The sequence below is a fragment of the Myxocyprinus asiaticus genome, chromosome 45 (assembly GCF_019703515.2).
Source record: "Myxocyprinus asiaticus isolate MX2 ecotype Aquarium Trade chromosome 45, UBuf_Myxa_2, whole genome shotgun sequence".
In the NCBI taxonomy this organism is placed as follows: domain Eukaryota; kingdom Metazoa; phylum Chordata; class Actinopteri; order Cypriniformes; family Catostomidae; genus Myxocyprinus; species Myxocyprinus asiaticus.
The window spans coordinates 26,042,782-26,307,617 of NC_059388.1; the positions used below are offsets into that span (position 1 = coordinate 26,042,782).

At 38.4% G+C, this 264,836-nt stretch overlaps 4 protein-coding genes and 1 long non-coding RNA gene across 5 annotated transcripts; 4 read left to right on the top strand and 1 right to left on the bottom strand.

The window, feature by feature from the left end:
* Positions 1-1,071: 1,071 nt before the first annotated feature.
* Positions 1,072-129,325, bottom strand: LOC127435063 (forkhead box protein P2-like). Its single transcript, XM_051688213.1, has 17 exons — positions 129,301-129,325; positions 81,851-82,028; positions 54,345-54,434; positions 42,882-43,019; positions 39,778-39,867; positions 36,307-36,481; positions 34,724-34,937; positions 32,975-33,079; positions 26,062-26,149; positions 19,939-20,022; positions 15,287-15,497; positions 14,626-14,702; positions 14,396-14,497; positions 11,178-11,299; positions 11,016-11,085; positions 9,413-9,627; positions 1,072-4,557 (listed from the first exon to the last, which is right to left on the bottom strand). The coding sequence occupies exons 2-17, from the start codon at positions 82,016-82,018 to the stop codon at positions 4,413-4,415; spliced, it is 2,094 nt and encodes a 697-aa protein (XP_051544173.1). The 5' UTR covers positions 82,019-82,028; positions 129,301-129,325; the 3' UTR covers positions 1,072-4,412.
* On the top strand, positions 90,681-93,909 carry LOC127435087 (uncharacterized). Its single transcript, XR_007896126.1, has 3 exons — positions 90,681-90,956; positions 92,257-92,438; positions 93,223-93,909. It is a non-coding gene; the product is annotated as an uncharacterized LOC127435087 (long non-coding RNA).
* A 13,943-nt stretch (positions 129,326-143,268) lies between the features above and the next one.
* On the top strand, positions 143,269-149,717 carry LOC127435059 (uncharacterized). The gene is made up of 4 exons (XM_051688206.1): positions 143,269-144,121; positions 144,845-144,897; positions 144,979-145,079; positions 145,895-149,717. The coding sequence occupies exons 1-4, from the start codon at positions 143,337-143,339 to the stop codon at positions 147,686-147,688; spliced, it is 2,733 nt and encodes a 910-aa protein (XP_051544166.1). The 5' UTR covers positions 143,269-143,336; the 3' UTR covers positions 147,689-149,717.
* A 35,134-nt stretch (positions 149,718-184,851) lies between these two features.
* LOC127435086 (small integral membrane protein 30-like) lies at positions 184,852-185,639 on the top strand. Its single transcript, XM_051688257.1, has one exon. The coding sequence runs from the start codon at positions 184,931-184,933 to the stop codon at positions 185,111-185,113; it is 183 nt and encodes a 60-aa protein (XP_051544217.1). The 5' UTR covers positions 184,852-184,930; the 3' UTR covers positions 185,114-185,639.
* Positions 185,640-187,156: 1,517 nt separating this feature from the next.
* On the top strand, positions 187,157-190,312 carry LOC127435076 (probable G protein-coupled receptor 85). Its single transcript, XM_051688238.1, has 2 exons — positions 187,157-187,291; positions 188,568-190,312. Exon 2 carries the CDS (start codon positions 188,736-188,738, stop codon positions 189,870-189,872), a length of 1,137 nt encoding a protein of 378 aa, XP_051544198.1. The 5' UTR covers positions 187,157-187,291; positions 188,568-188,735; the 3' UTR covers positions 189,873-190,312.
* Positions 190,313-264,836: the final 74,524 nt, after the last annotated feature.

The following is a 264,836-nucleotide window of genomic DNA, read 5'->3' on the forward strand; positions in this document are numbered from 1 at the left end:
GTGGATTTAACAGAGGCAAATACCATAAATTAACAACCTCGCAGCTCACGGAAAGTCTGTCTTTAAAGGTTTATAAGTTACTGTTAAACATCTATTCGTCTATGGAAAAATGAATGGGATTTTTACTTCTGCAACCCAACTGTTGTGCTCTATTATGATTTGCTACTTTCTAGTCAGTGGCAGGTGTTATTAGGGGCAGGACATTTTCACTCTGGAGAGCATCTGATTGGACAAAATTCTTTGTAGTGCAAGATGAGTCATCAATATTTTTGGTCAATTTTCCTGGCATAGAAAGTCTGTTTTTAAATGTAAATATATGCTTAAAGTCAGCGGTTAGAAGTACACAAGCATATACATGACATCAGAGGTGATAACCATTGACTTAAAGCCACAAAACTCAAATTGCTATCTCAAGGGGTTTTTAAACATAAAAGAAGCCGATAACAAAGGACCTCAATGTTGTTGCAGCATGGCTACATGCTAGCTACGAAGTGCTAACGCCCAGTACTATGCATTATTTCTAGCGAATAAACTCCACAGGTCCCTTACGCCAAGTTTCATACGCACTAGTAAACACATAACACACTGCAATTCGACTGGGGGCGGAAGACCAAAAACAACAACAAAAGAAAACAAAACAGCAAAAATGCATGGAAGATGTGGTATTTCCTGCAGAGGCTAGCTGCATCCCAAATTATCTTTTCAAGGAAGTTGTGCTGGGCCATGCTCTCCTCAGATCAAAGGCACGGATGGAGAGCACAGACCGTGTCCATAACACACACCTCTCTGCCTGCACGGGCTGCGCCTTTCTCCCTTAATCTAAACAACACTCGAGGTGCCAGGAGCTGGAACAAAGGCTTGTAACTTAGCCATTAAAGTTTTATTGTTTTTTCCCACGTTTCTTTGTCGAGCTGTTTTGAGTTTCTGCAACGAATTCCTCCAAGTTGCATAAATGCATAATGCAGCCCCATTTCCACGCGTTGCGTCTTTGTAGAATAAAAGATATATGTGTACAAAAAAGTGAGAACTCCCTGATGTTGGAGGTAGACAGTTGCTTTTCAAATCCTAGTTTTGGTCCTTTATTTTATTCAGCAGTGAAAAGCCATGAATACAGAAAATAATAACGTCCGTTACAGTTCTTCAATCGCGACCTCTACTCGCGCAGAAATCGCTAACATATGGACACAGTACACGGTAATGAAAAGTATCAAAAATGTGTCTCGATTCGAAGAAACGAAACCAAATTAAAAAAGCAAAAACAACTTAAAGGTATCCACCAATTACATAAACATGTTTTTGCTACAGTCCCAATTTACTGTATATATAGGGGATTCATATTCCCGGAGAATGATAGTATTAGAAAGGATACATGACTCAACTGGCCAGACGTAATGCGTCAGAACGTATGCACAGAGGTACAAGCAATAAATACACACATTAGGAAAAGCCTTACAGCGATGCAACGCAGATGCAGGAAAAGCAGGTTTGCTATTCTTAGCAAGCAATGAGAGAACAGTAAAAAGTCATGAAATTCAGAAAAGAAACACTAATCTTTTTTAGCTTAAAAAAAATGTCTGGTAAATTCATGGGTCCACCAACATTTTTTTTTTTTTTTTTTTTTTTTGCATCTTTTTACATAATATGCACAATTATCAAAATACAGACAAAATCATCCCAGAAAAAAAAAAAAATCCAGACAATCCTAAAATCTATTGTAGGAGATTGCCCATCTGGAGGTTTTTTTTTCTTCTGGTGTTATGTGCAAGCAACTATTTGACATTTGTTTAAAATGTTTTTACAAAACCCATGCAAACTCTACAGGTAATATGCATTCTGTGGCTGAGAGTTTCTTTTGTTGACCCCCCAAAGAAAAAAAAAACGAAAAAAAAACAAAAAAACAGTATAGCTGAGGTATGCACACTTTATGCACTGTATACTTAGTCCATCATCCTGACTTTTATTATATGCGTTTATTAATTCTTATTTCCAGTCCACCAAATTAATTTAGACATGCATTTTTTAATAACACAATATCCTCTTACAGGTATTTTTTTTACATATTCATTCTACAAATGTTTGAAGACAAACTATTTCAATGCAAACCTTCATTATCTGCCTTTGGGAATGTAAACTGGCTGTTGGCAATGTCCTAGATGAATCAAGCGGAAAATGTCAGTGTTTGTGGTATTCTAACGACTCGTGCAATCTGCCATTTTTTTGTTCAAAAAGTGTTGTGAAGAGGTAGAAAGCCTTTTTGGATAAGTGGGAGAACCCTTTTTTGTATCTTCTTTTTCAAAGATGCTGCGTCCTTGTATTTGGTGTGATAAAATTATTATGAATGTCATCTTCAAGTCAATTTGCTGACTCCAGCAAATGATAAGGGATAAGCTTTGTTCCTGGACCCAGCTGGTATCTTACTCGTGTGTGTGAGTGTGTGTAAGTGTGTGTTTGTGTGCTTAACTAGCAGCCAACCCCTCGGTTTGGCACAAAACTGGAACAACTGCACAGTATGTTTCCATACACATAAGAAGACAAACTTGACATTATCAGTTACAATACAAAGCAGTTATCTGTTTCGGATAGGTTGGTATTTAAACAGTAAAAAGAGAGAGAGAGAAAAAAAAAGGTTTTGCGTTATTTTCATCTCCATCTGATACATAAGAAGAGGCAGAAATCTGTGTAACTTTGGTTTGACTGAAATCAGAAACGAATATTAAAGCAACAACCGCTTTTCTCGATGACATCAGCAATGTTCAAATAAAAGCAACTGATCTCTTCCTGTTTTTCCTAAGTTAATCTCAAATAACTGGTTGCTACTTATACACCATACATGGTTTAAACCACAAACCTTCCCATGATCCAACACTAGCTGTGTCTATATAGCCATGAATTTTACAATGAGTCTGAATCAATGGAGCAAAGCAAACATCAGCTAGAAATGGATTTCTCCCTTTCCGTAATGGCTATGTTATTTGCTTTTACAATATAACCAAGCCACATCATTTCATATCGACTTGAAATTATGACTTTTTTGGCTTTACTAGATATCTTAAAGTTTGGTTACGATATTTTCGGTTTCGGCTCTGAAGAAAGTACGGTTATAAGACATGACACATCGGACAGCCACAATGAACAGTACATTACACTAGTAAAAAAGAATGATGAGATGGGTCACGCAAATAATAATTAAAATTGAACGCAATACAAAAACTATTTCTGCACTTCCACTGATACACAAATGGTTATTTTGGTCATGATCCATTTATAGCTGCTCTCTTGCTCTACCCGAACCACATGACGGAAGCTGAATCAGGGTTGACCGACATCACTAGGTTAGAGTGAGCTCTTCATCTGTCAATCAAATTACATCAAAATCCTTTTAATCTTTGTACAGGGCTAAAGGAGACAATCCCAGAGGTTATTTGAAGGTAGTTATTGGAAACAAAGCTTCTCTTTGTACTCGTTAAAGTCACAGAAAGCTAACCAAAGAGTCTGGCGTGCTTCTGACTAAGCTATTGGCCGTTGATAGTGTTGGCTTTGGTTTCTAGCTGTCGCCTGTGACTCTTTGCAGGTAGACAAAGCTTTAGAACAAGGAGGTAAAGAGACTAGAAGAATATGCAGAAACGCATCTTTTTTTTTGTCTCTGCACGGTGCTCGCACAAACAGTTTTAAGTTGCAACTTAGAATCACATACTTTTCAGCAGAAATAGAGCTAGTGCGACTGGATTTCTATTTTTTTTTTTTTATGTATTTGGATGGCTATAACAGTTGTGATACCACGGTTGTGTTAATGACGTGACTTTAGAAATGCCATTTACAGTTGGTGGTGCTGCAAACAAGACTTAAAAGAACATAAGCTACGTTGCAGGAGGACAAAAACAAGAATGAAAAAAGAAAACGACCAAAAACAATACTCCTTTTTTCTTTTTCAAATTTCGTCATACAGGCAGTGACACTAATTTTTGATACTACTCATGTGCAAAAAATAACAGAGCAACAACTTTAATTGAACCAGCAATTGCATCTAACATTGACGACTACTGTGGCATGGATATTCACAAACTTAAAACTTCTTTTTTGGCAGTATATGTGGCCATTAGCTTTCTACAGAACAGACTCCTTCCCGTTTTAGTCTTTAGTTGGTCCATGAGTCTTGTGTTTGTTGTGTGGCCAAGCAGTTTAAAATGAAATCATGTCCATTTTTTTGTTTTTAAAAAGCAGACGTCTCGTGTCTGTCCATCTGTGGTCCCTAAAGATCTGTTGTATAGATTTTCTTTGGGCCAGTCTCCAGATGCATGCTAAATAAATATTCCCCCCTGCTTCCAGTCTTTTACATTTCTGTGGTTGTGGATTATTTGAGAGGGTGGGCCCTGAAAGGGGCAGGGCCCCAGTGGAGGGGTGGGGCAAAATAGTCACTCCAGGTCCTCCGATAGGTTGCCCTCCTCAAGCTCTCGGTCGTCATCCAGCTCAGGACTGTGATTGGCTGTAGTCACCAATGACACTGGACAGTCGTCGTCATCCATATTTAGTGGTTCCTCTTTGACGTGAATTGGAGGACTGTAACAAAGCAACAAATCATAAGAATTTAGAGGAAGTCCTGGTTAAAATAACACAAAATAAACTTTGAAAGGGGGTTATTTTGCAGTAATGCCTGGCTAACTGTACATTATTTGAGTTTCAATTATTTTATTATTATGCGAGAAGAGGCGAGAAACAACTTGCACAGCTATGTAGAAAATCAGTTGCCTGCGAAAACGGTTAATTATATAGTTCAGTATTCATCATGCAAAAGTATTTAAAGGAATATTCTGTGTTCGAATTGTTCAGTCAAAATAAGTACTTAGAAGCAATATAGTCTATAGAAAAGTAAATCTTAAAATTAAAAAAATTACAAATTGAATTAGGCACATGTTGAAAAACATTAACAGCAATTAAACTCCAATTAATGAAGTGCATGCAGAAATTCGAAACTGCTGACAATAAAATATGCTCGCTGTTGAGAGCATTACTGATGGCACCTGCTATTTAAAAAGGTGAAAAAAAGGAGACGCTGCAGTCCCACTATAAATAATGGAGAATTTCTCATCCTTTCGCCCCTAGAGCAAAGGGGGTTGTTGGGTTGGTGGATGGATAGTGGAGCTTTTTTCTATCTTGTTAATAGAAAGTGCAGGCCTTCGTTAATATGCAGGGGCCGTGGTGGCACTTCTCAAGTGGGGAGACATCCTGCAGCTAGACTCCACCATTAATCAACTTCAGCTTGCAAGTTCTCTCGGACACCATGATCCATGTTTTTTTTAACTCTAAATGCATGAATATCTTTGCCGACTGTCAATAAATGAAGGAAGGAGGGTAAAAAAAAATCGGGAAAAAACACAAAGCTGTTTGGCGAGGAGCGTTTCTTGGCACCGAAATGCAGACGAGAGGGCGGAAGTGAGGTTACTAACAAGAATAATAACTCTGTCATACACAAACAAGGCTTTAACATGATCTCTGGCCCTTGGCAGGGAGACAGGTTTGTGCTACCATAATAAATCTGACAAAACCTAATTATTTCTGACACGTCGGATGCATCAGGAAATCCCGCTAGACTGAAGAGAGAGAGAGAGAGATAGAAACCTTATCAACTAGTCTCTGTATTAGGCCATGTCTGGCTGCTCTCTCCTGGGCCGCACTCATCAATGGCAGAGGAAACTTTAAATTTGAAAAGAATTTTAAAAGGTACAGATTACTTTAATATTTATAGCAAAATAGATTATTATTCAGATGTGGAAGCGGAGGGATGTTTCTGTCTCCTGTACTAAGTTATGTGCAGTGGAGAAAGAGTAGGGTTTGGCCCCTAAACTACACTGGACCACCACAATGATGTTTTGCACACCCTCAAGAAATACCTACATACACGATTAAAAGTTCTCCCTTTCTTATTAAAGCAATTAATTCAAGTGCAATGGTGTCTGGTTGTTAGACAGTGTAATCTTGTTTAAAGATATCCTATCATTCCCTGCTCTTGTTGGCATGTCCATTTGCGATTTCAAAAGTACATTTTTTTAGTACTTGTAATTAAAAAGTTTAATTTTTGACATGTTACTAATTTTACAGAATTTAAAAAACTCTATTTTGTTGACATAACATTTGATTATCAAAGTATTTTTAGCATTTTTACTTAACTGTATGTAGTTTACATATTTAATTTTTTTTTAATGTTACTAATTTTATAGAATTTTCGTAACTTAATTTTTATTTACATTCATTTAGTTGATTTTTGCCATTTTAGTCCCGTCATAGGCATAACAACAATACTATAATGTTACTAAAAATCCATTTGGTTGATATCACGTTTGATTTTAACAGTTTATTTGTTTTGTAATTTTATGTAATTGCCTTTTTCGGAATGTTACTAATTTGACTAATTTTATATTTATAAATATACATATATATATATATATATATAAAAATAAAAAAACTACTTTTTTATTTACATAACTCATTTTCATAATTTTACTGCCATCATAGGCATAACAACAATACATATATTGTTAGCAAAAATCTATTTTGTCTACATCTTTTATTTAAAAGTTATTTTTCAGTAATTTTCTGTAATTTTTAATTTTCGTAATGTTACTAATTTTACAGGATTTTTCATCATTTTACTGCTGTCAAAGGTATAAAAACACTTAGTAAAAATCTATTTTGTCAACAACATTTTATTTTAAAAGTATTTTCTTTAGCAATTTACATTTTTCATTTTTGTGATGTTAATTTTCGTAACTTTACTTACATAATTTAAATTTTTTGTCTTTAAACATAACTTTAACTTTTACTGCCGTCATAGGCCTTAACAAAAATTCTTGTTAGTACAAATGAATTGACACCATAATGTTTGATTTCTAAACTTTTTTTTTATTTTTCATTTTTGTAATGTTACTAACTGTACAAAATTTCTGGAACTTTTTTCATTTACATAACTGAAGTTGATTTTTGGCATTTTACTCCCTTCATAAGCAATACTATAATGTTAATAAAAATCTAATTTGTCGACATCATGTTTAATTTAAAAATACATTTTTTGCAATTTTATGTCATTTTTTAAGTAATGTTACTAATTTTACAGAATTTATAAAAAAAACCTTTTTTATTTACATAACTCATTTTCATAGTTGTACTGCCATCATAGGCATAACAACGATACTATACTGTTAATAAAAATCTATTGTGTCGATATAATGTAATTTTATTTAATTGTATTGTTTCATTTTCGTAATATTACAAATTTAAACTTCATTGGCAATGGAACATGTTGTTGACCGTCACTGCTTACTCTTTACTTAATGGAATTTTGGGTAATGATATCCCATCACGCTTTGCTCTCACAGTTATGAAAATTCAACTATTTACGCATATAAATAATATGTAATTTTTGTATTTATTTTGTAATATTCAAATATTTACGCATATAAATAATATGTAATTTTTGTATTTATTTTGTAATTCGTTCATTTACATAATCTGACTGCCATCACAGGTATAAAAACGGTTCTATAATATTAATAAACATCTATTTTGTCATCATAACATTTAATTAGGCTATAAAAGATGCTGTTCTGTCTGCTGTATTTATTGTACAATAACAAACAGTTACACATTTAAGGATATTACACCAAGACAAATGATCCCGGTCAATCCGCCGTTCCACTGGCCATTAAGCTTGACACAGGCCTTTACTCCTAATATGAAGAAGCATGGCTTACAGCTTTCATTTGCATTAATTATAAATCAGCGGCATGCTTGTGCGGTCAGAGAAGGAAGACAGTGGCAGACAGTGAGAGAGAGAGCGAGAGAGAGAGGAAGAGAGTAATGATTAGTCCTTGCTGTCCCTTCTTCACTGTATTAAGATGTCAGGATGACTCATTTAGTGTTTAATGAGAGGCTGGCATTGGAAAAACTGGAGCCTGATTCTGTGCCACTCTGTGTGTGTGTGTGTGTGTGTGTGTGTGGACACTGGCAGAGCGCTTGGCCAAATTGATAAGCAACAATCACAATGATGCCACAACTGTTTTCAGGTGTGTCCCGTGAATATGGGTGTCCCCAAGTTATCTGTAGCATTTGACTGATAGCATTAACCTTAACATGTTCAGAGAAAGGCAAGTCTAATTGTTCCATTCACCAGGTTGTGCATTCTCTCAGGAGACCTAATGTGAATGTGTTGTTATCTTTAGACTCTTCATTATTAAATGCAGCCCAGAAAAGCCATTCACAAAACATATTTCTTACATTTTGGGCATGTAGAGGCCATGTAAGAGAGATTCCGCCTCTATTGAGTATTTATGTCTTAACGCTTCGAGAGAAAACGAGAAAAAATGACAGATGGAGAGGAACGGAGGGTCTAAAAAAACTGTCCATCATTAAAAGTTAAATAACCAGAGGGAGTGAATACACAGGGATTCTGTCTGAATCTCTGGTTTGGCCAAATTCACACTACTGCCCCACTTCTGGCTTAAACACATACTCCGATTAACACACATTTCTGGAACTCCCTTAGAATGTACAGTGTGTTTAGCAAATGGCTCTTTGGGTTAGTACAAGCAATGCTGTGCCATCTAGAACATTTGACATCTACACATTTGGTTTTACTTTTCTGCGATAAACAATTTTAGTACTATTTAGGGTCGCTGCTTGATGCCCAATGTAAAATCTGGGACCAAAAGCAAAACCAGTTAGAACCACTGATCTAGAATACGTGATATGCAACAAAGTTTATGTGTGTTTTTGAGTGTGTATGGGTCTGAAGGCGAGCGACACACTTCCTGCTGCCCTCAACGCTCACGGTACTATCTTTGGCTTGGTAAACACAGCCAATCCAACATGAGTGACATCACCGATAAGGGCAAGCACATGCTCTATATTAACGCTCGTCCGACCAGCACCGCATTAATCTTTAATCAGACTGTACTCTCTCTCTCTCTCTCTCTCTCTCTCTCTGTCTCCTTCTTTCTCTCTGTGAGCCATTAAAAAGATGGAAAGGCAAATATTTTAAAGTAATTAATGATATAGTTAGCTGCTAAATATTAATAGGAACAGTCTTGCATAAAATATAACATATAAACCTCTGCGATGTGGATGGTGGTGTAATTACAAGGGAATCTATAATTATGGCAGCCTTTCAGTTTTTACCTATTTATAGGTATGAGCTATAATCTAAGAACCGAATATACACTTAACCTCAGGGCTAGATGATTTTGGCTTTCTTTTGGAGCCCATTTGGTGTTAGCATATGTATTTTAGATGTACTGTAAATAGCATTTTAGCAATGTTGCGAATATTCAAACCACTGTCAGATTCATTGCTAATAATCCTGATCTGAAAGACCACCAAATCAGCCCCAGTCAAGTGTCTATGTGCATGTGTGTGAACTCACAGTTGGGTATGTGGGGAGTAACCGGGGCTGCTGTGTCCGTTGGTGTCCAGGTGATCTAGCGAGCCGTTAAGATCTTCGTGAGTGGTACCCTGTAATAGGCCGGTTGGGCTTCCACACATAATTCCTGGAGGGCTCGCCCCCATTAAACCTGACGCACTACTGTTCATCAAGCCCGGATTACCCAGCAACGGCAAAGAGGTCTCTGCCAACGCAGCCTAAAGAGAGAACATGAGAGAGACGGTGTGGGAATACTTACATTCAAACATCGTCAACCTTTTACAGCAGGCGACATGTCATTATGTATAGTTTCCAGGTATTTCAAGATTGATTTTTTTCTTTTTTTATTGAGTTACTTCCAAATTATTTCATGCCACATTTCATAGAAATAAAACCACATTGTTACAAACAATGGGAAAGTTGCACAAACAACAACTTTTTTTTTCCCAACAATGATGTCACCAAAGCAGAGTGGGCGAGGAAGTTTATATTAGCCAATAATATCATTGCCCACTTTTCACAAACTAATCAAATTCTGGTTGATAAAATCAAGTCCCGTCCTACATTATTTACAGTCGATTATTCTGTTTCGCTCAGAAATAGGTCACATTATGCAAGTAAGAAATGTACAGATTTCAGGCTTTTTTTCGTACAAAGTTTCGAGTTCAAATTGGTTTCCTTTTTACTTCCAAATAATTCCTAAAGAATCAATGTTTTTTCCACATCTCTCCATATGCCACAGGGAGCTTAAAACAGACAAGAATTGTCACACAGTGGCAGGAAAAATAAAGTTGCAAAAATAACAACTTTTCATTTATGATAATGTCACCAAGTTCTAGTGGGCACAGATAATTTATATTAACCAACAATAACACAGCCCATATATTACGATTCCAATTAAATCCGGATGGATAAAATCAAGTCCTTCCCTGAATTTTTTGTTCTTTCTGCTGAATACGTCACATTATGGAAGTTAAATGCATTGCATTGTCAACCCTTTTTAGCAGAAGCAATGTCATCATGGGGTGTTTCCACCTTGTTCAAAACTGAGTTACTTCCAAATTATTCCTGAAGAATCAGTGATTTCCACATCTCACCATATGCCACAAGGAGAAGAAAATGGTCAAGAATACTCATAACTTGACAGAAAAAAAAAAAAAAAAAAAAAAAATGGAAATGTTTAGAAGTTGCAAAAACAATCTCTTCACATTCCAAGACAGGCCTTAAATTAACAGTGAACAAGAAACCCAGATCATCCACATGATAATGAAACCATCCAAAACTTTACCTCAAAACAGTCTAAGAAAAAAAAAAAAAAGAAGACCCCTGGCATTTCGCCTACTGCATATTAAAGTTATATACAGTAATTAAATGTTAAAGTTTCCGACACGAGCACCTCGCTGGCCGACACTGCGAAGCCAAATCATTTATGACAGTTTGGATAAATATTAATGATTATGCCCTTGCATTTGCACAGGCTGCTATCAATCTGAGACTGGGCTGGCAGAGAAGGTACCTGCCTCTACCACACGGTGTCCTACTAGACTCTCACTACCGGTGCCAACCTGCCTCGTACACACACACAGACTCAGAGCTGGGAGTTTACCTGTAAGCTTGCGTTGAGAGCCGCCCCATAACCCAGACTAGACGGCAAGTTCTTCACCAGCGTCGGGCTCCTGAAAAGAACAGTTCAGCTAATGAAGTACATTACCATCAATCCAGTTTAAACAGTGTCTGAAAGACATTTATATTGTGTGTTTGTAAGTACCCTGTTATCTTCTGAGATCTGCGTTTCTGATATTCCATTTCATCCACAGTCCACACGGCGCCTTTCACATTCTCTACTCGGACGAAACACTTGTGCAGGCTTAGGTTGTGTCGCACGGCGTTCTGTTAAACACACACATACATGCAATTAAAATGACCCCGTTTACTTTCTTAAAGGAACGTTCAAAACAGATTAAGCTCAATTAACAGAATTTGTGGCATAATGCTGATTTCCACAAAAAACTATTCTGACTTGTCCGTTCTTTATTTTATAAAAAAGGCAAAATTGTGGTTACATAAAGGCACTTACAATGGAAGTGATGGGTTCCAGTCCAGACACATTGTTTTAAAAGTATAGCCACAAGATGTAAACAATATAAATGTTAACATGATTGTAGTGTGATAAAAATCGCTTACTAACATTATCTGTGTAAAGTTATAGCGTTTATGGACTAGCCCTATTCACTCCCATTGTAAGTGTCTTACTGTAGTAAGTCGAAATAATGTTTTGTAGTAATCAACATTATGTCACAAATGTTGTTGATTGATCTTAACTTGTATTGAACCCGGAACATTCCTTTAAAAAATATTGCTAGTCTTACTGTGCACGATTCATGAGTGCACATTATTTAAAAGTTTTTTTTTTTTGTTTTTTTTTACATTTATCAAAATGTAATAACTTTCTCACCCTCTAAAACGACTCGTTTTTTTTTTGATAACGTAATCAAGGCAGTGTGGGTGGGGAAAAATAACAAACACCAATTATATCATAGCTTCCTTTTCATGATCCAATCAAATCTTGATGGAAAAAATATGTTACGTCCAACTAAATACTACATTTTAACAAACAATTTAATGAACATATATCTCAGAGGAATACTGAATTACATATAAAAAAATATAAAAACAATGTAAGCTGTGTTTAGAGATTTAAGTGTAACATATATTTTAATAAAGGCTCCACTTCATGTATGATAACTGTGCCTTATAATAATTAAGACCACAAAAATATATATGCTACCTAAAAATGTATGAAAATGACCCATAAGCGCATAAACATTTCTAATCAAGAAGCATGCATTATAAATAAAGAAATAACAAAATACGACAATTCTTTCACATCGCCATAAAATAATCTAATTAAAACATGTAGCAAAGAAGCCAAACAATAACCTTTGCTCATATTAAATTTTTTTCATGTTTTATTTGAGGGGCGGTTGTGTTTTGCTGTAAGAAACGGAGGGAGAGAGGAATATATAAAAATATTAAAAAAAACCCTCATAAGCACATCTCGCATCTGACCTGAAAATCCCAGGATTTGATTGATCTTAATGCCCATGGCTCTGAATATGATAATTTTAATATTAATGAGCAAATGAGCAGTTTTATTATGCATGCTATATAGTTATAACTAATAAGCTGGCGGGGCTGAGAACTCGATCCCCAAGCTGAGCTGATGAGACCAAGCATAGATATTAAATCACCTTTCATTCCTTTTTAAAAATTCTCTCTGTTAATCAAATGGCAAGCCCATCACCAGCCGGCCCCTGCCCAGGCCCTCACAAAAGAGCAGGGAGGCTCCGAATGGAAATTCCTGCTCTGCTATTGTAAAAGGAGGGATCCAAATATTCAGAAAGCCCCTGTACTGGCTTCTTTGTTCCACTAAGGACCAGATTAAAATATAAAAAAAACGAATGTATATATGTATACGTGGCCATAAAAATGCTTATAAACGCTAATCTGAGTGACTCCAAACAGGGACACTGGCAGTAAATGATTCATGGCCCATCATGCATCCGTACAAGGTGCTATTGCACACCCTTGTGGATCTGTAATCATACACTGGCATCATTAGCAAGCCAAATTCAAATTAATTCACTTTGCTAAATCTAGTGCTGGGAAATGATTCGCATGCTGATGAGAGTCAGAAAAACCTTGCTGCCTGAGAGCGGACCTGTTTGCATCAAAATACATTTGACAAAGAACAGAATCGACTCAGAATCGAATACTGCTATGTTGCTTGGACCTGCACCCAAGACTTTCACCCACTGTTGCACTTATGTATATGGTTGAGTATATGGTAAATGGATTTGATTTGATTGACTAGTAGAATAGAATAGTCACCATTCACTTTCATAGCATCTTTTTTCCATACAAAGAAGTGAATGGTGAATATTCTATTCTAACATTGTGCCTCATATCTCCTTTTGTGTTCAAGAACAACACGAGGGTGAATAACTGATGACAGAAATTAATTTTTTAGGTGAACTATCTCTTTAAGCGGAAATACCTCATTGAACTTTTTGAAAAAATATAGTGCATCTCCATATCCCTTATCGACAAGCAACATTCTCGTGTCTAAAAATAGGCGAGGGTTTTTATTGTACCCTCCTTTTCTTTTTCTCCCCATCTGACAATGTATTTGTTGGGACAGAGATACAAATGAGGCCTTTTGTCCTGGGAAATAAAGTCTGTTTCCTGGATGACAGGGGCATTAGCGCTCTATGGGTCTTAACCTCCCTCCATTTGATATACAGTTTTTATCTTAGCACATGATCTACGGTGTGTACGAAGACTTGCCCACCACCATCAACAACAACAACAAGGAAGGCTGTAGTGTGCGTCTACAAGGCAAACAGCCATCTTTCAAACTAATTAACCAATAATATGCATGGTTGGGGGAGAAAAGAGGTAGAGAGACCGAGAAAGCAGTAATATGCCGCATCTAACAAAAGGTGCTGATGATTGAGTGGCTGGTTAGTAATTAGCGCGTCAGAATGCACACCTCCCTGTCAAGACTTGGCTATTAATTGCACCAAATTAGAAAACGATATCAGAGGCTGAATTATTCTTTCACTTGTCAAAGGGAGAGGGAGCAAGAGCAGGAAAAGGTAAAAAGAACATTTGCCCTTTCAGGAGGCAGGTTAAAAAGAAGGGAGCGTGATGCTAATCGGCCCACGTCAAGCAAATAAATGTCCTTCCAAGGCCACTGTAACTCTACGGCCAGTGGAAGCTAGTCTTGCGTAGGCACCCCCTTCGTCTACGACAAAAGGTCTGGGCCATATCGCAACTTAAACTGGCCTGACTGATATGCAAGGGGCTTGTCAGACCAAAAGCTTGACGCTGCACAAGGAACTGAACAGAATTAAGGCGTTTTAAAAGTTTAAGTTTTTTTTTACATGCTGTTCAGGCTGAGATTAGGAGGAAGCAGTTCTTTACCTTCCAGGTGGCGGCGTTGCGTCTGAAGTAGGCGAAGGTGCGCATGAACCAGCTGTAGATTTCGTTGAGCGTTAGCTGCATGTCACCTGACTCCAAGATGGCCTGCGATGAGATGCCATTAAATGGCGCATTAGAGACTGGAGTGTGTTTAAGGCACCCTCACCCAGACTTAATTCAAGCAGCAATTAATTAGAATCTAATCAGGCTAAAGCTAATTTATTTCCACTCACCTGCCTGATGAGGGTTGCATAAGTAAACGGCGGCCTGACGTCTGCGTTCTTGTAAAACTCGTAGTTTGGGGCTATCTCTGTGAAAAATAAATAAAGAAATAATGTGAAGCAGATAAATAAATAAATAAACCACAGTGTCGCCACCTGGGATAATTGCTAAATACGTCTCCGCGAGGAATTCGCTCAGGATTTTATCAAATTAAAACGAGTGAAAGGGGGGAGGACACCTCAAATCAGCATTTTACATGTCCAACTAAATACATTTTTAATTAATCTCTCTCTGGAGAAATCTTAAACATTAACATGCGTGTGAAATTAGAGCCTCTGTCGATGTTTTGTATGTGTTTGAATAATTCATGCCCTCCCCCCACTTCCAACAGTTGCGGAAGACTAGTAAATATAAACATCAAACAGAAAATATTTTACATGCACAGCTTAAAATGTAAAATGTGATAAATATTGTATCATTTTCTATTTGACTGTAATTAAAATTCATGGAATATTGATGTACTACACAGTGTGATTTTTGTCCATTTTGCATAAAGAGAAAAAACTAAACAAAACAGTTTCGTTTGCATGTCGTTTCTCACTGGAACAAACAGAAAAAGGTTGAAATATAAATTTAAAATACAAGCATGCAGCTGTTTGTTTGTGTTTGTACCTGAAGATAAGGGCATGGAGTATTTGTCGGTGTGACGTCTGCGCATAGCACCCATGCTGGGTACATTGGCGGGACTGAGAACGGAGGGCACCTGGGGCATTTGGGAAAGAGGCGTGACTGGGGCTGTGGGCGTGGTGGGCGTCTGAGGTAAGTTGGGGGGCGAGACAGATGGGAGGTTTTTAGACATGGTGACACTGGAGACGAGATTCAACTGTAGAGAGAAAGAGAGACAGACGACAGTTTTAAAAGACTGAGAACGAGTGCTGGCTCAATTCTACAGCTGTGTTTCCCCTAACAAGCAAAGGAGGAAGCAGCCAATCTACACTAATTACAGAATGAAATTGTATCATAAGAATTCCAATTAGAGCACGCTGTTAAAGATTATCTAATGATCAGCCCGTGAGTTATCCCAGCCCATCTCTATCCCATATGAGCTCCCTGGGTGCAAGTGTGTGTGTGTGTACAAAACACACACACACACACACACACACACACACACACACACACACAGAAAAAGAGACATGCAACCTGGCTTTCTGCCATAACCTGGTGCCTATCTAGTTATCGGTCTCTCTCGCTTCTTGTTGTATCACCCAAACACACAGTGTCAGGTTTATATCAATACACATCTAAGATTAAGGATAGGTCACGATGGTTGATTAGTGAGGTCTACTAGTTTATCTAGATTTTTCTTCTTTTTTTTTTTTTTAGTTTAGATATTTTTAGTGACAGTGCTGTGCTTTAGCTGTTAGCCTGCGCAGTAAAAACTTCTCCGAAAAATTACGTCTTTACGTCATTCAGACAATCGGATCGTGCCGTTGAGTTTTAAAAAGATCCCTACATTCTGTTGCGCTCCGTCTAGCTGTTTTTAAAAAGTGGGAATGGACGACCACTTATTTTCTTTTCGATCCGATACCAAGTACTAACAAATCCAATATCGCAGATTTCGATACAATACTAATAGGTCTATAAATGCATTTATTTATTTATTTTGCGATTTCTCAGGATAAAAATGGGTCATTTTAGCCATTTAACATTATATTTAAAAGCCATCATTTATATTTTTAATTTACAGGCCTAAATTGCAAATCAAATTAAACATCTATTTTTGTTAGGGTTAGGTTAGGGTTGATTAGTTAGGGTTTTAATAAATTTATAACAAATGACTACTTGTCTGTGATTACTTTGGTCTATAAGCATTTTTGTGCATTAAGATGAGTGGAAGGAGAAATGGATCCAATCATATGCAACTATGTGTGTATTATTCGTCGCTTTGAATCTTATGAAATAAACAAAAATGACAAGAATTCAAACACCCCTTAAGAAATGTGTCAGATCGGGGTCAGGAGAACCCAAAAATGACCGTAAATACACAGGGCTTTCTTAAGATTAATTGGTTGGACTATCCGTTCAGGCAACCCACCAACTAGTTGAATTTGAAGATATAAAGTTTTGCACATTCCTACATGAGATGTACCACTTATCTTCCATTCCTCCAAATTTTTGTGTCCCATCCCAAATCTTTTGTGAGCAGACTTCACTCGACTGGAAAATTCCATACTGACCTTAAGTCTCGCTAATTCCCGTGAATAGTAATGACATCATTACATATTCAAACCAAATTGAAATCCAGAGCTGTCGGAATTGAAAATGACCGGCCGGTTGGGCATCAACAATCGTTTGTGGCACATGTTGTTAATACAATGAAATGTCAAGTTGACTATTCTCTGGCGACTGCGTGATACTCTATAGACAATTACAGCTCCACTTAATGATAATGAGATAATGCCAACACAGAAAGTGGCACGCGCTATAACACTCAACGGCTTCAGAGGAAATCAATGACTCCTCTAGGGGAATGTTCTTTCCCAGCTAAACGACTAGAACTAAGACCTTGGAAGGAAATTAATGACAAATATGCATTCTCTATCAGGGGTAGTCTAAGAAATAGGGTAAATAGAAGGTTTTTTTTTCATCCCAACATTGCATTGGTACACATTGCTGGTCTTTTTTTGCAGTTTTACACAACCTTTTTGGCTTATGCCACCAAGCCCTCTTATTTTTAAACCCCTCCCCTCCAGCCACCTGTAATAAAGACAATATTCTGGATCCCACCAATTCCCAATGGATAAAAACAACCCCCCCCCCCCAATCATTTCTTTTTTCTTGTTGAATATCCTGTTTCACTCAAAAAAAAAAAAAAAAAACGAGTTAAATGGGAGTAAAATGGGTAGAAAACGACATTTCATGAAACCAGTCATTAAAAAAATAAAATAAATACGATTGCAAGCATTTTCCTAACAAATGTAGCACAAATAATGCTGCTGTGCTGAATTTATTGGCATTGTATTTCTATCTTTCTCCCAGCTTGCAAAAACGCACTGTTTGGTGTGTATGTGTATAATGCATCTCCGTATAATTCATTCAGAGTCGGGTCACGGCACCAGATTTGAAGAGTCTCCTTTATAATGTCTTTCTCATTGCGGCCAAACGACCACATCAACTAGTAATTATGCACTACTCGCTCTACACCGAGAGCAACAAAAGCTTTAGATACACTGTCAAACACTGCAAAAAGGCACTCCATAATAAATCCTATCAAGTGAGAGAGCATGTATATTTAAAACGTTAAGACAAGGTTTTCCTTTCCTCTCCTCACCTGGTTACGGCAACAAGCGTAACATGTTTGCAGGCATGCAATCCAGTGTTTGCAAAATGGAATTTATTAGCTTAACGGTGCAGGAGTGAATGAGACACAGGGATCAGCCTTTTACTACAGCTGCTCATCTGAATATACTATATTCAAGGTTGGCTGAGAGGAAGAGAAGGAGTTGAAAAAAAGAGCCCCTCATTATTCAGGACAAGCAGTCTTGGTAACTTTGATTTTCAGCCATCCATGGCATTGCCAAAAGGTAACATTTAATGAAGTGCCATTCAGAGTTTAAATAGGGTCGTATAACAGTGTACAGGCACCTTGTGTTGGGCTACTGATAGCTGTTGAGGGTTTGGCAGTACTCATTTTGCCGTGCTAATAAATTTGCACTATAAATATTAATCAAATGTGCGGGACGGTTCTCCCTCGGTCCTTTGCATTTGAGGGCGTAAAAGTACCGCCATATTATCTATTACCTCGCTTCTTTTATGTAATGCATTTGTGAGGGATATATGTTCTCTTTTGTACCTGCTAAAACCGATAACGTTAAAGCACTTACAAATGCACGCATATGAGCCAGACATTTGCGGCGAGACAAAAAGGAACCCCCCAAAAAAATACAAATTGGAGACCCTCGCTGATCATTTAAGAACTCATCATTAATTGCTCATCATCAAATGCAATTAGCAGTCCTTTCATGTGCAGTTTATGTAATGTAATACTTCATTAATATTATTCATTCATATGGATCATGGATTCACAGTTACAGGCTGAACGTTCTGAGTCGATTTCATCGAGCTGCTGGAGTTCTGAAGATGAAAACAGAAAAAAGAAATCTGAATAATAAATCGACAGAGGTGAGCAGTCGATTCCTGATGGATTTACAGGATAATTATTCTGTCTTGTGATTATCTGGTTTATACGGTGGGAGGTGATGAGGAAAATTATGCCACTGAAATTAGCTACTTGCTAAGCAGTGGCAACACTCTAACAATGTTTTCCCTCGCAAAATATTGAATCCCTAATAAATCATTCTGATAAATAAGATTAATTGCAGCCTACTCGCTTTTGTAGATAGTTTCATTTCCAAAACAATCCTAGGTGTCTTCATTTACTCACCCTCGTGTCATTCCAAACCTATGATTTTCTTCCGTGAAATGCAAAAGTTGATTAAGCAGAATGTCCAAGATGCTTTTTGGTGTACTATGAAAGTGATTTTTGTGAATAACAACATACATTTCAGTCTGTTCCTAACACAAAGCTATTATATCTTCAGAACACATAAGATGCATAAGATGTATAGACAATTTCTTATGATGCATTTATACAGCCCATTGTCCCCATCCACTTTAACTGTATGGAAGAGAACAGCTCGGACATTGCGCTAAATATCTATTTGTGTTTCACTGAAGAAAGAAAGTCATATAGGTTAGGAACAACATAAGGGTGAGTAAATGATGAACAAAGTTTCATTTTTGGGTGAACCATCTCTTTAAGAATGGCGTCAACAGACAATTCGCTATTTGTTTTCTACAGTGAACTTGACAGATGGGCCCTTTTCAAATATTGCTCCATTTTTTTTGCTATATCTCAGATTGTTTACAGATTATGGGTTATTTCTTTACAGATCATCATCTCACAAATTCCTCAAAATCATTTCAAACTGTTTGTTTTCTGAATGAAAAATCTTTTCCCTACTTTAAGTGCGCCTCTGGTCACGGTGCTAAACAGCTTTTACCGGCTAACAGGTTGTTTGTAGTGCTAAAGCCATCAGAGAATAATGGCTCTGTGTTTTTGGCTCAGATCGGGCGCTATGATTTAATACACTCACTGCCGTAATAGAGTCCAATGAAACCAGGCATTACAAATCCCATTCTCCTCTCATCCTCGATATCTCTTTCTTCCTTTCTCTCTCTCTCTTTCTCTGCTGTTAACAGCAGCATTTAGAGAGCTCATTTACCAAGACCTGTTTACTGTACCCATAGCAATATGCACTCACCGGTTTTGGTGATGGTTTTGGCTCTGAGGGTCTCATGTGCAAGTGTGCCATCATCGCCTGAAGACGCTCACGTTCTTTAGAAAGCTGTTAACGGAAAGAGAGAGGGGAGAGAAAAGAGAAAACAGACCAGTTTTAGAAATGAGTGATTTCCCCAGACTACCACAGTAATACATCTTGTTATCGAGCTTGTCTGCTTGTAATAAATCCTGCATATGGCCTGGACTGGCTTTCTTAAGCCTGCCTCAAAGAAAGAGACTCAAAGAGGAAAGTTAACCCAGAAATGCTCTTTTCTATAAAATGAAAGTGAATGGTGACCCTGGTTCCCATCAACTTTTATTGCAGAGAAAAAGAGCTGTTTGAATATTCTGCTTAAAATTTGTATATATATATATATATATATATATATATATATATATATATATATATATATATATATATATATATACACACACAGTTGTGCTCAAAAGTTTGCATACCCTTGGAGAATTGGTAATATATGTACCATTTTTAAAGAAAACATGAGTGAGCAGGTAAAACACATTTCTTTTATTTCTTACGGGATTCATATTCAACTGTAGGTTATAACAGAATGGCACAATCATAAAACAAAACATGGCAACAAAGAAAAAAATGAAATGATCCCTGTTCAAAAGTCTTCATACCCTTATTTCTTAATACTGTGTGTTGCCCCCTTTAGCATCAATGACAGCATGCAGTCTTTTGTAATAGTTGTCAATGAGGCCCCAAATTCTTGCAGGTGGTATAGCTGCCCATTCGTCTTGACAAAATGCCTCCAGGTCATGCAAAGTCTTTGGTCGTCTTGCATGAACCGCACATTTGAGATCTCCCCAGAGTGGCTCGATGATATTAAGGTCAGGAGACTGTGATGGCCACTCCAGAACCTTCACCTTTTTCTGCTGTAACCACTGGAGGGTCAACTTGGCCTTGTGCTTAGGGTCATTGTCATGCTGGAAAGTCCAAGAGCGTCCCATGCGCAGCTTTCGTGCAGAAGGATGCAAACTGTCTGCCAGTATTTTCTGATAACATGCTGCATTCATCTTGCCATCAATTTTCACAAGATTCCCCGTGCCTTGAGAGCTCACACAACCCCAAAACATCAGTGAGCCACCACCATGCTTCACAGTGGGGATGGTATTCTTTTCACTATAGGCCTTGTTAACCCCTCTCCAAACATAGCACTTATGGTTGTGACCATAAAGCTCTATTTTGGTCTCATCACTCCAAATTACAGTGTGCCAGAAGCTGAGAGGTGTGTCAAGGTGTTGTCGGGCATATTGTAACAGGGCTTTTTTGTGGCATTGGTGCAGTAAAGGCTTCTTTCTGGCAACTCGACCATGCAGCTCATTTTTGTTCAAGTATCGTCGTATTGTGCTCCTTGAAACAACCACACCGTCTTTTTCCAGAGCAGCCTGTATTTCTCCTGAGGTTACTTGTGGGTTTTTCTTTGTATCCCGAACAATTCTTCTGGCAGTTGTGGCTGAAATCTTTCTTGGTCTACCTGACCTTGGCTTGGTATCAAGAGATCCCCGAATTTTCCACTTCTTAATAGGTGATTGAACAGTACTGACTGGTATTTTCAAGGCTTTTGATATCTTTTTATATCCTTTTCCATCTTTATAAAGCTCCATTACCCTGTTACACAGGTCTTTTGACAGTTCTTTTCTGCTCCCCATAGCTCAGTATCTAGTCTGCTCAGTGCATCCACGTGAGAGCTAACAAACTCACTGACTATTTATACACAAACACTAATTGCAATTTTTAAAGCCACAGGTGTGGGAAATTAACCTTTAATTGCCATTTAAACCTGTGTGTGTCACCTTGTGTGTCTGTAACAAGGCCAAACATTCAAGGGTATGTAAACTTTTGATCAGGGACATTTGGTTGATTTCCATTATCATTATGATTTAAAAAGGAGCCAAACAACTATGTGATAATAAATGGCTTCCTATGATCACTATCCTTAAATAAAAGAATGTTTTTACATGATCAGTCACATTTTCAAAATCATTGCCAAAATTTCACAATTTCTGCCAGGGTATGCAAACTTTTGAGCACAACTGTATATATATATATATATATATATATATATATATATATATATATACATATATATATACACACACACACACACACACACACACACACACACACACACACACACACACACACTACCGTTCAAAAGGTTGGGATCACTTGACTGAAATGTTTCTCATGGTCTTAAATGTTGAAATTAGTTTTGTAGACAAAAATATAATTGTGCCAACATATTACTATATTTAATTACAAATCTAAAATTTTATATATATATAAAAAAGGACAGAATAATTAAGAAAAGCAGCCAAAAAGTGCCCAGCATATAGATGGGAACTCCTTCAATACAGTTTAAAAAGCATCCCAGGGTGATACCTCAAGAAGTTGGTTGAGAAAATGCCAAGAGTACATGTCTGCAAAATCTAGGCAAAGGGTGACTACTTTGAAGATGCTAAAATATAAAATAGTTTTGATTTATTTTTGCTTTTTTTAGTCACAACATAATTCCTATAGTTCCATTTATGTTATTCCATAGTTGTGATGACTTTACAATTATTCTAAAATGTAAAAAAAAATAAAAAAAATAATAAAGAATGATTAAGTGACCCTAAACTTTTGAACAGTAGTGTGTATATATATATATATATATATATATATATATATATATATATATATATATATATAAACATGAATGTTACTACATTTTGTCAGATATCCCTGAAAACAAGACAAAATATCTTATGTCCTTTTGCTTCTCAAGTAAATTTTATCTTGATTTAAGAATGTTAAGATATTTGTAATAGTTGTGCATATTGTAATGCCTTTACAGTTCTTGGTATTATAATATTGATAGCTTTCATGTTTGATTTAAAAAAAAATCATTTTTGAGACTTTTGTGCGATGAACAATTTTGATACTGTGGGTTGTCAGTTGAAGTCCAATGTGAAATCTGGGTCTTAAAGCAAAACCAGTTGAGAACCACTGACTTGAGCAGAATAGAGGAAAAGAGAAAGAGAAAGAAAGAGGCAGATTAAACCCGAGATAAGAGAACCATTCCTCGTGGTGTGGTGATGGAGAGCTGAAGGTGGTGGAGGTCATAGAAAACAAATAGCACTTCATCTTTTTGTCAATAGCAAAATTTAGGTCAGCAAAGCTTTGACAGTAACAAGGTACTCAGGCCATAAATTAGAGGGTCTTGGTCGTCAACTCAAAGTCCTGTGGACACTGTTAGGGCTAGACTGAATCCAGCAGTTGCCGAGAGGTGAAGGGGTCCCGCAAACAGAGTGCCAGCCGGTCCCGCCTCCCTGCCTCCTCGCGGGTCCTCCGAGGTCCAGTTAGTGCCCCGGCGATCCTCTATCATCAATCTAACTCAGGGAGAGTGACAGCGACCAGCTCGCGCGGTGCACTGCCTTGAACTCCGCCAGCGAGCCGGCATGCAAGCCCTGAACTGGGCCTCATTACCACTGACGGAACATGGAAGAGGGAAAAAAAGCGCGAAAAAACCCCCAAAAGGACAGAAAACAGCAGCAATGCTGTAATTGGTCACAGTATAAGCACTGAGTTCAAGGCTTTGAGGTATCAACGAACAAGAGAACAAGTCAAGGGAGAAATAGTGATGTCCATTTGTTATTTTACATATAAACAAGAATTATTCATTCGTTCTTTCAAGAGCCCAACAAATAAATAGGGAGGGTTTCGCCAAGCGTAAAAACCTTTAAAGGTTGCAAGAAACGCTTGGCTTACATTCAGATGGGCATCACGGGGGCTTAGGGGCCACAGTCAGAAAGCAATCCACACTACAAGGGCAGGATGGCTCTTTTGAGTGTGCAAAAAACAGGGAATGTTTTCAAACTGTGTAATCTACATAAAAAACTAATGCAGTGAAAAGCTGAAGTGTGTACATTTTTCACCACTAGCATCACCAAACTGAATTTCAAAGTTTTCCTGAACACTCCCCCTTTGTTCCACTGGTCGGCCAAACAGATAGCCCCACCCTAAATTTACGCCATTATTTGAGACAATGTGGCTGGGATGCTCAAACAAACAGAGCAATGTATTGATAGCACCATAGCACCCAAGTGTTTAAAATGTAACCTACAAATGGATCACTTACAGTTGTCTTTGCACATGGAGTGGATAGTTCACGTATTGATTTTACTTTGTTTACACCTCACATCCACATTAGAACGCCATTTTAAACTACTTACTTTGGAAAATTATGATATTAGGAAACTGAAAATGAAAGTTTTTAAACTTAAACAGATTAGTGTGGATGTGGCCATAGGTGAAATATCCCTTTAAGCTGGAACAGTAGAAAATATTTAACATAGAACAAATTACACACTTCAGCTTTAAAGCATGGGCACAATAAAACGGCAACCAAAATGGGTTATTTATTTGAAAAAGGTGGTTTTTAACCCCATGTACCCCGTGAAGCTGACCCGTGCGTCAGGTGTGAAGGAGAGGACCGAGCGATAACTGGTGGGAGAGATGACCACAGCGCTGCATAATAGCATCCCTCAATCACTGCTCTCATTATCTTGCCAGCGTGACACCTTAATAAGGTCATGCTCCAGCTCCTGAAAATAGTGGCCCTCTTTAGAGCTTCCTTCAGGTGCAAAGTGTATTTAATTAACAAGAACCAGCCCAGATGCGCGCATATTAATTGGATGGCATAGAAAATAAGCACAAACCATGATTCAATTATAAAGGCCTGTGATGGTTTTCACCTTTGTTGGGACGGATTTGTGAAAGGTGTCCCTTGTGTATTTTCACACTTTATGTGCTGTGAATTTTTGATGGCAATAAGCTAATTAATGAAATGCAACAGAAGTATGTTATGTTGCAAGAAAGCAGTAAAAAAATTAGCAAACTGGGACAAATTGTGAATTGTGAGTGTGTGTTTATTTTCTTACTTAACCTAATATGTATGAATAAAAGCCCACTTTTCAAAATCCAATCAAATACTGATGAATAAAAATAAGTCCCACACTACATTATTTCCTGCTGAATATTGTTTTTAATTTGTCACATTATGAATAGATGCCACATTATGGAATGTAAATGCGAGTTGTGTAATTTATGCACCACTAACTTCACCGAATGGAACTGCAAAAATAGTGACTGTTTTCAAACAGGTTTTCCCAACACAACCTCCAGCTGCCATTGGTTGAGGAAACAGATAGCCCTGCCCCCAAACTCACACCATAGGTTGAGCCAGCATTGTGTGTTGTACTGGTCGGGTTACTCAAACAAACAGAGCAATGTTTTGAATGTGCCACAGAGATAAAATGTTTACATTTTTTTCAGAGAAATAACCTATAAATGGCCTATCTATAGTTAAAGAGGAAGTATTTTAACACCAAAAAAATTACACCACCTTTAAATGGGTTGCGAATGCCATTTCATGTTGTCTTAAAATGCAAGTCAGTGTATGTAAATGTATATACAGTACTGTGCAAAAGTTGTAGGCACTTGTGAAAAACTTTCAAAGTGAGGATTTCTTAAAAAAATAATGCCATAAATAGTTTTCATTAATCAGTTAACATCATACAAAGTCCAGTAAACAGAAAAAGAGCTAAATCAATATTTGGTGTGAACACTTTTGCCTTCAAAACAGCACCAATTCTCCTAATTACACCTGGACACAGTTTTTCTTGGTAGTTGGCAGATAGGATGTTCCAAGCTTCTTGGAGAATTCGCCACAGTTCTTTTATTTATTTAGGCTGTCTCAATTACTTCTGTCTCTTCATGTAATCCCAGACTGACTCAATGTTCAGTGGGGGGCTCTGTGAGGGCCATGCCATCTGTTGCAGGGCTCCCTGTTCTTCTATTCTATTTGCAAAATGAATGTTTGGGAGTATAAAATGTATATTTCCTATTGACACACTAACAGATAGCAGATATAAATAACCATCTTAAGACAAATGTTTTTGTGAAACATCTTATGTCCCTAAGACTTTTGCACAGTACTGTATATATATATATATATATATATATATATATATATATATATATATATATATATATTGTGTGTGTGTGTGTGTGTGTGTGTGTGTGTGTCCACTGTACCTGAATCTCTAGTTGTTGTACCACCTGCATCTGTACACGACACTGAGCGGTACTCCTGTCGTCCAAAGCATGTTCATTATTAAGGTGCCTGTACGCAAACAGAAGAAACACATCAGCCAATAAAACAAACCTTTATAATAAAGATTCCAGCATTGATATCACACACACACACATACACACACACACACACTGAAATAATAATAAAGGGTGTAACTGAAATTACTGTTGATCAGCTACAAAAGATGATTATGATGAATACTGTATGATTTTTGGATTACAGGACGTCCAGCCCATTAGCTTTTAAGAAACGACAGTATGCCTAACAAGCGTGTTCTCCGCTCACTGAAAGCTGGCGTTTAACATCACAATAGCGAGACTGTCATCTCGTACGAGGCAGCATTCAGAGCAGAACGGCTTTTGAGAGATGTTGGCGTACAAAGGCCTAGCGCAGAGGTTTTGTCTTCTACATTTATCAAGCAATAAATACAATAAATGCAATTTAACTCGAGTAACGTTTAAAAAGCACCTCCTACGAAGAGTGCATTATTCCCCCGACATATTAAACGTATCTACTCATCCTTTCATTAGAATATATATATATAAAAAAAAATCACTTCAGACTGCTGGAGCAGTCAATGGCGGATTTCCTTGATTGGATTTTGTCTGGAGGACACAAAAGAAGCCCACCATTAAAATAGACCTTTATTCCCGGTGAACGCATGGAGGCGAAAAGGTTTTTAAAAGTGTTGTGATGTTCGGTAATGAGCCTCTATCTAAATTATCACTGGTGACAAACCCACAAAGCGCTCTTTGAGGAGACATACTTGTGAAATGCCAAAGCTGCCACTCTCTTTCCTGTAATTATAGGTTAGCTTGCAGACCCTTCAATGATCATTTACAGTAAAACCTCTGATGCATTAGTGTGAGCTTAAAATGCACACACACACACACACACACACACACACACACACACACACACACGCATGTAAAAACACACCCACAGAGAGATACAGTTTTAACACTACTAAGCATTTTCTCTACTCATTTTCATAGCCCAAGCTATTGTTTATGTGCAATATGCAAAATAAAGTATTCATAATCCTCCTCAAACACGGCAATCAAAGCAGAGGACATTTGCGAACACAATAGCCCGTGCCTACCTTTCAATTACGCCTGTGCCCATTTAAAATTATTTCATTCCATCACGCCGTTTCTGCTATTGTAAACGTTTCAGGTCTAATGCTCAGATATTCTCCATTATAAATCAAGAGTGAGATAGCATTGAAAAAAAGCCAGCGAGGATGACTTGAGCTGGTGCCTTGCTTCGGCCCCGTGCCTAATTGCTGTTTCAGAATGCGCATGCAAAGGGGCATTTCATTAATCATGTAATCAGGTCTCTCGAAGGGAACTAATGCTGCAAATACCCTTTTCATTTCAATGCTCATAATGCTATCTTACGTGCTTGATGTATGGTGGATGTCATAAATTACAGCTGCTTCAAAAGCGCCGACTGCCTAGTTCCACCATCCCGACAGGTAGCTTGCTAAATAACACATCTTATCTCATGCACACCCATTCTCATTAGCAACCATCTAGATTTTAATCTTATTTCCTTGTTTCACAGCAAAGAGAGTACAATGGAATCAGGGACCAAACTTAACATGCTACACCTGCCAATGGTAGGTGAAATAAGAACATTTGCCAGCCCTGAAACAATAGCCCTTGAAATTATAAAGCTGTTTTTTTTTTTCGTGCATATTTGCGTCAAAAAGTGCAAATATGCAGCATTTGCATCATTATGTTCAAGATGAGTCATTCTTTGGTGGAACTGTCACAAAAGCCTCATATAGTGATACTGTTTCTCATATTTCAATTTTGGTAGCTTAATGTGAGGAATATTCCACATATGTGTTAAGTATTGAACAATAAATCTTTAGCCATCCTAGATAAACATGTGATAACATTTCTACTGTATTTCTAAGTAAAGTTGTCGCGAGTCTGTCGAGTCACGACAGATGTTGTCTTTGATTTGAATCACGTACGTTACTTTTATCGGCACAATCAGTTTGTTGTTATTAAAATTCCATTTAAACCATGTATTACAGTATGTTCCAATTATATTAAAATGTTTACATTTTTTTTTTCATTTTTACATAATAAAGTTATTGGCTAACTAGTCAGTACTGTACTGTATTTACAACTAACCAAATCTATTTTTTAAATTGCATTGTGTGTTTTACGAGTGTTAATTTTGGAACCTGAATGAAATCTTTTGCAAATGCTAACATAGGCTAGTTAGCTAGATATTACATGCAAATTACCGCGCTGCTATGAAATATTCAGGCAGTAGGTGTTTGACTATGCACTGATAAAAGCAGGGGGTTAGATGCAGTCACCAATATCTCTTAATGAGTTGGTGGTGGTGGGTATAGTTCAAACAGAGAGGTGAGAGGAGAAGGCGCCACCCGCTCGCGCTTAGCTCTGAGCAAACATCTCTGGAGCTGCCTGTAATTTATGGGTCACTTTATAGGCATATTGATTTTAGTTTTGAAATGGGGAATAAGGGCTCTGATGGAACAGAGGTCTAAGAAACAGAAGGACAGGTACGTACCAGGCTGACAGGGGCTGAGACTCGCGGGTGCTAAAATGTGTTAAAAAGTCACACAACTGGTGAAGCTGCTGCTCAAATGAAATCAGTTTAGTTAAAGCTAGCTCCATTCTAGTTTAAAGTTTTAGGCCTATGTAGTTATGGGTTTAACTGCTTTACAGCCATCTAGTGACTTGTAGCCATATGAGCTGTATTCGCTATCTGAGGCAGGTGTTGTTGAATGCTTAGATATGAAGCGGTTAATTTATAAATGAAAGAAATGTTCCGGACTCAATACATGTTAAACTCTATAATAGACAGCATTTGTGGCCACAAAAAATTGATCACCACAAAAAATAATTGTGGTGATCACAATTTATATATATATAAAAAGTAAAAACGCAGTTACATTAAGGCACTTGCAATGGAAGTGAAAGGGGCCAGTCCATAAACTATAAAATGCACAGTGTTTCAAAAGTATAGCCACAAGACATGAACATTATATATGTTAACATGATTTTAGTGTGATATAATCCCTTTCTAACCTTATCTGTGTAAAGTTATATCCAATATTACAACTCTGTTGCCATGACGACGAAACTTCATAAACCCTGTAATCCCTGTAAGTGATTTTATCGCAACAAAATTATGTTTACACATTTAATGTTTACATCTTGTGGCTATACTTCGAAACGGTGTGCATTTTAATGTTTACAGACTGCCCTATTCACTTCCATTGTAAGTGCCATACTGTAACTGCAATTTTTGCTTCTCTATTTTTAATTTTTTTAATAAACGAGGGACAAGTTGAAATTATTTTTTATGGTAATCAACATTATGCCACAAATGCTGTTGATTGATCTTAAAATAAACCTGGAACATTTCTTTTATTGACTGAATCTAAGTAATCAACATAAACGGAGCAACATGTGTGTTTTATCTTGTTATAAAAAATATGTCCTTATTAAAAGGTTAAAAAAAATTGCCAGAGGGCAAATATTGCACCTTAATAGAAATAACTTTTAATTTCTGACACTGGTCCTCACATTTAGCTAATTCTCAAATAACTAAACCACTTCTCACAGTTTCAAAAGGACCCATCACCTTCAACTGGACATGTGCTTAATCAATTAAGATCTAACCTGGGACTTTCTGCTGGCTTTAATTAACTTCCAATTTAAGACAATTCCGGTTAGTGGTGAAAGCTTGGCAGGTTGTTTCTAAGACCTAATTAAAATAAGGACAACACCAGTGATGCTAAATGTTAAATAGGTGGAAGACAGGAGAGTTATTTCCTGGCAAAAGCCCCATTAGGTCTGGAAAGAGTTTGTTTACTGAAATACATAAGCCCATATTGAGTCCTTATGGGAATGAAGCTACTGTAAATGGCAAGTCTGCAATGACAGCATGTCAATCTTTGTTACAGGGCAGTGGGTATACCTCTATTTTACTCTCTTCATTCCTCCTGTCTCTTTTCAAACATGTGAGAGGAAATCAATATGAGAACTAGGGCAGCAATCTGTAGCTTAAACAATAACAAAAATCGCCTGCATGGCAGAACAACGCTAGAGTGCTATGAATGCATTTGCCCGATGTTTTATTTACACATAACCCCCAAATAAGTTGCCCTAAATCAAACCCACAAGATAAGCTCGGAACAATGCACGCTTTGTTGCATAAACCTGATTGCATGCACACATTCGAACACGTACGTGCACAGCAGGGTAATATTCTATTTGAACATCAGAGCTAATAAAACGCGCTAGGCACCTCTTGGCTACACTCTCCAGGTGAGATCCGCATGAAAGAGCATGGAGCTGTGCTTAAATGCTGATCTTGACAACTTTCTCAGCAACTCAACAAAGATTACAAAATTGAGCCTGGTTTCTTCTCCGCCAGCTACAAGCGTTGTGCAAGCTGGGTGAATCCCTCCGCCCCTCTTCTGCTTCCCCATCAAAGGTGCCATTTGAATCTGACACCTATTTTATGTAAACCATTTTAAGCGTGTGTACCTGGATGATACACAGCAGTGACTGGCATCTCCAGAAGACATTAAAAGCATCTTCTTGACACGACAATCGCTCCTCCAAGGCACGCCGCCACCCGCCATCTCACTACCTCAGATCACGCTGTCTTTTGTCGTAGTGTTTTCATGTACAGGTTACAGTACTGGAGTCTCTGACTCAAGAGAGAAACGAGGGTGTCTCGCCCCCATTTTAGCGGCTGGCAACGGAGAAACACTTTGTAGGATGACTGTTTTAAAAATGTCCTATCACACAGACTGTCAGATGCAGAGCGATTCATTTTGTTCTCTTAAACCACTGATTCACACATCATAACTTAATAGCGAGTTTGGTGGGAAAATCATCATATGATCTCTGATGCATGGTGTGACACCATGAAGCTAAAAAATGACGCACAATGAGCGTCGATTGCATGGAAGAGACAATTACTTTAACTCTGTACTCTGCCTGAGGCAAACAATAACGCTGGGAATCATAAGGAATGTAACAATTGTGGTTCCAATTCTGATTCCACCTAACTTTATGTTAACGATTCTTTTAATATTTTTAAGACTTTAAGGCCACATCCACATTAATATGTTTTTAGCTGTAAAAGCATTGATATCTCTACGTTTACACCCCTCATCCACATTGTTATGGCATTTTCCTCCACCAAAATGGAGTGTTTCGAAAAAGCATACTTTGATGACGGTAGTAAAATGAAAATGGATTAGTGTGGATGGGCCTAATACTTTGAGCTGCTGAATAGCAATGTAGGAAGTGTTGTCGGAGAATTTCAGTACGGTGTTCCATTCGCATTGGATGGAACTGAACATCATGAAAACCATTCAGTTCCGTTTCATTTATTTTTAAAAATGGAAACGACAACCTGTTCTCGGTTCCCAACCCTAGTTAACTTGGTAGTTCTCGTTTTCATCTTTTTTGGTCGACAGTCATAACTAGGGCTGTGTCGATACAATCAAATATCAATATATCACAATACTTTAATGATATTGTATTTAGATCCATGTATCAATATTTATATTCAACTATTTGTGTATTCATGTATACACACAACAAAGCTGGCACACTGTTACTTCCAAATCAATTTAATGAGCTCACCAAGAGATAAAAACGTGTTCTGCTGTACATTCTTGACTTGTTTGAGGTGGACTCTCTAGATTATGTCTGAAGCTTTTGTGATGTTTGCCACCCCACCCCCACACCACACAATGTCTCCACTCTCAAATTGCCATTTATATGAACTGACGTGGACATTTACAGCCACCTAACGCGCGTCAGATTATTATTTCACAGTTAATTACAGATCTAATTAGAATATTCAAATGAACTGTTTCTCCATTCTTTGGCAGCGTGGCTCTTTCCTCGGAGTGGCAACGTGATAACCTGCTATCTCCGAGACTGCAAACACCTTCTTCCTTTGATGTCCCCCCACTCGCATCCTGGCAACAAAGCTGGCCAATTACAAATGAGCTAATTAACTAAATTGTTGATGGAGCATGAAGAGTTCATTTCACTCCGTTAGCCACGCCATGACAACACTGAATATGTGCCAATGTGAGGGGGCGCGCGTGGTTACGCAGGTTGCCATTAGCTTTTGCCGCTCATCGCCAACCCATCATCCATTCACGTAGCCGTGGAGATGCATGCTCAATCTGTGGTCATTTCTGAGCGCTGCCTCTGACAGGCTGACAGACACTTTGGGAAAATCTGTCTGTAGTTTCACAGTTTGTGATTTTAAGGCATTCACAGCTAAGTGTGAGAGCTGAAAGCTTTAAGAATACAAAGTCAGAATCTTTTTTTTTTTTTTTTTTTTGATTTGACAAGTTTTTTTTGATAGAGGGAAAAGAACACATAGAATTAAACTTCTCATTTTAAACTTCAAAATGTTTCTATATAGAGAAACAAAGGCCTGGGACACTGATGAAGTGTGCAAATACTTTAAAATCTTTCAGAAAACACAATTAATCTAATTCATAAAATACAAGCACAACGAATTGTTCGTAAAAATCCAGGGCCGTAACAACAATTGACATTGATATATTCATATAATATTGATATATATCAATATACAGACTAGTGGTCAATCTAAATGGGTTCTTAATGGCAGATTCCCCAAATTTTATATTTGGTCCTGTCCCAATCGTAAACCTTATATTACATCCTTGCATAAAACCATTCTTCCGTAAACTGCAGCATTAAATTTTAATGATTTACAACCAAATTTATTCTGGTCGGGTCTGCATATTTCATGAATGAGACCCAATTAATGTACATACACTCTATCATACTAGTCACTTACTTTAAAAACTGCCCAAAGTCTTCACAAACACTTTCACATCCTGGCCACTTGCATACTCCATGACCATAGAGGGAGTGTGATGCTCCGGTCTCTTCATGCAGTGAACTGAAAAAGAAATAGAAAGACAAAAAAACTTGGTGTCAGTTCATTTGAGGTTGGCGACCACAAGCACCTGCCAGGTCAATATCAACTACAGTCAGGTTAAAATAGGTCAATTTAGTGCAGATCTCTGGAATGGTTCAACTTCCAAGGCTAGTTTGGGGGATGGGCGGCCAATTAAAGTAATGAAAGTAGATCTAAAGCTCTAAAAAGCTGGAAAAACATACACAATAACTCAACATCTGGCCACCGTGTGATTATTGATCCAGAGTTTTTCTGAGGAAACACGAGTGTGTTAAAACAGACACGCGGCCAAGAAAAATTGCTGTCTAAATTTGGTCAGCAGACTTTTACCTTGTAAAGCCATTATGGACAGTTTGTGTAAACAGTGCAAAAAATGGCCCCTGTGTGTTAATTTTCATCAGGAGATTCATTTGCAGTGGAACTGACATTTTTAAGGGCACAACTTGTTGAGAAAAGACATCAAGGTAAGATACGACCGCAGCTAGAACAGCAGGTTCTAATGGTGCTGAGGAGCTAACGTGCTAAAGTGAGGCTAAGCAGACACACACAAACCTCACTGGCTGTTTTACCTTGCCTGTACTGATCCAGCACATCTTAGTAAGTCACCAGTTCTGACAACACAACACACTTCATGATTATGAAATACCCAAGAGACTACAGAAACACATGAAAAAAAGAGAGTAACCTATTTCTTAAATTATTTCCCTCTGTCTTTTTTCTTTATCTTCTTTGCTGTTCTCTCCCTCTAAAGATATCTCTCTCACGAAAGGGTTTTCAGTGAAGACACAATGTACTTGAAACCAATTACACAACACATCCACGTCCAGTGTAGTCAATGACTGTTGCTACGTACTAACATATGGGCGCTACAGACTGAATAATAGATGCCAAAGACTGGAGAACTATGTGAATATATGTTTTACAGGAACAGCGCAGTGTATAAATGCTTGGTAATTGCCACACTGGCATTTTGTATTCTATTTACATGACAAGCAGTGACGGCAAAGCAGTTTCAAAAGAAAAGCGAGGTATTAAATTCTTAATGTACAATGAGGTGAGCTGCGTGTTCCTGCCACTGTAAGTTGCATCTCCATGTGTTTGATATAACGGAAGACACAGCGTTCAATAGCGTAAGGTCTCTAGGGACGTTTCACTTATTTAGACTGATATCCAGAGATTAATAAACTATTGATGAGCAAACAAACAAAACCACACAGCTTTCCCTCCAGGAATGTGCATATCTTGTTTCTGGTTTTGCAAATGGGGACAAACACATCAATTGTTTAATTTTTAACATGTATAACTGGAGTCTTACATGAAATTCAGAGTTTAAACGGCTGTGTGTTTTATGTTTGTAAATGCGTCTTTGCTTGAATGTGTTTGTGTAACCCTTTAACGTGAGTTTGTGATCATGAAAGTCCGACAAATGGGAATTGGAGTCTTAGTGTTAAGTACAAAGCAACTTTTCAGACCTTTATTACATAGACATTACCATTGGAGAAATCGGAGGTTTTGCTCTAAAGCAGAATGGTTGTCATTAAATTTGGGACATGAACCAACAACCTTCCAAGTACAAGCCCCAATCTTTAGCTACTACACTGCATGTGTATGTGTACATGACAGTACCTCTCTCTTCGGTTGTTGAGGGCTGGGGACTGGCCGTTGGATATACTGTGATGGGTGATGGGCGGAGAAGCTTTGGAGTTGTTGGTGGAGGCAGTGGAGGAGGAGTTGGTGGTGCTCAAGTCCAGGCCACTGTGTTTTAGTCCATTGTCTTCCATGGTGTGGCTGGCGGTGACATCTTTCCAGATTTGCTGGAGTTCGGCAGGGCTTAGACCAGCTGGAACACACAAACACAGAGTAACAAATGCATTAAGGAACAAAATCATCCAAAAAGCATCCCATTTTGAGGTCATTTCCACTCTTTCTGAAGTGCTGCCCTATTACAAGTGGCCCATATCATGATTAAAGTGGATAAACCTGTGCAACTCTGTTGTGTTCTCACACAATCCAAAACTTGAATGTCACACTTAAGCATCTGGAGGTAAACTGGTGCGAGATTGACTTGGATGCTCATCCCTCGCCTTGTTTCCACAGGATCCAGAAGTGCAAACCAACCAGACTTCACCAGGAGGGCATAAACTCATCCGTGCACGATAATGCATTCATAAATGAGCCTCTGTCTGCAGAATCAAATCACTGAGTAATCCCTTCGATGATAAAATGACTATTCTGCCCCATGTCGCCACAGTGATACTCCAATTAAGAGCCATTTTCAAACTATTGTTATCCGGTGCCATTTCGATAAACACGGTAGCACCAGGTGTTTGTTCCAGGAAAAGCAAATGGCAACAGCTCGTCTTCATCTGAGCCCTGAGCTTGCACTGCGAGTCAGTAAACAACAACAACAGGCAAGGAGGGGAGGAGGAAGATAGAGATAGAGAGAGAGAGCAACAACAACAGGCAAGGAGGGGAGGAGGGAGATAGATAGAGAGAGAGAGAGAGAGAGAGAGAAAGACAGAGACAGAGAGGAAAACAACAGCCTCAAAGACATAGGCACATGAGAGAGAGAAAGAGAACTAAAAAAACAAACAGAAAAGAAATACAGCAGGAAAAGATAGGGAAGGTTAAATAAATGAGCCACACAGTGAGTTTTCACACATGATTTGACTGTTTGGTCTAAATCAGAGTTCTTTTCCACCCCTCACCCCCTGCAAGTCTATTTTCAAATTTTATTATTTGCGTCCAAACCGCTGTATGTTTGCGTTATCAGTGTAACTACCACCATGATTACTAGCGGCAACTTATAAAACTGAAAATAAATAACCACTCAGGACTGTTTATATAAAACCACTTTTCACTGTTTTTATCTTGTTTACTTGTTTCAAGCGAATCAATTTATTTGGAGACTAGCATCTATTTCTGCACATTATACGCCATCAATAGTGATTCACTTCCGCGAGTAAGGACAGATTGCTGTAAAAACCAACTGCGAACCGTTCTGTCCTTTTTCAAACAGACTCGGATGTGGTTAGTTGGTGAGCATTTAAGTTCGGAAAACCACTTTCAAACTAACCAACCGAACCAAACTCTGATGCCAAATGGATTCGGGCTCTAGTGTAAAAGCACCATAAAAGAGGACACGTTCTCTGTCTAACACACACACAAATATACTCAGATGGTTGATGTGGGTCACATGAGGACGTTACCTGGTGGTAGAGTCTGTCCAGGGAGGGTGGGCTGTCCTGGGCCGGGCGGCAGAGTGAGGAGGCCCTGCCTCTGCATGTTGAGCAGGTGCTGTTGCTGCTGCAGTTGCTGCATTTGCAAGAGCTGTTGCTGAAAGACCAACTGCTGTGCTGCCAACTGCTGCTGCTGCTGCTGTTGCTATAGTGAGAAAGAGAGACAGAGAGAGAGCGAGTGAGCGCATACACACAAACACTAATCACACACATGGGCGAGAAAGTGTGCGCTCTGCGTACATGTGGCCCAAATGCTGCCCACCCTCCCTAACCTTCCTTTCTTCTGTCTCCGTCTCCCCGGCACACGTCTTGGGTGGGTGTGTAGGGGGAGATGGGTGCCCCCTCCTTCCACCATTGATAGTTAATTGTCTTGCATTTCTAATGGCCATTAAAGCTTATGGAGCCAAAGGGAGGGAAGGAAACAGAGAGAGATAGAGAATTACAGCAACAACCCCCCTCTCCTCTGAGCCCTGTTTACCGCCAGTCGAGTCTGCCTCTTGCATAAACTGGCGAAGACAACAATAACAACAACAACAAAAGCAACAACAGCAGTAGTGGCGGCAGACCAGAGAAAAACAATGCAGTGCTTCAGTGATCAAGGCACAGCAGCTGCGCTTGAAATCGTTCCATGGATGAAAAATAAACTCATATATCAGATGTATGATATTAAAACATTAAAACACTTAGCAAAGCATTTGACAGAGCAAAATTATATACCTCAATCCCATCGTTACCAAACAAGGAACATTTTCATGCAATTGGGCCTCATTCTTGAAACACCAGCAGAACGAATTTCTTTACAAATCATTCAGAAAGTCATTCTTATATGGATTGTAGTACTGAACTGAATTGTCACAATGAATTGAAAAATAATGCAGCACAACAGTGATCAAAGCATAGCAACAGCACTTGAACTTGGTCCATGGAAAGAATAATAAACTAAAACTGTACCAACTAATATCATAAATCAGTTAAATGAAAATGTTACATAATAAAACACAAAGCACTTTAGTGATCAAAGCATAGCAACAGCACTTGAAACAGTTCCAAGGATGAAAAGTGCATGTGATTCATATATACAATAACTTTACAAACTTAACATTTAACAAAGTGAAATTTAATCGCAAATTACCAAAATTACAAACAGCTAACACTGGGCTCATTCTTGAAACATTACATAAAAGTTTACATACACCTTTGTTTTATGAACGGTTTACACAGGAATTTGCTCTGCTCGTGTTTCATGAATGAGGCTCAATGTTCGTACAACTTTGTACGTGTCGGAAATATGAGACATCATTCTGTTTTAGAAATAAAACACAATGCAAAGCGTTTCACGTTATAATTAAATCGCTAAATCCCACTGTTAACATCGAGGAACTTTGTACAATTCGGCCTCATTCACGAAACACAAGCAGAACAGATTTCTGTGCAAACCATTCGCCATGTCATTCTTGCGTAAATTGTTGCACTACACTGAATTGTCGCAATTAATTGAAAACAATGCAGTGCTTCAGTTATCAAAGTGAAATCGGTCCATGAACGAAAAATACTTGTAAATCAGATAAATGATAATGTTAAAAAATAAAACACAAAACAATAGCATTTAACAGTGGAATTCAATCACAAAATATAACCTGCAACAGAACATTTTCATATCGGCTATATTCATGAAACATAAGCAGAGCAAAATCGTGTAAATTATTCGTAAAATCATTCTTGCGTAAATTGTCGCATTAAACAGAAAAACAATGTGCCACTTTGAAACAGTGTTTGAAATGGTTTTAGGGACGAAAAATACTGAAATGGCTTCAGGGATATGTGTAAATCATATAAATGATAACGTTACAAAATTAAACGCAATACAAAAAAGCATTAGTTCCAATCCCAAAGCATTAAAGCAAAATCCCATAGTTAACCACAGACAGAGAATTTTCGCACAATATGCGCTTTGTGAAACATGAGCGTAACAAATTTCTGCCCAATTCGTACGTAAAATGATGTTGGATGCAAAAAATCGTGAGCAGAACGAATTTCTGCCTGAATAGTTCGTAAAACATTTCTCATGTATAATGCTTCATTAATTCAATGGGACAAATTACGTTAGAATGGATTTATAAATGATTTACACAGAAATTCATTCTGATCATGTTTCATGAATGAAGCTCAATGTTCGAACAACTTTGTACGTGTCGGAAATATATAACATTACTCTGTAATCTTGGATCTAGGGATACAGTATGTACAGTGGTGTAGTAGTTGCATTTCCATGTCGTACAGTCTTCATTTATTAGCTGTTTTTAGGAAGTCTGGCTAAAAATGACTGAAGTTTGCTTCTGTTGACAAAGTCTCCAGAGGTCCATTAGCGAACTGAGAGTTGGTTTCTGCTGAGACCCTGTTAGCTTCAACCCTCTTTTCCCCTCTCCTCTTCTCCTGTCAGAATACATTACAACCTACTCAGTGACAAGAAAGCAAAGACCCCCATTACAGGAGAAAAGTTAAAGTTCCAGTTTTTACTCTGAATTATGCTAGCAGTATGAGCGGAACTGAGCAGACTCCAGAGGAAGACCTTGAGTCAAGATGGTGAGGAAGACCTCACTCTCTTAATTTAGGGATAAGAGAGAGAGAAAAAGAGAGGCAAACTTGTGATGCGCTCACTGGAAAACAGACTGCATAATCGAGTGAGCTGCGCGGATTGGCCCCATCGTCTCATGAGAAATAAGGGAGCAATTTCTATTCCATATTTGATGGCACGAGCCTGAAAAAAATCTATTCGCAAATCCAAACAGAAACAAAGCCTTCGGGAGGTCAGTCTCTGTGTTGCAGGCCCTGCATAATGGCTTGCCTGAAGAGAGACAATGGTGGAAGGTAGTAGATGAAGAGACGTTGGGGAAGGGGGGGGGGATCTGTGATTCCTAGCTGATCAATTTAACTGCTTCCACACGTTTTGTTTGGATTGCCGCCCCCTCTCTACAGCGCTTTGCTTTTTTAATGCTTGCTCCTCCGTGTCAGCAACTCTCTCACTCGTCTCTTTCTGTCTGTCTGTCAGACGGATCCGCGGTCTGACTGTCAGTTTGATTTATGAGCTCGCTGTGGTCAAACTTTTCAGCTTGTTGGCCCAAACCCACCGCAGCGGTTCATTAATGAACAGACACTGTGCGATACGCTAAAGCGTGCCTTTTAGCATCAACCCAACTCTGCATCGCCTCTAAGGACGGAGATGAGACACCTGACAGCATTGTCTTTTTTTCCATGGCTGCCTAATTTTAGCACTTTGCTTTGTTCTGTAACCGGCCGCAAACAGACCAAGTTTTCTCAGTGATAAAAGAGCGCTCCCTTGTGCAATGACAGCAGAGACTGATTTACAAGCAGCTAGTTGTGGCAAATACAGAGGAAATCATAAATTTGCATCATGCATGTGTATTGGTGTGTGTATCATACCTCTTTTGCCTGTTTGCCTGGGTGTTGTTGCTGCAAAAGCTGTAGATGAAGTTGTTCTTGTTGTTTCTTATAGAATTCCTGCAGGTGTTGCTGTGGATACAAAGACATGGACATACATTATTACAACTAAACCTGTGAAGAAACATCAACTGTACAAGAATCCTGCTGACAAGTAGGGCTGTTCACCTAGGATGCATTCTTGCAGTTTATGTGTGTTATTTTTCAATTGTTGGTATAGGTACACATGCGCAAGATGAATGTATTTGCCCGTTGCATCGCTTCAAACTGTTTTTCAGCATATTACGCCATGAGCACCACATTTAAGATGCCGTAAAGTAAAAAATTGTTCAGCATTTGAGACACCACTGCAAATCAATGCCAGATTTTAAAAACAGAGCAACCAGAAGAATTTGGAATAGGCACCTCAAATGTACAGAGTTTGTACGTTAGCAACAATGTTTTAGAGTTATTTAGTCTATAAATAGACCTTTTGTTCAATTCTGTTTAGCATCCTGTGTAAACACCCCAAAACACGAAGTTACAATATCAAAACTGGTAATCTGTTAAACAAAGCAGCTGTTTTTTTTTTCCTGCCATTTAACTACTTTTTAATAGAGTATTTTATAGGACATTCAAAACAAGGCCTAAAACAATGGGGAGAAGATGGGGAAATTGGTTTGGAAATGAAGCAAGCAAGACTCGCACCTGCATTGCCCCCATTAGCACCAATACTCCATTTTTTGGACCAGTTTTCTATAAAACAAAACAGCCATTTTTTTTTTTTTGCTTTTTGCTTTTTTGCCTATTTTTATCACAATATTTTATAGTACAGTTGAAACAAGACATGAAACAATAGGGAGAAGATAGTGACATGAGATTCGGAAATGACTCGAACCTGCATTGCCCCCATGAGCACCAAAGCTTAACATTTTGGAACTTCAATCTATAAACAAAGCAGCAGGGGGTTTTTTTCTGCCTTTTTGCCACTTTTTATTAGGATATTTTTATAGAACAGACGAAACAAGTCATACGACAATGGGCAGAAAATTGGGAAATGGGAATGGAAAATTATGCCACTGGGACTCAAAACTGCGTTGCCCCAATGAGAACCAAGGCTCAATGTTTTGGAGCACATGCCATTAGGTCACAGCTCCAACAAAATAGTTGTATATTACTTTAAAATACTTTAATACTAGCACAACCACCGCTTCATTAATAGAACATCTCCCATGAAGTTCGGCATAAATACGTCTGTATCTCAGAGTTGAACTACAATTGAACAAACAGAATTGCTGCCAGTTGTGGGCTCCTGAGGCTGCACGTTATGCCTGGATGTGCTTCTGCATGTCACATCATAAATAACGTCTCTCTCCGGTCGAGACAAAGAGACCAGCACTTCCCCTCATCATGCATCTCCATATGGACTTTTATGCGGCTGCACATTACCACTGGAGGAACAATTAATCTTATTGCCTATATATTTTTCGCTCTCTGATGCCTTGACAGGCAGTGAAATTCTGAAATGAATGCAAAGCACTCAAAGGAGAGAATTCATCATTGTGAATTAATGCATTTAGCACACTTCTCTGCTCTTTCGCAGAGTGCTGTCCTCGGAAGCTCATCGTCAGAGTACAGGAGCGCAGCTCTCCAATCTTGATCAGTGTGAGACGTCTTCAGTACATGACGCTCATCACCGTTAATACAGACCTAATTATAATCAAGGCTAACCAAGTAAAACTGTCAAATGGAGATGTTTTTAATGAAGAGATCACTCTGAGAGCTTTTAAAATTACTTTCAAAGATAAAAAACTACTCTTGTTGGAGCCATGGTCTGCTGTTTTGACACGTTATGCCTTGGTGCTCATGCAGGCAACACAATTCGAGTCTGGTTTATGTTTTTTCCCTAATTTCCTCCTCTTCTCTCCAATATCCAATCTTTACTGTACTAAATTAATTATCTACTTAGTGTTTACTGCATGGACGATTTAGTTGGGAAGCAAACTCTTCAGTTGTATTTGCTTATCTCTGTGCAGTATTTGTCCCCAAAACATGTCCCAGCTGAGATAAGCTAATTACGTGCCTGTCCATATTTGTTTCCCTTCATCCAACTATGTCAAGGACGGATTAAGAGCAAGAAAGAAACTGTATTATGGCGTTATATACAAAAAAACATGAGAAAATGTTAAAACATAAACATAAAAAGCATTGCATGTTTAGAGTAAATAAGTTATTTACTTTATTTATTAAGCATTTTTACCTTTGATGATGTCCCGAACATCCCCAAAGGAAGGATTTGTGCATGTAGATTTTTGTAGGACTCTGTCTGTATGTGCTCTTACTTTGATATACTTTGGGGACAAAATTGTCCCTAAAAAAAGTAATCTGACAAATTTCAGATTTCTTCGGTGATGTTTGGGATATCATCAATAGATTTTATTCTAAAAATGCAAAAAATCTTTTAAGGTGTATTGTTAGGTTGAGGGACTTTTCACACCGTATGCGTAACGCATCCATCTGTGCTGTTTTGTAAACATGAACTAAACGGATATTTTTGGCAGATGCGGTCTTGCACAGGAGATCCATGTTTTTTTAGACGCCATCTGTGCTGTTTCTATACGTAAACATGCACTAGATGGACGTCTTTGACCATTGCGCTGCATCTTTCTGCGCTGTGTTTCAATAGTTTTTATTGTAAACATGCGCTAGGTGGACGTCTTTGATCGTTGCGTCCATCTGCCCTGCACATTCTGTTTTGCTCTTTGCAATGTGTCTAGTTTTCTTTTGTGCAAGAACACATTTGGCTTAAATGGCCTCTAAGTCTGCACTAATTATACTTGCCTTTACATAAAAACATTAAAAGTCCATGGTACAGTCTGAGCCATAGCCTAGCGGGCTGCGCTCATGACATATAATGCTGATGCATCATGGGTGACCTGAGTACGAGTCCCGGCTCATGAGGTCCTTTCCCAATTCCATTCCCACTCTTCTCCCCTATCATTTCCTGTCACTTCTCCACTGTCCTCTCGCTAATAAAGCCAGAAAAGGCAAAAAAAAACAAACAAAAAAAAAACGACTGTAGGTACTGTAAATAGGTATGTGTGTACCTGCTGAAGCATGACTGCTTGCTGTTGTTGTAGGAGTGCTTGGAGCTGCTGGGGGGACAAAACCTGCTGTTGAAGGATTTGCTGCATCTGTTGGGGGGTGATCACCTGTGGACTCATCATCGCCACAGATACTGGCACCTGAGAGAGAGACAAAGAGAATGAGAAAATATTTGCCATGTCTTTCTATGAACTGATGTGATCATACAGAACAGAAAGCATCTCTTCACACCACTTTTTACACTCTGTGAAACCAAAACTGTGTGAGTGCAGTATATCTAATCATGTACGTATGTGCCGTTGAAGTCAGAAGTTTACATACACCTTAGCCAAATACATTTAAACTCAGTTTTTCACAATTCCTGACATTAAATTTGTAGAAAAAAAATCCCTGTCTTAGGTCAGTTAGGATCACTACTTTATTTTAAGAATGTGAAATATCAGAATAATAGTAGAGATAATTATTTATTTAAGATTTTATTTCTTTCATCACATTCCCAGTGGGTCAGAAGTTTACATACACTTTGTTAGTATTTGGTAGCATTGCCTTTAAATTGTTTAACTTCAAACTTTTTGGATAGCTCTACAAGCTTCTCACAATTAGTTGCTGGAATTTTGGCCCATTCCTCCAGACAGAACTGGTGTAACTGAATCAGGTTTGTAGGCCTCCTTGCTCGCACACACTTTTTCAATTCTGCCCACAAATTTTCTATCGGACTGAGGTCAGGGCTTTGTGATGGCCACTGCAATACCTTGACTTTGTTATCCTTAAGACATTTTGCCACAACTTTGGAAGTATGCTTGGAGTCATTGTCCATTTGGAAGACCCATTTGCGACCAAGCTTTAACTTCATGGCTGATGTCTTGAGATGTTGCTTCAATATATCCACATAATTTTCCTTCCTCATGATGCCATCTATTTTGTGAAGTGCACCAGTCCCTCCTGCAGCAAAGCACCCCCACAACATGCTTCACGGTTGGGATGGTGTTCTTTGTCTTGCAAGCTTCACCCTTTTTCCTCCAAACATAGCAATGGACATTATGGTCAAAAAGTTCATTTTGGCCAAAAGTTTTGTTTCATCAGACCAGCGGAAATTTCTACAAAAAGTAAGATCTTTGTCCCCATGTGCACTTGCAAACTGTAGTCTGGCTTTTTAATGGTGGTTTTGCAGCATTGGCTTCTTCCTTGCTGAGCAGCCTTTCAGGTTATGTCGAAATAGGACTTGTTTTACTGTGGATATAGATACTTGTCTACTTGTTTCCTCTAGCACCTTCACAAGGTTCTTTGCTGTTGTTCTTGGATTGATTTGCACTTTTTGCACCAAACTACGTTCATCTCTAGGAGACAGAATGCGTCTCCTTCCTGAGCGGTATGATGGCTGCATGGTCCCATGGTATTTATACTTGCATACTATTATTTATACAGATGAACATGGTACCTTCAGGCGTTTGGAAATTACTCCCAAGGATGAACCAGACTTGTGGAGGTCTACAATTTTTTTCTGAGGTCTTAGCTGATTTCTTTTTATTTTCCCATGATGTCAAGCAAAGAGGCACCGAGTTTGTAGGTAGGCCTTAAAATACATCGACAGGTACACCTCCAATTCAGTACACCTACTATCAGAAGCTAATTGGCTAATTGCCTAAAGGCTTGACATCATTTTCTGGAATTTTCCAAGCTGCTTAAAGGCACAGTTAACTTAGTGTATATAAACTTCTTACCCATTGGAATTGTGATAGTCAATTAAAGTGAAACAATCTGTCTGTAAACAATTGTTGGAAAAATTACTCATGTCATGCACAAAGTAGATGTCCTAAACGACTTGCCAAAACTATAGTTTGCTAATATTAAATCTGTGGAGTGGTTAAAAAATTAGTTTTAATGACTTTAGCCTAAGTTTATGTAAACTTCTGAATTCAACTGTATAAACTGTATATATATATGCCAGTGCATGTGTACTTTCTAACTCTATACTATATTTTTTGTCAGGTACACCCAATGGGAAGAGCACTGCGCTTTAAATAGAGTAGGACCTTAATTAGATGAACCCCTGAACTCCCATAGGCATTTTAAGTGCTACAAGACATTAGAAGACAGCAGAAAGATGCACATATCTCCAGAGCGGACAGGGACAGTGGGTTGGAAGCAGACACAGGGTCTATTGAGGAGCAGTTAAGCTATGTTACATGGATTCAGGCAGCTGAGGGTTTGAAAACTCGTCTAGAAACTCCTGATTGAAGCTGAGCTTGTGTGAAGTATTGTTTTACAGAGGTGAGGCGAATTACCAGTTGCCTCTCGCTGTGCATAGAAGTTTCCAAGTTACACGCTTGGAAGAAAGCAGCCAGATGCGCAAGCCTTCTATGAGATGTCGTTCAAAAATGTATGTCATTTTTTAAATGATAGGGATCATTAAAATAGCAGCTGTCAAACTGTGCGAGAGAACTTCTTCTGCAGAAAAGCAAAACAAATAAAATATTTTCGCAGCCCACTTTTTATAAAACGGCATTGAAACGCATAGCTCAATAAAGTATACAACTTTTTTCTGAGCATCACTTGCTTGCTTGACAGCACACATATTAACAGGGGAATGTGCGACATTTACTTTCATTTGCCTCGATTCTTCAAGACTGAAAAATGAAAAGTCTCGCAGACAACCTAGACGAAGAGACAAACATTTTTTTCCCTCCATTTCTCTGGACACTTCACCTGGATTCTTTGTACTTGATGATATGTGTTGCAAGATGTACCGTCCAACTGTACATCTGTCTGTCATAAAGACGGCTTCAGTTTCATGACAGGTAAACATCTCTATTGTTGTGTTTTTAAGGTTACAAAAGATATGGCGAGATGGACTCGGGATCCATTAGAATGTTGCGAGGGGTGCAAGCGTCATGTCAGGAGCCCGGCGTGATGCGTGGGGCTCCTCGTGGCAGCTAATCAAGACCGCTTGATTGCTTTCCGTACGTCTGAGCTCTCAGGGCCTTGACACGTCCTTGTTTTAGTCTCCTGGCTCGGCCCAGCTCAGGTTCCCTTCTTTGATTAGCCGAGACATTTGCATGGTCACTACACATTTTTCATTTTAGAAGTCATTATGCATTAGCGCTCCTGAGCGCCAAGCTTGACTAATCCTGATGAACTGGAGCTGAAGGTCACACTACATCCCCACTCATATTCATATTCAAACAAATCCAAGAACCATTCTCCATTAGACTGGCCCCAAGACCCAACGAGCACTACTATGGAGGAAAACGCACACAAATACACTTTCTTTCTCTCTTTCTATCTTTGGGGAGGAAATGTGTGAAGAGGGAGAAAAAAAGACAAAAGAACAAAAGCAACAAAGTCACAAATTAAACAGCTGCATGTAATTATGCAAATGTATGCTTACACCTTCAATGTTGTTAAACCTTAAGACACATTTGTGATGTGTAATTACCCCCAGGTTCAGCCAGGGTTTTGCGCCGGCCTAAATGACAATATAAAGACCAAAGCATGAAAATACAAGTGGAGATGTTCTCATTACGCCCATTATTTGTATATTTAAATGAGCTCTTGGCTGAAAAACAAACAGTCACCTCTCTTGCTCCACAGCACACTGAATACAATAAATGTGTAAATTTCAGAAAAATTCACTAAGTTTATTTATCGACCATAGCTGATTATCTGTACTCCAAAGGCATGGAGGACAGAACTAGGGAGTATTTTCACCTAGATTTACAGATAAAAAGCAAAAAAGAGGCTCAAAATGACAACGGCGAATTTGGGAGACGCCCCTCAGTCTCTCATTAGCTTTTTCACCGTGCAACAGATGATAAGCATCTTCATTTCATGTTCGTCCAAACAAAAAGATGAGAAAAGAGTCGCTCTTCCTAGTCACACACAATGCTAATTCCAGCATTTAATGACAGCGTTTTCTGCATGATATATCAGAGCTTGAAAGATGAAAGCAGATAAGTAATTGCTCTCCTGGTTCTTATTCTTCACTGACAACCCATAAATTTAATTTTACACACACGTTCATTTACATTTTCGAGTATATGACATGATAATTGGCGGAATATAACACCTCCATTCCGTGGGATACTGCGGGGGGCGATGATTGACAAGCCGGGTGAATTGAAAGGAACAGAGGTTGAATTGCTTCTCCCCAAAATGATTTTGCCAAGAAGGAGGATAATTAATGAGCATTTTATGAAGGGTCGAGCCGTAAACATTAGCAGACAATGGAGCCTTCTCTTTACAGGATGCTAGACGAAGAATATGACTGCGAGAGCCGATGCAACTCAATGTGTGCTCTCAGATAATGGGATTCTTCAAGAATCAAAAAATCATCTTCAAGCATCTGCACACGAAAATAGTCCTAGAAGCATTTGTTTCTGAGAAAATCATTAATATCTGAGCACATATTTACAGATCAACATCTAACATCTATGTTCTTTAAGCAACAAGTATGTCCACAAATGGCAATCGAAAAAACGAGGTTGCTTTGATTTCTATTGGAAAACCGATAAAATTGCAAGCTGACCAGCTGATCTCCATTGACCTGCTCTTGCTCTGAACAAATAGCTTTAAATTGGCCAGTGATGAGAAAACATCAATGGCCCTCCTGAAGAACAAGTAGACTATTATGAGCCTCTCACTATGCTCAAGTCTGAAATGAGTCAACGTGAGAAAGGTCAACTCCAAACCAGCCACTGGTTGGCCTGACTGGATGCCCGCTGCATAATACGGGCTCCCATTCACATAAAACTGAACCGCACATTCATGGGTGGAGCTTATTTTACAGAAGCACAACTGGTAGAACAGTCAGAGCATAATGATGTTCAGTAGGAAGTTATAGACGTACAGCCTCAATCACCATTCACTTTCATTGTGTGGAAATAAAGTTGCAAAGTGAATGGTGACCACCATTCTGAACAAATCTCCTTTTGTGTTCCATGGAAGAAAGATGTCATTTGGGTTTGGAACAACATGAGGGTGATTAAATGATCACAGAATTTAAATTTTTGGGTTGCTATACCTTTAGGTTTCTTTGGATAAAAGCATCTATCAAATGCATAAATGTAATTTACATATTTCTTCAATTACTGGCAATTAAATGTCACAGGGTTTGATTTTTATCAATTGATTTCCACTTTTTTATTTTTGCTAAAAAAACAAAAACAATAAGAAACAACTGATTCAATTCTCTACTTCCGCATTATTCATTGCCTTGATGAAGAAAGTTTCCGGATCAGATGTGTGGTGGAGCAGTCTGGCTTCTGAGTGCAGTGAATAATGTGGCCACTTCAGAGTAGCTCTGGTGGTGCCACATACCAAAGATACTATTCAGATAAACAAAATGATATATGCAGGGGCATGTGACGGTAATTACTTTAGCAGCTTGCCAGAAAAGGACAGTGTGTTAATTAAGGTGTTAAGCCTGTTTTACTTGGGGAATGTAAAAGTTACAGAGAAAGAAACAATGATTCTGCTACTCACAGTCTCACTAATTCATCTCAATCCAACTCTCTCCTTGGGAAAGTGGGACCCAAAGCTGACCCTTCCATTTCAGTAAAGCTAGTGTTGCTAAATCAGTCTATAATTAATGGCTCTGCAGTCAAGGGGGTTATTGATGGAGTTACTTTAGTTGCAAGACCACCAATACACACACTTATGGATTCAACAGCCATTGACAACACAAACAAACACACATTTGCACTAATTTAAACCTGAAACACATTCTCCCTTCTAATACACAAACATATACTAGCAATGATCGTTTGGATTATAGGATCAATGCGAACACTCCTCGGGATCGGAGCTAAGTAAATTACAGGACCGTTTTCCCAAATCAATTTATTTTACAGATTAGCAAAACAGTATAGGAAGTGTAATGCACTTCAAATGATGATAGAGTGGAGTGGAGTCTCCATTAGGGAAGCTGGAAAGCCCTTCTGCAAAGATTTATCACTATGTAGATAACCACACGTTCATTTCCGTCAATATAAGGAAATATCAAACATGTACTACAGGAAGAGACTGGACTGAAGCTAAGCCTTAGTGTGCATTCCAAGAAACTATGAGAGGGTCTTGAGGGCTTTTTTTGTGCACTTAAAATTCTGTCATCGTTTACTCACCCTCATGTCATTCCAAATTCAAATGACTTACATAGAAAGTCATATGAGTTTAGAACAATACAAGGGTGAGTAATGTGACAGAATTTTCATTAATGGGTGAAATATCCCTTTTAATAGTTGAGTTTTGTTGTTTTCCCTGAATTGGTTTCCTGCTACAATATCTGCAAGAGTACATTATTTGGCATTTACATGGAAATCTGTCTCTCTCGTTCACTCCACATCAGCCCCCCCCCCCCTTTTCTATCTCTTGCCACTGAAAGCTTTGTGATGTTGCAGGTAATAGGGACTTGGTTGGATCGCTCTCCTCGTCAAGTGACACGCAGTAAATTACACAAGCTTCAAGCAGCTCGGTGAATTATAGTTCATCACTTGGAAAGACTTCCCACCACCGGGCTACACGTATCAGATCTGCCAGTTAGGATCCAATTAACACCCTGGCCAGAGTAATCAGACTGCATGCGTAAGGGCCACTGGAGCTGGTTTATTACTCCAATGCATCTTCTGTCAGAAGGTACATTTGTTGCTTCTACATCAAAGCGGTGCCATGGCACATTTTTTTCCTCCACTCCCTCTATTCCAACTCAGTACTTGCCTTAGGGTTAGGCTTAAACTTCTTTTGCATCACAATGCAAGCCCCCACAAACCGAGTCCCATGCAGTTTACTTATGCTGTCCTGTAGCTCTGGGTACCAGGGTAAAGTAGGTTGTTTACCTGGGTTACCAAAGCAAGAAAGGGAAAGTGTCACTTAAATAGCCCAATTTCCACCCTAATTTGCTTGCAATGTCCGCAACTTTTTCATTTCTTTGTCTCTTTTCACTATCCTGCAAGGACAAACCATGTTAAAGGGCTATAATTTGCTCACCCTCATGTTGTTCAAAACCTATATGACTTACAGTATTGTGCAAAAGTCTTAGGCACATAAATTGTTTTACAAAAACATTTGTCTTCAGATGGTTATTTATATCTTCAGCTTTAGTGTGTCAATAGGAAATATAAATGTTAGACTCCAAAAGATTCAATTTGCAAATAGAATAGAAGAACATGGAGCACTGCAATTGATGGAATGGCCCCCACAGAGCCCCCTACTGAACACTGAGTCAGTCTGGGATTACATGAAGAGACAGAAGCAATTGAGACAGCCTAAATAGGTAGAAGAACTGTGGAAAAATTCTCCAAGAAGCTTGGAACATCATATCTGCCAACAACCAAGAAAAACTGTGTCCAGGTGTAAGTAGGAGAATTGGGGCTGTTTTAAAGGCAAAGGTGGTCACACCAAATATTGATTTCATTTTTTTATGTAACTGGACTTTGCATGATGTTAGTTGAATCATGAAAACTATTTATGGCATTATTTTTGAAGACATCCTTACTATGCAACATATTTCAGAAGTGCCTAAAACATTTGCACAGTACTGTATATTCAAATGCAGAACACAAAAGGAGATGTTAGGCAGAATGTTAAAACCTGGTCTCAAAGAATCAAGAATCAAAATGATTTTTACATGGCTCAGAACTTTTTAGTGAAATGAAGACTAGTGGCATTACAACAACGACTTTCATTCCCTTTCACACAAATCACAAGTAAAAGGGAAAATTATCAGTTCATAAACACTTAATTTTCACCCTGTAACTCACACGATACTATCTTAATACATCAAAACACTTTTACTTTGTGCATACCTTGAAGGTGATACATTTTAATGTTTGCATAACATAACCAACTACATGTAATACATAATGTAGTGTGTGTAGAAGCACCTCAAAATTATGTGGCTGCTTTAGCAATTGTGTTTTTAATCTCACATTTACTTTTTATGGCACTATCGGCTAGGTTTAGTTTAAGGTTTAGGGAGGTTTTGTTTATTTGAAACTTGATAAAGCAGTAACCTTAAAAACCTCATCTGCTTGGAAGAAAATGTAACTCCCTTTTAGCGCCACACAGTGGATGTCACCTCGTAACTGCTGTGATATGTGTGTAATGAACCCATTTTCCCAAAAGTCGTCACAGTCACATAATTTTCATGAGATCAGGCTGAGAATGTCTGAAAATATGTTGTCAAAGTGAGACTAACATCTTATTTTGTGTTCTAGGGAACAAAGATAGTCATAAGGGTTTGGAACAACATGACGGTGAGTAAATAAAGACAGAGTTTTCAGTTTTGGGTGAACTATCCCTTTAATAATGAATGCTAATATGAGGCCATAAGTCTCCATAAATTGCACTGGCTTTGTGCACGGTTCCAGTTGATGGCCTGAGTAGATGAATTTTAAGGAACATGGCGCAGCAGTCTGATGCTCAGATGAGCTGTGCGTCGCTGACCTTTAAATCGCCGGCACTCAAAGGATGGCTCACTGCTCAGGAAGTGATTGGTTTGAGCTATCTCGTACTTCCCTCATCTAGGATTGCTTGCATGCAACGAGCCGCTCAGCCGAATGCGGGGGGGGGGGGGCGTTTGTTGGGGAGTGGAGGTTAGGAAAACGGTGAGGTGCCACTTCAAATGTTCCAAAAAAGTTCCACTGGCTTAGTTGTGTTTAGAGCGAACAAAAAGGTCAATGGCCGTCTGTTTCTGTTGCAAATGGAAATCCAGTTCAAAGCGAGTGTTTGTGCTGTACTAGTCACATGTGTCTGAGCACAGAAGATGAAATTGCTTTTGTTCACTCTCCCATTGTAAGGTTTCACCTTGTTAATGCTGGGATATCAGTCTCCCCGAGTGCACACTGCCAACAGGTCAAAGGTCAACTATCCCTCTCTAAACATCACTCTGACTCCCAGGCAGCTGTATTATATCACAATAACAGCCTGTTGTTACATACTCACACACTTCAGCATGGCAAGAGATGCCTCTGTTGTTTTCAGCATCCCCCACCGCCGTTCCATTGGTATTCAGTGTTGCAAACATGTGTAAGCATGACACTTACTATTTTCACTTTGTTAGATGCCCATTCTGCCATCAGGACGAGACACACAGAGCACGCCTATGCCAAACAAACAAACTGGCATGCAGCTTATAGTTGAAGAATGGCAGCTGGGTTGATTCGGAGGGCGGTGAAACAATTGTGAGTCGCACAAGCTCTCTGTAATCCTCTTTCCCTTTCGTCTAGCCGCTTTTTATTTGTGTTTTAAATGTCAGTGTATAAAATGTGGAGGAGATATTGCCACTCAGAGGGAAATGCGGCGCAACGCAAGAGGACTGTTGTGTGCCTTGGGAAATCCTTGTAAGCAGCATGGAGAAGGCGTGAGGATTTATGGGGAAGAAATAGGTGTTTATTGACTTCTCCTCTGGGCTTAGGGGGTAATAATAGACCTGTCACATTACGCAAATATCGAAAAGCAGCTTGTGAGCGCATCAAAAGCGTGAGATGAGACAGTAGATAGAATTAGTCAGCTGATAGGGTTTAGACACTAATACAAGTAATTAAAACTGTAAGCTCCAACACTTTGATGCTTGCGTGGTTAATAATTTATACAGCATGATCTATGGATTGCTTTCCCTGCCTTTCCTGGACAAGAAAAGAAGCGGATTTATCAGTGTCGGTATGTTTACGTATTTATGTAAATAAGTCATTTTTCAAACTCCTTGTTGCTTGGCATGTCTAAGTACACACAACACGATTCGAAATGACTATATTAGAGTTACTGTGAATAAGTGTTTGAGCTGCTGAAGAATTCATTGGCTTATTTCAAAAAGTTTTACTAGAATTACTAGAAATTTAGGCTATTAAAACAGCACTGAAAAAGTTAAAAGAAAAAAGAACAACACTGATTAACTACAGCAGAAAGACAGCTCCCAACAAGCCATGATTCATATTGATTCATATGGATAACATGAGGCAAGGATGGCATAAGCAAATGTAAATATTCAATATTTACAATCCTCTGGTGTTATTAGAGTCAGGGGCTCGGTCATGGGCCACCAGTTATCACAGACCTTCCTCATCCACTATCACTTTGCTTCACCAAAGTGTCGCACGGCAATTTGCAGTCACACAGTGTGCCCAGAATCCATTCTTCTTAGTATACAGATGGCTGTGAAACTACAATAGATACACAAAACTGCATCCAACAACCAGACTTTGCAATATATTTGCACAGAGGGGAAAAACAATAAAAACAAAATCTTTGCGTAACATAGGTTGTGACTTTTTTTATTTTGATACAAAAATCATATTTGAGTTTCTTCAACTTCTTTAACTTGACTTTTATTAAAACATATTTCAACGTCTTTCTTTTTGTCTCAATAAAACTGAACTGGAAACTTTTTACCAGGCCTTCATCATTTATTTTTGGTACTTTCTTAAATACCTTTTATGTATGAATTTTATTGTTTTAGCACTGTCCCAAACCCAGAAAATCCATTCTAAAACATACAAATTATACATGTTTAATTGTTGATGTGCATGCCCGTGTGCGTGACTCTTGGTAAAGGTGTCGCCATTGTTATACTCTGTGAAAATATTAACGATGAGGGTTAGCACCAATTTTGCCTTTCTTTAATTAAATGCACAGTGTACTAATGAGGGAAACCACTGCTAGCACTTATTAGCAGGGAGGAGGGCGCACTCTCGCTCGCACTTAATTTAAACCTAAAAATACGGAGCCAGGCAGATGTCAAACGCTTACATAATTTGAGTGCGTTTGTATTGCAGAGATGTAAGAGAAAAAACACATGGGCAGTCAGCGGATAGGTAAACAGGTCTGGTAATAGGGAATGCGGCGTGTGCAATGCCACTGTGACCTTTACCAAATCACTGACAATAGTGATGCAGCGCAGCTGGAATCAATAATAACAAATTATCCTGGAGAAGTACAAATGGTGGCTAGTTAAGATATGCAGTGCTACAGAGGCACCTTGAGGAAGCTATTTTTCAGAGAGCTGTTGATCTGTACAGGTTAGTTATGTCTATTTTTTTCAGAATCTGTTTAATTACTGGTTTATTACATTGTAATTACAAATTAATAAATGAGTAATTTACAATCCATTGTAGGCTATTTCTGAAGGTTTCCAAAAGCAACAGCTGGCCTATTATTCTTCGCTAAGCATGAAATTATTTATTGTCAGTCTAATATGTTATTATCTTTTCACGGTACAGAAGGTTTTGAGGTCATACAGCCATGTCAGACAGAGATGGTGAGGTAATGTAGTTGTTGAAAACAGAAAAGGTTTCAGGTATGAGGTATTTTGTTTTGTTTCTTTAGGAGAAGGGCAGGCCTGACAGGTTGAGAATTTTACTGACAGCTCCTGAATTACATTGCCAAATCAAACAGAGTTGCTGGAACAGAGGAAATATTTTCCTGAGCGCCATGTATTATGGATGGACTTAAGAGATTAGCGAGGAACTGCTCACCTGCAACGGACGCTGTTTGTCGTTGTTCTTTGGAGACTTCAGGCCACTGCCTGGTTGCTGTAAGAGTAATTGTCTTGCTGCTTGTAGGGCCTGTGAAGAGCAGAGAAAGAGAGACACGATATTAGTTTTTTTTTTCATCCTTTTCCAACTATCAAACACTGTGAAAGGTGACATCAACCCTGCACATTTCAACCACTACACCATTCATTGTTGTTGATGAGCCATGAAGCATCTCTTAGATATACATTTTCATGATAATCCACGATGCCGTGATGAAAGATAAATACAGTTTGTCTAGCACCTCTGAAGAGCAGAAGGGGGGCGGGGGGGGGGGGTGAAAACAAAGCGAGTGTCTGTGGTATTGACCTGTCTAGTGTGTGCTCAGCTGAAATACCCACTTCTCTGCAAATTACCGGCTCATTTGCATATTCATAATATCAATTTGAAGTAGAGACAGAGGATGTGAAGTGTTCCTAGAAGCTGTTATTAAAGTTGACCAAATCAACATCAGATTACCACGGGAGTGAATTAACAAGGAGCCGAGCATTAGCCGTGCCCTGAGTACAGGGGTGATGGTGGCCCTTCTCTGCCAAATCACTCCAAATGCCTACTTCTCCAATGTAACATAACAAATTTGTGTTAAGAATATATGTTTGGGGGGGGGGTAGCTCAGTGAGTATTGATGCTGACTACCACCCCTGGAGTCATGAGTTCAAATCCAGGGTGTGCTGAGTGACTCCAGCCAGGTCTCCTAAGCAACCAAATTGGCCCAGTTGCTAGGGAGGGTAGAGTCACATGGGGTAACCTCCTTGTGGTCACGATTAGGGGTTTTTGCTCTCAATGGGGTGCGTGGTAAGTTGTGCGTGGATTGTGGAGAGTAGCATGAGCCTCCACATGCTGTGAGTCTCTGCGGTGTCATGCACAATGAGCCACATGATAAGATGCGTGGATTGACTGTCTCAGAGGCGGAAGCATTGGAGACTTGTCCTCCGCCACCCGGATTGAGGTGAGTAACCGCGCCACCACAAGGACCCACTAAGTAGTGGGAATTGGCCATTCCAAATTGGGAGAATAGGGGATAAAAAATAAAAATAATAAAAAAAGAATTTATGTTTGGGATGGGATTTTTTTTTTTTTTGGTGGTGCTGGTCAGTACTAATTGTTAAAAGTACTATTGCTTATACAACAACCTGGTCTCATAGAATCAAGCTAATATACCTACATACCTGTATGCTGTACATATCAGAGCAGTTTCCTGGTCAAAATAACACTAGATACACTACAACAACGACTTTTATTCCCCATAACACAAATCACAAGCCAAATGGCAGATTATTAAAAAATAAATATACATTTTTCACCTCGTCACTCACACAATGCTATCTTATGAAATCAAAACACTTTTACTTTGCACATGACTTACATTTTAACGTCTGCATTACATAATCAACCAAATTTACAAGCTTGCTTGAGTGCGATTCACTGCAATTCAAGCTCAACTCGAGTCCTGAAGAGTTGAGTCGAGAAGTAAGCCAAAAGTCTCATAGAAGCACCAAAAATGACGTGGTTTCTTCAGCAATTTTCATCTCACATTTGCTTTTATGACACTACCGGTAAGAAGGTTGGTTTTGAATTAAAACTCGATAGAGCATTAACCCTAGAAACCTCATCTGCTTTTTATCTCACATGTGCTTTTTTGGTTAGGTTTAGGTTCAAAACGCGATAGAGCATTAACATTAAAAACCTAATTTGTTTGGAAAAATATTTTACACATTTTTAGTGCCACACAGAGGACATTTCAGCTGTGAACGACCAAATTTTTGCACAAAAAAAGAATACAAAAAAATAAACAATTGTCGGCACAGCCATGTAATTTTTATGATATCAGGCTGAATAAAAAAGGCAAGAAAATCCCACAGACTGACACTGAAGAGAGATCTAAGCCATATCTAGGGACCCGAATGTCAGAGATTCAAGGTGGAGTTGACTTGATTTAGACAAGTAACCAAAACACACTAGCATCATGGTGGCAACTTTTGCATAGGCAAGCACCACTCAAGATTTCTTCAGAAAATGTAAAAATGTAGGTTTATTTTCCATATGTGTAAGACTAGCATGATTCCAGGTAGTTTCTAAAGTGATTTGCTTTCTTAGTGTTGCCCATGTATCTATAGGAATACTGATACAAGCGTTCAAAGGAAAGCAACTTTTTTCTCGACTTCCTGGAGTTTTATGTTGACCAGAGACAGAAGTGAACAATGGTTCTCTGAACACAGCTGCACATGGCCCCGGTGCCCCGACACAAGGCAAAAGCAACAAAATAAATAAAGCAATATAAACAACACAATAACTTCACAGGTGTTTCATCTGTTGAGGAGAGGAGTGTGAAGGTCGAAGGGAGGAGAAGAAAAAAAACTCCTTCAGATAAAGAGTGACACTTCTTGCAGCCAAATCAAGGACTTGTTTTATTTCCTGGAGCTTGCCAGTATCCATGACAACAGCTGCCTTGACAGGATGTGCATATGGCACTGCTCTGCCAGCTGGTGCAAATCATGTTTGAACTAGTACATTGAGATGCTGAGCAAACAGGGAGAGAGAACTAGAGAGAGAGGGAGAAAGAGAGAGATAGGGGAAAAGTTGCCACGTCTTAACCCTCTGGGAAGGCAGCCATCCCCCTTATCAATTATGAAGAGACAGGGCAAAGAGCTGCCACTGTCTGTCTGGCTGTGCAGTGGAGGAGCCAGGCTCTCTGAGCTCCTGGTAAACAAACACAACACAGTGGCGCTGGGTCTTAACAGCATCGATCTGTCTCCTCTTGATGCACACATGCGTGCGCACACACACACACACACCTCAGTCTTGGCCTTACACTTCAGGGGACACCAAAATGTACAAGAATGAAGGTCTACTTCAAATCAGTTCCCCGGCCCTGTCTTTGAATTTTCTGTACAATCCAACAACAACAAATTCAAAGATGGCGATCAGGGTCCCGTTCTTTTGACTTGGCATACTTGAAAGTTGGACTAACTTGGACTAGGAAACCTAGGATTTTTCGTTCTTCGAAAAGAGCTTAAAGTCAACATAAAATCTAAATTCACCTTATTTACGGTCTTAAAACACGTTATGAATGGGATTTTTACTTCCAGAAACCGACTGCTGTGCTATATTGGTCTTATTGTGAACAATTCATCTGTGCATGCTATTCGAAAGAATACAAATAAATATAGTAACTTGCTTCTCTGTTCCAACTTTCTGTTTTGGCTGATGTCAACAAGCCCTCTTATATTTCAGCCCCTCCCCTCCAACAACCTGTCATATAGAGACCACTTTTCACTTTGAAACAGGTGACATTAAGGAAGTAAAATGGTTTGCCAATGCTATTTCATATTGACATTTAAGTTTATTCAGCCATGTAGATTCCAGGTTTGTGTCATCTAAAAATGTACACGGCTGCATTCAAAGCTGTTCAAGAACTGCAAGCCCAAGACAGAAGTTTCAGACTATACAACAGGCTTTAGCAAAATAACTTTCCGTGGTTCATTGTGCCTTATTTTTCAGTTCTTAATTATATATTTATTGATTTGCTATGGAGTGTGCAGTACTTTTGGATGCATGAGTGAGTTATAAGCAGCCCTGCCATGCTCTGGATTTCAAGTCATTATCTGTGAGACCGTGTGGATGAGATTGTAAATTGCAGGAGATTTCACGCCCATCCAAGCGGCGATTGTGTGGCTTTAGTGGTCGGCTAATGGCTTTAGCACAACAATTAGCAGAAGGAAATGTTTATCCGCACCCCAATCAATAGAGACTCACTGTCCTCTGATGAATAAAGGACAAAGTCAAAGAAGCCATTCAATACATGGTAGAGGTCAGGAGAGTGGCGCTTCCGATGGCACATGAACACAGATGTTTAATGGCTTTTCCAATACAAACCCTGAAAACTGCGAGGATAGAGGAATGTAATCAATGCTATTTTGCTTATTAGAGAGACACTTGTTTAGAACTATGAGCTTTTCCTTCAACACTTCAAAGAATATTTCGCCCATCTACACATCACCACCCGTTTCTTTTTGGAATTTATGTATTTTGGTTAATTTGATTATGATTTCAGCTAACAATTTTTGTAATCTGAGCTTTAACACATTTAACCACGTCTAAATCTATTCTGCAGAATTCCTCAGTTTTCCCCCCAAAAACATTGCAGAAACTTTGGGAGAAGTCTTCAAATTCTGTCTGGGCCTGCTTATTAGTTATTCCTGATATTCAGCCTTGTGCAACTCCCCCTAGAATCTAACACAAAGGAATATGAGGTGCTTTCCACACTCACCAAAGGCAAAGCAACCAATGAAGTTTTGCTGGACAGCTGGGAGCAGCCAGAACCCTCCTGTTCTGCTTGCTTTGCTTTGCTTTTCTTCGTCCTATAAGTTTTGTTGCTGTGCAGAAGAAATGCGAGCTCCCATCCATTAACGCACACATTGTAAAAACAGCACAATGCATCACATTCCATAGAGCTAGGAGCTCGACAAGAACCCAGGCTGTAGCGTAAATAACAAGGCACTCAGGAACATATTTGATGTTGATATCTATCTCTAAGGACTGGGGAGAAAAAAATAAACAAACTTGCACATTCTGTTAAATGATGTGCACTCCAAAGTGCACATGCATACACATTATTGTGAGGGCTTCAGAATCCTTATGAAAATATGATTCAACCCAAATGGATCAGCCATAACTGTTTTCAGATAGCTGGGTCGGGGTAAAGGCAATACTAGTCACTACTGTGCGAAACAGAGGGAGGAACATGAATGTTTACACAGGCGTTCCTCGGCTACGTTAATAGCCGGACAGAGATCACCGGAGTGAGGGAGAGAGAAAGAGACAGACGAAAGAAACATATGTCAACTCTCCCACCCCTTCACCAAGTCTGTGTTTAGACTTAATACCGGGGTAATGAGGAATACATCACAATGCACCTTTGTATGACCATTCCCAATGCTAAAATAAGCATGAAATACATTAGCAGCCAGCCACAGCTCAGCGTATCATTACAAAAGTGTCTTCGTTCCCCTGGATCACCACTTGAACTGCGCTTTTAGAGGCGATATGGCCTTGTGCAACCATGACCAAACGTATTCTAAGAAAATGTAAACATTACAAAGATAGCTTGAAAGAAAAACTACTTTCTGGGGTCTAAATGAAGCGAATCTGTTTGAGAAAGAAACATGGTGGAATTATATAGATCACTGGGAATGTTGAGCCTAAAAAGGAATCACAATTTATTTATTGGGAGGCATGAGGTCAACAAATTTTATCGATAGATGCTATTTTGTGATGTTAAAAAAATCTGAGAAGGTACCAGATATAGAAATATATTAGAAAGCAATATGTGTATTAAAGAATCACAACTGCATAGGAAGTTTTGTGTGGCGCATGGTTCTGCCAGCCGGGCCTGCAGACACGGAGGGCACGTCAACCGTCAGTTTATGGAAAACAACCACACGCAAACACATGGAAACAAGACAGAGATAGAAAGGGAGCACAACCCTTATCAAGCCGACAGGAGTCGGCTGCCACAGAAAACAAAAGGACAAACAGTTTAAGCTGAACAAACAAACAGAGCTGATTGGCTGGTGGCCTGCAAGGCCTGTGCAAAGATAGGGACCCCACTCTTGATGACAAAATATTGACACCATATCTGTTATGTAAGTGTGTTTTGGATACAAAGGTCTGATGAGAGGCCAGGCCACTCATGAATAGAAAGCGGTGCTCCAGGCACAGATTTCATAAACAAGACGTGCGCTGCGGACATAACAGCCCCACAGATTTGCCGCGACACACACCACACAGACATCAGTATGAATGACAGCTGAGCACGTTAAAGGTTCGTTTGAACACACAACGGTAGTAGGTCACTCTGTGGAAAGTGTCCTAACCTCTGTTGTGAGAAAGTTGACTGACACAAGAGCAGAACAGCCCACCTTTTATCAAAGCTAATTCAGAGCTGTGATACGTGATAGCTCACCAGTCGTCAGCGAGCCTCAAACTGAAGCAGCTTCTACCTCAATGAACTCTATGGAGGCAAACGAAAACATCAGAATTTAAATTTGCTTTATGGAAGGGTTAAGTATACCATTGTTTTCACACTTAGCTTGTTTCAAGGATCTTCAAGGACCGGTGCTCAAGAATTTTGGCTTATATGTGAATGCTCCAAATGAACTCAGACCTCTCTAAAGTGAATCGAACTGAAAACATTTCGGGATGTGGTTCAAGTACAGTCTGTTTATAACAATGTGAAAGCAAATCGCTCAAGGTTCACTTTACTTGCACATTTATGTAATTAAAAATACTTTTGTCAGTTACAAAACTATTGCCAACTACACAGAATCTCTAAAAAAGTTTTCTTGTAAAGGAATGAAAATCCTGTCATTATTTACCCAATCTCATGTTGTTCCAAACCCATGACTTTCTTCTTCAGCAGAACACAAAAGATGTTAGGCAGAATGTTAGCCTCAATCACCATTCACTATATATATATATATATATATATATATATATATATATATATATATATATATATATAATAAAAATAAAATAAAAAATAAAAAAGTCACATAAGGCTTTTGGTTTAAACCAGATCACATTAAAATTTGAAGTGAAGAAATTACAAAAAAAATAAATAACTATTATAATTTAATTTAATTAGTGATATTTTAATATGTTAATATATATTTTTGCTACCATTAACATTAATTAAAATTTAAAAATAATAATAGTAATGACAAATGTATAATATACAGTAAATAATATAATATAATATAATATAATGCTTATATCCAGAACATCACAGCACAATACAAAATACAGCACTGGAGTTATATTTTGTCAAATAAAGTGCTGCATAACAGAGCATCGCAGACGTGAGATATTGCTTAAATTTAATACAATTACTATTGAGTTATTATTATTATTATTTTTATTATTATTAGTAGTAGTAGTAGTAGCAGATACAGTGAATATTACATAATGATGTATTTCTGTCATACTTCTTTCATTTAAATTAAGCTTTTATTTTTAAGTGTTTCTGTGTTATAAAGGTAGCTTTTCAGTCAGGAAAAGACGGCCGCTACATGACTCAAAGTGATAACACTATGTAACACAATTTTTGTTCCTGGGTAGTAAGTGTTATTTCCCTATTGCTTATGCCTCAAAAGTATAGAAAATGTCTATTATTCCCCACAGACTTTGCTTTTGTGACCATATTTTGAAATGTACCTATTTCCAATGAGAAAATGGGTGAATTTGTGTCTTTTCATTCACATAAAGTCAGAAAAAAACAACATATGAATCCAAATTAACATAACATAAAGTAATACAAAAATGACTACAAACAATTTAGAAGTGAGTAGTTTTTCGAGATTTACGATTATACTGTAAATCACTTTCATGAATCAGCCCCCAAATGTAGTCTCCCATCATGTTCTCATTATACTGTCCTTGGTAGCGGCGTTCGAAGTCTAGTATATCCTGGTGGAAGCACTCGCCTTGCTCCTCCGAGTAAGCTCCCATGTTCTCCTTGAATTTATCAAGATGAGCATCAAGGATATGGACTTTGAGGGACATCCTACAGCCCATTGTGCACCAGAGTCTCAACCAGCTCTGCATAGTTTTCGGCCTTGTGATTGCCCAGGAATTCCTGAACCACTGCGTCAAAACTGTTCTAAGCCGCTTTCTCCTTACTACTGAGCTTCTTGGGGAATTCATTGCACTCCAGGATCTTCTTTATCTGTGGTCCGACGAAGACACCGGCTTTGACCTTTGCCTCAGACAGCTGAGGGAAGAAGTCTTGAAGGTACCTGAAGGCTGCCGACTCCTTATCTAGAGCTCTGACAAATTGTTTCATAAGGCCCAATTTGATGTGCAGTGGTGGCATCAGTACCTTCCGGGGGTCCAACTGTGGTTCCCACTTGACGTTGTTCCTCCCCACAAAGAACTCAGTCCGCTGAGGCCAGTCCCGCCTGTGGTAGTGCGGCTTGGTGTCTCTGCTGTCCCTAAGGCAAATATAGCAGGGAAACTTGGTAAAACCGCCTTGGTGACCCATCAGGAATGCCACCATTTTGAAGTCTCCTATGACCTCCCAGCCGTACTCATCATACTTCAAGGCATCCAACAAGGTCTTGATATGTATCCACTTAGGCAGCTGGAATTAAACTTAACTGGTAGGCTTAAGGCCCCTGTATTTATACTACTATTTATATAACTGGAAAGTTCTAGAAAGTTCTAGAAGTTACTCCAAGTTTACTCCGCACTGAATCTATCTGGAATGTTCTGGAAAATAGGTAATTTCAAAATATCACTATCCTGGTCACAAAAGCTAATTTTGTGGGGAATAATAGCAATTTTCGATACTTTTGAGGCATAAGCAATTAGGAAATAACACTTACTACCCAGGAACCAAAAAAAAAAAAAAATAAATAAATAAATAAATAATTGTTACACGGTGTTATTAAACTGCAAAAGACTGCTATTTAATTAAATACGTTTGTACTCTGTAAGTGCCTCGTGCTACTAAGTGAATTTGCGCTCTGTTCGCTGTCATCTGCTAGAGAGCGCTCGATGCTCATGATGGTGTTTTCCGTGTACGAGCCAAGTAGGAGCTTTAAAAAGGTACGTGAAGCCAGCGTCGGCACAACAATGTCTCCGGCACAACACTGTCTCCACACATTTACAAGTGCTCACATCTGAAGCATGCCACACATGCAAACTATATATTTATCTCATTAAATCGCAGCATTTGTGGTTAAATAATCTCAATAGGACATAATGTGATTTTAATTTGTATGCTGAATGTTAATGTAATGAAATTCAAATGTCAGACGATATCACTAATATGAGCGCAGATTCCGATACAATTATCGGTACATCCCTAAATATAATCTAATTTTAAATGAGAACTGGGTTCTTTTTCACTAGGTTCACTTTAAGTCACTTTTTAGTCACTTTAAAGCTGGAGTATGCAATTTCTGCGACACTAGCGACACCGAATGGAATTGCAAAAATAAACGTTGTTTTTAAAACAGCTTTCTGAATACGCCCCTGGCCTGCAGTTGTTCAAAGAATCAGATAGTCCCGCCCCAACTCACGCCATTGAGTGCACGGGCAGAGTGCGCGGAGGTAGGCAGGTACGTAGTTAGACAGGCAGAATGAAATGATTGGACGGGCCTTTTACAGGCCTGTGACTGCCACAGATAATGGATATATATATATATATATATATATATATATATATATATATATATATATATATATATATTTTTTTTTGTATCAGAGCACCTGATTTATTGATTGCTGTCAGGATGCAAAGAGACATTCAACCAGTAATAACAAAAAAATGCTTCTGGTATAAACTGCATACTCTAGCTTTAAGTCTAGGTTCACCAGCTTGTGAAGACACAACATATCCAGTAAGGATGGGCCATGTACACACAGTATCCATTTCAGCAGCAGACACAAATAAAAAAATGAGGAGGGGAGAAAGAGCGAAAGAGGCAGAGAAAGAGAGAGATCTCAGTTATTGTGGAGTCAGACACCGAGTGTTTTTCCTCAGCCAAACGCCATAGTTTTCAAACAAGAGAAAAGGATGTGGGAATAATGAGTGTTTTTATGTATGACTCAATAAATCAGCGATGTGTGCAGCTCGCGGGTCGGTCCGTGGAGACACTTCTCAGCTGCAGGGCCAAGCGAGAGCTAACCAGCAGAACAATGGGCTTCTGTGAGCTACACTAACTCTCTCTCTCTTTCATTCTTTTTCCACCTTTTTCCTCTCAATCTCGTACATGTTCATGTTTTCTTCGTACCGTTCCTCACATATCTCTCTCTCACTCACTCGTTTCTTGTTTATTGATTTTCTAGATTAAGGATCCCATGGAGAGAGATTGTAACACACAACCATAAAATTATTTTGGGGTGTGCTTATTTGCCTTTCCCTTGCATCTATTTGGCCTGTGTCTGTAGACAATTATGCTTCCCCAGCCCAGTCTCAGGTGCTAATAATGAAGGACAAATAGAATCATATGTGTAAACTTCCCCTTCTGATGAAAATTTATATTAACTTTCTGCCACTGTAAACACAGAGGCATAGCTCAGCCCTCCCTTGTTAATTCGAGATGAATTCAGTCATTTCGAACCCAGGAAGCTGGCTATTTATGGGCGGGAGAGAGAGAAAAAGAGAACTCCATTGTGTAACCTCACACTTGTTTTTTCAAGTGCAAGGAGACAAAACACAAGTCTGTCCAGCCCATCAGGGTGTGTGTGTGTATGTGCAGACAACAGCGAAGTGTGCCAACAATAACAGGCCAAACAGAGTCCGCTTCCATCATTCACTGCAACCACAAACATTCATACACTTCCCTGCCTCCTGCAGACACCGTTATGGATAGTTTTTGCAAATCCGCACTGCAGTTTTGCACTGGAGCATGTATAATAGTTTACAGTATTGCCAGCAACCTGTGGAGGGAATTAGACTGTAGGGGTCGCATACTGAAAACAACATCTGTATCCCATAGAAATGCAGAAACAAATACTGAGAAGAGAAAGTGAGAGAGACCCCGTCCGAAAAATCGTGACTACTGCTCCTAATTAGAGGTGTTTTCTAAAGCATTACTATTGCTCATACTTATGATAAGGGATTTGAACAAACCCCAAACCCTAAGAATTAAACTCGGGACCAAAGATAAATGATACCTCAAATTGTGGATTGATGAGGAGAGTCGTGCTATTACTTTTCTTAGAGGGTTTCAACACCTTTTGACTGATGGATTTCCATGAATTTACCAGTCGTTTGTGGTTACTCGATAAGTATTTTTACAAAATATTAATTAGGGATAGGAATTAGGGAATATTCCAGTTCCTCTTAACAATTCCGGTACTTTAACAATTCCTTTCATGACTCTTTAGTACTTAGAAAGAAATATTTGGAAATATACTTTTTACTGTTTTAGGGCTTACTGCCCTCAGCAGCCTTTTGCCAAATGATGATCAGTTCATATTTTAATAGAACTGACACTTGTAGAAGGTGTGTTTAAACAGACTTTTTAAAATTAAGATATTTTATTCAATAATTAATTTTTAGTAAAATATCAATAATTACAACAATATTCATAAAGTATTAACTAAACAATTTCATTTCAACAACCATCCAGTTATTAATCTTACGATTTTAGTCTTACGAATTGGACATGGTGAAATGAATGTCTTGCGGTTCAGCAAGTTTGATTCACTAAATTGAACAGACTCATAAGAGTCATTAGTTAAGGAGGTAGCGTTATATGTTTTGCAGTGTAGATTCAAAAGATCTGCCTAATATGAATAATTCGCTCAGAAATCGGGCTACACTGGTCGCACTGTAGAAGTCGTTGTGGCACGCAAAGGTGGAAAAATGATAGTTTGAGAATTGTTAAAGAAATTGAAAGTCATAAAAATTACTCGGTTCTGGTATTTTTTAAAAACTGGAACCTCAGTTTCCAACCATTTTGTATTTTAATTAAAGTACTAAACAGCTATACTTACTAGTGTAAATATGTTTCCAATAACATAAAAAAAAAAAAAAAAAAAAAAAAACGTTCTGAGATTTGAATTTTCACTCCCAAAAGGAGCAATTACTAGTTGTTGACATTTTAAAGCAGAGCAAAACTAGAAAAAACTATATTAACTATAAAAATTCCCATGACTTAAAGGGATAGTTCACCCAAAAATGAATCATTTGTCATTATTTACTCACCCTCATGTTGTTCCAAACCCATATGACTTTCTTTCTTCCTTGGAACACAAAAGGAGATGTTAGGCAGAATGTTAGCCTCAGTCACCATTTACTTTCTTTGCTTTTTAATTTTTTTTGGTCAAACAATGAAAGTGAATGTTTTTTTTGTGGGTGATCTATTCCTTTCAAAAGTTTTTTCAAAAGTTCCTTTCCTCTGACTGTAGCAACCACATAGCAATGCCCAGGCAACCACCCATTGGTAAAAAACCTAGTACACAATCTAGTGTTATCTAATCACATTCATTTTAAAGATTTTAAACGTCATGAATACGTATTGCAGATCAGTTTAAAACCAAGAGCCTCTCATCGTCTATCTCTGCCATTCCATCTTTCTCTGGGAGCTTTGGCATTGTTTCCACACATCTCTCTACTGCTTGTACACTTATGAAATTCGATGCATCCCTGCTTCTCAACAACTGGCTTTGGTAAAGCCCTCGCTTTCAACTGCTGTATATCATCTGGGTTTAGATAAGGTGACTCTACGGGCCTTTTATCTGCTTTCTCTCAGAGTTCCTTACAGAGCCATGACCGAGAGCCGAAGGAAAAGAAAGAAAGAGACTGGATTTCACTTACACCATCAACATGTGTGAGCACATGCAGGTCAACGAATGAAACAAGGAAGAGAGAACTGCTAAAAAAAAAAAAAAAAAAAAAAAAAAAAGAAAGAGGCAGTGAAAGAGTGCCCACTTCCTAGCGTGTGTTTGATGCACTTGGCTTCTTTTTCGAGTGATTATGATCCATCTCTTTTTCACAGTTCCAGGCCACTGATCGCCATACGGTTGGAGGAATAACTCTTTATAAATGTTGCATTGAGGGGCGAGAGAAAGCGCTCCACACTTCTCTTAGAGTGAGGCCATTGGAAAAAGCGAGGAATAGAGTAGCACCGGAGTGTTTGTCAGCCCGTGCGAATGAACTTGTTCTCTTTCAGGTTCCGATTGGAGCATATTGTTTGTTGACAAGTGGGTTCAATGTACTCCCAAACAGATGAGGTTAAGGTTAATGCTTTATCAAGTTTTATATCAACAAATCCAACCTTCCTACCCTAAACCTAACCAAGTGTATAAAAAGCCAATGTGACATAAATACGCAAGTTCTGAAGCATAAACGTAATTTTATGGTGCTTCGACTTATGTGTCGACTCGCGTGCTCTTCACAATGCATACCACGTCATTTGTGTGTGTGTGTACCCCAGACACACTTCTGGCGTATGTATACCTTAGAAACACTCCTGGCAGCACTCTAAAGTCAATAGAATATGCCTGAGTGTCCGTGTGTGGTCCACACTTAGCTCTTACACTGTTTTCCGTAAGCCGACTGGCCCCTCTGTGACCCTCGAAGTTAAGAGCATACCCCTGATTACTGTTCTATTAACCTCAGACGGCATGTTGTGGTACAATGTGGTTTCTGCCCAGATTCTTTCTCCGGTGGAATATGTGCTGTGCTCTACGAGGGGTAGAAGCCCAAAAGGGTGCTCAAACTTATCGTTTTTCAATAGCGCAGAAAAAATGACCGCCGCAAAGAGCCAGTGCCACACCAGGTGAAGACAACCCATTGTTTTCAGACCATTTACCTGAAAGCTCAAGTGTCATTAGTTTGCGGTGGGCTTCTAGTACATTCATCCTGCGTGATGGATCTTCCCGGGCCATCTCAATGAGCACTGGGCTCCTCGCAGATCACCGGAGTTAATAGCGTTACATCGAGCTGGTGGAGTGCCAATGCATCTCCGTCAATCCTGCCTGCTGATGGAGCGCTGGGGCCCAGGGCCCTCCTGGCTATGTGTGCCAGCAATCAGCAGCATTTGTCTTGTGAATATTCCAATTATAGTGCGTGCCTGACCTTTTGAGTGAGCCGAGCTGGGGTAAAGTTATCTTCACTCCTGACACACAGCGGCTATCAGTCAAGGTTTTAGTGAGAGAGAAAGAAACAGAGAGAAAGAGAGACAGATATGCTCTAGAAGGGTTTCAGTCTGATTACAAACGACTATGGATTGTTATACATACCCTAAGACATGCAATGATTAAGATGCATTCAACGCTGTGCCCATACGCAAATAATCGTGGAGATAAACATATGTGTTCAGTCAAACATGTCCATGTGTGTATTCATTTCCCATGTATCACTGCTATAATCAGCTGGCGAACTGCCTGACTGCACTCACAGCTGTAAACAAACCCTGTGCTTGGCCTATTCGCCTTTACGAGGTTTATTCCGCAAACCTAGCGTGAACAAAGTTCTTTTGTAGTTCCATTCCACACCACCACCCCCCAACAGCTAATCTACATCTTTCATTGAATCAAGAATGGAAATTCCAGAGAAATGCTTCTTTTTCAATTTCATGCTGAGGTAGTTCAACTTAGCGGATATAATTTCTCCTAACAAGAAAATTCATCACAATGTAGTTCACTTAGTCCGACCATGAGACAACCACCACCTTCTCTTTCTCTTTACCATGCTTTGATGAACCCCTTAAGCGCCATCATTCTCTCTATAACACTTCTGACCATAACCACACGATAACTTTGGTTATTAAAAGGACTACTACCGACATCAAAAAGAAACAACACCTAATTAATTTCACTCCACGTTGTTTATTGTGATTATTATCCATCCTGATCTAATGAGACTTGTGTGACTGTGGTGACATATTTGAAAAATTATAATACACAGTTCCTTATACTGTATGTAATGCGGCATTAAGTGGTGCTATTGTGAGTTAAATGTTCTCCCAAACAGATGAGGTTTTAAGATGATTTTTTCCCCCTGAGTTTTAAATCAACAAAACCGACCTCTCTACCCTGAACCATAAACCTAAACCTAACTGATAGTGTCATAAAAAGCAAAAGTGAGATAAAAACACAATTGCTGAAGAAACCATGTTATTTTGTGGTGCTTCTATGACACTTTCTGCTCACGTGTCGACTTGCTCTTCAGGACACGTACCCCTATCCTTTGCATTGTAAGTGCAACACTATCAGTTGAGCTACTGTGCAATTTAATCGTACTCGAACAAGCTTCTAAATGTAGTTGGTAATTCCAACGTTCAAATTTATCGCCTTATATGTCATGCACAATAGTAAAAGTCTTCAGATTTAAGAAGATAGCATTGTGCAAGGAAGAGAGCGAAAGGTAAGTGTAACAAATTTATAATCTGCCGTTTTACTCGTGATCAATGTTGGGGGTAATGCGATAAAAGTAACGCACGTTACGTAATCAGATTACTTTAAGTAACGAGTAATGCAATATTTTTAATTTTAGGCCATAATATCAAAAAGTAACTCGTTGCTTTTGTACACTGTCCCTGTATTGCAAGAAATCAGTAGTAAAAGTGTGCAAACTTTGGGGAGGAGATGTAGTGCATGATTGGCATTGTAGTTCTAGAGAGTGTGAGGCCAGAGACTATTTAGCAGAGATGAGTCACTTCTATTTAAATGAATGGGAGAAACTGGAACGCCCAACCAAGAAGCTCTAGCACCCAAAAGTCAATGAACGTAGAAAGAAAGTCCTGCCTTGAAGGTAAAAGAGCTAATCACCTTTTAGATACAGACATCGCCTATCAATCAACTCGCTAACGCACATGCGCATTTCGTGTTTTAGAATAATATGACGTCAACATTCGGTTGAGGGAAACACGGTTGATTTATGTGTACACTGCATTAAAAAAAAAAAATCCATAAATGCGTTTAGGCAGAGGGATTATAAGACTAGTCTTCCACTGGACACAATATGATACACAGGGTGAAATACTCGCTCAATTCACTAACTTATGCAGCTGAACTCCGAATGGGATGAGACAAGCTGACTCTGGATCTGTGGCTCCAAGCAACATTCTACATCGATTGCGTATGCAGAGAAAATGTCTTAGTTTCTAAAAATATTCCAAATTTTTTTTTAATAATAAACAAGTAGTTTGATTCATGAAACAAACCGTTTTTATGACATTTCCGTAGGATTAAAAACGATTACATTCAAGTTGTATCAAAATGCACCTTTGAAGTTGTGGCGTCTGTACGCACCGTGGATCAACACACAAAAAAGCTTGCACTGAGATAACTTAAGTGAAAAATATTTATTCATTCATCAGACTTATTCCTTGAACATGTTAGGCTGGCATTCCCCACTGAATTTTATCCTGACTTTTGAAAAACATCTTAAGTTGCATATAACAGTGATTATTCGTCATTATTAACATTGGCTGCCATGTTGATGGAAAAACAAATCACGCATATTCATGTTATTAATTATTTATTATAAATATGACGTGAAGACATACAGTGGTGTGAAAAAGTGTTTGCCCCCTTCCTGATTTCTTATTTTTTTGCATGTTTGTCACACTTAAATGTTTCAGATCATCAAACAAGTATAAATATTAGTCAAAGGTAACACAAGTAAACACAAAATGCAGTTTTTAAATGAAGGTTGTTATTATTAAGGGAAAACAAAATCCAAACCTACATGGCCCTGTGTGAAAAAGTGATTTCCCCCTAAACCTAATAACTGGTTGGGCCACCCTTAGCAGCAACAACTGCAATCAAGTGTTTGCGATAACTTGCAGTGAGTTTTTTACAGCGCTGTGGAGGAATTTTGGCCCACTCATCTTTGCAGAATTGTTGTAATTCAGCCACATTGGAGGGTTTGAGCATGAACTGCCTTTTTAAGGTCATGCCACAGCATCTCGATAGGATTCAGGTCAGGACTTTGACTAGGCCACTCCAGTCTTAATTTTGTTTTTCTTCAGCCATTCAGAGGTGGACTTGCTGGTGTGTTTTGGATCATTGTCCAGCTGCAGAACCCAAGTTCGCTTCAGCTTGAGGTCACGAACAGGTGGCCGGACATTCTCCTTCAGGATTTTTTGGTAGACAGCAGAATTCATGGTTCCATTTATCACAGCAAGTCTTCCAGGTCCTGAAGCAGCAAAACAGCCCCAGACATCACACTACCACCACCATATTTTACTGTTGGTATGATGTTCTTTTTCTGAAATGCGGTGTTACTTTTATGCTAGATGTAATGGGACACACACCTTCCAAAAAGTTCAACTTTTGTCTCGTCAGTCCACAGAGTATTTTCCCAAAAGTCTTGGGGATCATCAAAATGTTTTCTGGCAAAAATGAGACGACCCTTAATGTTCTTTTTGCTCAGCAGTGGTTTTCGTCTTGGAACTCGGCCATGCAGGTCATTTTTGCCCAGTCTCTTTCTTATGGTGGAGTCATGAACACTGACCTTAACTGAGGCAAGTGAGGCCTGCAGTTCTTTGGATGTTGTTGTGGGGTCTTTTGTAACCTCTTGGATGAGTTATCGCTGCGCTCTTGGGGTAATTTTGGTCGGCCGGCCACTCCTGGGAAGGTTCACCACTGTTCCATGTTTTCGCCATTTGTGGATAATGGCTCTCACTGTGGTTCTCTGGAGTCCCAAAGCTTTAGAAATGGCTTTATAACCTTTTCCAGACTGATAGATCTCAATTACTTTCTTTCTCATTTGTTCCTGAATTTCTTTGGATCTCGGCATGATGTCTAGCTTTTGAAGATCTTTTGGTCTACTTCACTTTGTCAGGCAGGTCCTATTTAAGTGATTTCTTGATTGAGAACAGGTGTGGCAGTAATCAGGCCTGGGTGTGGCTAGAGAAATTGAACTCAGGTGTGATAAACCACAGTTAAGTTATGTTTTAACAGGTGGGGCAAACACTTTTTCACACAGGGCCATGTAGGTTTGGATTTTGTTTTCCCTTAATAATAACAACCTTCATTTAAAAACTGCATTTTGTGTTTACTTGTGTTATCTTTGACTAATATTTAAACTTGTTTGATGATCTGAAACATTTAAGTGTGACAAACATGCAAAAAAATAAGAAATCAGGAAGGGGGCAAACACTTTTTCACACCACTGTACTTTCTAAATATCTGTTGGTTTACTATGTTGTTTTGACATGAGTGTTTTACAGTAGCTAGCATGACCTGTAATGTCTCTTGTATGCAATGCATGGCTTATTTGTACGGAATGCATAGCATAGCAGAAGAGAAAGTGGCTGTGAGAAAAAACTAATGCAAAAGTAAAGCTTTACTTTCCATAAAATAACCTTTTAATTAAATGACTTTTTTAAGGAGTAATGCAATACTCTAACAAGTTACTTTTAAAAGTAACGTTACCCAACACTGATTTGTGTGAAAGTGAATAAAAATGATTGTTGCTGTAGCACCTCTAGTGTTCATTTTACCAGGAAACTGCTGAGATATGTACAACGAGCCATGTAAAAATAATTTAGCAAAAATTTAATTATAGTAGCGTGATTCTATTAATCCAGGTTGTTATGATCATAAAAATTATTTGTTATTCCCACCAAAAAAACAAACAAACTCTAAAGCCCTTCTTTGTGTCCTTAAATGTGGTAAAATCACTTAAAAAAACAGCCTCTTGTGTCTGATAGCTTTAACAGTGTCTTTTTAAACTACAATCTTCTGTTTAATATATTTAGCTAAAACAACCACAGCCCAACTGAGGCAAATATCCAACATTGGCACACAACTGAAGAAATACCTCGCGGGCAAATTCATGCATCAAATAACTTCTGGTAAATACCTCTAGCAATAACAATCACATTTCAATTGAAATGGAATAGCAATGAAAGATTTGAGCGTGAAAGCAATATCAGCTTAGCGTCAAATCAAGCATGAAGCCTCACACACAACATTAATTCATGTTTTGCATACGGTGACAGCTTTGCCTTATCGCTGTGTGTTCACTTGCTCCCTTACACACACAAATACACACACAATATGGTGTGCTAAGAGAGTGGTTGCTAACTCTGTGCTTGCTAACACTCTCGGCTGTTCTCTGGCTTCTGATGAAGATGTTCTGGCCAAAATGACAGCAACAGGAAGAGGGAAATAACATCTATCCTATACTTTAAAAAAAACCCGGACGAGCCCCCAAAAATAACACCTACAAAGAAAGAAAGACTGGAAGCCCTGGCTAAATGACACATGCGTGCGTTTGAAAAGCCTCTTGTGTGTTTGCGAGCTGAGGCTGGGCTTATTTACAGCATTTGTTGAAAAGCCCTGAAGAGCCGCAAGCTAAGAAGGTCTCTTACATATGTATTCAGTGTCTGGGGCCAGCGAGCCATGAGCCAGGCCAGACACCACTCTTATGATCTCTCCCTGTCTCTCTCTCTCTCTTCCAGCATTATGGAATTCAAATATTCAAGTGGAAGAGTGGCAACACCTGACTACATTGTGCATAGTAAACAGAGAAAAAGAGGGAAAGAGAGAAACAGCTCTGGCAATCGCAGCCCTCAACCCCTTTTACCAGATTTACATCATTTTAATATTTGCTCTAGAAAACCTTCACATACAAACATCCCAAGGCAGGCATTTCACAGGCTGATTTGTTACTATTCATGGATAAACCAGAGAGAAACTGTAATACTAGACATGCTTGTTAAATTCACAAGGCTCCAAAGCTGCCTTCTAAAAAATCTTGCCTGTTGGTTGTCAGCTTAAGATGCCGGGCATCTGCATATATGAGCTTTTTAAGCTCTGTTAAATGGTTTGTGGTGTCATAGGCTGTCAGAGGCACTGGGTGTACGAGGTTCAGAATGCTCTAGGTTCATACAAACAGAAACTGACTGTTTTTACTGCATTTAAGGTCAACGCTGCTCTAATAGACGCTTTACTCTAAGGGACCTTTCTCAGAATCACCTGCTTTAAGAATATTTTTTAATTCACTGTCCTGTTCACCACTCAGGTTTTTGGCAATGGAGTACACCACCCATTCCTACCTGCTGCAGAGTCTTAAAACAGCAGTTTGATAGCATAATCCAGAGTTAAAGTACTTGACTTTTAGCACCAGCAAAAGCGTCTGGCTTGAGGGTTGTTACAGATTTCAGTGCCATTAATTTCCTCAGGCAGGGCAGTTAGGAAAAATCAAAACAGCAGGAAATGAGATGTGAAGTGGTCATTGATTTTGACCGGCCAGATCACTGGAGTTTTATTTACACACAGAGGTTAAATGTAATTGCCAAACACAAGCGGCTGGTCAGAATCATGGCCTAACGGTTAGTCTACATGCTCCAACAGATTAAGCCATGGTGCTCATTACCACTACTGTATAAATACAACCCCGCTGAAGAGACCAGCTAAACCAGCATGCAATTCCCATGCTGGTCTAGGCTGGTTTATGCTGAATTGGTGCTGGTCTAGCTGATTAAGCTGCTCGACCAGTATGGTTTTTGTTGTTGCTGGTTAACCAAAGAAGATTTGCTGGTTAAACCAGTCAAAAAGCCTTACTGGAACACCACCACAATAGCATCCAATGAACCAGCATTCAAAAAACAACATATGCTGGTGACCAAAACAAAAAAACAAAACAAAATGAAAAAAACACATAAGCACCTGTAAGGTGGAGAAGCACCATGATTATCACAAATATATCAACATTTTGATACCTAAAAGCATGTCAGTAAAGAGACGTGCCTTTTTACATTGCTTAAACGTGAAAACAGCTCACTGTACATGCAACTCCAAGGCTTAGGGTGTGTAGGTGTGTTTTTCACCTGTGTACATCTTTGACCTGTGTTTCCCCCAAGACGCTATTCGAGCCGCCCAAGCATGAGCAACAGTCATGAGTGTTTGTTTCCAGAAGATTTCACTCTGATTCTTTCTCTCTCTAGCCCACCCCCCACTATCCCCCATCCCTGTCCTCGCTCGATATCTGTTTCAAAGCTGCGGCTTGACATTTTGCCCGGTCTCTGGAGAGGCTGATGGGAAATGGAGTTACTACTGCAGCCACACTGTAAATTTCATGCAGCCACATGTTATGTGGCCTAAACACAAATGACCACTCCAGGATCTAAGCTCTGTGTGTGCGCATGTGGCGATAACAGAATAATGCCCACTGTTGTTTGGGGAGGCAAGGAAGCTCTCACTGTGAGCCCTATATCTTGCAGTGTCATCGCAAAAAGCAGCAAGCCTCTATATGTCAAAGCTCACCATATGATGTTGTACGACGTCTACTGGTCGTGAAATGTTAACCGTAAAAAATATAAAGAATAAAACAAACATGTAAGAGGGCGGGGCCATGAGACTGCATGCATGCAAAATGCCAAGTCATCAAGAACACTTAAAATACAAATTGGCTATTTTGTTTCCTGCAGAACTATTATGGTAAAAGCCAGTTAATACAGTTATTGTTACAATAATATTGTTTCTACTTCAAACAGTTACTTCAAACACTAATATGTTTTAGTTTGAAAATGCTTAATTTAGCTATGTTAAAGCCTCTCATCAACACTAGAACAACGTTAACCTCCAACTAGTGTTGTCAAAAGTACCGGTACTTCGGTCCCAAGTCGGTACTAAAATAAAAAAGATGTAACAAAACCAGTGTTTCTGCGGTACCGGTAGTACCGAGCACAGACTTAATCAATCCCAGCATGCTGTCTGACTGACACACGACAGCTTCCAGATGCTCACACTTTTATTTGAGCGAGTGCTCTGTTACTCCTTTTACACTGAAATGCACAATTAATCCAACTGAAATCGTGATATGTCCTAGTGTGATTATTAAACCGCGAAAGGCTGCAATCTTAGTCTGCATTCGAGCTGCGTGATTTAAATGTGTGAAGAAGACTGTTCGTACACTGGAAACTCCACAGACATTGAGAATCATTTGTGCTGTATGAGATGACAAAGCAGAGCACTAATCCACTGTGAACCATGCAGCACATGTAAATTATATATTTATATAAATCACAGCATTTGTGCTTTAACGATCTCACTGGGCCATGTAGAGAACTGTTTATCCGGAGGAGTTAAACTTCCGTCTAAAACACACGTCATAGTAAAAGCATGATTCATAACAAAAGCTAGATGCCTTAAATTGAAGAAATTGCAACAGAAATATATTACAACTGTGTGGTAAAATGTAATCCTCACTGTAGTAATATTATTATTATTAATAAATACTGATGAATGAATAATGATAGTAATAATAATAAAAATTAAGCTATACATCACAAGCAAGAGTGCTGTTGAACTGAATAAAAGTTTGTTTAAATCTGCAATGGTATGTTAAAAAGTAATTATCTTTACTTGTTAAAGGTTTTAAAAAGTTTTAAGAATTAATTTGATTAGACTAAATTAAACTGTAAAACATGGAATTCTAGAAAAATAATTTAAAAAAGGAAAAAAGGATGAGGAAAAAATAAAACAGATTTCAGTAGGGCCCTGCTTAAAAACAAACAAGTGTTAGAAACGCTTGAAGGAAACATGCATATTAATTGATTATTTACATTGAAATTTAACTTTAAATAGGCTAAAGGAGTGTGTTCAATAGCACATTATCATATTAGCAATTTTTTTTCTGTGGTATCGAAATTGGTATTGAGAACCGTGAAATTTCACTGGTATCGGTACCGACTACTGAAATTTTGGTACCGTGACAAAACTACCTCCAACAAACGTGGAGTGTTTTAAAATGCTCTCTATTACCGCATACTTTGGAAAACAATGATTTTAGGAAACTGAAAGTTTTCAAATGAAAATGGATTAGTGGATGTGGCTGTTACCCCAGTTTTACTGTAGTTGCAATAACTACGATATATTGGGCAAAAACTTTGTTTATCTGTGGTAATATTTTGTAAGGGTAATACTTTTCAGAGTTCCCACACCTACTGACCAATGAATTTCATGATTACTAAATAAAACAAAATTTAAAATAATTTTATAGAGATTGCACTCACAAAGAACAATTTCAAGCCAATGAAATATTTCAGAACTAGAAAAATAATATTAACAATAGAAATTTCTATTAATTCTCCATGACTTTTGAAGACTTTAGTAGTAATTTCCATGACTTTCCTGGAAATGGAAATCACAATTAAAAAATTCCCAGATATTTCCAGATTTTCCATGAGTGTGGGAACCTTACTTAACATGTGTTTTTTTTTTTTTTAGTGTAGGGCTATTTCATAGAGCTTTATGAAATGTGGCTCTAGTGTAACTGTGTGTGTGTGTGTGTGTTATTTACACTGTAATGTAGTGGAGCACTTACTGTAGTGGAGGAGTCTCAGGCCGGTGTGATAAAGCTAATGAGCTTCTTTGTGCTGGAGTGTAAATGAGACAGTCACCTCAGCTTTTGCTATCTGCACACTAGCGACACCAGGGGTGATTACTGCTTTAAATTATGCTCAAGGGCAAACCGCTATTTGCATCGGAGGGGCTTTTATTTGCCTGATGAGGGGCGAAAGCCGTCATCATCCTGCCTGAAGATGTTGCACTCGCAGCTCCCGGTGGACAGTGGGGGAGATGGAAGCAAGCCTTGCTGTTTGTGTGGCGTCTCGGCATTACTTTGTTACTTTCCTTCCTGAATGACAGTCAATGGACCCCTTGAGACCCCCACCCTCCTCTGAATGCACACGAGTGTGTGTGTGTGTGTTAATGTGTTTGTGGGGTGATGATGTGTGTGTGTGTTAATGTGTTTGTGGGGTGATGATAGAGTCAGCCTCATTGAATATCAATTAACATGGTAGTTTTTGTTCTGTTATGCTCATGTTTATGGTATGTTTTTTGGATATTTGCCAATTTTCTGGTTGGAAATGTGTTATGAATATGAAGTAAAAAGGGTAAAAAGATTTAAATAAGTGTGTTAAACACACATATCACTAGTCATATTTTGATCATTTGTTTTCTCCAGACACCCCAACCCCTACCCAAGTGGCCTCCTTAACCATGATACTCCCTCCAATTTCATTTTCTCTTACACCCGAAGAAGGGGGCGGGGGTGGGGGGGGGGGGGATATGTCTGACATTGGCTGTCAGGCTTCTCATCTTAAATTCTCCTCAAGCTAAAATGTTGGGTTAATTGCTGTCATTTTTACACTGGGCCATGACTTAGACAGTTTCCAGTCTCGCTGTGAGTGGGGACAAAAAAAAATGTACAATGTCCTTTGCATCTGGACACATTGTTTGAAAATTCATATGCATGTTTCACAAATAAGCAAAGTGGAGCACAGAACTATATAGAAAGATTATAGTGTGTAAAACCATGAAAAAGAAATTATAGAGAGTTCCTGCAAATCAACTGGTAGAACATGCGCCAAGGTCATAGGTTCAGTTGCCAGGGAAAATATATGCTGATAAAACATACACCTTAAATGCACTTTAAGTTGTTTTGGATAAAAGTGCATGCCAAATGCATAAATGAAAATTTATTCCAAGAGCCATTCGAAATATAGATGCTGTGACACTCCGCAATGGTGTACATATTTAGTAAAGAAGAAAGGATTTTAAATTCAGTTCTTATGAATGAAGGTGAAATGAATTGTGCATGGATTTTAGACGTCCCTTCTTGACATCATAAACAAGAGCTGAAGAAAGCTCTAAATGTGATGTTCCCCAAAACAGAGAACTTCCTCTTTAGAACTTGAGTTTAACTAAAATTTACTACAACTCCATAAAACACACCACAGATTAATAAACCATAGCAATCATCTACAGGCCTCACTATATCACATCACATTATCTACAGATCAGTGCAAACCTTGTGGGATACACACACTATTATAAATATAACAACATTAAAAGCTCTTTTAACAACAGCCTACAATCAATGAAGTTCATGTCCTTAGCACCTTTTTTTGTTCTTGTCATAAACATCAAGATCTTAGAGCTTCTATAGCTAAAACATTCTTATAGTATCTAAAAAAAAAAAAATCTGTCTCTTAAAACTACTTGCAGAAAAACAAACTAAAATTTTGTGCTCAAATATAGAAGACCTGGATTTAATGCCCTAACAAATTAAGCAATTATTATAAGTCAGTTAAGAGTCAAAATCAAAAGGCATTGTGGTTCTTTTCCACTAGTAAAACATTTTTGGTAATGCACATTTATGTCCAAAGTCTGGATGCCAAATGGTGCAAACCTATATTTTAGTAGTAATTAAATTTCTTTTATTGAACTCTTTAATTTCTTACACAGACACATGCACAGTCAAAATATAAAGAGATCTGTGTAGTTATTAGACGGATATGTCGGAATTCTCTGACTGTGGTGTTTGAGAGAGAATTGTGCAGGAAGTGTGTGAAGTTAACAGCACCTGGCCTCTCTTTAAAAAGCCTCTCGAGGCCTGTTAGCTGGCCTACTCATTTCAATGTGTCTGTCTGCGCTCTCGCTCTCTCTCTGTAAGAGAAAAACTGTCACTCTCTACTCAGTCTCTATGGCACTTATCTCTCCTCTCTTCACTCATTCTGCTTACACTGCCTTTTTCTTTTACTGTTAGTGCAGACTATCTACAGACAGATACCACAAAACGCTATTATGCAGCCATAAGGAAATAATATGAATTAATAATAAACATGAAAATGTAGTAATAATAATAATACATATTAAAAAATATTACAAATTGTTAATACACAATAACAATTGTGTATATATATATATATATATATATATATATATATATATATATATATATATATATATATATATATATATAAATATAGCATAATAATAATATTATTATTGTTATTGTTATATTATTATTTTGTGATTATATTAATAATAATAATAATAAGTAATAAAAACAATTATAATTTAATTATTAAATATTAATTTAATAATTAAGTTTAATACAATTAAATCTGTATTAAATACAAATTATATATTAATAATAATACTTAAGTTAAACATAAAATGCATTATTAAACTTACAAATATAAAAAAATATTACAAATGGTTAAACTATGCAATAAAAACTTATATATATATATATATATATATATAACGGTACTATTTATAATATACAGTAATAATATTATTAAAGTTATTGCAAAATTATTATTGTTATTACTATTATTAATAATAAATACAAATTATAATGAAAATTTAAAATAGTAATAATAATACTTAAATTAAACAGATTACATTAATAAACATACAAATAAAAGACATTATTAAATAAATATATTGGAGATTTTAATGTAAACAGTATTAATAAAAATATTAAAATATATTAACATTTAGAAAATTTACAAATATTGTTACTATTACTACAAATATAAAAAGCATAAATATAAAAATATAAACACATTTTTTACAAAAATGGCTCTGAAACAAACAAATATATATATAAAAAAAAATTATCTCGTTAAGCACACAAAAAAACATTCATCTCTCTCTCACACACCGTGTGTAGCATGGAGGTTAAAACACAAGTCAGTAATGAGAAAGTGGGGGGGTTGACCCCAATCAGACACGTGTGTGAGACAGAGAGAGAAAGAGACGGGCAGTGTGATGATGAATGGGGGGAGAGGCCGTGAGATGAGGGGTGCTGTTGTAATCACCAGCTGGAGAGGGTGGCTGAAGGGGAGGGGTGTATGAAGGGGCCCACAAAGAGCCACGGGACACACTTCACTCTGTTACACTGATTCTGTCTAACCCACACGCCTACGGACTGCTTTCAGCTGCATTCACCAGGACTCGGGCACTCACACACATGCACAAATACACACAAACACACGTGTGTGTGTATATATATAATTAAAAGAGCTAATATGTAACAGCTGTAAACTTCCAGAACAAAACAAAAAACAACACAAAAAAAAACCCTAAACATTAAAATACGTTTTAACTATGTGCTCTTGCTGTATGCAATCAGCTTTCATGTTAATAACAAACACTAATTAAAAACAATCAATATAGAATTTTGTATTAAATACTTATTGTTTTAACATGAAACTGACAAACTACAGCACAACAAAACAGATAAAATATTCCATTATTTTCAGTAACAATACAGGTAGTAATTTGAGCATTTTGGGGAGTATTTTGAGTATTTAAAGCATTAAAAACAGGAGTTAGATACTTAAAAAAGTGTTAAAACTGATGTTTAAAGAACTGAAAATGCAAATAATATCTAAGGAACCACAAATTCTGTTTCTACATGCAATGACACACTCATGAGTGAATAAGCGAATATACACTCCACATTGCCTGTAGACTGTCCCTGAGCTCTGCCTGACCTCTGATGCTGCTCTTTAGGCGAGCTGTCAAAGCAATCATTCACTGGACTGAGATACACACATACACACATATATCATTTAAAAAGTTCTACTAAAACCAAACTATCAACCAAGAGTCTTCCATCTGATATACCAGCACTTATACACTGAAATCAGCACAAATAAGCTGGCAGAAAGGTTTTTGGAGTAAAATAGATTGCCTGGGAGCCCACACAGTGAAGGCAAGTGAGAAGGCCCTCTAGTGGCTACCAAAGGAACCAGCTTCACGGTCAACACACACGCTCCGTACTTCACACACCTCGAAAACACACACACGCGGCCTCAGCAAGCATGTTTCTCGAACAGAAACCCCAACGCTTCTCCAAAACATGACAAACACACCAAAAACATAGGCTATGTCTACACAAAAGCATCCCTGCAAACAACACACAGGTCCTCCCAAAACAGCCAAAACTTAACCTTAAAAAGACATCACTACTAAAATAAGCACCAAAACACACATTAAAATGATAAAGAAAATAGTCCCGTTTCTGTCTAAATGTACACAACTGAAGAGTGTCAGTCAAATACCTACGTGAATCTGAGCCCTGCGAGAAAGCCAGAGACAGAGAGGGAGGGAGGGGGGAGGGAGAGACAGAGAGCGCAGATGACAACGGACGGGGGGAGAGAGACGCAACTTACCTGCTGTTGTTGAAGATGCAGTAGCTCTACTGCGCTTACTTCATTGCTCGTCTCCCCACTTGATCTTCCATCTCTACTGCCAGCATCTAATTGGCTGCTTAGGCTGCTCATTCCATTTTGACTCATTGAACTGTTGCTTATTGTCTCATTGGCCGACTCCTGCATCATGACTTAATACCTAGAAGTGATTAAGAGGCACCGGTTAAGGTTCTTGTGAAAATCCCCTTTATTTGCCTCCTAAAAAAAAATAGGAGGGGGGGGGGGGGGGTAAAAGAAAAAGGAAAAACTGGAGAAAAAAAAAAAAGAGCTTTCCATTATCAAGCCCTGCTCCCTTTGCAAATTTAAGCATTTAACGGAGGGAGGGGGGTGGAATTATGCATTCACTGTGTAAATGAAGCAATACAAAGAGATGCACGTTTTACTTAGCGCTTTATTTTTCTTTCTGAATTTTCTAAATTTGCTTGATACATTTTCTGTTTTTTTTATTTTTTTTTGTATTGTTTTGCATATCAAACATCACACAGATAAATATATCACACTGTTTTAAAAAAACAATTTTTTGAGAAGAGTGACTTTAATACTGTGTGAATAACTGAAATGGGCTATAACATATATAAAGAGATTTGTGTGAGACCTTTCCAGCTTTTTTGTTTTGTTTTTTGTGCTAACTCCTGTTCATCTTCAAACGCCTTAAAATAATCGCCGTCTTTAGTGTGTCTGAGCTCCGTGCTGCGTCTTGACTGAATTGAGTTGCTTAATGACGCACAGCTAATCATGCAAAATTAAAATTTGGTACAGGAGGTGTGTGGGGGAGGGGGGGGGGATTACAAATCACATGGGTCCGTTTTGTGATGAACTATATAATGGTCTTTCCTTTTTAACATAGCTAAATAAAATTTGCCTGCTAGCTGAGGGGGGAAAAAAAAGCTCGTCACATATAGGCTGGTTCTCTTTCTCCTTTCCATTATTTTAATCATATTTCAAATATTCTTTATATTCGTACATTAGTGCGTCCACCGAGCACAATTAAAACCCAAATTTAAACAGATCAAAAATTGTACGTCAATTTTTACTCTTGCAAATAAATGAAAGATATTAAATTAATTTCCCTTGCATCTATTAGATATGAAAACAGCAGTGGCTGCACAAAAATCTTACATGAATATCTCTAAAGATAGTGCTAAATTACAGCCTAAATTATGCATATTACCTCTTCTATGGAAATACATGTTTTATCATTTTCCCTGCATAAATGCTCAGTACATTCACAGGAGCCATAAGAATGCAATAAATAAAAGAATCGGACCCACCAAATGCAATTCAAAGTGTGTTCTGCATAGCTAATATACACACAAGACCTCTTAATACACACACTCCTCATCTCTTCTCTGTCATTCACATATTCATCGAAACACCCCTCCTGTTACTCTCAGAAAATTACGACTGACTGTCTCATATTTCAGCGCATTAAATATAAACAATATTAATTACATTAATGGTGACTGCGCCCCATATAATATCCCTAATCTCTGGTAATGTTTAGAGGCGATTCATTTTCGAGCAACACTTTCATTTATTTCTGTGACAGCTCTGTCATCCTTCTTTCCACAGATTAAACCCATCAATTTTGTCACCTGCTACGCAAGGACAATTAGCAGCGATCTTTGAATGAGAGTGTACAGTAACTCGACAGCCGAGCCATGAAAAGGAACGGCACTAATCAAACGCGCGACACAACAAAGAAGTAGTCTTCTAATCCGTGCCTGCTTTTCAGATCAGCAAATGACATTTTACTGGCTCGGCTCATGTCTCGTGAAAAACAGAGGACGCAAATAGAGTAATTTTTTTTAAGGCTGTCCAAAAATGCAAAATGAACACCTAACCAGCTCTCAGCTTAGTCAACAAGCAACTTAGAAACAAACAAACTCGGCCACGAAAGTGCACAGAAGGGAGAAAGAGAGAGAGAGAGAGAGAAAGACTTGCACAGTGTGAGGGAAGACGAATCTCTCCTGAAGAAACACAAAGCTGCCACAGAGATTTGGCGACTAATAAGTATTCAAATTAGGCATACATTTTACATGCCCTATGTTTAAAATATTCAGAGAAGGGCCGCTTGATCGCATTTACCCGAATTTTATAAACAACATAATGGAGTGTTTTTTTAATGCCAATGAAAGAGTATAAAACTCAAAAAAAAGTTTAAAACAGTGTTTCTTTCTCCAAAATCTACTCCAAACTGGAAACCACTAATTAAAATTACATTTAGGATCATTCAAACCACAATTTGTGCGTTGGAAATTCAAATATGATTGCTGTTCAGAATTAAACATCAACTCTAATACGTATGTTTTATGTTAAGGAATACCCCACATTTTTTAACAATACAAAAAAAACAAAAAAAAAAAAAACAGGATTTGTTTTTCTTCCCGAATTTGAATTTAGTTTTGGGTTTAATGGCGCGGAATACTGATGCAGTCATTATGGAAACACACATTATTAACACTGCTTCCCCTAAATCCACATGATCCACAACTGCCGTGTAGGTGTCTAACTGAATGTAATACTCATGCAGATGTATGCAAAATATATTCAGGGAGATCAGGTGGTGCTTTAACCTTAATGACAGCGGTGAGATAAATTAATTAGCCATCTGAAGGCAGCATCCAAATCTGCCAATTACAATGTCAATTAGAAACACATCCTTGGTTTGCGATCGTTTCCACGCGATGGAGTGGACAGGGAGGGGGGTGTATGAGGCTGAATGACACTGAGTGAAGGAGAGAGAGTAGTACGTTACAGTACTGGCTAAGAGAGAGAGAGAGAGAGAGAGAGAGAGAGAGAGAGAGAGAAAGCAAGCCAGCACCCAAAGTCTGTCATTGTTCGTCTCTATTGTAGGACCCTCTTTTCTTTTTCAGCAGATATGTTGACCCCTGGGGCCACCTGCCTGTCAACGTATCAGACTGTCCTTTCCTAAAAACCCACGGGGTTGAGGGTCAGCTACACTAGAACAATATTTACAGACCCTGCTAGTCCCCTAGCTAGTGTGTGAACACACTTCTCTGGCCCATTTGACTCCAGCAAAATTGGAAGAGTCCTAAAACATCCCTCCCTTGTGTCTCCACATCCATTTCAGAGCTTGTGGGCCGTTATTACCCATACCGTCTCAATAACTGTCATCGACATAATAGTGTGGGTACGGTGTGATTTTACGGGTATTATCTAAAGGAAAAATCACAGCAGTGTTCACTGGTAAAGCTGTCAGATTTTTATTTAATAATATCTGTACTTGCAGCTCCAAAAAACAACCAAATCACTCTGTCTGGAATAAAGATGCAGTATTTGGTGAGCTTAAAAGCATTTTACTCTTTTCTGGTTGTGTATATGTGTGTATGTGTTTTTTTTTTTTTTACTTTAAACGCTTTAACAATAGCACACGATTTTTCTCTATCTGTGTAAATGTTTGCTCTCGAATCGTGGCTGTGCAAATCTGTACTTTGCATCAGGTGAAAAATCCCATTCAGGATCCTGAAAGTATTCAGGACTACGCTTGTGATTTTGGGTGGGTGGGTTGGCAAATAAAGGTGTGGGGTGGGGTGGGAGGGCGAGCCACTTATAGCCCATATGTTTCTCATATACACACGCACACTTCTCATCATGGAGGAATAAAGTTACTCAAGCTTGTTTGCAGTCCCGATCAGATTTTACAACCCAAAATTTTGCCTCATTATCAAATGTGGCACCCTCCTTATCAGCAAAAGAGCTTGGATCTTCCATTTCTTGAAAGTCCTTCAAAGTCCTTCAAAGAGGAAAACAACTAATTTTGCACAGAAATGGTGGGATATGTTTTATACAAGTCGCTGAAAAGGGGCACTGGAGGCTGCCACTATGACATTACCACATTCTTACACAAAATCTCAGAGATGCACTTTATATTTTCTCTCCCGAAGAAACCAGCAGTCCTTTCCCCTGATGGGACGTGAAAACAGCCCTGGAAAAAGAGCTTGATGATTATTTCAGTGAGGCATCAGAGAGAGAGAGAGACTCTGTGATCCAAGAAGACTAGTCATTATCAGTGCATTGCTCAGGTGCCAGGGATCCTAACATTGCAAGGAAGAGTGAAAAAAAGACAGGGGAAAAAATGCTAAAAAAATTACATTTCACAGTCTGCTAGCTTCACCCCGCTCTGATTCAGTTCAGATACGTATACCATTTAAAATAATCACAAACTCTGTGCTCCACTGAAATTAATTCATCATTGCCATAAGTTACAATGCATACAAAATAAAGCAGTGCAGCACCATTCAAATATAAACAATCAGGAATACTTAATAAATCAAAATGCCAGATTCTAACACTTTCAAAAATGGAAGCAAGGGCACAAAATGATGATGCAAAGTTCTATTTAGGTTTAATTTCATTATGTGCATCTTTATAACACATGTGCACTGTATAAATAGCAATATATGCAAATAGGATCATTAAAAATGCACACACACACACACACAAACACGCACGCACGCACACACGCGTTGGTGTGCCTAACCTTACGAGGACTCTCCATAGACATAATGATTTTTATACTGTACGAACTAGAGATTCTATCCCCTAACCCTAACCTTACCCATAAACCTAACCTTCACAAAAAACTTTCTGCATTTTTTCATTTTCCAAAAAAACAAATAAGTGTTTTATAAGTGATTTGAATTACGGGGACACTAGAAATGTCCTCATAAACCACATTTATAGCATAATACCCTTGTAACTACCAGTTTGTAACCTAAAAAAAAAAAAAAAAGTCCTCGTAAACCACCCAAACCCGCCCACACACACACTTAAAGTTACACAACACACACCACAAGTCTTTTTAGGCTCCTAAGGGCCACTATACAGACAGCTAATGACTCCTCTAAACCTGAATGTAATATTACAGGACCCTCTTTCAGATAGAGGGATTTCAAAGTGATTCACAATGGAAGAGATTACAGAGAAAAAGAGTGAGCGAAATCATATTTATACCGCGAGTTCGAAAATGAAAAGTGAGGATGAATACATTGCTTTTCAGGATTAATAGTATGCAAAGTAACTGAATCAAGTGTTGTTATCTGTGGTTAAAATGAGAACACATTCAAGAAAAACCAGCCACCACATTTCAATTCATCGCTTCCGCTGACGATAAATAGACCATCTGCAATTCGATTCATTCAGCAAAGAATGTTCAGAACTTAATTCCGCACTATTTACATAAAAAGAAGGAGAAAAGGAGAGGCAGATAAAAGCAAGAATAGACAGACAGAAAAAGCTGAAAGAATAAAAGTACATTTTATTCAAATCTGAATCTAAAGGGGGAAAGAAAAATGCATTAAGTCTTTGAGATGCTATGAAGCACAATTCATTACTGTTAAACAACACTGCAACCTGTAAAGGTGGATGTAGTTGATTTCAGTTCATTTTCAAGCAGACGTGCAGCACTTCAAGTATGCATATTGCAGTATATAAGAATGCAGAGAGTAAGGGAACGTTTCAGGCTCTCTCTCTCTCTCTTGAGAACTTTCCATTTAATTCAAATTTTGCCCAGGAAGCACCTCCCTCTCGGACGAAAGAGCCTCCAAAAGTGGGTTACATGCAGACAGAAGTGCTATCTCATCAAGCAGTCCTCCTATTTGCATTTTGGCTAATTTCTTTAATTAACTCAGCCCACCTAATCACCATTAATTTACCTTTAAAAGTAGGAGGCCCCACTGTCTGCTCCAATCATCTTTGGCAAGAGGCAAGGTCTCTCTCTCTCTCGGTCTCATTCTCACTCTTAAACCTCTATTTATCTATCTTCTTAGACTATTTACCTGATTCAGACGCATATTTCATTTCAGCTCTGCATTGTTCCATCGCAATTATCCTTTGTGACACCGGCTGCTTTTTGCACTGGGAGGGAGGCAGTTGCATAGCTGCGTGGGGCAAGATTAAAAGCCAGGGGGTGGTGGGAGCAAGCATACTTGTCCCTGCCCGGTGCAAAGAAGTGCTTATGAGTTCTATCGCGGTGACCGGAGGGAGACGGCCCAGGTTGCCCGCCACACAGACGCAATGCCGCGGAGACATAGCTCATTGTGACGTTTCCACTTATTTGGGGCTGATTAGGGTCATTATGTGCCCCGATCTGATTTATGTTGTCATTCTTTCGGGCCAGTCCTGCATCGATAGATCTTAATGAATTGGTAAATAAGGGTGAAGATTACACTTGACAACACCCCAACATTTCTCATTCATACCAGACAAGATTTATGTAACCAATTAGGGCGGTAACAGGCGAGATTGGTGGGGAGAAAAATATTTCCAGGGGAAAATTACCCACGTCTAAAACCCAGACAAAATAGATAATGGGCAGTTTTTAAGAGAGACTTAGTCACAGAGCATTTGGGATGAAGGGTTCTCACAAGTGCATTTAAAGAAGGAAACTGCTCTTGTAGGACTTTCAAACAGACTTTTTCTTAAATTTCAACCACACTTCTGCACAACTCAAGCACACACACTAACTAATCAGCCATCATCTACATGTCCAAACCAGAGGCCATGAAATCAATAGATAAAAAATTGACCTCTCGCAAAAAATGGAGTGCTTTGATGTGCAAATGCGAAGTCGAGAAGGTAGATTTGCAAACTAGTACAATGCACTTGAAAAAAAGAGCAATAAAAAAAAAAAAAATGCAAATCAATCGTTTCTCTACATCCCTGTGTGATGCCTTGACTGAAGAAATCAATTTGCATTTTTTAATAGTCTGGTATTTCAATTATTTAATTTTCATCTGTGCACTGCAAGTAACCAGTCGACTTATTTTGCATTAAAATATCAGATAAAAAGGTTGATCATCAATAAGTGGAGAGAGGCTAGGAAGACCCGAAGGGACGAGGAGAACAGAGGGAGAGGAAAATGAGAAGAGAAAGAGAGAGAGTGATGCTGGCGTTGTCTCAACCAGAATCCCCCTTCAAGCACATGCAAATAAGGCTGTGATGCTTAACTGCATCATTTATGGGGATAATAGCGGCATCATCATTACGGGACTCAAATTAAATTACATCACAATTAGCATAACAAAGTGATTGGTTAAACTTTCAAAACAAATACCCGCGTCGGCTAATGAGCGGTGTTAATTGGCACAGGCACATTCTAAATAAAACATGTACGTAAACATGTGCTTTAGTTAAATACTTGTGAATTTTTTTTTTTTTTTAAAGGGTGTGAAAAAATTTGTCAAAAAACAACAACAACAACAACAACAACAATAAACTGTAGACATCATATTGCCAAGGGGATTTGTAGAATGAAACAAAATATGTAGCATTTAATTTTATTGCACTAAATAAGCTATTATACACAGACTCTGGAGAACAATGTAAATTATCCAAATCGTCCAATTCACCATATGCACTAATCATGCACCTCATTATCCACGTTGGCTTTAAATTATAAAGACCACGTCCACATTCCAGCACAAAGCCATAAAAAGTTAATAATATGCTCACGATAGCCCAATAGCAAGTCTTGCTCAGCCTTATAAATATTTAAGTAAACAAATTATCTGCCCGCCTTTGATAGGGGTAATTAGCACTTGAGGACTAATCGTTTTATTGACCCCACCTCCAAAATGGGACAGGCTCTGTAAAGTTTTAGATGACTATGAAAATCTTAGCATCTTTGTCAAATAAAAAGAAAAAGAAAAAATACATATGTACATCCAATTACTGTTTTACAATTGTTAGCTCATTAAATATGAAAATAGCTGCTTGATATTTTTTTATTAAATTGACAAGGAAAAAGTTTCAGCCTCCTGATTTTAATGATTTAATTTCCCATTAGTACTTTGTAAACTCCACAACACAAAAATCCTAAACGCAGAAGACACTTCAAATAAAACCATCTACTACGCAGTCAAACCACACTGTTCTCAGCACAAGAACACACACACTCGCACACTTAACGACGTGCACACACACACACCCGCACCAAACCACATTCATTATCGTCATTGCCATTATCACCAGCAATTAACCCACAGATGAAAGCAGCCCACAAACCAAACTGGGGCACGCCGCAAGCCTTGAGCAATGACAGCCAAAATGAAAGAACCAGAGATACATAGGGATGAATGGAGAGATGGAAAGAGGGATGGATGGATGGCCGAAGAGGTGCCTTTATTACCTGTAGGTGAACAGCGTGGGACAGCTGGCTGGAGAGGGTGTTTCGCAGAGAGTTGGCGGCAGAGGCAGGCGTCACGGAAAAGAGCGTGCGTTTATCAGTGTCATCACTCCAACTGTGTTTATACAGACTCGCATCATAAACAAGCGCCTCTTTGGCCCCGTCCCTCACGCGTCGCTCATGCATACTTAAATCAGCAGTGCACCCATTAAAAAAAACGACCCCTATCTCCTCACAATAATTCCTTCTTCTCTACTTGTCACCGAGCAATTACGACAGCGTGCAGACAGGGCCCAATAGGAGCTTTGGGAAGCTGAGCGACCAGCCGAGGAATAAGGGAGGTGAAAAAAGTGCAAAAATGGAAATTTATCGTCCTGACCTGGAGTCTATCCTGTCTTTCGTGATGCACTGGAAATCTTTACAGCCTTCTCTAATTAAAACATTAGCATTTCTTTAAAATACAGACAATCATTTTACATTTCCAGCTATTATTACTTCTCATTGTTTCTAGGCTTTCTGCTCAGCAAATGGTCTTCAAAAATTGTGTCCCTCTCCCTTGTCCTTTTAGGTTTTTTTTTTTTTTTTTTTTTTTTTTTTAAAGAAGTCTTTCGTCTTTGGTGAGTGAGCTGGTGAAAGAAGTGAGAGTGTGTGTGTATGTGTGTGTGACTGCGTGCTCTGTGTGCCAGCGTCTGAGCTCTCTCCTCACAGCCTGCATGCGGAGCCGCGGCTCGGATTGCGCTCTGCCAGGCGCCTCTCGCAGCTCTCATTTGAGCGAGCAGCTGCGACACGCACACACACTTTCTCTCTCCCATTCTCCTTTCTCTTGCACGCTCCTGCGGACTCTCGTGGAGGGAGATTTAATGCACATGCAACTAGCGCGAAGGACGTCCTGACTTCCTAAAACTCTCCAGGAGAAAGGTACGTGTGCATGCTTTTTTATTCTCACATTGTATGCGTGTTTGAATGAGATTAACCAGGGACGGCTCGTTAGCATGCAACCACCTCTAAGACATGCTCAAGGATACATGTCTCCAAACAACAATTAGTGAGTGTCTAAAATGCAGAAAATAGCTTTTTTTTCCTTTTTTTTTTTAAAACACATCAACAACACTCAAACGTTTTATACACATCAACTTATGTACACATCAACAAACCTACAATGCATGTAATGCAAAACCAAGAGAGAAAGTAACCTACCTTTTAAAGAATGACTGACAATCCTACTCCCTGAAGGTAGAGTCATTTGAAGATATTCTTAGAAGCCTTGAAGCATTAACTTGCATCAAAAATGAGGAATAAGGTGCCACTGGTAGGCAACAGCATCAGAGCATGAAAAAAAATAGAAGGTGGGGGGAGGTGGGGGGTTAGAAGGGGAAAAAAAACTAGCTGACGTTCACTGTCAAAGCCATCATCAAAGAACTATTTACAGCAGTATTTACACGAACAACACAGAATGCCTGTGCCCGATCACGTCCGAGGCTCGTGGCATTTTACGGCTGTAATTAAAACAAATCAACCAGACCTCTGATTGTTTTGGCACCCAGGACTAATTGTACACAAAAATCAGTGGTTTGATTGTCAGGGTTGGGAGGGGGGTGGTTGCGCTGGTGGTTTAGGGGTTGGCGGTTGGTGGTGTGTGTGTGTGTGTGTGGGGGGGGGGGGGGGGGGGGGTTGTCACATATTTTTTTCCTCTGTTTTCTTTTATTTATTTATTCCGAGAGGTGGATTGAGTGGTAGTTTAGTGACTTGGGTGACAGTGTGGTAGCAAATCATGCCAAAAACGTAATGAATAAATAAGTCTCCTGATTCCTTATTTGGGCAAGTTTGTTACACTGTGCAGTACGACTGGTGAAACTCAAAAAAGTCCTTACGAAGGAAGTATTTGAGTTGTAGAACAGGGAAGGGGGCGAGAAAAAAAAAAACAAAAGCAAATCAGAAAAGCTTTTCACAGCTTTTCCCGCATCTGATAAAACTTGGAAACCACTCCACATTTGCAAATTTGTCTTTACAGATGTTAATCAACGTTGAATGAATGGCATACTCTTCCATTTACTAAACATAATTAAACCCACAGAGCACAGTTCTGCTCGCAATCTCTCGAAATGATGCTGACATATCTGTCGTACTGTAAACAGTTCACAAGGCATACAATGTGGAACATTTTCAACTAATGGTGTTTGTCAATCTTTTTTTTTCTATTTTTTCTTTTCCCTTTTAGCCTTCTCTTGCCCTGCGTGCCACAGATGTTTTTCTAAGTTGCTCCCGCAGACAGGAATCTACTCGCAAGACGAAAGCCACGCTCTCCCCCAGGAGAGGAGTACAAAGGCCAGTCTGCACGTGGCAGATGCAAAATCAAGTCCATCTGCTACGGGCTTCCCTTCACCACATGGAGATTGAAAAGTGAGGCTCATTTGGTTGTGTTTGCGTAGACGGCGCAGGAACATGAGCAAGGAACCAGCTGTTGGTAAACGGGGAGAATGAGAGCGTGTTTGACTGAGCACAAGAAACGAATATCAAATAGATGAATGAATTCACGAAGACTGACGTGAAAGCTTTCTGCTCAAGATTTATTCAAAATTACAACTAGACAATGCTGTATCAACACTCTTATAAAATCAATTACCCTACTTACAACTGTGGAAGCTCAAATTATGCACACACAACAAATACACATCCTGGTTAGCAAGAACTTTCATGCTGTGCACGATCCACCCAAGGCAGACATGACAGACTTATTTAGTTAAAGATCTAGCCTCCAACGCATAGTAAGACCACTTGAACTCCCGCTCAGAGCGCTATGCTGGCATGATACAACAGGCTACGAATAGCACATTATCTTCCAGCTCTACTGGAACACATTTCAACTGTATGATATCATTAGAAACTGCTGATCTCAAGCCAAGAACTGTAACACGCTGCTGTTGGCCTCCACCCCTCTAGACTGGGGCAAATGCTCAGCAAGGAAGTGTAAAAGGTTGTGAAAAGGCCTCCAGGTCTCAGTATTACTGCAGGAATTGCGACTAATGCATCATATTTACATTTCGACCAAAATGCTACAGGCTACATCGCGTCTTAACCTTCACTTCACAAGACAAACACGGCGCTTGTTAGTCACACTAAGTCATGCCTCATTTTTTGTTTTTTTATTTGTCTCTCTCTCTCTCTCTTTTTCCTCATTTTACAGGACTTTGGACACCCAAGGTAAATGAGGACAAAAAAATTCCTGCAGCGGCTCTTAAACGTGTACAGAGGAAAGTGTTGGGCTGCGGGAGGGGGGATGGGGACTTGTGCGGTGGCAACACTGGTGTAGCAATCTCTCTCCAAGCGATGGCATCATTTCCAAGGCAACCCCTCTAACTATTAATTTTCAATGAAAGCAGACACAGAATGCCCTACCCTGAGCCTACATAAGGTGTCAAGAGCCTGTCTACGAACTCTACACTCTTTTGCAGGGGGGAACCGAGCCTTAAAGGAACCATGTTGACACTGGGCTGGTTCAAAGTAACACAATCACAACACTGAATACACCAACTAAGTCCTGCTTTCTACAAATGCACCATTCATTCCCAGTCGAAAAACATGCGGATTAATCTAAACGCATGCCGATTAATCGATCAATCGATCAATCAATCTACTATTAGTGTTATTAATTGTTAAAGAAAATAAAATTACAAAAATTGAGAATTTTGAGTCAATATTGTGAAAAATTTATATAAAATAATCTTTTTCATTTTTACTTTTTTCCAAGAGACGGATATGAAACATTTCTTTATAAGATGGATATGAATCATTTCTTTATAAGGGCAAACATATTACAACTGTGTAAAAGCAGTATAAAATAACTCATTTGCTGTCATTAAATATGTATATATCTGCATTGTATCGGCTACTCTTCTCTCTGGTTACTGGTATCAGCCAGTGAAAAACCCATATTGGTCCCATATACAGCTTAAGCGAGCTAGTGTGCACTCAGTGAGTGTCTGATGTGTGTTTCAGGACATACAGAAATGCCGCCAGCATTAAAGCTGTTCTCTGGCTGGAGAGTTATCCAATCAAATTCATTTCCGCCTCTCCATTCTCCTGGTGATTAAGCCTTTGAAATCTACTCCACACTAGTAAACAGCCCTAATAAACTCTCAGGTGTGGATCCGGCTACATGTACACTTATTTGCAAATGTATGGATTTCCAACAACTGTTTTGTCGACCAATGGCAGACAAGGGGAGTTTTTGGAAAACCTCTGTCATTATTTTTGCATTTCCATTTGATGAAGCCAGTGGCACAGAATTTACACACTTCTCCTTTAATTTTCACTTTTTTGTGAATGTCTCATTAGCTATGACTAAAGGAATAGTTCACCCAGAAATGAAAATATTATCATTTACTCACTCTCAGGCCAACCAAGATGTATATGACCTTCTTTCTTCGAAAGTATACCACGTTTTTAGCTTCATCCAATGCATATTTAGGCAGCATCAAAGTAATCCACATGACTCCAGTCGATTAAGTAATGTCTTCTGAAGTTAATCGATACATTTGTGTGAGAAACAAATCACCATTTAAAACATTTTTCACTTTAAATCGGCGCTTCCGCCAACTCTCTGTAGATGTTTGAATTGACCTAACACTTGCGTGAAGTACGTTCCTCTGTGGTAAACAGAATGGAACTTCTGCATTCTTGCGTGAACGTGACAGTGACGTGAAGCATTGAGTGTTTACAGGAAGCGATTTTTTAACGTTAATAAAGTGTTAATTAGTGATTCGTTTTTCACACAAACGTATCGATTCACTTCAGAAGACATAACTTGATCGGCGGGAGTTGTGTGGATTACTTTGATGGTGACTAAGTGTGCTTTTTGGACTGTCAAAAATGGATGTCCATTCACTTGCATTGGATGATGCTAAAAACCTGGGATACTTTCCTAAAAATCTTTAATCCTGTTCTGATGAAGAAAGGTCATGTACATCTTGGATGGCCTGAGGGTGAGTAAATTATCAGCAAATTTTCATTTTACTCACCCTCATGTTGTTTCAAACCCATTTGACTTTCTTCTGTGGAACACAAAAGGTTATGTTATGCAAAATGTTAGGGACTGAAAGCCTCAGTCACCGTTCACTTTCTTTGTATGTAAAAAATATGTAGTGAAAGTTAATGGTGACTGAGTCTGTCAGCCCCTAATATTCTGCCTAACGTCTTATTTTCCACAGAAGAAAGTAAGTTATATGGGTTTGAGAATTTTCATGCTTGGGTGAACTATCCCTTTAAGCATCTTATTTTTTCCTACAAATTATAGTAAAAACACAGCTTTGTTTAGTTTTAAGCTCAGGGATGCAACAGATCTGTGATCCAATGGTGATCAGAGCGTTCTTAACTTTTCAAAAGGTGAGAACATCTTAGTCCAATTATAGTACATGGCTTGATCTATCCATAAAAGTTCCTTGCACCTGAGCATACACCCATTCTCTTTTTAAGTAAAAGAAATAAATAAAAAAATAAGAAAAAAGAAAGATTAATGGCAAACTCATAAGACCAGCCTCTCTTCATCTTAATGATGTTCTTCATCGCAGATCGATATGACCTGAAATGGACCATTAGAGCACAATGATTATATAACAGGCAGCTAAACATTATAATATACTGTACTTAAGCACCAAGGTATCCATGGCAACCTCCCTTTGCCTTGCATGGCAGAACCTTAATGAAGTCCTATTAAGCAGCCTGTAATGATAGTGTCCACATGTATTTGCATATATACTTCAGTAGACAAGGGTAGAGAGGGGGGAGGTGGGGGGTGCAGAGTAAAGCTCAACAATCACAACAGCGCAAGATAAGATGCATGTTTAATCCATTACTCTGAAAATAACAAACCCCGAGCCTCAAAGAACTCGGGGACGTAAAGCACATAAAAAAAGACACTATCTGCGCTGGTAAATTAGCTACGTTCATTGGCACCTCCATTAAAAGCGAATTAAGCTCGGGGGCCGGGAATGAGATGAGGCCCCCCAGTGGGGCCTGGGCCGAGAATCCCCTTGCATGTGACTTCCATTTGGAACTCTGGCCGGATGCCCAACAGGACATCCCAGAGAGTGTGTTTGCTCAACTCAATATCAATAGGCGCAGCAAGTGGCCATAGGAAAGGGCCCGGCCTCCAGTTCCTATTGAAAATAAACCAGCGCACACTCACATAAGGGCTGAAACATCAACACATGCCACCGGGAGCCACATATATAACAATCTGCAGTGTTTTCTCGCTCTCTCTTTCTCATTTTCTCTCTGTTTAATGACACCTGCTCCACTCTAGCATCTGTAGGGAGGACTGAAGTATACATTTCAGTGGAGAAATAAAAGAGATTGAAATGACAGAAGTCAGATGGTTCAAGCTGACCGGCCACTTCAAACAAAGAGCCCCGCAGTACGAGACAGACACTCCAGGTTAAATTGGCTCTTCTGTGTCTACCCTTAAAATGTGGGCTCCTTCAAAAGCACATTTGAATTAGATGAGTTGATGAAATCAAAGACTTGACTGTGTGGGTAAATTTATACAAGCAAGTGCAGCTCAGAGCAGTTTACCTGTTATGCGGCAGATTGGCGGCAGATGAAAGCAAACAGAATGGCAGCCGACTTCCTTTCTCACTCAAGAGATATTTTCATACTGTAAAGGCTGCAATTTGTATTATAGTCACATTGTTCGGGAAATTCAGGTAATGGGTATTTGATGCATTCCGAGCTGCCAAACTTGGAATAAGATGAAAGGCAATGTGACAAAACTCCGCAATGACCACTCAACATAATTGTCAACATGACAAAAACAAAAAAATCCTCCAAAAACAGTGATACGATTTTTTTTAGACTCTTAAATGAATAAAAGATAAAAGATGGGAAAAACATTGCTTACAACAATGACAATAAAGAATACTAGATCTTAACATTTTCTGTTTGCCTGTAAAAAAGTTGCTATGTTGTTGCTAAGATGTTTTGAGTGGGGTTTTTTTTGTGCATTTTAGTGGTCCGCTGGTTTATTTTTTTACCAGGCAAAAATCGTAACTATGATCGCTTAGAAAAATAATAACACACCTCTCCTCAATAAGCAGCACAAATTAAGGTATCATTCGTGTCTGTACTAGTTACACATAAGCAATACCAATAGTGATGCGTGCCTTAGCAAGCAGTACTAATAAGAAATCTTGGCTATGTTTTTTTTTTTCAGTGATGAAGCGCAGAGGGAAAGTTGGACATATCTAAGCTACTCTCACATTACAGTGAAAAACAGACGTTCCATGAGCTACATCCATTCAGCAGTGTGATTCTATTCAATCAGACACCAATTACTCAAAAAAGAGAAAATTAATTCAACAAAATGGCATCCCACCAAAGAATAATAAACTCTTTGTAAGGATATTTCAAACTTAACCATTCTCCATGCCGCAGCTAATTTAAACCTAATTTTTACTAGCTACTAATTCAGTGGGGGCGGGGATAGGAATTACATCTGGAGGTAATTCCCTACCTGGAGGCTTGCCAAATAAAAAAATAAAGACAGAGGGGCGGGGCTGGTTGGGGGGTTACTAGTGTCTCAAAATTACTGAATGTTTTTATAGGGCTGTCATCAGACATGACTCAGGTGTTGTGTGCAGGGAGAATCGGACAAAAGGGACACTGAAGTTCCAAGGCGATAAAGGGACCCGGTCCCAGATGTTCAGACAGCCTTGAAAGAGGCTGTAGTCCTATTTGGTCTAGACTGTATTATCCCAGCACTTATATTTAAAACATCTCAAGTTGGATCACACATCTGAACATCTGTGTCAACACATAACTTCAGACAGCTTGAAGATGCCAGAACATGTGAAGAACAACAATTCCCAACCCCAGTCAAGACCTGTATATTAAAGAAATAAGCCACAAGAGGCCATCCATTAAGAGGATTTCACCACAAGTAACTAATGTTCTTAGGCAAGGCGCAAAGCGAAACCCTCCTACCATGCTAAAATCACTGTAATGCACAGACTGGACTGGAGTGGCTTATTGATTTATAAAATTAATTATTATTATAGCTGTCAAAGTCAATGCGTTAACGCATGCGATTAATACAAAAATGTAAAGCACTAAATTTTCTTAAATCGCGATTAACGCATTTACCGTTAATAAAGCATAAACTAGGGGAACCTTTTTAATGGGATAGGGAAAGTAGAGAGGTGACAGGAAATGAGAGAGAAAAGAGTGGGAATGGGATCGGGAATGGACCTCACGACCTCAACTCATCAGCACCACGTCATGAGCGTAGCCCGCTAGTCTAAGGCTCTGACGGGAAAGGACCTGTTAACGCTATTTGTTGTACAAGCCCAGATGGGACTTGTAACAGAAATCAAGTACTTTGCACAATTTAATTACCACAGAAGCATGTCAAGTCTTAACTATCATGAAAATGCAGAACAAGACGTTGTTTGCAAGTGCTTTTCATCTGGAGTTTAAAAAGGCACTTGATGCTGGCATTGATGCCCAGATAATGAATGAATAATGAATGCTGCTTCACGATTGCTGTAGCAAAGCAGATAGCCATAGTTTGCCAGATGATTAAGATTGTGGAGGATGACAGTTTAAGAAATTGAATGCACATTGCAATGAATGTGCAATCTATGGGGGAACTAGTTCTTTCAATTAGTCAACCTCCCATATAGACTCTGCGAAAAGTTTAATGTTACTTCAACTGGTGCTATTTTAGTGCATTTCTATCTTTATACTGTGAAGGAAATTGTGCATTTAAAAGAACTATATATAGTATACATAGAGTATATATAGAGTCAAAGTTCAGCAATTACAAAATCTGCGATTCATCGCGATTAACTATGAAAAATTATGGGATTAAAAACTGTAATCGATTGACAGGACTTATTATTAATAATTATTGTAACAAAAAAAATCTTCTGTAAAGTAACCAGACGGATTTCACTATGATTTCAGCGACAGTTCGTCGAAAGTTCTGCTGCTGAAATCGGTCCGTTTCCTGAAATTTGAACCACTTAGTTGGAAGTGTTGTTGAGTGTATGGTCACGTGTTAGCTCCAGTTTCCTAGTGAAATGTCCATAGAGTAGTGCAAAAGGCATTGTTTTTAGTTGTAAATTATATAATACAGTCAACAGAAATGCATATTTTATTAACCATATGCCCTAACCCAAACCACAACCCCAAACCTATCCATTAGTGGAGTAAAAATGTAGTCGTTGAGGGCAAATGCAACCTCCAAACCATGCTCATCATTGATTACGTGAACTCAACGTCGCCATAGAACCAGAACCCATGTTTCCGAGGCAGTAGTGCCACAGGAAAAGCTAAATACAATTTAATCGATGTAAAAATGTCTGATGGGAGATGGGAGATTGTCTGTAATTTGGCAAAATAGAGCCGATTTCATGGTACTGGAACATTCAGTAGCGACATGTTAATTTCCCATGTAATCAGTAGTTCAATAGCTGTTTGTGTAACATTGCAACTTACAACTACATTACAATAAAATGTGTGGTTACAGGTGTGCCTTTATGGTCATTTTACAATGGCTTTGAAACTGTCTCATCCAATCAGAATTTAGACTTGGGACTACATGTTTAATAATGAATGTTAAAAGACCTGTGAACAAGCAAAAAGGTTCCTTGAATAGTCCAAAACTTATAAAGACAGGAAGTGAAAGACTTAAGACTTGGTGGTCTCAATTGTCGGTTTTCGCACACACTCAAGGTGAGAGAAAATGAAAAGTTTGGACTCCAATAATCTATTTTGAAAAGTGACTAAAAGAAGACATTTACATTCGATACAGACCATGACAGCCCCCACCTCAATCCCGCCTTCCCCATGTCCTCTTGAATAGAAAATGTGTTTTCCAAATGAAAATAAACTGAGGCCAGCCAGTTTGAGGCAGTTAAACTCGGGAATATGAGATCAAATAAAGACTCCTGTGGCGGTTGAAAGGAGAAATGAAATCGCTTCTGAGAAGAGATGTACCGGGTAATAAAATCACTCCTTTATATCTTCCTAAATGGCACATGTTCCCGTGGAGTGGTTAAGCTTTGGCGCAGTCGGTCAAAGACAGTATGCAAGTGGCAATTTTAACTTCCTGAAGATCTCCCTACCGATATCCTTCTTAAGTCTTGTGCTCTGAAATTTGGCGGAATTGGCAAACTCTTTTACCGTCAAGTTTGAGAAAAACTTTTGCCTGCAATTGGTTTAGCAACATTCGGGGGTCGACGGGGAGTGAGAACTTCATATTCCATTAGGTGAATCTAACTGTAGGTCGTAATAGGGTCCCTCCATGATCGTTTCTATTCTGACTGAATATGTGCACTTGATTGGACACCGTCAATAGTACGGAACACAAACAAAAACATCTTGCTGGGCTACAACGGAACAACCTCTTCCTCTGAATCACTTCAATTCATCCCTCATCCATAAAAGGCATTGACAGCGGAATTACAGTGCATTACCAAAAACATGTAATTGATTTGCCTTTGAAAAGGTAGCCACAATAACTTTTCAGACCGTGTTTTAGGCGCATCAGACAGCTATATTGAAGGGCATTAGCAAACGGTGGAATACATTATAATTTATAATACAGTGGTTATTAAAGTCCCAATAAAAAGGGTTTAGAGTGAAATGATTCACTTATCAGTGTGCTTGTGTGGTACTTAAATGCAGCCCTCTTTTGCTATTTTAACGACAAAAAAGTAGCCTGTGATGACATTGAAAACAGCACTGGATGTACAAATTTTCCCCGATGCAAATGGTTTCCATTAATTCCTGGAATGGCATAAAAATGTAATTGTTTATGCAAAAGAAAAAAATGTTATACAAAATAAGAGTTTAAAATGGACGCATTTGCTATGAAAAACGTACCAATTCCATTTCAAATGCAGGCCAATCAAAAATAGTGTAATAAACATATTAAACTGCAGCTTCTATTCAAAGTGCAAATTGCTCTGTACCGTAAAAAGCATAGACAATTTGCACCAAAAGCCAAAGCACAGGAATCAGAGCTGAAGTGGTTTCAAATAAACTAAGTATGTCAAATAAAATTAAGTCAAGAATTAAAGCATCACATTCACAGAGATGGAATGTGATGTGTAGGTTTCTAAACATGACAAAAAATATAAAGCACAGAAATAAATGTATGCGCATGTATTTTTTTTTAATCGCACATATTACTTAAAGTCTCCTGATAAGTTTTGCTAAAGGCATTTTTCAATTTAATCATTGACAAATTAACTTTCTGTACAGACCTGCGTTTTTGCGTTCACATGCAATTAAAATGTTTATACATGTTGATACTGTTCTGCTTCGGTTAAATTCATTTTTCTGCAGATAATGTCATCATAGTGAGCATTAATTGTTGATTTTATTGATTAATTGGTGCATTAATCTTAATGGAAGATGTTACAACCACTGCCTATTTTAATTTACACATCCGAACCATCATGGCACTGCTGACTTGTACAACTTCTATATGCGTGGAACTTTTTACTTCATTACAATTGCACTCAAGAGTCTGACAAGTCTCTCCGCCATGTACACAGATGGAAAACAGAAGGAAAAAAATGGAAGGATGTTCTGACAGTTTAAAAGTGCCTAACAGCTGCTGCAGTCAGATCATCTAAACGCACACCCACCTCCCCAAACAAACAGAAGAGTCAACTTCAAATGCATAGTTGGACTGTTAGGTAATCCTTCCATTGTTCAGGCTCACTGAATTTCGATGGACTGCCCCCATCTTCCCTAATACTAAAACAACAACCCTAGACTAATAACAGATCCCTCAATTCCAGCATGCCAACAGCAGAACAATAAATATCAAAAATTACCAGAGAAATATGCATGTTATCAATACTGCAATGACAGGCATTTTTTTTTACTTGCATTCAGTTATCATGAAAGAAAGCCAGAGGAAGGCTCGAGCAGCAGGAGATGGACACTAAACAGGGGTCTTTTGTTTGGCTAGGACAAAACTGGGCTTCCCCTCAGGACATTTAATACTCTGCAGAAGTAGCAAACCATCGGCTACAGTAGTCTAGTGTGCACACATACAGGAAAAGGTGTAGCCTATATTATGGAGTCCAGTCTATTGAATGCTGCACAGTCAATTAAGACCGATTTAAAAGGATTTCCTCCTTCAAAACCCTTACAAATAAAAGCATCAAGGGTGGATGGCTGCCACCAATATCACTGCCAAACTATCATAGTTACAATTCAAACAAGAGAACTTGCTCTGAGAAGAAGCTTAGGTCCAAATTATCTCCAATGTCCTTTAGGTTTATTTGAATTTTAAGGTGTAGAATCACATCCTGTTGATGTATTACGCTGGCACACAGGAAAGGTCCAACTTCCAAATTCGCTTGACAACTTGCCACGAGAATGAAAGACAAATGTTTAATTAGCAGGTAACTGTTTTTTTTACAAGTCTTCGGCAGTTCCGATTTAACACATACACACACACATGCTTCCATGCACGAAGAGAACTTTACACACACAAATTATAAATGCAAGGCTCTTGCAATGGAGAGTTGAACTTTTCACACCTTTCAAAGCCACAGAATTGGCTGCTTTCGGGCTCTCTACAGCTGCTGCGCTGTACTAATGCAAGGCGGTGTCATATGAAAACTATTCCTCTACCCAAACCACAGGGCTGGTCATAAATGAAACGCAGGCTGCTCAGTGAGGTCATGAAGAGTCTAATTTTCAGCAGCCGCGTATACAAGAAAAAAATATTTCCAAAGAATAGAGCAACATGAAAAAAATACAGATTCTAGTCCCAAGGACAGGGAAAAATAAATAAATGGCAGGGAATGGTGGCCTCTCACATTTTCCCCCCATGCTTTGCAAACAACCGTCAACTGCTACTCAGAAACAGCGTTGCTTCACAATGAGAGAAGTCTAAACAATCTGATCCCAGCCAAGGCAAATGCTTTGCAACTCTGCACACAGTCACATTTCAGGATGTCTCGGCTTAATTGCCAACTATCGAATCTCACAATGGAATCTGTCCATTTGGCAGAGGTCCTGCCAGTGGACCAGATAAAATGTTGTTTTAAAAAGTGTCAGCTTCGCCGTGCAATGAGAAGAAAATCTCTTTGATTTAATATGGGTTTTTGGTTGGCTCTTTTTCATTTGTTGCTCAATTTTATTCCAAGAAGGGGGACTAACTCAGCATAGTTATGTTAGCAAAACCATTATGAAGAGAGTAAAAAAGGGAATGAGCGACCTAATGTACTTTCCCCCTCTGCTCAAAACACAGAGGGGGATATTCACTTAGAATAAATTTAGCTTGTTTTGTTTGTTAAAAGCTTACTTTAGTAGTGCGTGCTCTCTGAGCTGGTTTAGTGCCCAATTCACTAAAGGAACTATGCAGATCAGGCAATGGCACAAACACAACCACACAACCTATTAGGTTTAGGCTAACCCAACTTGTTTCTGACCATATTTGCACCCTTGGCAAGATCGTGATTGTTGGATGGGGGTACGGGGTGGGGGGAAGGGTTAGGAGAGTTTAGGGGCATCTTCCAATGCCCCCCCCAGCTGGTCGAGCCCTAGGCAACTGCGTAGAAACAGCCCTGCCTGTACGCAATTTGCATGCAGCAATTCCGACCCTGCAGGGCAGTTCTGAACGCTAAACAGTGGAAGATGCAGTATACCATGAGATCTTAAGCATCTCTTTAAAAAAAAAAAATAAAAAAAAAAACGCAGTTTACTGCCTGCTTTCCTTGGCTGGTAATAGTGCAAACATAATTCGCCAGGCAAATAGAGTTTTGTGGATTAAGCAAAATTTATACTGAGCCTAAATTAGATAGAAAGAAGGCGGGTTTAAGCTAAAAAGAATGATAATGACTTAAATACTCAAACGTAAAGCTGAATTATGTAACTTTTTCTGTTAATATACTTTCTCTTTGTTTGACCAACAGCAGAGGAAATGCAGGATTCAGAGAGCTGTTTTAAACACAAAGTTTATTTTTGAAATTCTGTTCGGTTGTGCTAGTAGAACAGAAATTACATACTTCAGTTTTAAACTAGATTGCGAGTGGTTAGTAAAGACGACGCATGTGGTATTTCAGCGCAAAAAACCTACACAAGTGGTGCAACTGTTTAGTGAATTTGGCCCGGAGTTTGCACAAAGATGAAAAACTCAAATGAAACTGACCACTAGGGGCACCTACATACTAGACACTGTCGATTTCAATGGGCATGGCATGTTGCAATGACATAGAGGATATTCTGTGTCTCACTGTAATGTTCTGTGTGCACTTGTTTCTCCAATCACCAAAAAAAAAAAAAAAAAAAAAAAAAACAATTCTTGTGTACGTGAGCACACTTGGCAATAAAGCTCATTCTGATTCTGTTAATCGCAAAGGATTTGTGAAAACGTTCCACAATTTTTGCTGCATCGCACTCTGACGTAGGCATCAATGGATCAATGAGAATTTTCATTGTGCTCTCGGAAATACAATTCACCATATTCCAGCATGATTTCAAAGTGACCCCCCCTCTTTCCATACCTCAAAACGGATCTTACACATTTCTGTCCATCAAACGCTCTGCGTCCATGTGGTGCATGTGAATATAAATATAAAATACCAAACTGAGGCAGGTAAGTGACAATTTGAGAACAGAGTGAGCTACTGGTAGAGGTGCATGGACAGGAAGTGACTGGAATACTGGGATATCAAGGGCACACATGCTTACTGGAGCAGGTGAGTCTTAATGGTTTGAACACGCAGAAGGGACTTGCGCTATCAGGACTTCGAGGGCAGGATAATGGGTTTGTCACTCCGAGCATCTTGTGGCATTCTGTTTTTCTAAGTCTGACTTTCAAACTCCCAGATCCAAAAACTTCAAACAACCAAAATACCAGCACATTCATAAAACAGAACAGAACCGCTGGGAATTTAAGATGGAGAGACCGCGCACACACATACACACTCAAGCGCGCACACTCTCACACACAAAGGTAGCAGGCCTCAACAGCAGATGGTAAAATTAACATTTCAACAGTTCTCTTCTTTCATGTAGGTCTCGGCAGAACCGCCTTTTTTCTGGAAAAATTTTAAAGGCTAGGGTTTGGAAAGATGCAAGGCTTGAGAAAGCATCTGGAAAAAGGGAAGGAGAATATTGGCTTATTGCTCCTGATGGTCTTTCTCTATGAAAAATTAAATAGGTCTGTTTTGCAGGTTTGGCTCTCTGTAGTGCCCTGTTATGGAAACATCATCTCAGTAATTTATATGAGCTTGAACACCTGGTAATGAAACAAATTGGGATTCTTTAAATCTAGTCTGTTGACTTTTTGCGCCCGCTTGTAATCTCATCCATTTTTGTTAACATTTTCCAAACACTGACAAATGCATTCAGGAAAATAACCTGTAAATAAGGCTGTATTCCGTAAATTAACACTATCTCTAAACAGAAATGCACAACATTACGGATATATATTCAGAAACTGCCTAATGCATTTTAAATAAATACAAAAAAGTGGGTGGAAAAAATAAAGATCAAAATACCAAAGTGACAGACTTGTTTGAGTCCACTGAATGGAACGCCTGAGTAGAGGCCATTAATTTGGACACAGTTATGGCTAAATTACATGTGTTTCACCTCTGTGACATTTTAAATGCAATTAAAAGCTGGTTATGAAAGAGTGCGGACTTCCTTGTGATGAGGAAAATCGCTGCGGTGATTAACATGCAAACGAGTTCATGCTGGTGTGGTAGATTGAGCTTTGAAAGCCCCATTTACTTTGGTGTGATTATCTATTTACCAGTACACAGCCTTCAATCTCACACCGTTCCCCTGGCGCATATCACTCAATTACACTCCCACCTTTATTTATGAAGGTGCCACTGTAATGCATGCTAGAAACGTCTATTCTTTCGCTCACCGTGCTTTTGTCTCAGAATCTCTAAAAGCCGAGCTAGATCTCTCCTCAGAGGGAAAAAACAGCTGTAGCATGTCAAATATCAGCCCTACCATTTGGCTATGACAATTTTGTAAACGGTTCATTAACAAAACGTCTCCGACCGCAGTTTTACAAGTTGGCCCCTGATAAATTTTTTGTTGGAGGAGATGTTCCAGATGAAGATGAGGGGGTCTTGTCTCTGATGGTCTCGCCAGAGGAGCTGGAGATTTAGACTGAAATGAAGTGCACTGGAAACACTCAGAGTGCTATTATGTTTCGGCGTGTTGATGCAATTATCATCTGAACGCCTGGCAGCATCAGAGGAATCTAATTTAATTAATTTGAATGGATGAGTAACCACAAAATTCCTGTTGTAAAAATGTGTGTAGAGATGAATGCTAGAAATCATAAAGTGGAGGACTAAAGTAAAATCATGATTTAAAAAACGAACCCATTTTTTTTTTTTTTTTATGAAAAGCAACATGATTAACATGTTAAAATCATACCAAATAAGAGTAGTTGATGCATAGTGTGTCCAATGGCCATTTTGTTTTTAAATCAACATCTAAATAATTGCAAAAATGTATTTGAATGTAAAATAAAATCTTAGGTCCTGTTGTGTTACAAATGAATTTAAATGCACAAATATGCCAAATAATCTCTCAATTATGATGAAGTTATAAAAGCTGCATGCATATTGATTTGAAATGAAAACAATTCATGTCAGTTACTCAAAATGTTGAAGATTAAATAAACTGACAGAAACTTATCACTGCATCTCTTTAACTTGCTAGTTATTACATATCATAATCCTGGTAACATTTGAATAGTCTCTCATGTACTTACTGCAAAAACAAAAAACAAACAACAACAACACGCATTGTTGGACAAATGCCCAACTTGCTCTGGATTCTTTAAGGAAAATAACACACTACAATTTCCTATTTCTCACTTTAGGCCTTAGGTTTCACCACTCACTCCAGTGGACTGGTCTGTATGATCTTCTTCCCCAGGATTTATGCTTCCTGCACTGGGACATGGTTTTTGAGAAGCCCTTGGCTCTCTTAAATCTCCTGCCTTTTCAAGTGCTCTCAGCCTTCATAAAACAAACCCTGTTGATCTAGCCAAAGGGGTTCAAGAGAGCAAAAAATGGAAACAGTGCCATCCAGTGATGTTTCTGGGCATTCCTCAAGTGCATTACTCTGACCAAAGTCCTGATCTCCAGGAAGCCCAAGCAGAAACTGATATTTTCTCGTGAGTTGTTTTGGCAAAAGCCTGTAAGCTGTCACGTGTTCTTTGTGCTGACTAAAGACAGAGATCTGTCTCGGTGAAGCGGTGGGCAAAATACATCAGAATGAATAATGGTAAGGCCCTGCATGCATGTTTGTGTTGAGTGTACAAGTGGTGATTTTGAGTAGCTGGTGAGTTACACCAGGAAAACCAGAGCTAAACTTATTCATCATAATCTAATTTGTGGCTTTGTGGAGGAAAATAAGCAGATGGCTTCAGTCTTGTACATTTTGACAAAAAGCATCTGCAGGTAAAACGTTCAATTGTGATGAAAATGTTTGGTGTTAACTATGTACTGTAACTATGATTGGCCTACTTCTAACTGGTTAACAGTGGTGGAAAGAATACTGATTTTTTTTTTTTTTTTTTTTTACTTAAGTACTGCTACTGAAAAATAATTCACTTGAGTACAAGTAGAAGTACTGAGAAATATTATGACTCAAGTAAATAAGAAGTTTGCCGAAAAATTAAAAGTAATTATGTTACAAGTTACTTTATGAAAATTATATTATATATAGTTGTGGCAGGGCGGAGGGCGGGGCGTGATTCTACACACCCGGCCCCTATTCAGGCTGATTAGCCTGAGAGGGATAAAGGCCAACTGGAGACGGCAGTGCTACAGAGAGAGTGAGTTATGGACAGCTGTCCGACACCTGTGTGTGTTTGTGCTTTTGTTAATCATTAAATATTATTTATATTGTTAAGCCGGTTCTCACTTCCTCCTTTCCATTGATGTGTTACACTGGTGCCGAAACCCGGGAAGGAGGAGGGATGCGCTGTAGTAGAGTCCTCGCCACTACCATCCACCCCAACAGAGCAGCCGCGGCCATCCGCTGGGGGACGGAGGAGCCCAGCCACCTGAAAGCGGAGGAACGGCTGCCGACCGTGAGGGGAGGAGGGGCTCCTCACCGACCACCTGTAGCGGTCAGGGCCGCTGCCAGGGGCGGAGGAGACCCCTACCAGCCGCTGAAACGCGGCGGGGTCTGAGACCGCTGACCGCGAGTGGGGAGGGGCTCCTGGCCGACCACCTGGAGTGGTAGAACTGCTGCCAGGGGCGGGGGAGATCCCTTCTGTCCACCGAAAACGTGGCGGGGCGGTGAGTATTTTGGCTATTAAGTTAACATACTGTACAAAACTAATATAATGCAATATCATAGAGAAAATGTATCCTCCAGATATGGAATGAGATTATTAAGCAAACTGTTATCAACTCCTACATGCCAACTGAATAAAATAAGGCAACAATAAAAATGTTACACAGTGTTTAGTGAGAGATATGATTGATTCAAACATTAAAAGTTGTTGTTCTCTATATGTATTACTGTATTACAGTTGTAATAATAAAGTCTTAATTAACATTATGGTTATTTCATATACTGAGATATTATTATCAAGTAAATTGTAGCATTTGGTTACATTATGTTTTGTGATTTCTCATACCTTCTTTATATAACATCCACACCATGCACACTTTTGGCCTCTAGCTGGTGAGGCTTTTCAGACAGATAAACAGCAGCACAGGGCAGGGAAGTACAGTACAGCACCGTGAGTGAGAGTGTAAGGGCAGTTTATTTTGAACAAGAGGGGCGAACGGTTAAGTAATTTAACGCAGTAGTAAAATACCGAACTGATGCGGATTGATAGAAGCAGAGAGTCTGTCTGTGCGCGCGATGGTGTGAGGAACCAGATGGCAGGAAAAAAAAAGATGTTCAGTGAAAAGTCAAAAGAAGATCACAATGTATGTAATTGTAACTATATCAGATATTATTAATAAAATATGGGAACCCATTGCATGGGCATTTTTTACCTCCTTATTTTGAATTTTGGTGGGATTTTTGCCCTGAGTCCCCGTTAATTTCTGACACTATTGGCATTGTATCTTTCTAAGGTATTTAAAAGTTTAAGACATATAGTAGCAAGTAAACAAGATATCCCCACAGATAACGTATGTCAAACTACATTGTGTTAATGTTTGACAAAGTTAAAACATTGCCTACCTTAAAAACAAGTGAAGTTTGATCAGTGATTAAATGTGTTCAGACGGTTCCCTCGTACCTGAATGAACGGCTCCTTTCCAGAATAAAATTAAATATGCAGAAAATCACAGTATTACAGTTCTTGTATAGTGACAGGGCAGAAAGTCTTAGAGAAGCTAAAGAAGAGAGGACACCGGTGGCAGTTTATGCAAGCTGCTGTGCTTATGATGCTGTGCCCTGCGGGCTTCCGTCGTGCCACGCACAGTGCGTTTTAGTTTATAAACAGATTTAGCGCTTATGACTTTCTTCCTCACAAAAATTCAGAAATATGATGTATTTTTTTGTACTTTGTAATTGTGGTGAAATATAACTGTAGCGAAGTTGAATACTTCATTTTTAATCAACTCAAGTACTATTATTTATTTATACTTAAAGTAGAAAAATTTACTCAAGTACTGTAACAAGAGTAACTGTATTTCATTACCTCTGCTGGTTAACTTCTACTGGCCACAATGTAATGCAACTTCTAAGCTTATATGCCACATATGATAAAAGTTATTCAGAAGCATGTGGGTGGAAAAAGTTTTGCATCCAAGCGATTTCGTCAGACAGCAGGGTTTCCCCATTATTTAAACCTTGTTATATCATGGAGTTGTTTCCTCTATGTGAACTAAAAAAAATTGAAGTTAAAGACCTGATTTACTTTGTGAATACACATTTCTGGTCTTACTGTGCGCAATATATCTGAGGATGTCATTTCAAAATAATCTTTCATCAAAATGTAATCATTTGCTCCGGCTCTGAAACGACTTTCTTTTTCCGGTTGATGTCACCTATTTCTCTTATTTTTCAACATTACGTGGCTTCATTATGGTATGTAATGCCCACTTTTCACAATCCAATCAATTCTCAAAGGATAAAATCATCAAAAAAGTCCCACTTTACATTGTTTCAATCAGAAATACACCAGATTTCATGTTGACTTTACAATATTAGAACAGCATTTAGTTACTGTTAGGTTTGCTCAAGAAAATGTGCATTTAATTGATTTTTGGTTCTTTGTACTACACACTATATTCAAAATAGCATGCAGTATAAAACGTACACTGTGTAGTTGCCAGTAAGCAGTGCGATCAAATTTGCATTTAATTAAACATATATGAAAGCTAATTATATAAATAAACGAGAGATTGGTCTGCTAAAGAAACATCAGAGGGACATTTTGTCCAATCCTCCACCCCCATTCCCATTTTAAATCTATTGATCTGTGAAACGCAGGACTCCAGGGAGGAGATTCACTTAATATTATACAACTTATAATGAGATGAATAATGATTATACCATTTGGTAATTAAACGTCTTACAAACCATTTAACTCACTGTACGTCAAAAAGGGCCACCAGAGGTCGAAGCGATTGTTTTTCCTTTTCAGTTGCCGTGTGAATCAAGGGAGAAAATGGGAGGGGGGGGGAAACATGCTATGTGACACAACGGTGAAAACACATTGATGGTCGTGAGCAGCTATGCTGCTAATCCTCTCTGCTGTCAAGGCAATGAAAGGAAACAATTTGAGGAGGGAAAAAAGCTAGACAAACACCTCTTAAATTATATATTTAGAAAGCTCATTAGTTGGCATATGCATAGTTTTATAAGAGAGAGAAAAAGTTGTGTCGCTAACTCTGAGAAAAAGCATGTGTGTTTAGTGGGATAGGCAAATTAAGGTTCAGTCATAATTTACTCACCCTCATGTTGTTCTAAACTGTTATGACTTTCTTTTCTCTGTGCAACACAAAAGGAGATGTTATACAGAATGTTAGCCTCAGTCACCATTCACTTTTATTGCATTGTGGTGAGCAGGGCGGAGACGAGCGGCATCTGGGCAGAGCGAGGGGAGGCGGAAGTATTTAAGGAGAAGAGACAGCGGCAGACGGGAGAGAGATGTACGAAGCTTGTCTGCGTGTCTCAGTGCTTTTATGATTTGACGCAGCTGGCTGAAAAGCAGTGCGTGTTTTTGTTTCTTTATACACTGAAAAGTGTTGTTAAATGTCTATGTGTTTGTCAAGCCGGTCCCAGCTTCCTCCTTCCCAGGCTTCGGCGCCAGTGTAACAATTAAAGATGGAAAAGGAGGAAGCTGGGACCGGCTTGACAAACACATAGACATTTCATAACACTTCGCCCTGCTAACAACATGCATCTTTTTGCGATACAAAAGAAGTGAACCTCTGCGTTCCGCAGAAGAAACAAAAAGTAAAATGTGTTGGAACAACAAGACGGTGACTAAATTATGACAATTTTTTGTTTTGAGTGAACTGTACCTTTAAGTGTGTAGACTACATGTTGAAAGCTGAAGGGTGTGTGTATGTGTGTTTGTGAGAGTTCTTAGCGTAAATATCATGCCTCTGTGTATTAGGTATTGGTCACAGATCAACACACAGGAGCACAAGATACATGCTAAAAGTCAATTTGTGTCAGCAATTCCATCATTATGCCTACTTAAAGGTAATAATTACGTTGGTGCCGTCAGTTTGTTGTTGTAGCAGGAAAGGCAATTCTGTTAACATACAGTGTGTGTGTGTGTGCGTGTGTGTGTGTGTGCGCGCGCATGCAGGGTCCAAAACTAACACTTGCCAAGCACCAAATACACGCAAAATTGGCACTGGCAAGTAAACTAAATGGAGTTACTCATCAGTTGGAATGAAACTATTTTAAGAAATGCAGCACTGAATGACTAGATTGTACAAAAAAATTGTCTAGGTCATGGTCAGAAATTAAGGGGGGCTTCAGAGCAAAAATGCCCCCGTAATTCAAAATGTGGGGTCAAAAAAATACCCTCGTTATGAATTGTTCTGTATTCTTTTTCTTTTTTCTTTTTAATATCTTATTTTGTTCTTACTATTCTATTATAGTCCTAGGTATACATATTATGGCATAAAATATGAATTGATGTTGATTTAATTTCTAGGGTAAGAGGTAATAATTTCTCAGATTGACAAAACATTTTTTATTGTCCCTTAATGTAAAAGTTAAAGCAATATTCCGGTATCAATACAAGTTAAGCTCAATCGTCAGCATTTGTGGCATAATGTGGGCCAATTTTTGGAGGGTTTAAAGGCAAAACATTTGAAGCTTATGATTTTACAAATCAATTCTTCTATCAAAACTCATGTATTGTTTGAGCTGTAAAGTTGTTTAAGCCATAAATTTAGTCATTTTAGGGTTTGTTGACATTACATCGTCATGGCAACGAAGTTGTAAAGTTGACTAGACAGAAAAGGTTAGCAAGCGATTTTTGTGGCTATACTTTTGAAATAGTATTTTAACGTTTACGAATTGGCCCCATTCACTTCCATTGTAAGTGCCTCACTGTAACTTAGAGTTTAGCTTTTTTAAAGAAAAGGAGGGGTAAGTCAATATATTTTTGAGGTATTCAATATTATGCCACAAATGATTTCAACTGAGCTTAACCTGTTTTGAACCCGGAATATTCCTCAAATTTTTCAGACATTGGTCCGAGTGATGCGAGCGCTTAAAATCAAAGACATACAAGTCATCAACATAAAAAAAAAATCATCAGTGACTATCACGACTTATTTCTTCTTTTACCTCAGTGAAATGTGTATCAATGTAAAATGGACAGTTTCCACTCTAAATTCTAATTGGATGAGCAAATTTGGTGTCTTTTATTATAGTGCTGTTGCTACTATTTAAAATAAAAACAATATGCCACTTGAGGGCATGACTTATAGTGATTTTACCATGATTTTTACAGTTATGGAATTTTAGGTGCTCCATTGTGCCCAAGAACACCTCATAACCATGTTAAAACCACTGTAACGCACAGCCTCTCATAGTTTATTTTTTTTATTTTAGATCCTGTGTGCATGTGTGAGTGCATTAGTGCAATGAATACCAAGAACACACACATACACACTCAAAACCACCATTATGTTCTTTGGTCGCAGACAAAGCATGAAGTATTATGAGAGATACATTGAGGTACTTGAGATTTTACTGAACGGCCACTTGTAAACATTGTTGTGAGGAAAGCTGTGCGTATTTAAATCCTCAAAATACTTTGAGCTGGCCAGGAAAGAGGCTGAAAATCCCAACAATGGCTTCCAGGAGGGCAGTACCATCATCAAATCCGAAAGTCTGCAAGGATGAGCATGTGGGAGATTACAGAACTCCCCCTCCTCCATTTACATTATGTAAAAACTCTTTCTTTCTTCCATTCTTTCATTCTCTCTTCCTTTCTTCCCCTCCAACTATTCACTAAATAAATGAGGAAACTATCAAAGCGCCTGGATGTTTGATAAAAGAGTGAATTCAGAAGGACTACTGCACGGAGTGGCAGCATTCAGAGGCAGCCGACTGAGGAAGGGCTGGCAGAATATTTATAACGGAGGACAATGCTAATGTATTAGGGCGACACCTATACCTCCTTTAAGCCAAAGGGAATCACATTCTAACGTTTCTTTATCATCCAGAAGAGAATGCTGGGCTGGGAGGTGGTTGTATAGAAATTTGGACGAATGTAATTGTATAGAGAACGTGGATGATTTTTCACAAGGTTGAATGGGTACAAGGAGCTTATTGAATGTGACCTGTTTTGTTCGTTTTCAGTGTTTAAACCTGCTACTGTTCTTTCAGATGAAGATTGTTCAATGGTGTCAGCGTCACAGACAAGACCAAGAACAAATATTCCTGTGGTGTCTGCTAATAGTTTACTGCAATCCATCAAGTCTGTCAATACGTTTACATGCACTTTGAAAGTTCGATTTCAGTTGGACTAAAAAAATAATTCATCTTTTTAAAATGTTATGTAAATGCTTTAGTCCGATTGAAGTCTAAAGCATGTAAATTAAGGTTTTTGCAAAGTCAGATTAAAAGACTCACTGTAAATAATGTGCAGGGTTTGGAAGGTTACTTTTAAAATGTAATCTGTTACAAATACGGATTACTTCGTAAAAATGCAATCACTTGATCCAATTACCACCAGTTTTTAGTCATAGTTTTAGTCTTTTGACGAAAATGTCCTTTAAAATTAGTCAATATTTCGTCATCTCATATTCATTAGTTTTTGTCAGTTTTAGTCTGACGAAAATGACATATTTTAGTCAACGAAATAAAATCTTTTAGTTGACGACGATGTGCAAAATGGACAAAAAAGTGTCAAACTGTAACAGACCGAACTTTAATCAAATATTCAAACATTTAGGGAAACAATTTATAAATATTTTCTCATTTAAAAATGTATCAAACATATAACTGTACATAGCCTACTGTCCTTGTTGTGAAAAAAAAACAGAGCTCCTGAAATAATAATGAATAGACTGACATTTGAGTTACTTTTGAGAAGTTAGCCTACTGTACTCTGAAGTCTTCATGCTTTAGAGATGCATTAATTTTCCGTGAACGGATATTACATTGCGTGTAGCATTTTTTTTGTGTGTGTGTGTTTTTGGATTTTCTCCCCTTTTCTCCCCAATTTGGAATGCCCAATTCCCAATGCGCTCTAGGTCCTCGTGGTGGCGTAGTGACTCGCCTCAATCCGGGTGGCGGAGGACGAATCTCAGTTGCCTCTGCGTTTGAGATCGTCAATCCGTGCATCTTATCACGTGGCTTGTTGAACGTGTTACCGCGGAGACCTAGTGCGTGAAGGCTCACGCTATTCTCCACGGCATCCCCGCACCCCACCGAGAGCGAGAACCTTATTATAGCGACTACGAGGAGGATAACCCAATGTGACTCTACCCACCCTAGCAACCATGCCAATTGGTTTCTTAGGAAGCCTGACTGGTGTCACTCAGCACACCCTGGTCTTACCTTCAAATTTCACCAAATTATACACTATATTGCCAAAAGTATTCGCTCACCTGCCTTTAGACGCATATGAACTTAAGTGACATCCCATTCTTAATCCATAGGGTTTAATATGATGTCGGCCCACCCTTTGCAGCTATAACAGATTCAACTATTATGGGAAGGCTTTCCACAAGGTTTAGGAGTGTGTTTATGGGAATTTTTGACCATTCTTCCAGAAGCGCATTTGTGAGGTCAGACACTGATGTTGGACGAGAAGGCCTGGCTCACAGTCTTCGCTCAAATTTATCCCAAAGGTGCTCTATCGGGTTGAGGTCAGGACTCTGTGCAGGCCAGTCAAGTTCTTCCACACCAAACTCACTCATCCATGTCTTTATGGACCTTGCTTTGTGCACTGGTGCGCAGTCATGTTGGAACAGGAAGGGGCCATCCCCAAACTGTTCCCACAAAGTTGGGAGCATGGAATTGTCCAAAATCTCTTGGTATGCTGAAGCATTCAGAGTTCCTTTCACTGGAACTAAGAGGCCAAGCCCAGCTCCTGAAAAACAACCCCACACCATAATCCCTCCTCCACCAAACTTCACAGTTGGCACAATGCAGTCAGACAAGTACCGTTCTCCTGGCAACCACCAAACCCAGACTCGTCCATCAGATTGCCAGATGGAGAAGCGTGATTCGTCACTCCAGAGAACGCGTCTCCACTGCTCTAGAGTCCAGTGGCGGCATGCTTTACACCACTGCATCCGACGCTTTGCATTGCACTTGGTGATGTATGGCTTGGATGCAGCTGCTCGGCCATGGAAACCTATTCCATGAAGCTCTCTACGCACTGTTCTTGAGCTAATCTGAAGGCCACATGAATTTTGGAGGTCTGTAGCGATTGACTCTGCAGAAAGTTGGCGACCTCTGCGCACTATGCGCCTCAGCATCCGCTGACCCCGCTCTGTCATTTTACGTGGCCTACCACTTCGTGGCTGAGTGGCTGTCATTCCCAATTGCTTCCACTTTGTTATAATACCACTGACAGTTGACTGTGGAATATTTAGTAGCGAGGAAATTTCACGACTGGACTTGTTGCACAGGTGGCATCCTATCACAGTACCACGCTGGAATTCACTGAGCTCCTGAGAGCGGCCCATTCTTTCACAAATGTTTGTAGAAGCAGTCTGCATGCCTAGGTGCTTCATTTTATACACCTGTGGCCATGGAAGTGATTGGAACACCTGAATTGAAGTATTTGGATGGGTGAGCGAATACTTTTGGCAATATAGTGTATGTAGTGTCCTTGGAAAATGACATCATCTTCACAGCTGGAAAGCATAAATTGCACTGAACTTTAATGTTGTTTACCTTTCTCCTTTGAAGAGACAAGAATGTCAATATTTCCTCGAAAATAGTACACTTTTGCGATTAATAAATCACGATGAAACAGCCCTTTTAACGGTTTGACCTCGTTTACATCGATAGCACATTGTTGATGCGAGACTATTTGCGTATGTGACAGTGAGTGGCGCCAGATTCATGTGAGTCACGAGAGAAAACCAGAAGAAAGTTCAAGCATGCATCGGATCATACTTATTCCACTCTAAAGCAAGCAGCGGTCTATATAATTTTATGTCAGTAGGATATTTTGCTTTTGATATACACCCAACGGCCACTTTATTAGGTACACCTGTACATCTACATATTCATGCACTTATCTAATCAGCCAATCATGTGGCAGCAGTGTAATGTATAAAATTATGCAGATACGGGTCAGGAGCTTCAGTTAATGTTCATATCAACCATCAGAATGGGGAAAATATTTATCTCAGTGATTTAGACTTTGGCATGATTGCTGGTGCCAGTTTGGTTTGAGTATTTCTGTAACTGCTGATCTCCTGGGATTTACACACACAAAAGTCTCTAGAGTTTACTCAGAATGGTGCAAAAAACATCCAGTGAGCATCAGTTCTGTGGACAGAAACGCCTTGTTGATGAGAGAGGTCAATGGAGAATGGCCAGGCTGCAAAAGCATCTCAGAATGCACAACATGTCGAACCTTGAGGCAGATGGGCTACAACAGCAGAAGACCATGTCGGGTTCCACTTCTATCAGCCAAGAACAGAAAACTGAGGCTTCAGTGGGCCTACCATTTGTGTACCTCAGCAGAAATCCAGATTTGTCAGACCAGGTGATGTTTTTCCAATCATCTACTGTCCAGTTTTGGTGAGCCTGTGCCCACTGCAGCCTCAATTTCCTGTTCTAAGCTGACAGCAGTGGTACCCGGAAGGGTCTTCTGCTGCTGTAGCCCATCCGCCTCAATGTTCGATGTGTTGTACGTTTAGAAATGCTTTTCTACACAGCACTGTTGTAACGTGTTTATTTGGGTTACTGTTACCTTCCTGTCAGCTTGGACCAGTCTGGCCATTCTCCTCTGACCTCTGTCATTAACAAGCCGTTTTCACCCACAGAACTGCTGCTCACTGGATGTTTTTTTGTTTTTTGCACCATTCTCTTTACACTCTAGGGACTGTTGTGCGTGAAAATCCCAGGAGATCAGCAGATACAGAAATACTCAAACCAGCCTGTCTGGCACCAACAATCATGCCACGGTCTAAATCACTGAGATCACATTTTTCCCCATTCTGATGGTTGATGTGAACATAAACTGAATCTCCTGATCAATATTTGCATGATTTTATACACTACACTGCTGCCACACGATTGGCTGATTGGATAATCACATGAATAAACAGGTGTACAGGTGTATCTAATAAAGTGGATGAGTGTAAATTAAAAATTGTAATCCTGCTAGTAATCTCATTTTTTACAAAATGTAACTGTAATCTGATTACGTTGGGTTTTTATGTAACTGTAATGGATAATAGTTACACATTCTTTGTATCCTGATTATTTAATGCCGTTACAAGTATTCAAGTATTTAACTTCCATAATGTCACATATTTACAGCTGAAACTAAATATTTCAATTATTTCAGGAAATAATTAGGCGGGACTTGATTATATCCAGTAAGATTTGATTGGATCATGAAAATTAAGCAATGAACATATACATAAATACAGTTTCAGAGGTGAAATTACTACTTTTTGAGGAAAGATTATGAATCATGGCATGTATTAGGGACATTTATTAAGAAAGTAAATAGGATTTTGATTTCATGTTGTCTTGACAAAAGTATAGTATGGTGTAAAGTCTTCTGTGGAGAGCTGAACAATGTCAAAAACATCTTCCTGCCTTTCACGATAGAACTTGTTCAGTACCATCAATCTGTGAGGTCACTCAAAAAAACTTGAGTAAACAGAACAGTTGGGTTATATAACAAAGTAAACAAAGTAAACAGAAAAGTTGGGTTATATCACCTGACAGGAACGACTGGGCTTTGTGGTATACCTCAAGTATATTTATAAAAGTCATTCCTTAGAAATTGATTAAAATTGAGCCGTTTGCTTTCTCTCAGGCCTCTCAAAAAACATTGGACTTGTGAAATTCCTAGGCCATAAAAACAGCCGTCTGTCTCTCATACTTCTAGAAAACACCTCATCGCAGTCACTCGCCTGGAATACATGAACCAATCAGAGCTACGTCTCTTCAGAGTGTATATGTGTGAGCGCGAGTGTGTTTTCTGGATCATTCTAGTCTATTTCAGTGAATTCTCATAAGGCCACCTATTTTATTTACTTTATCTTCAATAAAATGCTTCAGTGAGCATTAGCAACTTTGAGACACGAGTTTCAATCAGTCCCGTGCAGCACTGTCAGTCTGCATCAAGCGCTGGTATGTGTGTGTGTATGTGTGTGGTGCAACAGAATTCAACAGACAGGCAAGGGAGAGCGAAAGTCGTCTAATAACAGCGAGAGTGAAGACTCTTTCTGAATAAAGCTATGAATGAGAGAAAGAGAGAATTAAGCAATGAAAATAGGTTTGGAGAAAGGCTGATAGGAAGATTTAGAGCAAGGAGGAGAAAACAACTGGAAAAGCAGCAGAATTTGAGAACATAGAAGTAATATCAGTAGTCTGAACAAGTTTATTTAAAAACAAATTTTGGTTACAGTGAGGCACTTACAATGGAAGTGAATGGAGCATTCCATCAACATTCAAATACACAAGAGTATTGCCACATGACATCAAAATGATATGTTTTAACATGATTTTAGTGTCACAAAATAATGCTAGTAAACCCTGTAATCTGATAAACACTGTAACGACAGTAAATTCCTGATTTTCACACTAAAATCATGTTAAAATTAAGGCTGTCGATTTATCGTGTTAATTCAGTGTGATTAATTATATAAAAGATAACGTGTTAAAACAATTAACACAATTAATAATGTCCCCGGACCCTAATTAGGAGTATTTCTTCCATCTGACCAATTCAAGCTTGGAGTACCATCTGTTTTCTCCAGGGGGCAGTATACGAAACTCCAGCTGTATAGGCAACGCACAGCTTATAGAGAGAACAAACCACACTCACAGACAGCACACAAAACAACGGCTGTCTCTCGTTTCGAAGGCCGCGTGCTAGGTAGGACAAACGGAAACGGAACGTAACATGGTTGCTATGACAGCACAGCACTCTTTAACAAGCACGAGTGCTTTGAGTGAGAAGGGAACAAAGTCCCTTTAGAAGGGAATGTACGAGGTAAATTTTAGGAGTGTTATAATGATGTAAAGAGAAAAGAAAATAGATTTTACAGGTGTAGTTTTAGTCTAATACTTTATTTTAATTATATATGAATATAATTTATACATATTATATACTCTGCACCCATCTACTGAGGTACTTCAACTTGGGATTTAACATTCCTTGCATTTGAACATCGTATTTACGGGCAAATTGGCGTCAATTTTTTAGACATTTCCGTTGAAGCAAAGAATTGTGGGTTGTGAGTGCCCACGAAGGATACACCTCATGCATCCTCCGAATTCCCGTGAAAGAAGGTCGCATTCGAAGGCTGCATTCGAAGTGTCCTACTCGCTTTCTGAAACGAGACAACCTCGATCACGTATGTGGCCGACAAATGCGACCTCCGGAGGACGCAGCCTTCCAAACGAGACACGGCCAATATGAGGACGCAAACTGAATGTTTATTACGAGACTCAACCGAGACCCTCCAAAAGCATCCGTCTGACACAGGTGTACATTGATGTGTCCTTAAACAAGCCCTTATAATAAATCTTGGATTGATTGATGAATTCAATTGCGAAATATAGATTGCCGTGAACTGTAGGACAATGACTGGCTTATGTTCATGAATATGGAAAAAAACAACAATATATTGCATTCTAGAGCCACTTTTTGTATTGTCTTTTTGGTAACACTTTGCAATAAGGTTCCATTTGTTAACATTAGTTAATGCATTAGGTATCATGATCAATTAACAATATATTGTTTACAGCATTATTAATCTTTGTCTCATGTTAGTTCATAGTGTAGACTAATGTTAACAAACAACTATTTTAAACGATTACAAAAATGTATTAGTATAATGTTTAAATTAAAATGCTGTAAAAGTATTGTTCTTGTAAACTAATGTTGACAAATGGAACCTTATAAGTGTTAAGTGTTACCGTCTTTTTTAATGCTTTACTCGTGTGCCACAATAATGTAATACATTTTAATTATCTGTATTTTTATTTTTTATAATATATATATTATTTATAATTATTTAAATACACCTATTTATAATGACATAATCATTACATATTGAATTGTTATACTGTTATTTGAGGGGCTTTCTTAGCAGATATTTATATATGCGATTAACTGTGATTAATTCGATTAATTAATTAATCACACCATGTCATTAGTTCGATTAAAAATTTTCATTGCTTGACAGCCCCAGTTTAAATGTACAATGTTTACATTGTTTACTTTAAGTTCTACTGACAGCATCTGTGGCATAATTACCCAAGAGATTTATTTCAACTTCTCTTTTTTTTTTATTAAAAAAGCAAATATCCTGTGTTCACTAACACACTTTCAAAGAAAGTAAATGGAGTCGTGCATTTCAAGTGTTTTAAAGCAGAAATGTGAAGCTTGTATTTTTGTTAAAGTACTTTATTGAATTCTTTCTTAAAAAAAAAAAAAAAAAAAAAACTGTTGCATCTAAATTGGCATTTTTAAAGTGGGACTACTCTTCTAGGAAGACAAACAGGAGTTATTTGTCACTGATGTATTTCCTGCATTTTAATTGCTCTGTATTTAAAAAGTCAGTCTCTTATTCTTGCACATATAATGTGAAACTGTACTGGTTTTTCTTCCATATTTATTTTAATTGTCAGTGTCTAACTGTAACCATGATTTTACTTTTTTTTTATTTTCTACACTAAGGGACGAGTTGAAACTATTTTCTGTGGTAAATCAACATTATGCTGCTGATAGAGCTTAACTTATATTAAACCTGGAACATTTATTTAAAGACGTCCAACCTGTGAACATCTGATGTCCAAACTTTTTATCTAACAGGATTTGAAGACTGCAGCTAGAGACATAAAAGAGAAAATCTAAGAAAAGAGAGAAGGAGACAGACAGGAAATGAAAATGAAAGCGAGAGATTGTTAAAAGTCTTCACAGGTGAGGCGGGCTGAGGGACACCCTGTCTGTTTGGTCTCTGAGAGAAGAATGGCATGTTTATGCAGACGAAATATCTCTCACATGACTCCCTCTGGCTTCCGCAGTCAACATCAGTCTACAAGCCTCAGAATCAGGTAGTGTGACCACAGAATTGGCTCAGAGGCACGACTTTCATGAGGGGTGTTACAAAAGTGAATCATATACTATGCAGAGAAATCAGAGACCCCTTTCCAAACACTCCGACAAACAGACACCAGCCTATGTGCAAATCTTTACTACAAGAACACAAGTGACAACATTCCAGGCTTAGATGGGCATGTGACCCAAAACGGAGTAGCTTTCGTCCCAACAACGAACAGTTTCACATCTATCAAACCAGGTAACCGTAACATAGTTTGATTGTACAGGCTTGCGGTTTATGGCGGGGAAGCCAAATTCAAGTACCTCTCTTTCCGCAAGATCATTTTTCAAGCCACTATCAAATTATTGTGAGGAACAAAGTGGTTGGCTTGTATCTTTTGTAGTAAAGCTTTTTCTGTGAATAAGGCTTGACAAAGCGTTCAAATGGATAAAGTATTTCAAAACAGCACTATCAAAGGATCGCGGGAGAGATTTCTGTTAACATATAACATTTCTTTATTCCAAAAAACTAAAAAAAAAAAAAAACAACAACAAAAAAACCCATAATATTAGTTGTTTATATAAAATATCAAACACTTCAATTTAAGAAATGCATTGAAATCTTGGAATTCTTGAGAGAAGAATCACGTCATAAAACACAAAAAATAAGAGACTAAGCTAATTTAATCTAATTTACATTTAAATGAATCCTTTTTGTGGCCAATTATTCACATAATCTAGGAGTCTTACAACTCCACAGGAGGCCAAAATCCTTCAGACTCAACTTGGTTCAAAGCCTCTAAATAAATTGGTTCCAAGAAACCAATGGCAGCTAATAGCACATTTCATGCTTAGTAATCCAAGTTCAGTCTGTTGGCATTTGAAACTCAATTGGAGTTGATTTGACAATTGTCCGAACATAAGTTTCTAATCTGACTCTGATTGTTTAATACACACTCTTAACTTCAAAATTGGCAAAAATTGGCAAGTGCAGTTATGCAGTGTTGTTTCTCACATATTCAATCTGCGCCCATTCACTCCTAATTCACCCGTGTCTATTCTAGACCGCGATCCATTTCATGACCTCAAGGTTCCCCGCAGGTTCAGCTCATTGGAAAAATACACTCCAGGCGACACGTAGGGGACAAGACGTGTGAGACCAATGCATTGGACATGATTACCTGCAAGCAAAGCGTCTACCTAATTCCCTCCACCTGGAACGACAGGGTAAAACCTGTGTCAGGCCACTCTGATGTCATGCCTGAAAAAGTGTCTCGTTTCACAATCATTCCACTTGGAAAAATTCCAACACTCGGGATTCTGTGCACAAGGCCTCTCCACAGGAACCCATGTTAGAACCCACACCACAAATGTGATAACATCTGACACACACAAAAAAAAAGGAGTATACTACAAACTAGAAATCGTCTGACATTTTGTTTGTTTGTTTTTTGTTTGAGTGATCAATACCAATACAGATTATTTTAATATTTAAGTGACTAATCACAGAAAATTACTGTTTTATTTCTGCTTTTTGGCAGCTATAAATGAAAAATCATTGGACTACAAAAATAAAAACATGCATGAGTGTATTATGTATTATTTTATTATTTATTATTACTATTTATTTAATTTTTTACTTATTTTACTATATTTTCTCATTTATTTTATATTTTATAAAAATATATTTTAAATGTATTATGAATTTATGCAGACTTTTGCCATCTAAAATATCGCAAATGTATTTTGGTATTTTGTTTATAATAAGTTTTATTATATTTTATCATTTTGTTTTATTATTGTATTTATTATTATTATCATCATCATTTATTTTATTTTATTATATTTTATTTTTGTGTTTATTATTATTTCTTTTTTATTTATAATTATTTTATTTTTATTCTATTTTATTTTATATTTTACAAACAATTATTTTATTATCATTATTTTATTATTAATTTATGCAAACTCCTATAGTGATCTAAATGGTCACAAATATATTTCCATCTTTGTTTTATCATGTTTCTCTGGCTATAACATAAAGTTGAGTAATATATGCAATCAATACATTAAATAAGCAAGTTACTTTACCTGTGAACACTGTTGTTTTCTGTTGATTGCACAGTGGCGTAATGGGCTTTTTGGGTGCTATTCTTTAGAATAACTGACAACCAAGTAGGAAAGCGTTAATATTGGCAAAAAAATATTGGTCAAATCAATTATCAGTCTATCTATCCTACATACTCTGAGCTTTGCAACTCAAACTTACATGCAATGGGCTGGTTTGGAGGATAATGCTGGGTAGGTATTAAAAGAATATAGACAAGTGAGCTGGGTAGAAGTCGCAGTGAAGGACAATGTCTCTCGGCCAATTCAGACTACTGATTAGCATAGCACTCCTACTGGATCAATAACCTCATTGACTCGGTCTGTCTCTTCTATCAGGAATGATGGCAGCACACAGCAGTCTCTCCTTTGTAACTCTATTCTTACGACAACTGCCCATTCTCCACAAACTCTCGCTCTATTTTTCATGCCAGCCTCTATTTGTTTCCTTCTGTCTCTCGGTCTTTGATGGTGTGAGTAAATAAAGCTGTCTGAAGTTATCTGAACGCTACTGAGAAAAATTAGGGTGTATCTTTTTGTTTTATCTGGTTCTAAATGCTGCTAAATCACTGACCAGAAAGCCAACTAGAAGAGACTGAGTAAATAAAGCTGTCAGTTAGTTATCTGTTAGTTATCTAGATGTTACCGAGAAGAATTAGCAAGTTTTATCTGGCCTGAAAGCCAAAGTAAAAGGCTTGGAAGTAATTGAGGGAACGTGCCACCAATGCTGCCAACTTGATTTCCAGAATTTACTTTACAAACCTCTTATTATCACATTTAAAGAAAGATGTCTGAGAGAAGGAGCCACTCAAGTACCAATTTGCACACAGCACAGCCTTTATGAGCCCTTTCCCAAACCTAGCTTAACAGGAATATGGAAACTTGGTCAGAAGCCCCCCAAAAATATCATCCTTCTTTCTAAAATGGAGACAAAACAATGAACCGAAGAGTGAGAGAAACACCAGAAACATGAAGTGAACCTTTGATGGCCTTCATTTTTTTCCTTATAAAAAGTCTTAAGTTTAAAATATTCAATGTGGCTGAGAAATGGCAGGATTGACCAGTGACCTGATCCCAGGAGCTGCTCTGGTTCTGGGGTTAATGGGGGATAAAGATTAGGAGGAATCGGGCTTTGCTTCATCTCTGTCCCCAACCACCTTCCTTTTCCAATCCCAAATCAGCAACACAATGAGAACTGCCAATGAAGATGAACCCCGGTTCCTTTGATATCCTTCCATCCTCTCCGCTCCGAGTGTCCAGAGCATAGCTCCACGGAGGTTAGTCTCCACTCCGGGGAGTGGAAGAGCTCTCTCTGAGCCATTTTAGATGGAAATGACAGCCACTAGAACAAGAAATACATTTCCAAAGCGAAGGCCGTCCATCCGAAGAGTGAGCAATGCCATCCCTCGTCTTTAAACTCGGTTGAGATATGCTTAATTGCTGTAGATTTTGCATTGGCAGTGTAAAGTTGTGGGGCAATTATACATTTTTTACGCTCTGATCAGAGGACTTCTGTTCCAGAACAGATATGCTTTAAGAGTTAATCTTTGAAGATTTAAGTGGATATTCGTCAAATTAAAAACTAATATTCAAATCTCTTTAAGGTGGGGAGAGAGGAGCTGGGTTTTTGCTTAGTCTTGTGAGGCAGCGACTTCTGGGGATTTCAGCCCCTGCTTGAAGCCAAGCCACCCAACCTCTGTGCAAATGCAAACTTTAATCAGCCTTCAACCTCAAAGGCAAAGTAATGGGCTGGAATACCCCCTCAGATGGATGCTTCTCAACAGAGTTGAGCGCAAGCATTTGCTGGACTCTGCTCGGTTTTATCAGTCCCACAGCAAAATGTGGGCTGTTATTGCTTGCACTATGAGAAACTCATATGAAAAAAAATTTAAGCAAGAGCTTGGACTGAAATTGAAGCCAATTTTAAAAGCTATGCTTTGTCTCCCTACACCTTTTGACCAATGAATTTCCATACTATTTCCAGTTGATTACTGGATAAGGACTTCTAAAAATCTTTTTATAAAGACTGCACTGACAAAGAGCAATTTCTAGCTGAAATATTTTAGAATGGAGCATTACTTAAAAAATACTGACTATAGAAATTTCTATGACTTTTTAAAATTTCAATAATTTAAAATTCACTGATATTTCCAGGTTTCTATAACTATAGAACTGGCAACACAGTGAGACTGGTTTCTCCCAAGGTTATTTTTCTCCATTAACCAAAATCTTATGGAGTTTTGTGTTCCTTGCCACAGTCGCATTCGGCTTGTTCACTGGGTTTCTAAATACAATTATTATTTAATTACTTATTTATAAACACAATTCACAACCGTATTTTATCAAACTACACAATGATGACTCTAAGACATTAAGATATTACAGACTCGTTTTCTGTAATGCATGATTTTCTGTAAAGCTGCTTTGAAACGATGGGTGTTGTGAAAGGTGCTAAACAAATAAAAATGACTTGACTGTTCCCAATAAGTCTACTCAATAAATAACATACTGTACATCCTGAAACAAGAAATATTTTTCAATTATGATTTAAAGCTAACGATTAAAGGGATAGCTCACCAAAAATGTAAATTCTGTCATCATTTGTGCACCTTCCCGTTCAAAAAATATATATGTAAACAACTTAACTATGGAGGCTGCAGCAATTTTTGGTCCATAGCACCTGTGGCATCATATTGATAACTACAAAAGTTAATTTTGACTTGCCCCTACCTTTTCTTAAAAAAAATAAATAAATAAATAAAAAAGAGCAAAAATCTGCTTTACAGTGAGGCACTTACAATGGAAGTGAATGGGGCCAATCCGTAAACGTTAAAATACTCATTGTTTCAAAAGTATAGTCACGACACATGCATGTTAACATGATTTTAGTGTGATAAAATCACTTTCAAACCTTTTCAGTGTAAAGTTATAGCCAATATTACAACTTCATTGCTATAACGATGTAATGTCAAGAAACCCTAAATCCCTAAAATGACTGTATAAATTACAATTTAAACAAATTTACGGCTCAAATAATACATACGTTTTAACCAGGGTTGCTGCAGAGTTTTTAAAATCAAATTTAAGAAATTTTAAGACCTTTTTCAAGACCTGAACAAATAAAATTAATACTGTATCTCCATCCCAAAACAAACCCACACAAATCTCAAAATAAATCATGTACAGTATTGGTCAACAATATTAGCACCCTTGGTAAATATGAGCAAAGAAGGCTGTGAAAAATATGTCTTTGAATGATCAAAAGGATAAACAACATTCAAAATATTCACAAAACTACAACCTTTAATTGAAGTAAAGTAATTGAAAGTTGGGAAAAGTCTCATAAGTAAATAACTATTTTTTCCCCAAAACACGTTTGCCACAATTATTGGCACCCCTAGAAATTCCTATGAGTAAAATATATCCCCATTCATATTTTAAATGTTTTAGTACACCTGGGCGACAAGGAACATGAAATTGTTCAGCCATGACTTCCTGTTTCACAGGGGTATATATATGAGGTAACGCACAGGCCAAATTCTCTTAGTCATCCATCACAATGGGTAAGGCCAAAGAATAATGTTATGATGAGAAGGTTGTTGAGCTTCAGAAAATGTGAGGTGGCTATAAGACAATAGCTAAAGCATTGAAAATACCCATTCCACCATCATGGCAATTATTAAGAAGTGCCAATCAACTGGAGATGTTACGAATTGGCCTGAAATAGGACGTGTGTCTATATTGTCTCCACATATGGTGAGGAGGATGGTTCGAGTGGCCAAAAATTCTCCAAGGATCACAGCTGGAGACTTACAGGAATTAGTTTGGTCTTGGGGTCAGAAAGTCTCTAAAACTACAATCAGACATCACCTACATCACAACAAGCTGTTTGGGAAGGTTTCAAGAAAAAAAGCCTCTGCCCTCATCCAACAACAAACTCAAGCATCTTCAGTTTGCCAGACACTACTGGAACTTCAAATGGGACTGGGTTCTATGGTCAGATAAAACAAAAGCAGAGCTTTTTGGCAGTAAACACCAGAGATGAGTTAGGTGCACACAGAGAGGTAGCCATATGGAAAAGTACCTCATGCCCACGGTTAAATATGGTGGTGGATCTTATATGTTGTGGGGCTGTTTTTATGCCAGAGGTCCTGGCCATCTTATTCAGTTACATGGCATCATGGACTCTATCAAATACCAACTGATAAAAAAAATCAAAACCTGACTGCCTCTCCCAGAAAGCTTAAAATGGGCTGTGGTTGGATCTTCCAGCAGGACAATGATCCAAAACAAACATCAACACAAAAAAATCAACACAACAAAATGGTTCACTGACCACAAAATCAAGGTTCTGCCATGGCCATCCCAGTCCCCTGGCCTGAACCCCATAGAAAACCTGTGGGGTGAACTGAAGCGGAGAGACCGCCAGCGTGGACCCTCGGAATTTGAAGGATCTGGAGAGATTCTGTATGGAGGAATGGTCTCAGAACACTTGCCATGTGTTCTCCAACCTCATTAGGCATTATAGGAGAAGATTCTGCTATCTTGGCAATGGGAGGTTGTACAAAGTATTGAATACAAGGGTGCCAATAATTGTCACACATATACTTGACAAAAATATATATATATTTTTTGTTGATAAAACTTGTGTTGTGTTTGGAATTGTTTGATATCTATTAGAGGATAGATTTTTGTGAATATTTTGAATGAAAGACCAAAAGTATAAACAATAAGGATATATTTTTCACAGCCTTCTTTTCTCATATTTACCAAGGGTGCCAATATTTTTGGCCACAACTGTATCACAGACTCTTTTTTTAAACAGGCAGGGGCACACATTCAACATGGCCTTAACATTTCTTATCAGTAAAACAGGGTAGGATATATGCAAGTTTAAAATACTCAAGACATATTTTCCAAATATACATCACATTAAAATATACCACTCATTTACCCTTCGAGACTGTAGACCCCCGTCTGGCAATGCCTATATCACTAATGACAGTGTCCACAACCTCCATCACATAATCAGTAGTCACATTCTCACAGACCGTCAGATTCCTTATGCACATTTTGCACTTACTTGGTGACAAACCATCAAGAAGGCTTTAATGAAGGGCCAGAGGGTGCACAGTGTCATACAACACGCTCTAAACATTTGCTTGCTGCATTTTATACCACCATACATTTCTTTAGAGTTAAACAGCATTTAATGTAAAACCCCATAACCACTCTTACTCTTATTCAGAGACTTCAAGAATAGAAGTAGACCCTTGCCTATCATGATCCATCAAGAATTAAAGAAGTCCCCGGACCTGTCGTTATTAACGCTCCTCTCAGGATGTGGTTGATGGAATATATAATGAAAGTGATTTCTGAGAGGACATTATGGTCGAGACAGACAGACCAAACATGCAAATTAGCACTTTAAAGATTGCTTTTACTCACCGTTTTCGCCTTGGTTTTCAGAGTACTCTATGAACAATGGCCATACCAGGTCTCATTCTGCCCAACACACAAGACAGAATGGGAAAGCAATGTAAAAATTTTTAGATGTGTCCTCGAGACTTGCAATTGTTTGCATATTACCAATTTGAATGCTACCTTTTTACTTGCTGGTAACAAGAAAGCAAAAAATGGCAGTGTAAGAGAGTTTCTACAATATTGGTGTCATGTGAAGAGCTTTTCTCCCAGCTAAAATAATTACGACAAAGTCTGTCACACATCATCAGTAGAACAGGTCAATCAAATAACTGGATGTGGGCTCGTTTTACGTCAACATGTCTTAGTGTGTGCGTCTGTGGCAAACGCACCATCATTCCCTCTCGTTTTTTTCTCTTTTTCAAAGACTGCACTGCCAAAAAGATGAAAGTGTTGACAGAAGTACAAGAGAAGCTGTGTTTTCCGATCTTACCCTGAGGGGAATCTTTCAGTTGATGTCCGTGTTTGTTTGGGATTGCGAGTCCGGGAGAATCTGTGGGTGAAAAAAAAAAAAAAAAATGCCATATTTAAAAAAGTCATTTTCAAAAAAGGTTTTCATTAGCTTTACCGATTTCTATTGTTAATTCTTCAAGAATGTGAATTCGAAGTAATTAACTTTTTAGTTCCACTATGTGTACCTTGATCTGGGTTTCAGACTGACATACATCACATTATGAATAATAATGCGTGTCAAAAATGAGGGAAAAATGTTTTGCCCTCGAAACAGCTTGCCATGCCTGCCAGGTTAAAACTAACCGAGCATAAATCAAACTTTCTGTCTAGGCTTCTGCCATTTTTTTTTGCTGACACTCACAGATGTGTTAGACTAAATGAGTGTGTGCTGTGAAGTTCACCTCATTTCTAAAAAACTGCAAGTTGTAACATATTTCTTCTTTTTTTAAGAGTACAGTTCACTTGTGAAGCTACAGTATGGCAGAGAAGGAAAGAACGAACACACACACACACACACACACACACAAACCAAGTGGCTTTGGATTCTCTCTCGCTGATTTCCAAAGACCCCTGTAGGCAACTAACATCTTCTGAATCCTGAGGAATGCGCTCCCTGAACTGTATGGAAAAAAGTGTGTGTGTGTGTGTGTGTGTGTGTGTGCTGGGTGTGGGTGCTTGTGATAGGTTTTCTGCAAACAAAACCTGCCAAAGTTGTTTTACGAACTTCTGCTTAGATGGAGGATTTGATGAAAATAGCACGAACTGTCTATTAGCACAAGTATTAAGATACACATCTTCCCAGATCAATTACATGTGCTTTTTACACAAACGTATACAGTTCTCATAATTCTGAAAGTACATTCGGTTTAGAAGCACAAACAGTGTGTTAGTTGCGGTATATTTAAGCTTACGTGCTCAGTCAACATTTGAATGAGAGATTATCAAAATTAGATTTAAAAGTGTTCCTGTGTGTGCCTTTTTGTGTACACACAAACTTTGAAAATGAAATGCAATATTACAAGCTCCCACTATATAATCATTCTGGAAAGACGTTATTTTACGTTAATGTTCCGTTCATTTTGAACTGCCTCTGAGTTTATTTTAATACCGCAATAGCTTTGAACTGTGAAAACTCACAAATTCATTCAACTCGCCAATGTTATTAGTCTGCGTAACCTCACTATGGAGAGTTTACACAATACCAGGCCCATTTCAATTCGCTATACAAAGAGATCTCTAAATACTATCAAATTATATATACACACTGCATTACCTATTCACAGGTTCTTCTAATGCCACTGTCTGATATTTACATGAAGCCCTGTGTTAAGTCGAGATAAACTATTTCAAATCAAGGGCACGAATACCTCCTCAGCTCCTTGGCTGAGTATGCGGATGAAAGAAGACATTATGCTAACAAGTCAGATTACAGTACACAATAATTTTTTACCTTTTCAAGTAAATACCATTCCCGTGTTACGAGGCGTTAGGAGGTGGAAGCCACCGCAATATTTTTGACTGAGGCCAAATGGCCCTTATCTGTGTTAGTCAAGCAATTCAGGCCCCCCGAACAAAGATGAGTCTTCAAATTCGGACCCATTCATCAGCGGACGTGTAATTACCCCCGGTTCACAGTCTAGACGTTACCACTTTCAGGGTATTTAAGATCCCCTTTGCAACATGCATGCCGCTTTCGCCGGGCCCAATGTTAAATCTGCAGCAGATAAATTAGCAAAGAATGCAATAAAAAAAAAAAAAAGAGGAGCCACAATGAAAAGAACTTTATCCTCCCTGCTGCTAAATGAGATTTCTTTGAAATGCAGATCAGTGGCGCTAGATTAGTGAATTTTAGCTGCTGTCAACATCATAACAAAATACAAATGTGATTGTTCGTCTGAGCCTTATCTCCTTGCTTCCATCTGCTTCGTCGGTATTTACTCGGCTTGATTTACTATGCAGATCTAAATAAGACGCGCTCGCAGCACAATGGCTTTTTAAGCTTCGACATCAAGGTATTTGAGAGTGCCGTCACATCTGCCCCATCAAAGGCATGTCCCTAATGAACTTCCCAATCAGAGAAGGCTGGTGTGCTGCTTCGGAGAGAATAGCAGAGAAAGAGAGAGAGAGGAGGAGGAAAAAAGGTAGGAAGGATACCTCTACGGCCCAGGGAGATTATCACTCGACGGGAACCCCACAGTAAAGCCGCCGAAGGGGGGCGTTCTGAGCCCAGCTTGGGTTCATTGCAGTTTAACTGCAGATTAATGACCAAATTAAAAGACTCAGGTAGGAGAGTGACAGTGTGTTTTGGAGGGGGCTTTAAGGTAAGATGGATGCATGTAACTAATAAAACATGGGCTGCCGTGGTAACAGACAAGTACATGTTGACACATCTTGGACGGCGACAACGACATGAGCACGCATACAAAGCCCCGTTCCAGCAGAGGTGCCATCACGATGACGGTAATCTTCAAAGCCAAGCCGTTATATTTGGGGAATAACCTCTAATTTCACGCCATATTTGTTGCATCCTGAGTACACAGACGGGATTACAAGCCAAATCCCACAATTTACTCGGTCGGGAGAGGGAGAGAGGGAAAAATAAACCTGGTTTCATAGAATCACGTTACTAAACCTACATTTTTGCAAAATGATTTTGACGTGGCTCGTTGTACATATCACAGCAGTTTAACGGTGATATGAAAACTAGGGCCGCTGGAACAATGACTTTTATTCCCTTTCACACAAATCACGAGTAAAATGGCAGATTATCAGTTCACTAACAATTACTTTCACTCTGTTCCTCACACAATGCTATCTTATGTCATCTAAACAATTTTAACATTTGCATTACATAACCAACAACATTTACAAGCTTGTTCTGGTGCAATCAAATTGCACGGCAGCTCAACTTCTAGAACACTGCACTTGTGACGCAAAGGACTGGGGTACGAGTCCTGAAGCGCTCGCAAGTCGATAAGTGAGCCAAGAAGTGTCATAGAAAAATTATAAAATGACATGGTTGCTTCAGAAATTGCATTTTTTACATTTCACATTTGCTTTTATGACACTAATGGTTAAGTTTAGGTTTAAGTTGTCTGGGTAGGGAGGAAGGTTTTGTTGATTTAAAACTCGATACAGCATGAACAATAAAAACGTAATCTGTTTGGGAGACATTTTAACTCACTTTTTGCACCACACAGTGGACATTTCACCTCTTGCCATGATACGTGTAAGAAACCATGCATATATTTTCTCAAAAATGTCACCACATATTTTTCATAAGATCAGCTTGGGAAAAATTCAAGTGTATGAAGAAAGCGCTGATGCTACTGGGCTCTGGCTAGGGTTTAAATCGACATGCACCAGCAGTTTACGGCTTGAGGCGGACTGTGGCGAGGATGGAACGGGGAGGGGGGCAATTCACCCCAGAGGCAGTGCACACACAGGACCAACACATGTGGCTTGGAGCAGAACTGTGATATCACGGCAGATGATGGGAGGGCATTGGGAATACAGTTGGGAGGGCTCGAGTAGGACGAAATGCATGCAACGAGAGCGTGTGGCAGCCACGCGTGTGCCAGCCGCTCACTCCTGGGCATTGCCTGTTCCTACTTCCTTTTCACACAGAGGCAAGAAAGTAAAAAAAAAGCACGAGGGGATTGTGTTCTCAGTGCACCTCCCCTTTAAAGTGATAGTTCACCCAAAAAAGAAAATGTGGTCATTTACTCACCCTCATGTTGTTTCAAACCTAACTTGCCTCAGTCACCATTCACTTTTTATTGTATGGAGAACATGCTTTGAAAGACATGAGAGTGAGTAAACCTAAAAAATAAAATAAAAAAAACACTTTTTGATTCCAAAGTGGAGGAAGCCTTTTAGAAAAAATCCTCAAACAGCGGCAGCATCCAATGGCCCTGTGGTTGTGTGACACAAACGCCAGTTGTCTTTTCCACATCTTCCCCCTCTTCCTCCCCTCCTTTTCTCTCACTGTCTTCACCCTGCCAAGTGGGCTAGATGCCAGTCGCATTTGCAACCACAAGGGACGGTTGCCTTTTTTTTCTTGTTTAATGAAATGACAAAACAACAGATTTACATATGCAGAAACAGGTGTTGAAACAGGTTTGACTCCTCTTGACCTAAAACGTGTTGCGTGGGGGAAAATGGGAAAAAACATGGGGGGAAAAAGTTTATTAGCAACAGCTGCCTGGAGGGTGTTTTAGGCTCTGATGGGCATTCAAATCTGCACCATCTGCCTTGCTGGTTGCCAGAAGTGACAATCTAAATTAAAAACCACTCATCAAATATCATAAAAATAAACTATTGTATTGCTGCGGCCATATGCTGTAAGTGGCCCTATCAAAGACAAAAGCCTGTGATCCAGAGAGAGACTGAGTGAGTATAATTAACCCTCCGCAGTGCCTGCAACACAGGCCATCTAAAGACATCCCTGAGCACCAAACAAAACAATGGCTTCTGTGCTAAACACACATTCCTGCAGGCTGCTGAATGCATACTCTGACTTTACGAAGAGGCGATGTAGATTTGTAACTACTTTTCTGAAAGGATGATTGGGTGGCAGTTGTTTTAATATTTAAAATAAGAGCAGTCTTAATGAATGATGTTCATTAATTATATACAGTATTAAATAGTGTTGTGGCATAATCATTTTTTTTTTTTTTTTATAAAAAAAAAAAAAAAAAGAGTTGTTGAGATAAATGTATTAATATAAAAATATTAATAGCAAAAATAAAATCTGAATTTTCAAAAAAAGAATGCACTGTGGTGATATTATGGTATGGTAATTGTATCAGATGACAATACCATAGTACTATGATATGTACTGTGGTACTCATGATATTTGCATGGTATTCAAGGTACTTTCAAGAATATCATGGTACTATTACATGTAAAAAAAAATAATAATAATAATAAAAAAAACAACAACATAGTATTACTGTGGTAGGTACAGTGATGGTATTAGACAGAAATACCATATTTACTATGATACCATGGTACAGACTGATTATTAAACACATATACCATGATATTAAATGGTAATCTAAAGTACTTCAAAGAATACCATGATATTACCATAGTAAATGACAAAAAAGCATGGTATTACCATGGTACAGTGACAGTATTAGACAGCAATACCATGTTTACTATGATACCATAGTACTGTCTGATTCTCATACGCATATGCCATAGCATTTAATTTGTAATTGAAAGGATTCCAGATTATTACTGTAGTACATTTCAAGAAACATGGAACTATAACAGTACGTTAAAAAAAAAACAAAAGAAAAACATAGTATTACTGCTGTTTAGTGACTTAATACCATATAGTACTATGATATGCTGTTTACCATTGCATTGACTGATTATTATATGCATATATCATCATATTTACATGGTACTTCAAGGTACTTCAAAAGAATGCCACAGTATTACCATAGTACCATGTCAGAAAATGCCACCCAAAAATCATGGTAACATCATGGTACTTTTTTGTAAATATAGATATGAAAATGAATGATAACATTAAACAATACACAAACATGAAGGTCAAACACATTAACATCAAGAAGAGAACACTAGCAAACAATTCGGGCCAAAAAGTCAAACTAAAAATATTTGCTCCGCCCTTGTCAAAGACAAAGGGGGCATTAATTTGCCTGTTTTTTTCGCCCTGTTATTATTTAGAGCAGGGCAGGAGGAACAAACCTGAGCCCGTCGTGACCCTGTCACAGTATTGCAACTTGTTCTAAAGCGATGCCAGCAGAAGGCAGCACCATATGCCCGCTGCCTTAGGCCCGATGCTCTTTCTGCAGCCTAATTCACCTGTCAAGAGACGTTACCGTCACAAATCCTGTTTTTTACAATGTTTCAAATAAACACATTTTTTCCCTTGCAAACAGAATTGTCCTCAGAGATTCCAGTTAGAAGAAGGTCAGTGTTTGTGGATTATACTGTACAGACAGCATCACTGTTTTACTCCCTTCCTGATATGAAATGTAAAGAATATTTGAATGGTTTCTTAGTTTTTTTCAATCATGACAATCTTAAAGGGACAGTTCATCCAAAAATTAAAATCCGTCCATTTTTCAGTGGAGCACAAAAGATGATGTTAGGCAGAATGACACCATTCACTTCCATTGTTTGAAAAAAAAAAAAAAAAAAAAAGAGTGAAAGTAAATGGTGATGGAGACTGACATATTTCCTAACATCTCCTTTTGTGTTCCACAGAAGAAAGAAAGTCATTCAGCTTTTGGAACATCATGAGAGGAAGTAAATGATGAAAGAATTTTCATTTTTCAGTTAACTATCCCTTTCAATAACATTCTCAGTTGAAAGATTATTATTTAATTGGCCAAATCATTTAATAAACAGAGCTCTGAGAAATACTGCAAAAGCAACCCTTTAATTAGAGCATAACTAAACCAATCAGCACCACACAGACAACGAGTCCACCTCTCTACTTCCTCTCGTACTGTGGCTCATTGCTTATGGTTCAGACGGGCTGCGGGCAAGTTTGGTCTGAGCGGTGTTGACCTTGCCGTTTACTAAAAATGACACCTCTCCACGCCCCCAGTGACTATAGGGTTCGAGCTGGACCAGCGGCCGAAAATCTCCCTTTAAACAGCGCTACAGTGTTGAGAATCTGTGCCTTTACCCAACTAGACATAAAGTCATACATTCATATTACAGTACAGAATAAAAAAAAAAAACACAAAACTGACAAAACACAACAGAAATTATGTGAGCCATACGTTCAAAAAATGTATACAAAATTCAAGGCCATTCATATATATATATATATATTTATATATATATTCATACACTCACTGAAAACTTTATTATGAACACCTGTACACCCACTTATTCATGCTATTATCTAATTAGCCAATCGTGTGGCAGCAGTGCAGGGCATCATGCATTTGCTGGTCAGGAGCTGCAGTTAATGTTCACATCAACCATCAGAATGGGGAAAAAATGTGATCTCAGTGATTTGGACCATGGCATTATTGTTGGTGCCAGATGGGCTGGTTTGAGTATTTCTGTAGCTGCTGATCTCCTGGGACTTTCATGCACAACAGTCTCTAGAGTTTACTCAGAATTGTGCAAAAAACATAAAGCATCCAGTGAGCTGCAGTTCAGCAGACGGAAATGCCTTGTCTATGGTATCTCAGATAACCACTCTGTACAATTGTAGTGAGCAGAATAGCATCTCATAATGCACAACATGTTGAACCATGGGGCGAATGGGCCAAAACAGCAGAACACCACGTTAGGCACTTTATTAGGACCATAGTGTTCCTAATAAAGTGCTCAGTTAGTGTGTGTGTGTGTGTGTGTGTGTGTGTGTGTGTGTGTGTGTATATATATATATATATATATATATATATATATATATATATATATATTAGGGCTGTGAATCAATTACATTTTTTTAAATCTAATTAATAGCAGAAATAATTATGTTTTCTGTGATTAATCGAGATTAAGTGTGGTACATGGTACATTAAAACAAACATAAAAATATAACAATAAATATATTTACATTATGCTTTGTTTCAAAGAACTTGCAAGAGATTGGTTAGTAATAATTTATTATAATTATTTAAATATGTACATGATAAAATGCTCTTCTTTTTTTTTTTTTTTTTTTGCAGATAGAGTTAATTAGACACGTTTTTACAGGTATAAAATCTTTGATACAAGTATATGTCCACGTCATAAATTCAGTGGACATGCTGTAATAAAACGTTTTCCAGTTTACTTTTTTAATAATAGGATCAAATGGGCAGATTCAATTTATATTAAGCTTTATTAGCAAGATAAAAATAAGTGTACAATGCAAATGGATTTTAAGACACTATTCATACAGATATAAAACAAACTGAATGCTGAAGTTTCATTTGCTGAAGTTTAAAATCTCAAAACTATTATTTTCTCAGGCTGCCATTCAGTCTCTATCGCGCATGCACTGGTTCTTCTTTCACACAGTTTTGTTTTTGACACTGGTTCAGATGACAGTGAGAGAGTGTTTTCGTGCGATGCGAAGAGATACGGCCACTTGCGGGTAAGGTCTCCATTTTCGCACAGTAAATCCGCTCCCGTGTTTATTATGCCTGGGACATGCGTCGTGCATAACAAGCGTGCACTGCTCCACACAATCAGTTTCTGTGCTAGGATGTGCAGTCGAGTCGAGCGTGTACCTCCTGGAAATGTCTATTTTAGCCACAGGAAGTGGGGAGAACATTAGTGAAGTTTCAGAAAGTAAAAAAAAAAAAAAAAAAAAAACGGATACTGCATTAATTGCTTTATTTAAACAGTCTACTATTAATTGCAAAAATTAATGCGTTAAATTTCCCAGCCCTAATATATAGAATATTTATAAAATCAGCAGCCAGAGTCAGGCCAAAAGGTGACCTAGAGCGCAACGCTCAAAAAGCCTCTGCACTCAGCTTCTTAGTTACTAAAGCACACCAAACGTCATTAGGATGATGTGGATAATTACAGTGCATAAGAACCTCTTAAGCATGTAATACAGCCTTTTATCTGAAGAAGTCAAGCTGACAGTTAGCAGCATATGATCCCAGTAAACAAATACTTTCACTCGGCACCAAAGTGGCATTAAAGGCCAAAACTGTCAACACAAATTCCACTCTTGCGAGAGGAGGGGAAAGGGGGCTTGATCACCTCTGGTTGCCTTAACATGCATGGAGGTTGTCATGGAAACATTTCTGTGAAGTTAACATGGATACAAACAGAAGGCTTTTTCCAGCTTAATTACAATTAAGAGTTTTATGACCCTTTTTAGAAGTGTACATATTAAAACATACACAGGGTAAGCGTACTAATGTGAACGAGCACCAACCTTTGTTTTTCTGGGCTTTTGTTTCCATCCCAAAAACTGTACGACAAAAGAGAGCAGTTCATCTGAAAAACATTGGTGCCGCCATGGTTGGCACACAAAGAATTTTATTTGGGTGCAGAGAGTGGGGCATTTTCTTTCAACTGTGACTGGCAGATGCCATATGAAGTATATGAAATATAAACATCTGATTTCAAACACATGAAACCAAAAAGACTGCAACTTATCCTTAAAAACAAAATTGATATAGACAAAAGCATAACTTATAACTAGTCAACTCACCATGGCAGCTTAACTTAGACAAATAATTTTTATTTTACTCAGTGCAAACACATTAATCCTGAAACGACGTTTTTTTTTTTTTCCTCTATTAAACGCAAAGCAGTGCATGCACACTCACACACGCCAGCCAATAATGAATGCAGTAATCAGGCAGTGCCTGCAAAAACACTGGGTTAATTCAAGTTTGGGCCCCCCTTTTCCCGTCACAGGTCAACTGTCATTTGAACGTTGTACGTGAAACATCACACTCCAAAATCTGCTCACTGAAACAGTGCTAATTAAAATCACCTGGGAAGACCTGCGTGGGGCTAACAAAGGGCTGGGCTTGACATTATGGAGTACGTCTGGAGCTCTGGAGGTGTATGTGTGTACGGCAAAATTTTACTACTGCTGTTACGGTCTCTGAAGTGACAGAGCATCGAGTGACGCACACCTGTACTTCACCTGCACAGATGCCAGAGTGAAAACTCAAGCTCTTCTGCAACCCACACAAGAAAGTGAAAACTCTAGACATAATCAGAGCAACGGCTGGAGTTGTAATAGTATACTACTGTACACCTTGTTTAAAAAAAAAAATCACCTACCCTATTGATTTAGTCCCAGATCCCGATAACCCACTGAGACAGCACTGGCATTATTAAATAAGCCTTTGTCTAAGAGGAGTTCTGTCCATTAACACTGTAATACATCAGTCTTAGTATGACTTACCCAGAGTCTAAGAGCCCTGACACACACTGCTCTCATATGATCAGAACTAAAGCAATGAAGAATTCACACTGGATTATGGAAATGGAGCAAGCAACCACGGTAAGATTAATGTTAAACTTAATAATAATGATCATGATAATAATTATATATATATATATATATATATATATATATATATATATATATATATATATGCATATATTTAATTTATTATTGTTTTACACTTTTCGTTGATCACAATATGACATATTACTGCATTTTATTCAAACTCACACAGCTTAAAAAAATAAATAAATAATAAAAAAAAAACATACCAGCAGACAATCTAAGCTGTAAATTAAACCAAATAAATTATTTGCTAAAGAAAAAAAAAAATGATAGAAGTCCTTTATAGACTTTTAATGACATTTTGACCAGTTCATTTGCAAAGAGTTTAACAGGCAACACTAAAAAAATGTTCGTTTTTATGAAGTAACAATTATTTTGTTTGTAAAAGCACATTTCAAAGCACTTTTTACACACTCAGAGGATTTCTGCAGATTTACTACAAATTATCACTTTATCAATCAACTAAATTAATAATTTTTTGCATGGAAACTGTACTGTTTTTTATTTAAACATTTGTATAATTAGTGTAACAGAGGCTAGTAGAACAAATGCATGTTTATATTTCGAAGAGATTAAGTAACTTTAAAAAAAAAAAAGAGTAATAATAATAAACGAACAAAACAGGGTAAATACGCGTCTAAAGACTTGAAATGCAATAATACACTCAGTGTCACTGACTTTTTATTGACTATAAATATGTAACTCACTAAATAATTTCTGACACACATAAACTCTCAACAACACAAATACTGTCAAAACAAAACACAGACCCACCAAACTATCACAAAAACATCCTAACAATAACTCGAAGGTAAAGTGAAACTCAAAGGCTGTGTGTATTAAAGACATAAACATGTGGAAAACTCACCAAAACACGTGATTTTATCTCCTTCGCGAGGGACGCGCGCGCACGTGTTTGCGTGTTTACGAGTCAATCGTAAAAAAAAAAACCCGCTTTAAAAACAGAACAACAAGTCTTACAGTAAATAAACTCTGTTGATATTCCTCCGCTCGGAGATGCAAAACGCGTTTGTCTGCCCGCTGCTGTCTTCAAGTCAGTGTGGTGCTGTTATTACCGATGCAACAGTAAAAAAAAACACACGCGAGAGTAACACAGACTCCTGTTTGAACGCGCGTGCATGACGCGCAATGCGAAGCGGCGGCTTGTTTATTGCGTTACGATTCAATACACCGCCATGTATCGGCCCGAGTTTTTTGGGGGGACTAGCTTATTAGAATACGGGGAGGCACTTGAGCGGAGGTGGATGTTATTATTTTTTGGCGTACTGCGACCCCACGTGACGTCATGTCCACCTGCTAGGTAAACAATAAAGTCATTAGAAGTTTTGTGTATTGTTCAAATCTGGTTATTTTACCTGCAAGGCTTTCGTGGAGGATAAACCATTAAAAAATGTGGAGCTGAGCAATGTGGAAGAATGCTCCCACAAAAGAGAATTATTATCATTATTATTATTATTATTATTATTATTATTATTATTATTATTTTAATTATTTTATTTTTAATTTTGACTGTTTTAAAATAAACTGAAACTCAACCAAACTCAACATTTACTCAACAAAATACTTATTTCATTAGATAGGTGAAATTCACACCTGGCCAACCCCAAAACATCCAGGCAAACAATTGTAGTTGCAATCAAAAAGTATTTAAAAATCTCTGCCAAAAGGAATTTGATTGTATTTTTGTTATTTGAGTGATCATCCTTTGCTGCATTTGGCATATGTGTTTAAATTAAAAACTTTTTTAGAAAATGATAGTACATAATAGGCTACATAATTATGTGATATCATGTGTACTGTACTGTAACTGTTTGCCGCTGCCATGAATAAAATGAGAAGGAACATACATTTATGTTGCGCTCATACATTTTGTTGGCATGTTTTTCTTTATGGAAATACAGCCTATGAATTTTCAGATCAAAGACTGATCATATCAGAAGACTCCCTTTGTGAATGAATTGCCTCTTTTGTTTATGTGTATGTGTGTGTGTGTGTGTGTGTGTGTAACAATTTGCATATTCTATGTTTTGGCTGCAAACATGATTTAAAATGATATGGGGTTTATACATCAGATGAATAGTGGTTAAAAGAGTGTTGCTTATTCGCATAATAAAGAAAAATTATATTCAAATGGATATTTAAATAAGAGCGATGTGGCAGATTTCGTCTTGGTTTTGTGAAAACATTTTAACACTTCCAAAATCTGATAATAAATATCTGTCAGATATCTTGAGAGGTGTTTTTATTTATTTATTTATTTTTATTGAAAAATAATATTTTACGTCTCATTCTTTAGCAAAAACCTGCATGGCATTTAAAGTACCAGTTTAACCAATAAATGAAAAGCAAAAATTCGAATACTTGATCGATTTTCATTGCTTTTATCACAAGGGAAAAAACAAATTTAGAACATTTAAAATGTGAATCGTAGGGGTTTGCTGTCACCTACTGGAATGTTTTGGAACCCACACTTGATTTTCAATTCAACAGCTGGAATGCGCAAAACTGTGATCAAACAGTGGCGCCTAGCGGTGAATTGAGATGCATGAAAACACCAAATACAGAAAAAACAAAAAGTGTTTTGTTTTGCTTTGTTTTGTTTTGTTTTGTTTTGTTTTGCTTTGTTTTGTTTTGCTTTGCTTTGCTTTGCTTTGCTTTGTTTTGTTTTGTTTTGTTTTGTTTTGCTTTGTTTTGTTATTTCTTCAGCAAACAATTAGGATTTTTTACAATTTCATGAGAATATGGGATGTATGGGATAAGTAAGACAGTGGGAACCTACTATTTATGCTAACACACACAATTCACGAAACAGCAAAAATGGAAAAAAGTGGAACATACAAAAATATGAAACCATTGTTTTTTTTGTTTTTTAATTATATACAATTACAACATACAATCGTATCAGACAACTTGCTCCAGACTGACATTTATATAAAGTACAAAGTCCAACCTTTCGGTTAAAATCTAACTTGATTAGATAGCTGATCCTTTTCTTAATATTATCATAGTGTTTGTTTGTTTGTTTGTTTTTTGTTTGTTTTGTTTTTTTTGTGTTAACCCATAACCCATTAGCCATAACAAAAATATGATATTACACACAAATTAAAATCCTAATATAAGGCCGTTTTAAAATAGGTGTTAAAAACCAAATAGATAACCACATTGGATTTTGATTCAAAACCTTAAATTTACTGAGATATAGCAATTGTGAAAACTTCCCTATGTGACAACTAGCCCCGATCTCCCCTTCATGGACAGTATTGTTTTGGTACATATGTTCATATACTCATTTCACCAGTGTTTCTTCAAGCAAGCTTTAAGTTCAAGAGAGGTAACAGATGACATGGACACATTTAAGTACCTCATGTCTATCAGGCCCTAGTTACCAAGGTACTCAAGCATAGTATGGGAGTGCTTGCCGCTATTTTTAATCTTGGCAACCTTTCAAGGCTCAGCTCCAACCCTACGGTGTGTGTCTAGTCACGTTACATGTGAGTTTTTAGGGGAGCTTGAGTTGTTCTGCCTGACACTATCCATCCAGCATTACCCAGGGATGTCTGCAGAAAAACGTGCACCTTCCGTGGTCTCTTGCAACCTGGAGTCTTCCATCTGCAGAGACTGGGTAAGGCATGGCCAGACATGCGAAGGAAGTTCTACTGATGAATCCGAGGAGTTGGAACCTGAGCCTCCGCCGGCAGCTGTGCGGAGAAAGGTCTCTTTTGCAGATGCTTTCGGCTTGGACCTGGTTTCGGTAAAGGAGTATGATCGACAAGATTCAAAAGGGCAAGTTTTGTTGGGGTCAGTAGGGACAGAGAGCAGACAGGGTGAGGAATATTATATATCCTGCCTTTTCACTGTCCCAGCTTCGGACCAGGAGCTGGAGATGAGACTTCAGCAGCAGAAGCTTGAGTTAGACAGCATTGAGCTGCTCCCTGGATCCACAATCCTCCGAGGCATCATCCGTGTTCTCAACCTTTGCTTTCACAAGGCTGTCTACGTCCGTACAACACTGGATGGTTGGCAGAGCTACTTTGACCTGCAGGCAGAGTACATGCCTGGCTCCAGTGATGGTGAGACTGACCACTTCACCTTTCAGCTCATGTTGATGCCTCCGTTCCAGGCCAAAGGGATGCGGGTGGAGTTTTGTCTGCGGTATGAGAGTGCCGTTGGGACCTTTTGGGCCAACAATGGAAATACAAACTACATTGTTTTCTGCCACCAAAGACGAAGGGGTGATCTGAAAGAAAAAGAGAAAGAGAGAGAAAGAGAGAGAGAAAAGGAGAAGGTTGTAGAGGAGAGTAACTGCAAAGGTATCAGGAGCTGCCTGAAAACAATCAGGTGGGGGAAAATCCATCCATCCATCCTTCCATCTATCTCATCCATCTGCCTGTCTGTCTGTTTGTCTGTCTATCTGTCTGTCTGTCAATCTTTAAGGCAAGCATAACTATTATAATTTATTGCTCATACCTTTTCTAAACCCTTTCATAAAGTAAGTAATTAAACTTTGGCACACAACTCATCCCCCGGCATTTCTGCTATGTACAATAAAAATACCTCAAATTGTGTCTTTCTAAGCAATCAGACTTACGATTTTCACTGGGCGGTTGCTATTACTGATGAAAAAGTGCCAGAGACCTACATTGATGGAAGCTATATATAGGGACCAGAATATCATAGAGACTTTGAGGTGGGCTATTTTTGACATTGGCCAGAAAGTAAACACCTCGCAATGCCCTAGCAACCATCCAGAAAAGCCGGGCAACCATCTGGCAATGCCCTAGCAGTTCGCTGAAAACCACTCAGAACACTACATAGCCATTCCCTGGATTTTGCATTAAATTGCTGATTCTTACTGCATAAAATACTCTCAAATCAGTCTAGTCTGGGTAAGACACAAGCATAACAAACCTTTAAGTTTTAAGGTAAAAAGTAAACTGTCGTGTTCAATAAAACCATACATGCTGCTACTTCTCCAATCAAGCACTCTTTGTTTTGACTGCAGATTATATGTTTGGACATATGGCTTGTGAGTGTGATTGATATTCTGTTGTATATTTACAGTAAAAAGATCTGCACCGAGGCGACGCACGTAGAGGCGAGTGGGCAGATCACAGGTGGGATTCTGCTGTGGAGGTCTGGGAATAGGGTGTTTTCATTCAGAGGAGAGACTGAGTATAAGTTTGTTTTTTTTCCAGAGCAAGTCACACCCAGGGCTGGGTGTAGAAGGGCGAGCACAACAAAGGAAGAGACAGGAATTACTTACCCCAAATCCCTAAAGAATTGCTGCAAAACTCTGGTATGGTCAATGCTCTAAGTCAAGGCTAAATAGAGACACAACTTACATTCTGACACACAACAGACAGACATTTAAAGGAATAGTTCACCCAAAAATGAAACTTCTGTCACCATATTCTCACCCTTATATCGCTCAAAACTATGTTTTTCTATCGTGGAACACAAAAGGAGAAATATGAAGAATGTTCAAGCTGATCTTTTTTTTTATATAATGAAAACATACAGTTACCAGGGGCTTTAAAGCTCCAAAAGTACAAAAAAGTGCCATTATAAAATTGTTCCATATGACCAATATGACCAAGTCTTTTGATGCCAAATTTTGGTCTGTCCCTCACACAAAACTATGTGAGGCTTAGAATATAGTGCACAAGGGCTACTGTTGTTGTACTTCTATAGTATACTACTGTATAATATCAGATATTTGTAACTATTTTGTTATTTTAATATTTGTTTAATGTTTTTTTTTTTTTTTTTTTTTTGCATATTATTTTTGGAGCTTGACAGTAAAAATCACTGTCAAAAGTTTGGCTGTGGTTAATACAGCTGCTAATGTCACAAGCAGTACAATATCTGTCACATGTGATACTATTGACATGGAAGGACTTGCTGGTCAATGAACAGATAGATAGACAGACAGACAGACAGATGGTAACCCTACAAAAAGATTGTAATTGTTTACATTTTTACACTAAAAGTTATATAAAAGCATATGTTAACATTAATGAATGCGTCAGACAGATGGATGGACGGACAGATGGATATATATGTTGCACCTGGTTAGGACACGGTGTAAGATGCCTTTGTCTCTATCTTTAGGACTACTTCTCTCAGAAAGAGATAGAAACCATCTACCAACCATCAACCTTGTCCATCCCAAGACTGAATATACCAAGAGGAAGAGACTTGTCGATACTCCAAACACTACAAGGACACAGTATGGACACACCGCCAATACTAATGTACCACCAGATCCCTTTTCTTTCTCTGAACTGGGGTAGTAACACAACAACACCCGCCGAAGCAAACTCTTCTTATGTTTGCAATGGTACAAGCCCAGAAAATCATCCAGTTGACAATAAGTTAGCCAATTCGGCTTGTGATGCCTGGGAAGCATTTCTCAGTGGCTCTGACACAACACCCAAACACATTGAGGCACAGGACCAACACTGTATTTCTAATGAGTCTGTTTGCTCTCACTTTGGCACATCACAATCAGTCTCAAACATGAATGAAGGGGCTGGGAAATATACATCTCTATCTGTGACCACTAGTAAGCAAGAATCTGTTTACTGGAGAGCAGAGGAAATTCTAGAATCTGTTCCCACTGAGCAATTAAATGACTTGAGCACCGGTCCTTTTAGAGAGCTGGTTCTGGGTTACCAACATGTGGAAGAGCCAAGAGTCCCTCCTGTGACATTTTCTGCTCAGGGATCAGAAACAAAGAGGATGGCGAGAGAGTTAGAGCGGTCTGGTGACCACCAAACCCCACATCACGAGCACACAAGCGGACCTTTGAGCCAAGAACTGAGCCCAGGGGAGGCAGTACCAAGCACATTTGACACCGAGACTTCAAATTCCAAAGCCAGTGATGGAATCTCGCCTGAAGAATTCACTGGCCATTTTGACAACTCAAACACTGAAGAAAAGGTTAAAGAAAACACACATAGAGCCATGAACGATGCCCTGACATTTACTGGGATCATAGATGTTCCGTTTGCAGATAGACACATAGTTGGATCTTCGAAAAAGAAAGAAAGAAATAAAGAGAGAAGGCTAGATATGGTTACTAACAACGTGGGTGAGGAAAAAGACACTAAAGAGCAGGTGGAAACATGGGTGTTTTATACAGAGCTATGTGAAGAGGAAGTGGAAAGCACCAGAAAAGGACAAGATGACAAATCTGTAGATGAGCGCACAGAAATAAAAAGGATTTCATTTTGCAATGAGAACGAATTATGCACGTTGAACAAGAATCATAAAGAAAATTCAGAGCTAAAGAAAGATGACAAGAGGCAATTGGAAGCTGCAAATAAAGGACTTTACCAATTGGAGGAGACAATGAGCGATAAAGAGGACGAAATTTATTCAGAAACCAAACAAAAGCATGTAAAGGAGTCCAAAGTGTTAGGTGAGAATCAAACAGATGGAGAAGGGGGTGATGATGATGATTTCAAGACAAGTCATCAGCCTCATGATACCAAAAACAGGCATAATAAAACACCCAACCAAACAGTTGGCATTGACCAATCTGAGCACCTCAATTGGACCACATCTGTAAAGGAGAAAGAGGCAAGCCCTCTTAAAGATGTATTTGAATTTGGAAGTACTCTCAGAAACAGGGTGGCTCAAGAACCCTTGGACGAAGAAGATGAACCTCTCATTACGTTGCCCAGAGTTCATCTGTCCTGGGTGGGTAGCACAGACAATATGGGAGGCAACAGCAGGCTACTGCCATGGTGGCAAGAGTTCTGCTCTCTTGGTCATGTGACCAGGGCTCTTGTGTACGTCATTCTGTTTGTGATCTTTGTAACTGCTTATCTGTATGGCCTACAAACCTGCTTGGCCCTCTATCTGTTTCCTCTGTGCTGGTGGAGTGGCAAAGGCATTTAACAGCGTCTGGACGGGGCTGTTGGTGTGAAATTAGATTAGACATAAACTTCTCATCAAATTATGTCAAATGAAGTGATTTTTAGGGCCCATCATCAGTTGGAAAAATATAAAATAGGCGTTTTTGTGTTTGTACTTGTCATTTGTGTTCACACTTAAAATAAACTCAAGTTCAGTCAGCGTTAATAAATAGCCCCATGAATGAAGACCCATTTGAAGCAAATCTTTCAAAATTGCTTTTAGATTACTTTCAATTTGACAGACGCTTTCTCCTAAAATCTTTTTAGGAAGACATGCAAAAAAATGCAGCAATGACCAGTTTAATACATGTACAAACAAGCTATATGAAAAGACAACATGTTGTATATGTGCAATTCCCCGCTCTAAAATCCAGCTTAAGCTGGTAGCTGTGTTTTGGAACATGGTAGCTGGTTTCTAGCTGGTCCATACTGGTCATGAGCTGGTCCAAGCTGGTCTTTATCTAGTCGAAGCTGGTCAAAACAAGTCATGAGCTGATCCAAGCTGGTCTTTAGCTGGTCCAAACTGGTTATAAGGTGGTCCAAGCTGGTCCAAACTGGTCATGAGCTGGTTCCAGCTGGTCCAAGCTGGTCCAAGCTGGTCCAAACTGGGAGGCCATCTCAGACTGGCTACCAGCTGGTCATACCAACTTAAGGTGGTCAAGTTGGTTTTTGCAGCATTGTAGCTGGTTGACCAATTAAAGACCAGTTTGGACCAGCTGAAGACTAGCTCATGACCAGCTAGAAACCAGCTACCTTTTTCCAAAACACAGTTACCAGCTTAAATTGGATTTTTCTGCAGAGATTTCAAAATTTTAGCGAACAAAAGTGTAACTATCTCACATCACTAGTAACATGAATATGTCCATAGAGGTCAGTGAACACATGGCCGTAGAGCCCTATTGAAGCCATTTTAATGAGAGTCTATGACAGAAAGCTGTAAAATTAGATTTCAGGGGAGTAATGGTCCATTCAAGTCCTCCTGGGAAGTTCGTAATTACGAGGTCGGATATCGTTAATACGATGTGATCTAGTTCAAGTGTTATGGTTGGAAGGAATCGACCGTTTTGCAGTTTCTTTCTCTCTTTTTTACTTACTAGCGAAGGCAGGAAGCTTTTATAGCACCAGTGCAAAATGAAGAGCAAAGCCACACATTAGGTGTGTAATTAATGCTTTATCTACATATCTATTTTATCATTCTTGTGCGGCCACATACAATGATGGGAAATCTAGTTTTATTGCAAACACTTGTCGCTGCATTAACCAGCTTAAACAAGTCTTATTTTCTGGCAAATTGTATCGTTATTCTTCATTAACAGTACAAAAAATGCATTCAAACTAAACTGCAGACAGTCAAAATCCTAAAGTAAAACTGATTTATCACCAATAACGATTTGCTTCCGCAATGATTCTTAAATTGTCATGCTCACAACTCGTAAAGTCAGGGCTAACTTTCATAATTGGATATTTTGCCTATTTTGTTGGAAAGACAGTTTCAAGCTAAGTCATTTATTTTCTTTAAGAAATGTCATTTTTTGAGCAGTTTGTGAGAGCAACCAAAAAAACCTTAGTATTGTAGATAAACTGAATTCTGATTTTGTCAAAACAAAAATACAAAAAAGAAAACACTCTGGCCTAGGTAGCTACACATAAACAATGTGTTAAATGTACAACAGAAAATGTACGTGGCGTATTTGTGCCAAGGTATGCTGAATGTGCTCACATTGGCAGTGAGGACACGGAGAGAATCATGTGTCTCATTGGGGACGTGTGTGATGGACGTGACATTTCCTGTCAATCCTACTATGTGCATGGCACTGAAGAGAGAGAGAGAGAGAGAGAGAGAGAGAGAGAGAGAGAGAGAGAGATAGACAGAGAGAGAGAGAGAGAGAGAGAGAGAGAGAGATAGAGAGAGAGAGAGAGAGAGAGAGAAAGAGTGGAGATAGGACAGGGCTTCTGTGACCATAATTCATACCTGAAACCTTACACTGATTTACTTAAAAAACAAAACAGAATAGGACACAACATACAGAAATGTGAAATATGGCCATATATGGACTGTATGGATATATATATATATATATATATATATATATATATATATATATATATATATATATATATATATATATATACAGTTGTGCTCAAAAACACATTTCTTTTATTTCTTATTGGATTCATATTCAACTGTGGGTTATAACAGAATGGCACAATCATAAAACAAAACATGGCAACAATGAAAAAAATGAAATGACCCCTGTTCAAAAGTCTGCATACCCTTAGTTCTTAATACTGTGTATTGCCCCCTTTAGCATCAATGACAGCATGCAGTCTTTTGTAATAGTTGTCTATGAGGCCCCAAATTCTTGCAGGTGATATAGCTGCCCATTCATCTTGGCAAAATGCCTCCAGGTCATGCAAAAGTCTTTGGTTTTCTTGTATGAACCGCACATTTGAGATCTCCCCAGAGTGGCTCGATGATATTAAGGTCAGGAGACTGTGATGGCCACTCCAGAACTTTCACCTTTTTCTGCTGTAACCACTGGATGGTCAACTTGGCCTTGTGCTTAGGGTCATTGTCATGCTGGAAAGTCCAAGAGTGTAGCTTTCATGCAGAAGAATGCAAATTGTCTGCCAGTATTTTCTGATAACATGCTGCATTCATCTTGCCATCAATTTTCACAAGATTCCCCGTGCCTTTAGAGCTCACCCCCCCACCAAAACATCAGTGAGCCAGCACCATGCTTCACAGTGGGGATGGTATTCTTTTCACTATAGGCCTTGTTGACCCCTCTCCAAACATAGCGCTTATGGTTGTGACTATAAAGTTCTATTTTGGTCTAGTCACTCCAAATTACAGTGTGCCAGAAGCTGAGAGGTGTGTCAAGGTGTTGTCAGGCATATTGTAACTGGGCTTTTTTGTGGCATTGGCGCAGTAAAGGCTTCTTTCTGGCAGCTCGACCATGCAGCTCATTCTTGTTCAAGTATCGTCATATTGTGTTCCTTGAAACAACCACACCGTCTTTTTCCAGAGCAGCCTGTATTTCTCCTGAGGTTACCTTCTTCTGGCAGTTGTGGCTGAAATCTTTCTTGGTCTACCTGACCTTGGCTTGGTATCAAGAGATCCCCGAATTTTCCACTTTTTAATAAGTGATTGAACAGTACTGACTGGCATTTTCAAGGTTTTGGATATCTTTTTAGATCCTTTTCCATCTTTATAAAGTTCCATTACCTTGTTACACAGGTCTTTTTATCCTTTAATTGCCATTTAAACCTGTGTGTGTCACCTTGTGTGTCTGTAACAAGGCCAAACATTCAGGGGTATGTAAACTTTTGATCATTTTGATCATTATGATTTAAAAAGGAGCCAAACAACTATGTGATGATAAATGGCTTCATATGATCACTATCCTTAAATAAAAGACAGTTTTTGTTTTGCATGATCAGTCATATTTTCAAAATCAGTGCCAAAATTTCACAATTTCTGCCAGGGTATGCAAACTTTTGAGCACAACTATATATATATATATATATATATAGTATATGTAATATATACTATATATATATATATATAGTATACAGTATATGATTATAATATACTCGGGCATATGTATATATTTTATATATAATTATATATGTTTCATATGTATACTATTATTTGGGAAAATATATGTAACATATATGAAAACGGCCATTTTTGTAGTACTTATGTTGCATATAATGTATGTGACCATTTTATATCAGTGAAAACAAACCATACATGAACATACATTTTATATATGTGCTTTACATATATTGCAATATCATATTTCTATATGACCAGAAACAATAGAAATTGTGTACTTGTGTGCATATGTTTTCTTCATGTTTTGTATGCTTCTTTCTTTCTTTTTATTTTGGACAAATACTGTCCAAAATCATCTGATTTTTGTGTGTTTGTTTGTGTGTGTGTAACCTGTGGACAACCTCAGGTGTGTGTTTGTAACTACTTTGGGGGCAAACTTGTAAAAAACAAAAGTCCCTAGAAGTTAACTAATTCTGACAAAACTTCATTTTGGGGAGGTTCTAGGTGCATAAATAAACTAAATAATGTTGTTTTTATTTGAGTGTGTAACTGAGCTGTTCTGTGTGTGTCACTGCAGTCATATGATCCAGTCTGCTTTGCCTCTGACCTTTTCAGTGTATGGCTGCTCACCTCACTTTCAGCTGGAGTCGTTTATCACTCAGAGACTGCACTGACCACTGCAAAACACGTTTATACTTTCATCTTTTCTTAAAATAATTGCAACTTTCTATTCAAGCATTCACAGCAACATTTACTCGACGAAACACTTCTTAAAGTTGTACTCAGTAATTTTTTGAAGTATGTCGAAGTGGTTTACATTGTCATACACTGACACCTAGTGGCCTGGATGAGCCTTACATTTTTCACAAAACTTGTTTGTAGCTGATTATGCACTAAAAGGCTCTTAGAATTAACATTTACATAAATGTATGAAAGTAGCCTGTGTTCAAGGCCGCCAATAAGGGGGGGCAACTGTACTTTTTGTCTCAGGCATGGACTTAAGGGTGGCCCGCACAGAGGGGGGTCCACAGAAAGGCTATTCTATATTGTAGAATGCATCTAAACGTGTTCAGCGGGAGACGAGGATATAAACACGGAAAGAGCAAAAATCCGTCTAGGTAGCTCACGTTCATGGGATAACTGCCCGAACTCCCCGTCCGCCCACTGAAAACATTTTGTACAGGGCCCAAGAAATCCGAACTGCAGCCCTTATAGTCTACTGAAGTTTATGTAGATGATAAATTTTTTTATGGTTTGCAGAGGAAAAACTGAACTGAAAAGTAAAGCAAATTAAAAATGTTGCGGTCTAACATGCAAACAGACAAATAAAAGAATATTGATCACCAAGAGCGGGAAAGAAATTACAGTCATCCAGACCAAATAATCTAAAACCCATACACATATTCATTTTATATTAAAACCAAGAAACATATAGCACAATCAGACATCTGAATAGGTTTTTATATATGATTGTAATGATGCAAAAACATTCAGTGTTAACCAGTGCTTATCCATCTATCCATCCATCTTCTAAATCAGCTTGTCCAGTACAGGGTTGCAGGTAGTGCTGGAGCCTATCCCAGCTGTCTCAGGCCAAAGGCATGTAAAACCCAATGGACAGGTGGCCAGTCCATCACAGAGCAAACACGCACATTCACACTCTCACTTGCGGGCAATTTAACGTTTCCAGTTCACTTAACCTGCATATTCTTTGTCTATGGGGGAAACCGGAGCACCCGGAGGAAACCCACGCAAACACAGGGAGGGCATTCAAACTCCAGACAGAAAGGCCCTGGGTGAGCCGGGACTCAAACCAGGGACCTTCTTGCTGTGAGGCAAAAGTACTACCCACTGAGCCACCATGCAAATGAGCCACCATCCTACCCAACCACTGCTAATGTCTTTGCTTATGTCAATGTTTGCTTTTATGACATTAGAGAAACAAGTTCATTGGGAATACTGCATATGTCTTTCCTGTGTTTCCATTGTACTCAGCATGGTTTGTTATTAAAATGACTCAAGGGAAATATGATCTTCCCAAATCCGCTCATAGATGAAAGACAAATGAGCCTCTAGATAAAATATCACTACCATCATGTGAGGATAATTTTTGAGGTGAGAATACTTCACATGATTAAGACATGCCTTTGGTATCCAGTTTTACATTTAATTATGTGTTGCCTGTTGGCACACGTTCGGTTTTCTTTCTTTTCTTTTCTTTTCTTTTCTTTTCTTTTCTAATTTATTTGTTTCTTTTCTCCCAAAAAGTACAGGCATCTTAATACTCACAAAGCTTAGTCTTAGACTTCCCCATTATTCACTTTCATTGTATCTTTTTTCCCATACAATTACTACATGGTGTCTGAGACTGTCTTTCTCTCATTCTTCAAAATAATTATTTTTGGGTGATTTATTGCTTTAAATTCTATTGAACCAAAAACATTTCTTTAAAAACTGAATTGAAGATTGTTGCTGCCACTAGATAGAGCCATAACAGCATTTTTATTCCTGGTGGTTCAAACTAGAATGAGGCAGTCTGGAGGAGCATACTGTGACATATTTTGCTGGGTCAAATACTCACTGTTTACAAGCCAGGCAGCAATGAAAGCCAATGAAATGTTGAGCTATCATGTAGAAAATTGTACTATACACAAATAATGATTGAATATGTTTGTTTTGGGGACTGAAGCAAAAAAGAAGGCTAGTGTTAGCTCACTGCTAAACAAGAGAAAGCTATCTGACACATGAAGGTGCAATGTACCATTATGAAATGCCTCGTCTTTATCTCAAACACACACACACACATGTGTCAACCACAGACATCAGTCTTCTCGCACGTCCGAGCACAGAATCTGGGTTACATCCAGGGAATCCCAGGAGGCCAAGTGCTCATACATCATTATTGAAACATCCCAAGCTCTTGAGGACAGATCAACCATACCCTCTGATGCTCTCTAATCTCCTATAGCAGGAGCTTAATTGTCAACTACAAGTAAACCATTCATAGGTTGATTTCTGTGAAAAGAATAAACAAAGTTGCTCTGTGGTGTTATCAAAACATTGCTTGGTTTGTTTCTACAAGGTCAGAGCTGACTGTGAATAGAGGGCGAAAAAGAGAAAGACATTGGGTTGAGAGGAAGTAGAAGTGTTGGTGCCGTTTGGAAGTGTGCCCGAGGACCACTAGGGAACTCTGTGGTGCTCTGACGGCAGTAGCTCGGCTGGTTGAATCACGATGAGGTGTCTTCTTGCGGTACGTCTCACGACCTCTATGCGAGGAGACAAGCAGCTTCTGAGAGGACGTGTTGTGGGAAATAGGGGTCAACCCAAACACGTTCTCTCACTCTCTTTTTCCTTCCGTGGTTTGTCACAGGCCCAGTTTCGACAGCCACCCGAGGTGTGCCAATCACTTCAGCTAACTTTACAGTAATTAGTCACTTGTGAGTTTGCAACAGACTGCAATGGACTGCAATCAGCCGCGTGGCCATGTTTCACAGCCCCAATGCTTCAGCTGTAGTTTCACTCTGACTTTGATCTGTGAAACACCAGGCTGAATGAAATGTTAGCATAGCAGTTGGTGCTGGTTGTGATCCAACAATAACAATAAAGTACCATAGTAAGTATATAGTTGTCGCTCTTTTTCAAATCCGAACCAAACTGTCTTAAGCACTCCAAACAGGACCGTATTCTGCTGCTTTGTGAATGTAGCCAGTATGAACAAACAAATTTCTTGTCACTGGAAACACGTCATGCTTGGTTAGGAAGTGGTGTTAATATTACCGTGTACTATGTTTCACCATAGGACCTGTTAAATGCAAGACTCTGAGCATCTCTGGCTGGAACGGGGTGAAAACTGCATGATTCATACCACCTGTTCTGAGAGAGCGATTCACTCCCCTGCTACTCTGCATGTTCTCTCTCATTCTCCATCTCTCTTTCACATACACTGTGAGATTGTAAATGTCAGATAAGAATGTCTCAGTGTGTCTGTGTCATACTCTTTTATTCTAGTGCTCTTTCTGTTACACACTCTCTCGTTTCTTCTTTTACCTCAACAGCAAAGTGTACTTACAAATAGGTACTGTGGCAGTACCATGGTGTAGTGATGGTATCAGATGGTAATAGTACTTTGATTTATATTATGATACTGAATGATTTCCATGTCAGTTTGCCATGGTATTTACTTCATATCCCAAGGTACTTTTAAAAAATACAGTACCATGGTATTGTCATGGTCCAAAACCTCATGGTAATACCATGGTACTATGTCTCTGGTACTATACCATGGTAATACCATGGTACTCATATGGTATTCCAAGGTAATTCAAATAATACCATGGTATTATCATGGTACATGTCCAAAACGCCATGGTAAAAAAACAAATAAATAAATAAAAAAAGACATTACCATGGTACATCTCCAAAAAAACATTTTATTACTGAGGTTCATGTTCAAGAAAACATAATAATAATACCATGGTATTTATATGGCATTCCAAAGGTACTTCAAAGAATACCATGGTATTGTCATGGTACTTGTCCAAAACACCATGGTAATATCATGGTACCATGTCCAAAAACGTGAAATTACCATGATACCCCCCGATTTTATTATAATTTTTTTTAAATAACTGTAAAATAAAACAGTAAAAAAACATGTCCAGGAAAACATGGTAATACCATGATATTTATATGGTATTCCAATGTAATCAAAGAGTACCATGGTAATATCACGGTACATGTCCAAAACACCATATCAAAAAACATTGCAATACAATGGTATTTATATAGTTTTCCAAGGTACTTCAAAGAATACCATGGTATTAGCATGGTACATACCAAAAACATCATGGTACTATGTCCAAAAACAAGAATTTAACATAATACATATCCCATACTTTCCAAAAACATAGTATTACCATGGCACTTTGGTCGATCTCCAATTATAAAAAAATAAAAATAAAAAATAAAATAAAATGTTCAAGAAAGCATGCAATACCATGATATATTTTTATGTTATTCCAATGTACTTTAAAGAGTGCCATGATAATACCATGATACATGTCCAAAACACCATGTCAAAAACCACGAAATGACCATGGTACATCTCCAGAAAACATGGTATTACCAAGGTACATGTTCAAGAAAACATAACAATAGCATGGAATATATAAGGCATTTCAAGGTACATACTGTATACAAAACATCATGGTACTATGTCCAAAAATGAGAATTTACCATAATACGTTTCCCATAAACTTGGTATTACATGGTATCATGTTAAAAAAAAACATGGTATTACCGTGGTACATGTCCAAAAACATAGTATTACCATAGTACTATGTCAAAAACATGGTATTACAATAGTACCATGTTCAAAAACATGGTAATATAATAGTACGTGTCCAAACCAAGGTACATGTCCAAACATGAACATGGTATTATTACCATGCCATGTCCAAAAACCAATGGTAGTACATGTTCAAGAAAACATGGTAATGCCATGATACTTATATGGTATTTCGAGGTACTTCAAAGAGTACCATGGTATATGTCTAAAACACCATGGTAATACTATGGCACCATGTCCAAAGAACATGGTATTGCCATGGTAGTATTTTTAAAAAAAACATGGAATTACCATGTTACATAAAAAGGTATTACAATAGTATCATATAAAAATAAATTAATTAATAAACAAAAAACAATATTAAGATGGTACATGTCAAAGAAAGCATGGCAATTGTAGTTCAATATCCAAAATATCATGGTAATACTACAGTACTTTCTGGGACTTTTTTAATGAAAATACAGGTTTTCTCCACCGATACAGGCTCTTATCTCCACTGATAGGGCCACATCTCTGCACACAGACATTAACATACATCCACAGACAGTACAAGGAGGGAAAGAAGGATGGAAATGGATTGAGGAAATGTCTCCTCTATCTATTGACGATGTGACACTGGATTCTGTGGATTGTTCCGTGCAACAGCCTTGAAGCTTTCAATCACCTGCTCCTAACTTCCTGTCAACACTCGGCTCCACAGCCATCGAATAATGCTTTATTATCCCTCCCAGTCCAACACATGAGCTCCAACATGACATCCATCTCCTCCACTGCAGTTTTCACTGCCTGACAAGTGCTCAGACTCGGTGTAAACAGGCGCTCATTTCCCTGTTGAAGGCAAAAATGATGGCACTGGCTCTTTGTGGTGCTGTTCGGGTTCTGAGTCCAGCCTATAAGGATGGTTTTAGCAAGATGTTTGTGTCTAGAGATGAAGAGGTGTTGGATAATAATGGCTAGTTCGTGATGGGTGTATTTGGTGTAGGAGTATGTGTGGAAACAGCCGGTTTAAACCAAGAAGGTGGCGTGTTTGAAAACGAGACATATATATTTTAAACCGTCTAGGGAGACCAGCATTGATTAGATTTTATTAAAACCTGCTTTACCTCAAGGAATAAAGAATATTCCTCTGTAGAAATAAACAAACTCTTTCTTTCATATACACAAACAAATACACCCTATGATTGATGCCTCACCTAGTCTTGTTTAGCCAGGCTTTTGGTGTCGGCATAAAGTCTGATCAGAATATCTGTCCATCCAAATGTAAAAAGTACAGATTATTTCACAAATAACTTGGTAAACAAAGCAAAATATACAGTTCTGCTTGAGGATATCTAGTTTAATCACTACTGCTTCAAACATAGCCTAATACGTTTCAAAGATTTGATGGCATCAACTTCACAAACCTCCAATCCAGGGATTTGTTTTCCTCAAAAGGGCTCATTGTAGCAACACGGTACCTTGTAAACAAAACTTTGTAAACACAACCAGCCAGCCAACCACATTAGAGCTTTCTAGATCAAGAAAGTGCCTGCCATTTTTGTGTCAAATATGCAATAGTTGGCTAGTGAACAGACTGTCGATTAAAGCTAAAACTACGCTTCCACTATATTGACAAATGCAAGAAGTCACTATGTTTATACATCTTTTAGCATATCCCGACAGCAGAGGCCACACACACATCCCCGTTGTGACCAAGCACCCTAGGAGTCACAATAATGATGAAGTGTAGAGACCTCCTGGGTGAGACATTATTCCTGTGCATTTTGCATCAACGACAATCTTGTTGCACAACATCAGAATTTAAGGCTTTAGGCAAGCTCAGATGTCTGGCTTCCACTTTTGATGCACACACACATACGCACTTACATTATCCGTCCCATGCAGCGTGGAAAACATCAGCAATGATTCACATGGGGTCACATCACAGGGTCCTGAAGCGGCATATGTTACTGCATTATGCAATTGAGACATAAGGCTACAGGTGGATTTCAATACAACACATCTTATGGTATAGTGAAGAGGGAATATGGAATACTAACAACTTGGTAGAAAAATTGGATGGGCATTGTGCATTCTTATGTGTAAAGAACTGAACCATGTTGTAAACAAGCTATTGTTGCAGATGATTACATCAGCAGAGGTAATTATTGTTGACAATGGCATTTTGTTGACTTCCTCTTTGGAGTTCTAACTGGGCTGACAGAAGACTTGGTTTACACTGTAAAAAAGTGCCAAGGTATCATTCGATTTGATTTTGATTTTTAATGCGATTTGATTAGATTGTGATTCATTCGGGTATATTTAAGTTATAATGTCCATTTTGCTTACATATGAAATACATTTTTGTTAATCTAATTTAAAGCTGGGAAACTTCTAATTTGGTACATCACAAAAATATTAATTAAAAAATGTACAACAGGGCTAAACTATGCAATTCAATTGCTTTTAACAGATACAGTATCTCAAATATAACAATATACAAGTAAACTTCAAAGTAAAAGATCGATTTTGGGATTCTGAGAATCTGTATCAGGATAATTTAAATGAAGATTGCAATTTATGGAAAAATCAATATGTATTACCATGTATTACTATGTGTTTCGGATATGTGCCATGGTAATACCATATTTTTTTAAGCACCTAGATAGTGATCACCAATTACAGATATAGGTTTTCGATGGCTGATATCTAGGAAGCAGGGTGGCTGATGACCAGTGTTACCAGTTTAAGTTCCTTAAAAATAGTAATCCACAACAAATTACTTATTATTTCTCTAAAATTGTAATCAGATTACTTTACTAATTACTTCATTGAAAAATTCTGTACCATGGTACCGACACCACAACACTTTTTTGTAAGGGTGAAAACAAATTTCAAGTCTAGAGTAGAAACATAAAAACAATTCTAAGAATGTTGTGAATAAGAGATCTTACAAAAAACACTCTCTTTCACCTCAGAAAGTTGTTTAATGGTAGCAAGAAGGTGTTGAAACAGTGTATCAGCTTCCAAAGGATGTGAACCAAAAGCTACAGCCGTGAATTTCCCCATTGCAAGAGCTTGCAGCTAAACCTCCACCTTCATTGTCGACTGCCTGCTCACGCACCAGAAAGCAACTTCCATTCTAGCCAAAACTTAGACTTGACTTAACCTAAATAAAAAAACCTGTCCTTGATTACTTAAACTGGTGGGCTTGTTTTTATTGCTCTGGTATAGTTTTCATGCACAGTATGCATGAGGGGAGAAAAAGGTACATTTCTTCACACAGCTTCACTGTGATTGATTTTAGCTTGAATGGCAGGATAGACAAACAGCACCTCTGCCAGTAGCTGTCAGCTCATGAGAATTACTGCCAACAACTCATGTGGATGTGGTCTACCTGCTTACGTATGCATGTGTATGTGAGGGAGAAGTTCTGTTGCAACCTGTAGTGAGCTCCCTTGCTCTCTACTATCTACATGGGCTGCTACCTATGTACTGTAGTATCCTAACCAAAATGGAACCTCGTAAGTGACTGATTTAAAATGTTCTTCATGGGCAGAAAAACAGTTGATTTTTTTATTCCTTGGTTAAGGCTACCCTTGATCCTGTGTTAAGCAACATTTCACATATGAAATTTCTAAAGAGAGTTATTATCGCTTTTAATATTGAGTGATCAATATCTGCTCCAGAAAATTCACCAACCCTGAATTACAGTGCTAAATGATACAGTGTAAACAATGCTTTACAAAAATCGAGAGTTCATGGCAAACTGGCGGCAAATTGTCCATTGTTACCAAAGATTATCTGCAGGTTCAAAACTACCGGTGAAGAGCTGCAAACTACTGGCAAACATTTGTGGCGAATCACAAGCTTATATGCATGTGAAAATAATGAGTGGCAAATCCTATAAATTTATAGAAAGCTTATTTACTGTAAATTAAATGTTTTTAAAACTTTAATAATGTTTTGTAATTGTTGTTGATAAAGGATAAACAAAAACAGAACCCTATATATATGTTACAATAAAATATTGTAAAATATTAAATGGCAATGGTATTATAATAATAAATGCCAAAAAAATTACTAATTTTGTTCTCAGAAATTGCAAACAAAATCAGTTTCATAGAAGTACTGTATTGTTATCAATATTGGCAATAATGGCCTTAATAGTACTTGGTATTGGATCAAAAAGAAAATAAGTGGCATCGCCCATCCCTATTTTCTGGAACCTCAGTATAAACATCTTGAAAGAAAATTTTACAAGTTTTGCTGCAATGCGTTCTGGGATTGCTTTATCTGTGAAGGATACATGTGGTGCTGCCAAAACAAGGTATCTTAAAAGCAGCATAATTGTGCTGCCTATAGACTGGAACAAACTTCAAATCAAGAGTGAATTTGATGCCTCAAAATGTTGGCTAGATTGGCAGCTCGCTAGGTTTTGAAACATAGTTTGTGGTTGAACGGATGGTCCCTTTCTGCATAGAAACATTACAGTAGGTCTGCTTTTGCTTCCCCCATATACTTATTAACACAGGCCAATAAAAGCACACCCTAATCTGGTTTGTGCTTTTCAGTGAACAGTGAACACCTTCCTTGGACACCGTGTAGGCAGGTAATGATGGCAGAGATGGGAGCTGTCCGATCAGATGGTTTTCAAAGCAGTCAGTGAGCTATAGGAGCCATAACACATCATGTCTCCATGGCCTATGCCTGGCATAAGTGTATGAGTGGGCGGAAAAGCTCCCTCCAGACCTGATAGGTTGCCATAGCGACTGTCTTTGCATTGAATCGATAGATCTATTAAAAAAAAAAAAAAACACACACATGTGATTCAGCTGTAGCTCAGATGAAACATTCTAGCCTGCCCAAGAGAGATTCAGCTTGATTCGTAAATATGACTGTTTGCTCTTAATATTCAAATATCATTTGAAAAATTTCCATTTGGTTTTGCTGTGTTTCAGGGAGACATAAGGGTATGCATCACTTTGTTTCAGATATACCTCCTAAAATTAGGAGACAATTGTTGACATAAGAGAATACAGTTATAAAATGAATGTAGATAGCATAGCTCAGATAATTTGGTCACAAAATTTATTTGATGATTTTCAAATTGAAATCTTTTCTTTGAAGACTTAGAATCTTGGAAATCAGAGCACAGTTGTGAAAGTGTTGAGATCTCTCCTTAAATTCTAGACTCTGATTTTTCTTTCTGATGGGGATGGACTAAACACAACTATGTATATGTGTATGTCTGGGGCATTTTTAGCTATGTGTCACTTTTAGAGGTTGGCCGAGTGGAACGTCCTCACGTCCTCCACAAGTTTTCAGCTCTGTTAAATGTTGCACTATTGAGCATTAAGGAATTTGCATCGATGTGCACAAAACACAGGATTACTGGTTGGAAGTGGTTTTGCTAATGCCAGTTCAAGCTGTTTTAGTAAGCAGGGCGATCACCTCGCTGGGATGTTGACATTTCCGACCGAGCTGATTGGGGAAAACACAGGCTTTCAATCATTACCAAAATGACCACAAAAACATTAGGGATGTAGACGGTTAATCGATTATCATTTACTGACAATTGAGGATTTGTTTGTGCAATGCTACTGATTAAAAAATATTATTGTGTTGATTGAAATAGTTTTTTAACCCTGATTTTTTCTTTCTCAAGAAGACATGATAATTTTTCTTTCTTGCTAGCTAACAATTAGCATGTGGTTCCAACCTCGGCCACCAGGTGCCACTACAGCGTCTGTAGCACTTGTTCGCTGACAAGGTGACAGAATGTCTATGGTACTTTATCTGTTGATTTATTAATGTATAGCTAAAATATAATACAATAGAAAGAATGTTTTTGCAAATCTTAATCAATAAAAAAACATCTATAATATTAGAGAGTCTTCTAATACATTAAATCCCACAAATAAATTAATATACCGCTGGTTACATACATTTCGTATGGCATTTGTTGTTAAGCGTGACAACGGGAGTTATCATTCCTATGGAAAACATGAATGGGAAAAATACTTCCGGAACCAAGATGGCTGAAAAAGTGGGCGGGCAATATTGCGCTCTATTTGGATACTTCCAACTCCACTTGAAGGCTGCAATATTGTTGATTAATAATGGTCGGTGATCAGTTAAAAGAATTTGCTAAAATTCACATCCCTAATCCACATTTATTTGTGAAAAAACAGAAATGGACCTGGCCTCATTTTCCTGTGTAAACAGGCACAAAGTGTCTTCAGGGAGAGAGAGAGAGAGAGAGAGAGAGAGAGAGAGAGAAGGGATGTCCTTTGCTGTGCACAGACACAAGGAATATTTATCAGCGGCTCAGTGACACCCGAACACATCAGGACTTACTCCACCAATGGCAGCTCACACGTGTGGCGATGCAAAGGGTTTCCAAGGCTACCCCATCCCCAGTCTCCACTGCTTCTGCCTGAATGTCAAACAGCTAATAAACGTGACAGGAATGACTCCATCAGCACATACCCCTCTGTGAGCCTATGCCATCTTTGATCTATAGCATATTAAAGGGATAGTTCACCCAGAAATTAAAATTCTGTCATCATTTACCCACCCTCTTGTAGTTCCAAAGCCGTATGACTTTCTTTCTTCTGTGAAACAAAAAAGAAAATGTTACAGTAGGCAGAATGTTAGTCTCAGTCACCATTTACTTTCATTGCATCTTTTTTTTTCCATACAGTAAAAGTGATTCTACCTGACAAATCCATTCGAATTTTGGTCAAAGCTATTGAGTAAATGTAGGGAATAAAAACAAAATGTTTTTCATTTCGGTTCGTACTGAGCAGAAACGCTATTTTTTGGTTAAGTTCCAGCGTTCCGCTGCCCCCTTTCCAATTGTTAAAGGGTGGATGATATTCCAGTTGCAGTGTTACCAAAAACACGCTCAAAATAAGGGACTTGCCTCAACCAAAATAAGTGATAAGCAATTAATTGTTTTTTCCCATGAGGGGAATTATCAGCATAGTCTTGGCATAACCAGCATAACAAGCAAAGTATACAGTAGCCTATATAAAATAGCGTCTTTTCAATAAATGTATTCTTAATATTAAATATATCCCCAAAAATATTTAAAATATTTCAGAAATACATCTGGCCATCTAAAATCAGTTAATAGCCAAAAATTCTCTCCTGAATGCATGCACACATTGCTTGGGCGTGTTTGGAATAAATGTCATCTTATGCAGGCCGAATTATTTTAAACATGTAATAATTATTTAATAATTTTATTTTAATTGTTTGCTTTCATTACAGATCTGTATCTATGCACGACATCTAACAACAATTCAGTGAAGACTTTGAAATTTACTTTTTACCTTAATATTTCCTTATATCTGGAATAAACGTGCATGTATACGTAGTAATTATATATAGTTGTCTAAAAGGTCTTCATGATGTCACAGAAGGCTACATCCACAATGTGCATTAAGGAAAAGAAATGCGTGATGCTGCAGTTTCCTTCAGAATCAATGCACATGCTTATCATGTTGCAGTTAATGCAGTTTTGGCTTGTATTATCAATGTTCCTTTTGGAAATTTTGAGATAATGCATGTATATTGGAGATTTCAGTCATGTGTCTTTGGCTTGACAAAATGAGAGATGAATTTAACAAACAGGCTCATCTTGAGCGTCCTTGTTGTGCAATTCCAATTCCAAGAAACAATATTTATTAGACAGAAATAGACACAGTAATGAAACAAGTAATTGAGTTATAAATTACTTAGACACATTATCTTGCATTGAAAATACATGACTAGCACTCTGTAAAACTATGATATGAAATTCCCTTAGACTTACATTGAAGGAACCCGAGCCATATCTAGGAACCTTAATATCATAGAGACTTGGAGGTGGGCTGTTTTGACTTGGGCCAATAAACAACCACCCAGAACATTCTAGCATTGTGGCGGCAGTTTTTGTCTGAACCGAACTGAACCGTTAATCAGATCCTCTGGCCCAGTGGGGAACTGGTCTGCTATGGAGTGATACAACAACCTCCGTAATCAGTAATATAATTCTAGGACAGTACTCCACAAGTCAGCTGATTCTCACTATAACTCCCTACAGATGCCTTTTAAAAATAAAAATAAATGGAAACGACTTATTTTAACCTGTAGGAGAGTGAAAAACCCTCACATCTTTCTCCTCTAGAGTTTCTGAAGAGATCTCAATGATGCCACAAACTCAGATTTGCCAAAACACTAAAGTCTGCAAGGTTAATTCTTACATGAAACATTAGGGTTCCAGTATCTTTTGTTCTTGGACCCCTTATGCAATCCAGAGCTTAGTAGGTGTACATTTCTGAAATCCTTAAATTAGATACAGGTATTGCACTAAATGAAGAGTTACACATACACTCACTGAGCACTATATTAGGAACACTATGGTCCTAATAAAGTGCCCGATGTGGTCTTCTGCTGTTGTAGCCCATCCGCCTCAAGGTTCAATGTGTTGTTCATTCTGAGATGCTATTCTTCTCACTACAATTATACAGAGTTTCTGAGTTACTGTAGCCTTTCTGTCAGCTCGAACCAGTCTGACCATTCTCAGTTAACCTCTCTCATCAGCAAGGCTTTCTGTCTGCAGAACTGCAGCTTACTGGATGTCATTTGTTTTTGGCACCATTCTGAGTAAACTCTAGAGACTGTTGTGCGTGAAAATCCCAGGAGATCAGCAGTTACAGAAATACTCAAACCAGCCCATCTGGCACCAACAATCATGCCATGGTCCAAAACATTGAGATTACATTTTTTCCCCCATTCTTATGGTTGATGTGAACATTAACTGAAGCTCCTGACCCATATATGCATGATTTTATGCATTGCACTGCTGCCACACGATTGGCTAATTCGATAATTGCATTAATATGTAGGTGTACAGGTGTTCCTCATAAAGTGTTCAGTGAGTGAATGTTGCTTACTTCAGAGCCTAGAAAATTTGCATTTTGATCTTATTGTTTTTATGTGAAAAAAGAAAGGTACATTTCTAGTTTAAACATTATTTGTACTTTAGACCTTTGATTTGTTGGACAAGAAAAAATAGCTTTATACCATGTGACCCACATGGGTTTTCAACCATTAAAAATTGGTAATATTGAACAGTTTATAGATTGAGCCACATTAAGTGCACCATATTTCTGGGATGTAACCATATTGGGCCTTCAGAAAGAAAAGTTTGTAAGAAATCCAAATCTAGAAGGATATTATGATATCTTAAACACTTCCAGAATTATAGGCACTCCAACTTTGGAAAAACAACAAACAAAGTGGGTTTTTTTCTGTATTTTTGGACTCATGACATTAGCATATAATTCAACAAGGGGTGCTGAAGTCAATTGATTTTAGCAACAGAAACCACCTAACTCAGTGTTAAAATAAAATAATGATGGTGCCACCTTTCTATGGTTTTTTTTTTACCAGTAGTTTTGCTCGAAAATCAAAGCAAAATTTTTAATTTTGAGCCCCCTCTACAAAATGATGGGTCATTTATTAGAAAATATTGATCCATAGCACTTAATATTTTGGCTTTCATCATCATTTATGTTTATCTTTCTTTAAAAATATAAAACAAAATATTTCAGCCATGGAAGTTTCTAAAATTTGGTTGATTTGACATAGAATAACCCATCTGAGAACATGATATGCAAGCTATCAAAGGGCATTGATTGTAAACGGGCCTTGGAAAAGAGGGTGATGGGGTATTCTTTAGGGTTTCCTAACACCTTGCGTAATACTAAGATTGCTTCCTTCCTCTTAACACATCAAATGTTCTTTACCTGTACTCTGCTGTTATTCTTGTAACAGCTGCAGAGCATCCAGTCTTTGTCAGTCTGATGTTACCATTTAAAAGCTGACAATACACTGCCAATTGTGAACACCAACTCTCTACATTTTTATTTGATTTTTAATTTTTTTTGTTTGTTTAACCATTGGGCAACTTGGAATTTGACTTACAGGAGAAAACTTTGTGGTTGAAGTGAAATCAGTGGCAACACTGGGGGAAATCTATGTAAGCCTTGTGTACAAAATCATGTTTTTATAGATTAAGCCAGGGACTGACAAACAGACCGCAGCGGTAATTCGCCCGCAGTCATCTGATAATTCTCCACATTCCAAATATCTGCCAGTCCCTGGCTCAGTAGACATACAAATCAGGGCACGCCATAAAAATCAATTAAAGGACATGGAAAAAGATTTTTCTTTTCTCGCCCCGCTGTGCAAATAATTTAGAGGCTGTTTTCCTGAGGTGGCCGGATTAAATTAAAATCCGAAGGGATTACTCCTCTGTACGTGTCCCCGTGTGACAAACCAGCATCAAAAGCAGCCGGTAGCATCCATACAAACACACCCAGACGCTGACAGCTGGTCAATCTCATTCATTTGACACTGCTATGTCCGACCACAGAAAGGGATAGTGGGAACACATTTTTTTAGCTGGTGATCACTCTGATCAATATATTCAAACCCCTTTCTGCAGACCAGAAAAACACTATTCTATTTTTCACTGTTAAAGCAATATTCCGGGTTCAATACAAGTTAAACTCAATTGACAACATTTGTTGCATAATATTGACTACCTGGGTTTCAGTGTGGCACTTACAATGGAAGTGAATGGGGCCAATCTGTAAACTTTAAAATACTTACTATTTCAAAAGAATAGCCACAAGACATAAACAAAATGTGTGTAACGTGATTTTAATGGAATAAAATCACTAACTAACCTATTCTGTGTAAAGTTATAGCCAATTTTACAACTCCATGCCATGACGATGTAATGTCAACAAACCCTAAAACGACTGTAAAAATGTCAACTTAAAATTTTACAGCTCAAATAATACATGAATTTTAACAGAAGGATAAATGTAAGTGCTTTTATCAAATTATAAGCTTCACATTTTTGCCTATAAACCCTCCAGAAATTGGCCCCATTCACTTCCATTATAAGTACCTCATAGTAACCTCGATAATTGTTTTTTTTTTTTTTTTTTTTTAAGAAAAGGAGGGACGAGTCAAAATAATTTTTTGTGGTAATCAAGATTATGCCACAAATGCTGTCGATCGAGCTTAACTTGTATTGAACCCGGAATATTCCTTTAAGAGCCCTCCAAAAATGAGTTAATGGTGAAACATCTATGATAATATAATGACATATTTGTATTCATATGTTGCAGAATACACAGGTACTTTTGAATATCTGTCAGTGGAGGAAAATGCTTAAGATGCCCGTATAATGGTGTAGTTATGGTAACTACAAGCAGGGGCTTACTACCAACGCTAACCAGCTAAACTTTGACCTCGCTAGGTAAAAAGTTTCTTCTTTTCTCTAGTGGTGAAACCTTTTGGTGAACTTTTTAAAAGTGTCTTTTAAAAGCACCATTGGTCTCGGCTGAACCCTTGGGAAATTAAAGGTCTTTTCGTAAAACCCTCTGTATTCTACATAGAGCTTTTGTTATTTGCAAAAAAATTGATTAAGGAAAAGTACTGCCAAATGTTACAGACAGAACCATTAAACTATCATAATTCAAATAATTCAAAAGAGTTATTTTAAGAGGGCCAGACGTTAAACCTTGAGATTACCATGAAAAATCTTGAAGACCTCTTCGCTGCAGTTTCAATGAAGTACTCTGAGAATATAAATGAGTTCTAGATAGTACCATCATTTTAATCAGATTGCATGTAGGACTTTTAAACAAAGTTGATGGTTGAAGAATCACTGTTTTAATGGGTAGAACTGTTTTATGCATTTAAGAAGTACCTCACTTGCATGTCATGAGAGGAATTCCAGGAGGAATTTCAATCCAAACTTAAGATCACATACTAAATGACATATGGTTCTCGATAGCTCTTGTCTTTGAACATGTACAGTATATGTGGCATGTTCCATAAGAGCTCATTAACAAGATGTGCTTTTGATTGGGATTACTGTGCAGTAATTTGTCCATACTCGAGCAGCCAAGTTGGGAAATTGTTTTTAATAGGGCACCTAAACATCAAATTATGGCTAAAAAAAAACATGCTAATTGCATTAGGATGACTGGTCACCACAATTTCTTCCTGTGTTGATGACACCAAGAGTTACAACATGCTGAAAGGTGCTATGGCATTAAAAGCAAAGAGATTAATTATCCTCTAAAATGTTCACTCTAATAAAATCTCTCAGGAGGTGAAACAAAGGCTTCTTGAAATGAGTCATCAGAGTTGAGATCCATGTGCAGCTTTAATAATGATAAACGTCGTAATACAGAGAGGCAGGGTCAATCACCAGCAACAGTAATAACAAAGGCAATCCAGAGAGGTAGAAAATAAACAGGCAAGAGGTCAGGGCAGGCGGCAGACAATCACAGGTTATTTCCAGGTAAATAAGGCAGTAGTAGTAGGCAGGCAGCAACGGGTCAAAACAGGGTAAACAGTCCAGGATCATACACAGATAATGCAAAACCTCAGAGAACGCTTAGAAATGTCAGCCAGGGCAAAAACAAGACTTCACAATGACAGCGAGTGAGAGTGAGACTTAAATAGCTGAGTGAATTGGAAACAGGTGAAGAGGTAATCACTGACAGGTACGGGGATTATGGAAAATGGAGTCCAGAGAGTTAAAGTCAAACCCCAGGTGATGGAGCCCTCTGGTGGTGAGCGGGAGGAACAACAAAGGCGGGATTCATGACACTTCTAGCATCTCCGATAGTGTGTGCAGGTGGTGTCTTTTTTCCTGTTTTAAAGTCAGTATAAAACAGTATTTGCAACCTTATTTCCGTAATGTGAAATATTTCCACTTGAAACCAAATATTCAGTGAGACAAAATTGGAATATGGAACGTTTTAACAAAGTAAATGGGGTCAATATGGATTTCATGTTAAATTCACTGCAATGCATACGGCAACTGATTAACTGTTAACTCATAACTTCAGTACATTCACATGTTCTGATGAATCCAAATCTTAATGCTATTCATGCACTATTAAAATGACTAACTGATGAGAATCTTGTACTGTCATATAAAATAAGCAGCACACAATGGACTGAGTCTCCTTGGACCAAAAGCTCTGGAGATCAGGCTGAGTCACTGATTAATCAGAGGCCCATGTGGTGCTAGAAACGTGACTCAGCATGTCTTAGATTTCTCCCCAAAACGAGTAAATCAACAATGCTCTAGTGGAAAGAATTGTTGAATAATCAAACACTCACAGTGGAGACCTTCAGTCTATGCCTGATAGGACAAGTGATTTTTATCCTCAGAGACAATTGTTAAAAAACTGTCTACCTCTTTACTAGACAAATCTATGTAGTCCCTGTTATTCCAAACCAATAAATCAAATATTTTTATTCTTATTTTTGTGGTTTATTTATTTATTTATTTATTTATTTATTTTTATCTCATCCTCTCCCTGCTGTTCCTGGTTGTTAAAGTAGGAAAATTACTAATGCAATGCCAATAATCAACCAAGGATTTTCACTTGGTCCTCAAATATGAGTCTCACATTTAATGTACAGCATTTCCTGCATTAAGATTCCAAAATTTCAAACATCAGAGATTTGGCCTGGCAGGTAGTTCACAAGCTCTGTATGTGACCTGCATGCTGCCATTTTTGTACATGAGCCAATATTAATAAAGTCAATTTTTTCAAGATATTACTAAAATAATACATTTCATTTCGGTCACTGTTAAAAAATCTACTATAATATGATAACATTTAGTAATAATATTATTAATAAATATAATAATATGATATAAGAAATTTTATAATATATCTATGAATATTGCAATGTATATGTATGCGGAATACCTCCAAAATTTCTTGGCCAACAAATAGAAATAATTTACATTTGCACACATTTATTCTGTTTAATTTTTTTAATTCTCCTAATAAAGATTTTTCTTTTGCAAAGAATGATAATAATTAGCTCTGTACTGCATTTACCATCTTTACCTGTCCTTTCCTGTGCGTTCCCTTTTTGAGGATGCGAGAAATGCATGCTTAAAAATAATCCACTTCTAAGAAACAGCAGCAGTTTCCCTGCACTCTGAAATGACCAGCGGTGCAATCAGCAGTGTTGTTCATTTCCCTGATTGACAAGTGTTGACGGCTCAATTGCAGGAAATGTACGGTTACAACTTCATAACTAAATGTAACTGACATACTTGCATGTTGCGTGACTCTCAGTGCAACCATGAGATCATTTCACCGTGTGACACCTGACCGCTAAGCATCAGTATCCATCAGATTTAATCTAAATGATCACCTGTTATGGAATCTGTGGCAAGTTTGTAGTAAAGTACTACAGATGTCAAACCTCATTGGAATTTACCACTCAAAACCTTATGTAGTCAAGTCAAAGAGATCTAATGACTTTGAGTCAAAGCCAAAGAATCCCCTTTACTTTGACGGCATAATTCTCTTCCCCTCCCAGTCTGGGACCACTCCACATCTTCTTAATATTACAGTAGAGTGCTCATGCTTGAAAAGGGCCACGGCCAGGGAGAGGGGCAGTCATCGATTTGAAAGTGAGCATTCTGTAGTGCTCCTCCACAGACATTCAGCCAAAGTAATTGCTGTGTGTGGGCTAGCAAAACTGGCCATGGACAAATAGGTCACTTAATAGGTTGTTTGCCACGCACTTGGACATGATTCATGGAAGGGGCTTGGCCAGAGTGAGTATTCTGGGATAAAGTAGCGTTTATGACATGAGATAGTGTAGGGTAGCGTGGCATTCTGGGTAGCGCAGCATTTAAGACATGAGATAACATAGGGTTAGGTTTAGGATAGCGTTAGCATAGCGTTCAGTAGCAGTGTAGCATTTTATATTACTCTGGGATAGCATAGGTTAGTGTGGTGTTCCAGGGTAGTATAGCATTTATGACATGGGATAGCGTAAAGTTGCATAACGTTCTGGGATAATGTAGCATTTATGACATGAGATAGCATAGAGTAGCGTGGTGTTCTGGGGTAGCACAGCATTTATGACTCGACAAAGCATAGGGTAGTGTGGCGTTCTGTGATAAGGTAGCATTTATAATGTGAGTTAATGTAGGTAGCATAGTATTCGGTGGCGGTGTAGCATTTTGTAGCACTCGGAGATAGCGTAAGGTAGTGTGGTGTTCTGGGGTAGCATAGCATTTATGACATGAGATGGTGTAAAGTTGCATTAAGTTCTGGGATAGTGTAGCATTTATGACATGAGATAGTGTAAAGTTGCATTAAGTTCTAGGATAGTGTAGCGTTTATGACATGACAGCATAGGGTAGCGTTGTGTTCTGGGGTAGCACAGCATTTATGACTTGACGTAGCATAGGGTAGTGTGGCGTTCTGCGAAAGCATAGCATTTATAATGTGAGAGCGTAGGGTAGCATAGAATTCTTCGGTAGTATAGCCTGGCATTTATGACATGAGATAGCGAGTGTAGCGTGGTGTTCTGGGGTAGCACAGCATTTATGGCTTGACATAGCATAGAATAGAGTGGTGTTCTGGGGTAGTACAGCATTTATGACATGAGATAGCACAAAGTTGCATTAAGTTCTGGGATAGTGTAGCATTTATGACATGAGATAACATAAAGTTGCATTAAGTTATAATATAGTGTAGCATTTATGACATGAGATAACGTAACATTGCATTAAGTTCTGGTATTGTGTAGCATTTATGAAATGAGATAGCGTAAAGTTGCATTAAGTTCTGGGATAGTGTAGCATTTATGACATGAGATAACAAAGTTGCATTAAGTTATAATATAGTGTAGCATTTATGACATGAGATAGCATAACATTGCATTAAGTTCTGGTATTGTGTAGCATTTATGAAATGAGATAGCGTAAAGTTGCATTAAATTCTGGGAAGGTGTAGCATTTATGACATGAGATAGCATAAAGTTGCATTAAGTTCTGGGATGGTGTAACATTTATGACATAAGATGTGTTCTGGGATAGCACAGCATTTATAACGTGAGATAGCGTAACGTTGCATTAAGTTCTGGGATGGTGTAGCATTTATGACATGAGATAGCGTAAAGTTGCATTAAGTTCCGGGATGGTGTAGCATTTATGACATGAGATAGCATACAGTTTCATTAAGTTCTGGGATGGTGTAGCATTTATGACATGAGTGTAGCGTGGTGTTCTGGGGTAGCACAGCATTTATGACTTGACATAGCATAGGGTAGTGTGGCATTCTGCTATAGCATAGCATTTATAATGTGAGATAGAGTAGGGTAGCATAGCATTCTTCGGTAGCATAGCCTGGCATATATGACATGAGATAGCGAGGGTAGTGTGAACTTCTAGCGTAGTGTAGCAATTATGACATGAGACATAATAAAATAGCGTAGTGTTCTAGAGTAGTATAACAATTATGACATGGGTATTGTAGAGTAACGTGGTATTTTGGGGTAGTGTACATTTATGATATGAGATAACGTTAGATAGTGTAGTATTCTGGGGTAGCATTAACGTTATATAATATAGCATAACGTTGTGGTTAGCATAGCATTTACATGTCATGATATGGAGTAGGATAGGGCTGCGTTCTGTGGTAGCATACACTGTTAGACCTTTCCAGGCTTTTTTTGCAGTAACTTACTGGCAACGCGGTTGCCAGCTAGTTACTGTAAAAGCCTGGTTCAGTAAGCTACTGCACTGGCTGTTTACAGCTATTTACTGATTACTGTAATTGGTGGCTGAAGTATATTACTGTAAAAATAATTAAATTGTACAGTAACTATCTGTAATTATCATATACAGTAAAAAATGGGTTACTGTAATATATAACCAGATTATTGCTGTTGAATTGTTAATTTAATAATTTCATAACATTCATTCAAATAAATGTATATTTAAAAATATAAATATGGCACATTGCAAATGTTTCATATACATACTGTATACAGTATATTCTTCCATATATATATAGTAAAATAGTAATAGTTACAAAACTTAACAAATTTAAAACAAATTTAAAACATGAATTCATGTAATGAATACACATTTAACTAAATATAACAGTACATTAAAATAATGTACACAGTCCAGCAGCATTACAAACTGTAACTCCAATAATACAAATGAATTGTTACATTAATACGTTACAAAAAAAAAAAAAAAAAAAAAAAAAAAAACAACAACGAGACACAACACAACGACTAAAGACGTAGCCTTATATATCGCAGATGGAAAGCAAGAAAAGAAAGCGTCCTCTATGAACAGCCCCAAAGTAAACAAAGTCATCCTGTGGTGTTAAGAGTAACCATTCTGCATGTGGTGCAGACATCTGAGTTCATCTGGAGTGCTCTGGGTTCTAACTACCCTGAAAGTAATGAGTTGTTGCCCAGAGTCTAACAGAAACCATAAGGGTTTCGTATTAATCTGGCAATGGAGGTATGCACTTTCGTTTCTCACTTCACATTTCTCACATTTACTCCACTCACATACTCTCCGTCAACACATGCTGCATGGTGCATTGTGAGAAATGTATTCAAGGTAAACATTGAATTGTTGACTACTTTTCTAGATGACTAGTTAAAAAAAATGTGTAGTTGCGCAAGCCCTAGTTCTGGGATAGCACAGCATTTATGACATATTGCCTTTGTAATGGCGCCACAATTTGGCTTGCAACCTCATTTTGACAGTTACAATTGTCACTGTAGTGAAACAATGCAACAAAGAGAATATTTAATGTAATCTTCTTTGATGATATAGTCAGCATGTGTTTACCGAGGGCGTGATGGCCCAGATTATTAGTCTGTTGACATGCCTCTCCAAAACAGCCGACAATCCCCTCCTGATGCTTTTATGTGGACTGTGAACTCAGATCGAGGGCAAAGAGCTTCATGACAACAGCAAGAGCAAGGCTGAAGTCTGCATCACCATGGAAACAGTGAAACCGTTGAAATGTTACCTCTCTCTACCCTGCAAACAGAAATACACTCCATACAATCACTACATGATGGAAGCATTTCTGCTAACAATTTGATGGCTGTTTTTGCCTCCTCGGTTTATAAAGCAATTTGTGCATAACACTATATTTTAGAGAGCCAAAATGTTTTTTTTTTTTTTATGTTGGTGTTTTGAAGTATTTAGTTCCCATTGACTAGCCAGTTTCAGATCTAGCCTCGATGTTGACCATCATTAGGGGTAAATACAGTACATGAAGCAGACCATAAGGACTACAGAGGTGGCTTCTAGAAATAGTAAATATGACAAATCTGGGAGTGGGATTTGGCCTCAATACTTCCATTCCATAATCATTCTGTGCTTAAGGATTCACACTACTAAAACAACCGACACAAGTCCCTGTATTCTCCATATGTCTGTGAAGAAGCATTCCTGGAATTTGATGATGTACATTTAAAAAATAAAAAATAAAAAATAAATAAATAAATAAATTATATATATATATATATATATATATATATATATATATATATATATATATTTATTTATTTATTTATTTATTTTTTCATATCACTCATCAACCAACAAGAAACACTCATCAAGAAGAAATATAGTATTCTGAAATAATCTGGATTATCCGCATGTAAAGCTAATTTGACACTATGCCATGGCTTCACACTGTCAAAGAAATTAAGATAAAGTGATGTTGACATATACAGTTAGGTTAGGTTAAATAATCTGTGTTTAGCACTGTAGTACTAGGCCTATACAACATATGTCATTATATATGCATGTATGCATATAGCCTAAACCAAACTGTTCTAGCTGATATATACAGTATATGTACACTGGCGGCCAAAAGTTTGGAATAATGTACAGATTGTGCTCTTATGGAAAGAAATTGGTACTTTTATTCACCAAAGTGGCATTCAACTGATCACAATGTATAGTCAGGACATTAATAACTTGAAAAATTACTATTACAATTTGAAAAAAAATTTCGGAACTTCTTAAACTACTTCAAGGAGTTCTCATCAAAAAAACTCAATGTGCAGCAATGACAGCTTTGCAGATCCTTGGCATTCTAGCTGTCAGTTTGTCCAGATACTCCAGGTGACATTTCACCCCACACTTCCTGTAGCTCTTGCCATAGATGTGGCTGTCTTGTCGGGCACTTCTCACACACCTTACAGTCTAGCTGATCCCACAAAAGCTCAATGGGGTTAAGATCCATAACACTCTTTTCCAATTATCTGTTGTCCAATGTCTGTGTTTCTTTGCCCACTCTAACCTTTTCTTTTTGTTTTTCTGTTTCAAAAGTGGCAATTCTTCCCATAAGGTCTGTACCCCTGAGTCTTCTCTTTACTGTTGTACATGAAACTGGTGTTGAGCGGGTAGAATTCAATGATTCTGTCAGCTGAGGACATGTGAGGAGTCTATTTCTCAAACTAGAGACTCTGATGTATTTATCCTCTTGTTTAGTTGTACATCTGGGACATCACATCTCTTTCTGTCCTTGTTAGAGCCAGTTGTCCTTTGTCTTTGAAGACCATAGTGTACACCTTTGTGACGAGTTTCTAGAGAAAGCTGTTTCTTTTTTGCCATTTTTTACCTAAAATTGACCTTAAGACATGCCAGCCCATTGCATACCATGGCAACTCAAAAACAAACATAAAGACAATGTTAAGCTTCAATTAATGAACAAAATAGCTTTCAATTGTTTGATATAATGGCAATAGATTTTCTAGTAACAAATTAGCAGTACTAGATAAGGATAAGGTGTTGGAGTGATGGCTGCTGGAAATGGGGCCTGACTCGATTTGATCAAAAATGATTTTTTTCAAATAGTGATGGTGCTGTTTTTTACATCAGTAATGTCCTGACTATACTTTGTGATCAGTTGAATGCCACTTTGGTGAATTAAAGTACCAATTTCCTTCCAAAACAGGAAAATCTGTACATTATTCCTCATTTTTGGCCGCCAGTGTATGTATACTGTATACACTATATTGCCAAAAGTATTCGCTCACCCATCCAAATAATTGAATTCAGGTGTTCCAATCACTTCTATGGCCACAGGTGTATAAAATGAAGCACCTAGGCATGCAGACTGCTTCTACAAACATTTGTGAAAGAATGGGCCACTCTCAGGAGCTCAGTGAATTCCAGCGTGGTACTGTGATAGGATGCCACCTGTGTAACAAGTCCAGTCGTGAAATTTCCTCGCTACTAAATATTCCACAGTCAACTGTCAGTGGTATTATAACAAAGTGGAAGCGATTGGGAATGACAGCAACTCAGCTACGAAGTGGTAGGCCACGTAAAATGACAGAGCGGGGTCAGTGGATGCTGAGGTGCATAGTGCGCAGAGGTCGCCAACTTTCTGCAGAGTCAATCGCTACAGACCTCCAAAGTTCATGTGGCCTTCAGATTAGCTCAAGAACAGTGCGTAGAGAGCTTCATGGAATGGGTTTCCATGGCCGAGCAGCTGCATCCAAGCCATACATCACCAAGTGCAATGCAAAGCGTCGGATTCAGTGGTGTAAAGCACGCCGCCACTGGACTCTAGAGCAGTGGAGACACGTTCTCTGGAGTGACGAATCACGCTTCTCCATCTGGCAATCTGATGGACGAGTCTGGGTTTGGCAGTTGCCAGGAGAACGGTACTTGTCTGACTGCATTGTGCCAACTGTGAAGTTTGGTGGAGGGGGGATTATGGTGTGGGGTTGTTTTTCAGGAGCTGGGCTTGGCCCCTTAGTTCCAGTGAAAGGAACTCTGAATGCTTCAGCATACCAAGAGATTTTGGACAATTCCATGCTCCCAACTTTGTGGGAACAGTTTGGGGATGGCCCCTTCCTGTTCCAACATGACTGTGCACCAGTGTACAAAGCAAGGTACATAAAGACATGGATGAGCGAGTTTGGTGTGGAAGAACTTGACTGGCCTGCACAGAGTCCTGACCTCAACCCGATAGAGCACCTTTGGGATGAATTAGAGCGAAGACTGCGAGCCAGGCCTTCTCGTCCAACATCAGTGTCTGACCTCACAAATGTGCTTCTGGAAGAATGGTCAAAAATTCCCATAAACACACTCCTAAACCTTGTGGAAAGCCTTCCCAGAAGAGTTGAAGCTGTTATATCTGCAAAGGGTGGGCCGACGTCATATTAAACCCTATGGATAAAGAATGGGATGTCACTTAAGTTCATATGCGTCTAAAGGCAGATGAGCGAATACTTTTGGCAATATAGTGTATATGGTGTCATGATTCATGTGTCCTTCACAAAGACAAATTTGCCCGATTCCAACCTTGCTGACACAATTGCCTCACCTGTTTAACATCTCCTGTTTCACATCGCCTTGTTATTTCAGCTCATCAAATTGTTATTAGTCTTAAATTGCCCCTGTCTCAACTTTTTTGGAGCGTGTTGCAATCATCTGATTTGAAATCACTGTACATAAAAAAACAATAAACTTCATGAGGTAAAACATCATATAATGTGTAGTTGTAGTGCTTTCAATATAGCAAAGGGTGAATATATTTTACAAATCACTCCTTTTTTTTTTTTATTAGCATTTTTCATACTGTCCCAACTTTTTCAGAATTGGGATTGTACTTTTACATATATGTATACTGTATAAACATAGAAAACTAAGATGTTTTGCCTGAGCATCCACGTAGTTTAGCATTTAAGACGTAAAAAGGTCCCGCTGGAAGCACCAAGGCATTAGCCCATGAAATGGTTTTGGATTTTTGTCTTTAAGGCCTGCAGCACTTGAGGGGTGAACTTAGAAGCCGCAGAAGAAAAAGGAGTGCAATCGCTTCTGCGTAATTTATCTTTGCTAGAGGAAAAAAGGAAAGAAAAAAACACCAGACAGAACACAAACAAAACAAGAAAATAAAGTGGTTTGGTCTCAAAACCATTGATCATAAAATCCATTAAGATTTGACAGCGCACCAGATTGGAACTAGGGCAGAAAACTTCTTGCACCTAAAGATGTAACAATGTGGAGAAAAGAAGTGAAATTAGAGATATAATTGGATAAAAAGGCAATCAAACTACACTATGATGAATTGATTTCTTGATTATTTGCCCACACCACTAAGATTATGAGTGAAAATAATTGTTGTTTAAAGGGTTAGTTCACCCAAAAAAATCAAATTCTGCCAGCATTTACTGTTAAGGAATGTTACGGACTGACTGCCCCAGTAACCATTCACTTCCATTGTATTGAAAATTGTAGTGACTGACGCTAACATTCCGCATAACATCTCTTTTTGTGTTCCACAGAGGAAAGTCATATGAGTTTGGAACAACATGAGGGTGAGTGAATGAAATCTTTTTGTGATCATTTCATCATAGAACAGAATTACAAACAAAACAGAAAAGGCATCACAGAGCAACAAGATGCTTTGTGGGAGAAACTTACCTTGAAGTAATTTCAGATCACAGCAGCCCTCCATCAGTTGTCCAGCCAATGAGACAGTGAGACCGGTCCCCTTATGTCTCTGCCAGCATCTGAGCTCTGTTAAGTATTTAACATCCAGAACATTAGCACAAAAGCCACAGGACAATCCATTTGTCATGTCTCCTCAAAGGAATTAATTATGGATGTACCAAAGGCTCAGTACAAAGGCTGCCATCGTTCCCAAGACTGGCTTTTTCTCATCTGTGCTAAGAAACCTATTTCAGTGGACAATTCATCTTGAAAGAGAGTATGTGTTTTGTGCTGGTCCAACACAGGTGGTTTAGTCTGTTGTCACAATGGATGATGGTTTACAAATCATGCACTATAGTAAAAGTGTTTTGATGTCATAAGACTGTATTATTGAGGAACAGAGTAAAAAAGTAAGTGTTTATGAAATGATAATCTGCCCTTTTACTCGTAATTTGTGTGAAAGGGAATAAAAGTCATTGTTGTAGTGCCTCTAGAGCTCATTTAACAAGAAAAGTGCTGCCATACATACAACGAGCCATGTACAAATCATTTTTCAAAAATGTAATTATAATAAATGTATTCTATGAGACCAGGTTGAATTTGAAAGCTACAGTGGAGGGGAAGGTTTTCAACGAACAATGACTTAAATCACGCTCTGTTCCTAAAAAAAAGCTACTGCATGGCTTCAGAAGACTTGAAATATGGTGTACAATTCATAAGGACTATTTTAATAGTATTTTATGGGGCTTTTTGTTAGTTTTGGATCTTGATAGTGTCAGTCACCATTCACATTCATTGGATGAAAAAGTACCTGAGACGTTCTGCTAAACATCTAATTTTGTGCTCCATGAAATAAAGTCACTAAACCCTGCCTATTTTCTTGCTATTTGTCATTTTACCACTCAATCTTTTTTTCCACAGTATACCCTCATACTCGCATAGCTCCTAATCGCATAATTCTCTTATAACACCTACCTGTCTTTATTTTAGAGTTCTCCATAATCCTGCTATCCCACCTGGCTATGTGCTGCCCGTAGGTGCCCTGGTCATCGATCAGTGTTCAAATCAGCAAATATCGAGAAATGAGAGTGTTTTTCTAGCGGGTCATGGACAGTACCATTTATCTCCTCAGTATGCGTTCTGCATCCAAATGCACTCTTTAGAAGACAGCTCGCATTTCATACCAGGTGATAATCTCTGAGCCAGCATGTGGGAGCCAAGGTAAACGGCTTGGAGAGAGAAAGACAAGGTCATACAAGCACCACGGCAGGCTTACAAGGTCAATATTTTAGTTTGGCAGGTGTGCTCCAATTAAATCACATAGTTCTGCTTGGCACGCAGACAGTTGCAAAAGCGCTGAACCCTTGCCGTGACATATGCCAATTAATCTGTGGCATGGGGTAAGTACAGTTAGTGAGACTGGAATTTTGGGGTAATCGACATTATGCCACAAATTCTGTCGATTAAGCGTAACTTGTATTGAACCCGGCATATTCCTGTTTTATAGTAGTGGTACAATGAAATAACATGTACTTGTACACCAAAGGTAGGCTGCAATTTGACATTTTTCAAGAGTGACACTCTTTAAACTCTATTATATACTGTATATAGACTGTCCGGGGCATTGCAGAGGCCTACCAATCAACATGAATTATTACTTGACGACTTGATAATTTATCTTAATTTTTATCTTAACTACTCAGCTATCTCTCACCTGCTGTCAGTGTGATGATGAATAATGTTCTTTTCAGCTTTTGAGAGCTGAAACCATCAACAACAAAGCGCACGCACACACACACACACACACACACACACACACTCAGAAACAACTAAATAGAATTTTCAATACAGCAAGAGTAGAAACACTTCCGACATTCAGACATTTGTCTGAAAACTCATTTGAAAACACTAATTTTTTCATTATTTTAAGTCATTAATTTTGTTTGGTGCAAAATGACACACTTCACATTTAAAGGGATATAAATCTCCACTTTCACTTTCTTTCACATATTGAAAGTGGACATTTATGGTAAAAAAGGACTTTAATATTGATCTGTTTCTCACCCACAATTATCATGTTGCTTCTGAAGACATATATTTAACCACTGGAGTTGTATGGATTATGGATGATTATGGATCATGCTGCCTTTATGTGATTTTGGAGCTTCGAAGGTCTGGTCACCATTCACTTGAATTGTAAGGACCTACAGAGCTGAGATATTCTTCTAAAAATCTTTGTTTGTGTTCTGCAGAAGAAAGAAAGTAAAACACATCTGGGATGGCATGAGGGTGAGTAAATGATGAGAGAATTTTCATTTTTGGATGAACTATCCCTTTAAGCTTGCATTTGCCCATTGTGAAGAACTCAGTAGCTGGGGAATATGCTATTAGCACAAAGTAGCTCTTACTTGTCATACCATAACCTCAAACCAAGAGGTCTCTTCAGAAACCTATCAGAATCCATTCAAGCAATTTATCAAAATCATTCCCTCCATGTTATTTTATGCCCTGATTCATTTTATTTCAATCAACACAGTGTCACATGTGCTGGAAACTTTTAATGCACACATTCAACTTTTTCTTTTGCTATTAAATGCTGTCTAGTGTTCTATGGGTCTGATTTCCTTTGGTTAATTTAACTAACCACTAATAATGTCTTAATTTATGCATTAGTAACACTACTGAGATAGTATGAGTTTGTGTTTCAAAGGTTTCTTTGCTGGAAATATTCTTGTTAAGCCCATTTACTTTTCCAAAAAACATTGTTTGGCTTTATAATAACAAACATAAAGCTATTAGTGAGCTGTTGGGTTTAGCAGATGTATCACATACAGGTGCATCTCAATAAATTAGAATGTCATGGAAAAGTTCATTTATTTCAGTAATTCAACTCAAATTGTGAAACTCGTGTATTAAATAAATTCAATGCACACAGACTGAAGTAGTTTAAGTCTTTGGTTCTTTTAATTGTGATGATTTTGGCTCACATTTAACAAAAACCCACCAATTCACTATCTCAAAAAATTAGAATATGGTGACATGCCAATCAGCTAATCAGCTCAAAACACCTGCAAAGGTTTCCTGAGCCTTCAAAATGGTCTCTCAGTTTGGTTCACTAGGCTACACAATCATGGGGAAGACTGCTGATCTGACAGTTGTCCAGAAGACAATCATTGACACCCTTCACAAGGAGGGTAAGCCACAAACATTCATTGCCAAAGAAGCTGGCTGTTCACAGAGTGCTGTATCCAAGCATGTTAACAGAAAGTTGAGTGGAAGGAAAAAGTGTGGAAGAAAAAGGTGCACAACCAACCGAGAGAACCGCAGCCTTATGAGGATTGTCAAGCAAAATTGATTCAAAAATTTGGGTGAACTTCACAAGGAATGGACTGAGGCTGGGGTCAAGGCATCAAGAGCCACCACACACAGACGTGTCAAGGAATTTGGCTACAGTTGTCGTATTCCTCTTGTTAAGCCACTCCTGAACCACAGACAACGTCAGAGGCGTCTTACCTGGGCTAAGGAGAAGAACTGGACTGTTGCCCAGTGGTCCAAAGTCCTCTTTTCAGATGAGAGCAAGTTTTGTATTTCATTTGGAAACCAAGGTCCTAGAGTCTGGAGGAAGGGTGGAGAAGCTCATAGCCCAAGTTGCTTGAAGTCCAGTGTTAAGTTTCCACAGTCTGTGATGATTTGGGGTGCAATGTCATCTGCTGGTGTTGGTCCATTGTGTTTTTTGAAAACCAAAGTCACTGCACCCATTTACCAAGAAATTTTGGAGCACTTCATGCTTCCTTCTGCTGACCAGCTTTTTAAAGATGCTGATTTCATTTTCCAGCAGGATTTGGCACCTGCCCACACTGCCAAAAGCACCAAAAGTTGGTTAAATGACCATGGTGTTGGTGTGCTTGACTGGCCAGCAAGCTCACCAGACCTGAATCCCATAGAGAATCCATGGGGTATTGTCAAGAGGAAAATGAGAAACAAGAGACCAAAAAATGCAGATAAGCTGAAGGCCACTGTCAAAGAAACCTGGGCTTCCATACCACCTCAGCAGTGCCACAAACTGATCACCTCCATGCCACGCCGAATTGAGGCAGTAATTAAAGCAAAAGGAGCCCCTACCAAGTATTGAGTACATATACAGTAAATGAACATACTTTCCAGAAGGCCAACAATTCACTAAAAATGTTTTTTTTTATTGGTCTTATGATGTATTCTAATTTTTTGAGATAGTGAATTGGTGGGTTTTTGTTAAATGTGAGCCAAAATCATCACAATTAAAAGAACCAAAGACTTAAACTACTTCAGTCTGTGTGCATTGAATTTATTTAATATATGAGTTTCACAATTTGAGTTGAATTACTGAAATAAATGAACTTTTCCACGACATTCTAATTTATTGAGATGCACCTGTATGTATTGTGTTAACTACTACCACAGAAAGGTGAGCCCTCAGTTTAATATCAGCTGAATGGACAATTTATTTTGGTTCTAAATTCGCATTAATGGTTTCACATTAAGCATTAATGGATAATTTGTAATACTTTTACCTGAATATCCTGTCCCAATTATTTCTTTTCAAGGCCCTCCCCATTTTAGTCGTTCAGATCCAATGTCCGTTTCCATCAACTAGTAATGATGTTCAGTTCAAAATCCAGTCAAAAGTGAATTACCTTATTACATAACCAGTTGATGGATTGCAAAGATTTTTTCTTGGCCTGAGCTCGTTACTTAAGAAATATGAAATATGCAAAGTAATACTGAGTAGACTAATGTCTTAAATTTTTTGTTAAACTTATTGCAACTTGGTTAATCTGAAACATGAACTCAGTGTTTCATACTTAATGATTGTTTGAATCTTTGAATCTTAATATAATATTTTTCTTTAAGGCAATGCTTTAAACTGGTAAAATGTTTAACATGCGTGAAGCCTCTCTATAGTGAATATAACTCAGTGTACTGCACGCACGCATGCACGCACACACAATAAAAGACAGATAATGATATACTGCATATGTATACAACCCAAAAATAACCAAAAATCTATACACCTGTTACACAGAAAATGCAGTATGAAGTAGCGAAATTGCAAATCTGACTATGGACAAGTTTTAAAGGGATAGTTAACCCAAAAATGAAAAGTCTCTCATCATTTACTCACTTTCATGCCATCCCAGATGTGTATGGCATTCTGTCTTCAGTAGAACGCACAAAAAAAATATTTTTTGAAAAATATTTCAGCTCTGTAGGTCCATATAATGAAAGTGAATTGTGACCAGACATTTCAAGACACAAAAATCACATAAAGGCAGCATAAAAGTAATTCATATGACTTCAGTGGTTAAATCCATATCATCAGAAGTGATACGATAGGTGTGAGTGAGAAACAGATAAATATTTAAGTCCTTTTTTGGTATAAATATCCACTTTCACATTCTGAAAGTGAAAGTGGAGATTTATGGTAAAATAGGATTGAAATATTGATCTGTTTCTCACCCAAAGTGAATGCATCTCTTCAGAAGACATATATTAAACCACAGGAGTCAGGTGGATTACTTTTATGCTGCCTTTATGTGATTTTTTGTAGCTTGAAAGGTTGCATTGTATAGTCCTACAGAGCTGAAATATTCTACTAAAAATCTTCATTTGTGTTCAGCAGAAGAAAGAAAGTCATACACATCTGGGATGGCATGAAAGTGAGTAAATGATGAGAGACTTTTCATTTTTGGGTTAACTATCACTTTAAGTCTCATGAATATTAATTAGGTCATGCAGACCGTACCCTGTTGCTGTCCAATTGCGAAAATCCAGTTCATGAATATTAATTACATGATACTGGCATTGCGTCGTTATCTTCCAATGGCTCGTCTAAGCTTATGAGTATTAATTACCCGACCTTCCTCATAGTAGGATTCGTAAAACCAGGAAATGCAGTGAGATCATATGACGAGTCGTCGTCACTGGTGTGCTTCCCTCCATACAGCCGACCAACAACATGGGTTCCAACGACCAAAATACCTACATGATAATGATTATTTTTATCCTGACGCTTGTCCGGACCGCTGAGGCGTTTGATGGGGGCGATGTGGCGGCTCTTCTGCTGGGCGCGACAGTGACGCTCGTGGGCTTCTGCGCGTGCCTGGGCTGGTACGCGCGCAGACAAAACGGCCAGTTTTGATGATCAAGGGCCCAAACGGAAATGTGGCTGAACGAGTATGGACTGTATTGCATTTGCACTGAAAATAAAAATCCAGTCTCCTTTGGAAATGCATGGAGAGGATGGACCTGTTGATTAAATTGACTTGATGTGTATTCCTATCCATGTCACTTATAGGGAGCCCAAGTTCCTTTACTGTCCGCTCCTTTATGCCATGTGAAAAGCATGGCATAAAGCGTTGTTAAAAGCTCCATAGTTTGTTACTGCATCAGAACAAGACCCCAGTATTATGCATACGGTCTCTGAAACACTGCTATGGACTTGGACATTGTGTGCTTGGTGTTGGTCTACTGTCATGTTACAATCAGTCCATGACAATCTGCTTTCAGTATCAACATTGTTCAGAGAAATCTCTCCTAAAGCTGTTGAAAGACTGATGCTTCCTCCATCACTTACTGATAAGACACTTAATGCCAATGTGTTACATATTGAGTTGATGCTGCAGTCTTTGTTTGTTTAATGTAATAAACTTAATGATCTTTATGTACCTGCTGTTGTTTCTTAGATTTTTGACTGCATCATCTTAAAAGATACATGCATTATATCCTATTTACTCTGCAAACTGTATAGCTCATGTACAGTTCAGATGTAGAGGCAAAGTTCTAGCATTTGTATTCAGATTCCACGTGGTTTAATATACTATCTAATGCAATGACATGCATTCATTTTTAATTTCCGATTAAGTGTCTAAATACTATTTGAGGCATTTGTATGTCCTGTGCTAGTGCAACAGAACTGGAGACCCGTCCATACAGAAATCTCATATATGGCCATATATATCAAATTATAGCTCATATATTTGCATATACATTCAAATACTACAAGTAATCATAATTAATCATAAATGTTATGTTATATATATTAAAACAGCCATTTTTGTAGCATTTATTTAAAAATAGGCCTATGTTGCATATGTGTACAAATATGTGCCTTTTTTAAATCAGTGAAAACCATATGTGAACATACATTTCATGTGTTTGCATATCTTGCCATATATCCGGTTTTTGTATGTGTTCCTATTTAGAGCAATGAGATGAATCAAACACAATAGGTGTGTCAATTATTTACAGTTTGCTGAATAAGTTTAACCTGAGCTGAACCTTATAAAGCATATAATGTAGGCTTCCTCCTTCCTCCAACATATTCAAACACAATATAGTAACTGATGCCCTCAATTAAATGAATAAAGAATGCCAAAAAAGATGGATGGATCTGGTTTTAAGGATTTTTTTATATTTTTACAGGAAAACAATAAAAAAAATGATTATCAAAAATATGACTTTTGCCCTACTATCAAAGGTCTTACTAGAAAAAAATGAAATTATGATCCAATGTGAATTTTCTTGATAAAAAAATATGATAGTGCCTGGTAACATGTGCATGTAAAATGGCTAGAAATAGCATTTTAGCTTAGCGTAAAGCTAACAATTTACACAAGGTTTATTTCTATTTCTTCTGCTCCAAACTTCAAACGTACTTCTCCGTCTGCTCGTATGAATGTAACACATCATAAGAAAGTGTTTCACCGCTGTTCAAATGCATTTTGGATCGCATCATTTATATGTATAAATGTTTCCATCTGAAAGGACTAAATATTAAATGAAACAAATTACAATATAATGCAAAGTAATCTCTTCAGTAATTAAAATACTTTTTGAAAGTAACTGTATTCTAAATACCAATGATTTAAAGTGTAACTGTAGTGGAATACAGTTACTTATATTTTGTATTTTAAATAGGTATTCCCGTTACTTGTATTTCGTTACTACCCAACCCTGTAGATAGATAGATAGATAGACTGACACAATATACACAGAGGCAGAAACTGCCACTTAGACAGAGTGTACATATTATTATCCTACATGTGATGGTGCATATAACACTAGTTCACACTTATAAAGGGTAAAAGGGATCCGTGATGCTGCTGCACCCATCAGTGCAGATGATGTTGCTGCTCCTGCTGCAACAAGAGACTCGAGACGCGGCTAGGATCACAAATAGCGCCAGAGCGCATGCGCCGTCCGCACCGTTTACTGTATGGGGAAAAAGAGAAGGCAACAAAACTAAACCTTTTTTTACGGCAAAGTGACGGCTGCCATGTAAATAACCGCAAGGGAAACAAAGGGGGTGTATCAACAGGTATGCTTTTAATTTATATTTCGTTCCGTAGTGACTATTGCACTCGTTCTTTGCATGCATGTATTTGGAGGAATTGCTGTGCCTATAATGGACGCGCATCTTGGCCACAGCTATCCGAAAATCATCCCGTTACAAAAATATAACAAAAAATAGACTGTTTGCATGCTAAGATAATAAGCAGTAAACCTTAAGATCCTGAATGGATTGCTTATTTTGATGCATTACATCGAAAGATCATGCAATAATGCATAATTTTGTAAATATTGCAAACACAAAGCTTTATTATTTTATTATATAGGGAAATGCACGCGGTAAATGCACGGTTCGGTTCGATTCAGTTTATAGATGCAATCTATTGTTTGTTTATTCTGCATTTACATACTCGAATTTGTCTGTATACAAATAACCCATATTCACTAGATTATTAAAGATAAATTCCGTCGTTTAAATCTAAAGCAGGTGCTTTCTCATTGTTTTATATATATATATATATATATATATATATATATATATATATATATATATATATATATATATATATATATATCAAATGACTTGCATTAAATTGTGTTAATCGCGCGACTGTTAATGCACACCGACCGTCACTGTTTAAAGCAAATACAACCTATAGATGGGAAATATAACTTATATATTCCTTTTACAGTCAATCATATAATTATGGATCTATGGATGCATGGCATATTTTCAACAGTAGCATGATAAACAGAAGGAATGATCACGGATAGATTGTGCAGGATCTTTGGGTGTGATCAACAGCTTTTCTTGCTGCATTTCGACAAATGTTCCATTCTCGTTTACGCAATAAAAATCAATAGATTTCAAATCCCTTTAGATGACACCACAGATGAATTCATTTCCAGACAGACAAATGTCTAGTTGTGCTTATGAAGCATCTTGTCCAGCATCCTCTCGTTTTTATTTTTTATTTTTTATATTATTATTTATTTAATTTGCTTTGGAAAAGGGTAGATCTGAGGGTGAGGGTGAGGGTGAAAGGGGGGTGGGGGGGGGGTGGTCTATTATTTTATCCAAGATTTATGTTTGTGTCTAATGCTGAATCCATCTGCTGAATTAAGCAACTCCTCATGACTGCATACCATTGCAGCTGCAATTTCATGTACAATTAGCAAAAAGGAATTTCAATGACAAAAGAATGGTTCTCATGCACTGCTCCACACAGAGCGAGCGATGCAACGGAAAGCCCCCTGGTTTGTTTTGTGTGAGCGAGTCCTAATGGGTGGATCGTGTTTTTCAGGGATCTTTTTAGGTGTGATGAGACAAAGGAACAAAGGATGCCTTAGAAGTAAAGCAACAGCTACAAACGAGCTGCTGGAACCTGCTTCAAAGCACACAGAGCAGATGGATCTGTCGCTCCCCTTTCCGTCCAGATCATGATACTTGGCTAAAGCTTTAAGCATTCTCTATGATCCCTTCTCCATCTATGGCGAACTATAGCCATGCAGGGGACCACAACAACATCTTGCAGAATGTCTCGCCGCTCGCCACGTTCCTTAAATTGACCTCACTGGGCTTTATAATCGGCGTCGGTGTGGTCGGAAACCTCCTGATCTCCATACTACTGGTCAAAGACAAGAGCCTCCATCGAGCACCCTACTACTTCCTGCTGGACCTCTGTGCTTCTGACATCCTCCGCTCGGCCATCTGCTTTCCGTTCGTATTCACCTCCGTCAAGAATGGTTCGGCCTGGACGTATGGCACGCTGACGTGCAAAGTAATCGCCTTTCTGGGTGTGCTGTCCTGTTTCCACACTGCCTTCATGCTGTTCTGCGTCAGCGTCACGCGATACCTGGCGATTGCCCACCATCGCTTTTACACCAAGAGGCTGACGTTCTGGACCTGCCTGGCGGTCATATGCATGGTATGGACGCTGTCGGTCGCCATGGCCTTTCCGCCAGTGCTGGACGTGGGAACCTACTCCTTCATCCGCGAGGAGGACCAGTGCACGTTCCAGCACCGCTCCTTTCGTGCCAATGACTCGCTGGGCTTCATGCTGCTCCTTGCACTCATCCTTCTGGCCACCCAGCTCGTCTACCTCAAGCTCATATTTTTTGTTCACGACCGCCGAAAGATGAAGCCGGTCCAGTTCGTGCCCGCCGTCAGCCAGAACTGGACCTTCCATGGCCCAGGGGCGAGCGGGCAGGCAGCGGCGAACTGGCTGGCCGGGTTCGGCCGAGGTCCAACGCCTCCGACACTGCTGGGAATCCGGCAGAACAGCAATGCGGCAGGCCGCAGGCGTCTGCTGGTGCTGGACGAGTTTAAGACTGAAAAGAGGATAAGCAGGATGTTCTACATCATTACCTTCTTCTTCCTGAGCTTGTGGGGACCCTACCTGGTCGCCTGTTACTGGAGGGTGTTCGCCAGGGGCCCGGTTATACCAGGAGGCTACCTGACGGCAGCCGTGTGGATGAGCTTTGCTCAGGCGGGAGTCAACCCCTTCATCTGCATATTCTCCAACAGGGAGCTCAGAAGATGCTTCAGCACTACGCTCCTCTACTGCAGAAAATCCAGGTTACCTAGGGAACCCTACTGTGTTATATGAAGGCTGTGTGGGTTTTTTGATGTGGTTTTTATTTGGATGCCCTGGTCGATCGGGGATGTGTTCTGATGTACATCTCTCTCTGTCTCTTCTTCTACTCCTCTTCCTCTTCCTCTTCCTCTTCCTCTCCCTTTTTGAGACCTGTAGTTGAATTGTCAGCTGGAACCTTGGAGCTTGAATGGAATAAAATGATACACGGACAGTGGACACCTCCTGTGTTTATGTTCTAGTAAACAACCAATGCGAAAGGCCATTTGAAACCCAATAAGCAAAAAAAACACAAAAAAAACAACAACAAAAAAAAAAAAAACAGACTAAAAATAAATTAATTAAAAAAATGAAAGAAAAGAAAAAATGGATACATCAAGAAGGGACTGACCTTTACTTTGGATATTTCAAAGACTCAAGGGTGTAAAGAAAATGAATAAACACTTACCTTACCTAAAGGATTCACTGGAATTGATTGGTGTATTTAAAAGTTGCACTAAAGAGAAAACATGAAGATGCTTTTTTTGCCTAGTTGCATTGCAAGGATGTCTTGTGTTTTTCCCAAACTGAAATACGAATGCTTTAAATTGCAACAGACTTCTCTTTCACTGTAAGTAAGCAAAACATGTGGGGGTGACTTAACTCTGTTGGAATACATCTTCACGGGAGGATAAATTGGTTTAAATGTAAGTGATATCTTTTTTCCTTTTAGGGTGGGGTTGGGTGGGTCTCGGGTGGTCAGGGGTAAAGGGGCGATACTATCTTGTGGTTTCCGGAATTGAAACTTAAATTATTTCCTGTAGTTTATGATCCATATGGTATGTCTCTGTTGTCTGGCAATGTTATTTTCTAATCTCATTTTTCTAAGTCTAAAATGAAATGTTTGAATTTTAAAACTTGCTCTTGAGAACCGTGTACTTAAATTGACAGTGGAGAACCAGTTAAGCTAAATTCAGTTTGTCATATCCATATACCCGAACGCTCACATTTTGTTACAGTATTGCTGATACCACTCCAGCTGTTCTTGCCTTAATGGTTCTGATGTTTGTTCGTTGTTTTTCATTTGCAAGGCGAGGGTTTAATCCACTCCTCTAAAATGTCTCATATAGGCATATAGGGAGGGTTTTCACATCAGGGTCGACTGCATGTTCATCTTAAAAAAGAATATCCACAATCACATCATCACTGATCATGCAACGAAAGCCCATTTTCTTACCCTGTAATGTTTGCTACACACCACTGAGTGCGCAGAGTGTGTGTGGATGTATGTGTGTGTGTGTGTGTGTGTGTGTGTATGTTTAGGCGAACAGCTGTCATGTCAAGACCAGAGCCTTAGTCTGAAATCTTGCACAATTTGTAAAAAATGTACTTGGTAAAACAAAAAAAAACATTGTATTTAAGGCACAGAGTCTTCTTTCTACTTTCCCGACATTTGCTCTCTACTAATTGTTTTGAATTACTTACTTTTTTCTTTTGTGGCCATTTTAATATTTATTCTGTATCCTTTTTTTGTATATTCTAGGTAGGTAGTGTGTAAGTTTGTGAGTCTTTCATTTTGAAGTCCCGAATGTGAGTACTGTTTAAGTTAGGACTGCAATTGCTGAAAGTTAACTGTGTAATCTGTTGCTTACATTTTTGAAAATAAAATTTTACATTTTGCAAAGCCTGTTCTTTCTTGTCACTCCAAAACGTGGGCCTACGCCCCTTCTATGGCTAATTTAGCAGCCCCAAAGCAAAACGAAAGCTCAGTTAGTAGGAAAAACATGAATAAATATTGACCAGGCAGCGTAAAAAGCTTATCTTTCCTATTAATGATCGTTTTGCATTGAAATGTCGTGATTAGTCTCCCGCTAATATGTTTCTCTGGCTTGTTTGTGTTTCTGTTTATTCACTATACAAATGTCTCCTTGTCTCCCTTATAATATTTCTCGCAGAAACAAGGCTTGCTTCAGCCATTATGTGCTTTTTGCTCTGTCATTTTACCTCTTCATCCTTCCTGTTTCAGTTTTGGGTAATTTCATGCTATATGGAGTTTGTTTTGATGCCAGTTTTCCCTTGTGAGCTCTGCTTTCAAAGTGATAAATTATCTCTACATTTTGCAATACAATACAACAGAGTTTTTCCTTTGTTAAATGGTAAATGTTTAATGCATATTTCTAGCTGACTTGAAAAGAAAACTTTGAGTGGGCGCATGCATTTGCAGCAAAAGCACCCACTGTTATATTGTGAGAAGTGTCATTAATATTGCTGAGAAGTTCTTCATTTAACTGCACACTTGGTCTAAATCCATTTACATTTTGTAGGCGACCTGCAATGCTTCCATTCGAGACCATTAGACCTAAATAGGATGTTAATAAGAATACTCATAGGAAATCACAGATGAGATCTCTTTAATATCTCAATTTTTCTTCTAGACATCGAGATTAAATGGAGAGCGAATGGAGACTTTTAATGAAGTTTCTCTAGATTTTCAGAAGAGATTTCAACCATATCACAAATTGTGCTTTCTGAGATTTCCAATGTACAAAAGTCTGCAATCAAAAGATTTTTCATGCTATTCCTCCAAGACTCAATTATCTGAGCTATGATACAGTATTCACATTCACTTTATAGCTCTATACTCTTACTGTATGTCAACAACTATTTCATTTGTGTCTATTTACATTTCTCCTATAAGAAATGTTAGGAGAAAAATCTGAGACGTTAACATATACAGTATTAGAACTCCTTTAAATCTCCTGTGCTATGAAAGAGCAACCTCTAAGCAATAATGTTTTCTTCTGGGTAGATCTTGACAAATATTTGAGAACTGTTAATTTAAAATGTATTTAAAGATCCATAAACATGGAATACTGCACTCCCAAATGAGCAAGATTGCACTACAATGAACTGTTGATTCATTTTAACCCCCTTCTTATTTTAGTGGTAGATTTATCTGTAAAGGTCAACACTGTCTTCTGCCTCATGTTGAGATTATATAATGTGAAGTGTCAACTATGATCAAACAATAATAAGTTTAGAGCTCATTTGGGGGCTTTTCCTGTCTCTGCAATTCATCAAGTTTGTCTTTGAGATCATATTTGTATCTCATGATAATGTATTTTGATAATGCTAATTAAACTACACCGTTTCCCATAGTTTTGAAGCTGATAAGCATGCAGATCTATCAGAGTTCCTTCTAGGTTTTGTTGTGTGTGTGCATTTGTGTATGGCTCACTAATGAGATGATTGAATGTTATTGATTTTTTTTAATCTACTGTTTTCTGAAAAGTGCTAATTAGTATGAAAGATGTATCTTTTGTCTCTGTATTAACTGAATAATTTTTACTTAAAGACTGTTCCAAGCCTGTATGACTTACTTTCTTCTCTGGAACACAAAAGAAGAATTTAGGCAGAATGTTAGTCTCAGTCACCATTCACTTTCATTCTTTTCCATACAGTGAATGGTGACTGTGACTAACATTCTACCTAGATTATCATTTTGCGGTCCATGAAAAAAAATAAAAATAATTATACACATTTGGAACAACGTGAGGGTGAGTAAATGATGACTATGAACTGTGAACTATCCCTTAATTTATAAGTGCGCTAAATATTTGTATTTATTTTTTATGTTTTGCTGGCTGGAATATTACTAACAGTATTATTCTGTAACCAAAAGTGTCCAATAATAGGGGGGTTACGGAGATAAAGTAAATGGAGTTTTCTTCTCATATGAGTGTATTTTAAACATATCAGTCAAATGTACTCTCCATTTCAATAGGTGTTAAAGCGGATGTGTGTAATTTTGTATGTTAAAATACTTTCTTCTAGCCCAGCTTAAAATGCAGAGTCAACTACAGTATTAGAGAAAGCCATTTGTAAGTTGATTTCCCAAAAATTGTAAATGCAGTGGCTCTGTGGCACTTAAAAACATTGCTCAGTTTGTATGAGTGTACTGACCTCCTGAAATAGCAGCATTGACCCAACCAATGGAGTACGGATGGGGGTGGGACAATCTGTTTGTTCGACCAATGGCAGAGAGGGGGTGTGTTCGGAAATCCTTTTTAAAAATTATTTTTGTAATTCTGTTTGGCGCCGCTAGTGGTGCAGAAATTACACACTTCAGCTTTAAAGTGGAAAAAAATATTTTGTGCACTATTACATTTTATTGAAACTATTTGTTGCTTAAAGGTATAGTTCAACAAAGATTTTTAGAAAAATGTCTAAGCTCTGAAAGTAATCCATATCACTCCAGTGATTAAATCTATATCTTCAGAAGTGATATGATAGGTGTGGGTGTGAATATTTAAGTCCTTTTTTTTTTTTTACTATAAATTATCCTTCCTGCCCAGTAGGTGGCGATATGAAGAATGTGAATCGCCAAAAACAAAATAAGAATACGAAAGTGGAAGTGGAGATTTATAGTAAAAAAGGACTTAATATTGATCTGTTCTCACCCACACCTATCATATCGCTTCTGAAGACATGGAATTAACCACTGGAGTTGTGTGGATTACTTTTATGCTGCATTTATGTGCTTTATGGACCTTCAAAGTTCTGGCCACCATTCACTTGCATTGTGTGGACCTACAGAGCAGAGACATTTTTCTAAAAATCTTCGTTTGTGTTCAGAAGAAGAAAGAAAGTCCTAATTTTCATTTTCGGGTGAACAATCCCTTAAAATTCTTTTCTCTGAGTGGAATAGAAAATTATACTGAATTTTTCTCCAACATCCATGTTGTCCATTTCTTAGCTAAGCATAAGAAGTTTATAGACAATATAAAACCAAACAGACCTAATTTACTTTCGTAATACATGTTTCTGGTCTTAATGTGCATGATTTATCTAAAATCTTTTAGATTTATTATCTTTTTTTCTTCTGATGGCCCCTCCAACCACTCGGCTCCATTAGAGTGTGCAACATCCCCTTTTAACAGACTGTACTGACCCATGTCTGCTTCATTTAGAAGCGTAACTCAAGCAAACTTTTTATTTTTTCAGTTTGTTTTTGAGGGGGAGAGGGGGTTTGGGTAACAATGAATGTAACAATGCGTAACAAAATGAGAATTCTGTGTGCATCCAATTAACACTCAAAACGCAGATGTCTTCTGTCTGTGTCTGAAATGTCTTGCCAAGAACATGATGTATTTTGGAAGTACAGTTACAGTGGATGGCATTTCTGTTCAAAGCACAATGCGACCACAGCAGAATGAGTGCCAATCGTTTTTGATGCAGGCTTCTGCTCGGATTTGTACATTGATAAAAAAAGAAGCCTTTTGTGTTGCTGCCTTCAGCTTCAAATAAACTTCAAATAGACTTCTCAGAGTGGTTGTAGTCCATAACATGGCTGACCAACCAGCCCGCATTAATGTATGCAGAGGGCAGCATGCTGATGTACTGCACTGGCTTTATGCATGTGTGTTCTATCAGTTCATTACCAAACAAGCACAAGGCAGGTGGAGCGGAGTGGAAGGGGACGGGTGGACGGAGGGGGGGTGAGTTCATTACCACACTGTTAGCTTGAGCTGTAAAGCACGATTGGGGCCACAAGGTCCCCACGTCTCTCAGAATCCCTGGTGAAATATCACAGAGGCGGCTAACAGTTATCAATGTTTCAGGAAAATCCTGGTGCTTTTGAAGCAGAACTGGAACAACAGGGGGTTATTTCTGCTATCCAGGGGGCACAGAACACCTTTAATGTAGGGCTTGCAGATCAATACCTAAAGTGAACAATAATGCAGAAGTCATTGTACTAGGTTGTTGAATTTGTGCCCTACAAAGGCAATTGACTCAATGCTAACTACAGCAGAGGGATGTGGCCAATCCGGTCTCACAGAATCAAGTTACGATACCTAGATTTTTGCTAAATGTTTTTTACTTGGATCGTTGTACGTGTCACGGCACTTTCCTGGTGAAATGAACACTGGAGGTGCTACTACAACATTGACTCTTATATCCTTTCACACAAATCACGAGTAAAACAACAGATTATCAGTTCATAAACACTTATTTTCGCCCTGTTACTTGTAAGACAATTCATTTAACGTTTGCACTACATAACTAAATACATTTACAAGCTTGTTTAAAAACAATCAAATTGCATGGTAGCTCATCTTATAGAGCGTTGCACTTGTGATGCAATGGACTGGGGTACGAGTTGCGAAGAGCATGCAAGTCGAAACATGAGCCGAAAGTGTCACAGAAGCACCACAAAATGATGTGGTTGCTTCAGCAATTGTGTTTTTCATCTCACATTTGCTTTTTATGGCACTATCGGTTAGGTTTAGGTTTAAGGTTTTGGGAAGGGAGGTAACCAAAGCCCATTCTGGTTGAGTACCATCTGTATGTAAAACAGAAGCTTGGACATTCTTCCTAACATCACTGACATGTGTCAGTGAAGAAAAAAAAACTTGGTTAGTTTAACATGAGGGTGAGCAAATAATGACAGAATTTTCAATTTGGTGTGAATCATTCATTTTAAAGCTGTAACATTAGCATTAATATTATACGATGAGACAATCGGAGAGAGAGGGAGTTAACGGAAATTAGAACATGTCCAGCTGGGTTTTTACACAAGCAGTGCATGAAAACAGCTGCACAACAAACAAATCTGTTTGTTGACTAGCTGTTCAGAAACAGCCAGGTGTGTGTAACTGGTTCTGCTCTACCTGCTCTGAAATGGACTTGAACCAGTGTCTCTGGCATGGGAAGCGGTGCGCTAACGAGCAGGCTAAAGCCTCTAGCATCGGTCACTAGTGTGCCTCTTGAGACCAGGGTAGGGTTGCACCAGCTGTGCGTAATGTCTCACTTAAGTTGAGACGTAAAGTTCACACTAAGGGCTTAGTACTACTAGTTAGTTTTTATAACTAAGTCAGTGCTTAATTTGGTTGCACCACCTGTTCTTAAGGCAAGACTTAACTAGTAGGTCGTAAGCTCTCCGTAAAGTTATGCGTAGTCGCATAATATGATGTTTACTTATATTGATCCAATAAGCAGACTTCAAATTTGTACACAGCAGTGTTTAAAAGCAGTGAAGTGAGGTTTACATACTGTACAGCTACCTACCAGCTGGCTCCCATTATAATCACCCCCCTAAACCTTACTCCCATCTGGGTCATGGCACCACTGTAACCAGTCTTGCTCGACCTGCTCTGAACAGGGCTTGAACCGGCATCTCCAGCATGGTAGGCGGGTGCACTAACGAGGAGGCTAAAGGCTACAGCCTCTAGCATCAGTCGCTAGTGCGCCTCTTGAGACCAGGGGAGTAAGGTTTACATACTGCACAGCTACCTACCAGCTGGCTCCCGTTACATGTGCTCTAGTCTGAAAATGTCTGGATGGGTTTTGAATGCCCTTTATTTGGGAGAAAAAAGCACACAGTGAATGCAAGATTGTGGTGCTTGAATAAAAGGCCAATAAAAAACAAGATGATGATGGCCGTTCCCTTGGGACCTGCGACGTTGCTGTATTTATCGTCATTCTCATCCCTGATACAGCCTGCCGAGGCTTATGAATACAAATGATCAGCTGGACTGGACCTGAAGTATTTGTGCTGGGAAAGACTAGATTCTTGTCTCAAAAAAAAAAAAAAAAAAAAGTAAAAGTCAGAATACTTCTTTTTATCTGCCTGCCATGCTGCTGGCTTTGAAAAGAATATCCCAGCTTTAAATATTAACTGTTTAAATAGCAGGATATGAATAGAACAAGCTTCAAAGGTTCCCTTCAGCTTATTCAAAGTGTATCTCTTCTCATTTCAGTGAAGGATTGAAGGGTATTTAAAATATACTCCTCATCTAGCAACATATCTCATAACTCATCAAAGTTACATCAAACAATATCTAAGGAATTCATACATTTGCTCTGTTCCAAATCATTTTAAAGAGATAGTTCAGACAAAAATTACAATTCTGTCATTATTTACTCACCCTTATATTTTTATATACCTATATGACTTTCTTTTAATCACAAGGAAATGTTAGGCTAAATGTTAGTCTCTGTCACCATTCAATTTCATTGCATTTTTTTTTTTTCTCCATACAATGTGCCCTAAAAACCCCTTTAGAGTGACTAGTCAATGAATGAACACTCAATCCTAGCTGCCTCTATGCATGCAGCATGTTCAGGTCTCTGACTGAGATGGCTCATGACATTACATGCATTTAATAAGTAATGAGTAAGCTTTGTAAGGCAGGGACACTTTGTTTTATTTAAAAGACAGACAAATTGTAATGGAAAATGAAACATTTACAAAGTTCTTTGATTTACTAAATATTCTATTTGGCATGTGTTTCAAAGCAATTTGCTAGATAAAATCTGTCTTTTAAATGGTTTTGCCTAAGGGTTCAGATTTTAGTGGCTACCTAGCACAGCATCAAAATAAATAGAGTTTGATTGGACGAACAGCCTGCAACAAAAGAAATGGGAAGTGTTTTCAAAAACTGTTTTTTTTTTAAAGTTCGATTTTTGTCTCTTAAATGCATGATTATATGGTTAGTTGCATTTTTGTGTTTGCATTTAGCATTGTTTTTTTTGTGTGTGTGTGTTTGTTTTCCTGTTATCAGAACAGGTCACAACCTACCAGTTAAGAATCATAGCTTTAGTGTAGAGCATCTATTGTATATATTGTATATACCTCTATTGTATATAAGGCGGCCAGCTTTAAGGATGCTGATTTCCATGGTGAATGTGTTAATGATCAGAAAGCCTTGCCATCTCATTTCCAGCCTCATGTACTTGTACAACAAGCTGACATATTTGAAATACGAAAACAACATGTCATTTGTATGTCTTCTCTTTGTGGTTGCAGTGACAAAGTGTCAACTATCAAGGCCACAGGAAGAATAATTGTGACATACAGTGGCCCCAAAAAGTATAAGCCAGTCATGTCACTGACTTAGATAACATAATTAGCTAACTGGCATCTGCAAACAACGGATGCTAGACCTTCTCTCAGAACTAACTTTTTTGCATTTACAGTACTTCTTAATAAATGGTCCCAAAGTAATTTTTAGTGACTGTATGAAGTCAGTTCCCTTCATGTTCACACAGGTGGTGGTAAAAGGCATATTCCAATAATGTTTGACAACCAAGTCCAAAATAAATTTTGTCTTAATTTCGAATAGTTTATCTATTGTCTCCTGTGGTATAAATTGAAACTTAACATTTTGTAAAATGTTGTGCTTGAAAAGTGTGCTTGTGTTATGTTTCTTTAATATAAATACCACTTGATTTTATATTTTGTTATAGCAATATATTGCAATGACATGCATACATTTGTAAGTGTGGCTAAAGTGTCCAAATACATTTTGGGCCCATAATTATGTAAAAATATGTGCCTGGGGTAAAAACAGACTACTTATACTAATAGCTGAAGTATAATCACTGTTGTTGGTTTCACTTTAAAAAAGGCTATTTCAAGCATGGATTGGGCGAACATGTGTTGAAAGGCTGGAATGGATATTGGGATGATATAATCCAAAGAATGGATCACTTGCCATCTCCCGTTCTCATTGAACGAGCTCTATGGCTCTTAATATATCTCAGTAATCTCTATACAATACACCATTACCACAAGCAATTACCAAATGGAAGTTGATTGGAATAACCCAGTACAGTTGGAACCAGCCTGAATATGAGGATCTTGCATGGTGTTCCCATTGAGCAGATTATAATCCGGGGTGTAAAACACAGGGATCCATGCATAGCAGATGGGAATGATGTACAGGGCAGAACTGAAGAGGAATATTATGGTCACAAGAAAACTGAATGAGATGTTTTGATTGTGGCTAACCAGAAGCTCTTCGGTAACCAACAAATGGTGGCCTTGGTTTTGCTGGTTATGCGATAAAATGCTAGCAGGATAAAACAGTCCACCGCAAAGGTTTTTTCTTTGCTATATTAAATATTTAGGAGCCACTCAGAGGAGAATAAATTCAGATTCCTTATTTATTTTTATTTATTTATTTTTTCAGAGGGAAGGAATACATTTTTCCTTTAAAAAAAAACTGCTAACTCTTTATATAGCCTTCTGCGTATACTATATAGCCAATATTGTGTGTTATGTGGCTTGTGTTGTCAACTACAGTACAAAATCCTTAATGTGAAATAAAGTTGGACTTTTATCATTTCAATATTTTTAAAATTTCAAGTTGAAGTGTGATCTTTTTTAAGTTTAAATATTTTCTCCAATCCCAGTTAAAAACACAAAATAACTGTTTTTTTCCCCGACATAATAACTGGATGGCATTCATTGTTAAAATTGAGGTCATGTGACATCAATGTACAGTAGCATACTACTGTCTGTTTGTGTTCCTGTTTACTGTTACATAATGTTTACTAATTTATAAAATAGTAGGCAGCATACAGTACATACTGCTAAGTATGAAGTAAGCAGCACACTAGTACACTGCATTCAGAAATTACATACCTTTAAAATGAATTAGCTTTAAAAGCCTATTCTTGGAAAAAAATGCATGCATACTATCATTGTTTTTTTTAAATTGTAGGCCTACAGGATGAATCCAAACCATATGGTTTATATTAACCTATAGCTTGTTCTTTTCTTCATGTACAGTATTGCTATTAGTGCTTAATCATGTCTATTATTCTACGCCCATGTCCGCTCTGAGCGGGATTTGAACTGAGGTCTCTGGCATGGGAGGCGGGCACAGTAACAAGGAGGCTAAAGGCTACAGCCCTTGGTGTCAGTCGCTTGAGGCCAGGAGAGTGAGATTTACACACACTGCACAGCATGTACCAGCTGGCTACCATTACAACAGCACTTATTTCACTCCTCCCCTGACTACAGCCGCCTGCTCTGGTCTACTTTCAAGGCGAGGCTTTTGGCATCTCAAACGAGTCTATTGTGTTTTGGAGCGCGCATGTCTCTGATAACGTTTGTCAGTCAGGCTAATGATGTGGCAAATTTTTTAAAGCTTTGGATGTGGAAGGATGACCTACGTGTGTGTGCGTCAATAGTTTCCAAGGCTAGGTATTCTCAACTGTGTGAATAATGCAGTATAGAGTTGTGTATGAGCCAACTGACAACATAAGGGAGATTGTAAAATTATCATTACTACCTCTCTTTAGCAGAGGGAAAAATACTATTGTCCCTGATATGTTCATAAGTTTGGAACAACTCCTTAGTGTCTATCTCAAAGGCATAAGTGATAGTTGATAGTTTATGGATAAGCTTTTTGTGGGTTTGAACCTACGACCTTGATCAGATCCTCACCAATAGACTTAATCCACCTCAATGGTAATGCTACATTTCATTCAACTTGGAATTAAATGGAACCACTGATACATTACTAAAACTAAATTGCTGACGCAACAGTAAACTGCCAGTGGTAGGTAAAGTCACCGGAAGTGTTCGAGCGGCCATACTGGTATTTTCCAAATGCCTTAGAGCCTCAATAGCCCCTTTCACAATGCAACCAGGTAAATTACAGGAAGATTGTTGGGTTGCCTTTACTGGTAAATGTACCACATGCACCGTTTACACATACCATCTAAATGGACATTTATAGATATTAATGATACAACTTCTCATTAAGGGAAATTGACAGAGCCAAATTTACCAGCATGTTCACACATGACCTCTTACCTGAAAACTGTAATACATTTTCTGTAAAACGCTGTATGTGTGAAAGGGGCTAATGACTGATAGACAATACCACCGCCATTTCACAGTCTCCGACCTGCATATCATGTAATGCATTTTTTTTACAAATATATAAGCCAACTCTCCTTGGCCCTAAATGCATCTGTGACTCTAGTGCTCAAGTCTGGCGCATATCTGTGCTGTCTAAATTAGGAATGCTCAGTAAAAACTTTGAATCGCTTTTCGGCATATTTTTGAAAATAATTCTGAATCGTTTTAAAATAATCAATTTGAATTGAATAGAATCGTGACCAAATTTCAGATTACACAATGCATTGCAATTGTCAGATAAAGAATCATAATCGAATCGAATCGTTGTCAGAGCGAATCGTTATACCACTATCTAACCTCAGTTTCAGTGAACTTGTTTATATTCAGCTTAATATGTTCGCCACTGTAGTTAGTTAGAGCTACTTTATGATATAGATATACTCGCTCAGGCTTTCAAGAAGAAGGAAAATTTCCTGTCTCTAAATAAATAAACATATACATGTGTTGGAACTTTGCATTGTAAGGCTTTACAGGCAGAATTAAGATATACAAGTGGTGTTTGAATGACTAATGTTTGCTCTTTGAAATGAGATGGTTTCTCATTAAGACAATAGGCACTCTAGAATGTTTAGGCATACAAATATGACAGTGCAGTAGCTTTAATGTTATGATGTCATTAGCAATCCAGTTCTATGTTATAGATCAGTGAATGGAACGCCACATAAAGTTGGACTTCCATATTCAGATTTCCAACCCCTCCAACAACCAGTCATGTAGAGACCATTTTTCACAATCCAATCAATTCCAGATAAATAAAATAAAATCCCACCCTCCATATATTTCTCTCATTGAAAATCCTGTTTTACGCAGAAATATGTCACATTACAGAGGTAAAATGGGTTGCGAATGTCATTTGTTATGTTGACATTAATGGTTCTGACAAGCACAATATAAATGATCTTAAATACATCCACTGCTTGAGTCCTTGTTGCTTTGATTTGACACTTCATGAGAGAAATTATTCTGTATCGATGTGTCAAAAGAACCAACTCAACTTGTTTCACAAGCATAGCCTTCGATGAAATTGAAGGTTACAGCGGGTCAGACCCATCAACAAGGATTTAAAGAGTCAGCACCTCTGTTTCATTGGTGTTTTACTATTTAATTAACACAAACCCACTGAAAAAGTGATATCTTATGGCTCCTTTTAAGTCGACCTGGGAAGGTCGTACTCACAAGCTCATTTACAATGAGATACGATGTAATTATGATGTGATGTGCATTCAAGTTATTTTAGTCATAAAAAATGGAAAAGATGGGCAATTTCATACTTCGTTCTCTTCTTTACACTTCTTTTACGCAGGAATTTTTTTTTTTTTAGCACTTATACAGCATAATTAATCTTACATTTTTGGTCTTGTTGTGTAATTGGGTATGTAACTGATGCTTTTAACTCAATCTCATAAGTAGTCGTAATTATAGCACGAGGTGGCGAAATCATAAGAAATTGTACGAGTTGGCTTGTACAAAAACGTACGACTTTTACTCATAATAAACGAATCAACGAACGATGTTATTAGGATTTTTTCCTAAGTTTAACCCTAGCATAAGCGTATTACAGTATATTGACATTCATCAGTCATTTGTATTGCATAGATAAATATGTTCACTGACGATTTCTTTATTAAAATAAAGTGTTGGATAGGAGGCTAGCTAAAATTTGAGGCCTGTATTGTATCATTTTGAAATTCTGTTTGTTGATTGATTGGTCTCTATTGAAAAAATAAGCGCACATTTTCATACAAGCCAAGTCGTACGATATCTGATGATTTCGCCATCTCTTGAGTTGTCATGAGATTATGTTTGGCAAGCTTTATTGCTATTCTTCACAAAATGTGTACAACATTAATTGTATAGTCATTCACATTCATAATTCAAGCTGAATTATGATTTATTGAGGGATTGTATTGCATGCAATGCTACACTCGTCTGCTTGTATATTTCATGATTACAGACATCGTTAGCATTGAGATTTCAGGAAACCTGAAAAGATTACCCCAAGTGAGCATAGTTCACTTAAGGTTTTGTACTTAAATTACTAGTGTCACCAACAGCAGGGGCGGTTTGCATAATCAGTGTCGACACAATGCAAAGTGAGAGGGAAGGGGGGCTAGATGAGGAAAATAATTCTTCGCTCCTTTCTACACATCCCAGAGCATCATTCCTTGCACAGCATGCAAATATAAAAAGTAAGCATGTAGTTGTACTGCACAAGTTTCTGGCCTCCAGTGTTGTCACTTCGCCATGGCTTATCACAGCCAGGGAGACTTGTTGGACTCAGGGGCCTGGAAATTACAACGCCACAAGTCTTAGCTGCTGATTCCACCCCAGACTAACAGAGCTATCACTTAAATCAAATGAGCCCCATCAGATCATTGGGGTCAACAGCAATCTGTGGTCCAATTAGAACACACATGGGACTTTGTACAATTACAGCAATGAAACATTGGTAGGAGGGACTGTAAAGATTGCTCTATTCATCGCTGTAAATTATTGCAGTTACACACGTGTGAAATAAACAGTGCAATGGCGCTTGGAGAAGAATCAGGTGTGATATGTTTGTTGACAGATGTGGACATATGTTTCTCACCACCTGAAATGTCATGGTATACTGTAATGTGTTGACACTGGGAAATCATTTATAGAGAGGATATTCAGCTACTTTGAAAAGCCACAGTCAGAGATTGCATTGATAAGCAGTTTACCGTGTGGTTCTTTTGTTGTAACACACATACTGTATGTGATGTTGGGGAATAAATAACTTAGAATAGCACCACTGTTAACTGAACTAATGTGACAGTGGCTCAGTTCATTTTTTGTGTACAGGACCGTCCCAAGCCTGGGCGGGGCCCAGGGCAAGTCAGAATGCAGGGCCTCCTCAGTAGTGAGTGCTGTCCGGGGAGTGGAGTGGGGGTTGGGGGTGGGAGGGATGATGTCCCCCTTGGTACTGATCGCTGTCCGGTAGCAGGTCATGCCGCAGGGCCCGATGTTCCAGTAACAAGCTACCTTTTCCAACAAGTAGTTGTGTAGTGTGACAAAACGCTGCTTTGTCATTTTTGTCACACTCTCTGAAGTAACATTGGGAAGTCTGCTTCATTTTAGCAATGTGGTTTGTTCAAAATACTTTATGAATTTATTTGTGTTTATTTGTCAGTTGTCATTCAACAGTGTTCCCAAAAGTCCCAATATTAATCACATATATCAATATTTGTGGACAAACGCCCCCAATATTGAATTATAATAAATATATTTCAATATAAAGAATACATATCAATTAAAATTTTATATATATATATATATATATATATATATATATATATATATATATATATATATATATATATATATATGCACACACTGGGTCTTTCTTGTGCAGTTTAGTTTTTGACACTGGTTTAGATGACAGTGAGAGAGTGTTTTCAGGTGATACAAACAGATACGGCAGCTTGCCCATATTTCTCCCACACCTGGCTTACCACTTGCGGGTGAAGTCTCCATTCTTCATACAATAAATCCGTCCTGTGTTTATTATGCGTGGGACATGCGTCGTGCATAATGAATAAGCCTGCACTGCTCCACACAATCAGTTTCTGTTCTAGAATGTGCAGTTGAGTTGAGTTTGTATCTCCTAGTTATATATGGCAATTTTAGCCACAGGAAACGGGGGGAAAACATTAATGAAGTTTCAGGCAGTGAAAAAAAACGGATATTGCATTAATTGCGTTAAACAGTAAACTATTAATTGCAGAAATTACCCAGACCTAATATATTACACTGTGTCAAGTTAAAAGTAGTAGATACCTTGAAAATTGCGTCTCCTCGAGATCCCTGCATTCTATTGTGCTTCATCCAATTGTCATGAACATGACCTGTTTGACCTGTGCTCTTTCGGGTGCTGCACTGCTTGTGAGGTTTGTTGATATAGTATTTATTTATATATATATATTTCAAGGTAAGATCTCCAATACCCTGTCTAGTCTTCTGCTCTTGGTATTTCTCCAGCAATCAAGGCCTGGCTGACATTTCAGAAACTCTAAGCCTAAAGAGGCAGATGATGATTGTCAGTTAGTGAAATGCCTGCTCACATCATGGCCTTATTCTGCAGCACAGAAAGAGCTTCTTGACCATTAGCTTGGGCTCCTGTCTTTATGGGATATGCAGAGAGAAATGTCAAGTTAGGTTAAAGCTCCGCTACATCATATTTAGCTGTCAGGGAGAGAAAATTAGAGCTAAGAAGAGAGAAAGAGAGAGAAAAGAGACTCATATGATAAAAAGAAGCAACTTCTTTTGAATGTATTAGATAAGTAGCAAAGGGGGAGGAATGATTGAAGTAGAATAATGCATCTTGTAAATGAATGGATTTGAGCTTTTGTTGTTGGCTTTTTTATTTGAATATTTGCATTTTATTTTTCTCCCAAGCACCAATTTTCCCTGCAGCGCCAAAATGTATGCTGCTGTTTAAATTCAATTGGCAAATAAAACTTGCATTTTAATAGCATCTGGTTAGGAAAAACACTGAATTTGATTAATTTAATAGATTAACCGCTTTATAATAGATTTGTTGCTTTTATATGTCAGGCCTGGATAAGACACATGTACGCAGAAATTTGTATGTCAAACTTGTGTACGAATGTTTTCATCCCAACCACTTACACACACACTCATTTAGCTCTTTTAGGGCAATGTTTGCATCAGAGGAATAGATATTTCTGCTGCAACACAAGAATAATCAATATACATCTTAGTGTATTAGATCATGTTGACAATGCCAAGTGGTCAGCACAGCAGTTTTCAGAACCATCGGAGAGCTCTGGTCTATCTGTTAATGTACAGAGTGATGGCTGAGCCAAAATAATCCTCTTCAGGTTCATCCCTAACATTGACTCAGTGCTGTACAACATTCTATTACATCACAAACATTTCTGTCAAACATTACTGCTCTATTACTCATGTGGATATGTGGAGTTATACAGATGAATAATAGCCTGCTGATTTGGGTGCATTACTTTTTAATAATGGTTAGACAAGTGTTTTTTCTGGTGTAAAGAGAAAATTTAGACAAATACAAGTTTTGTTCGACCAAACATCCTCTTACAACATAAATCTATTTCTGTGTGAAAAAGAATATTCAGATGGGAAAAATGTAGGCTGAGACTTGATTTGATTGGATCATGTAAAGTGAGCAACAATATTAAGGCCCCGATATACTTAATAAAAAAATCGAAGAACGAAAGTGTGTGACTCAATTAGAAAACAATCTGGCAAAAAGAAGGTGTTTTTGTGTTTGTTTCAGTGGTTTGTAATTATTACATACTGATAAACACCTTACTGCCATAGGTCCGCTTCATCAGTAGGTGTGACCTGGAGCTCCACCTACTCAGCTAATTTAGATCAGTCAACATGAACACACCGGCGTGCAGATTTATTAGTGAGCTGGTGCAATTTACCTACAGTACATCTGTACGATCGTTTACGTAGAGACATTTTCCAAGAACATGTGATTTTTTGTTTTTTTAATTAGTCTACTAAAGAAATTTACTCAAACAAATCTACTCAAATACTCTCAAGTGCCCATTCACTCATGTGCCATCTGCAGCGAAAGCCATTCCCACATCTGCCCATGGTAAGATATGCCTCTCTTATCGCCATTATGTTGTCTGTATTTTCTCCATTAACACTCTTTACGCCCATCTTTGCAGTAGTATTAGTATCATCATAAATTACAATAATAGAGTGTAATCGGTGCATATTATGGCTGCGTATAGCGTGTTCGCACAATAGCGTCACAAATTCAGAATGTAAAAAAGACTAATTAAACATTATCTACTGCCAATACAGCATGTTACTTTAAATCACCATGGAGTGGTTAAAACAGCTTCTTTTACTGACCTCGTGTGAATGTTTCTCATAGAATGAGGCATAAAGTCATTGATAACACATTTTAATGTCACATTAGTTAAGGTTTTGCATGTAGTCTTAAGCGTCTTCATATTTAAATGTACTTCTAAATGCCTCCCACAGTGGTATGGCAGGTGTTTGAATGTTCACAACAGTATTCCGTTGCGTGTCTGTTTTGAACTTCTTTTTACCCCTGAACGAACAATGAAGAAGAACTTCTCCGGAAATATATCGGGGCCGTTATTGGTTCAAATCGTTTTCCTGTCCGATACAGACTTGCTGAGGTTACCATTTGGTCAGCAGGTTTTTTCACAATTTTAAACAAATGTATGCAATTACTAATTCATTTCAAATTGGTGTAACAAATGATTGTTTAAATGTACTTATTTAAAAAATATAATCTTTTAGTCTCTCAATTAAAATGAGGTCATAAAACTGTATGTATAATTATGAATTATAAAACAATTAGCAAAATGCTGTTTAAATAGTTTTACTGCACTGTGAATTCGGCAACAGGAGGTCAAAATCGTTGCTGCTGAAATCGGTCTGTGCTTACTGAAATTTGGATCACTGTCCCCAGCGGCCGAAGCTGGAAGTGTTGCTTAAAATATGGGCACGTGTGAGCTCCACTTTCCAGATGAAATGTCCACAGAGTGGTGCCAAAAACAACTGGTATTTTTAGATGTAAATTATGTAATACAGTTAACAGGATTGCATATTTTATTAATTTATTTTTAGAGTAAAAATTCAACTTCCAAATCATGCTTACCATTGTTTATGTGAATGCAATTACTTTATGGTTCCAACAAGACCAGAACCTGTGTCTTAGAGATTGCTTGCACAATGTATTGTAATCAGTGTTAGAGGGATTTTTTTTTACATTTGAATTGATGGGGGATGGCACTTGTCAGTAATTAGAAAAATGCTTCGGAAGCAATATATTGGCTGTGTCTCGTTTTGAAGGCTGCATCCTCCGGACGTCGCGTTTGTCACCATATATGCCGTCTCTTTTCAGAAAAGCGAGTAGGACACTCCAAATGCAGCCTTCGAATGCGATCTTCTTTCACAGGAATTTGGAGGATGCATGAGGTATATCCTTTGTGGGCACTCACAACCCACAATTCTTTGCTTCAGTAGAAATGAACATCATTTGTCTAAAAAAATGACACCCATTTGCTTGAAAATATGACGTTCAAACGCAAGTAATGATAATTCCCAAGTTGAAGTACCTCAGTAGACGGGTGCAGAATATATACTATAACATATATAATTATAGTAATATATAATTAAAATGAAGTATTAAGACAAAAGTACTCCTGTAAAATCTATTTTCTTTTCTCTCTACATCATTATAACTCTCCTAAAATTGACCTCATACATTCCCTTCCAAAGGGATTTGTTCCCTTCTCACTCAAAGTGCTCGCGCTTGTTAAAGAGTGGCCTGCTGTCAAAGCAACCATGATAAGTTCTATTTCTGTTTGTCCTACGAAGGCCATCTCGTTTAAATGAGGCTTGTTTAAAGGAGGACACTCGGTATACTGCAGCCTTCAAAGGACACATCCTAGCTAGCACGCAGCCTTCGAAACGAGACACAGCTGTTGATTTCCCATTTGATTATGTTGTTCATGTCAACTACCCAAAATCATATAGCAAATAGAAGAACATCGGTTTCATCTACCGATATTTTTGAAATGACACCATCATTTAAAAAAGCGATACAATTCGGTACAATGTGAACATTTGAACCAACACAGTGACACTTTTTTCAATGTTCATCTGTGCTTTGACCACTTAAACTAAGGTGGAGATTTTACAATCCAATTCAATTAACTGTAGAACAACAATCAATTTGTAGGAGTAGCGAGCTCTTGAATCGGTGCCAACGGATGGTTTTCACCGCACACTGAGCGAAACTGACAGCGTGTGGGGAGCTGCGGTCCTTTCTGTTTAAAAATGCACACACAGTTGTTTTTACTAGAATACTCTGCTGATGAAGGATTCTGGGCCGTCCGACCCAAATCACTGCACACTGATATTAAGCATTCAGCGTATGAGCTAATTAGAGCACCATTAGCTCACGCCTTCCATGTTTGCGCTCATTACATTATCACTTGTACAGCAAGAGCTAAAGGACAAAAAAAGGAGAGAAAGCATAAGGAAGAAAATAACATGCATTAATCATCTACCCTCAAAAACAGGATGGTCAACGGAAAATTGCAAATTTAGAATATTGTTTTTCTGTGAATGTTAGCTAATGTTTAGCAGCTTTGTGGCTTGCTAGCTAAGATAAAATTGTCCTTCTGTTAAGCAAATATGTTTAAATATTTTTCAATATAGAGAAATGATTGCAAAATAAATAAAATGTTTAAAGCTGGACCTCAAATGTGGAAGTGAATGTGACAAATGCTAAAAACGAGAAGCTAAAATGCTAGTTTCAGATTTAAAGATGTAGCCAATGTATTTATAAGAAGGTAGAGGTAGACCTAAAAAGGGATAGTTCACCTGTCATCATTTACTGACCCTCATATTGTTCCAAACCCAAATGACTTTCAATTTTATGTGGAACACAAAAGATGTTAGGCATGTTAGTCTCAGTCACCATTAACTTTCACTGCAGCTTTTTTTCCATACAATAAAAGTGAATGGCGACTGAGGCTAACATTATGTCTAACATCTAGTTTTATCACTATCTAGTGGCATGTTCATGTTTAATGAAGGCAGGTTGTCAAGATTTCGAATTTTATAATATTCTATGTATCAAAAACTAAAACTAAAATTCATTTGTGATCATTTTTATGTTATTTTAGTTCATTTTGGAGTCATTATAGTGTATTTGAGGTTTTCCAAATATGTTTCTTTTTATTTCCGATAATATTAATGATAATAACACCTGTGATCCCAAATAATAATTTATGCTTTTAATAATAGTCTGAATGGAAGCCAGTAAAATATCCAAAGGCTGTTAAACCTATACAAGCCCAAAGTATTATCTTTGCCACTAACCTATTTGTTCTGCACACAAAGCAAAGTAACATGTAGAACAACATTGCAGCAGCATGTTACATAAGTGTACAGTTAGAGTCACTGTTGGTTGACTGTGTTTGGTGCACATGTTAAAATGAGCTAAATTTGAGCTGCAACATTCTTGGGTGCTGTTTACTTCTTGACAAAACATTTTTAGCTTGATTTTGTTTACTCAGACATTGCCATTTGAAACAAAGAACACATCAACTTTTTTATCACATTCTATTAAAATGACTAATACACAGAAAAAACATTCAGAGCTCCACAAAATCAGCATGTGCAAAATTGTTCCAAGAAAACAAAATGAATGTGTATTATCCTCTCCATATAATCACAAAGTGGTATTTTGTGCTCTTGCAGTAAATTACATAAAATTGAAAATGTCTGGGAACCAAAGTCACCCGGGTAGTTTTTCAAGGGTATTTAAGTTGTATTTGAATCGTTCAGATGTCTTTGCTTTGAAACGTAGCATTTCCAAGTTATTCGTTTTGTTTGTGGTGGAAGGAATGAGACAACACAAAAGATCTTTATATATGACAGGAAAAATTTGCCACATCACAGTGTTTTGTCAGAAGGCCTTCAAAGAAGTCCCTCTGCATTTGTAGACAAAAGAATTTAAATCTATTATTTGTTTGACTGATTTTTTATTTTATTTATTTATTTTTTTTTCATTCTTGGCTGACACTACTGTTCAATTTATTAGAGAGAAAAGCACTGTCAGTACACTAAATGCAAAACAAAATTAATTGTGTTGATTAAGTTTTTTCCCCTTAAGTAGTATTGTGACAGATACAACCAAAAGCAACTTTAATATAGAGGCGTGCTGGCATTAGATAAGTCTAACACAAAGCTGTCCAAAGCTAGAATGTGTACAGGACTGCAATTGGAATCGATTTTTTTTTTCTTTAGTTCCATCACAGCCGTGAACCATGTTTTACTACTTTCTAGTCAGTTGCAGGTGGTTTAATAAGAAGTAGGGACATTCTCATTCTAGAGAGCAGATCTGACAAAAATCTGTGCAGTGCAGAATGAGTCATCGATATTCTGGTCCTGTTTTCTTGAAAGAGAAAGATGACATTTTAAATGTGTGCATGTCAACTTTTAGGAATACACTAGCACATAGATGGCTTTAAAGCTAACAGACATTGCATAAACTTCAATAAAGTAGCTAATGTGCACTCACATTCCGCTTATGTACTGTGTAAGATGCTCAAGATGTCTGCCTAACTTTTAATCACCAAAGTCAAGAGTGGAGGTGTTCAAAGGATTGTTGGAGTGCTTACAGGCATCGTTCACCCCAAAATTGAAATTCGGTCAACATGTTGGCTACTTATACTCATGCTTTTCCAAACCTGCATGACTTTCTTTATTCCGTGGAACACAAAAGTAGATGTTGCTGATAATCTTCCATACAACAAAAGCAAATTGTGACAAAAGCTATCAAACTCCAAAAACCCCCACCAAAACAAAAGAATACCTGCATCATTAGCGGCTTATCACACCGAACACGTCCTTTCCCTTCACACGGCGAAATTCTGTGGGTGAAGAAGGTGTGGGCGGACGCTGAGTGTGTTTGAAACCAGCAAAAAAACGAATTGCCAAACAGCCTCTTTTTAATTCTGCACTTAAAACTCTGGGAGAGTGAAGTTAAAAAGAAACTCACCGCTTAAAAGATATCCTTGTCCTTTGTGACTATTCAGTGTACAGTAGATGTGTATGAAGCACCGCCCACACAGAGGCCACTGCTAAACCAAGCAACTTCCTCTTGGTCATTGCAGCAAATTCACCTGTCAAAGTTCACCAAACTTGAACTCCACACGAAGTCCAGGAGGGAACGTCTTTGCCACTGGAACTCCATTGTGCGAAATTCACAATTGCACAGATTCCCATTGAGATTACTGTATTTTTCCCCATGGAATTTTGCCACGCAAAGGTAAATGTGACTGCGCCTTTTCCTAAAAAAGCTTGACACAGCCCCTTGTGAAAATCGAGAGTTCATGGCAAATTTGCTGCAAACTTGCTGCAATTTGCCACTAATAATTTTCACATGCAAATGAGCTTTGCAGCAAACTTGCCGCAAATTGTCCATTGTTGTCAAAGGTTTGCCGGAGGTTCGCCACTACCGGCAAAGAGCTGCAAACTTCTGGCAAACATTTGCAGCGAATCAAAAGCTCATCTGCATGTGTAAATAAGGAGTGGCAAATTTGTGTCAAGTTTGCAGCTAGTTTAGATTTTTTGTAAGGGGCGGCACAAAAAGAACATAACGCAGGTCTCGAAATGCATTTTTAAAAGTTTAAATTCTTTTTAACTTGACACAGCTAGCCTAAATGAGAGTTCATGGCAAATTTGCTGCAAAACTTGCCACAAATCCGCCACTGATTATTTTCACATGCAAATGAGCTTTGCGGCCAACTTGCGGCAAACTGTCCATTGTTGCCAAAGATTTGCTGCATGGACACCAATGCCAGTGAAGAGCTTCATACTTCTGGTAAACATTTGCATCGAATCACATGCTCATTTGCATGTGAAAATAATGAGCGCTCCTCCACAAAATGGTAAAAAAAACAGAGCAACAGTCAAAGACATCTGCTAGTGCTTTACATAGGAAAACATTTGAAAGTTACAATGTTAGGAAGTTAGGATGGACGCAAAAATGTGTTTGATGTGAACGGCCCCTTGAGGTAGTCCATACAGCTTGTGCACTATTTTCCATGTATTTTGAAATGAAATCTAGGTTGTTTTTCATTAAAAGTCTAATTTTTGGGCATGCTGAGTGACTCCAGCCAGGTCTCCTATGCAACCAAACTGGCCCAGTTGCTAGGGAGGGTAGGGTCACATGGGGTAACTTCCTCGTGGTCGCTATAATGTGTGGTTCTCACTTTCGGTGGGGCGTGTGGTGAATTGTGTGTGGATGCCGCAGAGAATAGCGTGGGCCTCCACATGCGCTACCTCTCCGCTATAACGTGCTAAACAAGCAATGTGATAAAATGCATGGATTGACGGTCTCAGATGCGGAGGCAACTGAGATTCGTCCTCCGCCACCCGGATCGAGGCGAGTCACTACGTCACCACGAGGACTTAGAGCGCATTGGGAATTGGGCATCCCAAATTGGGGACAAAAGATCTAATATTTGTCATGCACATATCCATTACATGACAGATGCAATGGCATTTTGCACCAGTGACATCAAACCTAGCGTCAGCATATGTCTTCTTATATGCAAGGCCAGATTAAGACTCCTTAGTGCCCCTGCATGAACAAATATAGTGCCCCTGGGGCACATGCTCAGTTGGCCTTATGGTTAATCCGGCCCTGCTTATATGATACTTTCATGGGGCTTTTTTGGAGCTTGAAAGCCTTTTCTTAACTATACTGTATGTGTTAGTTGTTTTGGAAAGAGCTGAGTGTGCATTCTTCAGATTTTTCCTTTTGCGTTCCAAGGAAGAAAGAATGTTGTATGGGTTTGGAAAAACATAGGTCTACTCAGGGTACTCAGGGTGAGTAAATAAATACAGATGTTTCATTTTTGGTTGAACTGACGCTTTAATCTGAAATAAACAAGCTGCTTTTAAGGCCTAATTTAGGAAACAAGCTAGCAACATATGTAACTGAATCCCAAAAAAAAAAAAAAAAAATCCAAAGCACAGCAGGCATCATCGGTTTACAGAGAATTTACACACATAAATTACATATTAAAAATCTATACCTAAACATTCATGGCAGTATAATATATAGGAGGGTTGGTAGTGTGACCCTTTAGGAGGAGCAGATTGGCAAATTTCACATGCATATTTGTACAAACAATTAATAATGATGTTTTATCTATTTTCTTGCTGACAATTGTGCCAACCACTGCATGCTCCTCCGTGGGAGGCTGGGTGATTAAATGTGTTTATCAGCTGGAGTGGATGACTTGCCAGCCAGCTAAGGTGCATCTTGTGATCCATCGTTCAGTAAGGAGTTCAAGAGTGCCGTTGATCCGCTCCGCAGGCAACAATGTCAGCGAGTGAGGTTGCCACAGCATGCCATACCTGTTTCACTAATCTGCTTCAAAATCAACAAATGACTGGCTGTCAAACCAAGCCCTACACCCCCTTGACAGGGAAGGGCTGACTTGAGGCCAGCTCCAGCACAGTACTAATATTTCAAACTAAAGAGGTTTTGTGCTACACATAATTATAGTTTATATTCCAAACCAGCTTCTGTTGCCCAAGGTCTTTCAAAGTGGTTGCATTTTTAAGGTGATCTGATAAAAGAGAATCCTTATTATTCAAATACTTTGAAATTTATGAACATTCTCCCTGATATTGCAGAGAAGTAGCCTACAGGATTTTTAATAATGTGCATAATGCTGGGTTTAGTTACAGATGCTATCATGCAACCATAAATGGTAAGTATACAAGTCCCGGATCTAGAGGGATTCTGGGCGGGCTTTGTCCCCCCCAAATTATCTCTATGCCCCACCAAGCGCAAGTGAAGCAAAGGGACGAATTGTATCATCATGGTGCGAACCCTAACTCTAACCTAATCCTAATTTATCCTAAACCTAATCCTAACCTAAACGAAATGTGCTGTAACTGAAGACACGTGCAATTTCAATGTTTTAGCGAACTAAAGTGTAAAATATCACACATCACCATCGCACTGTTGCTGAAGTAACACAATACTTTTTATTTTCTACATATATATGGAATCCACCTGAATGCCTGTTGTACATTAGGCTTTCAAAAACAGTTTTGAGCGTAGTTAATTATTTTAGTTAAGAAATTCCGGTAACACTTTACAATAAGTTTGTATTTGTTAACGTCAGTATATGTATTAGATGTCATAAACTAACAATGTACAATATATTTTTGCAATATTTACAAATCTTGGTTAAGGTTTAAATATATACAATTGTTCGTTGTTAGTTCATAATGCATTAACAAAGGTAACATATACTACTTTAAATTAAAAAATAATTATTAGTATATGCACTCACTTAGTACTTTATTAGGAACACCTGTACACCTACTTATTCATGCAATTATCTAATCAGCCAATAATGTGGCAGCAGTGCAATGCATAAAATCATGCATATACGGGTCAGGAGCTTCAGATAATATTCACATCAATCATCAGAATAGGGAAAAAATTTGATCTCAGTTATTTCGACCGTGGTATGATTGTTGGTGCCAAACAGGCTGTTTTTTTGGGGGATTTTTCCCCTTTTTCTCCCAATTTGGAATGCCCAATTCCCAATGTGCTCTAAGTCCTCGTGGTCGCATAGTTATTTGCCTCAGTCCGGGTGGCGGAGGACGAATCCCAGTTGCCTCCGCATCTGAGACAGTCAACCCGCGCATCTTATCACGTGGCTTGTTGAGCGCGTTGCCACGGAGACATAGCGCATGTGGAGGCTTCACGCCATCCACCGCGGCAACCACGCTCAATTCACCATGCGCCCCACCGAGAACAAACCACATTATAGCGACCACGAGGAGGTTACCCCATGTGACTCTACCCTCCCTAGCAACCGGGCCAATTTGGTTGCTTAGGAGATCTGGCTGGAGTCACTCAGCACGCCCTGGAATTCGAACTAGCGAACTAGTGAACTCCAGGGGTGGTAGCCAGCGTATTTTACCACTGAGCTACCCAGTCCCCCAAAACAGGCTGGTTTGAATATCCCTGTAACTGCTGATCTCCTGGGATTTTCATGTACAACAGTCTCTAGAGATTATTCAGAATGATGCCAAAACCAAAAAACATCCAGTGAGCGGCAGTTCTGCAGACGGAACAACCTGATCTCACATAAAAATTGGCAAGTGTGTGCGCTGATTTTTCTTTAGCCAAAATGCACTGACCGAATTTGAAAACACTGAGGCTAAAGCGGTAAGTGTTTCAGAGCATATAAACAAGTGTGACATCCATTTATATCCAGTTGAGTTTGCCAGAAGCCAGTTGTAAAAAGAATTGTTTTCAGCTGTACAGGGTGTAAAACAGTGAAGAGAAATGCTTATTTGATTTAATCTACCCCCCAACCAAAACCCAAATCTAACTCTAACCATTAGAAGAGACAAAATGCAATGTTAGGGATAAAAATGCAACCTCCTTAACATGCTCATGATTGTTTATACAAACATGATTATTTCCTAATTTGTTTGGGGATTAAATTGTGGTCTCCCATGCAACTGACGCATCGTCAGTCAGTTGTAGTGAGCAGAATAGCATCTCAGAATGCACAACACGTCAAACCCTTGATGGGCTACAACAGCAGAAGACCACTTTGGGCACTTTATTAGGACCATAGTGTTCCTAATAATGTCCTCAGTGAGCTTATGTTGAAATTAACATTAACCAAGAAGAATAACTGCAAAAAAGAAAAAAGAAAAGAAAAAGAAAACACACCACCACCAACTGTTTGTATATTTTGTACATACAGTATATTTCTCCAATTTTATTGTGTATATTATTGTGTTGTAAATTGTGTTTTTTAATTGTTTTTTTTACTTCTATTTCTACTCCTTATCTATCTATCTATCTATCTATCTATATATATATAATTTTATCATAAACTGTGGGGAGAAAAGTCATACCAAGAATTTCACTACATGTCGTACTGTGTATGGTTATGTATGTGACCAATAAAACTTGAAACTTGCAACTAATGTATTTAACTAATGTTAAAAAATACAACTTTATTGTAAAGTGTTACCAATAGTCCACTGTTTGAGAAGTAGTTTGAGCAGCTGTTGGAGGCAACATTGCAGACACCCAAAACAATAATCTGTTAGCTGCCTCCGCGTCTGAAACCGTCAACCTGCGCATCTTATCATTTGGCTGGTTGAGCACATTACCACAGAGACATAGCACATGTGGAGGCTTTACGCTATTCTCCGCGGCATCCATGCACAACTCACCATGCGCCCCACCGAGAGCGAACCACATTATAGCGACCACGAGGAGGTTACCCCATGTGACTCTACCCTCCCTAGCAACCAGGCCATTTTGGTTGCTTCGTGGACCTGGCTGGAATCACACAGCATGCCCTGGATTCGAACTCGTGACTCCAGGGGTGGTAGTCAGCATCTTTACTCGCTGAGCTACCCAGGCCCTGTAACTGTTGTCTTTAAAATTTTACTTTTTTAGTCCACTTAATGTTTAGTCTTGCACATAAAACCGTTTAAAGGTATTTTTACATCTCCATTGTCCAGCCTCTGCCTGAACATTAATAAAAGGTAAAGTGTGTAATGGTAAGTCTTCACAATAAGGTTCCATTAGTTAACATTAATTAACTCAATTCAGTTCAAGCGTTTTCAAAGCACTCCGTTTTTGGTGGAGGAAACAGCTGTTCCAGTGTGGATGAAAGGCTTAGCAAAATCAATGCGTTTTCAAATGAAAATTTTTTAGTGTGGATGCGGCCTAAGAAAAGTTCACATGACAATCCATGTTAAAGTTAAACTGAAGTGACCAGGATCTTGTTTAAAATATGTTTCAGCCACCCATTTTTATATTTGATTTTTGGTGAGGATATTCAGAGAAAGTGCTACACGCATCCAGGAATGACACAATGTTTTTTTTTACTTCCCCAGTATCTTAAAGGTGCATTCAGTAATTTGGGGCTAATTTAAAAAGTTTGACATATTAACGAATGAATTGTGTTTTTGTGAAGAGTGATCTAAATGGTGTACACTCACATGACATGAAGACTGTATAGTTTTCTGTAAAAAGTGTTTTTATTATACATGGTGCGGGTCACCCACTTCAATGTGTTTCGCAATGTTAAATTGACAAGACCCGCCGTGTTTCACTAAACGTCGAAGAGTATCCTTGCGCTAATTGGCTGCCACCTATGTAGATACGCTTGGCTATGCTTAGCGTAGTGTTGTTTGGTTATGTGAAGAGTGAAAAAAACACAATGGATCATACTTATTATCGTGCTTTAGCAGCGGAGAAAATGGGATATTCAGTAGCTGTACTGCCAAAGAAGTGGAAAAGGTCTGAAGCAAATAGACAGAAAGACCAGCAAATGCAAAAAACTTGAGTAAACATTGGTAAAAACAACAACAACAAAAGAAGAAAAACATTGATACGGCATACACAAGGTGGAAAGATTTGATGACGGAGAAAACCTGAGCAGCGATGCTGATGTTGATTATTATTTGTTGGACAGGTAAGGAATTATACATTTTTTAGATCACTCTTTAAAATAGTATCAGTGGAATTTACAGAAAACTCACACAAGTTTCCCTCGAACTTTTTTAAAATTACGTGCGTAGTCAACTTATTTTAGTAATGGCAGTTTTCAGCGGAGTTTACAAACGCAACCAGAAAGCAATGCGCAATTTTCTTTCTTTGCTATCACAGCTACCCTTACAAAAAAATCTAAACTAGCTGCAAACTTGCCGCAAATTTGCCGCTTGTTATTTTCACATGCAAATGAGCTTTTGATTCGATGCAAATGTTTGCCTGAAGTTTGCAGCTCTTTGGTGGTAGTGGTGAACCTTCGGCAAACCTTTGGCAACAATGGACAATTTGCCGCAAGTTTGCCGCAAAGCTCATTTGCATATGAAACTTATCAGTGGTGAATTTGCCGCAAGTTTGCAGCAAACTTGCCATGAACTCTCAATTTTTGTAAGGGCATGGGGGGGGGGGTGGGGGGCATTTACCTCCACCTCTATGAAATGGCATACATCTTCATTCGTTTAGTGCAAAGTAGCTTGGCACAGCGACTGTTGTGGATTTTGTTTAAACCATGACTTCGGTTTCTTGGAAACAAAACATGTTTGCCAAATACAGTATTCATAGACATGCTAAAATTTGATAATCAAAAACAATTCTAATCTTTCCTTTATCATGACATTCTGTATCGCTAGATAATTTTGGTTTATTTTATGAGAAACAGTTCTCTGATAAAGGCAATGACTGTCTTTAGATATAAAGTGAAATGTAGACAGTCTCCAAAGATTATTGAAATGAGGCACAATAATAATCTGTCCTTAACTATAGAAGTCTGTTTGCTTAAATTCTGATGTTTGATTTTAAGGCAAAGCAATTATATTATAGTAGTAATAAATAACTTTAGAAATTACCTAAATTACCCAAACACCGACATTATCCAGATGCAAATTATATTCCAAAGCTGGCGGGGGCAGCAGAGAGTATCATGCTGATCCACGTCAATAGATGGCAGTACAGCTATAACATCACTGTCGTACACGAAGAAGAGCAATGCTAGCGCTAGCTAGAGAACTACTGTATGCCCCTTTAATCTTATTGTTAGTTATATACCAACTAAAATAATAGTTCTTTCTTCTTCTAGTGTTTAAAAATACTAGTATCTATCCTATTTCCTCTTTATTAATTCACTCTGACTGGGTGGACTGGAGAGGCAGCTTTGAATTATGAAAGTTAGACATAGTAGGTTGAACTTTTATTTTGAAAGATTTAGGTACATTTTATTTTTCATTATTAAACCCCTTTAATAGTCACTTGCATCTTCAGAAGTGGCAAAACCCTGCATATTGTACAAATATTGAGATATTTTAAGAGGGTTAAGCCATTCACTGAAGCAAAATTCACATCAAATTTCAAAAACAGACTAAAGATGACAGCGTCTGCATCAGTAGCCCTGAATGACACCAAAGCTTCTTTGAAAAGCAGAGAAGTGTCATTAACTTAGAATCCAAAGCCCTAAAGATCTTCCAAACAGTCACTTTGAATTTGAACTTCATGTTAATGATTTAGGTGTGAGGTTGTTTTTTTGTTCCTAGACATCCCCAAACACACACTGCAATTTGGCTGTGTCTGTGTCAGGCAGCGTTCTCTGTCTACTTATGACCTTCTCTCCAGCCATATTCTTCACAGAGCAGGAACATACCCGTTAGCCAGAGACGTGTTTCTCACTTCAAAGCCTTTTAATACTTTGGCACTTGTTTTAAAATTCCCACTGAGAAAAAGGAATGATTACGTTTCTTGAAATCCTCAGCAGCCGAGTTTAGGGTTCTCTCTGAATAATGATGATAAAAATGTATGCATTTTTCTAACTTTTTCTCCTTTTAAATGCCTTCAATTATTGTTTGCATTGTGTTTATAGGGATAGTTAATCCAAATTCTGTCATCATTTCCTCAACCTCACGTGGTCGCCAAGCTCCATAAAGGACAAACATGCATCATAAAAGTAGTCTATATGACTCGTGCACTATATTCCAAATATTCTGAAGCCATACGATAGCTTAGAGTGAAGAACAGACCAAAATTTAAGCCACTATAAAGCTGTGGTAAGTATTCACTTTTATTAAATGGAAAAGAGCAGCTTAGAAATTCGGCTAAATATCTGCGTTTGTGTTCCACAGAAGGAAAAAAGTCATAGTGGTTTTGGAATGACATAAGGGTGAGTATGATGACAGAATTTTAATTTTTCTTTGAACTATGCCTTTAATACTCAAACAAAACAGTGTTTCAACTCAAGCTCAAAAAATAATGCTTAATTTTACAAGTCCCTGTAGCTTTGGCTTCTGCGTAAATTATTAATCTCTCACAGCTTGCAAAGAGCTTTGTATTTGCAGGGAGAGAGAGAAAATGTAATCAAAAGGTAAGAATGAAGAGACTGCTAGGAGTTTGGAAAGTGAAATAACGTCCTCGGAGACAATCGTCCAGGGAGGGCAGGTAATGTTGGTCTGACAGTGAGCTGAGAGGAGGACAACCCTGACCTCTGCCAACATAGCTGAGCTTCACCTCAGGTGAGATCTACTGCATGCATCTCAAGTTGGCAGGTTGCCCTGCTGCATGCATCTCTCTCTCTCTCTCTCTCTCTCTCTCTCTCTCTCTTTCTTTCCTAAGGCCTGCTGCTCATGAAGGGAAATGTTATATTTAGCTGACCAGTATTTTGTTTGTTGACTGAATGTAACTGTACCCTTGGATGACTGCCAGACTGTTGCAGAGTGTCTCTCTCTCTCTCTCTCTCTCTCTCTCTCTCTCTCTCTCTCTCTCTCTCTCTCTCTCTCTCTCTCTCTCTTTCTCAGATATATGTATATGTTTATATACATGGCTTGCCTTGAACCTTTCAGAACAAGAGAATTGATTTATTGTGACATTGACAGTAAGAAACTGCCATATCCAAAAGTACCAAGGAGTCAATTTAATCACGTTCCCAAAATACTAATAATATTTTAAATGCATCATACATTCTTGTGTTATTTAAATTAAGTTCTTAATGAAAGTTCAGGAGCATGTTAATCTTATCCCTGTCAATGACAACACAAGAATATACAGTGGCCCCAAAAAGTATTACACTTAAGCCAAAATAAAAAATGTATGAATGTCACTGCATTAGATAACAAAATATCATTTATTTAAAAGAAAGATAGTACAAGAAGACAAACCAAAGGTCTAACATATACAGTATATATATATATATATATATATATATATATATATATATATATATATATATATATATACATACACACAAAAGAATTAGTAAATTAAATTAGCAGCAACTTATTCTATATATATATATATATATATATATATATATATATATATATAAATGTAATGTACTATGTAATGTACTATCCAATGAGTTGATTTTTATAAAATTATATATATATATATATATATATATATATATATATATATATATATATATAAATTATTGTTATGAAGGTCATATTAAAATGTACTTATTAGCAATTATTTAAATATGAAATGTTTTTTTAAATAGCTTTTGTGTTTAGATTTTACTTGTCCAAGACCCAGATTTTCAATATTAAACTATAAAAATACAAATTATTATTAAATATTTAAACTATTATAATCTAAACAAAGAGTGAAATAAACATAAACCATTTTAATATTTATTGTGTGAAAAGGGTATCTACTGTATAAATTTTTCAAAAATTGGCAACATTTTCACCACACCAAACAATTTTGCCAGTGATAAAGTTTTTTAAAAGTTAGTATAATTGTTTACCTATCCAGCAAACATGTCAGTGAAAAGCATGATTGAAATAACATAAGTGATATTTGAAGAAAACAAAGAAAATTCAAGGACAATGTCACTTTTGAGCATAATATTTTTATTGGGCGTCATTTCAAATCAAGGTGTAATTTTGCCAAATTACACAAAATGTATACAAATATTATTTCGTTGTATTCAAAATACATAAAATGTTAGCTATGAAATGAGCCTTAGCAAGACAAAGGAGTCTGACTTTTTTATTTTTTTATTTATTTATTTTTATTTACATTTCCATCACTGTAATTTCCAACACAGAATCCTATTAAATACAGAATTTGAGATGTGCTGAAAAATTGACACTGTTGACCTCTTTATTAGGTTCACCTGTACACCCACTTATTCATACGATTATATAATCAGCCAATCATGTGGCAGCAGTACAATGCATAAAATCATGCAGATATGGGTCATGAGCTTCAATTAAAGTTCACATCAACCATCAGAATGAGGAAAATTCTGTATGAGATCTCAGTGATTTCAACCATGGCATGATTTTTGGTGCCAGACGGGCTGGTTTGAGTATTTCTGTAACTGCAGATTTCCTGGGATTTTCACGCAAAACAGTCTCTAAAGTTTACTCAGAACGGTGCCATAAACAAAAAACATCCAGAAAGCAGCAGTTCTGCGGACAGAAACGCCTTGTTAATGAGAGAGGTCAACAGAGATTGGCCAGACTGGTTCGAGCTGACAGAAAGGCTACGGTAACTCAGGTAACCACGCTGTACAATTGTAGTGAGCAGAATAGCATCTCAGAATGCACTACACTATGAGGCGGATGGGCTACAAAAGCAGAAGACAACATCGGGTTCCATTTCTGTCAGCGAAGAACAGAAAGCTGAGGCTGCAGTAAGCCTACCATCTGTGTACCTGAATCGATTGAATGTTTTTCCAGTCTTTTAATGTACAGTTTTGGTGAGCCTGTGCCCACTGCAGCCTCAGCTTTCTGTTCTTGGCTGACAGAAGTGCAACCCGACATGGTCTTCTGCTGTTGAAGCCCATCCGCCTCAAGGTTCAACATGTAGTGCATTCTGAGATGCTATTCAGCTCACTACAATTATGACTGTTGCTCCTCGACTTTGGAATGCTCTCCCACAACCCATTTGGGAACTCACCACTTTCTCCTCCTTTAAATCACTTCTAAAAACTCATCTCTTCACTCAGTATTATCTCTCGGCTGCTTGTTAGGGAGTTTTTTTGTTTTGAGTGTATGTGTGACGAGGCAGGCGAGGAATAAGGATCTAAACGCAGCTTTATTAACAAAAGGATAAACAAAGAAACTCAGAATATAAAAAAACAAAACACGGGAAACCAAGCACAGAACATGACAACACAAGTAAAGACTGACAAACTAACCAGGGGAAACAAGGGCTTAAATACACAAGGGAAGACAAGGAATACCTGGGGAAATAATCAGAGAATGAGGAACACATGGGGAAACAATCAGAGAGAACCAATCATGAAAAAAACTACAAAGGATTTCAAAACCACAGGAAACAGGAACTAAACAAGAATTTCAACATAAAAGTCTAAGCAAAAACACAGGGAATACGTGACAGTATGTGTTAATGATCCATTCGCTGTATTTAATGTATTTGCTCTCATGGGTTCAAGAAAGGCTCTATATAAAGTAAACATTACTTACATATCATTATTATTAGTAGTAGTAGTAGTATTAAAATTGTACAGAGTGGTTATCTGAGTTACCTCGAGCCTGTCTGGCCATTTTCCATTGACCTCTCTCATCAACCAGGCCTTTCTGTCCGCAGAACTACCGCTTACCAAATGTTTTTTTTTTGTGTGTGTGTGTTTTTGGCACCATTCTGAGTAAACTCTAGAGACTGTTGTGCGTGAAAATCCCAGGAGATCAGCAGTTACAGAAATACTCAAACCAGGCCATCTGGCACCAACAATCATGCCACGGCCAAAATCACTGATATCAAAACATTTTTCCACATTCTGATGGTTGATGTGAACATTAACTGAAGCTCCTGACCCGTACCTGCATGATTTTATGCATTGCACTGCTGCTACACATTTGGCTAATTAGATAATCTCATAAATAAGTAGGTGTACATATATATATATATATATATATATATATATATATATATATATATATATATATATATATATATATATATATATATATATATATATATATATATATATATATACATACACAGTATGACAACCATTTCTTATTTAAATGTATATATTATATCATCTTGTTTTATCTGATGTCTATTTAGATAGTAATGAGCTCAGTTCACATCAGATACGGGCTTAATCGTCTATTACCTGGCAACCCTTAAGCATGCGTGGGTGACATAATCCTGGAAGGTTTTGCCATATAAATGTGCTTCAATGGACTTAAGCTGCATTTGGTTTTGAAAACAAATATTCCAAGCAATCATTTAGGCTTCAAAGGACCCTGACCTATTTCTAAATTTGGGTACTCAAGAGTACACAAGTCAATCCATGCAAAAATCAGTGTGTGTGTGATTGTTCTCTTACTGATTATAATGTACTGTGCAGTAAATTATTCTGCTTGTTTTTGGCACAACAAACACTAGAAATTATTCTTGGGTATTATGATATTACTCTTCTAAGAAAAGTGTTTGTGTACTAAAAATTATTATTTTTTATTTTTTATTCTTGTAGCCATGTGTCGTTTCACAGAATCTGTCCTCTCCATGTTAGAGATTAATATGAGCGGACAGAACAGAACAGCTGAATCACATGCACTACATCGTTGGCCACAATGTGAATCATTGTAAAGATTACTATTTATTAATATCAATTATGCTAAATAATATCCAATATGCTAAAAATATGATACATTTTTGGTTTGGTGTTGATGAAGGGGTATTTGAGCCTTGCTGATGGGGTTACATAAGACAAAAAAGGTTGGGAATACTAGTCTACACCATATACCGCCCATCTTGCACCACACATCAGCCTCTGTAAAACCCACAAACCAAATCTCACCCCACCTTACCCGATCGAATATGAAAACACAGCAATGAGAAGAGTCATGGAAGAGATAGACAATCATTTGACTGTTAATCATTATGAAGATGATTTCTGTGGAAGCGCTGAGATTGAATTTGTTCATTTTAATTGGATGAATGGAAGGCGGCTCACATTTCCCGAAGAAAAACACTGGGAATTGAGATTTGCTGTTTCGGAGAGAGTGCAATGAGTCCTGTCGCACATAAAAAAAAAAAATGGAAAGTGCAATGAGGAGAAGCTGTAAAATTATTTTTGTATTCATAGAGAATTACTCACCCTCAACTATAATGAGTTATCCAACACAACCTCATCTTACTTTAAGAGCTTGCCCCAAATCGAGAAACCGTCAAATATGATGGATTTTGACACAAAAAAAGCCGTACAGAGTTCTTTTCTATATGAAGGTTTGGTCTGTGTCAATGTTAAAATACACATCAATTCAAAAGCCACAAAACGTAAAGATTATATATGTTCACATGATTTTAATGTATTGAAATTGCTTACTAACCTTATCTGTATACATTTATATCCAATATTTCAACTTTGTTGTCATCACAACAAAACCCTGTAAAAATTATGAAATGGCGTTGAGGTTCTGTAGGCTGAGAATCAACGCCTCCTCGAGTTACAGCTACGCTTATCTCACTCAACAGACTGCAGAGAGTGTGACGCACGCTTTTGTCCCAGCACACATGTTCTTCTTTCTTTCCCTCACCCTCTTCTTCCTCTTCAACAGCCATCCAAACCCCAGCAACCCCCATCCTCTTCCTCACCCATTAACGTCAACTGTGTGTGGCCACTTAGCATTCTGAAATGCCAGTTAAGACAACAGGATTGCCACCCAAGAGTTGACAGCCCATAAGAGATCAAAACATGGTGAAACAAAGTGGTGTCACCTCTGAAAACTTGGCCTCCATAATCCACATGCCTGAGAGTTCGCTTGTAAGTGCTGGATAACCGTTCAGCATTGTCAGAACAATTGTTCTAGCTGGGAATGTGGTGATAGCCATGTGTATTCTGAAAGTGTTTGCCTGCAGACTTTCTTGATGTCTTTGGATGCCAACACACACTGCGTGGCTCTGAGAAGGATTTACACTGTCAACCAATTCAGTTTTTTGGCATCCACTTTGCGCCACTTTCAAATATGATTCTATATCCGATACATATCTGATATCTGCTTTACATTTGAACACTTGTATCTGCTTATATCCATCATGTCATGATCTATTTAGCTAGCTAGCTAGCTATTATAACGAGAGTGATTAATATTATAGTATATGTATTTATTTAGTTGTTTATTGAGTCATTTATACGTATATAGTATGAGTTTTATTGGAAGCCAAACACTCTAAAGGAGAGATGTTTCCAAAATTCATAGAAAAAACATATACACTAGCCTGGGGTGGATAAATTTTTTATTCAGTAAGAAGACATGTGCATAAACAATGATGGAAACACATTTATCGAATATATTCCTATAGAATTTATATTAGGGCTGTCGATTGCATTCATTAATTCAGTGCGATTAATTATATAAATATTCATACAAAATAATCCAAAATTAACACAATCAATTATTCACCCGGACCGTAAAAAGGAATTTTCCTATCATTGGAGGAGTCAGCAGGGGGCAGTAAGTGCAACTCCAGCTCTACAGGCAATGCACAGCTGTACAGACAACAAATCACATTTTATGAAAGCACAAGATGAGGATGCGTTCTTGCGATTCAACACAGCTGGACGGAGTGCGACTCCGGATACAGAGATCTCGAGACATGTTTTTCTAAGTTTGAAACTACGTTTAACTACAAGAAGCATTCAAAGTGAGATGTTTCAAAAGATTCTGACACATGTGTATATACGCGTCCTTAGAAAAGCCCTTATAATAAATCTATCTCGGACAGACTGACGAATTTACTATTTACTGTTATTACTATAGTCATTACATGTAATATGTATAGCAAGTACACTGTAAAATAAAGTGTTACCACAAATTCATTTGCAAAATGGATTTCTGTGGACAGTAGGCCAATGATGATGAGGCTTGTTCAGTGATATGTAAATATACAATATTTTACATTCTAAATATACTTTTTCTATTGCCTTACTTATTTGCCACAATAATGTGATGTATATTTTAATTATCTGAATTATTACATTTATTATATATCATATAAATAATTTTTTTAAATTATTTAATCACAATATATTTAATGATTTTTATTTGCAGGCCTTTCTCTGGAAATATTGATATATGCAGTTATTTTCAAATAAGTTGATTAATTAATCTGCATGTAATGTAATTAATTTAATAAAAAATGTAAACCGATTGACGGTCCTACTTTATATACAGATGGGCATCAAAAAAGTAATGTGACTTTGCCTCAAGAAGCCATGTGAATATAAAATTTGTTCAACAATATCATCAATATCTCTGCAAAGCATCTCAAATAATGCTCTGGTTACTCTAAAATTCCCGAGCTGAAGCCTGTCATCAAAATGATTGACTACTATTACCAGAACACGCTTCCAGCCATACGGCATCTGCAAGTGAACGCTAGCAAACATGAAGTTCATTAGACCATTTTGTCTGCGCGATCTAAACCGCAAGTAATTTATTACAGAAAAAAGTGGCACATTGGCTTCAACTTCCATTTTCTATTTTGTGCCAATTTCCCCAAAAGTGAAGATTTTGTTCTCTTAAACACATGGGATGGAAATGCTGCTTTATTCGCAGATTGTTTTTCAGATTTTTCGCAGAAATTAAATTCGCAACTTGGATGAAAACATAGCTAATTTTAGACTCTTTCTACATTCTGTTCAGTCTGTTAACCGATATGGAAAGTAGAATGTTACACATTGGAAAGACAAATGGGCGAGCCAAGGAAATGCTGCAAACGATTTTTCTAAACAAATTTGTACATCGATTCCCTGAGGTTGTGGAACAGAGCAGGTTTAATTAGGAAAATGCCCTAAAATAGGATCTCACCTGGAGAGGACCGCTTTTACACACTTTCCTTTGCTCTCTCTCTCTCTTTCGCTCTTCTTTATCTCAGTCTGTCAGAGAGGCCCTGTTATCACTTCATCTGTTATCAGTCATTACCACTGTTTCCTGCCATCCCAGAATGCTCGGCTCTCGGTTGAAAGTCTCTTCTATCTTCAGCCCTGGGTTATCAGCAGCTTGTGAGGGAACACAGCTCGCCACTCTGAATATTCAGTGTTATACACTCATAGGGGAATTCACAAAAAAGGAAAAGTCAGTGTTGTTTGAGCACCCTGTGCTGTTACATCAGTATCTCCCAATTCTGGTCCTGCAATACTACCAACACTCCACATTTTGGATTTCGCTCTTATTTGATGCACCCAATTCAGGTCATGGAGCCTCTACTAATGAGCTGATGAGTTGAATCAATTCTGTTAGATTAGGAGGATATTCAAAATTTGTAGTGTTCAATAGTGTAGTGTTGGGGTGAGTTACTCAAAAAATGTATCCATTACAGATTACAAAATACTTATCTAAATTGTAATTGTAAATGAATTTCATCAAAGATTACTTCATGGAAAAGGTAATCACATTATTAATTACTTTTTAATTTGAAGTTACTTTTTTAAACCCCTACAAACACTTTTAAGAGACATGTTTTTGTTTTGTACTCTCAACAAATTCAAAATAACATCTGTATTTCCTCTTAAACCATTGTCGCATGCAGGCCATACACTCAGTACCATGCGTTTCTCCCTTACAATGATTCACTAGGGGCGCACTCCTTTCAGCTGTCACACAAGCACAAACAGGTACGTACTTTTTTTTTAAAAAATGCATTCCATGTAAATAATATTATTTTAGTGTAACATTTTACAATAAGGTTCTGTTTGTTAGCATTAATAAATGCATCAGGTGGAGCATTTATTAATCTTGGTTAATGTTAATTTTGTAAAAATACAGTTAATACAGGTCAGTTCATTATACATTAAATAATGCTAATGTGTGCAACTTTTAATGTAAAAAAATTATTAATATATGTTGACAGATTAAATGCTGAAGATTAAATGCTGTGCAAGTATTGCTCATTGTTAGTTCATGTTAACTAATGTAGTTAACTAATGTTTACAAATACCTTATTGTAACTTGTTAGCTTGTTTAGAAATATGTCTAACCCAAGTAATGAAATTGTAATGTAATTGAAAAAGTCAGTTACTGTAAACAGATTACACAAATGTAAAATGTAATCTTTCTTTTTTTTTTTTTTTTTTTTTTAATGTAAATAAAAAGGTTAATAAATTCCAGTAACCAATTACTTTGAAATCACATTGCAAGCAATTATGCAAATCAGCTAATGGCATAAACGCACAGAAAAATCTGTGCTGAGTGTAATTTTCAGGCCACAATTCCCCATGTTGCAGGATGTTTCTGAGTGATGCTAGTTTGTTGTGCACATCTCTCCCAGATTTCCATATTTATATTGTGAACTAGTCAAGTAAATAAGCTTGTCTGTTACAGCACAGATATTATGAAGCAACAACTAGAGGTCGACCAATAGTGGATTTGCCTACTAAAAACATAGTTTTAAAAAAAAAAAAATATATATATATATTTTTTTTTTTTTTTTTTTTTTTACTTTTTTTGTGAATGTTAAAACATTTTCTAAGCCTTTCCTTACTGTAATGGGCACATAGAGGCTCCAAGAGTCCAAAATGAGTAAAATCCCAGATGTGTGTTTGTTGTACATCTAAAATCCCATAATAACCATAAAAAAATCAGATTTGGTGCATAATGCAGGACTTTTAATTATAAGCAAGCCTGAAATTTCTGTGCTTCCAGCTCACACAAACATACAAGGGAAACAAAACTGTGGGGATTTCTGGTTGATCTTGTGGTCAGTCGCTCTGTTATATCGTGCTTCCTGTTTCCTCACGTGTCTCTATGTGTTTGTTTTGTTTCTGCCACTTGCTCGTCGGCGCTGCAGGGTTTCCTCGCAGGCTCGGCGGGCTCGTTATCACGATCAGCCTCCCCTCATTTCCCTTCCCCTTTATAACTCTTTCGTGTTTGCTGTTTTGTGCCAGATTGCATTGTGACTTACCTAGTTACTGTTTGGTCTCCTGTTGGTCTGTTTTTTTCCCACTGTTTGTTTGTGTTCTACTCCCAGTCAGTTCCTCCTCATCATTGCCTACTCACCTGGTTCCAGCAGTCACCGCTCACCCTCCTGCCCTGGTTCTCCTGGTTTCCACTCCATCCTTACCATTAGCTGTGGACTTTACCTCTGCCCTGCTGCTAACGGCTGACATCTCCAGGACGGATCTTTCCTATCAGTCCCTTGCTTTGGCTGCCTCTGCTTTTCTATCTCTTGTTCTCTGGCTTCTTGACTGGTCCTTGGCATTACAATCTGGCCAGCATTGACCCCTCCGATCAACCGGATCTGATTTCGCAGTGAGGAGCCCTGCTGGGTCGTCACGAAAAAAACTGTCCTCTGCCAACCAGGTCCTGGAATCTATGGCTCATCAACTCTCTGAGCTTACTGAGCAGATGCAGCAGCTGCGGAGCATGGCCGAATCCGCCACTTCCTCTGTGCCTTTGCCTCCCGTCAGTCCTCCTGGCCAGCAGAGATCGGAACCATGCCTCAACCCACCTCCTCCCTATGACAGTGATCCTAGAGCCTGCAGGCCTTTTTTGTCTCAATGCTCCTTGATCTTCTCTCTTCAGCCGTCTTCATTCCCCACCGACTCCGCTAAAGTCACCTACATCATCACCCACCTTACTGGACGAGCACGCAAGTGGGGAACAGTTGTGTGGAAAGCCCAGTCTGCCTGCTGTTCAAGCTATGGGGAGTTTGAGTCCGGGATGAAGAAGGTCTTCGACCAGTCTCTGCAAGGGAGGGAGGCAACTTGCCAACTGTGTGATCTCCAACAGGGGGAATGATCGGTGATGGATTATGCCATCGACTTCCATACTCTTTCCGCTGCTGGTGACTGGAATGAGGGGCGCAGTGGGACCACTTCCTGCATGGGCTTGTGGAACACATCCAGGACGAGATTTATGCCAGGAGATCTGCACCTCCGCTTCAACGATCTGGTTAGTTTGGCAGCCCGAGTGGATAACCGGTTGACCCTTTGCCGTCTGCCCCGCGCCCTGGCAGCCTGTGGAGGGGCAATGAGTTCCGGTCCCTCGGCATCCTCGTCAGAGCCTCCCGAAGCGGAGCCCATGCAGGTCGGTTGGATTTGCCTATCCACGGAGGAGATGCAACTTCAGATCACACTGGGGCTCTGTTTGTTCTGTGCCAAATCTAGAAATGTTTCCAATGCATATCCAGTAAAAGCCACTGCTCACCAGTAGAAAGGGGCATACTGGTAAGCGTGATGTTTGTTGAGTCTGCTCCTGTCCGTCGAACTCTCCTCCCTACCATGCTCCTCTGGAGGAGGGGCCAACACCACTGTTCGACATTCATCGATTCCAGGACTGAGGGAATTTCATCAACTCAGCACTGGCCATCCAGTGGGGCCAGCCCATCCGGTCTCTGACATCTTCTAGGATGGTCAGTGACCTCAGTGGAAGTCCGCTAGAGAGGATCTCCCAAGTCACGGCCTCTGTGAGTCTGCTTATTTTTGGCAATCATGAGGAGGAGATTGAGCTTTACCTAATCAGGTCACCCTTTGCTCCAGTAGTATTGGGGCACCCCTGGTTAGTAAAGCACAATCCTCAAGTTTGTTGGGCTTAGGACTCCATCTCTTCTTGGAGTTCCTATTGCCTTGAGCATTGTTTGGGAGCAGCACCCTCTCCTGTCTTGTCTTCTCCTGTATTACAGGTCGAACCGGCAGATCTGACTGGGGTTCCGGCTGATTACCATGACCTGGCAGGGGTGTTCAGCATGTCTTGAGCCGGATCGCTTCCGCCACATCACCCGTATGACTGTGTGGTGGATCTGCTGCCAGGAACGTCTCTGCCACAGGGCCAGCTTTACTCCTTGTCCGGTCCTGAGCAGGAGGCCATGGATAAATACACTGAGGAGTTTCTGGCATCGGGGCTTATCTACCCTTCCTCATCCCCGGATGGTGCAGGTTTCTTCTTTGTGGGGAAAAGGACGGTTCGCTCCGCCCTTGCATCGATTATCGTGAGCTGAACAACATCACTATTAAGAACAGGTATCCATTACCTTTGATGTCTTCAGCCTTTGAGTTGTTGCAGGGTGAGACTTTTTTACAAAGCTGGACCTGCGCAACACCTACCACCTTGTGCGGTTGAGGTAGGGGGATGAATGAAAGACGGCTTTTAACACAGCATTTTGAGTACTTGCCCTTCAGCTTGACCAATGCCCCGGCCATCTTCCAGACCTTGGTGAATGACATGCTGCGGAGATATGGTCAATCGGTTTGTTTTTGTGTACCTGGATAACATAATGATCTTCTCTCAGTCTCTCCATGAAAACACCCAGCACGTCCGCCAGGTTCTCCAGTGGCACCTCGAGAACCAGCTGTTCGTTAAGGCGGAGAAGTGTCAGTTCCATGCACGGTCAGATCTGTTCCTGGGGTTTGTAGTCTCCTCGGAGGGGATTCGTGTGGATCCTGGCAAGGTAAGAGCTGTTTCCAGTTGGCCAATCCCTGATTGCCACAAGGCCCTGCAGAGGTTTCTGGGATTTGCCAACTTTTATAAATGCTTAATTAAGAATTACAACCAGGTTGCTGCTCCTTTGACAGATCTAATCTCCACAAGGAACCGTTTCTGTGGTCTGCCCTTGCTCAGGCAGCCTTTTATAAGCTAAGATCCTTGTTTTCCTCACCGCCCATTCTCATTTTCCCTGATCCATCTCATCATTTTGTGGTGGAGGTGGATACATCAGAGGCAGGTGTCAGAGCAGTTCTTTCAGAACAGTCTCCTTCGGATGGTTTGACTCACCCTTGTACCTTTTTCTCCCACCATCTCTCACAGGCTGAACAGAACTATTACATCGGCAATTGGGAGCTTCTGGCGGTTAAGCTGGCATCGGAGGAGTGGCAGCACTGGTTGGAGGGAGCCAAGGAACCGTTTGTGGTCTGGACCGACCACAAAAATTTGGAGTACATTCAATCGGCTAAGAGGCTAAACTCCCGGCAGGCCCATTGGGTTACCGTGGTGTTAACGGTGGTGGATTGTTTCTCCAAGGCTGCCCATTTTATTCCCCTTCCCAAGCTTCCCTCTGCCCAGGAGACGGCGAACACTGTCATTGACCATGTCTTCCATATCCATGGCCTCCCGGTGGATCTGGCCTCTGACAGGGGCCTGCAATTCGTCTCTCATTTTTGGAGAGAGTTTTGCTGACAGTTAGGGGCCTCCGTTAGTCTGTCCTCAGGGTTCCATCAACAGACTAATGGCCAGACCAAGGGCAAACCAGGACCTTGAACGAATGCTCCATTGCTTGGCTTCCCATAATCCTGCCTCCTGGAGTCACCAGCTCTCATGGATAGAGTACGCTCACAATTTTCTGCCGGTGTCATCTACGGGTATGTCACCTTTTCAGTCATGTCTGGGTTACCAACCTTCTTTGTTCTCTTCCCAGGAACCGGATGCTGCTGTCCCCTCTGACATAGCATTAATTAGACGCTGTCGCCGGACCTGGGCATGGGCTTGGAGGGCTCTACTCCAGGCTAGGGACCACAGCAAGGCCCATGCCGATGTTTGCTGCTCGGCTGCCGTTTGCCTCTTCTCATCTCAGTGCTGTGTTGACTTTTGCCTACATTTTTGGATTTCAATAAAGCACTGATAATTATCTCTTGTTCTCTTGGTCCTCCTTGACTGGTCCTTGACAAAAACATGCACTATTACAATCATCTGTAATGTATTACAATAAACACTATAAAGTAAACATCATCAAATAGGCTAATAAATACTGTATGAGCAGTAATTAATATACAGTAGATCATCATTCATCAATAGTAGATCATCAGTGATCTCTTGTCAGTTGTCATATGTGTATTTTTTTAAATAACATTTTGCATTAATAAGTATGAATCAACCCATAAACAGTATTGTTGACAGAGTCTTGGCTCCATTACAATGCTCTTTATTTAAATATTTACGGAATGAAACTTTTTGTAGCCTATTTATTCATCAGATAAAGGGTTTTGGCCAGAGAGGAACATGGAGGAATAAAAAAATATTACGCAACTATCACCATGATTAATCGGTAAAACCGATATATCAGTTGACCGCTAGCAACAACATTTAGCTAATATAATATTGCATTTGATACATGTAACATTAAATGGTATGATTCATAATTGTTATTTGGAATGATAAACTGGACATTTTTTTTTATTTTTATTTTTTATATTGTCTGATTGTCAGATCTGTTGAGTTTGATTTGCCTGTTTTCTTATTTGTTCTCCCTTTTATTGCATTGGTTCCATTCCAGATCATGACTCAGTCACAAGTAAGCACGACAGCAAGCTGCCCGCTAGCATATTTGCTCTGTTTCTAAATCATACTGATAAGTAGGTCACATCTTTGTATCTTTGGCCTGCTTTGCGAGTTGGACCCACGGTAATCAGGACAAAAGGAGGGAGAAATTCGGGCATGTTGGCCCTTGTGAGGAGCTGACTCACAAGTGAGAACTCCACAGATTGATGCAGTCTTCTCAAATTTTTGCCTGGCTGGCTTCAAGCTTGGCCTGAGGGTGGACTGATGCCACATTGATGCCACATTTTCCATCTCTAGCTCCTGGACATCTTATTGTTATTAAAGATTTTATTAATTTTATTTTATTTTGGAGTTTTGGTTAAAAACAGATAATTCATCCAAAAATGAAATTTCTGTCATTTACCCTATGCAAGGGCGTAGGTTTGGTTTGAAAGTTGGTTGGGACGTATAGCAAGGATAATATAAAAAATTTTGATATTGGTAAATGCGAGAAAGTCAGTCTTGTAATATAGGCAAAATAACACTGTCATATAACAAGGATAATTTCGTACAGTATTTCTTTGCCCCAGCATATACAGTAAAATATTAGCCTTTTGTTTTAAGGATTTCTAAAGAAATTTTAAGGATTTCTAAAGACCACTGCACAGTTATGAGGATAAATGCATTGGTGGAAAGAGTACTATTTTTTTTTTTTTTACTTATGTAAAAGTACTGCTACTGAAGAAATAATTCATTTGAGTACAAGTAAAAGTACTGAGAAATATTATGACTCAAATAAGAGTAAATAAGTAGTTTGCCGAAAAACTACTCAAGTAATTACATTGCAAGATACTTTATGAAAATTATATTATATTTAGTTGTGGAGGTGAGGGCGTGGCAAAGCGCCCATCTGGGGAGAGAGTAAGCGGTAAGGACATCCACCTGAGATGAGTTGTGACTAATTACAGTTTCTATGTTCACAGTGAGAGTCGGGGGAGATAATACACAGCCCAGTCCAGGGACAGAGGGAGAAATACAGACCAGAGACTACGTGTCTGATACCAGAGTGTTTATATAGAGTGTTGTGCTGACAAGTGGACCTGTCTCATCTTTTATGCTGCAGAGCAGACTTTTGGTTGAGTGTGAAGCTGCAAAGCGATTTTCTATTATTTTTGTTAATAAAACTCTGACTCACATGGACTGTGAAAACCGGCTCCCGCTTCCTCCTTTGATCCAAATACGAACCTTTGCTACAATAGTATATACACTTCCATTTTTAGAACACAAAGACATTTTTGTACTTGATAGAAATTGATGCTTCCTTTCTCCAAGGTTACATTAAATTGATCAAAAATACTGCCAAAATCAGTCATTGCACATTATTATTACGGTTTGAAATAATTGTTTTAAGTGGTATTTATTCAATTTTTTTCTTTACCTGTGATGGCAAGCATATACTGTGTCACCTATTCCTTACAAAAGCATTCTAAAGTGCTAATTTGATACTCAAGAAAATGTTCGTATTATTAGAACAATTGAAAATGGTTGCGCTACCATGCAGAAATCACAATACAGTGGGGTTTTTTTTCCACGTTTGCTGAGGTATTGAGTTCTTAAAAGCTGCTTTACACTTGCAAGTCAAACTTTGTTTTTAAAAATAGGCAAAAAGAATAGATGAAGGCTATTCCATGCATTACTGTTTTAAAAAAAGAATCTCTAACCAGGATACAGAGGGAAGTGGATGGCCAGATGCACAACAAAAAGACAAGTAAATCACAGTCTCTTGTTTGAGAAACAGACTCCTCACAGGTCCTAAACTAGCAGCTTCTAAATACCAAAGACCTGCATTGCTGCAAGAGGATTCTTGGACAAACAGAACATTTTAAGAATACAACATTTATTTAAATAGAAATAGCAATTTGTAACATTCTAAATGTCTCTAAATCATCTCTAAACTTCATAATGTGCATTGTGACTGAAACTCATTCCTATTTCAGGTTTATTCTCATTCACGTATGTCCAAGTATTTTGGCTATTAAGTTAACATACTGTACAAAACTAATATAATGCAATATCATAGAGGAAATGTATCCTCCAGATATGGAATGAGATTATTATGCAAACTGTTATCAACTCCTACATGCCAACTGAATAAAATAAGGCAAAAATAAACATTTCACAGAGTATTTAGTGAGAGATATGATTGATTCAAACACTAAAAGTTGTTGTTCTCTATATGTATTATAGTTGTAATACTAAAGTCTTAATTAACATTATGGTTATTTAACATATTGAGATATTATTATTAAGTAAATTGTAGCATTTGGTTACATTTTGTTTTGTGATTTCTCATACCTGCCCAAACACATGCATGGGAAGATGGCGCCGAGTATGGCTGCTGCATTGCGAGCTCCGACACAACATAGCAATGTTTTGTTTGTTTTGTTTACAATTCTTATGTTTTTTTTGTCTTGGATGTTGTCTGCCTTATTGTCTACGACAGACAAACACTTTTGGACATTGGTTCAGCGATCTCACACCGAAAACCGGACTTCACATTCCTCAATGCTGTTTACAAACACGCAAGCAGAGCCCTTTGTCTGGGCAGCACGGCCGCGGAAACGCAGGAGGAAAAGGGGAAACAGAGCCGGCGTTCTCATCAGAGTAAGACACCGCGCAAATCGACCCCCGCTACCCACTATTCTACTGGCAAATGTTCAGTCTCTGGATAACAAGCTTTGCGAGCTGAAAGCGCGGATCTCTTTCCAACGAGAGACGAGGGACTGCTGCATTATCTGCCTAACAGAAACTTGGATGTCTGCGGAGATTCCAGACTCAGCCATCGAACCCGTGGGGTTCTCCATGCACCGAGCGGACAGAGCAAAAGACCTCTCAGGTAAAACTAGAGGAGGTGGTGTATGTTTTATGATCAACAAATCCTGGTGTGATCAGAGGAACGTACATTCCATCAAGTCTTTCTGCTCTCCTGATCTGGAATTTCTTATGCTTCTGTGTCGACCATTCTGGCTACCGAGGGAATTCACAGCGGTCATTATCACTGCTGTGTACATTCCCCCACAAGCCGACACAGACCGGGCACTCAAGGAACTGTATGGGATTATAAGTGAGCAGGAAACCGCGCACCCTGAGGCCGCATTCATTGTGACCGGGGACTTTAATAAAGCCAGTTTAAAATCAGTCGCACCAAAATATCACAAGCACATTAGTTTCAACACACGAGGGGACCGGGTTTTGGATCATTGCTACTCTCCGTTCCGGGATGGCTACAAATCCCTCCCCCGCCCACCATTTGGCAAATCGGACCACTCTTCCATTCTGCTTCTGCCCGCTTACAGGCAGAAACTGAAACAGGAAGCACCCACCCTCAGAACGATCCAGTGTTGGACGGACCAATCAGATTCTATGCTACAAGACTGTTTTGATCACACGGACTGGGAGATGTTCCGGTCCGCCTCTGATGACGATATCGAGCTTTACGCTGTTTCATCAGAACGTGCGTAGAGGACGTGATTCTGACCAGAACTGTACGAATCTATCCGAATCAGAAGCCGTGGATCAATAGCGATGTTCGCGTGGCACTTCATGTGCGGTCCTCCGCTTTTAATTCCGGGAACGCGGAAGGAGCATAAACAAGCCAGTTATGCCCTCCGAAAAACTATCAAAACAGCAAAACGCCAGTACAGGAGCAAGATTGAAGGACAGTTTAACACCACCAACTCTAGAAGCATGTGGCAGGGAATTAACATCATCACGGACTTTAAAGGGAATAAAAACTCCGCCATGAACACCGCTGCCTCTCTACCGGATGAGCTAAATACTTTTTATGCTCGTTTCGAGGGAAATAACACCGCCCTCGTGGAGAGAGCTCTCGCGGCTGAAGCTACAGAGGTTAGTTCACTCTCCGTCTCTGTAGCGGATGTAACCCGATCCTTCCGACGGGTGAATATCCGCAAAGCCGCGGGCCCAGACGGCATCCGGGCCGCGTCATCAGAGCGTGCGCGAACCAGCTGGCTGGTGTTTTTACGGACATTTTCAACCTTTCCCTCTCTTTGTCTGTAGTCCCCACATGCTTTAAAACATCCACCATTGTGCCTGTTCCAAAACAATCAAAAATAACTTGTTTAAATGACTGGCGTCCTGTTGCTCTGACCCCCATCATCAGCAAATGTTTTGAGAGACTAATCAGAGATTACATCTGCTCTGTCTTGCCACTCAATCTTGACCCGCTGCAGTTTGCTTACCGCAACAACCGCTCCACTGATGATGCCATTGCATCTACAATACACACTGCTCTCTCCCACCTGGAAAAAAAGAACACTTATGTGAGAATGTTGTTTGTAGACTACAGCTCAGCATTCAACACCATAGTGCCCTCCAAGCTAGATGAGAAACTCCGGGCTCTGGGCTTAAACAGCTCGCTGTGCAGCTGGATCCTGGACTTCCTGTCAAGCAGACGCCAGGTGGTTAGAATAGGCAGCAACATCTCCTCATCACTGATCCTCAACACTGGAGCCCCACAGGGCTGTGTTCCCAGCCCACTCCTGTATTCCTTGTACACACATGACTGTGTGGCAACACATAGCTCCAATGCCATCATTAAGTTTGCTGATGACACGACGGTGGTAGGTCTGATCACTGACAATGATGAAACAGCCTACAGAGAGGAGGTGCACACTCTGACACACTGGTGTCAGGAGCACAACCTCTCCCTCAACGTCAGTAAGACAAAGGAGCTTGTGGTGGACTTCAGAAGAAAAGACAGAGAACACAGTCCCATGACCATCAATGGAGCACCGGTGGAGAGAGTCAGCAGCTTCAAGTTCCTGGGTGTCCACATCACTGAGGAACTCACATGGTCCGTCCACACTGAAGTCGTTGTGAAGAAGGCTCATCAGCGCCTCTTCTTCCTGAGACGGCTGAGGAAGTTTGGAATGAACAGCCACATCCTCTACACAGGTTCTACACCTGCACTGTGGAGAGCATCCTGACTGGCTGCATCTCTGCCTGGTACGGCAATAGCACAGCCCACAACCGCAAAGCACTGCAAAGGGTGGTGCGAACTGCCAAACACATCATCGGAGGTGAGCTTCCCTCCCTCCAGGAAATATATACAAGGCGGTGTGTGAAAAAAGTTTGGAGGATCATCAGAGACTCCAGCCACCCGAGCCATGGGCTGTTCTCACTGCTACCATCAGGTAGGCAGTATCGCAGCATCAGGACCCGCACCAGCCGACTTCATGACAGCTTCTTCCCCAAGCAATCAGACTTTTGAACTTTTGATCTCCCACGATCAAATACATCAGCCCTGCACTTTATTACTCTTTTATCTCACACCGGACTGTCATAAATTATATTATTATTATTATATTATGTCTCTCTTAACAACTGACTATCAACCGACAGCCTGAATGTCAATACAGTACAATACTGTACATTCTATATATATATATATATATATATATATATATATATATATATATATATATATATATATATATATATTTTATATATATATATATATTTTCATTTTTCATTTTTATTGAATAATATGTATCTATATAGTAAAAAACAAAAACAAAAAAACAAAAACAGCGTATTGTATACTGTACAGTGTATGTTATTATGTGTATATTGTTGAGTGTAATTATGTGTATAACAGATGTTTAAATTGTGCTGTGTTAATTTGATGTTATTGTAAATTGGTATATGTCTCATCACTGTCACGACTGCTATGTTGATTGGAACTGCACCCAAGAATTTCACACACCATTGCACTTGTGTATATGGCTGTGTGACAATAAAGTGATTTGATTTGATTTGATTTGACATACCTTCTTTATATAACATCCACACCTTGTGCACTTTTGGCCTCTAGCTGGTGAGGCTTTTCAGACAGACAAACAGCAGCACAGGGCAGGGAAGTACAGTACAACACCGTGAGTGAGAGTGTTACCCACTAGGACAGTTTATTTTGAACAAGAGGGGGGCGAACAATTACGGAATTTAACACGGGAGTACAATACCGAACTGATGCGGATTGATAGAAGCGGATAGCCCATCTGTGCGCGCGATGGTGTGAGGAACCGGACAGTGGGGAAAAATATGATGTTCAGTGAAAAGTCAAAAGAAGATCGCAGTGTATGTATTGTAACTATATCAGATATTATTAATAAAAGGTTGCGTGGGTAGTTTTTGCACCCATATTTTGAATTTTGGGGATATTTTTGTCAATTTCGGTAGCATTTTTGCCCCGTGTCCCCATTAATTTCCGACACTATTGGCATTGTATCTTTCTAAGGTATTTAAAAAGTTTGTTTTAGACATATAGTAGCAAGTAAATAAGATATCCCCACATATATGTCAAACTACATTGTGTTAATGTTTGACAAAGTTAAAACATTGCCTACCTTAAAAACAAGTGAAGTTTGATCAGTGATTAAATGTGTTCAGACGGTTCCTTCGTACCTGAATGAACGGCTCCTTTCCAGAATAAAATTAAATATGCAGAAAATCACAGTATTACAGTTCTTGTATAGTGACAGGGCAGAAAGTCTTGGAGAAGCTAGAGAAGAGAGGACACCGGCGGCAGATTATGCAAGCTGCTGTGCTTATGATGCTGTGCTCTGCGGGCTTCCGTTGTGCTAAATATAGTTTATAAAAAGATTTAGTGCTTATAACTTGCCGATTTCTTCTTCCCAAATAACTTCCAAAAAATTCAGAAATATTATGTTTTTTTTTTTTGTTGTTGTTTTTTTTTGGTATTATGTAATTGTGGTGAAAAATAACTGTATTGAAGTTGAATACTTCATTTATTTTATACTTCATACATTTTTAATCAACTCAAGTAAAAGTAAAAGTACTATAATTTATTTATACTTAAAAATTAGAAAAATGTACTCAAGTTGTCATGGTCCTGTCACTCTGTCAGTCTGGGTTTTGGTCTGACAGGACCGTGGCATCATCGTTCCTTATCTTGTGTCCTGTGTTTCGTTGTCTGTCTTTGTGTGAGCACGCTGTTTCGGTTGTATTCCCTGTTGTGCGCTCTTCGGTCTGTCTTGTTTCATGTCTGGAGTATGGTGTCTGGATCCTGACTTCCTGTCTGGTTCGGTTTTGGTCTGTTTAGGGATCCGGACACTCGTGCTCCATGTCTGTCTGTTATTGACGTGGGTGCATCGCTTATGTCATCTTGGCAGCATGCACTCACGATGTACGCTCAGGTTTCGTTTAGTGTGAGAATGCGTGGCATCGCTTTGTTTGCCGTTGCTACGCATTCTATCGTCTTGTTTGTTGGTTGGAATGGGCGTATATTGCCTCATTGTCTTGGCGATGAGCGCTCATGCCATTCGGGTGTTTTGTTGTCTTGTGAAAGCACGTTGCTTTCTTTTGTTTCTGTATCGCTGCATGTCTCTCTGTCTTACGTCATACTCCGCCTCCTTGTTTGCTTATTATTAGTTCATTTGCCTCACCTGTCCCCTGTTAACCCATTTGATTTCTCTCCCTATTTCAGTCTCCTCGTGTGTGCTGTCCAGTGCCAGTTCATCTTGTTTCCAGTCTTGTGTGTTTCCAGTTGGTCTGTTTGTTGGTCGGTTCATGTCGGTCCTGTTTCCCCTATCCCTACCTCTGCCCCAGCCCCAGTAGCATTCTGTAAAATGTATTATCCAGCATTAAAAAAATGGAAATCTAAACTAAGGGTAGGCTAAATTAACAATTTACATGTGCAAAATGACAACGAAAGATGAACACATTATGGAGAAAATGGAACATATTGTTTATTCTCATATTGCTTATTTATATGTACTTAACATTTTTATCTGAAAAAGTAGGCCTCTTGAACAAAGAAGGCTTAAGGCTTAGCCTACAATTAACAACTTTGTTTTTATCATGAATGCCTTATTTTATTGACACAACATTATTATCTAATCCCAAAACTCTTCTCAAATGTGCAAAATATAACATTTATTGGGAGTTATACCAGTAACATTTTGCACCTCTGAAACAATCATTCAGTTTTTACGGTGTCGTCCTGAAAAGGGCGGAAAAGCAGAATCGTCCGTTGGGCTGCGTTCAAAACTCATTACATATTTTACTTTTTGACAGGAAACATTTTGTACAAGAAAATTATGCTTGTTTAAATCTATTAATTTCAAGGATTGGATTTAAAATACCAATGCAAATCTTCTCACTTAATCTCCAGAAAATTATTTAAAAAACAATCTTACAAACGACGATTGGTAACCTTTAACAGCGCTGACAAAAGTAACAGGTACCTCTTGACAACCGCTTTAGAAGAGGTAGGAAAATAATTTACACATTAATAATTATACTGTGCCAAGGACATTTAATAGAAAACAAAAACATAGAATAAAGTTTAATTATTTTCTGTGTGGTAAAATTGTCCAAATGTTGGTGGGGACATTTCAGATTTTCTGAAAGTTGATAGGGACATGTTCCTATCATCCCTACCTAAAATTACGCCTATGCCCCAATGACTTTCTTTCTTCCGTGAAATGTAAAATCTGCGTTAGGCAGTATGTTAGTCTCAGTCACCATTCACTTTCATTGCATCTTTTTTTTCTCCATACAATGAAAATGAATGGTGACTGAGGCTGTCATTCTTCCTAACATCTCCTTTTTGTGTTCCACAGAAGAAAGAAAGTAACATCGGTTTAGACCAACATGACGGTGAGTAAATGTTCAGAGAATTTTTCTTTTGGGTAAACTGTCAGTTTAATGGTGCATAAATAGTCAGTTTCATCCCCTTATAATGTCTGTTTTTGTCTTTGTAATAGTTTCTTTAAAATAAAATCTTTGCACCACACAGTGCATTTAACACATCTTCATAAATCTTAAAACGTACGCCAAGTGAGCTTTGCACCATGCCCAGGGGCCGATCTCTAAAATGTATTATAACTTTGCAGCAGCATTAAATGAGGCATGTCGAAAGCTTTGTGCGTAGAGTGATAAAAGTGAATTTTCTTTTATTTTTGCTGCCAGACCTCAATGGCACAGGTACCCACGGCACTTGGCTTGATGGGCCCTGTCCATTTCCAACTCTCTTTTGCTCTTGAGGAGACGACAAGGCAAAGATTACTTCGAAATATCTGTGTGTGCCCTGAATCAACCCCGTGGAAATGTTCACTTTGCTCAACAGTGTAAGGTCACTCTCGACGACAAGGAGGGAGGGGAAGTTGTCCTGCTTGCGCAGTGCGACTCACTAATCCAATAGCTCACTCTTCCAGCTCAAATTTACAGATTATGTCCTTCCTTTTCAACCCCCTCTGGTCTCAAAAAGAAGCACCCCCCGTGTGTCTCGCAGATGAACCGAGATAAAGAACATGCCCAAAACACATGCTTAAACACTACACTATTTCTACAGCTGTTGTGACTGTGAATTTACTTTTTTTCAAACCTTGAGGGGTTGCTATGGTGACAGTCGGCCATGTTGGCCTTGATGTTTTCACAGTCCCCTCTAATTACACTCAGTGGTTTGAAATGACTCAGGACATTTCGGTATGGCGTGCAAATGCTTTTGAGAGCACAGACTACTGAAAGAGATACTGTGAAGGCAATGTTTGCACCATGAAAACCTGAGGACAACTTCTTTCATTCTGATATGCGGAACATAAACTGTACATAGTGCGCAGTTAATCTTTGGCCATAATTCATCAGTAATATTTGTATGTCGACATGTTTGATTAATTCTGCTGAATTCCCACTGGCCTAATGGAGTTTGATTCAATGCCATTTAGTAGAGTCCTCCACGCTCTTACACTGTGTCCTTATCACATGCAGTGTGATAAAGAAACATTTTGTAGGTTGTTTGGTATCATTTCTCTCCGTTGTGCAGGGTAGTCCCACCCACGTGAAATCCCATTGGTCCAAAATCCAAATCTTCATAGCTGTGTATTAAATTCAACATGAAACAACGTTCATAACCCATTTTACTTCCATAATCTGATGGATTTCAGAGTGAAAGAGAATAGTCAATGAGAAACAATGTCAGGTGGTACATAATCTTAAAGGGATAATTCACCCAAAAAATTAAAATTTTCTCATCATTTACTCACCCTCATGCCATCCCAGATGTCTACGAATTTATTTCTTCTGCTGAACACAAACTAAGATTTTTAGAAGAATATCTCAGCTCTGTAGATCCATACAATGCTGATGAATGGTGTCCAGAGCTTTGAAGCTCCAAAAAGCACATAAAGGCAGCATTAAAGTAATCCATATGAATCCAGTGGTTAAATCCATGTTTTCAGAAGTGATATGATAGGTGTAGGTAAGAAACAGATAAAAATGTAAGTCCTTTTTAACTATAAATCTCCACTTTCTTATTGCATATTGCCACCTACTGGCAGGGAGGAGAATTTATCGAAAAAAGGACTAAAATATTTAACCATTTCCGAAAATCTTCATTTGTGTTAAGCATAAGAAATAAATTGATACACATCTGGGATGGCAGAGGGTAAGTAAATGATGAGATAATTTTCATTTTTGGGTGAACTATCCCTTAAACCATCAGGAATTGATTGGTTCATGAAAAGTGGGCCAATATGGAGCCTGGCGGTTGGAGGAAAGGAGATAAAAAAAATAAGAATGCTTGATGACATCAGACACCATAGTTTCATGACAACTTGCAATAATTTGTAAGTGATGGTGAAATCGTATGATATTGTCACGGTGCGGGGAAGTCAGGATCCAAAAGCAGAGGAAAATAGTTCAATAGGATTTATTAATCAAAACACAAAAGTTCCTTTTCAAACTCAAAGCAGCAAAGCCCAGACAAATCTCCCGAGACGCGGGTGGAAATCGAGGAATCCTCCTCCACAGTCCTGGGCTCCAACTGATGAGACTGAATGCAAGCAGATCAACCGCACCTCAATAGACAGGCAACCCGCAGACACATGAGCTTGCTCCAACTACACAAGAGAGAAAGCATCAGACATGACAGCAGACAGCGAACAGTCACAGTCACAATACACCACAATGATCCGACATCGGACATGACACACGCGGGGGTTTAAATATGAGAAACAAACACGGGGCAGGTGTCGCTCGCAGCTGAAGGTTATAATGATCAGCGTTCCCGTGGAAACAATCAGGGATCCCATGGAAACGCTGATTCAGCATGCCAACGACACCTGAAACACATTAAGGGCAAAACGTAAATACGCTTTGACAAAACAGACAAGGGACGATGATGCCACGGTCTTCCACAGGCAAACACACAACCTGGCAAGGTGCCATGACCGTGACATCACCGGAGGGTGCACAGCGGCGGGATATCGCTGTGTGTGATTTGCACAGAGGCAAATCACGCACAACGATAACCCGCTGCCATGCGCACTCCTGGTGATGTCACGGTCATGGCACCTTGCCAGGTTGTGTGGAACCTCAACCTGACAAGGTGACCGGACTGTGACAGATATTGAGTGACTTTTATTCCCAAAGACAATCAACTAAACAACAGACAAAATTTCTAATCGATACAATACAGGCATCAAATTTTAGCTAGCCTCCTATCCAACACTTTAATTAGGTTTAGGGTTTGGGTAAGGGGTTAGACTTCAGGGTTAGGTTAAACAAACATTTAGACAGACATTTTTCTTTGTAGTAATGTGCATCAATGAATTATGTCAAATAAGATCAAGAACATGTACACATGGGTAATGTTGATATGTTCTGACTGCCTTTGATTTTGTCACTTTGCGCAGCATTTTTATGAATTATTTCAAGTCGGAGACACACAAATGTGTGATGCATAATCAAAACACATCTTTCTGTTAGATAAACCAATGACAGGGAATAACTGTGGAAATCAGCCCCCTCCGGCAGCCGATTTATTTTGAACTCATCTCTCTCTCTCGTCTTACTGTCTGAAAAAAATGCTCCTGGCTCTCCATTATTGCAGTCACGTGCCATCAGCATTTCACAGACCAGCGGATGGCAACAAGCGGCCAAGAGTCCCCTCTCCATATATCCAATCAATGCCCAACTCCACATGAAGGGTAGCACACAGATGGTATGGCCTTTACCTTGAGGGTCTATGGTTATATATATCATTTCTATCAAGGCCCCTTCTGAAAACAACAGCTTAGATCAAGGGTCTTCAACCATTTTCAGGCCAAGGACCCCTTTGTTGGTAGAGAGACAGAGTGTTTTGTTTTATACCTATAAAAACGTGTATGGTAGGCTACCACATTACTGCATGTACATACTTCATGATGTTTACATTGCAAAGCCATTGAAATAATCATTAAATACTGCATTGCTGAAAAGACCAGCCAAAACCAGCATAAGCTGTTTGGCTGGTTTTAGCTGGTTGCCCAGCCTGGTCATAGCTGGTCATGCTGGTTGTAAAGGGGTTTTGAACACTTTTTTTAGCTGGTCAGGCTGGTTATGCTGACCTTAGCTGGTCAGAGTGGTCTTAGCTGGTCAGGCTGGTCTTAGCTGGTCTCCCAGCCTGACCAGCTAAAAAATGTTCAAAACCCCTCTGAAACCAGCTAACTGACCAGCCTGGCAAAGCTGGGCGGCCAGCTAAAACCAGCCAACCAGCTTAGGCTGGTTTTAGCTGGTCTTTTCAGCAGGGTGTACAACAGGGCTCTGCAACATTTTTAACATAAAGTGACATTTTTAATTTTCCTTGTTAATCCCTGGCCAAACCTCCTCCAAACAGAAAAAAAGACAAACAGATAGTTAGACAGAGAGACAGGAAGACAGAAAAACAGACAGATTCTGTCCATGCAGAATAAAACAACTTCTATAAGGTTACTTAAATGGAGTCTTCATCTCATGTGAGTGGTCGATTTTATACATATATTTCAAAATTACAGTTAATTTCATTTAGTACAAATTTTTAATGAGGAAAACAATGACTGAGTGCACCTTATGTTGATCTGAGGGTCACCGTCTTGTGTGTGTGGAACGTTAAGGACCCGTATGCCAGCTTGATAATCTCAGTGGTAACTATTTATTTACACCAGGCAAGTGAGCTATTGTTCTGAAAGCAAAAAGTAACTAATAATAAAAGAAACTGTAGGCTGTCACCTGCTCAAACACACAGCACGACCAACGCAAGCAGATGCATTTACTCACGCGAGCCTCCACTGCAGCACTGCTGAATCTGATGTGCGTAATGCTTTGAGCGGCTCGTGATGAGCAGTGGTCGCATGAATGTTTGTCAACACTTCTGCTGACTAGTGCAGATTGGTCACACTTTAAGATTTGGCATGCAGGTGCAAGGGACTTGCCGATAGATTAAAATACATACTCCTCTCTCTCACTATCACTCCCGTGTGAGTGGTGGATCAAACAATAATTTTTGCGGACCCCCATGCAATACCACCGCTGACCCCCTGTTGAAGACCCTTGGCTTAGATCCTTTTGGACCAGTTTAAAACCGGTTTTAGATGGGCAATTTTGGTCATTTACATGCACAAGCTAGTTAAGGTGGTTATTAGTTGTAGCCATGATGGATGACCAGCTAAAACCAGTTTTATAGTCCTAAAAACATACAGTACCTTCCACTAAAGAAGTTTAATAAATACATTTTAACTAGTCATTAAAGCTGGCTAGTTTCTCTAAGCTGTTTTTTAGCAGGGTCAGGATTGATTAAGTCTTTTCAGAGGACAAATTTGACATTTTAAACGAGTTGTACGGATACATTTATTGTGTGTGTGTGTGTGGGGGGGGGTTGGATGGTTTACGAGGAAAAATGTTTAGGTTACAAACTAGTTATTACAAGGGTATTATGCTATAAATGTGGTTTATGAGGACATTTCTAGTATCCCCATATTTCAAATCACTTAAAAACATCCTAAACTATGTTTTTTTGAAAATGTAAAAATGCAGAAAGTTTTTGTGAGGGTTATGTTTAGGTTTTTACTATTTTGGAGCTTGACACCTACAATCCTTATTCACTCTTGTTTAATGGTAAACAATGGTTAGGTCATATAGGTTATGGAACAACACCAGTGTGATTAAATGATAACATCATTTTCATTTTTGGATGAACTATCCCTTTAACATGTCCAGGCTGTTTCTAGAGACAATGGAGTTTGCAGTTTTGTTTAAGTCAACTCTGTCTCAGATGTTTCTACTAAAATGAGACAATAGATCAAATAATTTGGTCTTGTAAGAATTTGATGAGAAACATTTGATTTTACGTATATTGAAATCTCTGATTTAATTACAGACAAATCAGAGACCAGTTTGTGACACTGTTTATATCTATTCTGAAATAGTAGAGGAGAGCCGTGTGTGCAATTAGGGGAGAAAAATCTGTCAAGTAAAAGTCTCCATTTGCTCTCCATATAACATAATTGCTGTCAAGGAGAAACAAATGAGAAATAAACGGATGTCATTTGTGATTTATCTTTTTTACTGATTTAACATTCTAACATGAATATCTTATGTTAGTTAATTTAGGCCAGCATATTTAATTTAAGGTTTAATCTAAGGTACATAGGGTGTTTAGCTGTAACTGTTCCTTTGTTGCCTCTGGTGTGAAGATGAGGCAGAGGATGGTCAGTGGTGACATGACAACTCTGTAATACATCAACAAAAAGACAGCGTGTTTATTGTGTGTGCGTGTATGTGCGTGCGTGCGTATGTGTGTGTGATGTATGCTTTATTTTGGCATGTTGGTCCAGCCCCTAGGACACCCAGCTGTGTTGTGTTCCAGTTTTAAGAGGCAAAGAATACTCTCTCTAGAGAAACGAACATGATGTCTTGGATGCAGAAGAGAAATGGACACCCAGTTTCTTGCATTAATGCACTACAAAATAGCTCAGACGCATTAAAGAAATAGTTCACCCAAAAATTAAAATTTTGTCATAATTTACTCACCCTCATGTTACTCATGTTCCAAACACATATGACTTTCTTTTTTGGAAGATACATTTTTAAGAGAACACTGGGCACTCTTTTCCATAAAACGAAGTGAATGGGGACTGTAGCTCTCCAAAATGAAACAAAAGCACCATCTAATTATTATAAAAGTGGTCCAAACATTAATACAAATTTGATCACAAAAAATAAATATGGTCCATACAAATTGTGCGCTACATTCTAAGTCTTCTGAAGTCATACAATAGCTTTGTGTGAGATACAGAACAAAACTTAAGTTGTTATTCATTGATAATCTTCTCCCACCTGAGTGAAGATTTAATCAACTCAGTGAGTTGAATAAAAGTACTTAATCAGTCTGATTCATCAGTGAATGATTCAGACTGGTTTTGTTAACTGGATCAATCAATTAATTAAATACATTGCTACATCTATGATGAATGCGCCAGGTACAGTTAAGCAGATTTTCAGTGAATAAAGACTTAAATTTCGGTCTGTTCCTCTCACAAAGCTATCATATGGCTTCAGAAGACTTGAGAAATTAAGCACACAAATCGTATGGATTACATTCATGGTGCTTTTATGTCATTTTGGAGCCTGACAGCCCCAGTCACCATTCACTTTCTTATATAGAAAAGAGTGGCCTAGATATTCTTAAAAAAATATACAGTATATATCTTTTTTTGTTCCACGGAAGAAAGAAATATATCATAAGGGTTTGGCAAAACATGAGGGTGGTAAGTAACTAATGCGAGAATTTTCATTTTTGGTTGAACTATCCCTTTAACATTCTGAGTGTGTAGTCACCCTGATAGTGCACTGCATGAAAACTCCCACCCAATGAGAGATACACGTTTTGCTATGACAGTCATGATCTATAGTGTGCGAGAGTGTGCATATGACCGTGCCTACATGTGAGGCCAAGAGTGCCTTTTTTATGATTCATTCTCAGAGCAATCAAGCATCTCAAGCGTGGTGACTATTCTGTCATTACCGCTTTAATGAAGCGCGAAAGTGGCTTGCTAGCTTGCTCAACTTGAGTGTGAGTTTGTGTGTATGGAAGGGGTGGAGTGTGTGTCAAGTGTCCATTGCTGTGTCAAACTGACTCACCAATCAGGAAAGGAGGTGGATTAGTTCATTGTTTTAGCAGTGGGTGGACTATCACATTATCTCTCTTCATTTGTGTGATTGTAATGATACTTTTCAATGGGTCCTCATGTGCAAACACACTTTTCAAGCAAAAAAATTCACAGAAAGAAGAATTTTTAGGTTTAAATAATAATACTTTCTTCCATGGAACACAAAAATGATGTTAGGCAGAATGTTTGTCTCAGTCACCATTAAATTTCATTGCATAAAATACAAGTGAATGGTAATTGAGGCTAAAATTCTGCATTACATCTTCTTTTGTGTTCCACAAAAAATTAATATGGGTTTGGAACAATATTGTGGTTAGTAAATGATGACGGAAAATTTGTTTTTGGGTGAACTATCCCTTTAAGTGAGATAGGGACTTCGAAAGAGATATATAGAGGAATAATCTCCACAAGAAAAAAATGAACATGACAAGGCCATTCTCTCTCCAAGAATTTTGGCTGTGAATCAGAATCAACCCCCACCCCCCAACACACACACACACATTCTCTTTACCTCTATCTTCAGGGAGAGGAAACTCTCTGTCTGGGAGAGTCACAAGACACAGGAGGAGGGTAAGTGCTGTTTGGCTGCTGGTGCTGCCTTGAATTTGTTTGCTCTCCGTCTCTGACTCACTCTGCCTGGGGCCGTGGAGTTGCTGGCGGGAGCAGAGCGAGGGATGTGAAGGGTGATGAATGGAACTGTTCATATTTTGGGAGGAGTGGTGTTCCATCCTGAAACCTTACAGCAAGACATGCCATCGCTCATGAATTGCTGGTCAGGAAAGTGTAGCCCAGGTGCAGCTGGACTGTGAATTTCAGGCCTTTTTTTTTTTTTTTTTTTTTTCGCAGAGAGCATGACAAAAAAACTATAGGGCTCTCTGCTTGAAATTGTAAAAATTCTTCTCCCTTAATTTGAGTATAAAAAACCATACGTTTATGTTAATTTAAATATATTATGAAGCAATATAAGACAAGCAATAGTGCTGTTGTTTTGTATGGAGATCATCTTCTTTGTGTCTTCTTTGTATCTTCATCTTCTTGGCTTCATGCTGTAAATGTTACTACTTTTATACAACAGTTGTAAGCAAATAATAAGTAAATAATATTAATATTAATTTCAGACAAAAATTGACCAGTTAGTTCTTGCATTTCTTCTCTGCCAGTGAAAACAGTTTAAAAAAAGGCCAAAACATCAAGAACAGCTTCACTCTCTGCACTAGTGGTGTTTCGTAAACAAATCAGTGTTTCTGAACGAATCTTTCTCGTTCAATTCCACTGTCGTCAAATCGATTGTGTCAATAATTGTATGACTCCCTCATAACATATAAGACCCTCATTTGTCACCACCTACTAGATGGTGATATGCAGAATCTCCAGAAATGGTCACAGAGCGAATAAGTGAATGAAACCAAAATGAATGATGAATCAAAATCCCTACCTCTATTTGGAAAGCCACAAACACAGAGAAGCGGAGTGATACAAATAGTTTTGCGTCCCAGTGCTTTTGGACTATATATCCACACTCTTGGAATGCCGCTCATCTAATCAGATTCGAGGACCAGAACTAGCTAATATATATATATATATATATATATATATATATATATATATATATATATATATATATATATATATATACATACTGTATATATACAACGATGAGCCAAAAAATTATGACCACCTGCGTAATATGCTGTTGGTCCTCAGCGTGCCATCAAAACAGCACCAACCCACCGAGGAATGGACTTATTGATCCAGCACATCCCACAGATGCTCAACTGGATTGAGATCTGTAGAATTTAAGGGCCAGGCCAACACCTTGAACTCTTCATCATGTTCCTCAAACCATTCCCAAACGATGTGTGCAGTGTGGCAGGCCACATTATCCTGTTGAAAGAGGCCACTGCGATCAGGGAATACCATTGCCATGAAGGGGTATACCAGGTTTGCAACGATGTTTAGGTAGACGGCGCGTGGTCAAATTGACATCCACATGAATGGCCGGACCCAGGGTTTCCCAGCAGAACATTCCTCCCGTAACCATCATTAAAATTTTCTGTGACTTGTGCCACAGTAGACCTGCTGTCGGTTCGGACCAGACGGGATAGCGTTTGTTGCTCTTGCACATCGATGAGCCTTGGGCATCCAACACCATGTCGCCGGTTTGTGGTTTGTCCCTCCTCGGACCACTGTCGGTAAGTACTCACCACTGCTGACCGGGAGTACCCTACAAGCCTTGCCGTTTCAGAGATGCTGTGACCCAGTCGTCTGGCCATAACAATTTGGCCCTGTCAAAGTCGCTCAGGTCTTTACTCCTGTCCATTTCTCCTGCATTCAACACGTTGACTACGAGCACTAATTATTGACATGTGGCCTTGTTAGGAGATTATCAATGTTATTCACTTCACCTGTGAGTGATCATAATGTTTTGGCTCTTCAGTGCATATACTGTTGTAACAGGGGGGTTAAAATGGGAAAGGAGGAGGCGGGAACCGGACGAACAGTCAAAGTAATATTTATTGTAAAATTAAAACATAAAGACAAAACATAAGACACACACGGCAGCTGCATGTGGCTCTCTCTCTCTCGAACTGCTGCATCCGACTGCCTTTATCCCTCTCCTCATCTGAGTAGCCCGATTGGGGGCCAGGCGTGTGTAGTCACGGCCCGGCCCCACCCATCTCCTCATCACAACTGTATATAAAAATATTTAAAATAATATATAACTTTCTTCTGTGGGACACAAAAGGAGATGCTATGAAAGTGAAAGGTGGCTGAGACTAACATTCTTTCTTACATCTTCTTTTGTGTTTAGTGGAAGGAAGGAAGTAAGAAAGTCATATGGGTTTGAAACAAAATAAGGGTGAGTAATTAAAGACAGAAATTAAAATTTTGGGTGAAAAATTCCTTTCAATAAAGTTTGGTTATTGCTACATGGTTTACTAGAAGTCTGGAGACCAACAGAAGACTATCTGATGGTAAGAAACAGTTGTTCGACCCTGAAACCTTCATTGACTAGTCACTGTCATTGGTAGGACCCTCTTACACTCCATCTGTCCGATGTGCAATCAAGCGACCGAGCTGGAATTTCACACGCCAAACTACTTACTCAGCTTAATTGATCTGACGATTCCAGTTTGGAGCCAAGAGGAACAACTATCTCTTTGCCTGGCATTCATCCTAATGGATTGATTCCATTTACTTCCAATGTTTTATTGGTAAAAAATAGTGACTTAGACAGGGAGATGCATAAATGTAACCTCTGAATCTTAATCAAGCGTAAGATCACCAGTAAGTCTGAAGCAAACCGATAGGTTGGTGCAAGAAAAAAAATTATAATTAAAATGGTTTTAACTTTAAATTGTTGCTTCCGGTCAGCGCTGGATTGCTGTTTGAAATGACCTAACTCTCGTGTGATGTTCATTCCTCTGCTGTATACAAGGCACGTGCTTCCGAGTTCTCGTATGAACGTGCCATTGTGCCTACATCACGTGATGCATCGACTGCTGGCAGGAAGCAATTTAAAAAAATAAAATAAATGTATCCCCTTTTCTCCCCAATTTGGAATTCCCAATTCCCACTACTTAGTAGGTCCTCATGGTGGTGCGGTTACTCACCTCAATCCGGGTGGCGGAGGATAAGTCTCAGTTGCTTCCACTTCTGAGAGAGTCAGTCCATGCATCTTATCATGTGGCTCACTGTGCATGACATCGCGGAGACTCACAGCATGTGGAGGCTCATGCTACTCTCCGCGATCCACGCACAACTTACCACACGCTCCACTGAGAGCGAGAACCACTAATTACGACCATGAGGAGGTTACCCCATGTGACTCTACCCTCCCTAGCAACTGGGCCAATTTGGTTGCTTAGGAGACCTGGCTGGAGTCACTCTGCACACCCTGGATTCGAACTCATGACTCAGGGGTGGTAGTCAGCATCAATACTCGCTGAGCTACCCAGGCCCCCAGGAAGCGATTTTTAAAGTTAATAAAGTTTTAATTATCAATTTATTTTTTACACAAACCTAGCAATTTGCTTCAGAAGACATTAATTGATCGACTGGAGTCATATTGATTACTTTTATGCTGCCTTAATATGCCTTTTGGATCGTCAAACAGCCAGCAGCCTGTTGGCACCCATTTAATTGCATTGTATGGACATACAGAGCTGAAATGTGCTTATAAAAAATCTTCACTTCAGTTCTGCTGAAGAAGGAAAGTCATACACATCTGGGATGGCTTTAAGGTAAGTAAATCATGAAAGGATTTTCATTTTTTAAGTGAACTAACCCTTTAAGGTTATAGGCTAAAATAATAATAATAAATAATAGTTAAATATATGTTCTCTAAAAACAGGTAGCCTTTTAATACAGTATGTTATGCTATTTTGCCCCTCAAGTAAATTTAGTAAAATCTTATTTTAAGTATGTTTAGATATTTTTACTGGACAAGACAAAAATACTAATACTGAGTAGTGTATATGCTCTGAAAGTATAAGGGGGCGTTCCTACTGAGCTCATCCTTGCGCGATATTTTTTAAAAAATTTTTTTGAGACAGCGCCACAAGAGCAGAAAGCAGGTGTCTCAAAAAGCATTTTTAAAAGTTGAAGTTCTTTTTAACCTGACATGCTGTATAAAAAATTCGGCACTCCTGCAAGAGACGCTGAAAATACTGTAAGGTGTGTTGCAAGGTCAAAGAGGTCTGTCCAGTGAATGTTTACATTGAAAAATAGCGTGGAAGGAGGCAAAAATGCGTTTGGTGTTGTAATGTTACTACAGCTTTTGCACCGTGAAGAGCTGATTAAGGAAAGGTGTTTAGGTAGCTGTCAATAGGATGCACGAATGTTCAGTAAACACTTCTTTATTTTGTTGCAACATTGTTGGTCTGAAGTCATTACAGGTGTGAATGGTCCCTAAAAGCTAGGGTGTACTTTGTTTTTCCACGTGTTGTTCTGTCCCGCACACGGTCGAGCACTCAACCTTTCAAAGTATACTCTTTTGTCTTCGTCCACGAGTGCATACGGACTCGTTCGACGCATGCAAACTATAACTGTTTTGCGATGAGCTTTCTTTAGTACAGGCAATCAGTGGAAGAACCAAAGTATACTTTGTGTTTCAGACTAAAAGCAGATACTCTATGCATGTATGTGAATGCAGATGCACGCGATTGGTCACTTCATTGCCAATGTCTGGGCTTGTTGACCATGTGTTCTTGCGTTCTTGCGGTGGAAACATAACGCCCATGTACGTTAATAGGCAATGTAATTATTTCCCCTTTATTGGCCATGATGGCTGTATTATGGTTGTACAACAGCCTGCAGACCAATCATGTCAGTTTAGCTTCAACAAACAGATTAATGTTGAATTGCAATTTCCTCGCAGTCAGTTCAATGAATGGATCCCGGCTTTATTTCTCTAGCTCAGCAGCTACTGAACAGGTCAGATTATTAAAAAGTCATTGTGGCTAAACATGAATGTCTCCATTAAAGTTATAAATTATGCCGGTAATAAATGGTAAGACACTTCTGACAATGACATGGGGGGTTACAGTTATAAAGGAATTGTCTTAATATTTCAGATTAGTTGTAATACAGTTGTCTCTCTTTATAAAGTGTGCTTTTATTCAGAGAGTATTGTCTGAGAAATATACAGGCGGCAAGGACAAGTATAATGTATAGCTCATGTATGCTGGAACAGAAATTAAATTATTTACTTTAAATCAATAAAACCTTCTCGGATCCTTCAGGGAAATTTTGCTGTGTGTGTGACCTGATTCATTTATACTAAATAAAATACTCAAATGTAATACAGCAGAACGGGCTTACTTAATTGTTTGAATAATTTATTGAGAGACATACAGCAGTTTTACACCACAATTACCTAAATTGCCATGTATAACAATTCCTGACAAGGATAAAGATCTGTCTGACCTGCAACGTTTCATCCTGAGACACTGACGAGACATCAAGCAGATGAAACATTCTCTGTGTCCTATTGAGATTGATGGTTTTTCTGTACAGAGTTATTGTGAGATGAGGCTTTAGCTTTCAAAAGACATTAATCAGCATAAGATACACTCCTTTTTCTTGTTAAAGGGCTCGGTAAAACATCACAATACTACTTGTATAAAACATCTGCATTGTAAATCCTAATGTTGTTATTATTAATAATAATAATAATAATTATTATTATTATTATTATTATTATTATTAATGTATTTTTTTATTTTTTTATTTTTAAAGCGGTTCTAATTAAACATTACATGAAATGTCACGTTTTGGAATTATAACTCAGATCTCTTTCAATATAATTAAATAAATGTTTTTTTGCTTTAAAAGCAATAAAGATTTTAATAACTCAAAAGTGTTAATAACTCAAAATGATCAAGTACATATTTGTGACTGTGGGGGTCAAAGCATTAAAATGTTTTGTTGCAGTTAAAAGTTTTTTGTGTAAAGTGACTTTATAAAGTGAGACATGCTATAATATTATTATGTAAATTATTTTGAGGTGATTCAAGTGAAATTATTAAAGGGATAGTTCATCCAAAAATAAAATGTAGCTCATCATTTACTCATACTCTTACCTTCCTAGATATGTATGGCTTTCTTTCTTCTGCTGAACACAAAAACATTTTTTAGAAGAAAATCTCAGCTCTGTAGGTCAATAAAATGCAAGTGAATAGTGGCCTAAATTTTGGAGGTCCAAAAAGCACATAAAGGCAGCATAAAAGTAATCCATACATCTCCAGTGGTTAATTCCAAATCTTCAGACGTGATATAATAGGTGTGGGTGAGAAACAGATCAATATTTAAGTCCTTTTTTTACTATAAATCTCCACTTTCACTTTTACATTCTTCTTCTTTTGTTTTTGGCAGTTTGCATTCTTTGTGCATATTGCCACCTACTGGGCTGGAAGGAGAATTTATAGTAAAAAAGGACTTAAATATTGATCTTTTTCTCACCCACACCTGTCATATCGCTTATGAAGGTATAGATTTAACCACTGGAGTCATATGGATTACTTTTATTCTGCTTTTATATGCTTTTTGGACTTTCAAAGTTCTGACCACCATTCACTTGCATTGTATGGACCTTATCTTCATTTGTGTTCAGCAAAAGAGAGAAAGTCATACACATCTGGGATGGCACTATCCCTTTAAGTGAAAACAGTATTTTAATTACAAATCTTAGTTAAGTCTACTTAAATGGTTTAGTTCATTCTTTGAGTAGACCACATTAGGTGAACTTGATGACACATGTTTTGAGAGACTCAATTAGTTAATGAATTTGAGGGAACAAATTTCCACAAATGTTTGCAGTAAATTCTGTTTATTCCGGTTTACAGTGTGAATTCTGTATTTTTCCTGTCCCTACCATTTTTCCCAATTTCATCTGAAGCCTGACACCGTCAGCATGCCTCTTGATTTAGGCTTTGATGTTGTTGCCTATCCAAAGAGTCTCTTTATGAGGCTCAATACATCATATTGATTTCTGTGGGAGTGAGATTTGTAGCGAGCAGATCGCTCGTGCCGTTGATGTTGTGCTTGTCAAATGAACATGGCCGTAAAAGAGAGAGAGATAGTGGCATTTGCTAAATCTGGCCCCAATACCAGGAAACGTTGGGTAGCACACTGGCTGTACATGCTAGCTTCTGCCTCATTTTGGTCTCAGTACCCCGACGAACCACCCACAATTTATTAACTGACCGTCTGATTCAAATTGCACACAAAAATGGCTAACATTGGCAGTTCCAATCTGATTGGCTGTCTTATTATTAACCTCTACACCACATGTACTGTAAAAAAAAAAAAAAAATCATGTAGTATCATAAAAATTCACTGGTTTTATTCAAGTCAGACATGACTAAATCAACCTGACAAATAATTAGTTTATTTTATGGGGTAGACTAAGTAGAGATAGATCCTTGTGGTAACAATTGCAGTTTACCACTTTTTCAGTGAGCCTGGCCAACAAACTTAACACTTTTGCACACTTTGAAAATGTGGCAGTACAGGCTCATATGATATCTATATAGCCGAGCATGCAAAATTAATTAATTAAATCCCTTTTGGAAAACAGAGGTAGTTCTCTGAGTGAACGTTCATATCATTAGGCTGGGGTCCAATCAGCCAGACTTCAGCTTGGCAAGATGCTTGCTCCTCTTATTTAATGTCATGGCAAAGCTCCTTGGAACGGAAAAGCGGTATGTATATTTGATATGCCCCTTTTAAATGTGATGCCACGTGCAGGTTGCCAGGTGGTGTGGAGGTGTACAGTTGTGCATAATTCATGGGTTTTTCTCTCTTTATTTTTCTCTGCGAAGGAGAAAGAGGTGGAAGGAGTCATGTAGCCCACAGACAGTCTACAAAACAACATGTTCATTGACTCCTGTACTGGTTCAGTGCCTTAAAGGGACAGTCCACGCAAATGTGAAAATTATTTTATCATTTACTCACCCTCATATTGTTCCAAACCTCTGTGATGTTCTTTCTTCCGTGGAATACAAAAGAAGTATGTACTACTGATTGTTTATTTCCATGTAATCACTTTTACTTTTATGGTGCATTTACGTCCTTTTTTAACTACTCATTTAAAAAGGAGACTACAAGGATACAAGCTACAAAGATAAATATATGTGTGTGTTTATTTGTATTCAAGTAACTCTGGAAGCATTCAAATACACCGCTCAGCCACAACATTAAAACTACCTGCCTAATATTGTGAATGTCCCTCTCGTGCCACCAAAACAGCACCAACCCACATCTCAGAAGAGCATTCTGAGATGATATTCTTTTAACTGCAAATATACAGAGCGGTTATCTGAGTTACTGTAGACTTTGTCAGTTCGAACCAGTTTGGCCATTCTCTGTTGACCTCTCTCATCAACAAGGCATTTCTGTCCACAGAGCTGCCGCTCACTGGATGTTTTTTGTTTTTGGCACCATTTGGAATAAATTCTAGAGACTGTTGTGTGTGAAAATCCCAGCAGATCAGCAGTTACAGATATACTTGAACCAGCCCATCTGGCACCAACAATCATGCCACTCTCCAAATCACTAAGATCACATTTTTTCCCCATTCTAATGGCTGATGTGAACATTAACTGATGCTCCTGACCCGTATCTGCATGATTTTATGCACTGCACTGCTGCCACATGATTGGCTGATTAGATAATGGCATGGATGATTGTTGGTGCCAGATGGGCTGGTTTGAGTATTTCTGTATACTGTAACTGAGTATCCTGGGATTTTCACACACAACAGTCTCTAGAATTTACTCCGAATGGTGCCAAAAACAATAAACATCCAGTGAGCGGCAGTTCTGTGGATGGAAATGCCTTGTTGATGAGAGAGGTCAACAGAGAATGGCCAGACTGGTTCGAGCTGACAAAGTCTACAGTAATTCAGATAACCCTTCTGTACAATTGTGGTGAGAAGAATAGAATCTCAGAATGCTATTCTGAGATGCGGAGTGGCACTGTTTGGCGGTACAAGGGGGACCTACACAATATTAGGCAGGTGGTTTTAATATTGTGGCTGATCAGTGTACTATTTGGATGTCAAGGCTAATTAAAAAAGAGACCCACGTTTCCTTTGTCGCACTTATCTTGCTTCTGCAGGATTATGTGGCCTATTTTATGAAGAATGACCTCAATATTTCATTCAAAAAAGGTTGATGAGGACTAAATGGGTGTATTTATAAAAGGCTATGACCCCTTAATGCACTCTGAGACACAGTTCTCTATTCTGTCCTCTCTTCTTGCATCTGTTACCACAGAGTGAGGAAGAGCGACTTCCCACATATGCTCACATGCACACACACTTATTTATTTATTTATTTATATTTATCCACTACCAAGTACTATCAGGTTGGTTGGTTGGTTGGTTGGTTGGTTGGTTGTTTTGTTGGTTGGAATTGGTTGGTTAGTTAGTTGATTTTTATTTTTGGGTTGAACTATTACTTTACAACTTCTCATAATAACAGTGACTATTCTTTTTTTCTTTGAGGTTTTTCTTGAGGATGTCTGCAAACAAAAAGTACTCTCTCTCTCTTTATCTTTCACTCTGTCTCTCTCTCTCTTCATTCTGGCAGGAGTTTGTGTGGGAGGCAGCCTGCTTTGTGTTTATCCAGTCAGGGAGCTCCTACCTATGCAGCAACCTTGGAGAGATAATACCACACTTCCATTTTGAGACCTGATCATAAAGGGAGAGGGAGTGGACAACTTCACCTACTTTGACTTCACTCTGTGCCACCATGACTGTATGATGGGGGCACTGGGTTTGTGTTCATTCACAGTTAGATTCATGGTTTCTTAATGTAGAGTTAATGATTTTTAGGTTAAATTTTGTTGGAGATTTTAAGGAGAAAGAACCACAAGTTAAGCACATTATCCATAGCCCAGGTTATCTTGTCCATCTTGAGAAAAATGATGTGTTTGCCCAGGTTATCTTGTCCATCTTGAGAAAAATGATGTGTTTTTTAATGCAAACTGATATTATATATATATATACATATAGTACTGTGCAAAAGTTTTAGGCACTTGTGAAAAATGTTGCATAGTGAGGATTTCTTCAAAAATAGTGCCTTAATTAGTTTTAATTTTTCAATTAACATCATCCAAAGACTAGTAAACATAAAAAACCTAAATCAATATTTGGTGTGACCATCTTTGCCTTCAAAACAACACCAATTCTGCTAGGGACACATGGACACAGTTTTTCTTGGTTGTTGGCAGACAGGATGTTCCAAGCTTCTTGGAGAATTCACCACAGTTCTTCTATATATTCTATATAGTCTCAATTGCTTCTGTCTCTTTACGTAATCAAGAGACTCAATGTTCAGTGGGGGTCTCTGTGGGGCCATGCCATCTGTTGCAGGGCTACATGTTCTTCTATTCTATTCTATTTGCAGAAGGAATGTTTGGGAGTCTAAAATTTATATTACCTATTGACACACTAAAGCTGAAGATATAAATAACCATCTTAAGACAAATGTTACACCTACTTATTCATGCGATTATCTAATCAGCCTGTGGCAGCAGTGCAGTGCATAAAATAAATCAGATACGGGTCAGGAGCTTCAGTTAATGTACATATTAATCATCAGAATAGGGAAAAATTTCACCTCTGTGATTTTGAACGTGGCATGATTGTTGGTGCCAGTCAGGCTGGTTTGAGTATTTCTGTAATTGCTGATCTTCTGGGATTTAATTTTTTTAATTTAATTTTTAATTTATTTTTATCCCCAATTTGGCATGCCCAATTCCCAATGCGCTCTAATTCCTTGTGGTTGTGCAGTGACTCCCCTTGATCCAGGTGGGGGAGTACAAATCTCAGTTGCCTCCACTTCTGAGACAGTCAGCCCATGCATCTTGTCATGTGGCTTGCTGAGAGCATTACTACTAAGACCTAGCGCATGTGGAGGCTTAGGCTATTCACCACGGCATCCACACACAACTTACCACACGCCACACCGAGAGCAAGAACCACCTTTTAGTGACCACGAGGAAGGTAACCCAAGAGACTCTACCCACCCTAGCATCCTGATCAATTGGTTGCTTTGGAAGCCTGGCTGGAGTCACTCAGCACTCCCTGGATTCGAACTCACAATTCCAGGGGTGGTAGACAGCGTCTTCGCTTGCTGAGCTACCCAGGCCACAATTTAACCACATTATCCATAGCCCAGGTTGTCTTGTCCATCTTGAGAAATGCTCTAATCAGGCAATTGTGTGGCAGAAGTGTACATTCAGTTAATGTACACATTAACCATCAGAATGGGGAAAAAATGTGATCTCAGTGATTTCGACCGTGACATGATTGTTGGTGCCAGACGGGCTGGTTTGAGTATTTCTGTAACTGCTGATCTCCTGGGATTTTATACACAACAATCTCTAGAGTTAACTCAGAATGGTGCCAGAAACAAAAAACATCCAGTGAGTGACAGATCTGCAGACGGAAACGTCTTGTTGATGAGAGAGGTCAATGGAGAACGGCCAGACTGGTTTGAGCTGACAGAAAGGCTACGGTAACTCAGATAACCACTATGTACAATTGTAGTGAGCAGAACACATTGAACATTGAGGCGGATGGGCTACAACAGCAGAAGACCACGTCTGGAACTTTATTAGGACCATAGTGTTCCTAATAATGTGCTCAGTGAGTGTATGTTCATCAGCAAAATCTCTGACAGAAAGACCTTGAATACCTAACCCGCTGAGAGCTCAATCAATATTATTTCCTATCCTGCTCATATCCTTGGGTCAATACCATGCTCTATTGTCTACCTTTTTATAAAGTACATACATAATTCCCTTTCTGTAAAACTGAGACTATGTATGTAATATAAATCCTTTTTCATACTCTAGGTATGGCGTGTGACAATAAGAGTTTTAGGATCTTTAAATGAAGAGCTCTTGCTTTATAAACACAAAGCTTTAAACAATTTTCCAGACATCTTCAAGGGGATCCACAGAATGATCGCACTCTCAGATTTTTCTATGGTCTTGTGTACTGGTCATGTTTGGATTAGGGTGAGCATTGTGAGATTAGGTCTATATTTGATTTTGAGGAGCAGCCTATAAACCCTAGGAGAACAATCAAGACTTTTTTTTAATGGAAAGACTCAAAATGAGAGAAGTCATATATGTTCATTATCAGTTTGTTTTGTGATGAAAAGGGCAATAATTTAGTAATATGCCAACTATACACAGACCTAAAGCCTTCAGCCTAAGCTGGTCTTAGCTTGTCGGCAAGCCTAGTCAGGTTGACCAGCTTGGCCAGGCTTAATGACCAGCTAAAACCACCTTAAACCAGCTGTTTTTTCTTTCTTTCACCTCAGCAGGTTTAGCACACTCCACATTGTGTGAATGTGACTCAGACTTGCTGTAGCCAACATGTGGTAACCTAATCAAATGTAAATTGTAATTAATAAAGTGTAATATGCGATCAGTGCTGGGTGGATTACTTTTGAATTGTAATCAAGTACTGATTACAAATTACATGATAAAAAATGCAATCAGTAATGTAATCTCATAGATAACATTTTTTGGGTAATCTAATCCGATTACTTTTGGATTACTTTCAACCTAATTCTATTTTATTTTATGTCACATGCATTTGAGTAGGATAATCATTTTAACATAAAGTACAAAGAGGAAGAAGATGTATTCCTTTCTTTATTACTAACAAAAAGAGCTCCTTATGACATTTTACATTGAGCATTGCATTAAACATTACATAAATTAAATAAACATTAAATCTAACAGTAATGACAGTGCATGGCCAAAGTTTATATTTCAAAAACTGAGATAACAAGTTCATTTTAAGTGCATAAAACAATAGCAGCATTGTGAACATTAATGACCAAAAAAATCTACATGAAATCATAAAATGAACCAAAATTAATCATCATAAATCAACAGCAACAACGTCGCCTAAATCAAAGCTTTCATCTAAAAACATTTAAACACTTTTAATCCTGACTGTTTAGTGATAGTCCATCATCTATTCCAAAGCTGAGGTGCAAGATATTATGTTTTGAACAGCAAGAATATTCAAAAAGAGCAGAATATTTTAAAACAGCAGAGATCCACCGAGTCACACAAGGTACAATTGTGTCAAGTTTTATGCCAAGTTTCATGCAGTGGACTCCACTTTATCAGCAGCAACAGCAGAGCGAGAGCGATGGGCTTTGTTTCATATTACTTCACACTTTGCAGTTGAACTATTGTGTACTCTGCAGGCAGGACCCTTAGAGATGCCATCCACTAGGTCCTTTGAAGCAATTAAGTTTAATGTGTGAGCTGCACACCATTGGTGAGGTAGTAAGAAATAATAATAATAATAATAATAATAATAATAATAATAATAATTACAATAATAAAAACATATTTAGTTAATTTGAAGTGCATAAAACAATAGAAAAACAGTACATGTATTGAACCTGAAATCAACAGCAATGAGATTGCTAGGTC

What these genes read in the sequence shown, in the direction of transcription:
- LOC127435063 (XM_051688213.1), bottom strand. Translation starts at nt 82,018, where the DNA reads ATGATGCAGGAGTCGGCCAATGAGACAATAAGCAACAGTTCAATGAGT. An exon ending in AAGCAGTCATGCTTCAGCAG is followed by an intron (nt 39,868 to 42,881) that starts GTACACACATAC and finishes TTGTATCCACAG; the next exon opens with CAACACCTGCAGGAATTCTA. An exon ending in CTCCATGCCCTTATCTTCAG is followed by an intron (nt 14,703 to 15,286) that starts GTACAAACACAA and finishes TATTTTTCACAG; the next exon opens with AGATAGCCCCAAACTACGAG.
- LOC127435076 (XM_051688238.1), top strand. Translation starts at nt 188,736, where the DNA reads ATGATCCCTTCTCCATCTATGGCGAACTATAGCCATGCAGGGGACCAC.
- LOC127435086 (XM_051688257.1), top strand. Translation starts at nt 184,931, where the DNA reads ATGGGTTCCAACGACCAAAATACCTACATGATAATGATTATTTTTATC.
- LOC127435059 (XM_051688206.1), top strand. Translation starts at nt 143,337, where the DNA reads ATGTCTGCAGAAAAACGTGCACCTTCCGTGGTCTCTTGCAACCTGGAG. An exon ending in GGCGAGTGGGCAGATCACAG is followed by an intron (nt 144,898 to 144,978) that starts GTGGGATTCTGC and finishes TTTTTTTTCCAG; the next exon opens with AGCAAGTCACACCCAGGGCT. An exon ending in AGAATTGCTGCAAAACTCTG is followed by an intron (nt 145,080 to 145,894) that starts GTATGGTCAATG and finishes CTCTATCTTTAG; the next exon opens with GACTACTTCTCTCAGAAAGA.